The sequence below is a fragment of the Marmota flaviventris genome, chromosome 17 (genome assembly GCF_047511675.1).
Source record: "Marmota flaviventris isolate mMarFla1 chromosome 17, mMarFla1.hap1, whole genome shotgun sequence".
Taxonomy (NCBI): domain Eukaryota; kingdom Metazoa; phylum Chordata; class Mammalia; order Rodentia; family Sciuridae; genus Marmota; species Marmota flaviventris.
This window is the reverse complement of record NC_092514.1, coordinates 46414414-46702771: the sequence shown is the minus strand read 5'-3', so window position 1 is coordinate 46702771 and position 288358 is coordinate 46414414. Positions and strand designations below refer to the sequence as shown.

The 288358-nt window shown below is 38.5% G+C and overlaps 1 protein-coding gene across 2 annotated transcripts; it reads left to right on the top strand.

The window, feature by feature from the left end:
- The first annotated feature begins 124307 nt into the window (after positions 1 to 124307).
- Ankfn1 (ankyrin repeat and fibronectin type III domain containing 1) lies at positions 124308 to 271111 on the top strand. Of its 2 annotated transcripts, none has more exons than XM_027950358.1 (17): positions 124308 to 124335; positions 124496 to 124532; positions 127010 to 127144; positions 141861 to 142062; positions 145555 to 145765; positions 160901 to 161095; positions 162767 to 162880; positions 208166 to 208263; positions 211129 to 211219; positions 216406 to 216513; positions 222971 to 223070; positions 223349 to 223481; positions 223954 to 224070; positions 231596 to 231811; positions 240288 to 240454; positions 243117 to 243267; positions 244809 to 245000. In XM_027950358.1, the coding sequence occupies exons 1-17, from the start codon at positions 124308 to 124310 to the stop codon at positions 244998 to 245000; spliced, it is 2295 nt and encodes a 764-aa protein (XP_027806159.1). The 2 variants fall into 2 exon arrangements, with proteins under 2 accessions (XP_027806159.1, XP_027806158.2); XM_027950357.3 differs by lacking the exons at positions 124308 to 124335; positions 124496 to 124532; positions 127010 to 127144 and adding exons at positions 254426 to 254592; positions 260252 to 260465; positions 270312 to 271111 and having other exon boundaries at positions 141862 to 142062; positions 244809 to 244977.
- The last annotated feature ends 17247 nt before the right edge of the window (positions 271112 to 288358 follow it).

Here is a 288358-nt window from a genome sequence, read left to right as displayed (position 1 = left end):
AACAGACACCTCACCAAAGGAGATGTATAGATGGCAAATATGCATATGCAGAGATTATTCATATCACATGTCACCCGGAAAATGCAAGTCAAAACAATGACAAGATACTATACATACATACTAGAAGGGCCAAAGTCCAGAATACTGACAGTACCAAATGTTGGTGAGAATGAGGAGCAACAGGAATTTGATTCATTGCTGATGGGAATGCAAAATGTCACAGCCACTCTGGGAGAGGTTCGTGGTTTCTTGAAAAAGTCAACATGCTTTGACCTACCATTCACAGTTAAACGCCTTGGCATGTACCCTAAGTTAGGAGTCGAAAACTTAGGTCCACGTGAAAATCTGCTCACAGATTTTTATAGTTGCTTGATTAATAATTGCCAAAACTTGGAAGAAACTAAGACATCCTTCAGTAGGTGAATAGATAAATAAACTATGATTCATCCCAACCATGAAATATTATCCAGTGCTAAAAGAAATGAGCTATCAAATGTTATGAAGATGGGGCAAACTTAAATGCATAGTACTACATGAAAGGAAAGCCCACATACTATAAGTGGTATCAGGGACAAGGGGACAGAGGGCTCAACAGGTGAGCCATAGAGGATTTTTAGAGCAGTTAAACTTCTTTGTATGATAGTAGAATGGTGAACATGTATCATTACACATTTGTCTGAAACCGTAGAATATGCAACACACGAATGAACCCTTATGTGAACTATAGATCTTGAATGAATATGATGTGACCACGTAAGTTCATGCATTCTAACTACAGTACTGCACTGGTGGGGTATGCATGTGTGGCAGCAGGTATATGGGAACTCTGTACCTTCCTCTTAATTTTGCAGTGAACCTAAACCTGCTCTAAAACATAGCCTTGTTTTAAAAATAAGCATAAGCAACCAATGCAAAATGTCAAGTTGGTTTGCTTATACTGTTCATCTTTTTTCTCTATTAAAAAGCATCATATAGACAGCTGATAACATTCCCAGAGAGAGAGAAAAGACAGGAGACACCATAGAATCACCTAAAAGTTGCATCTCTTACCACTCTTTTCATATAAGGAAGAATATTTGATCACCACCTTTCAACAGCTTCCCCTGAGAGCACTAATGTCCTTTGACCTTTGACCTCCTCCATCTAGGCAAGTGTCCTCCTCAGCTCTCCTGGGAGGTCCGGTGCCCTCTGGTGCTCCTCTGCACTATGCACACAATATGTGTGCATGAACCCTTCGCAATTTGAATGTTAAAAACTGACTTGTTTCCTGGAAATCACATTTTTCTCCATCTATAGACCCTGTGCATCTGAGTCCTCTCTGCATACTCAAGGGCCTACCCTCCTGCAGACAGCCCTTCATAAATACGTACAGGGGAATGTGTGACAGAGGATTTTATTTTACATATTACTTTATATATACTAGAGGAAAACTCAGTTCCTCCAGGTCCCACTTTCTTGGCCCCCATCTCTGGTTTCCTCATTACAAGTGTGTCATTACCTATAACCCTTTGCCTCCTGTCAAACATCCACTCTTGTACTCAACAGCTTACTCTGTAGGAAAAAAAAAAAAAAAAACGCATATGCTTCCATGCTCAAGCATAAAGAAGAAGTTTGCGCCTATTTCCTTGTCCCTGATGAGAAAACCTCAGGGTCCATGACAGCAGCTAGATTCATAGCCAATGACTTTGTGTCCACTCATATGATTCTCTTTGCACTGTGTGCACCTGTAGCTTTTCAACCTCCATTCAATAACAAGGCTGCAACACCACTGATGGATATTCCCATGTGTGGCTTACTAAAATGAGAAGAAAAAAGATGCTTAGGAATGGCCTCCAAATATTATGTATATACATCACATTAATATTTGTTCCTCTCTCAAATATTTTAACTCTAGTTCTCATTAAGCTAAAAGGAAATACTTAATAAGAAAAAAATAGTATGGTGTAGGGGACCCAAAATTTGAAGTCATGGCTCCAAAGTTATGGGACTTGCAAATATAAATAATTATTTCCTCCATAGACTTCTTCAAAGAATTCTACTAGGGAGTGAAGAGTGAGACCTTAATTAAGGTTTAATGGGAGTTGCATCCAATTGGACTGGATCAAGTGCCTTCCAAACCCCAGATGGTCATCCCTGATACCCTTTCTAGGTTTGAGCCACCATAGCTGCTCTGGAACCTAGTGGAATAGTAAGGACTTTACGAATAAGTTGAGTTCAGTCATTGATTCTCAGCACCACATATAAATAAATAAAATAAAGGTCCATTGACAATTAAAAAATATTTTTAAAAGAGTTAAATACAAAACTTAACCAAAAAAGAAAATAAGGGCAATTGCATATTGTGTCACACAAATACCCTTTTCTAACTTGGCACCCAAATTCTGTTTCAAGTGGGTCAAAATGCAGCTTTATGGCAAGTGTCGTACTTCTTTCACTGATGCTGCTTTATGGCTGGGTATTTCCCAGGACTTCATAAAAAACACTTTTGTGTGTTTGTTCAAATGAAAGAAGATTTGTCTCCCAGGAAAACCATTTAAACATGTAGAGACTGCAATCTCATTTTCGAGTATTAAGTTTCGTTTTATGACATATCATGCTGTTTAGTACAGCATATCTATATTAAAAAGCACGAACAAGTCAGCCTTGTTCTGAGCCACTCCTGTCCCTCTCTAATGTACATTTATAAAAACACAGACATATCTGATTCCACACACACTGTACAATATTTTATCGATTACAGTGGAACTTAGTTGTATCATGTTTCCAGAGACTGAGAAAAGAAAACATAGAAAGTGGGAAACACTGAATTTGATTATGCTCGGCACAGAGTTTGAAAGACCTGAATTGTGGGGAGGTCTTGTATATGGGAATAATAAAAATAGGTTTTACTAAAAACCACCCTCTTACAAACCATGGGAAAAAGATATCCCCAACATATCCCTTTGTGTCTAGACACATGGTACGCACGGCAAATTCATAGGGGAGCTGCTCTTAGTTTCCTTAGCTTTCTCTTGCTCTTTCCTGACTGCTGAGCTTTGGTTCTACTCCTGACATCTCTGGCCTGGATTATCCCCATAGTCTTCTAACCTGCCTGCTGGACTGCAGGAATTCTTCCCTCCTCAGTTGGCAACTCATCTGCAAAGACAGATCTGTTAACATGAGACCCCTCATGTCTTCTGATGGCCTGGATTTACCTCACTCAAATTCCTTTCAAGCAAGCAGAACAACAACAACAACAAAAATCCAAAGAGGAGATGAATAATTGCCCTTATTTTCTTTTTTGGTTAAGTTTTGTATTTAACTCTTTTAAAAATATTTTTTAATTGTCAATGGATCTTTATTTTATGTATTTATATGTGGTGCTGAGAATCAAACCTGGGGCCTCACACATGCCAGGCAAGTGCTCTACCACTGAGCCCCAGCCCAGCCCTATATCTAACTTTGTATAATGCATCTGGAACTCAGTGTTTCCTATGAAGTGAGAACTACTAATTCTATTTTTTTTTAATTAGATATCCAACTAGTTAGTTCTGGCACTTCTCTGGAGCAATCCCTCCCTGCCCTGCTGATCTGCATTTGCTCTCAGGTTGTGTAAGGAAGTCTGATTCTGACTCTCAACTCTTTTCTGCCTTTTTCTTCCCAAACACAACTCTGATGTAAGGAATGTGGCTTTGAGAATGTTTTTATTAAAGTTGGGTAGAGATAGTACCCCACTCCCCACCCCCAAGTTGATCCTTTCTCTTCAATTTCTCCTGTGGTTCATTACTAGTCTGTTCTTTCAAATAAATGTTGGCATCAATTTGAAGTTTCATATGTATCCCACTGAGATCTTGATTGTGATTTCATTAATCCTAAAAAACAAATTTTGAGAAAATTTACATCCTTATAGTATTTGCTCTCCTCATATGGGGATATAGCCTGCCACCTTTTATCTCCTTTTATGCCTCTGATACACTTGTTTTTTTACATAAGCCCTGCACATTTCATGATTTTGTAGCTTATTTATAGCTGTTTTGGGTTGGTAATCCAAGTACCATCTTTTCCCATTATGCTTTCTAGCTAGGTTTTGTTGTTATAAAAGATACTGAATTTTTATTGTTTATTTCATATTTAATGACCTTACTGAGCTATCATCTATTTCAACAGTTTTCAGCAGATTCTCATGGGATTTTAAGAAGATGTTTTCTGAAAATAATGATTTATTTTTTTCTCCTTTTCAGTAAGCAAAGGTCATACTCCTCATTTCTGTTCTGGTTCTCACTGCATTGCCTTGAACTTCCAGAACAATGTGAAATCACAAACTCAATTTAGATCCTTCCACTTTGATGTACCCCTTTCCCCATCCCTATCCCTGAATACCCTCTCTTTGCCTGGCATTTGGGCTCCACAATCCTTGGTGCTTTCATACATCTTTCAGACTGTTTGGTAAGAGCTCCCTCTTCCAGCCCCAGACTATGGAACTTCATTCTCTAGTCTGCCCAGCTGTGCCATCTAGGTTGGCCAAATAGCATTCAGGACATCCAGTTAAGCTGAACGTCAGGTAAACAACAAATAACGTTTTTAGTATAAATATGTTCCATATAATATTTGGAACACATTTCCACTAAAGAATTGTTATTTACTGAGATTTGGGTTTAACTGGGTGCTCCATATTTTTCTTGGGTAAATCTGGCACCCCCACTGCCAGCTCTGACCCCTAAGCCAAGTGCACCTCTGGTATCACACATTTCTATGCACAACGCCAGTTACCATTTTGTTAATATTCTGCTATAACGATAGGGTCCCTAGTTCCTTCATATTCCCAGAGTCTGGCAGTAGCTACATAGCCTAGGCATTTAATGTATGTGTGTTTACTGAATTTTAAAAATGCATGAATGGTGGGAAACAGATCATCAAATATTTATTGAGCACTCCTGGAACACATGGAATGTAAAAAGTTTTGAAGCTTCAATAGAGGAACAAACAAGTGTGACTGGTCTACTAAGTGCCAGAGCATCCGGGAAGAAGAAAAGTACAGCCAGCTTTTCAAATTTCAAAATTGGATTTTATAAGATCTGTAAATGAGTATGTCACTCTATCTTTTGTTATTAGAAAGAACCACAGCATGGATGAAGTCAGTGGATCCTAAATCTAGTTCTGACTACCGTGCATTGGCTATTTCACCATGGACAAATCATTTTGTTTCCCTGGCCTCAAGTTTCCTCATCTGTGAAATGAAGCCATTGTTCCCAAACATTTTTTTAGTGGTGGAGTCCTTTAAAAATGAAATATTACAGGCTGAGTGCAGAGGCTCAGGAGGCTGAGACAGGAGGATCGCAAGTTCAAAGCCAGCCTTAGCAAAAGCGAGGCTCTAAGCAACTCCATAAGACCCTGTCTCTAAATAAAATACAATTTAGGGCTGGGGATGTGGCTCAATACCCCTGAGTTCAATCCCCAGTGCCAAAAGGAAAAAAAAAAAGAAATATTACATAGAACATCAATATCCATAGGGAAAGGTAGTAGTACTATTCTGGTTGAGGAAGATGTGGCTGGTCTAGGGCCCCCTAGTTCCACTCATCCTCACCCTCATCTGACAAAGCATTTAACTCCACTAGAATGTACTTACCATGACAACACAGCTTTATTTTGTCTGCTTTGTTCACTGATGAACTCATAATTAAATACTCAATATATCTTTGCTGAATTAACAAATGAACTAACAAGCTTAATTTGTTTGGCTTTTGCAGGCCAACTTACCACTTCTGAAATAACCCCTGGTTTCAGTGACGCTGACATTTAATATCTCTTGATATCATATCTTATTTTCTCACAAACTCACTTTTGCTAATATCCTTTTTTCTCACCCAAAGACCTATTCCCCTCTTCTCTAATTATCCAAACTCTTCATCCCACAGTTAAAATCCTACCCTGTGCACATCTCTCCTCTGATCATCCTCCCTGCACGGCTTCCTCTCCTTTTACTTGCTACTGCCTGGCCCTCATGTGTCTCCCAGTTATATCTGACCTTGTGACATCTTTTCTACTGTTGACCTGAATCGTTTATCACTTGAAAATAACTCATGAAACAATTTGATTTTTGCATCTCATCATTGCAACTAAATAGAACACTTCTGAGTACAAGGACTAAGTTGTGTTTGATATTTTCCTCAAAGGCCGCCACAGTGCTTGGCTCAAATTGGCTTAATCACCCTTCATACCCATCACAGTCCTTGAGTCTCTGCTCTTCAGTCACTCAGGAACTTAGGCTGAGGAAACGGCCACCATTTTGAAGAGTTGCCATGCTAGAGGACAAAGGGAGCCTTCCAGTAATTAAAGAGCAGGCCAGGAAGTGATTTCCTGCTCTTCACATTTGCTCCCAACTAATTGGCCAGAATTAGCCAGGTGACTTTATTCATCCACAAAGACCAGGAAGACAATCTTCTATGTGCCTAGAAGAGAGTCAGAAATGGTTGGCAAAGAACATGAGTAACTTCTATAAGCCTCAGTAAAGTTGGATATTGGTTTATAATGCAAATCAGGCATGAGAAAGCCACACCTATCTGTTTTTCTAATAAAAATACATAGTTAGAAAGATAATTGGCAGTAAGATATAAATTGGGAGGAAGCAGGCAAGATATGAGCAAACTTTCAGATAATGGCTCCTTTCCTCTCTGAAATAATATCTAAGTTGCCCTTTTCAAGAAGCAAATCACTGTAGATCATCATAAATTACTGATTGGAAACCACTGTCATGATGTAGACACCTCAGCCAATGTCCAACACTTCATGTGATTTTTGCCATCTTTTCTCCTCCCCATCCACAATCCTAGTACAGAGGTTTCAACAGTTTAGTATCACATGCTTCCTGGCTTCATTCTCCTAGACCAAGACTTCCTTGGCTGCAAAAGGAGGCTTGCAAATCCCTGTGTTTCCATGACTAGATGAAGAGTTTATTCCCGCATGGTACACAAGGGCGAATAGTCAGAGACTTGTCCGCCAAAAGGACTTAAAGATCAAAGGCCTTTGCTCAGCTATCGAGGTGCTAATTGGCCAAGTATAATTGTCAAAAATTCGCTTCTATGTGAACCAATTAAAACAAAATAATAGGGAGTTGTCAGCACTTCTAAATATTTATACCAGTTGATGCAAATATTTATTTACATATCATCTGTTTGCAATTTTTATCACTTCTGCTCTCTGCAAAGCTGCTCATAAACCATTAGATCCTGTCTCTTGATGCTTAAATTAAAATCCAAACCAATTCTCCTCAACTGACGAAAAGCTAAAATATTTTTGTGCAAATTCATTTGACAATGTGTATTTTTGACAATGTGTTTATACTGCTCATTTATAATGGAAAGTGATACTATAGCCATCCTTTCAAAGGGAAATTTCCAATTTTTTTCAAAGCCAATTCATTTCTATTTTCCCATGTGGTACTCATTAAAGCAATTCTCAGTGTTGTTGATTTTCATTACATCTATAGTGTTAAAATTTTGTTTCACACTTCTGCAACTGGTCCAGTTTTGCTTGGCATCTTTTCTATTACTGTGCATCAAATCCGTACTAGTTCTGAAATATCAAGAAATGTCAGTCTCTTGGTTAGTAATCCTCTCCCTATCATATCAGCAGTAGGCCTCTTCCCATAGTCCTCTCCGGGTCACAAGTCTCTCAACCACCTGAAAGAGTACATCTACCAACATCTTTCTTATCATTTTGAATTTTTTTGTAATCTATCTGCTTTTCCTATCTTTGACAAGTAAAGGTCCCCAAAACTTTCTAATGCTAACACTTGTAATAAAATACTTCGGATCAATAATTTTATTATTCTTATTCTATTATGAAATTCAAGTCCATAATGAAAAACTTTAGAGAAATTTCCTACCATTTACCAATCATCCTAGTACACATTTTGATGTGTTTCCATCTATAGTTATTTGCTTTTATGTTTTCATGTAATTGCAATATTATATATTCAATTTTATTCTGTTTTATTTCCATTTACCATGATAATATAGCATTTCCTCCATGCAATCAGGATTGTTCATAAAGCTGTATTCCCCCTCCCCAGGAGTTTCGTGGCAGGCCCTTAGTAGATGGATAGATTATCTCTTACTGGATTTTAGAAGCACAGAATGGTATTTGGTGCCTGAATCTCACTATTCCACCCCTTCCTGCTGGTGGAAAATATGCACAGAGAAGAGCAAGGAAGCAGAAAAGTCCCAGACTTATGATGTGGTTCTCAGATGAACACTGTTTTCCAGGGAAGAAAGACTGACAGGAAAAAATTGGAGAAAATGTTCTTGGTTTCGTCTTAGTGAGAATGTCCACCTAGAATCTCTGAGCTGGGAGCATAAACAGCAGAGCATAGAAAGTTTATGCTAAGGGAAGTGGTGAAGTTGATCGTAACCCTAGGTTTCCCATATCCCTGAGAACAAACAGGGGAGAGGGTGCTTGTATCCTGTTGCCTCCCAAAGAGAATGAAACATTCCTGTTTGCAAACTAATGAATTCCAGTGTTGTTCCCAGGACTTTGCAATAATCCTTCTAATTTACCTTCCAGGTTTGACACCCTGCATTTTGCCCTTGTCTGCGATGCTGAGTCGAGTGAGGTTCTTTACAATGACCCGGTGTCTCCCTCTTGCAGCACAGTGCTCACACAAGGTTCACAGTTGTGCTTTCCCCAAAGTCTCAATCCCTTGCTCTACTTCTTGCATCTCTCCAACTGCAGCCAGATCCCAGGAGGCAACATCTACTTGTCTTTTCTTCCTGCACCAACATTCTATTGAAGACCTGGCTTCTCTAAAGTGGCCCCTTTATAATAAAAGTAAACAGGCAGTGAGGCATCATTTGGGAGCGCTACAGTCATGCAGATTCTTAAGCTGTGCTCAGGCCCAGACCCTACACAGGGGTGGGGCCCAGTGATCTGGATTTGGGCGGGCGTAAAGTAGATCATGATGCACTTTGAATTTGAGAACCACTGCTGTAAACCCCACTCTGAGTGAGGCGCCTTCTTGGCTGGGATATGTATCTCAGCATTTATTTTGAATAGATCCTCAAGCTGAGGGTCGAGCTCGCAGGACCAGGTGGGCATTGGTCCCTTACCACCAGCTCTTTCCCCAAACCTTATCTGCTTTCAGTCTCAAATCTCTAGGCCTTGAGTGCCTCATGCTCCTTGCTGGTAGCAAGGACACTCATCTTCACCTTTGCCCCTACAGCAGCGGCAAATGCCTTTAGTGTTCCATTTGTCTCCACTCTTGTCAAACAAACTTGGCTCTTTCTTTATAGAGGTGTAATGTGCTTCCTAACTTGGCTCCCACCTTTTCCATCTGTGGATCTAATACCCTTGGCTGCTTCACAGCACAGCCCCTCCTTTCCTTTTTTCTTTGCTTTTAGCCTCATTCGTTTGCCTTCTTCATGATACTATTCCAGATTTTTGTCCTTTGAGATCTTCACTATTAGGATATGTGCAGTCAGTGACTTCAGAAGCTGCCAAAACACCCCCAGTTCAAACGAATCTTGTCCACAGCCGGCTCTCCAAGCAGCGGAATTCTGTCAGCCCAGCATCTGCCTCCATCTGGACTCTGTCATAACCTGGCCAGGCTTTCCTCAGACCCGCTTCTTGCTCTGGGCACTAGTGACATTGTGGACCACAGCATTCTTTGTATTGTAGGATGTCTAGCCAGGAGCTTCTCTGATGTCCCAAATCACAATAATTAAAAAATGTCCCCAAACATGGGTAGATGGCCCCTGTTGAGGAGGGGAAAAACCCTCCACTGGAGAACCACAATCCTGAGGCTGCTTCGTTCTCCCTGAGGCTTCCACTAGAGGACTTACTGCATGCATTTCCTCCCAACACCCACTCAATCGGACTCTGGCTGCAATAACCGTGTTATATTGGCCTAGTGAAAAAATCCCTAGAGAATAAGAGGATTCCATTCTGCTCTTCCTGATTGTCCCTCCAAGCCCTGTATAGTTACTGTATAACCATTTAATGCCACCCTCCATTTCTCAATTCAGCAGCTTTGAGAGGATGCCTCCTAATTTGGCCCCACATCTGGGAGCCCTCTAGGGGTACCACTCTCCTTTGTTTTCTTCCTTTCATTTTCTGTTGATTTCTTAGGCCCCAATCATGCCTCTTTTCTAACCTTAATTTGAAGAACCTTTCAAACCCTACAGCTTCATATTTGTCCTTTGTCTCTGAAATCTCAACATTTCTTGTAAGGAACTAGCTCCTTTCCTTCCAGTCCGTGTGCCTTCCTTCACCTTTCTTTCATTTTCAATACTCACATTCTAAATGCAAGATTGAACTCTGTGATTTAAACCAATACCACTTTCCTTAATTCTGAGCAAATCTACCCTAGAAACACACTGATCAAGACAACGGCCTTTTAAATGTCTGTCCTAGCTGAATGACTAAAGATGGCCAGCCAGGGGCCCCGATCTTTAATCAATGTTTGGGTTATGAAAGAAAGAAAGAAATTGATGTCATGATCAGATACAGATTTGAGAAATTATAACTTACTTAAGGAATAAGCTTTGTGAAAAAGCCCATTTGAGACCATTTGGCAAGAAGCCCCGGGAGCCTGTGGGCAAGCCACATGGAGGGGGAGGTTTGTTCTTCCACAGTCCCTATTCATCCTGTGTGACTCTAAACAAGAGAAAAAGGAGCCTAAGTTGGATCATTGGAGCTGGTGTTCCCAGGGCCTAACACTCAACTGAAAGCCAAAACCACTCACTGGAGTTTTCTCTACCCCAGATGGAATTTAGCACTTTTTACTACTTGTCCAAATAACCCAATGTTGACCTCAGCAGCAGGCTGACTGCAAGCCATTGCCCCCAAAGCAAGTCAGAAGCAAAGAGTGGCACTGCCCATTCATGCTAAGGCTTGTCACAATAGCTGCACCAAGATCCTTATTCCTACATGTGAGTTCTTTGTAATTATTCTTAAGGCTCCCAGGCAATACCCTAACTTGGTAATGCTAATTCTTCACCCTCTTCATTCATTACATGGGTATTGAAGTTCTAACTGTACTAACAGAGAGTGTCCAGTGGCTTCCAAATACAGAGTGACTAGGAAACCTCACAGAAGCAGGCAGACCAGGGTTTCACTGCCTCCTCTGAACCCAGAAGACTGGCACTGGCACCATGCTATTGTGGCTCCCCAACATGCACGGGCTGCAGGGCTGACCCCAAGAGAGCAGATGCCTGTTGCATTGACACAGAAGTCCGGGACTCCACGCACTCAGGAACAGTGGCTGCAACCAGGAAGCTTGCTTGTGAGAGTAACACAGCCCAGTGGACATCTGTTTCCTACAGTCTGTTGGGAAAACCTCCTGCTGGACAGAGGAGAAAGTGAGGGGGTGAAGACAGAAGCCAGATGTTCTCATGCCACTATCTTCCACTGATAGAGAGGAGTGCAGAAGTCCCCATCTCAAGGGGACACAGGCACAGGAGAGGCATTTCTCCTTCCCAACCTTGACTGCTGAACTATCTGTTCCCCCTGTTTGGAGAAAGCCTTATGAACTTCCAGGTGCTGTTCTAAGTGCTTTCCAGAGAGTGAGGCCTTTAATCTTTCCAACAGCCCTGGGGGAGACGAATGCCATCTCCAGTACAGGAGAAATGGAGGCTGAAGTATATCACTGAAGATTTCAACCCAGGTAACTCCAGCACCAACAGCTGACCCTGAGACAATAAGCTGTGGCTGTTTAGTCCACGCTGAAGTCCCTTTGAGCTCACCCAGTTCAGTTAAGCATTCTGAATGCCAGGGATCAGGCTGTGCCTGAGATAAGAAGATGGCATGACAATCATGTAGCCAACAAACTACAAATCCACACCCTCCAGATGGGGGATCCTATGTCCCAGGGTGTGAGGCAGTGATGTGGCATAGGATGTAAGAACCAGGGCTCTCTTACTCCAAGCGTGTGTATCAGAGATGGAGTGAGTCACTCCAATCAGTGATATTGAATATATGTTAACTCAAGCCAGCAGGTATTTGGGAACAGAAGCATGGTTGGGGTGCATTTATTAAGACAACACCTCAGACTTCACAGAAGTATGCAGGGGTCTCTTTAGCCCATATCCTTAGATCTCTGGGGACATGCATTCACTTGCATCTGAGATAGAGAAAGATACCACATGTGCATCAATAAAGATACATGGAGGTGCAGGGAGCGATAAGCTCCATCTGGAATGGCAAGGGTTGGGGCTAGAGGGCAGCAAGGAAATGTCATGGAAGAGCTGTTACCTTCCCAAGTCAAAATGTGCCCAAAACTAGGAAGAGCAAGTTCTATGAATGGATGGACCCCCATTGTGGCCGGAGACTATAACTTCTCTATGATTCTGTTCTCTCATGCATAAAAAAAAATAGCATGATGCTCCCCACTGAAATGATGTGATTATTAGGTTTAAATTAGATAACCTACATGCCTGCCCCATATGCAGTTAGCAGAAAACAGGCTAGTAGCCACCCCATTCCCTTCCTCCTCCAGCAACTCCACTAATTCCTCATTCTCTCCACTCTAGTTTCCACTCAGAAAGCTCTACAAAAATTATCTTTTTTTAAGACCTTCTCTGACCTGCTCATCACCAAATTAAAAAGCTACTACTCAGCCTTCATTATCTTTGACCTCTGCCACATTTAACCCATTTGTCATCATCAGACTTTCTGAGTGTCCCTCTGTCCTAATAGTTTCTATTTTCCACTGTTGTGGTCCATGTGACAATGGACTAACTTGAAAAGAAATCATATGCAGATGTTAAAATTAATGACATGGAAATAGGTGTGCTGATGTTTTAATGCAAGTGTCCCAAGGCCTCTAGTCTTTGGGGGCAATAGCCATTTCCTTTCAGAGCCAACACAAATGAGACAAGTTATCCCACATAACTGAAGGAAGACTACCAGCATGCCCAATATCTCCAGAGTGGCACCTATATTCACTTATCATTAGCTGTCATCTTTATCTCCAAACCCCTTCCCCTGGCAGAGGCTCACCTTGTATAACCATATAATTTGGGCTCTGTACAAGTCCAGGAAACTGACCTTTGCCCTGACTGCAATGGTCACCTGGGTAGCAGAGCATAGTTGTTAGGAGTCAGGATGGGTACAGACCCTCAATCTTCCACTTACAGACTGTGACTTTAGACTAAATATTCAACCTCTCTGTCTACTCCTTACCCAGTTTCCTCATCTGTAAAAAGGGATGATAATAATTCCTACCTTGCAGTGTTCTTGGGTGAGAATATCAGGTTCCATTAAGGTGACCAGATAGACGGAGAAGGCTAAGACAGCGGCAAGATTTCTCAACTTAGAGCAAGAGTCCAGAAAGCACAACAGAAAGGGCAAGACTAGGAGGGACCAGACCCAAGAAGTAGGGGCCTGACTGAGAAAGAAAAGAAGGAACAGGGGTCTTGAGAGTGGCTTTTCACTCAACACTGGCAGGGTGACTCATGTGGTAAAGGAATCAAGGTGGGAACCCCTGCTGAGATAGGCCCCTCTGTGGTCATGCACCACGCAGTGCATAATGCCCTCTGTTTAGTTCAATGCTTTGCTGTCCCTGTCTTGAAAGTCTGAATAATTTTAGACCAAGGAACCCTACCTTCTCACTTTGGTACTGAGCTTCACAGATTATGTGGCAGGTCATGGGCACAGGTGTTGATGACAGAGACAGCTTAGGTGGTGGAGGCTGCCAGGCAGGCAGAATCTTGTTGGTGGAGGATCTTGGAGGTTCATTCATTTAACTGCTCCCTGTTGAACAGTTCCTGTGTGTGGAATAGTCTGCTGGACACTGCAGAAGATAAAAAGATGAGAAAGAGTTTGCCTGGGTTCATGCTCTGATCCATAAGGAATTCAAGCCATTTGTTCTCCTGTTGGAAGGGGTTTATTGCAACATCAATTGAGGTTAGCTTTTGTGAGGAAGGATTTCAATGTGTGGGTTTTTTATATATATATATTTTATGTACATAGATTCATAAGATTTCATAACTAACTTCAAAGGAAATGTTTCATTAAACTAGTAGCTAGATGTGTAAGCCCAACTATTGACCAGCTTTCCTATTATCTATAACGGATTAGAAAGATACTCCATTCTTTGCCCCAAACCATAGCTTTGATATTTGAATAATTAATCCTTAGAAATCCATTATTTAATTATAAGGTTTGGACAGTAGCCTGTGAAACATGAAAGGTTTCTGTGCATTTGTACTGTCAGCTGACAGAGATAGAAATGTGAAAAGAAATGTTTGAGAGCTGAAAATTTTCTGAGACAGATCATATTTTAATGATGCCACAGGAGAAAGATTTGAATGTAAGTGGAATATCAAGATATTCTTGGGGTGAATTTCAGTCGCAGAGCTTTTTTGCAGCCTTTTTATTCTAATATGGTTTTTACCTTAAGCTGCTCATGCAGAAACCAAAGGCCCCTCTGAGGTTAGTGTCAATTCATCAGAGAGATGTGATTTACATAGACAGTGTGCTCTGCTAAAAAATGCAGAGAACTAGGAGACACAAGACCTGCATTCCTCAGACCCAGCACAGTGGCCCTCTGTACCTCAGTTTACTGATCTGTAAAGGGAGACATCACATGAGAGGACCCCATGTTGTCAAGGGTAATTTGTAGGCTGAATTCTGCCCAGATCCAGTCTAAAGCACCTTTCTGCCCTCCTCCACCAGAATTTCAGCATCCTGCGGGGTAGTTAAGCTTCCTGATGATTCCAAGCAGGGAAATTAGTTTTTTTTTCATAGATGTGAAAAAAAGAGGAGAAAAAGGAAAATATAAGAAGATAGAAAATATAAGATTGTAGTGGTGAGGTCAAAGCCTGAAAGTTTATGCCCAACATAAAATTTCTGCTCAATCCTGGGAGAATGTCATTCTCTCACTTCTGGGTGAAGGTTCCACTTCACGACCTCAGAACAATGAGGAATCTTACACTGCAGAACAGTAAATAATTTAGGATTGAATGTTAAGCACCCCTGTCTTTACAGGCCCTCCATCTATCTCCCCAGCCATCAAGAGACCCTGCCTCCTGCTGTTCCACGAGCTCCAGGGTTTACTTTAGGAATTCTGCCCCTCTTGCTTTCTTCTGCAGCAGAATGCAGTCCTTATGCCATCTAATCAAGGTCTAAGCCAATTTTGCATTTTGCAAATACCCATTACTACAGCAAGAAGGTTCCACAAAAATCTAAAAATAGAACAACCATAGGACAAACATACCCAGATATTGGGTATATCCCCAAAAGGAACTGAAGTCAGGGCATCAAAGAGACATCTGTGCTTCTGTGTTCTCTGTGGCAGCATTCACCATAGCCAAGACACAGATGCAACCTGAGTGTCCAGCAGTGGGTGAAAGGATTTTTTAAATGTGGGGTATACACATAATGGACTATCATTCAGCCTTAAAACAAAACAAAACAGGAAAATCTATCAGTTCTGACAGCATGGATGAAGCTAGAGGATACCATCGTATCGGGAAATAAGTTGGGCATAGAGAGACAAAGACCATATGATCACACTTATATATGGAATCTATAGAGTAGGGTAGTGGTTTCAAGAGGCTGGGAGGGAAGGTGTGTGGGCAAAGGAGAGACACTAGGCAACAGGTGCAAAGTCTCAATTGGATAACAGGAACCAGCTCTGACGATCTTTTGCACAGTGTGGTGACTACAGTTAATAATAGACATGTATGCTCTGTTTCAAAACAGTTAAAAGAAAAGATTTTAAATATTCTCATCACAAAGACATGATAAGTATTTGAAGTGATAGCTAATTTCCCGATTCAAACATCCACAACATATATATGCATATATATGTATATATCAAAACATCATATTGTGTCCCCAAAATTCATCCATGATGATTGGACAATTAAAAAGAATATAAAGCTTAAAAAATACATTCTGCTGAACAAAAGGTCACCTCCTCAGGGTTTCACCCATTAGTGCCACAAAGGAATTAGCAGAGTCCTTGGAAATTCCATCAGCTTATGTGGAATGCAAAGCACAGAGCAGTGGTTCCCACCTTGGGGGGTAGGGAGAGCCCATCAGCTGAATTTGGCAACATTAGGAGATATTTTTCGGTTGTCACAGGTGGGAGAGGAGAAAATACTGCCATGTAGAGGGTGGAGGCCAAAGACACTACAAAACATGATACAATGCAGAGAACATTCTCCACCACAGAGAACCGTCAGCTCCAAACGTCAGTAGTGCCAAGGCAGAGGCACTCTAGACGGAGTTCTGTTTCCACCAGCATGAAGGAGTTGATTGCCCCTTAGATGGTGGAAGAGCTAATCAGTTCAGGTTTTAAACAATCACGTTTCCTCCATGCTGTGTTTATTTTAAAATAATTCATAGTGTCATTCCTCGGTTGAGGGGTTTTGGATATAGAATGTCTAAATGAGATCTGTGTTTCCTGGTGAATAATTAGATGACCTCCAGACTCCTAGAACTGTGGTTATCTCTGATATATTTACTTGTGAGGATCTTAACCCTTACATGTCCTGGTGGCTCCTCAAATTCAACCTGTCTAAAACTTGTTTTGAATTCAGCTTCAGCTCTGAACATCATCTCTTCTCTCCTGAATTCTATCTTCTAGCCAGGTATTAGGTTCAATCCAGATCTGCTCCTCCCTCCCCCATAGTGCCCTTCTTTGGGGGGACTGTATCACCACTCCATCCCCAGGAGTTGCCCAGCCCCCGCTATCCACATCCAGTTGGTCATCTGGCCCTGCATATGCTTTCTCCTGAGCCCCTGTGTCTTTCCCCCAGTTTCTCTCTCTCCCATGCTCTTTCATCTTCCTCCTCTGGTTTGGTCTCTCAATGCAGACATCTGAGTTCAGCAACTCCTGACTCCAGGCTGACTCTCTTCCTTCTACTGGTGCACTAATCTATTTACACCTCTCCCATATTTTAGAAACTTTTAAATGCCTTTCATGGCTCCCAGGATAGTGTTCAATTCTCTACCTGGCTGGGATGACCTAACTCTTGGTCACCTCTATCCCCACCTCTCCTGATTCTTTCAATTCTTTCATGTGGAATCCTTTGGTCCAACTATTGCGAGCTACTCTGTGTTCCCTTGGCACATGTCCTGTATCAGGGCTTTTGTACATGCCCTCCTCTGGGAGGAGGGCCCTTTCCCACCTCTTCTTGTAGCCCACATCAGTTAGTTGTGAAAATCTCAGCTCCAACATCTCTGTTCTGAGAGCAATTCCCTGAATCACCGAGGCCACTGTTCTCCCTCAGAATGCTTGGCATGTGTCCCTCAGAATGCTTGGCAAGAGGGGTTCTTCAATCACATAAGTTTGGAACATTCCCTTTCTCTAGAATTTATAAAAAATCTAATAAGTATTAAAATATTAAAAGTTCTTTAAAAGAAATAACTCTTTAACTATCGTTGATCCAATGTTTCCCAAATTCACTTGAACATTAACTTCTTTTTTAAAAAACATTACAATTAACACATGTTGTTTAAAGACTGTATACAAGGGCTGGGGATGTGGCTCAAGCCGTAGCGCGCTCGCCTGGCATGTGTGCGGCCCGGGTTCGACCCTTAGCACCACATACAAACAAAGATGTTGTGTCCACCGAAAACTAAAAAATAAATACTAAAAAATTCTCTCTCTCTCTCTCTCTCTCTCTCTCTCTCTCTCTCTCTCTCTCTCCTCTCTCTAAAAAAAAGACTGTATACAATAAAATTGTACAAAATATTTTCACATCCATGACATTACAATATTTATAACATAATATTATAATGTTAACATTTTCTGAGTGCACCATCCTTAAGTGAATTTTTTCTTCTATTTAATTTGACACATAATAGCTGTACATATTTATGGGGCACAGTGTAAGATACATTTTCCCTACACTTTACTTACAGTGTAACTAAAATGTTTTTTCTCAAGCAAATTTCCTAAAATTTTTCTCCTGGAGTTGAGGTTCTTTGCCTGGTCTGGTATGTCAGCTTGGCATGGAAATATCTTCATTGTTTTGGAAGCTGTTTCTGGATTTGTTGCTGTTGCTTTGTGTTTTATTTTTGTCAAGACAAGAAGCAAAGAGTACATCAATTGTAAGTTATGGAGGGCCATTCCAGGTTCTGATGGTGGCTATTTAAAACCAGTACAATCAGAGTGGTTTTAATAACAGTCTTAAGAGGTTCTTAGTCTTTAAATATTAAGCTCAAATTTAAAATGGCACTAACTTTGAAATCAAAATCTAAATTCTAGTTCAAATCACTTCTTATATGATTTTGGGTGCACATTCAATTGCACTGAGCCAAGTTTCCTCTCCTGTTAACTGGGGTTGCTGGAAAACTTGTTTTCTTTCTTCACATGGTGATGTGAAGATCATATGATCATAGGAGAACAACTACATGAAAACACTGTGTAAGCTTGAAAGTTTCCTACCAGGTACTCCATGCAAAATGCAGCCCCTCAAAATGGGTCCCCTCACTTGATTGATCATCTTTATGTCAAATTCAATACCTCGGAAGGGGAGATATTTATAAATATTGAAATTGTTCATGCAATAATGAAGTACAACATTAGCCCTAAGTCTGTACTTACTGAAAAGGGACCAAAAAAATGCATTTAAATAGGCAAAATATCCATGTATGTATATGGATGCTATCAATGAAAGGCCTGATTGATGAAAGGTAGTCAAGTTATGAGAATTTATAAGGAAAATTAAAGGGCAATAAAAAGTTCTATTGTGATTTGTTAAAGATGGGACTCAAACAGAAGTTATGAGATATGCAATAAATTCAGTTTTTTTAGAAGTCTGGTGGTAGCCAGATGTAAATCTATACCAAGAATAATCTAAAATGACAGAAGAAACATTCAGATATTCTAACAGCAATTGAGACATACAGAGAAGTCTGAATATAACTTGAAGTGGTTGAAAGTGTGGATGAAAGTCATATAAGGGCACTCTAGTCAGCCTCTCTCCCAGCTCTCTGCAGGGGTGATGAAGTAATTTGGAACACTGTGCCTGCAGGTGGGAAAAGCCTGGCCTTCATTTGCTGGTAATTCAGAGGGCATGCCAGACACCCTGGCTCACAGGCCCTTGGAGATGGTGCAGGTTTGATTAGTGATGGGCAGCTTGTGGGCACCATCATTTCCAGTGCTGGGCAAGGCTTGGTCTCTGTAGTCTGGATGCTGCTTCTTAGGAAACAGGGGACACAAGGGGCCCAGCTCATGCATGAAACTTATAACCTCTCTACTCAAAATGTTCTTGAACCAGATGCTAATACATAGCTCTGCATAGTGACACGTAAGTGCTTATAGAAAATACAGACTCCAAATCCTCACCCTAGACCTGCTAAATCAGAATCTACTTTTTAACAAGATCCCAAGTGATCTGTGAGCACAGACAAAGTGGATACTATCAGCAGCTATGCCTATTTCTTATGCATGGCTGAGGATAAGCCCAAATGGCTCCTTTTTTTAAATAACTTGAAGAAAATCGCTATATTCTGCATTTGCCCAGGTGATTCTGAAAACTTGGAGACCTCTGTGGCTTCTCTCAACTGGGGAACCTAGCCTCCCAGTACCTTCACCTCTCGCCATTTGCAGACTCAACAGCCTGCCTGCAAGTGCACCAAGGACCTGTCTCCCCTCAGTGGATCAGAAAGATCTGTTCCTGATGTGTGCAGACAGGTGCCAATGCGGGAGAATGTGCACAGGCATTGAAGATGACTCAGCAGGCTGAAGGAGGGACAGGCAGCTCTCTGTGAAGTAGCCTCAAAGAAACAAATAAAAAGAACTCCAGATCAAAATAATGCAAATTCCTGAGGAGACTAGGGAAATAATTACAAAGGAACAACTGGAGAAAGAGAAAGAGTTCTTAGAACTCAAAAACTTTGCTGAACACTGAATAAAATATCTTAAAAAAGGAAGATGATCACACAGAGAGGAAAATAAGAAATAGAAATTACACAGGCCTAGTGAAATATACAGATGGAAGATTTATCTTACTGTTGATAAGAGAGTAAGTTCAGCCTTCTTGAAGAAAAATTTGGACTCTCTATCTAATATGAATCCTCAGATATCCTATTATATAGTACCCACAATTCTGAGAACTGCTCTACAATATAAAACCATGAGTCTAAATGCAAATGTTCAAAATATTCTGGTCATTATAAGTTCATTTTTATAGCAAACACTCACAAATAATCCAAATGTCCATCATGGGATGGATTCAATAAATTAGGATGTATCCATAATGGGCTCTCATTTAGCCACTAAAAAGAATAGGAGATCTGTGTAAAATGACTTGGAATGTATGTCCACAAAAATGCTATTAAGATAATAGAAGCATATTATAGATTATTATATAGTGTGGCCTCAGTTTTGTTAAAAAAAATGATACAAGTGTGTGTATAAAGTTTTGTGTATATATTTGTTCTTGCATAAGCATAAACGCAATTAAGAAGGATGCCCCCATGCACCATTAATTGTAATGGCTTCTGGAAAATGAGGCTGTGGTGTTGAGCAAGGCGTTCACTTCTTTTTATACGTCAAGATAAATCTGTGCGGTTCTGAGCTCTTTTACTTCACTGCAGTATTTTCTGTATTTTCCAAATTTTCTGTAATGAAAATTGTTTATTTAAATTAAGAGCGTTTTAACTATTCAAAACGAAAACACAAGAAGCCCTTTGTAAGTAAACATGGTAAGTCAGTGGAACTGTCCACCAAGGTCTGGGCAAAGGCACAAAAAAGAAAATTGAAATTCCAATAGCATAGGAGAAGTTGTTGGAAATGTTTAAAAAAAAATTCTTAAAGCACCAGCCAGATTGAGGAGTGGAGGCAGGAACTCAAGTGCTACTGAGAAAAATTAGAAATATTCATGAAAAACCTGTCTGATTTGACTTTTTAAAGTAGAGACTATGGTAGGTCAAATCAGGACCCAAATTCAGAGACAAGAGGCTAGTGATGACATGTGCCCCTCTTATGACCATTTAAGGAATGAGTGTTGAACAGAGTGAAGAGGAGAGCCAACATTCACAAACTGTTATTATTATTGTTATTATTTGACAATTGGCATGTTCTACATTAAATAAAACCTTCATCAGTTCATTCTTAAATTCCCAAATAATTTAAGGCTTTGGTTCCCAGCACTCCTGGGTATAAGTGGAATAGAGACTAGCCATTCTTACCACAACATTAAAGAAAATAAATAAAATTAACATAAAGAAGATTTAATTCAATATTCAGAATAAGAAGGCAGTAGCCTCTTCATCTCAAAATTCATTATCTTAGACATAAAGGAATTAGCTTACTGTGTTTCATAAAAAAGAATAGGTATTTTGGAGTTGTGACTCCATATGTTACATTATATAAACAGCTATTCTTACATTGATGCAATTTTTTACAAATCATAAAAATGTTAAACAGAAGAAAGCTCTATGAGATTCTTCAGTTGGCATAGAACATTTAAAAATTACTAAGAGGTCTTATTCTCTAATGAGTGTGAATTATAGTTTCCAAGATGGCAACCAGGTGGGGTCAGCCATAGGAATCAGGATGAGAAGCTGAGATAGATGGATGGCATAGAGGATCTCCTGGTTGAGCATGTTGGTCTGCAGATCAGCTTCTCCAAGACCTTCATTTGAGAGCACAGATAGAGACAGATCTCCAGCATTCATCAGAGTGGGTTCCAACTAAAGGATACCAAAATAGATACCTAAGGGTTTTGAAAAAGTGTGCTCCCTCTGGGCCTTGCTATGAAATCAGGCCCAGTGCTCCCTCCCATAATCTGAGGATAGTAAACTGCTGGCTATATGCTTCTGAAGAGGTTCAAGGAATACTGGGTACCATATTATAAGGCAGATGGCCAAGACGTTCCTCTGAGGTGGGACCAGAGGGACTAGGCTTCCTCTTCTAGGGTGGAAGAAGGAACTCTGCCAAAGTATGTACAAAATAATGCAAATAATGGTCTTGCTCTCTTGGTCCCTCAAAGAAGCCAGTTCTTCCTGCCTGAAGCCCATGTCCTGCTTGGTGTCTTCCATGCTCCCCACCATTCCTGTTGTGGGATAAGAGTAGACATCAACAGGGTCTATTACAAAGAATGAACTGATAGGTACATGGAAAAGCACTGAGGGCTATTCCTGGCACATAAAGCACTCAAAATTATTTGCTGGTATCATTATTAAATATGAATTTTCACCAGCTATTATTCCAACACCTCCTTAAATTAGACTTCCTTGACTTCCCTGGCTGGATCAGATCACCAATCCACCTTCTCTCTCACTGATCATTGGTGTAATTTTGCATCATGTGTGATGTGTCTCTACAAACTGTCCAGTTGTTCCTAAAGCCAGATAGACATTCATCATGAGGTCCAGGGATGGATTATTAGAGCCTAGAACACTGTAAGCCTTGATATAGTAGGTACTCAACAAACATTCAGTGAATGAGTTAATCATTTTAAGGCCTCTCTCCTTTAAGAATTCAGGTTTTACTTTTTCTAAAGTGGAAATGAGCTTTAAAAAGCAAAGACAAGTTTTCATGTAGCTACACAGTCTGAAAACCAAATTACCCCAGACTTCATAATTGCTTGATTTGATTTGGACCCCAAGAAAAATGATAAAAACCATCACACTGGTAGATACATAATGCAACCTCAAGGACAGCTCTGAATAATTTTCAAAGTGATCAAACACATTGCAGTAAAATTGCATTACCCAAATGAAGAGAATCCACAATGTAACAATTTTCTTTGTTCATACTTTTATGACTGAAGAACCCATTATCTGAAGCACTAGAAAAACTTTTCTCAGTAGGTGAAAGAATTATAAATTTGTTTCCCGGCAACACGTTCCTCAAAGGAGCTGAAAACTACACAATTTCAGTACACTTTTTTGTTTGGAATGGCAGGAGATGGGGAGAATGTATGTCAGGCTGTGATCAGAGCAGTGTTCAAAACTTCTTCCATTTTGTGATACATGACATCTTCTTGAGTCACACCATGAGATCCATTTAAGAAATTTAGTCCAGTAAAAATGGATCAAGTGTCTACCTGTGTGAGATACAATTATCCCTATTCTTCATAGGCCCAGCCATTTAATAATTTAACAATTTGTCAATCTATGAGCTCCACCTCCCATGGATACTAAATGAGGGATTAGGTGGTTTTCTATAACGTTCAGAGATTTTGAATATACTCAGCAGCTGGAGGACTAAAGTTTGGAAAAGGGCAATCTGGGACAGAAATTTGGGACAATGGTACAGCTTTGACTGCCACGAATGGAGACATATTGCCCAAGCAATTAGTTACCCTCCCAGCTCCCATTTCATGGATTTGTTATATGTTCTTAACTTGGCTTTCCAACTTGTCCTTCTAATAATAATAACAACAGTAACAGCACTAAGTAGGATTTGTCAAGCATTGGTAACAACACTAAGTAGTAATTCTCACTCACCCATAGTGGATACTATAGTTTGGATCTGGAATCAAGCCTTTAACACCTGGGCCTCATTCTGGATCCAAACTATAGCATCTTCTATGGGCACTATTTTATGTAACTATTTGATATTGATTATTTTATTTAACCATTATAATAATTCTTTGAGATAGTTGCTATTATTATTTCTATCCATCTCAGAACACTGAATATATTTTCCAAAGGCACAGTATTACTAAAAAAATAAATAAAAATGGCAGAGTTTGGAAAAATATTTCTCAGTAAAGTGACTCATCTGACTTATCCTGATCCATGTGGGTGGCATGGCATGGCAAGATCTTTCTGTAGGTCTAAGGGCACCATGACTTGAGTGCTCATTTAAGAGATGACCTAGAACTACCCAAATCTCAGAATGATAAGGAGTTTCTATCAACCATGGTGACTTCCCTGCCATCCCCTAATAAACCTGCTCCCTTCAAAAGCCCTCCTTTGGATATAACCACAGGAGATTAAAAAATGTATTTGGAAACAAGGTGAATTTTCTGGTGGGCCGCCACACTGAACAAATTGCCTCCACACTTGGCAAATTCCCTCCTAGCACAGGCACAGTCTAATTGTTCCTCTCCTTTCATTGGCATCCTGAATAAAGAGAAAACTGGCATTGATTTCTATCCACCCTTCAGCGTCCCCCACAAGAGCTTTCTATTTCTTGGAAAAGAAAACTGTCCACTTATCCCCATAAGCATGAATTGAGAAAATTATAATTTTTTGGAGGACTTTCATTTAATGGAACAATGTGTCAGAACTGGGCCTACAAGAGCAAGGTACAATGTCAGTATGAACCTGAAGCAGGGAGAGGCTGAGTCTAAGCCATTGTATTCGACAACCACTCCTTGTGTTTACTCTCTAGGATTAGACCTTGGAGACAAAGTGAGTGTCTAGTGGTATTAAAATTTTAGGACATTCAGGGACATGGAATTGAGCATGTGATGAGATGTGCCAGTTGACTTAAATACTTTCCTTGTAGATGACAGCTCCCTGCACCCCCAAGAACAGTGTACCCCCAATAAGCGCATTTTCTTCTTTAGGCATCTCATTATTTTTCAGTCAGTAGCTGTACCTTCAAAGGCTAAGTAATGCTTTCTTTTTTTCATTTTGAATGGGTTACTGTATAATTTTTTTAACATACTTTTTTCTCTCTTTGTTTCAGAGGCTACCCTTTAAAGACAGGCATTTCACTTGCAGCAAAATGTAAGTACATTTCCTCCTTGAAATGTTATCTACTTCCCAGCTATAATTCCTAAAACCTCTTAATCTTTACGGCTCCTATCTCACATTGCTGCATTTTTAAGGTCTGGCTTAACAAATGCAGCCACAGTTTGAAGCTACCGTTTTACAGTACAGATTTGTATAACATCATGGAGCATTTTAGAAAACGTTTTGGAACCTGATTGTGGCCGTGACAAACTGCATCTGAAAAGCTAGATAAAAGTAAGAAGGGAAAAAGTAGGCAACATTCATTTAGCTATTATGGCCATGTGACACCAACATCTGAATATTCAGTGTCTCTCAAATGGATGACTAATTTATTCCTCTTCACCTAGGTGATCATCTTATGGTTGGTTGCAGGCTGTTTCTTGATGAATAGATCCTGGTAGCTACCTGAACAATTCCTTGCAGTGTCTACTGCATTATGGTCACTTCACACACCAGTGTTCTTTCTGGAATTAATGTCCTGTGGATTTTGCTTCTTTACTCTGACGCTTCCAGCATTTATGCCCACATTACCATTACCCTCTATTCTGAAAGAATAAATAAAATTATGGTAGGTCTGAACAGGAAGTTCTGAGTATTGGAGAATTTTGCCTTTGGAATTAAGATGCAAATACATTGTTTTTCTTTTCTCTTTTTAATAAAATAAAGTTAAGAGTGATTTCAACCAAACATATATGTATACACCCACATATGTGTGTATATACATACACATACAGGTATAGACGTATAGATGTGTATGTGTATGTATACCTATACACATATTTATGAATGTGTATATTTACAAAATTCCATAATAATAATATCCAAGTTCAAAAAGCAGGATATAGATTTAGATCAACATAAAGACCCTGACTATTCAAAAGTAGCTTAAAAGGTAACGAGTAATGAGTAAGCAAGAAATCAACAACCATCAGGTCAGATAAAACCTGGGAGGCCACATCAACTCTCAGCTCCTGATTCATATGGAATTTCCAACAAGGGCTGAATCTCAGCAGCCACTAAAGCATTTAACTAGACATTCTTAGAACCATCATAGTCCAAAGAGCTTGCTTGAATTATACATACTATATATGCTCTAATAGATTCTCTTTCAAATCATTCAGTCCCTGAGAAAATTACATGTTCAGCTGAACTGCAAGAAAAACTTAGTTTCTACTGATTTCCCAGGGTGGTGTTTTTGTTTGCTCTCTAGAATAAATTGATCCCATTGCTATACACCAAATATTCAAACATCACCACAAGAGACATTCACTTTCAAAGTCATTTAAATTTAATGTCAAAGTATTATGCATTCACTGGAATTTTTAAAAATGTCAAGCTCTGTGTTATATTGCTTTGGTCTTTATTGCATTATCAAGACACCTGCACGTTATGAATATTTTAAGCAGATTTTACCAATAAAGTCGTGTTAGATTTTATAAGCAGTCCCTCTTTTCATGTGCTATCATGAGTATATTGCTTGTACAAATGTTAGCTTTTGACTACATTCTTTCTTTTGAACATAAAGTGCTGTTCAGGGGAAACCACCTATGTTTATCTTCCTGTATGTTCATATTTAGTAGCTCTTTATCAGACTGTCACTGTCTATTTAAGTTCACCACTGTTTTAAATGATTTGATGTTAAATACTAAAATGTACTTGGTATATATTCATGATGAAAATTAAGTGAAGGGTCAATTTACAATGGCATTTTAAGCCATTATATGTAAACATAAGTGCATGTTTATGATTATTACCCCAAGATCTCTTTGTCAAATTTTCAAAAAGCACCCTTTACCTCCCAGATTGGGGGAAGCGGGAAGGTACTGGCTGCTATTCCATCTTAGAGGGCTCAAATTGTGATCACCTTAATTTCAGATTTCTTTTTTTTCTCAAAGACATGCCTGCACAGTGTACCGTAACCTATTTTATTAGTAGATAATCTGAGATGCAAATTTGCACTTGAATTTTACACCATACAAACAAAACAGTCTACTCAACTCCCCAAGCCATCTTTGAGCAACCCATGAAATCACAGAAATGCATTAAAATAACCAGGCAAGGGTGACTTGAGCTCCTTTGGGCCCTCACATTCATCATCCTCTCTGGATTTGGCTTTATATCCTAATAAGAACTGTACTATACAACCAAAACAAATGGAAAACAACCCAGTCAGCGTCCCTTGCAACAAGTCTTAGGTCTGCACTGAACGGCAGAAGCGTTCCAAATAAAGGTCCAGCAAATATGTATGGGACATGTAAGATGCCAACGCAGCTGAAGCAGATGGCTTAGCCAAGCCAGGACCATATGCCCCCAGAGAAATAGAGCTGAGCCATGTGAGGAACCCGGGAGGGAAAATCAGGAGGCCTGTGGCTAAATCCGAGTTCACCTCCTCAGCAGTGGCTTGATTTTGGGAATGTTAGTTAGCACCCCAGTTTCTAAGATTATAACAGAGAGTGAGGGAGGGGGAAGGAAGTCATTTTTTTTTCCTGCCTCCTTTCATAGGATTATGTTGTATCTAAAAGTGCATCATATCTGTAAGGGATCTTATTCGATTATTCAGAACTCTCCCTGTTTTGTCACTCTGGTGACAAACTTTGGGCCTTAAAGTCAAAACTACACAGTAGTAGAAAATAGAATCCTATTGGGCCAAATCAGTGTCCTGCAGAGGCTTGCACTACCTCGGTGTGGTTCCTTTCGACCACACTTATTCTTGAGGTCAACTGCCTCTGGTGGAGGGGCATTGTCTTCTGGGTGGTATGGGTGAGAAAGTTGCCAAACAAACCTGAATTATCCAGAGGGCTGTAAAATGCGCAATTGCTTTTAAAGAGGCATGGTGATATTGTGTGTTCCTTTCGATTTTTGGCAGTAACGATTTTGTGCAATTTGTGGTTTTGCAATTTCTCTTTCCACAGACAACACCCTGGCTCTCGTTCAATGCCCCATTGGTGGGGTTGAGGTGGGGGAAGAGAGAGACTCCCTGGGGCTCTGTATGCTCCAGAAAAAGAAGGAAACGTTAATGAAATAAGTCAGAAGGAATGCTAGAGACCAGTGGAAGTTGGTTGGTTCGTGGGGAAGAAACAACTTTTAATAAATTGCTTGGTGTGGCCAGGATTATATCTGAGGCTTTCATCAGGCGGGCCAAGATCTGTTCCCCTAACTCTTCTTGCTTCTCTGCTGAGCTTTGTCTGGATTTCAAAGTCAATCTCTTCTCTTTGTTTTTCCTGTATTCAACAAGCCTAGAGCGGTTTCTTCCACTGGCTCCCGCCTGTCCCCCGCCCTTTCTGGTGAGATTTCCTTTATATATTCTGTCTCTAAGTGTCCACTTGCCAATTACACTTACTTGATTTATGTGAGTTAGCTCAAGATCCATGTGCCAGACCTTTTTTGCCCTCATTCTGGTTGCCTTTTCTTGCCCTTCCTCAGGACTGCAATGCCTGGTGCAGAGGAGGTGGGAGCCACAGGCAACTCAGGGATGCAGCATTTATCTAGGCGAGTGACTTGTTTCTGTTTCTATTCATCGCCTCTGGGAAGCTTTGCAGACTTTTGTTTGCTTTCTTATGGCTGCTAGGCACTGCGCTGAAGGATTTAAAGTTGCATCCAGGGTTAACCTCATATTCCTTCTCTGTTCACTTCTTTAAATCAAAACAGCTCCCTGTTCTCCCCAGAGAGGATTCCCAGGGCTTATGCCCACTCTTCACTGGTTTTCTATGCACACAGGCTGTGTATTTCTTCTCTTGTCATAACCTGTCACTGTTCCTTTTGCTTCTAAAAGGAATATAAAGATAATTGCTACTCGTGTGTTAATTACAATCTCTCAAATTCTGCAATGGGAAAAATATGATCGTGTGTGTGTGTGTGTGTGTGTGTGTGTGTGTACTAAAGATTTAGGGAACTGTTTCTGTTACAGAAACATAAAGCATAGGATTTTAATTTTTGAAGATGCTTTCAACATTATGTTGAAAATATAAGCCACCCGCCTACCACCCTCTCCAGGAGCCCTTCCCCTAGCTCACAGTCCATTTTTTAAATAGATCAGCATTCACTGTCTTTTGCTAACCTGAGTTAACCTCCCCATGACTTCGGGTCATTTTGCCTTTGGGAGCAGCTCAGAAGTATTGACTCCTTCTTCCACATGACAACCCTCCAAATATTTTGGAATCTGATCCCACCTACTCTCCTGAGTCTTTCTTGTCCAGGCTGAATGTCCCAATTCTTTCATTCATCCTTCACGTAACTGGTTAGATTTTCCTTTTCCATGTATCCCAGGTGTCTTTTGCAGGGCTCCTCTTAAAATGTTATAGCCTTACCAAGAAAGGTTGCTGCTGGGCTGGCTGACCATTCCAGAACTCTACACGGGGAAAAGAGACTCTCTGAGTGTGTAACTTCTATAAGTATAACCTAAAATACATCAAAAGTTTTAACAGCATTTTAGTCCTGAGGTTAATCCTAAAACCTCTAGAGAGGCTATATAAAAGCTGCTATGAAAGCAGATTTTTTTTTCCAGTCCTATACTTATGCACTTGGTTTTAAATAATATGTAAACATTTGCACGTATCCCTGTAACACTTATTAGTTTCAGAATATTCATAAAAACCATCAGGGGCTTTTTTAATTTACATTTTTTAAATCCTGTCCTTCTCTGATTTAGATTTTAAGTATCTGCGTTTTAAGTTCCTTAAAGGTGGAACCATGTTTTATTCATCTTTGTTTCTCTTGAAATGTTGGTGACATTCTCCAAAGCAACTGGATGCTCAATAAATGCTTTTATTCAATCCATCAACACAGTCAAACCTGGGCAGCTTTCCAGCATCCTTAGAGAGACCTGTCCTCAGGTGATATCAGTACTCTTTAGAAACTAAAAGACTAATTTTACATTATCCTACCCATGCTTGGCCGTTTTGTACTTCAGACTTGACTGATGGTGTGACCTCAGGGGCTAGAGTGCTTTGCTAGTGCAAAATTATGTGCTTTGAAGCATGTTGTACCACTTCTCTGCTTCTGTTCCTCATATGCAGAATTTGATAATAAATCATTTATGTATTCCTTCATGTAAAGAATATAGAAAAACTACTGGTAATATATAAAAACAATAATTAATAGCCATAATGGTTGTGTTGTTGTTGCCTCTGTTGTTTTTCTCCAAATATAGGTATGCTGTGTAACCAGTCTACCCTAACAGGATGGAATGCAAGCTTAGCATAATTTACTCCAAGTAGACTTATACTGAATGTAAATAATAATTTTATCATTAAATGCTAGCATGACTTGAACATAACTAAGTGCTTCATGGACCATCTAAGTTCAGATATGTGTTCCAAAGAAACACAAACATATAAAAAGATGAAAACAAAGTAAAGCTTTGCTAAAGTTCTTCAAGGGGAAAGTGTATTACACTCCACAGAAAAGTGTTCTAAAGATATTCTATACCTAATTCCTCATGGGAACTACTCCAAACACCACCACCCCCACGCCCCTGGCCTTTACTACTGTATATAATACAATCCCACCTGAGCTGCTCTCTTCCTCATTTACTTCTTCTATCCTAACATGACCAAGGCTCCAGAATTACTAAATTACTAGTCTTTTGTTTTCTGTCTATAGCACACCATGTCCTATGTAATTTCAATGTAGCCTTCCCAGGCTGCTTCTAAAAAGTAGGTATCTATGTATATATGTGTCTGTGTGTGTATGTGTGTGTGTGTAGGTGTGTGAGTGTGTGTGTTCTTACTGTAAATTTTACCGACATAATAAATACATAGCACACAATTTACAAATAATGTTAAAATATGTAACACTCTTTACTGTGATTTCTATAGACCTTGCTGATTCTATAGAACATTTTCATAGATTCTATAGAATATCTTCATTGTTTTTTTTACTGAATTCTTATATCTGTAGTCAATACTTGCCTGTATCTAATGAATGACTATAGTTTCCATGTAAATGTAGTTGTTTATGTTAATAAATCAGAAATTGAATTGGCAAAGATATATGCCACAGATATGTTCTTCATCAGAAATATTAGCAACTTTTTTTTGTGAAACTGGGTATCATTTTTTAATGTAGTTGAATATTTACTCAAATTTCTAAGCTATTCATTATATGACAGCTATAGACATAACACTCCCTTTTGTTTAATCTGCCATATTAACATTTTATCCATCACTCTCTAAAATCCAGATAATCAAGCCCTGGTTTGTAGTATTTATCAATTTCTGTGGTGTAAATATTCCCCTCAGCCATTTCAAACCCCCAACATGTCACTGAAAGCAAAATAAGGAAGATTTATGGTAGCACATCTTTATGTATATCAACACAGAGATAAAATGCATGCAAATAACTTCAAAAGCATAAGTGAAAATAAAAGACAGCAAAATAATTAGGAAGTGATGACTTTGGGTATTTATTTCCTTTGTTTTTAATGTAAGTTATGTAACTATAAGTTTTATATAATTTAATTTTTAAGAATGTCTGTGTTTAGCAAATAGCTTCCACATTCCAAAAAATTCTAACAATTGCCCCTTGTAAACTGGTACAAACCATTTCTAACACTTGTCCTTCCTCTTTAGACAGCAGTGGGGGTAGGAAGTGGGAAGAAGGGTTTGAAATATGACTGGGAATATTTACAAGTTGATATTTTCCCCAACTTACAAGGTTTTTTTTTGAAAAATGATTTTGAGTTTTGCCAAAGATCAAAGATTGTTTCCTGCTTCAGAACCCATTTCCTTCCTTCTTCCTCTTGAAAATGTTTTTATCTTTAGCACTGATTATTGACTCAAAGATTCTATCATTCTATCTTTTCTAAATATTTTTTTAGACTACAAGGATCAGAAGTTCAAGTTAAAAGGGAGTAGGAGGAGAGAATTATCAGAATTTAGATATTTAATCAAATCCACAAACAGGAGGCAAAGTTTCATTGGATTTTATACTACCTTGAACTGGAGAGAGCCATAAAACATGGAGAGCTCTCAAGTAAGCATCAGAGCTGCTTTCTTCCTTCAGGGTCCTTGAGGTTTCACCTGCCTCTGTTGACCAGTTCAATCTGTTTACTCCCTAGTTTGCATATGACCCAAAATGGCAGCCATAGGCATCAGAGTGTGAATGCTTTGATGCCAATGTCACTTAGAAATTTCCCATGGATTTGAAACTCCAAGGAAAGATGTTTACAGGGTTAAGGTCTTTTTTTCCCCGGTAGACCACTGGCCAGTGTAAGGATGGGATTCCTCATATGAAACACCTCTGGTCCCATTAGCTATCACACCAGCAGGGCTGTGAAAGGCATAGGGTGGGATGAACATCAAGAACTACAGAAAGGTCAGTGCCCACATCAGAGCTATGAATAGACACAATAATGGGCCTACTAGTATAATAACTATAAAACTCTTCCATTAAAAAGAGAAAGTGTTTTCTCTGATATGCAGATGCTAACTCACAATAAGGGGGGTAGTAGGGAAGTTAGAAGTATTTTGGATTAGACAAAGGGGAATGAACGGAAGGGAGGGGGGATGGGAATAGGAAAGATAGTAAAATGAATAAGACATCACTATCCTATGTGCATATATGATTATATGACCAATGGAATTCTACATCATGTACAACCAAAAGAATGAGAAGTTATACTCCATGTATATATAATATATCAAAATACATTCTACTGTCATATATAACTGGTAAGAATAAATAAATAGAAAGTATCATGAAATATTTAATATATGGAGGAAAATACATAGTGAATACTCCTGTACTTCCCATCACATTTAACTAACTTTTAACAATTCAATATTTGGTATAGATTTTAAAGAAAAAATTATTATAAATACAATTCAATATTTATATTCCCCCCTTCTTGATCCTATTCTGTTTTATCATTCTCCAACAAACAACACAATTCTGTGTGTTAATCCATGTTTTTCTCTATCAATGAGCGATATCCACCTTGACTTCCTAGTAAGTTTTTATAAATGTTCTTGAATCACACGTGATGTTCATTTTATGTCAGTCAACATTAGATTTTTGAGATTTACTCAGTTGGACACATGATTGGGATTTGCTGCTTTGACCCTAGATAATATTCCATTGCATGACTATATTAATATTCATTGATTTATTCACTCTAATAGTGAAAATTCAGTTATTGTCAATTATTACTACAAAAATGCTGAAATGATTATCTTTATAGCCTTCTGTACTTGGGCAGAATTTTCTCCAGGTTAACTAGATATGAAATTGTTGGATTATAAGGTCTGTAACATATACATATTACTAGATATTGCCAAAATATTCTCCTAATTGTTGACCAATTTATATTCCCATGAACAGGCTATGTAAATTCCCATTTCCCCAAATCTCTACCAACAGAGGTTATTTTCAAACTTCAATTTTTTTTATCTATATGATAAGGATAAGATGGTACCTTGTTTATCTAGTTTTCAATTCTTTAACTTTTATCAAAGATGAGCATTTTTTCATGTCAGTTGTTTCTTCATTTTTTATGTGTTTTAACTGCCTATTCATCCTCTACTGTTTTTTATCAATTACTACTTATTTTTTATAGATTTGTACAAGTTAGCAACCTATTCTTGGTGTTCATTTAATGTCTGTTATTTGCAAATGTCTTTCCAAGACCAGCCACTGGCTTATATTTTTACTTTCTGTACAGTAATTTTTATTAGAGACATATTAACATTTTGAGTTTTTCATTTGGGAATTGTTTTTTTTTTTTTTATTCTCTACTTTGATGTTATAAAGATATTCTTCTGTACATTGTTTTAAAAGTTTTAAACTTTTGATTTCACATTTATGTTTCTTACCATATGGAATTTGCATTTTGTACGGGGTGAAGTAAAGAGCTAATTTTATATGTTTCTCATGGAAAAATCTATTGAACCAGCATGATTTATTAAATAAAGATTCCATAGTTTTCCCTTGACTTCCTATGTTGTCTCCATTATGAACTTGCTTTCCATATATCAGAATCTGTTTCTGAGGAATCTACTGGCCTATCCCTGATCCTAAGACATATTCTCTTAAATACTCTTGCTTTACTGTTAATATCTGATAGAACAAGGCTCTATAGCTTGACCTTTTTCTTAAATATTTTTCATACACTCTGTACTTTCTCAATTGAATTTTTAGGTCTATTCCACAAAAAAACTTTAAGGTCAATTTCCACAAAAACCTCTGTTATAATTTTGATACAATTGCATTGAATGCATAGAAGAATCATGAGATTTGACATTTTTGTTGCCAACCCATGAGTTTTTTTATATTGTACAATAGGATTGATCAGTCTTTTTGTGAACCTCAAACATGTTTTATAATTTTCTCTACAAAATGTTTAGACATCTTTGAGTATATTTATTAGTATAGTTTATTGTTATGTGAAATAATCTTATTCTATTTTATTTTCTAGATGGTTTTTGGTGTTGTCTAGAAATACAGTTGATTTTCATGTTTGACTTTTAATCTGGCAATCCCATTAATTTCTCAAAAAGGTTAATGATTTCTCTGTATATATTATTCAAGGATTCTCTACAAAGACAATCACATACTCTGCAAATAAGAATAATTCCATGTCATCCTCTCTGCTTCTTGTGCCTCTGATTTTGTTTTTTACATTGTCTTTAGGCCTCTAATTCACACTGAATACCAGGATGATGACAATCATGCTTGACTTGCTTCTGACCTCAATAAGAATGTATTTAAAATTTTTCTGTTAAAAATAATGCTTACTTGTATGTTTTTGGTTAAATGACTTCTATTAAGTTAAGAATATCTTCCCATTCCTTGTTTACTAAGATTTATTTTTAAATCATGGTTACATGTTTAAATTTACCAAATATTTTCCTTCATCTATTAAGATGTTATAGTTTTGTTTGTTCTTATAATAGATTATACTCATGGACTTTCTGATGGTAGACTGAAAATCATTGCATTTCTGACATATATTCTACAGGCTAGTGATTTTTTTTAAATGTGATGCTTTACAATTTGCAAATATTTCATTCAATGTTTTTCATTTATGTTTATTTCTAAGAATTTCTATAACTTTTTCCTCTCTTTCTCTCTGGTCATTTTATTCTTCTTTTATTTACTTAGCATTGAATTTCTTTGTGATTTGGAAATTTGATATTTATCTTACCTTTTTGAGTCTTTCCTCTTTCTCTTTTTCTCTTTATCCCATCCTTCAACCTTCTCAGGTTTTGCTCTTGCCTCTACTGAACTCCCCATCCAAGATTCCCAGTTCAACCAGATCTTCAGAAGGGGTGTGTGTTCCTGCTCTGTGATCATGTTGAGGATAGGCAAGGTCCAAGCTGCCAAGCTAGTGATATAATGTCAACTTTAAATTTCTCTTTACCTATATATTGTAAAGCAAAGCCATCATTTCACAGTGTCCCAAAGCCACAGTCATAGCAATAGTGAGGACAACTTTTTCCTAATTCCTTTGACAAGCTGAGATCCACATGACCTATTTCCAGCAACAGGCCCAGCTTTAGATTTCCACTTGATGCAAAGTATGTTTCATCCCTAGTACACTCTGCCAGCTAAGTGCCTGGCTAGCCCTGATTCCAGGCTCACACCAGACACAAATTCAGCTGGCCAAAGGTTTCATCTCCACCTCACTCACCCCTGACTTAACTCTTCTTTTTATTTTTGGCCTACAAGACAATTCGTTTTATTTGCAAGCATGGTGGCATCTTTCTAGTACTTGATTTACTCCATCGAGGTCCATGAACTTAACAAGATCTTCTGGGGGAAATGAATTGAGAATCATGTGATTTTTACTTAAAAACAGAAAACAATATTGCAAGAAAAGGAAACACTGATATAAACCTGGTATATGCTTTCTGACTGAAAAGCCTTGTGTTTTCCATTCTGCCTATCTAAATCCTGATCATCTTTCGCTGACTTCTCATTCTGATTCATTTTCATTCTTCCTTCAGTTTCATCTCCTGTGTGGAGAGTGCCCTAATATTCAAGGCAACATACTAGCAGTGAGGATACGGCACTACAGAAGACAGGCACAGGCCTGTGTTCAGGGAACTTGTGTCTAGTGTGGAAAGAAGCAAGAAAGTACAGCATAATATAATAATAATAATAATAATAATAATAATAATAATAATAATAATGGATTTTCTGATTTTACTTTCACACTTACAATTAAAGCAACCTATTTAACAACTATTAAATGATTAAATACTCATTTTTATTGTTCTCTAATTTTTGCACATGGATGACTCATGGTTTTCTCAGTTCTAAAAGATCCGTGAAAATCACGCATGTATATTTCTCTTATTTATGTCCATGCTGTCAGAGATCACTGTACTTACATGATTGAATTGTTTTGATCCTGCAGTTTCAAGGCACTAAAACATGCAAAGAGATTGTTTTAAGGCTAGCCACTTTTTCTTAATGTCAATTTAATGTTAATGGCTAAAGTAATTTTATTCTGGATTTGAGAAACATCTTGTATTTTCAAAGGGAGACTGAGAGAGAGGCCCAGTGCAACATAAAAGACAGTAAAGCTAACTATCCAGATCACGAATAGATGCCTGTTCAGAGACCCTCCAAGGAACTTCTAGCACATATCCAAATGTTTGGATCAAAATAAAAGATAATAGAACATCAACCAAATGGCCCCAGCAAAAGAGACAGAAGATAACCAATGCAAAAATAGAGAGCATCTAGCATTCTTGTGCACTGCTGGTAAATGAGACGTTTGGTGCAACCAATTTGAAAAGCTGGCATTGCTCCTAAGGATGAATGAATGCATACACTATAATATAGCAATCCCTTTCTGATGTATAAACCCAACAGAAATGCATAGGTAGATTCACACAGTGAAACGCCATACAGCAATGAGAATGTACACTTCAATTACATATAACTATATGCATGAACCTCCCAAAGGATGTTGAATGAAAGGGGCTATTCAGTGGAAAGTGCTAATATAATTGATAATCATCATAAATTCATATCAGGAATTTTGCAACCAGATATGTTCCAAATTTGGTGGATGGAAACCTGTGGAACTTTTTTCATTTTACCTTCAACCTGCAACCATGTCAACACAGGACAGCATACTTGAAAATGACCATCTCCCAGAGTGATTGGAAATACTCAGAGATTCAAGGCCTAAGAGATCAATAAGATAGGACAGGAAATGAATGTCAGGTGTCCAGTAAATGAGGCCAAGTTCTTTGCCAGATAATTTGTGGCAATAGGAATGAAGCAAATAAAAAGCAAAGTTTGGGCAAGGAGGCTGGGGGCCCATAGGAAAACCCAAATCAATGGGAAGGGACCACATACTGAGTTCAGGTTGCCATTTGGGGATTCAACCACTGAAAGGTATAAGAGAGAGGATCTAAGACCTGTGAGAAAAGCCACAGCAGTGGCAAAATAGGAACAACCTGATCTGAGGTCAAGGCCACATAGACCCTGGTATGGTTAGCAAAGATTAGAAGGTACGGTGTGATTTGGAAGCCAAAATTGGGACTGGCTTACCTAAAACTCAATAGATACATGCAAGACACTCTTGGATCAATAGACTGGACTGAATATGGTTAAGGAATGAGAAAGACTGTGAACCACCTTCTTACCATGAGAGTCCATTCAGGAAAAATGTTAACAGGCTATATTGATTAAAATTATACACTAATGTATACATTTAAAATCTGGAATTACAGATTTAAAGGCATGTTTGAAGATACAATTTTTATTAAAATCTAAAGCCTATATAGTTATCATGTTCTGTACTTCTGTCCTTTGGAGACATTACAAATTAGATGAAACTTCATTGTCGAGGACTGGAGACACCAGGTGGCCCCAGAGTTCAGCACAGACCACCATGTGGTGTAAGCAGGGGGAAAGGGGGTCATGGGTGGAAAGCAGGAGGGGGAGATTAGGTGTTGTCTGTAGGACTGTGTGGCTCACATGGATATGGCAGGGTGGCAGAAAGAGAGTGGTAGGTGTGAAGTGCAGTGTGGATGGTGGGCTTCTCTTCTCTATCCTCAGCACACTAGTTATAAGAATTTATATCAAGTAGGTACTCATTGTCAGGCACCATGCTTGGTGTGCCTGGTGAAGTCAACAAAGAAGACTGATAATGGCTGTGCCCTCCAGGAGCTTAAATTCCAGTGCAGGAGACCAGAGGAAGATAAAGCACAGTAACTCTAAGGGAATGCCTTTTTCTGTGACATTTGCCATAACACTCCCTATGTGGTTGGTACACCACATCACGTGCCCAAAAGAAACTGTCTCAATGACTTCAAATTATTACATCATGAGAATCCCAAATCTCAATTGTTTGAGGGACAATCTCTAGAAACCTGGATCAATCTCCTTTCATAAATGTAGAAAATTCATTTCAGAAGCATCCCAAAAGAAAAAGAAGTGCAGGAAAACTGACTTCAATTAAATGAATTCACAAAATGAATATATAAAACATAATGCCAACTTTAAATTTCTCTCTACCTATATATGTCAGGTACTGCATTTTCTTTGAAGAAAAAACTATGTTTAACTTTAAATTATAATTAGAAGTGTGGTGTTCAGAAAGCTTGGGAAATTAGACGGCATATTTTTTTAGAGATATGGTAATCTTTTAAGAAGACTGACATTCTTTTTTTTATTATTACTTTATTTTTATTTTTTTTTTATTGTTGGTTGTTCAAAACATTACATAGTTCTTGCTATATCATCTTTCACACTTTGCTTCAAGTGGGTTATGAACTCCCATTTTTAGCCCATATACAGATTGCAGAATCACATCAATTACACATCCATTGATTTACATATTGCCATACTAGTGACTGTCGTGTTCTGCTACCTTTCCTATCGTCTACTATCCCCCCTCCCCTCCCCTCCCCTCCCCTCTTCTCTCTCTACCCCCTCTACTGACCTTCATTTCTCCCCCTTGTATTATTTTTCCCTTTCCCCTCATTTCCTCTTGTATGTTCTTTTGTATAACCCTGAGGGTCTCCTTCCATTTCCATGCAATTTCCCTTTTCTCTCCCTTTCCCTCCCACCTCTCATCTCTGTTTAATGTTAATCTTCTTCTCATGCTCTTCGTCCCTACTCTGTTCTTAGTTACTCTCCTTATATCAAAGAAGACATTTGGCATTTGTTTTTTAGGGATTGGCTAGCTTCACTTAGCATAATCTGCTCTAGTGCCATCCATTTCCCTGCAAATTCTATGATTTTGTCATTTTTTAATGCAGAGTAATACTCCATTGTGTATAAATGCCACATTTTTTAATCCATTCATCTATTGAAGGGCATCTGGGTTGGTTCCACAGTCTTGCTATTGTGAATTGAGCTGCTATGAACATCGATGTAGCAGTGTCCCTGTAGCATGCTCTTTTTAGGTCTTTAGGGAATAGACCAAGAAGGGGAATAGCTGGGTCAAATGGTGGCTCCATTCCCAGCTTTCCAAGAAATCTCCATACTGCTTTCCAAATTGGCTGCACCAATTTGCAGTCCCACCAGCAATGTACAAGTGTACCCTTTTCCCCACATCCTCGCCAGCACTTGTTGTTGTTTGACTTCATAATGGATGCCAATCTTACTGGAGTGAGATGGTATCTTAGGGTGGTTTTGATTTGCATTTCTCTGACAGCTAGAGATGGTGAGCATTTTTTCATGTACTTGTTGATTGATTGTATGTCCTCCTCTGAGAAGTGTCTGTTCAGGTCCTTGGCCCATTTGTTGATTGGGTTGTTTGTTGTCTTATTTTTGGAGTTCTTTGTATACTCTGGATATTAGGGCTCTATCTGAAGTGTGAGGAGTAAAGATTTGTTCCCAGGATGTAGGCTCTCTATTTACCTCTCTTATTGTTTCTTTAGCTGAGAAAAAAAACTTTTTAGTTTGAGTAAATCCCATTTGTTGATTCTAGTTATTAACTTTTGTGCTATGGGTGTTCTATTGAGGAATTTGGAGCCCGACCCCACAGTATGTAGATCGTAGCCAACTTTTTCTTCTATCAGACGGCGTGTCTCTGATTTGATATCAAGCTCCTTGATCCATTTTGAATTCACTTTTGTGCATGGCGAGAGAAAGGGATTCAGTTTCATTTTGTTGCATATGGATTTCCAGTTTTCCCAGCACCATTTGTTGAAGATGCTATCCTTCCTCCATTGCATGCTTTTAGCCCCTTTATCAAATATAAGATAGTTGTAGTTTTGTGGATTGGTTTCTGTGTCCTCTATTCTGTACCATTGGTCCACCCGCCTGTTTTGGTACCAGTACCATGCTGTTTTTGTTACTATTGCTCTGTAGTATAGTTTGAAGTCTGGTATCGCTATACCTCCTGATTCACACTTCATGCTTAGCATTGTTTTTGCTATTCTGGGTCTTTTATTTTTCCATATGAATTTCATGATTGCTTTCTCTATTTCTACATGAAATGCCATTGGGATTTTGCATTAAACTATAGAGAACTTTTGGTAATATCGCCATTTTGATGATGTTAGTTCTGTCTATCCATGAACACGGTATATTTTTCCATCTTCTAAGATCTTCTTCTATTTCTCTCTTTAGGGTTCTGTAGTTTTCATTGTATAAGTCTTTCACCTCTTTTGTTAGGTTGATTCCCAAGTATTTTATTTTTTTTTGAAGATATTGTGAATGGAGTGGTTGTCCTCATTTCCATTTCAGAGGATTTGTCGCTGATATACAGGAATGCCTTTGATTTATGCGTGTTGATTTTATATCCTGCCACTTTGCTGAATTCATTTATTAGCTCTAATAGTTTCTTTGTAGAGCCTTTTGGGTCTGCTAGGTATAGAATCATATCATCTGCAAATAGTGATAATTTAAGTTCTTCTTTTCCTATTTTTATGCCTTTAATTTCTTTCGTCTGTCTAATTGCTCTGGCCAGCGTTTCGAGAACTATGTTGAACAGAAGTGGTGAAAGAGGGCATCCCTGTCTTGTTCCAGATTTTAGAGGGAATGCCTTCAATTTTTCTCCATTCAGAATGATGCTAGCCTGAGGCTTAGCATAGATTGCTTTTACAATATTGAGGTATGTTCCTGTTATCCCTAGTTTTTCTAGAGTTTTGAACATAAAGGGATGCTGTACTTTGTCAAATGCTTTTTCCGCATCTATCGAGATGATCATATGGTTCTTATTTTTAAGTCTATTGATGTGGTGAATAACATTTATTGATTTCCATATATTGAACCAGCCTTGCATCCCAGGGATGAATCCTACTTGATCATGGTGCACAATTTTTTTGATATGTTTTTGTATCCGATTCGCCAGAATTTTATTGAGGATTTTTGCATCTAGGTTCATTAGAGATATTGGTCTGAAGTTTTCTTTCTTTGAAGTGTCTTTGTCTGGTTTAGGTATCAGGGTGATGTTGGCCTCCTAGAATGAATTTGGAAGTTCTCCCTCCTTTTCTATTTCCTGAAGTAGCTTGAAAAGTATTGGTGTTAGTTCCTCTTTAAAGGTTTTGTAAAATTCTGCTGTATACCCATCCGGTCCTGGGCTTTTCTTAGTTGGTAGTCTTTTGATGCTTTCTTCTATTTCCTCGATTGATATTGGTCTGTTTAGGTTGTCTATATCCTCCTGACTCAATCTGGGCAGATCACATGACTTAAGAAATTTATCTATGCCTTCACTATCTTCTAATTTATTGGAGTATAAGGATTCAAAATAATTTTTGATTATCTTCTGTATTTCTGAAGTGTCTGTTGTGATATTGCCTTTTTCATCCCGTATGCTAGTAATTTGAGTTCTCTCTCTTCTTCTCTTTGCTAGCATGGCTAAGGGTCTGTCGATTTTGTTTATTTTTTCAAAGAACCAACTTTTAGTTTTGTCAATTTTTTCAATTGTTTCTTTTGTTTCGAGTTCATTAATTTCAGCTCTGATTTTAAGTATTTCTTGCCTTCTACTTCTTTTGCTTTTGTTTTGCTCTTCTTTTTCTAGGATTTTGAGATGAAGTATGAGATCATTTATTTGTTGGTTTTTTTCTTTTTTTAAGGAATGAACTCCAAGCAATGAATTTTCCTCTTAGAACTGCTTTCAATGTGTCCCATAGATTCCGATATGTTGTATCTGTGTTTTCATTTATCTCTAAGAATTTTTTAATTTCCTCCTTGATGTCTTCTATAACCCATTGATCATTCAGTAACCTATTGTTCATTCTCCAAGTGATGCATGATTTTTCCTTCCTTCTTTTATCATTGATTTTCAGTTTCATTCCATTATGATCAGATAAGATGCATGGTATTATCTCTACTCCTAAGAGTTGCCCTGTGACATAATATATGATCTATTTTTGAGAAGGATCCATGTGCTGCTGAGAAAAAAGTGTAACTGCTTGATGTTGGGTAGCATATTCTATATATGTCAATTAAGTCTAGGTTATTAATTGTGTTATTGAGTTCTATAGTTTCCTTATTCAACTTTTGTTTGGAAGATCTGTCCAGTGGTGAGAGAGGTGTGTTGAAGTCTCCCATGATTATTGTATGGTGGTCTTTTAGACTCTTGAACTTGAGAAGAGTCTGTTTGATAAACATAGCTGCATCATTTTTGGGGGCGTATATATTTATGATTGTTATGTCTTGTTGGTGTATGGTTCCCTTGAGCAGTATGTAGTGTCCCTCTTTATCCCTTTTGATTAACTTTGGCTTGAAATCTATTTTATTTGATATGAGTATGGACACTCCTTCTTGTTTCCGAAGTCCATATGAGTGATATGATTTTTCCCAACCTTTCACCTTCAGCCTATGTATGTCTTTTCCTATCAAATGCGTCTCCTGTAGGCAGCATATTGTTGGGTCTTGTTTTGTGATCCATTCTACTAGCCTGTGTCTCTTAATTGGTGAGTTTAAGCCATTAACATTTAGGGTTATTATTGAGATATGGGTTGTTGTTCCAGCCATATTTGTTTATTTCTGTCACTAAACATGGTTTGTTTTCCTCTTTGATTATTCCCCCCCCCTTTACTGTCCTACCTCCCACTGTTGGTTTTCATTGTTATTTTCCATTTCCTCTTCCTGTAATGTTTTGCCGAGGATGTTTTGAAGAGATGGTTTTCTAGCTGCATATTCTTTTAACTTTTGTTTGTCATGGAAGGTTTTAATTTCATCTTCCATCCTGAAGCTTAATTTCGCTGGATACACAATTCTTGGTTGGAACCCATTTTCTTTCAGTGTTTGAAATATGTTATTCCAGGATCTTCTAGCTTTCAGAGTCTGTGTTGAAAGATCAGCTGTTATCCTGATTGGCTTACCCCTAAATGTAATCTGCTTCCTTTCTCTTGTAGCTTTTAAAATTCTCTCCTTATTCTGTATGTTGGGCATCTTCATTATAATGTGTCTAGGTGTGGATCTCTTATAATTTTGCACATTCGGCGTCCTGTAGGCTTCTAGAATTTGGGATTCTGTCTCATTCTTCAAGTCTGGGAAGTTTTCTCGTATTATTTCATTGAATAAATTGCTCATTCCTTTGGTATGGAGTTCTATACCTTCCTGTATCCCAATGACTCTTAAGTTTGGTCTCTTAATGTTATCCCATATTTCTTGGATGTTCTGCTCATGGTTTCTTAACAGTCTTGCTGAGCTGTCTATGTTCTTTTCAAGTTGAAATACTTTGTCTTCATTGTCTGATGTTCTATCTTCTAAGTGTTCTACTCTGCTGGTAGTATTCTCAATTGAGTTTTTAAGTTGGTTTATTGCTTCCTGCATTTCTAGGATTTCTGTTTGTTTGTTTTTTATAACCTCTATCTCCCTGTATAGTTGATCCTTTGCTTCCTGGATTTGTTTGTGTAATTCATTGTCGAAGTGATCTTTCATTGTCTGATTTTGCTGTCTAATGTCTTCCTTGATACTCCAGATCATCTGAAGCATATATATCCTGAATTCTTTATCTGACATTCCATCTGCTGCAGCTGTTACCTCTTCTAAAGTTGAGTTGACCTGCATTGCTTGTAGTCCTTTCTTTCCTTGTCTTTTCATACTGCTTGCATTTCTTTCTTCTTGGTGAAACTGTTGTGTTTTTGAAATTTCCCCCCCCTATATATTTATATTGCTCTTGTATAGTTGAAAAGTCTCCCTTGCAGGTGCGGGCGGGGGCTCTCCTCTGCCCCTCCTCCAATTGGTGTGAGGTGTCTACCACGCCCGCGGACCCCTGGGCCTGATCTGCCGTTCTGTCGCAGGTCTGCCTACCTTGCAGGTGGGGGCGAAGGCTCTGCCCTGCCCCTCCTACCACGCCCAGGGACCGCTGGGCCTGATCTGCAGATTGGTCGCCGGTCTGCCCACCTTGTGGGCACGGGTGGCAGTTCCGCTCCGCCCCCACTCCAATTGGGGTCACTTGACCACCACACAGGCGGGCCGCTGGGCCTGATCTGGGCGCAGGCGAAGGCTCTGCTCTGCCCCTACTCCAGTTGGGGTGAAGTGTGTACCACGCTGGCAGGCCGCTGGGCCTGATCCGCCAGTCTGTTGCAGGTCTGCTTACCTTGCCGGCGCGGGCGGCGGCTCTGCCCTGCCCCTCCTACCACGCCTGCAGACCGCTGGGCCTGATCTGCAGGTTGGTCGCAGGTCTGCCTACCTTGCGGGCGCGGGCGGCGGCCCCGCTCCTCCCCTCTGGCTCGACGACAAAGCGAGAGAGACTCGGGTATCTGTGACTCACCCTCCCTACCAGGAGACCAACTGTTTCTGTCGCCGCTGGCACCGATGAAGTTCTCTCCTCGGCCGCTCTCCGATGACATCAGATCTCTGCCATGCTGGCATCCCCTGTTCTATGGCTGAATCCCATTTTCTTCTCTTCCAATAGGCGGAGCTGTGCCCTCCGAGCCGAGCTTCTGCCCTCTATGTGCTGACAGAAATCCCTGTAAGGTGGCTCCTGGGAGTCTCTCAATCCTGTTAGTCCAGAGCCCTTTCACTTATCCGGCCCCTCCCCCTGTTCCTCCTCCCAGCCAGCCAGCCAGGTCCTGTTCACTGGAGGCGGTTCCCCAAGGATCTGATTACACTTGCAGCCCCACCGCGTGTCCTATATCCCGAACGATGAACACCCTCTCTGTCATTCATCTAAGCCCCAGTGCTGTGGTGGGGTGATCTGGGAACCAACAGTTTAATTTTTCCGGACCCCTTTGGTGGGCACGCCCCCAGAAACTGGCGGCTAAGATCTTGGGTGTCGCCGCTGGTGTTAAGGGGAGGTGGGGATCTGGAATCCCCTCTGCTTCCCTACAGACATGCCCCCGGAGAGATTCCCGAGGTTTCCTGGCTGCTTGTATCTGGAGGGGGTGGGAGTCACACACCTGTTAACGTGGATTCCGCTGGGAAGGAATTCTGTCGGCGGAACTCTGGTGATGTCTCCTCTCTGCTATGGCGGGCCCCAGGCTCCTTGCTGGAGTGTCCCAAGGGAGGGGTGGGACTGGTCTGTCTCTGGTTGGTTTCAGCTCCCGGTTCGCTATTTCATGAAGGCTTGGCGAGAGACCTCTTCCTAGAGTCCCTGCACCGCTCCTGCTGCGCTGCGCCTCGGAGGCTATCCGCCCTGACGCGGGGGCCGCGTGCAGGCAGCCGACAGTCGCCGAGTCACGCGGGCAGCGGCTGGCGGGTCTGGACCTCTGCGCTGCGTGGCGGAGATTCACTCGTCTAGGGCAAACTGTCACCTCCAAAAATCCTTCCAATTCCCGGCCGGTCTCTCTTTAGTGGAATTTTGCTAGGAGTTTCTCAGCAGGTCGAATCTAAGCGTATCCATGCGTCTCTCTGACCCCGTTGTTGAGGAGGTACTGAAAGTGCTGCCTCCCCACTCACTGCCATGTTGAAAATCCTCCTGACATTCTTATTCATTGTGTATACACTAAACAATGGTGAAAAATTATTCAGTGCTTGTTCATTGATTTTCCATTAATTCAGATTACATGCTGATCTTCTGTTAAAACTGACTTTCTTCAAACATGGGTCAATACTATTGATTAGTTTTAATTTTCCTTAAAACTCAACAGATACATGTTAAAAACCATATTTTAGTTAAAACCACATTTTAATTGTTCCTTTCAAGCATTGCACTTATGCCACTTGTGCCCAAATCCCATTGCCTACATGCTCACAAAGGTCCTTCTGGTTATTCCTAAATGATGGATCTCACCCAGAATCTCTGTGTTCTTACTTTCTGGGGTAATCTTCCCTCACAGGTATTTATAGCACCCAAATGAGTTAGTAGTTCTTTCTTTGACTGCTTTGAAGAATTCAGAAGGTCAAAACGGAATTAGTTGAGAATTCAGAACCATGAAATAAGAAATCTGAATGAGTAAATGGTGGAACCATTCATCTCCATATTTTTTTGACTTTCATCCCTGAAAATTAGATGTTGAGTCATTTCACAAATCTACACAAACTCATGCCACCAGCAGGTGAGAGCTGAATGCCACAGTCCAGATGAGCTCCACAGAGTGGTGCAGTCTACTCTTCTAATAAGAGCCCTATCAGGTGTGGAGAGTAGAGATCCAGCTTCCTGGAATCTCACCTTGGCCCACTAAATCTTGTCCACCAGTCTTCCCCCAAGTAACACAAGCAATTTAGGCTCCAGCTTTGTGTTTGGAAAGGTTTGACTTAATGAAGGATCACTCCTTTAGCTGACTCTCTGTTCCATTCGAACTGCAATGTATTTTCTTGGTTTTGACAATTAAGGACTTTTAAATTTCAAGATGTATTTCCCAAAAGTGGCTTTCAATAATATTGAATATATGAATCACCAAACCTTTCCTGATTGCTTACTTGTCTATAATCCCTGGAAATTTACTGGGTATAGCTAGGGAAAAAAATGTATTATAAATTATAATATTTTATGATACTTAGCTGGTTATTTAATTGTTAACATTCAGCCAAAAAAAAAAGGAAAGAAAAATAACAATTAAAATCTTTAGAGAAATGTTACCCACCTTCTCACTCAATGATCCTTTGCTAGGCACGAAAGTCAGTGGAAGGTAATTCTCAAAACCGTCATGGAATAAAGGGCTTGTCAATTTTAATGCAATCCTAGTAGTGGGGGGAGAGGTATCCTGGCACCTAAATATAAGAAAATTCATCTACTCTTCAATGGTGATTTTTCCTGGCCCATTTGTGGTATTAGACATACTGGGAGATGATTCCAGTGTGAATCACCAAAACTTTCCTGATTGCTTACTTGTCTGTAATCCCTGGATTTGTGGGTGATTTAAGGAATTTTCATTGTTAATTTGGACCATTAACAATTTTTACCTTACACACTGACATTAAAACCTACACCCATGTGAGGCTCTGGGGTCAATCCCAAGCACCAATAAATAAATAAAGCCTAAATTCCACAAGAACTTACTTCATTGTGATTCTGAAATACTGGCATTAACATTTTAAAGCTGACAGAAACATTTTAAAGTAATGCTATTTTATCTGTATTTAAGTGCAGGTCATTTTATTTACAGTGTTTTAAATGAGAAAACATTCTAGTCTTTTTTAATTATGTCATTAAAATGAAGACTAAATAGAAGTGGGAGCTAGGCGACACTATCAGGAGAAAAGTACTTCTCCAAGGAAACCAGATAATCCTACTTTTTTTCTGAAATATCCACAGTCCTGTCAGAGCAATGCTGGTAATTGGTTTTTGTAGCTTTGCTGCAGCACTGTCATGTTTTATAGGTTTTTTTTAATAGGAGAGCTTTGTTGCAATTTATTAAAAGAGAAGACAACACAGCTTCAACCTACTAAAAGGTCAGAGGAAGAAAAGCAGAAGGGTCACCTCCTTTGAATCAAGTGAAAATGGTCCTGCCCATCAACATAGCATCTCTTCATAAATGTATATATTATTGGTGCAAACAGGCATCAACATCAATGCTCCTTTCTATAGCTCCACACTAATCACAACGATTCCAAACTACATGAGAAATATAATTTGAGATGCATGCTACTCAGATAGGGCCAAACTCCAGATCTGCCTTTGGGGAACAAACCTTCCTCATTCTTAGCACCATAGGCAGAAGTTTCAGTGAGGGTTGAACTGAGACTTTGCATCTTTTCTGCCCCCAAGAAACTAATCATTTCAAACAGATCAAGCCCCTAATAGGTACAAAATAACATCAGCCATTGGCTCATTTATGTTATAGCTGATATTAATTGCTGCAGTGGTTAATGTAGCCATTAATGTTACAAAGTTGCCCAGCTGTGTTTGCAGGACCCATTTGGTTTCCAACATTTTATTTCCTTTACAAACCCCTGTTTGCTCCTTTTTGTCCTTCTTATGAACTGGGAATTGAATCCAGACTGAGCTATATCCCCAGTCATTTTTAGTTTTTATACTAAGACAGGTTCTTGCTAAGTTGCTTAGTATCTCACTAAGTTGCTGAGGCTGGTCTTGAAATTGTTATCCTCCTGCCTCAGCCTTCCTAGTTGTTGGGATTATGGGTATGTACCACCTTGCCTGGTTTGCTCTTTGATTTTTGTTTTCTGCTAGAATACATGCCTCCAAGAACTCAGCGTGCTGAACAAATAATTAATCAATAATAAATGGTGTGGGTTTTTTTTTATTAATTAAAATGGAATGTGACCATCAGAGCTTTGATTTAGCTGTCATAACAAGTGTTATCATGTGGGTTGTTATAATTCCATAGGGAAATATGAAAACTTCCCACTTTCAAGTACACTTTTCAAAAATATAGGCAGCTTCTTTTGATGTATATTATATATCACTAACAATTATGCTAAAATCTAACCCACAACTGTTAAAAAGTAATCATAAAGGAGTTTCCATTTAGAGAACTGGAAGAATATTGTAAAATCTCTAATTACATCTTATCTTTTATGCACAAGCTTCAAGCACCAGTTACTCATCCCAGAAATGTTTAATTTTTCTTCAACTTATAAAACATCATTAACCCGTTTATGACAAAAGAACATCAAAGCAAGGTGAAAGATCAGCTTTAAGCATGTACAATAGTTCCTTCTTAAATCTGTGCTTACCACTAGAAATACATCTATCATTTTTCCATTTTCCATTCATTTTTATGTAATAACAAGAGAAAATACAATAAGCTATTCAGATACTTGACAAATAAATACCACCTTGCAGATAACAGTTGCACTGCTACTAAACCCAGTTGGCAAAAGCAGTACCTTGTAAAAGAGCTTATTTGGTAGGGTGAGACACAAGTCTGAATTTGGATGCAAGAGAGGAAATTTAAGCATTTTAACATATAATATACAATAATGTGGGTCATTTGGAAGCTGTAGTTATAAAAACTGAACACCACCTATATTGGAGGTAAGCCAGATATATTTCTCAAAATATATCAGGTCTTTGACTAACTCTGGGTAAGAGAATACTGGGATACATATCTCAGAATTATTTGGCAGCTACATGATAACAGTTATTACTATTTATTATTTATTAAATGCTAGGCACTAGCCTGAGCATTTTATACACATTTTTCCTAATCACCTAATTTCATTTGTTAATAATACTGCAGAATAAAGATTGCAGTTTACAGAAGAAACTGAAGGTCTGATGTGCTCAAGATCACGTGTAAGTAGAAAAATGGCAGAACTAGAATTAAAATCAAGTCCATTTGGGTTAAAGCCTCATATTCTCCCTCTCCCCCACACATTTAATTGTCCTTAAGATGTATGTTAAAACCAAATAAAATTATTACATTCCTCCTACTTTCTAACTTGCCTAAAATATGTCTTATCTAAAGCTACATTTACAAAACAAAGCAAAAAAAAAAAAACCTGTCTTAAATGTACAAAAAAAAGTGATATTTTTTAAACTACTGTTCATTCTGGAAAAAGAATTGGCAGTGCCATGTCATCCAGTTGGACATGTCTCAACACCTATGAATGTTATGAGTTAGTCCTTCAGGACAGTGATGTGATGGTCTTATAAGTCAGCAGCCATGACCTCTGTAGGAAGGAAGATTTAGAAAATAAACTTGCTGAGCAGCATGATTTCACTGACCCCTCACCACAGTCCTTTCATGAAGAACAATGATTACTGTCCCACAGACAGACTCAGAGCTTAATAAGGCCCTGCGGCTGGCACACTGGGTCCTGGATCCAGGTGGCATACACCACTATAGGTAGAAGAGAGGCAGTAGATGCATATCCCTATGCCACTAAATATTTCTGTTTGTTCTCCAAAATTTGTCCTGACTTGTATTTGTCAGTGTACAGTAATAACCATAGTTTCCGCTTATTATACAGCAGCCTGTGCCAGTTATTAAACCATGTTCTTTACATATGTTATGCCTGGAGAAATAAATATTTGTTGAATGAGTAGAAGATTTAACACATTATTTAATAATCAGAACAACACTAAGCAGTGTAAATGACTATTTTTTATGTAGGTGAAGGCAGAGGTTGACTGAGGCCATACAGCTTAAGTAAAGGAGTATCTACTGGACCCCAAAGCCCAAACTCTTCCCCAGAATGATCCTCTGGGGAGGTTACCACTAGTGAAGGATTTTTCTTTCTTACTATGAGAATTTGAGTTTTACTACATTTGACTTGAAAATCTATTTGCCACTTGTCACAGTTGCCTTGGAAGCAGACCCTGAGGCAAAGATGAAGGTATGTGTGGTGTGTTAGGAGGCCATCCCAGGAAACATGAGTGAGGGAATGCGGGGTGAGCCTCAGAAAGGAAGGAGGCCCCAAAGTCCACTTTCCAGCATTTGTCAACATTGTGGACTGTTGAACACAATCCCGCTGGAGAGATGAGGACCAAGAGAAATGTGGAGAACCATCCCTAGGGGGAACTGCATGGATGGAGCTCAGAACTACCAAGTTGCCTGAAGCCTGGCTAGAATAATTCAGAGCCTCACCAAGCAATGATTTCCTATAGCCAAAATCTTTTTTTTTTTTTTGGTATTGGGAATTGAATTCAAGGGCACTCAACCACTGAGCCACATCCCAGCCCTATTTTATATTTTATTTAGAGACAGGATCTCAGTTGTTTAGTGCCTTACCATTGCTGAGGCTGGCTTTGAACTCATGATCCTCTTGCCTCGGCCTCCTAAGCCACTGGGATTACAAGTGTGTGCCACCACCCCTGGCTAGCCAAGATCATCTTAATTGTCAAGACTTTCTCAATGAAAGGTTGTTGAAAGACATAAAAGCAGATCTGAATGAATATCATGTTTGTGGACAGAAAAATCTCAAAATGACAAAATGCCAATTAACTCCTCATCTGTAAATCCAAAGGAAACACAATAAAAATCACAATAGGACTATTCATAGAACTTGACAAACGGATGCTGAACTCCATATGGAGAAACAAAAGGCCCAGAATATCCAAGACAATTCCAAAGAGGGATAAAAGTTGGACAAACTTGCCACGAAAAGAGACAAGAGCTGCCGTCACTAAAACAGGACCTGCTGTTACAGGAGTACCAGAACAGGGTAGAGATTCCAGAAATAGACCTGCCCTGGTAAATAAAAATGGAGGTCATGAGACCTCAGTGCAGAGTGGTGGCCTCTTTGATGTCATGGGGACTCTTCTCATGAAAATAAATTTGAAGACAAACTTTACTTTATTCCTAATGGAAAGCCAGTAGTCCCAAAGCACTTACTGAGGTTTAATCCCAGGGGAAGTTACCAGTGCTTCTAGATTTCCTGCTATACCATTATTGACACTTTTCCCAAGTGGGGGTGGGCAAACTTCTGTGGAAGAGTTTTACTCTACATATTTGTATAGTGGTTTGAACAAAAAAAAAGGACACTGGAGCCCCACTTGTTTGGTTTCCCTTCAACATTTATATCCTCAGCATCTACATAGAAACAGAAGCCTCTTTCTCATTTTAAAATGGTAGGAAAAAAAAAAACAACATAATCCAAGGATTTTTCATTCTCTATTTCTTTTGAAAACTTAGAGTTCCTAGTTTTATTCTTTATTTAGGATCCAGTTGGTGTTGAGATACACTTAATTTAAATCATTCCATAGAACTTATTATATCTTTTCTGCCTCAAAATGCATGGCAAATATCTTTCATCTTACACGTGAATTATTGAAATAGTAGCTAAAATGATCCTGAAGCTCACTTGATTAGTAATGTCTACCCTGACCACAGTAGCACACAGACCTGATAGCATGCAGGTCAAGACTTTATAATTCTTTAACTGATCAGAAACAAAAACATAATTATTATTTCATTAATCTAGGGATTTTGATATTATTATTCAAAATAGTAAATCAATACAAATTTCTATGCACAGAGTATTTGTTATTAAAGCATCTAGTTAAAGAATCTACCACACAAACTACGTCTATGTATCATGGCACAGCTCTTCTCAATAGAGAGGGGAAGACACACCCTGAGAGTTAAGTTATTTGGCTTTGGCAAGCCAACAGTTGATTAGCAAATGTGATATCCAGTCCAAGGTTTCCCTACTTGTATAAAAGACAATTATGCATAACCACATATTTAAAATGGAATAACTATTATTGATTATCACCTGAAACCTTATTACTTTTAAACAATTTGGACAATTGTTTCCAAGTAGGAAAGTTGGAGGGCAAGCTAAACCTGTCACATCATTTCATTTATTGAATGTATTTCTATTTTACTTTTTTTCCATAAAGGAGGTGAGGCTGCTTACAACAGCCATATACAATCTTGTTAGAAAAAAAAGATAGCCTTGGTAATAAAAAAAAACACATTGGTCATTTTTCTTCCAAAGAAAGCCAAACTGTGTTTATTCAATATTTCCTTAATTGGTCTGCTTTAACCCGGGAGCTTTGCATAGCTTTGCAGTGGTGTAAAATAACGTTTCAACGGCAGCTCATGAAGTGCTTCTGAAAGTATAATCTGACTCAGGGAGTGAAGCAATAAATGAAGTCTTATTAAAGTGTTAGTTGATTTTTTTTTTAAATGAAGCCTCTGCTTATAGGCAGGTTCCATTTCAGTGAAGCTGACATTCGGCTTCATTGCATTTAGATCAGCAGAGACTTTGGTTGAGTTATAATCAAACAGTGTGGTGTCAATCCCTCACTGCCCAAAAGGTTTTCTCCCCATTGTTCAAGTGTCCATATTAGTTGTCCATCTCAGAACTACAGTTTTGTCTCCCACTTATTGTTTTGATGTGAAATAACAACCACTTGAACTCATCCCACTCCAGAGCTTGAAAGGTAACGTGGAAATGCATATTTACCAGGAGAATTCGAATAAGAAGAGTAATTAGATGAATTTGAAGAAGAATTAGAAGAGAAAGAGGAGAAGGAGGAAGAGGAAGAGATGGGGGAGGAAGGGGTAGTGGTGGTTACTAGTATACCTAACTTCTATAGGAGGAGATCTTATGGTCTATGTGAAAGAATTCTAAATTGAAGAAAGTATCCAAAAATACATTATCCATTCATTATTCCCTCCCTCTATGTACTCACGGTATACTTTAGTAAACACTATGTTCCCAGTCTCTTTAGGATATCAAGACTGAATTTCAGAAGTATCCATTGGATTATGAACTTCTTGAGAAAGGTACCAAGTTGGTGCAGGATTATTAGCCATCAGGTAATGTCTTGTGAATTATAGACTGGTTCAACCACAGAACACAGATCACAAGCTGGCTTCCACCTGCCATCCAGAACCTTTGTGGGTGGTTAATATATGCTCAGAGAATGAAAACTCCTTTTTACATCTAAGGTCATCACTGAAAGGGGCCTTAAAACCATGTATTTCTACTTCTTTACTCTATAGAAGAAACAAAAGACTTGGGAGAATAAAGTGGTTTGTCCAAAGTTACACAGCTGGCCAATGATAGAACTAGGACTAGAACTCTTGGTGATACCTTCTTTTCATTGAAGAAAAGAAAAATGAGGGCATTAAACCTGCAACCAAACTATTTAAATGCATTTCTAGGCCACCTATTATTTGTTTGCTTGTTTTCCTTATTCTTACTTCTTAAATATTTTTTTGTAAAAAATATAAATGCACATAAGATAAAATAATAATTGAGGGAACCTAGAGTCAGGAGAAATTAAATGAGGCAAGAGGCAGCTTCAATAAACTAAACTCCTCCTTAAAATTCTACACACATGCTGAAAATATGTCACCAAATTAGTATTACCTCCTAGCAGCATGGTATGGAAGGAAACTTATAGTTTAGGTTCTCAGGAGAAATTCAATTGCTCCTGGTCCTATGATCCTTTTTTTCCTTTGTTTTATTTATTTTAATTAGTTACACATGACAGTATAATGCATTTTGACACATTATACATAGACAGAATATACCTTCTCATTCTTCTAGTTGTACATGATGTAGAGTTATGCCAATCATGTAATCATGTATGCATATAGGGTAATAATGTTCAATACACTCTTCTATTATTCCTACTCCCATGCCCCCTCCCCTCCCTTCATTTCCCTCAGTCTAATCCAAAGTACCTCTACTCTTCCCTAGCCCTGCCCTTATTGTGAATTAGCATCCACATATCAGAGACAACATTCAGCCTTTGGTTCTTTTAGATTGGCTTATTTCACTTAGCATGATGTTCTCCAGTTCCATCCACTTACCAGCAAATGCCATAATTTCATTCTTCTTAAAGGCTGAGTAATATTCCATCACACACACACACACACACACACACACACACACACACCAACTTCTTTACCCATTCATCTGTTGAAGGGCACCTGGGTTGGTTCCATAGCTTAGCTATTGTGAATTGAGCTGCTATAAATATTGATGTGGCTGCGTCACAGTATGCTGATTTTAAGTCCTTCAGGTATAAACCAAGGAGTGGGATAGTTGGGTCAAATGGTGGTTCCATTCTAAGTGGTCCTATGATCTTAATGGCATTTCTCCTGTAGGTCCTTATAAAAGGCATGTCTTCTGTTGTTTCAATGGTAAATTATAACAGATTGGTTCTTGAGTCATTCTGAATGCCAATGGGAATATGAATGCCCAGGACAGTGGAAGCATTGGGACAAGAGGCCAGAATGCCAGAGTCCAGCTGCATAGCTCACTGATGGTCTGGCTTCATCCAGGGACAACACTTACACCACTGAGAGGAACAGTCCAGGATTTGCTTTGACTGGGATCTCACAGTGCACCCCCAAAATTGTATGCTGAGCATTACACAAGTATCTTCATACCTTCTGCACAAGCCCCGTAGAAGAGTATTTCTTAAAATTGAGCTTTTCATAAGTACCAAACAATGGAATAATCTAGCTATAATGGTCATATATTTTGTGAATAATTTAGAGAAGAGGAATTCAATACTACAGAAAGTTTTTCTAAAGCTGACCCAATAGCCTGTTATGAAAATTAAACTGTTTCATCATAACACTTGCCAGAAAATGTTTAGAAAAACAAAGTCAAATACAGCAATTGGTAATTTATAGTATTCTAAAGCACTCCAGTACCAGGAGAATGCAAAGTGTGAATTTTCTCACTGATTTTAAAATTATGACTATGAGGCAGTGCTGCATGGCTAGTAGGAGCCTGAGTGTGGATGAACCAACATCAGTGTCTTCGTTCACTGAAAGTTGGAACAGAGTCACTCTGATGTTGTACCATTATGCTAGGGTGGGTTCGCCGTCCATGTTCAAAGCTTGTATGAATGGCTATGGGACTTGGTTGTGTTCTGTTCCTTTGGCTCTGTATCTATGTGCCTCTGGCACAGACTGCAGTTTGATTTCCCTAACACATGCGCTGCTCCTCAGACAGAAAAGAGGGTCTTTTTTCTGAGTCCTCTGCAGGAATGTTTCTCCCTCCACCCTTGCTGCACATCAGAATTACCAGGGTACTTTGAAAAAGGCTTACATCCAGGCTGCACCTGAGGCTGCTGACTTTGACCCCTCTAGGATGCAAACCTCACAAGACAGAGAGAGAGAGAGAAGAGATAAAGAGAGACACTATGCACAGGAACCCAAGATCCCTGGTATCTGGCATGTGGGAAGGAGATGGTGAGCAAGGAGGCTGATTAAGAACCTGTGCTCTGGTGGGGAGGAATGCAGTCCTGGCTGCAATACGTGGCAACTCTCAGATATAAGGACCCTCCTGCTCCCTCACCTGTGACTGAACACTATGCCTGCAACCACAAAACCCACCCAGGCTCTGAAATCCATCCATGCTAAGGCTTAAGTGACAACTGTTGAAGAGGGTCAAAGGGGAACAGTGAACAATGAAAGTGCCAATGAGCACTTACAAGAGGATTTAGAGTGGTAGAGAATGGTGGCAGGGAAGATAACTCCTCCATTGAATCCTCACCTTGACCTATTTGACTCTCAGATGATTCTCTTTTCTGTGAACCATGTATTGATGGTGTTCTGGTGGAGAACTGCCAGTAGTTGTGTCTCCATAATCCTGGAGCCAGGAGCTATAGAATATGCTAGAAAGAATATTGGTGCTGAGGGTAGAGGGAAGAGAGGTAGAGAAGCTGGTAAGTCCCAGCTTTCTTTGAACTTCTTGCATATTTTGAGGTGCACACCGCTCAGACACCTGGAATGCTGGTCTCTGCCAAGGTAATTCCCAAAGCTCAGAAATGTTCCCCAGAAAAGGATGCCCATTGCTCTCTTTAGGCCCAAGAATTGTGGGAAGGGATGCTTCTTGTGAAAAAAATAGACTGTAAAAGAAAAGAGTATATTTCTATCTTTCCCACGGTCACCTAAAGAAGTCAGAATTAATTGTACCAATTTAGAAGTGGCTCATTTTTAATGGAAATTTAATCTACATGTTACCCCAGTGAAAAAGTGGCCTGTTTACAAAGCAAGAAGGTCAGTGTGGCAATGTAACCTAATCGGGCTTTGTAAATGGGTCAACTCTTCAGTGGACTGTTGTATATCACACAGCTTTTACACAAGCTTGTTAAATTTTAGAACGTCAAGACCATCAAGTTGAAAACATTCAGGTACCTTAGTTACATTTTCTCATTACTGGTCAAGACCATCAAGTTGAAAACACTCAGGTACCTTAGTTACATTTTCTCATTACTGGTTGAGCCTCTGTGATCTAATGTCAGAAATTTATGTAGAAACTGCAAAATTGCTATGGAGAAAAGTTAGTGGATAATCATTTTACCTGAAGAAAAGATGTCTCATAGGCTGAACATTTCTCAAAAGGTTTCCTGTCTCAATTCCTTCATTGTCCAGCATTGTATATGACCAGTGTAAGAGTTAGTGTGAGCACATCTTGGTGGGAGTTAGAAAAGATTAATGAAAACATTTTCAAAAACTCAATTCAAGTCATTTTATTGAGAAGGGAAGTGTTGTTGTTTTTTAAGAATCAGGTTTTTTTATTTTTTGTTTTTTGTTTTTTGTTATTATGTGGTGCTGAGGATCAAACCCAGGGCCTCACACATGCTAGGCAATCACTCTACAGCTGAGCTACAACCCCAGCCCTGGAAGTATTGATTTTAATCCACGATTTGTGAGATGAAAGGAAATAATTATTTGCAAATAGTAAAATAAGAAAAACAGGATATTTTTTAGTCCCTCGATCCTGGGCATTTTCTTCTTGTCAGACACAACCTACAGCCTCCCAGTTTTCTGGCCTCTGAAAGAGACAAGGGGTTAGTTTTACATGGAAGAGAATTATTACAGACTGGAAAACTTTGATTAAGGAGTAGAAGAAGTACAACCTCACATTCTAAGGGTTTAAGAATGGCAGGAGGGAACAGTAGACTATTATACTGCTGTTTTATTTTCTTGAATGATATCCTTAGGACATATGCAATTATCAATTAAAACATTAACAAAAATATGTAAAGCATAGTAAGTACCATCTATGAAACAGACACTGTATATATTATACATAAGAATTTTTATAACAAATCTAGGGAATAGTTAATGTTCCCATTTTACAGACAGAGAATTAAACCAAAGATGTATTATCAGCCCCAGGCCACATATCCAGAAAGTGACATTACTGAAATTCAAACCCGAGTCTAGATCTTTTCCAAATACAACTATCTCCCCAAATGATCAAGAGTCACTGAAGAGGACCAAGTCAGAATGAACCTTTGTAATTATTTGTCCATCCATTCATTTATTCATTCATTCATATTAGGCCTGACTTACCTAACTGCATACTGATCAGTAACATAAGCTATAAGGTTAAGTTCTAGATATGTTGCTTGCTATCTTGGTGACCTTGGTGAAGTCACTTAACCTTGGATTTCTGATATTTAAATAGGACATTGTGATGGAACCAACTTCCAAGGGTATTGTGCATTAAATGAAATGATCCCATAAATCCCTTGGTTCGGTTCCCGGATAAGAACTTAGTAGTTAATGTTAGTAAAATGGTGATGATGATAATGAAGATAATAATACAGTGGGACTGAGGGCAAATGTGTCACTGCTCAACTAAGAGAAGTTGACACTATAAGGCTAAGAAAATGATCAGAGACCCTTCAATCCTGGAGCCCATAAGGACTTGCAGGATTCTTCTGTTTTTTATCTCTGGCTGCAAATGAAAGCACAAACATCAGGGTCACATTAATGCAACATGCTACACCACGACTTGTTCACTGGCCCTTAAATATTAGCAGTCCTTGTCTTGCTCATGAATTTGGAAAAAGAGGGTAAATCCCAAGGGCTCAGTGCCTGCAGACACCCAGATGAGATGGTGGGAGCCTTTTCCAACAGTGTGTAAAACCCTCTGCTCCATGCTCAGCTTCTCTCCCAGGATGATGCCCTCTCAGGACACTTGCCAATTTACTAACAGTCACTTTTACCTCCAGGCCACAAGCAAATGAGGACATGGGACCTGTTGGGGGGATTCTTTCACCTCAACCTTCATCCAGATGTTTGGCACATGGAAATAGGCAGAGCCATAGTTTCCCTTAGACAATTTAAGAAATTAATTTTAAAGGATGTGTCACCCTGGACATAGAAAACGGGTTGCCATAGGTTGTTTTTCAAGCAGTATTTGGAGCTACAGGAGAGGGCTTGGGGACCAAAGTAGAAACATGCTCTGGTTAGGCCCCCTATCTAATTAGTCTCCTTACCTCACACCAACACTCTTCCAAGTGGACTTTGTCAGCTCTGGCCTTGTCCTACACAGATGCTCCCCTGGAAACCCTACCATCATTCCTCCACTTGGGACATGAGAAAATCTAGACAATGACAGCAGCTTCTGCTGCAGACTGATGATGTGGCTGCTAAAGGTCGCTCCTCATAGAGGTTTAGAATTTCAGCCAAAGTAAGAAGAGCTGGGTTAGGGTTTACAAATTTAGCTCTTTCTTACCTCCATGTTCACTTGCACATGATGATTTTATTAAAATGATATAGAATTTTTATTTGCCATGAAATCTCCATTCCACAATTCTAATAGGGTTCAGATGGCTTTACCTGGTAGGTGAACTTTCATAATCTAGGGTCTAAGTTAGAAATATTAATGCTCTGTGACGACATAAAAGTTGTATTTGAAAGACAACACTAGGCAGTAGATGTGAAAACAATGACATTAATGAATGATGCCTGAAGTGCTATTTTCCCCCTAAATTGTCTCCATCTTGCTTTCCCATTCCTAAAGGATGTGGGGGTTTCATTTGGGATTCTATATTGGCAAGAGTTTGGCACTGCATGCAGCAGGCTGGATGCCCATGGAGCCTGTGCACCCTGGGCAGGATTGGGAACAAAGGTTGATAGAGACAAGACTTCAGAACATTCCCAAATTATCTGGACCATAGCAGTAGCTACTGCCCTCTTTATTCATAAAATGGTAGGGCTGTTCCTTTGTGTTCATGAGACTTCCAAGGCATTAGAGATACGGAGCATTCATTAAGAGGTGTACAAGGAGTGTTAGCTGTGATTTGTGAAGTAATTATATCTAGACATCATTATAATATTAATAATATTTATTAATTATTAAATGATATTAATATTAATAATATTATTATAACTATCATATAGGCATTATTATTATCCTCATTTTTAAAGGAACAGAGATACAGAACGGTTAAGTAACAGGCCTAAACTCGCTAACTACTGAATGGTGAAGTCAGCATTCAAATGTACTCCACAGTCCTCATTTTAACCACTGTGCTTTGTATGAGACCCTCCTGAGAGCCCCTCCTGGGTCTTCAAATCACGAACTCTGTGGCTTCACTCAACATCACCATTTCCACATCTGAAAACTGAAAGCTGTAATGCCTGCTACATTGTGACTGTTTTAAGGATTAGGAGAGATTAGTAGAGATGAGATGCCAAATCTCTGCAGAGAGGCATTCAATTTTCGGTAACTACTATTGGGCCAGAGTGAGAAAGATGCCTAACTTCAGCATGTGATTTTTTAAGTTCTAGTTCCAGTTTTGTCTCTACCTCTTATACTTCTGCTTCCTGCTCTCCAAAATGAGAGAGTGGTTTAGGAAGGTGTTCCCAATAGAATTTATACCATGAGCTCTGTTAGGCAGCTTTTCATCACTATGACAAAATTACCTGACACAAAACAAATAAAGGAGGAAAAATTTATTTTTCCTTAGGTTCAGAGGTTCAGTCCATGGTCAGCTGGTGTCAGGGCAGAAATTTCATGGAAGAAGTACATAGCAGAGGAAAGCTTCTCAGTTCATGGCAGCTGGGAAAAATGGTAGAGAGAGGGGGGCAGGTTTATCTCACCCCTAGCCCCTTCCAGGGCACATCCCCAACACATACTTCCTCCAACTAGGTCTCACCTTCCAGCAGTCCAATCAACTATGGATGAATTAATGGGAGGCCTTGTGATCCAATAATTTCCTAAGAGCCCCACCTCTGAATATCTGAGACTTTGGATCCCAGATCCAAACCATAATAAACTCCTAGGGGACTCAGGAAAGGGGATAAAAGGAAGATCAAAAAGAGAATGGACCTCACTGGCATCTATCACCACAGAGGATGGAGAGAGAGGAGACATCAACAATTTCCCCTAATACCTAAAGACACACACACACACACACACACACACACACACACATACACACAGGCACATGCTCCATTGAAATCATTCAAAGGAAGCAACTTACTCACAGATGCAATTTTGCATGTAATTATGACTATACATCTGTCATCCAAGCAGAGAGTTGTGCTGGGTCCCATGTAAGGATAGGCAAAAATAGATTTTTCTAAACCATGGTGGGCCAAGAATTGTCATACCAAATTTAAACTTTTGGAGATTCAGTTTTCCCAGTGTGACTTCCTGTTTTGCAGAAAAGAGCTTGAAGAAATCATAATAAAGCAAGGCTCATCGTCATTTCTGTTCACCAAGTGGCTTGTTCAAAACAACATTTTAATGATTTAAGTGTAAATGAATCAGAAGCATATGGATCAGATTTCCCTTAAAATACACAAGTTTTTTAAAGGAGGGAGAGTGGAATGAAGAATTTCCCTAAATTTAGTGCTCCTTGGAATTGCCTTTTCTAATGTGATTAAAAGTTGGTGGTAGATGAGGGCAGGCGAGGAGTACAGATTCACTTTGAACTGCTTTTGGCAAGTAGGAACGGGGTAGGGAGAAGGTTTCTAACATCTCTTTTAAAAGGGGGACTATACTTCTCCTTGGGCATCAACTAATTCATCCCAACCAGCATTTTTGATGAGTTAAGTGTAAATGAATCAGTAACATAAGGATTGCATTTGAAATACACATGGGATTTAAAAATGAAGGAAAAAAGCTCTTGGTAAAGTATGTCTGGGATTTTGCCAAACCCGTAATGTTAAAAAAAAAAATAGTTTGAAACAATCGATGACTCCCTTGCAGACCCTGCCAGCCTTACCAGGCAGAGTAGAAGCAAGGCAGCTTGCGTGAGCTCTCCAGCCACCTCTCTCCAACACCACTGGGGAATTCAACATCCAAACAGCTCACCTGCCTAGTAACTGATGCCATAGGGGTCCCTAACTTTAATATGGGCTTTCTCTGCATAAGAGAGGACCACTTCCTGAATGAGAGAGGAAGGCCCACTCATTCTTTTTTATGACCATGCAAACAAAGTACATTCCACTGTTCAGCCATTTGTCTTCCTATTTCAAAATAAAAAGCAATCGAATAGAATTGGAATCTATCCCTAAAATGGGATCCACATTTAGTGTTTAGTTTTTCAGTTTCCTCATTTGGCCCTTGAATAAAACAAGCAGTGACCTGGGACTTGATAGGCTGCACAGATCCTCACTCCTAAACCAGGGCCTCTGTTCTTGTCACCTGCATTTGTCATCTGCATGGGCTCCTGTCCTCCACATGCTGTGCTTTGAACCATATTTTCTATATACCACATACAGTTATTGAGAAGTAACAGAAAAATAGTTATTTTGGTATTAATTAGAAACCACCATTATAAAAAAACAAACATAAACACATTGAGTTGATATATTTTACTTCTCCTTAGCAATCTGAGCCCAGTTAGCTTTATAACTCCAACAAGGGTTTCCAACATGTTGGGACCATCTTTGAGAAGCCCATTTCTCTTTGCCTGGGAATCTCAGAAGGATCACGATCCCAGGAGGGGAATCAGTAGCCTAAGGGATCTGAAATGCTTTTCAAGGTGGAGTCATTTCCAGCTCAGTGCCAATGGAATTCTCTAGGTCCATGCCCTCTAAGAATCCTAATGTAATTTTAACAAATCTTTTCCAAATAACTAGGCAAGTCAAAAGGCTTGGGAGGTCTGAGAATCAGCCCAGAGAAAGGCTGAAGGGAATTGTTGGGGCCTCTCTCTCCCTAACACAGTGTCTCTGGCTCCTTAGATTGGTCGCCATCCTCTCCCCTTCATCTGGGGCATGCTTTTCCTCATTTGGGGCCTGAAGCCATCCATCCTGTTCCGTTTAAAACCTCTGCAGTGGCTTCAATGGTTTCAATCCATCACAACCACCCAAACACCTATTTTATTTTCAAGAAAATTAAGTGTGTGTCGTCAGGGCTAGTTAAAGGGCTTAGGGAAAATTGATTTTATTATTTCCTCTGTTTTCAAGGGTGGGATGGGGGAATGAGATGGGAGGGGATGATTATTTGGAGATCCATATAAAAATTCCAAAGTTACTCTTTCCACACCAGCACTTTTGGCAACCATTTTCCTGTATGTCTTCATCAGAGTAGGTGGGAAGGGAGCCCCTGTTGTAGCAGCTGAAAAATTCCTACAAAGCAGACAGAGCTCTGGCAAATGCCTGGGCGGGGAGCGATCATCTTGAGACAGCCATGGAAACAGTTTGACATTAATGAAAATGTGCAAATGAGACAATAAACTAGGATGGGAAAACCATTTCAAAACAACCTGTGACCTTTTTGTTTTGTTTTGTTTTCTTCCTGCCACGCCCCCACACAGAACAGTAACAAGGCAAGAGAGTTGGGAGAAACGAGCCAGAACAGGACTCAAAATTCCGGGAGAAACAGCCACGTTTCCCTTTTTGTCTGCTGTCCCCTCTCACTGTCAAGCATCACAGTTAAAGCACTTTGTAACTAGGAGCAGCTTTCTGAAATGAGTTATGTCCACAGCTTACCTACACGTAGGGTTTCTATGGGCAAACATCAGCAGAGGGGCCGGGCACAGGAGCTCACGTGTATGCTTGATTTTATTTCCGGAAAGCAATCAAACAAGGGGCACTTAGGCCTTACGGTGGGGCCCACTCCAAAACCAGACGGATGAGTTCATAGACCATTGCTGACATAAGATCGATTGGCCATCCTGAGCCATTTAGCAGACAGTTTACATAGGCGGCCTGGGTACTGGATTTAAACGAAATGAAAACGATTGGGAGAATTCCCTATAAAGTAGACTTGATCTATATTAGGGAGCAGGCTAATTATAGGGATTGGCATATATGGAATCAAAGTGAAACACTATATGGGACTAGAGAGTGGTGGTCTTTTATACCAGGGTGGTCTGAAACTGGGGTTTAATGTATGTACAATATACAAACATTTTTGACAGACCATTAACACCTATAATCTTGTAAATATTTGCAATTTTCTAGATCATAAATATAGCTGCATAAGCAGTTCTTTCAGAACATCATTTATACACCATTAAAGGTTAATTTACAAGTTAGTACCTTATAGAAAGAAGATATGTGGGCTTTATGCTCACTTTCTGTAAAGGGAGACTAGTGTCTCCAAAAGCAATTTGTAGCTCTCCTGTGGGTCTGACTGGGGTCCTATTCAAAGTACTATTTGAATTCTTTTCATCAGCTCATGTTCACAGCAAACTTAATCTTCTCTTTTGGATGGAGGGAAAAAAAAAAAAACAAAGGGGAGAGAAAGATCTGAGTTCTTCAGGCCATACTTCCAAGCATCCAACTGTTTATTTGAACAATCTCTCTTGACACCATTCTCATTTGTCATCGGCCCTCTGATACCTGCTGTTGTGCCCTAACCTCCATCCTGAAGGGCTTCCAACAGTTCTAGACTTTAAGACCCTTTAAAGGGGCCAACGAAAGCCTGACCTCTGAAGCTGCCATTGTGTGACACTACATTTTGTAAAGATCAAAGAGAGTAAGGCAAAGAGGGAGGGAAATTTTTTTGTGACCTACCATTTCTTCCTCCAGCCAGGTAATACAGGAATTCCACTACAGATGGTGATGGAGACTCAGGTTCCTGTAGGAGCTGTTCACAAATTATGGGGACAGAAAGACACTGTGGAACCCTGGGAAAAGGGTTGGTAAATGTGGGTCAGATCCAGGATGGGAAAGCCACAGAATGAGGTCGAGTGACCACAGAGGATTTGTGTTGTCTCTAAAGACGCTGAACTGTGTAACTTATTCAATATGCCGGAGCCTCTTTTGCTCTACAGCAGGATGCCATGGATATCATTGCCCTTTTTTTCTGAAATATGAACAGCCAGGCCTGCTGGCTACATGCCGGCCTGGCCTAGCATGGGCATTTTTTATGCATCGTAAGCCTACCCTGTCTATTAGACCTCCCAAACTTAGAGGATTCTCAGCATTTTCCAGTAGTTCTTGTTTTCAGAGCTCATTATTAAAACACCGGAAGCAATTTTCAAAAAGTTTGCACTCTCCTCCCTTCCTGCTGATTTGGGGAAAATTCCCCAGCATGTCTCCTCCCCCCCCCCCCCCCCCGCGCTCTTCAACCCTCTAATCTACCAGTTCTCAGGACTGGACTGGCAAGACAAGCCCTTCCCACAGTTGTAGTCCTGCATAACGTAATGTGAGGAGAGCACCAAACTTGGAGTCTCGAGGTTTGGATTCTAACCTTAGCTCTGCCCCTCTCTGACCTTGGAAAAATGACTCCCACTTAGGCCTTGGTTTTCATTTGTAAGTCACTGCTTTGGGCACTTAGTAAGATGGCTTCAAAATTCCTTTCCATGACTCAGTCTGTCTTCTATGGTTCCTCTTACTTAGAATCAATAAAACCTTTCAGTACTCTCCATTCCCCTCTACAAATAAGTTGTGGAATTGTTTTTTGGTGCTTTTTTTTGGGGGGGGGTGTAGTAAACAGTATAAACCTCCCCCAAGCCCTTCTGCTAGCCCTCAAGCCTTGGCTCTATCACCTCTGACTTTCTACCATTTTTCTGTGCTCTTTCCATCTGAATCAAAACCCCTCTGAACAGTTTCCATCGCCATTTTCTCTGCTCTACATCTCCTGCTTCATGCTAATTTAATGTTACCAGAAAATAATTATAATCGTTGATACAGGCTCAAGGGTCTTAACGGGAATTGCAGATTCACAGATATTCTGAGAATCGACTCAAGATTTGAGCAATGTTTAGTGAATTTGGAGTTGGAGGCCATGGCTGGGGATTTGGAGAACCTGAATGAGACGTCTACAGCCTAGAGGTCAAGTGTAGGACTGTATATGCAAAGGAAACAGTCCAAAGGCCAGTACTTGATGAAGAAGCGATACACAATAGGGGTGTACAACCATGAGGAGCATCTTGCTACATGATTTTCTCTGAAACAGCCAAAGCTGAAAACTTTTGTAATCAGTACATGATGAAATTTAGTTTTGTTGACATTTTCCACTTGTACTGAGTCATAATTAATACTGTTTATCTGAGTTGGGATAAGGAATATGATAATGTTGACGGTGGGTTATTTACTGTTCCTTTAATTCCTGGTTTATAGCTTCTCAGTCAGGCCTTTCTGTACCAGCACATTTTTTGTACTCTACACTTGAAGGTAATTCTGTGGCCTCCAAGATGAACCTTGTTGAAGTTGTGAGTCTCCGTGCTACTTCTCCCTGAGCCTTCCACTCTGTCTGCCCCTTCGGTACCTCCCTGCCATCTAGAGCTCCCCACCCTCCATACCTTTCACTCAAGACCCTGTTCTCATCTTTCTCCTGTGATGGTTCTCGGGGTGATGACCTACTCAAGGCACAGTCTCCACTGGGCTGTTTTCAGCTGTTCCTCCTGAGGGTCCCTAACTCTATTCAACTCTGCATCAATTGAGCTTTAGGCAATGTGTCAGGCTACATGACCTGAGTTTGTTGAGGACATTCCTGCCAAGTGCTGTGATTTCATATTATGCCCTTGGTTTTAGCTCAATGTCAACAGATGAACCACACACAAAGAATGTTTCTGTGTCTCTTGTAAATTTTGTGTTGAAGCCCATACATAAAGACTCCTTATGTAAGGAATTGTGTGATGAATTTTTTTCTTAGGGTTTAGTACAAAAGAAAACGTCATTATTTCCCCCATTAAGAATTTTGCTTGAGTTTGGTAGTTAATAGGAGCCACAAAACTCAAGAGTGTTGGAGGAATATTCTCTTGATTTCAGAAAGACACTTATCATGATTTCCTCTTCTGCCTGCCTGGGTTACAAGAAGCCCTGGATCTGGCTCTGCACTCCAATGTCATTGCTTCTTTGATGCTAGTTTCTGAATAGATTCAACACTCTTCTTTCCTCCCCTCCCTCCTCTACTCCTTTCTTGGTCTCTGCACTTTATTTCTCACTCTTCCCACTTCTCTGACTCCAGTGCTTTGTGGAAGGAAGAGAGATTAAAATAATTCATCTTCTCCAAGTAACATGTTACTTACAGTGGCCTTCTGGGGCAGGAATGACTTAACCCAAGGCCCATCACAGACGTTCTTATGAGAGGCTCCTTCAAACAAATGAGAACAAGGCAAAAAGGTCTTCGAACAAAGTTCAGAAAATATAACATACTCCAACTGCCTCTGAAATTCTCAGAAAATGTTAAGGATATCTATCTATAAAGTACTTAAGTCAAGAAAATAAATGCACATTGACATTCAGAGAGGCTGGTGCTCCAAAGAGCTTTTGACATCATCCCAATGGTGGGGTCCAGGGGTGAATCTTGCAGGTGCTGAGGTCAGCAAGTGGAGGTGAGGTTGGGATGGTGAGGAAAGGGGAGGGTGGCCTTTCCTACTTCCCAGAGAAGACTAAAGGTAGCTGCCTGTTCTCCTTCATCACTCTGCACTCAACCCTAATGCCTTCTCAGCTGAAGAGGCCCTTCAAGCATCACTGACTTCCACAATGACCCATTCATCTTCGTCAACAGACCTACCAAGCTCCTTCCCATTTGTCTTCAGTGTTTTGAGTGAAAGTGAAAGAAATACTTTTGGAGAAAAAATGTTTATCGGCCCATGTTAACTGGATATCTGAGAATGGATTTTCTCCTTCTCTTGACTCTGCTTCCTCCTGTTCATTCACAATGTTTCTAGTATCCTTCTGCATGTTGGGGGAAAAGGCCACTGATTGTCCCAAACCTACATGCTCCAGACAAACAATTCAAATAGGAGAAGAAGAAGGAGGAGGGGGAGGAAGGGGAGGAGGCAAGGGGGGAGGGGAACAGGGGGAGAGGAAAGAGAAGGAAAGACCCTGCCTCTGTCTATATTGCTCATACACCGAATAATGTGAAAGTACCATGGCTGGCCCTGTTTCCAAGGTCACATGCCGACCCGTGTTCTAAGAGCTGAAATCAGAGCCATGCAGTGCCTGGTCCAGCTTCAGTACATGGGCCCATGTGCTCAAGGAGGGGTTGATGGCAGAAAAACTACAGGTTACCACATGAATACCTGCACATATCTTCTTTGCTTGGGATGTGTGAATCATCCCATTTTCTTTAAAAATCCATCTTCCTTAAGAAAAACAAATATATATTTCTTTCTACTTATGTGACCTACACTCACGCACATGGCATCACTTTGCTCTTGCTTGCAATGTTCTCAAGTTGTATTTTTCCTATTCATCTTACAGCTAACTGTAAGATCCTCTAGGACAGGGACAGTGCTTTCTCTTTATTTTCTGTTCTTCCTCCTCCTGCCTGGTGTTCTTCATTCATTTTCTCAGTCAGCAAATTTTTGTTGAATATTGCATACCACAACTGTGCTAAGCAAGCTCTGGAGATTAAAAACATAAATTATAAGATATGGGGATGAGGACATAGCTCAGTAATAGAACACTAGTCTAGCATGTATGAGGTCCTGGGTTTAATCCCTAATACTCCAAAAAAAAATGGTGCTCAGAATTTTTTTTTTACAAATAATTGAACCCCATTCTTTTTAATGTATCTTCTGAGCTATAGCTATCATGGTATCTCAGTGAGATAATATATGACTGGTCCAGTCATTTCCCCATGATCCTCAGATTTCTCAAGTGTGAAATACAAAGATTAACAAAGAACTCTCCAAGCGCTCTGAGTCATGACAGACATGTGCACAGGAAGTGATGCTCCTCAAAAATTCTTTACCTAATTACCTCCAACTTTGGTTAATTTATTAATTAATTCCAACTTAGATTCTACTCTGACCCTCCCTCCACATAAAAGACAAGAGAACACAAATTCTTTACACTTCCAGACAAGTTGAATGTACCTTTTGACACCATTCACAACCTTTCTGGTATATTCATCATAGTCATCCATTTTATTTGTATGTGCTCTGCAACTTGCACCATCCTCCCCAGTGACTCTTGGAAGCAGGCAAAGAAGGAGTCACCCCTCACTTTGCAGAAGAGAAAGCTGAGGTGGTGATATCCTAATGGTGACCGGCCCTAGGACCTAGAGCTCCTGTGAGTATCTGGGCTGCCGCACAGCCTGACAGCACAGTGCCTTTTGTAGAAAGTCTGCAAATCATGAGAACGGAGTCTGTGAACTTTGCAGGATAAGTCAAGATGGCTTTGGTGAAGCATAGTTGTAACCCACAGCATAATAAGGACTTGGCAAGGACGCAAGGAATACCAGGAACAGAGTGTCTGCAAGGAAAATGCCGCAGAATGTCATATATCAAGCAGCTCTCACGGTCTGGGAATGAAAGAAATTAGAGGAGGGAGAGAATCACACCATGTTAGGGGCCCTCCATTCTGTGAAGTTCTCCTTCAGGTCCTTGTAAAATCCAGCCATGCTTTCTCTCATTCCCTCAGCCCTGTCTTTCATTTTTAAATCCAAGCATCTGCAAAATGAAACCTACTACACATGTTTCTGAATCATTTACACTTAACTCATCAAGCTCTGTTTAAGAAGAATCAATCTGATAGCCAAAAATCATTTGGAGTCTTTTTTCCTTCTCATAAGTCATTGAAAGCTTTGTTCTATTGGCACGGTCATGCTTGAGTTGAACACATGTAACGAAGTGGGGCATCTATGGTTAGTAGAGTCTCTGTGACGATGGAGTTCTAAAAGTGGAGCCCCAAGAATACTGAGACAAGACAGCTAGCCCATGGCCAGGCCCATGTGGACTACTACAAGGACCAGGAAGAAGCAAATAGGGTTGTAGATTTGAAGTAAAGCATTCCCCTGTCTGCCCAACCTCCAAAGATATAGGAAAGGGAGAAGAGCCTTACAACTGCTGGCTCAGGGGGGACAATGATCCCAGGGAAGGGGGTCATTCTCACAAAGTAAGTTGTCCATATTTGTCCATATTAATGTACCTGAGTCTGGGTACTTTTATAAAGTAAATAAGTTTATTTAGTTCACAGTTTTGGAAGCTAAACATCCAAGATTAAAGTCAGGCAGTCCTCTCTGTTCTGTCTCTGGTGAGGGCCTCATGGCAGTTGGTGGAAACATGTGCAAAAGAGATCACATGATGAGACAGGAAGCCAGAGAGATTCAGGAACTAGGCTTGATCTTTCTATAACAACCTACTTTTGCAGAAACTAACCAAGGCCCCATGATCACTACATTTATGGATGTGAGGGCGGCACCCTCAATGTCTTAACAATCTCCCAATAAGTCCCTTCTCTTGAAGGTTCCATCACCTCCCAAATCCACCACAAAAGACCAATCATCCAGCACAACGGTCTTTGACAGACACACTTAAATCATACTCAAACCAAAGCACGATGGTAGTTTGGATCTAGAATTGGCTCATGTGTTAGGCAATATAGCAATGTTCAGAGGTGGAATGAGGAGATCATGAGGGCTGTAACCGCATCAGGGGACAAATTCATTTGATGAAGCAACAATTTGATTACCGAATGGTAACTGTAGGCAGCTGGAGCATGGCTAGAGGGAGGAAGTAGGTCACAGGGGTTGGGCGGTGGCCTTGGTGACTCTGTCTGTCCCTGGACCCTTCTTGTTATTCTCTCTCTGCTTCCCAGCTACCTGACCTGAGCAGCTTTCCTACACCATAACCCTCCGCCATAATGTTCTACCTCCTCTTAGGCCCAGAGCAATGGAGTCAGCCAACCATGGACTGAAATCTTTCAAACTATGAACCAAAATAAAATTTTCTTCCTCTAACTTGTTCTTTTCAGGTCACAGTGGTGTCAAGCTGACTAACACAAGCACTGTCCTAGTTACCGTCATCCCTCCCCTGGATGCCTAGTTGGTGGCTCTGCTTCTCATCTTGATACTCCTTCAGCTCAAATACAAATCAGAGCATTACCCTTCCCTGGCTTAGAATCTTCCAGCGGCTTCCCAGAGAACTTTGAATAAAATCCAGTTTCTTTTCCATAGCTAAAATATGCATAATGACCTTGCCTTGCCGACCCCTCCAACATCAGCCCCTGCTCCTTATCCTCATTCACTCTACCCAGCCAGATGTCTTCTGTGCTCTGGCTAAAACATGTCAAGCTCATTTGAACTTCAAGGTGAAGGAAGCTAGGGCTGACCCAACACCTGGGGTATTCCTGGCCATGTGCCTCAGGCAAGCTGTTCCCGGCCTTGAGCCTTATACCTCTTTTGCAAAACTGACCTTCTCTGCCTATTAAACAACTCCCCATGCCCCTTCCCTCCAGGGTCTGCAACCACCTTTCTGTTTTCTGTTCCTATGAATTTGACTACTCTAGGTACTTCATAAAAGCAGAATCACAACATATTTGTCCATTTTTATGTTTGGCTTATTTCACTTAGCATGATGTTCTCAAGGTCCATATATGTTGTAGCCTTTGTCAGAATTGCCTTCCATTTTAAGGTTGAAAACTATTCCAGTGCATGTATGCACTACATTTTCTTTACCCATTTATTCATCTGTGGATACTTGGGCTGTTTAACATTTGGGCAATCGTGAATAATGCTGCTGTGAATGTGGCCATACAAATATCTCTTTGAGAAGCGGCTTTCACTTCTTGTAAGTATTTAGCCAGAACTGGAATTTCTGGATCACATGGTAATTTTAATGATTTAAGATATACCCCTGCTATTTTCTACCATGTAGTGGCTATGCCACTTTACATTCCCACTGACAGATACATTTTTAAGTGGAGACTGAAGGAAGGAAATGCAATGGCTAAATGGCATACCATGTAGGAGGGGGCCTGACTTGGCACTTGCTCTGACTGTCTGGGAAAATGTTCTTCAGTTTGTTTCCTTTAAATTGCTGCCAGGGAAAACAGATAGATGATGCCTGGATAAGGCCTCTAGTTCAACAGCCTAAATATTTTTTCTAGATAGAGCTGCTAATGCATCTTAACAGGGCAAGCCACCGCTTTAACACAGGAGACAGCAAATTCTAACTTTAACAAGACGTGTTGCACATGCCTGACTCTCTCTGACAAATACTTTGGTGGTGTTGTTTTATTTCCCTTTGTTTTTAAATATATGTAATACAATATATATAAAATATTTTGCATAAATAAATTCATACCATTTGTACATCCAGCATCCCTTTTTCATTTAATGGGATAACATGTTCATTCTTCTTGTTACAGACAAGCATTTGTAAATATCTGTATTAAATGAGTAAATAATATTTGGTTCCACAATTGGCTTATAATTTTCTTAGCCATTCCCCTGTTGTTCAACACTTAGAGTTTTTTTTTCTTCCAATTTTTTATCATTATAAATAATGATGGGGGCTGGGGATGTAGCTCCGGGATAGAGCACTTGCCTGACACATGAATGGTCCTGGGTTCAATCAACAAATCACTCTCCCCCCGACCCCCAAAGATTTAAAAAATAATGTTGTGAAACTCAAATCTTTGTCTGAATTTCTTGGGATTTTGAATTGAATTTTTAAATAAAAAAAATTAAGGATTTTGATGATATTGTCAAGTTGATTTCAATAATACTAATATAGATTCCAGGCAGTTAATCTTATTTAATCTTATTTTTATTTACATGTGGTATTAATTGTTACTCTGAAGTTTTTTGTGTTTGTCAACTGTAACAACAGTTATTAAATAAGCACTATTACTGAGATCTGAAGAAAATTTTTTTAAAAATATAAAGATAAAAATTAAAAGTAAAAAATGCTTATCAAAGTATAAGTTTAGGCTTGGATAAAAATTAAAATAGCTAATATTATTATACATTTGATGTGTTTCAAAAACTTTAAGGATTTATTGAAAAAAAAAGTCTTTTATTCTTGCAAAAACTGTATAGTATTGATTAGGGTATTTTCAGTTGCAATATCTAAACAACCACTCATTTAAGTATAATAACCTGGCCTAAGTTTGTCTTCAAGTATAGTTTAATTCACTGTCCCAAAGGATGATCAGTTTCTTACTCTAGTTCTTGACTCTGACCTCCTCTGTTTGCCTCACTCTCTGCAATGAATGGTTGCCTAAAAACCTGGGCCAAAGTCTCCTTACATCTCCTTTACTCTCACCAGGTCACAGGTCAATGGTCACAGTAAAATACAACTCTTTTTTTATTTGTTTTAATTAGTTATACATGATAGAAGAATGTACTATGATACATCATATGTAAATAGAGTATAATTTCTCATTTTTCTGATTGTACATGATGTAAAATCCCACCAGTCATGTAGTCACATAAGTACATAGGGTAATAATGTCTGATTCATTCTACAATCCTTTCTACTCCCATACCCCCCTCCCCTCTGTCTAATCCAAAGTACCTGTATTCTTCCCTAGCACCCACCCCCAGCCCTTATTGTGAGTTAGCATCAGCATATCAGAGAAAATATTCATCCTTTGGTTTGGGGGAATTGTTTTTTTTTTTTCCACTTAGCATGATATTCTCCAGCTTTATCCATTTACCAGCAAATGTCATCTTTTCATTCTTTTTAAAGGCTGAGTAATATTCCACTGAGTATATACATCACAGTTTCTTTATCTATTCATTTACTGAAGGGCACCTAGGTTGGTTCCATAGTTTAGCTATTGTGAGTTGAGCTGCTATAAACATTGATGTGGCTGTAATACACTGATTTTAAGTCCTTTGGGTATATGCTGAGGAGTAGGACAACTGGGCCAAATGGTAGTTCCATTCCAAGTTTTCTGAGGAATCTCCACACCACTTTCCATAATAGTTGCACCAATTTGCAGTCCCACCAGCAATGTATGAGTGTACCTTTTCCCCAACATCCTTGCCAACATTTATTATTGCTTGTATTCTTGATAATTGCTCTTAATAGCTTGATCTGAGACACATACAAGGTACCCAGGGCATGCAAACTGAATGGGTAGATAGCAGCATCCTAGAGGAAATCTGGAGCCCTATGACCAGGAGAAGAGTGGCTGGATGCTGAGCAGCAAAAGTAACCCTCATGCAGTCAGGTGCTGTTACAACCACGTTACTACAGTTAAGAAATCGGAAACCAGAGGACTTTGTTTTTCTTACTTCTCCAAGATCACACAGCTAATAAGTGTCAGAGAGCAATCCAAATGCAACCTCCTATCTGACTCTAGCAGAAATACTTGAAAGGCTTGTCAAGACCTCAAATCTGTAATCCTGAGGTGACCTTGTTCTAGTCCCTTTAGGGCTGGAAGTTTCCCTGGATTCTTCGCCTGGCTCTGGGTTTGTTTTCATGTGGTTACATGCATTCAGGCTGAATGTTTCCATTTCCTCTTCCATAGAATGAGAGTCTCACACATTTCGACTTCTAGTTAATGGACTCACAGTTAAGTCACCGGATTCAGAGTGCAGGCAGGTTGGGTTCAATTCTGCAAAATGCACCTTAAATATATCACTCAATCTTGTTGAGCTTCAGTTTCCTCATCTGAACAATGGAGTAAACTATAACCCTTTCTTCCTAAGGCTACCTAAGAATCCAGAGGAGTGAAGCACAAAACCTGTTTAGGTCCACATCCACATTCTTGTTGGTACCTAGCGGTGCTCAGCCATCAGTGAACATGGAAAGGCACCCTTTCCAGCACCTCAGGAGTTCACCAACCTTCCCAATCATCCCTGGAAAATGGGTGCTTACCATTTCAGATCCAGCGACTAAAGCTGAATGTGTCAGAGAGAAAGCAGGGCCAAGAAAGGAGGTTACTTCATGGCAGACACTCTAACCCAAGCTTTGAATTGAGTTTCATCTAATTACCAAGGAAAGGAATGTTCAAAAGAAAGTTTATTCTTATTCCTTTATTCTTAATAGCTTATCTCCCCGTAAATTCTTTCTTATTCATTATCTGTTTGGGCTCCTCATAGGCTATGTTTATGTGCTTCTGATGGGATGATTTTTTCCCCCTGAGGGAGCCCTATTTTCACTCCATTTTTCTTGAATTGTGGCAAGTTCAGTTTAAGGTTTATTTAAGGGAAAGGCGTCTCAGAAAAAAATGCACTCAGCACCCATGGTCATCCTGTGCTTAGGTTACTCCCCCTACCCAAAAACCCTAACTACAGAAATTACAGATAACGCAAGAGTCCTACTATCCAATCTCTCCCAGTCTCCCACAGCCACTCAAGAGGATGGCCAGCAATTGGTGGCTATTTGATATGTCCAAGTTTTGTTTAAAGACTTATTCATAAATGACTACTGCTTCTCTCCTTAAATTTCTTCAGGAACAAATCTAAATTCAGAAGTCAATTCCAAGATGTTTTTTTTATTCCTAAGAATCAGAAAGTCATTTTTTAACTTAATTCTAATTGTTCCAATAATATTCAGTAGAACTTGGCAATAAAATATCTATTTGAATTGACAACAATAAAATTAACATGCATAGCTTTCATCTCATTGTAGGGTGATGACTAAGCGCATCCTAAATAAACTCCAGTAATGAGAATTGTAGGAATTTACAAATCCAAATTCTGCAAGCTTGACTTGCAGGAGATCAGTCTTATGAGTTCTTTGTGTTTATTTAAGGTGGTTTCTTGCTCATTTATTGACCTACAGAGTTATCCTGTGATAGTAGAGTAAGATACAATGATAATAATTCTCTTACACTGATAAAGTGCCTACTATATGCCAGGTATTGTCCTGGGTGCTATATGTACATTTTCTTATGTAATTTTCATAGCAACTCAGAAATAATTATTCAGATTTCCATTTTACAGTGGAAGACATTAAAGTTCAATTGTGTTGAAAGTCTCATGATAAATAATAGGACTGCTAAATAAATAATAAGCCTATACTGCTTTATAATTCAGAGTGAAACCCTTCAGAGTCTGAGCTTTAAAATCTAGCTCGCAGTCAACAAATCATATTTTTTAGTGCAAAGGGTGCATCTAAAGATGTGAAGAGGGATTTGACCAAAGCCCCAAAGCCAGCAGTGTAGGTACATTTTCACAGAAGAGAATATTGTCATAAGATCTGTAACGTTTCTGACATGGGGACAGTGGTCTCCCCTTTGGTGGCATCGTTCCAGGTGACCTTTTCAGTACAGGACTCTACAAGTAAGATCAAGAGGTGCTACTGCTCTGCTTGTCGACACATCTGATAAGGGTGATTTAGAAACACTCGCTCCCTTGAAGAAGCACATGTTTATCAAGCAAGTACCAAGAGGTACACTGACTTTTTTTTTTTATTTTTTTATTGTTGGTTGTTCAAAACATTACACAGTTCTTGATATATCATATTTCACACTTTGATTCAAGTGGGTTATGAACTCCCATTTTTACCCCGTATACAAATTGCAGAATCACATGAGTTACATATCCATTGATTTACATATTGCCATACTAGTGTCTGTTGTATTCTGCTGCCTTTCCTATCCTCTACTATCCCCCCTCCCCTCCCCTCCCCTCTTCTCTCTCTACCACCTCTACTGTCATTCATTTTTCCCCCTTGTATTATTTTCCCCTTTCCCCTCACTTCCACTTGTATGAAATTTTGTATAACCCTGAGGGTCTCCTTCCATTTCCATGCAATTTCCCTTCTCTCTCCCTTTCCCTCCCACCTCTCATCCCAGTTTAATGTTAATCTTCCTCTCATGCTCTTCGTCCCTACTCTGTTCTTAGTTACTCTCCTTATATCAAAGAAGACATTTGGCATTTGTTTTTTAGGGATTGGCTAGCTTCACTTAGCATAATCTGCTCTAATGCCATCCATTTCCCTGCAAATTCTATGATTTTGTCATTTTTTAATGCAGAGTAATACTCCATTGTGTATAAATGCCACATTTTTTTTTTATCCATTCGTCTATTGAAGGGCATCTAGGTTGGTTCCACAGTCTTGCTATTGTGAATTGTGCTGCTATGAACATCGATGTAGCAGTGTCCCTGTAGCATGCTCTTTTTAGGTCTTTAGGGAATACACTTAGAAGGAGAATAGCTGGGTCAAATGGTGGTTCCATTCCCAGCTTTCCAAGAAATCTCCATACTGCTTTCCAAATTGGCTGCACCAATTTGCAGTCCCACCATCAACGTACAAGTGTACCCTTTTCCCCACATCCTCGCCAGCACTTGTTGTTGTTTGACTTCATAATGGCTGCCAATCTTACTGGAGTGAGATGGTATCTTAGGGTGGTTTTGATTTGCATTTCTCTGACTGCCAGAGATGGTGAGCATTTTTTCATGTACTTGTTGATTGACTGTATGTCCTCCTCTGAGAAGTGTCTGTTCAGGTCCTTGGCCCATTTGTTGACTGGGTTATTTGTTATCTTATTGTCTAATTTTTTTAGTTCTTTGTATACTCTAGATATTAGGGCTCTATCTGAAGTGTGAGGAGGAAAGATTTGTTCCCAGGATGTAGGCTCCCTATTTACCTCTCTTATTGTTTCTTTTGCTGAGAAAAAACTTTTTAGTTTGAGTAAGTCCCATTTGTTGATTCTAGTTATTAACTTTTGTGCTATGGGTGTCCTATTGGGGAATTTGGAGCCCGACCCCACAGTGTGTAGATCGTAGCCAATTTTTTCTTCTATCAGACGCCGTGTCTCTGATTTGATATCAAGCTCCTTGATCCATTTTGAATTAACTTTTGTGCATGGCGAGAGAAAGGGATTCAGTTTCATTTAGTTGCATATGGATTTCCAGTTTTCCCAGCACCATTTGTTGAAGATGCTATCCTTCCTCCATTGCATGCTTTTAGCCCCTTTATCAAATATAAGATAGTTGTAGTTTTGTGGATTGGTTTCTGTGTCCTCTATTCTGTACCATTGGTCCACCCGCCTGTTTTGGTACCAGTACCATGCTGTTTTTGTTACTATTGCTCTGTAGTATAGTTTGAAGTCTGATATTGCTATACCGCCTGATTCACACTTCCTGCTTAGCATTGTTTTTGCTATTCTGGGTCTTTTATTTTTCCATATGAATTTCATGATTGCTTTCTCTATGTCTACAAGAAATGCCGTTGGGATTTTGATTGGCATTGCATTAAACCTATAGAGAACTTTTGGTAATATCGCCATTTTGATGATGTTAGTTCTGCCTATCCATGAACATGGTATATTTTTCCATCTTCTAAGATCTTCTTCTATTTCTCTCTTTAGGGTTCTGTAGTTTTCATTGTATAAGTCTTTCACCTCTTTTGTTAGGTTGATTCCCAAGTATTTTATTTTTTTTGAGGATATTGTGAATGGAGTGGTTGTCCTCATTTCCATTTCAGAGGATTTGTCGCTGATATACAGGAATGCCTTTGATTTATGCGTGTTGATTTTATAGCCTGCCACTTTGTTGAATTCATTTATTAGCTCTAATAGTTTCTTTGTAGACCCTTTTGGGTCTGCTAGGTATAGAATCATGTCACCTGCAAATAGTGATAATTTAAGTTCTTCTTTTCATATTTTTGTGCCTTTAATTTCTTTTGTCTGTCTAATTGCTCTGGCCAGTGTTTCGAGAACTATGTTGAACAGAAGTGGTGAGAGAGGGCATCCCTGTCTTGTTCCAGATTTTAGAGGGAATGTCTTCAGTTTTTCTCCATTCAGAATGATGCTAGCCTGAGGCTTAGCATAGATTGCTTTTACAACATTGAGGTATGTTCCTGTTATCCCTAGTTTTTCTAGAGTTTTGAACATAAAGGAATGCTGTACTTTGTCGAATGCTTTTTCCGCATCTGTCGAGATGATCATATGGTTCTTATTTTTAAGTCTATTGATGTGGTGAATAACATTTATTGATTTCCGTATATTGAACCACCCTTGCATCCCAGGGATGAATCCTACTTGATCATGGTGCACAATTTTTTTGATATGTTTTTGTATCCGAGTCGCCAGAATTTTATTGAGGATTTTTGCATCTAGGTTCATTAGAGATATTGGTCTGTAGTTTTCTTTCCTTGAAGTGTCTTTGTCTGGTTTAGGAATCAGGGTGATGTTGGCCTCGTAGAATGAATTTGGAAGTTCTCCCTCTTTTTCTATTTCCTGAAGTAGCTTGAAAAGTATTGGTATTAGTTCCTCTTTAAAGGTTTTGTAAAACTCTGCTGTATACCCATCCGGTCCTGGGCTTTTCTAAGTTGGTAGTCTTTTGATGGTTTCTTCTATTTCCTCAATTGATATTTGTCTGTTTAGGTTGTCTATATCCTCCTGACTCAATCTGGGCAGATCATATGACTTAAGAAATTTATCAATGCCTTCACTATCTTCTAATTTATTGGAGTATAAGGATTCAAAATAATTTCTAATTATCTTCTGTATTTCTGAAGTGTCTGTTGTGATATTGCCTTTTTCATCCTGTATGCTAGTAATTTGAGTTCTCTCTCTTCTTCTCTTCGTTAGCATGGCTAAGGGTCTGCCGATTTTATTTATTTTTTCAAAGAACCAACTTTTAGTTTTGTCAATTTTTTCAATTGTTTCTTTTGTTTCGAGTTCATTAATTTCAGCTCTGATTTTAAGTATTTCTTGCCTTCTACTTCTTTTGCTGTTGTTTTGCTCTTCTTTTTCTAGGATTTTGAGATGAAGTATGAGATCATTTATTTGTTGGTTTTTTTCTTTTTTTAAGGAATGAACTCCAAGCAATGAATTTTCCTCTTAGAACTGCTTTCAATGTGTCCCATAGATTCCGATATGTTGTATCTGTGTTTTCATTTATCTCTAAGAATTTTTTAATTTCCTCCTTGATGTCTTCTATAACCCATTGATCATTCAGTAACCTATTGTTCATTCTCCAAGTGATGCATGATTTTTCCTTCCTTCTTTTATCATTGATTTTCAGTTTCATTCCATTATGATCAGATAAGATGCATGGTATTATCTCTACTCCTAAGAGTTGCCCTGTGACATAATATATGATCTATTTTTGAGAAGGATCCATGTGCTGCTGAGAAAAAAGTGTAACTGCTTGATGTTGGGTAGTATATTCTATATATGTCAATTAAGTCTAGGTTATTAATTGTGTTATTGAGTTCTACAGTTTCCTTATTCAACTTTTGTTTGGAAGATCTGTCCAGTGGTGAGAGAGGTGTGTTGAAGTCTCCCATGATTATTGTATGGTGGTCTATTAGACTCTTGAACTTGAGAAGAGTCTGTTTGATAAACATAGCTGCACCATTGTTTGGGGCGTATATATTTATGATTGTTATGTCTTGTTGGTGTATGGTTCCCTTGAGCAGTATGTAGTGTCCCTCTTTATCCCTTTTGATTAACTTTGGCTTGAAATCTATTTTATTTGATATGAGTATGGACACTCCTGCTTGTTTCCGAAGTCCATATGAGTGATATGATTTTTCCCAACCTTTCACCTTCAGCCTATGTATGTCTTTTCCTATCAAATGCGTCTCCTGTAGGCAGCATATTGTTGGGTCTTGTTTTGTGATCCATTCTACTAGCCTGTGTCTCTTAATTGGTGAGTTTAAGCCATTAACATTTAGGGTTATTATTGAGATATGGGTTGTTCTTCCAGCCATATTTGTTTATTTCTGTTACTAAACATGGTTTGTTTTCCTCTTTGATTATTTTCCCCCCTTTAGTGTCCTACCTCCCACTGTTGGTTTTCATTGTTATTTTCCATTTCCTCTTCCTGTAATGTTTTGCCGAGGATGTTTTGAAGAGATGGTTTTCTAGCTGCAAATTCTTTTAACTTTTGTTTATCGTGGAAGGTTTTAATTTCATCTTCCATCCTGAAGCTTAATTTCACTGGATACACAATTCTTGGTTGGAACTCATTTTCTTTCAGTGTTTGAAATATGTTATTCCAGGATCTTCTAGCTTTCAGAGTCTGGGTTGAAAGATCAGCTGTTATCCTGATTGGCTTACCCCTAAATGTAATCTGCTTCCTTTCTCTTGTAGCTTTTAAAATTCTCTCCTTATTCTGTATGTTGGGCATCTTCATTATAATGTGTCTAGGTGTGGATCTCTTATGATTTTGCACATTCGGCGTCCTGTAGGCTTCTAGGATTTGGGATTCTGTCTCATTCTTCAAGTCTGGGAAGTTTTCTCGTATTATTTCATTGAATAGATCGCTCATTCCTTTGGTTTGGAGTTCTATACCTTCCTGTATCCCAGTGACTCTTAAGTTCGGTCTCTTTATGTTATCCCATATTTCTTGGATGTTCTGCTCATGGTTTCTTAACAGTCTTGCTGAGCTGTCTATGTTCTTTTCAAGTTGAAATACTTTGTCTTCATTGTCTGATGTTCTATCTTCTAAGTGTTCTACTCTGCTGGTAGTATTCTCAATTGAGTTTTTAAGTTGGTTTATTGTTTCCTGCATTTCTAGGATTTCTGTTTGTTTGTTTTTTATAACCTCTATCTCCCTGTATAGTTGATCTTTTGCTTCTTGGATTTGTTTATGTAATTCATTGTTGAAGTGATCTTTCATTGTCTGATTTTGCTGTCTGATGTCTTCCTTGAGACTCCAGATCATCTGAAGCATGTATATCCTGAATTCTTTATCTGACATTCCATCTGCTGCAGATATTACCTCTTCTAATGTTGAGTTGACCTGCATTGCTTGTGGTCCTTTCTTTCCTTGTCTCTTCATACTGTTCGCGTTTCTTTCTGCTTGATGAAACTGTTGTGCTATTGAATTTTCCCCCTATATAATCATATTGCTCTTGTATAGTTGCAAAGTCTCCCTCGCAGGCATGGGCGGCGGCTCTGCCCCTCCTCCAATTGGGGCAATGTGCCTACCACGCCAGCAGGCCGCTAGGACTGTTCTGCCGGTCGGTAGCAGGTCCGCCTACCTTGCAGGCACGGGCAGCGGCACTGCCCCTCTGCAGGCCGCTGGGCCTGTTCTGCCGGTGGGTCACAGGTCCGCCTACCTTGCAGGTGCAGGGGGCAGCTCTGCCCCTCCGCGGGCTGCTGGGCCTGTTCTGTCGGTGGTCACAGTTCCGCCTACCTTGCAGGCGTGAGGGGAGCGGGCGGCTCTGCCCCTCAGCAGGCCTCTGGGCCTGTTCTGTGGGTGGTCACAGTTCCGCCTACCTTGCAGGCGCGGGGGGAGGGGGTGGCTCTGCCCCTCAGCAGGCCGCTGCGCCTGTTCTGTGGGTGGTCACAGGTCCGCCTACCTTGCAGGTGTGGGGGGAGGGGGCGGCTCTCTACACTGACTTTTGATTATCAACTGATAACTTTTTAAAAGCAACTCCCAATAAAAGCTTTCTTCAATGACTATTCATTGCAATATCAAAATGACCAAGCAGCCGGGCACAGTGGTGTACACCTGTAATCCCAATGGCTCAGGAGGCAGAGGCAGGAGGATCGTGAGTTCAAAGCCAGCTTCAGCAACTCAGTGAAACCCTGTCTCTAAATAAACATTTAAAAAGGGGTTGAGGATGTGTCTTGTGGTTAGGCACCACTGGGTTCAATCCCCAGAACCAAAAGAAACCAACCAAACAAACAGAATGACCAAAGCAGCTTGTGTCTCATACTAAAGTCTCATGTCATCTAAATACTTCCTCATAAACTTCCCTGGCATTCTTAATGATAAACACAGGGGTCTCAACTCAGGTCTGGCATGATGATCCCTGAGGAAAGAGAACAGATCCTTTTCTGCTGCCCCACACCCTCCCTCAGTCATCCCCTGGGACCTAAGTTTTCCCAAATCCCCAAATTAGGCATTAAGTACATGTTTATTCCACTATGATTTTCTCCTCTAATCTGGGAGATAAAACAACAGACAGAAATATCTGTTTGTAGTCTCCAAAGTAAACTTCAGCTTGTGGCTGATCTCCTCCCTCCCCTTTCATTTGACCTAATCCAAATGAGACAGCTTCTAGGGGAACTCATATGAATCTCCAACTCAGAAAAACCACTATGGCTTTAGCGACATGCAGAACATTCTGGACTTGTATTTGGTACATCACCAGCACTTTTTATTGTTGTTGTTTATAAGTCAGTTCTATTTCAAAAACAAGAGTAGATTAGGCAGAGGGGAGTGAATCTGGGGATCGGAAGGATAGTAGAATGAAACTGACATTATTACCTTGTGTACATATATGACTGCATGACTGATGTGATTCTACAACATGTACAATCAGAAAAATGAGAAATTATACCCCATCTACGTATGATATATCAAAGTGCATAAATGCATTCTACTGTCAAGTATAACTAGTTAGAACAAACTTTAAACATTTATAAAGTAAAAACAAAAAAAGAAGATGGATCTTTTATTGGCAACAGTGATTCTGAAAGTCGATGACCAACAGACTACTTGAAAGACAGTTAGAAAGATGCCTGTGACCGAACACAGATAATCATAAACAAACCCTGAAAGCACAAACATCAGAACCTAATAGGTACGCTGATACATTCTTCTTTTGTCTTGAGCAGCTTTGAAATGAGAAAAATTGTGAAACTACGACATTTATTTTGAAAGATGTTCAACGTGAATCTTAAAGGTGAGAGATCTATCTCATGTGACTATTTTTTAAAAGCTTTGAAATGAACAGTGTCTGATTCTTGAAGCAAAATTAATGGGACTTTAGATAGAGCCATTTTTAACATAGCTCTTAGTTTTTCTTCTTTAGTGAGATACTTCAATTAACATCCCTCCATATGCCATGCACTGTGCTAATGAGAGACTACTAAGTAAGGAAAGCATGACCTCTGCCCCCAAGGTGCTTAAAATATTTTATGCTGGAATAAAAGGGTACTGTGAATACGAACATGCTCCATTTAAAGAACTAAAAACCATGTCTGTTTTCCTACCTATTTTTCTATCATTTCCATTTCCCAAATAAAAGGAATTGAATCCCACAGAGCAGAAATAAAAGTGTGTGCTAAACACCATTATTTTTCCTTGTGATGCTTAAAAGCAATTTTCTGTAAATGAAATTTAGGTAGAACTTACTAATACTAAAATTTGTGATATTATCAGATACCCAAGAAGCATAAGACTTCAGGCTTCTTGGGGTTTCTCCAAATAGTCTTTTGTTTTTATAGTTTGAAAACTGACAACACAAAGACAGCTTTTGACTTAGCATCCAGGGGTACAATAACACACCTGGTCCTCCTGCCTGTGTTTTTTCTTCCAGTCTTCCCCCCCTCTGTTCTTTCTCTTTGTTCCTTTTCTGAGGAAATTCATATATAGAACTTTTGCTCAGAACAACTCAATGAGTGAGATAACAGTCTCTACTGGCAAGAAAGTGGCAGCTATTTCATTTTTGTTGGAAGCAAGGGTAGTTGTTTTTTAGGGTTTGCATAAATTTCTTTTTAGCAAATATTCATATGGCATTGTGTGAAAAGCAGTGGGTTTAGAGTGAGCCAATTTGGAAGTTTTGTACATTTAAGTGACTCACTTATCACTGGGGGCCTTGATTTCCACACCTAAAAATTGTGGTTCCCAAAAGTGTGCTACACATTACAAACACCAAGGGAGCTTTCCAAAATCTCAATGCCCAGGTCACAGGCCAGACCACTTAAATCAGGACATCCCATAGTGGCATCAACACACATGCTGCTTAAGGACCCCTGTGCAAAATGGTTAGAAGACCACATAGAAAGCTACACTGCATACAGTGTTTTCTTCAGCTCTAGTATTCTGACTTCCCTGGGTCTCAGAGTGTCTGTTTGTTCATTTCTGTTATGAGAGTCAAGCAATTAACAACAAACCTATAGCTCCGGGATAATCCCAATCAAATTCCATAAAGCTTAATTTTCTGTGTCAATTTGACTGGGTGAAGCAATGCCCAAACATTATTTCTAGGTATGTTTCAGAGGATATGAGCATTTGAATCAGCAGACTAAGTAAAGAAGATCCATCCTCACCAATTCATCATTCAATTCATTCAGGACTCAAATACAACAAAATGCCAAGGAAGGACAAATTCCTTTTCTTTTTTCTTGAAATGAAATAGCCATCTTCTCCCACCCTCAGATATCAGAATTCCTGGTTCTCAGGCCTTCCACCTCCAAAACTTACACTAGCATCCTCTCTTCCCTCCCTTTCTCCCCCCCAACCCCTAAGTTCTCAGGCCTTTATACATCTTAAGTTCCCCTGGACTTCAGGCCTTTGGACCCAAACTGAATTATACAGTCAAATTTCCTGCTCCCCTGCTTGCAGATAACATATCATAGGACTTTGTGGGCTCAATAATTTCACAAGCTAATTCCCATAGAAATCCCCCCTGCACATATGTGTGTGTGTGTGTGTGTGTGTGTGTGTATCTCCTCTTTGTTCTCTTCTTGTGAGATCCCTAATACAAACTCTCAGTGGGATTTTTTTGGTTGAATAAGTCAATTTTTAAAAATTTATGAAAATGCAAAGGATCTAGAATTGCCAAAGCAGTCTTGAAAAAAATAAGTTGAATGCTTTAACATTATCTAACTACAATAACCCAGATCTGTGATATTAGTATAAGCCTAAACAAATAGATCAAAATAATAGATGGTACAATACTTGGCTCTCATTTATATATCAATTGATTTTTTCCACCAAAAGTGCCAAAGCCACTTAATCAGAAAAGGGAAAGTTTTTAAATGGTTCTGAAACAAAACTGACTAATAATTTAGAAAAAAAAATCTGAATTCCTACCTCAATCCACATATAAAAATTAACTGTATATGAATATGAATATAAACCTAAATGTATAAACTAAAATGATAAGGTTTCCAGAAGAAAATGTAAGACAAAAGATTTGTAAGGACTTCCCAAATAGGCCAACAATTACAAAAAGATAAATACTATATTATCTAATTAAAAATTCTAAAGACTCCAGTAAAAACAATATATGAATAGGCAAGTCACAGATTGGCGAAAATATTCATGTTAGATAAAACTTGTATTCAAAATAAAAAGCTCTTAAAACTCAACAACAAAAGTACAAACAACTCAATTTTAAAATGAATAAAAGACAGGGGACAGAGTATAGCTTTGTAGTAGAGCACCTGCTTAGCATGTGCTAAGCACACCCTGGATTCACTCCACAACACCAAAACAACAAAAACAAGAAGGCAAAGATTTAAACAAACACCTCATAAAAGATGTAGAAATAATCAGCAAGCACATTTTTTTAAAAGTGCTCAAACTCGTTAGACATCAAGGATATGCAAATTAAAATCACAATGAAATATCCCTCTCACACATTAAAATGGCTAAAATTTAAAGACTTGACAACACCAAATGTAGGCAATGATACACATCAGCAGGAATTCACATACATTGCTAATGGGAGGATAAAATTGTGTAAATACATTAGAAAACTAGTGATTGCTTATAAAATTTAACACATATGACAATTCAGCAATTTCATTCCTATTTACCTAAGATAAATGAAAGCACATTCCATAAAAGGACTTGCATCTGAATGTTCAAAGGAGTATTATTCATAATAACCCCCAAATGGAAACAATCCAAATATCCATCAACAGATACAAAAATAAACAAATTTTGGCTTATTCATACTTAGCACTAAAAAGGAATAAACTACTCATATAAACAATAGCATGGAAGAATGGCAAAAATAATGTTGAACAAAAGAAGCCGGACACATGATTTGCAGGCCTCATGACACAGAGGATAATTCTTTAGGTGACTTTATAATGTTGAAACTTGCCTGTATATCCTCAGTGGTATAAACTTAAAAAAAAATTAAATTACCCCCCAAAACAGAAAGCCAGCCACAAAAGCATGTATAGAGTACAGTTGCATTTGTATAGTGGTAAAAATCAGAGAATGGTTGACTTTTTGTGTGTTAGTGGAGGAGAAAGGTGTAAGCAGCCTGGGACTCTGAGACACTGAAATTGTCCTGTCTTGATAGGGGTGAGGGTTCCAAATACTTGTTAAGATCAGAGTAAATACTGAAGATCTGTATGTAAATTATACCTTAAAAATTAGAATAAAATCACTTTTATAAACTATAAAGGGCTATGTAAGTCCTAGGGAGTATTTTAATTGTTAAAGTCTTTCAAGAAGAAGAGAAGTTTGAACTGGGCACAATGGTGCACACCTGTAATCCCCCAGCAGCTTAGGAGGCTGAGGCAGGAGGATCATGAGTTCAAAGCCAGCCTCAGCAACAGCAAGGTACTAATCAACTCAGTGAGACCCTGTCTCTAAATAAAATACAAAATAGGGCTGGGATGTGGTTTAGTGGTTGAGTGTCCCTGAGTTCAATCCCCCATATCAAAAAGAAGAAGGAGGAAGAGGAGGAGGAGGAGGAGGAGGAGTTTGAGATGCAGAACTTCATATGGTGCTGATTATCCAGTTTTCATCTGGGCATTTGAAGTGACAGGATCCAATAAAATGAGTTTATTTTATAACTCACAAAATGAATGCAGTGCCCTCTGGTCCATTCTAACCAGCAAGTAAAAAAAGAAAAGAAAAAAAGGCCTGGTACCAGGAGTACTTTATACATAAATGTATGGAACCTTGAATTTTGACAAAGTGTTGGCACATCCACTTTATGTATTGCCATCTTGGCATTTGAGTGAGGTATTTTAGAATTGAAATGGAAAAAATAGAAGTTTAAGACATGTGATGCTAGAAATCACATTCTGTACACCAAATTCTATGAATAACTGCACAAAAGAAATTAAAATATGCACAAGAGGCAAAAACTGGGTTAAATATATTGTGATATGTCAAAGTCTCAATTAAGAAATTCTCCAGGAACAAAGTCCCCTTCTCAACCGACATCACATTTTAACACATACAGATACACACAAACACACACACAACATGCACCCACCTCTACACACGTCCATAAAACACAGGAAGAAGCATAAATTTGAATGACAGGTCCCTGCAGCAGTGTTCCTGCTGGGTGAGCCACAGAGTAGATACCCAGGAGAAAACTACTAGCTGTTCCACTTCTAACCATCCTGGTTTCTAGTAGGAAAGGCTATTCTGAACAAAGGTGTAGGACCAGCCAGGCAGGCTTGCTCAGACAACAACCAGCATTCCTTGGGAGCTTTGCATGGGATGTAGAGATCTGCCTGTCCTACACAATCAGCCTTGAGTGCTTTCCACACACTTCTCCCTGTCCCCAAAATCATTCTGTCAGAGAAGCCCTAACCTAGGTTCAGGTCCATACATAACACAAGGAGCTGCTCCTGCAAAGCTCTTAACTTGGCAATCAATTTACAGAGGGCAAGCTTATGGAGGTTAGCTCTTTTAATCCCAGTACATAAAACATAATAGGTAAATAGGTGCCACACAGGTTTTATACACAATGTGGCTCAATGGGTGAATATTCATCTCATACTCATTGTAGCAATTAAGTGAGTAATATATTTGAAAGTTAAGTGAGACACCTAATATGTAGGTTGAATACAGCTCTTTTTTCCCTTTCTCTTTACAAAGTTGTTTTTTTGTTTGTTTGATTTACCTTCTGGAAACTGTTCCCTCTTAACAGATAATGTCAACCCAACTCCTTTCAAAATAGGAAATAATCTGATATTATTTACAGCTCTTGAAAGACTAATGACACTTTTATGTGACTATGTTACGGTTTATGAGTTTCTTCAATCAATGTTTTAGTCCATTTTCTGTTGCTATAACAGAACACCTGAGACTGAGAAGTTTATAATGGAAAGAAGTTTATTTAGCTCACAATTCTAGAGCTTGGAAATCTAAGATCAAGTGGCTGCATCTGGCAAGGGCCTCATGCTGTATCATAACACAGCAGAAGGGCAAGTGGAAATGTGTGAAAAAGACAAAACACTAAGGGTAGCCTGGCTTAATAACAACCTCTCTCAAGAAAACAGACCCACTCTCCCCAAAAAAGGCATTCATCCCATTTAATGGCCTAATCATCTCTTAAAGTCCCCCCCCCACTCCAACAACCACAATGGCGACCAAATTTCAACAAGTTTTGAAGGAAACAGAACATATTCAAACCCTTTCAACTAGCAATAAGACTTTCAGACACTTTTGATCAGGAAATTAAATTCTCCAGACTCTGGTATCCGATCAGAGTTCCAGAAATACTTGGATACTTTGAGTGTGTTTATGAAAGTGAATATGGATGCTTGTTGGCAAATATATGGATTTATGTGTGGAAGAGGGAGAGGAGATACTGCTTAAATCTTCGATAGGCATGCTCCCCCTTTCATACATACAACATGTTCAAAACTTATGAGAAAACTAACTTGCAAAAAAAGTGGATTTAAATACTCTAAATTCCATTCCTAGATCACTAAAAAATAATATGAAATTTCCAAATGTAACTCAACTTGTAATTTCACCTTGAAAAGTTTGAGTTGAAAACACTCATTAGGATCTTTCCATTTTCTTCTTTTGTTTTTTTCCCCTCACACAAACTTCTTAAGTCTAAAAAGTGTTCAATCAGGGCTAACGATTTCCAATTTATAGTGATTAAATCTCACTTAATTTAATAGAATATTCCAGCATAGGAAAAGCCCAGCTCAGAATAGAATGTGATGAAAACCCTGAGAGTGCAAAGTAGGGTGCCTCGTGGGGGCGTGTTTTCTTTGTGGAATTTTTGTCTCAGTTTTACATGGGAGTATGTGCATTTACTGAGTCATAATGTAAAAAAGTGCTTCTTAATGTAACTCAAAGATGTTTAGAGACCTCCTCTCCATATAATAGCACAAAATATCCCCTTACAACAGAGTTGAAAAAATTCAAATCTTGTAAAAGAACAGCGGTTTAGGAGTGCCTTGTATAGACCTGCAGGAGGCCTAGAAACAAACAGGAAATTCCCAGGCAGCCCCAAAGAGAGCCTCCATGGGTCCATTGAACACAAGCTTACTGAGCTGAGGGAAGAGGGGCAGGAGAACTCCCCTGGACTCCCTAGAGGAGGAACAATTGCTATAACTGTCAGAAAGATCCCAAATTACCTGGAAAGACTTACGCAAAATCTGAAGCACAGGTCAAGATTCTATTTATGCTGTAACTATATAAATATTGCACTATTTTTTGATAGAAAGGAATCTTTGAGTACTTCAGCAAGTCATCTCATGGAGAATTCTACAACTACGATGTCCTTGTAATCTGTTCCCCTCTCACAAAATTTTAATTGAACCACACCAATGTCATTTAGGGTGACAGCAGGGGTGTGGTTGGGGACTGTGTGTGGTCTTTCCCCTGCAGACAAATTCCTATTCTCTAAAGAGTGTAAGGCCAGACTGGAGAGGCTGCTGAGGGCTTATTCCCTAGAGCTCCTGGGTTGGAGGGGGGGCTTCCTGTTCTTGTATGTTTTTAGGAGCTACCCTCACCCTAGCCCAAGTGTGCCCCCCCACCCCCGCACATCCTCCCTCTAAAATGTCCCTCCACACCCTTTCTTTTTACTTGCCTTCCTCCCCACCCCCAACTTCTTGAAGCCTCTCTCCATCTTTATTCCTCTTTTAGTTTAGGATTTTCTTTCAAGAAAATGGATATAGTTGAACTTCACCTTCTTGGTTAAGAGTGATCTCAGAGTTGAAGATGTGAAACACTGCTGTATTTTCCTTCTTAGTTTTTCTCATTAAGACTGTGCCTCCCTCTCCCTAACTAGGATTCAAATTCTGTCTCTGTGCACCGGCCCTCCAGCCCTGTGACTTCATAACTGTGACAAGCACAGACATCCCAACTCAAAACTCTAGAGAGTGTCCCTTTCTCCATGTCCTCCAGCCTGTGGTTCATCAGCCTGCCAGACCCTCATCACCCCTTGCCAAGCTCCCCAGTGCCAACCTCATTTCTGTAGCACTAAGTTCAAGTTCACCCAGGACACCTATTTTCCCAGAGTAACTCTATTTTAACAATACCTCTGTTCACTTTCAAAAAGAGTACAAATTATTCCCCTGCAGGCCACCCTGTCCAGTACCCTGATCTGCCTATTTGATTGGCTATGATTTAGGGGCCTGCAACTGGTCACTCACTTAGGTCTATGGTTCCATACTGGCCCCTGACATCTCCTCCTGGCTCTCAGCACCATCTTGAAATTCCAAAATGGGAAATCTTGTGGCAGTATAACCTTAGAGAAAACCATGATGCTCTCTCGGAATCTGTGACTCTATTGCAGTGTTTCCTTGCATTAAGTATCTATTGCTACATAATGAGCCACCTCAAATTTGGTGACTTAAACAATGGTAATCATGTATTAACCCTTAGGGTTCCTGTAGTTCAGGAATTCAGTCAGATCCCATATGTTGAGGATAACTTGACTCCACTCCATGATGCCTGGGGCCTCCCCCGGAAGATTCAAAGATTGAGGACTGGAATGATTTCTGAGCTCACTCGTATGTCTGCAGGTTGTGGCTGGCCTTTTGAAGGTTTCATTGTGTCTGTTGCCTAGAACACCCATGCACACACAGCCTCTCTACATGACCAAGGATTCCTCACCATGTGGCAGCAGGTTCCAAGAGCAAGTATTCTGAGCCAGGTGAAAGCTATCTCCTTTGTAAGCTGTCTCCTCACTCAACACTCAAATCACACAGCATGACTTTTTGTATTCCACTAATCAAGGAAGTTACAAGCCACTGCTAAGATTCAAGGGCAACAACATTAGGCTCCCCCACCCTTACACCCTTCTTGTAAGATATCACATGGAATAGATGTAGGTACCTTAGGAAAACAAAACCAACTACCCCTTCCAATTATTAGAGCGACCATAGGCAGTGTCCTCATCTTAGATATCTCCTTCTATCAAACTTTTCCTAGGATATGCCACTTGATTGTGTCATGGGTGATCTCCAATCAGGAGCACCACTGCAATCCTTTAGGGTCACAAGGCCCATGACAGTTCCAGGAATCTCTGCCTTTGATTCTCAGGACTCTGAGAAGCAGACAAGGTGGGCCTCATTCTCCCCATTTTACCAGTGAGAAAGGAAACCCAGGCAGGGAAACAACTTGCTCACAGCCACAGAGGCGGGAGGCAGCGCAGTCAGAATGATGTGGAACCAGACTGCTTTCCACGACCGGCTCAGCCTGCTAACGGGAAAGCAGCACTGCATGGGGGTCAGAGCCAGGCCCTGAATCAGAGAAGCCAGGCTCCAAGTCCTGGTTCTACAACTTAGTGGCTTTGGACAAAGAGCTTATCCTCCCTGGGTTTCAGTTATCCTTGGAATGAAGGCAATAAATCCTACCTCCTGTGTTCAGTTCCTGCCATGGAATTAAGTGATATCTGTAAAGTGCCGAGGACAGCACACATCTTTGGCACCCAAACAGTAACTAAGAAGTTAATTTTGGTAATGACGTGTGATTTCACACCTTGAGTAGCATGTGTAGCAGAGCCAGGCACTCTTAATACCTTTAAGAAGGAAATGCTGACCCCAGCTGCAGTAAACAAGAGGGAAGCTTTGCACCTGGGTGTGGATGGAGCCACCCTCAAATCACACTGCAAGGCCTCATCTTGAGCCCTTTCTTGTAGCAAAATATTGCTCAGTAGTTGCAAGAAGAAATCTTACATAGGGTCACCGATTCTCAAACTCTTCTAAACCAACACTGCTGAGCGGGATACAGGCTAATAATTAAATCTCTGGCTCCAGAAGCTGAATATGGGGCTGCTGGTGACAGGGAGGTTTGCTTTATGACGCAGAATGGGAATTGTGCAGATGATCTTTCAGTTGGCCAACCTTCTGTGACTGGGCACAAGGCACAAGGTCAACACAATTGCAGAGCTTTCAGCAAGTGCCCTTGAGTACCATTTAAATGTACGTTTGCATGATACCCTGAGTCACAGAAAGGCCCTCTATTTTGTTCTCATTGTTTTAAGAAAACTGAGTGTTCCACTATCAAAGATAGCTGGAGAGTTGTCATTAATGAGAGACAAGTGAAGGAGCAAATTAATCAGTGTTAACCCCATGGATCCAGGGAGATTCTCATGACAGAGTCCTAGAAGTTGCCTCGTAGACTCTGAGTAAAAGCCATTTTGTTACAGTTTAGAAATAGTTTTCCTGTTTCTCCTGTGCCATCACTTGGAGCCTGAGAGGCCTCCAATTCTCCTTTCAGGGCCAAAAGGACAGCAGATTTGCTCATAAGAAAGCCCAAGGGATAATTAAAATTTATGAGGCAATCCTCAGCTCCTTACCAGTGTAAAGTTCCCATTCATGTCTGCGAGGAGCCTGTGTACAGGGCAGGGCATCTCAATTGAGTTCTTTCTCCTCTTTGCTGGTTGCGAATCAAACTTGCCCTGTGGCTGTTCGAGTGTTGATGTCTTGGCAACCAAGAGCAGGGAGACAGCTCCATTTCTCCTGGCGCCTGGAGCCCACGCTCCAGGGCAGCTCGGCCTCCTCCCTACGGGATGGCTTTGGAATCCTCAGTGTTTATAAACCAAGCCCACATTGATCCTGTTGACGAGTGCCATCTTTTTCTTGGTAGCAATGGGGAGCTCAAAAGTCTTCAGTGACCTCCAGAGTAACTGAATCCCCGAATCCCTGATATGGGGTAGCTGTGTCTGCCACAGTATGGCTATGGAGTCAAAGAGCACCTGGTCTCCTGTGGTGTGACAGGACCCCTTGAGGAAGGCAGGGCAGAACTGGCTAGTCCCCATCACCCCACCAGACCAGAAGACTGAGATTCAGACAGCTTTGTCATGGAGCTAGATAGCTACAGGACAGCCCCCAGTCTCAAAGACCCTTGCTTGCACTTCCCCCCTACCAGGGCTGAATATTTTATTTTTATTTTTCTCTTCTTTTTGCCCTTCTTTTCTATTCCCTTTCCATTTCCTGCCCTATTCCTTTCCATTCTCCACCCACTCTCCTCACTCCTGTTTTTCATCTTCCTCCCTCTCTAAGTCCCTTTCTCTCCATTCTCCTATTTCAACATGGATTTGGGCAGGACTGGGAACCCTCTAGAATATAGCACCAACTTTTCCATTCCCCCAGCAATTTAAACCTGAACTTAAACCATTCTCATAGGAAATCCCTGCCTCTCTGTGACTCATTTTCTCCAGCTATGAGGTAAGGGTGCCATGTGCAAAAATTGTAAGATAATAGAGATGACGGATTCTTAAAAGCCAGAAACACCCAAGGAGATATTGATGTATATAAATCTATTCATATAAACTATCTTCATAGTCATTTAGCCTACCTCTTTGGATTAAATTCATGTAGACCTTGATATAGCAATTTTTACCTTTTCTTTTTAAAATCTGAAACCATGTTAGACTGGCACATTGGTGTTGCAGCCAAACCCAGCACTTTCTCCCCACATCACCCCTTCTACATGAGGAAACACAAACTGAATATCCCTCGGATCTAGTGAAAAATAGAGTTAGATCTGCTTGGTACTGGAAATAAGGATATAATAGCACTTCAAAGCAAAAGCATGAAATTTTCTATTCACAGTCCAGCTTAGGAAGATGATAACTAGCCTCATTAGTCACTGTGCAAGACTTCCTAAGAAGCCCTCTCACCTCGATTCCTACTGATTTGTAGATGTTTAGAAGAATATATGATATCAAAATCACTCTCCACTCTCATTTCTACCCCTTCTGCAAAAATTCACCATGTGAAGACAAACAGTTACCAGTGCCTATCTCCAATCTCCAAGCTGGGAGGTAGCTATCATGCTTACAGAACATTGACTTAATGGATGAGGATTTAAATACTTCCATCTAAATTTAGAGAGACAAAAAGAAAAGCAGGGCAATCTCTCAAAAGTGTGCCCCTCAACTCTTAAAAATAGTATCTCCAGATCACTGCAGCCCCATCCATCCTAAAAGATAGAATTGAGAGAATTCTGTTGAAGCAGATAATAATTTTTCAGGGACAAAATGTCTACAAGAGAATGTCACTGGATCATTTCAAGGATCCGTATGTATTTGGTCCCATGCTCAGGTCTCTTCAGAATCTTTTCTAGATCTCCTTAAACTGCAAAATTCTTGGATGGGGTTTTAATTCATTAATTAACAGAACATAGGGGATTTTCTATTTTGAGTGGATTCACTCTCAAAATATCAGAAGAAACTCATGAGTGGAAGGCATCTGCCTCAAGTCACCAGTAATGTTCAAGTAAAACAGATCAGTCAAGGTCAAGGCCTAGTCAATGGACAAGTGTTATCCTCCTACATTGAGCTGACCTTCTGAAGCCCAAATGTATAATAGCCACATATTTAGGAAGGTACTGCTCCTGGTTTCATTAGAGCTAACTTAACCTTGGCTTCCTCCAGCTGGGCTGACCTGAATGAACACTGGACAGCTGCCCATAACAGTGGCCTTGGGTAGCCTTCACTTCTTGCCCAACTTGGCCTATAGTCCTTTGCTGCAGGGCTTGGAATTGAATAGCAGGGCCAGCAGATGGCCTGGCCACCCAGCATGCTCCTGGCTCTTCCCATGGGCCATTTAGAAACTCTTCAGGTTCCCTCTGAAGCAAGGAAGGAAGATGGCTTCTGACACTTGGTCTGGAGGCTGTTGAACTTTCCTAGTCTGTTCATCCATTTCTCTAAAATATCATTTTAGTGCCAAATACTTGCCTTGGAAATTAATTGGCAAATGACCCTAGTTAAACAAAGAACCAAGAGCTAATTGGCTTACAGAGGAGGGCATTTAATTCATTTGGCTACGTGTAATTCTCCCAAAGTTTATGACAAATTCTTTACAACCTTTAGAGCAGCTGCCAGGGTTTTGTTCTTCATTTTGGTTCAGCACAGGGGAGCCAATCGGGCGGCATCTCAGAGGAGGCATGCTGGTGAGAACACTGGTTGCTAAGTAGTGGGCATGATTTGTACCTCCCTGGTTTCCCTTCACATGGCTGCCATGGAACTCTCAAAGCCTTCCAAAGACGCAAAGGCTGAGTCAGAACCTTGCGAGCACAAAGTCACATTTGGTTTCCTGGGGAGTGCAGCCGCACTGACTCAGAGGTTGAAGATTTAACAATGGCAGGAGAAAAAACAAACAGAGCTCAGTCCTCTGGATCCTGTATCATCTTAGGGCTGCTTTCCAGGGGCCAAGAATGATGTAGTCAAGAGAAAAATGTGGTCTCCTCTTCAGAGAGTGTGGCTCTGAAGAACTAAGGACCATGGCTGGGGAAACAGGCTTCTTCTACCACGGGGTGTGCCATACCCAAGAAGAAACCTCTTGAAAGAAATCATTGCCCACTCTTCTCCCATGTCTGGGATGGGTCTCCAGGTGGTCCTGGGAGGACCACAGCACAGATATCAGTCTGTGTTTTTCTTTTTTTTTTTTTCCTTCTTTTTTTTTTTAATGTTGATACTTAAATATTGTTCATTTTTTCCAGAGATTTTTTTTTGTTGTTGTTACCAAACCAGCTTCTCTGTTAGCATCTGTAACAAGTTCTAATTAACATCCATGTTCCCTTAAGCAACTGGAAAGCAAACCAAACAAATGTAGAGTTTCGAAGCAAAGCAGAGTTTGGTCTAAAAAAGAAAACACTGCCATCTCACCTAGCTAACCCTAGCGTGTTAGAAAAGACCGCAGGGCAGAGGCATGATGCCTGGGCTACTGAGTCAACAGAGGGAAAGGGCTTCTCAGGCTGGAAAAGCAATGAGCAGTCCTATGACCCGGAGTCACATTTTTCTCACCTACCCATTGTAATTATAATGCCAGTCCTGTCAAAGCAGAATAATTGACCCCAGTGTGGCACCTCCTCCTTGAGCATTCATCGGCCACTCATTCACTCATTCATTCATTCAGACAGCAAACATTCACTTAGCACCCACTTATATGCTGGTGGTTTTCAATGTTGTACATCCATTCATTTATCCATCTGTTGGTCCATCCTGTAGATGGACACTGTAAATTTATAGTCTAGTAAGTAATTCAAATTCTCTTCATCCATTAAGTCATTCATCCATTTGCACATGCCGTTGACAAATATTTGCTTAAGACCTACTGTGCACTTGGCATCATGTTAGGCAAAGGGCCAAACATTTTCATCCTAACCTTCTTTCTCACCTTCTTTTAAATTCACTGTGTCACATACATGCCACCCCCACCACTGCCAAGCACAGAAGCAAAAACAAAGCCAAACAGCTTCTCCAGGTTTTGCATGTGCTTGTATGTGTGCTTGTGTTTTAGGGGAAACAAGAGTAGGCTTCAGGGTAACTGAGTTATTTCCGGCATTCTCCCTGTATAGACACTGTATCTTTCAGGGAAAGATAAAAGAAGGGATTTGGGACAGTACAAAATGAACCTTTGCACAATGACCACTGGGAACACTGAGATAAGCTGCCTCAGCACCATGAGGACTGGTCAAGGATCAGGTGATAATCCACTGAGCAAGTGCAGTGCTCCCCAGGGACTTCCGACCCCCTAATCTGCAGTCTTTTCATTCTCTGGGATTTGATCACCAAAACAAGCTCCTGGGCACATACTAAGTGTTCAAAAAATATTTACCAAATGATTGACTAAATGAACATTATGCCATTTGTTGGGCTACATGCTTCATGAGCAAAAGAGCTGGCTCTTATTCATCTCTTATAGTGCCAGGGCCTCCATCCCTTCACCACAGCTCCAGGAATCAGTTTGAATGTTCCAAACTAGAAGTTCCTCTTCACTCTCTTCTTATTATTCTAAACACAAATTACTTTTCCATGTAGTTTATCCACCTGGCAGGTTCTCTCCACAGGGAAGCACACTTCATAGGCATATTTTGTCGTCTTTTTTTGTTTGTTTGTTTAATTTCAGGCTTTGTTTTTTTTCCACAATTAGCAAGTTGTCAACCACCTTCACCACCATGAGGCCTTATGTGCTCAGGGAACAAAAAGTTGTTTTGCTATCAGCTAGAGAGGCAAAAATATCTGTGTAAAGAAATCAAATAATGCTGTTTCAAACTAAACACTGGAGTTGGCTTCTGGGTTCGCTCGGTTTGGGGTTGTCTGTGGCCCTGTAATCCTCTGGTAGCTGATAACCAAGAAAAGAATGGATCGAGGCCACTGGAAACTAAGTGATGGGTCCACAGCACCATGAGCCATACACCACTACTTGAAGGGAGCTGGAGACTGGAGGCAGAAGCCAACTTCAAGATTCTTGGGCCACCGGCCACACCATAATTCAGGTCATTGCATTTTGCCAAGGAAGTTTATCAAAGAAGAAAACAGACTTACATTTTCTGACTCCAGTTCTCTCTCAGAATGTTAGTTTTGGGCGTTAGGCTGGCTTCCTCCATCTTGGGCAGAGATAGAAGTTGGAGAATTTGATTGTTTGCTAGCATGGAATGTGTGGCCTAGTATGGTATTTTGTAGGTTATTTCACTTTAGCAAAATAGCTCAAGACACAAAGAACTTCAAGCTGGAGTGAGGGCCTGACCTGCTTGTTTATGACTGTGTCATTCCGGGACAGCCCAAGTCTGACAGAAACAGCCCAAGTTTTCTGCCACAGAACTCAACCCATTAATTTGGATGAAAATACTACTGAGTGCTGGTTCTAAACTCCCTCTACATGGATGCCCTAAGGAACATGCTGAAGCAGTGCACACAGGACAGGACAAGTCCTCAGTCATGGGAGCCCTGTAGACATTTCAATGGGTGAATTTGAGAAAATAATACCATTTTAGAAGCAGAATGTGAGCTTCCAGGCAGCAGCTCCTGGACAGCTTTGAGAAACAATTAGCTGGGCCATCTCTGAAAAAAAAAAAAAAAAAAAAGCCAACATCACTTCCCATCATTGACAGGGAGGAGACCATGTCCAGCCAGGCTGCTGGAACCACCAGGTTTTCTCTTGATTTTATGTATTAATGACCACTCCTGGGAGCTTGAGAGCCATAGTTATGGGACTCCTGTCATGATATGGAGAACTCAGTTTGAAGTGGGCCTAATTCTCCAGATGGTCCTCCTCTCTGCTCATATTGGCAATCAATCATTTCAGCAGAAATATTGTGTGGCATAAATTCAAGGAAGAAAGGCAGTTTCCTTTAAAAACCATGGCAAGATGTGACCCCTAGATCAACAGCATCAGCATCAATCAGAACTTATTAGAAAAGCAACAACATGGGTCCTACACAGATCTCCAGAAACAAATTCTGGCAGTGGGGCCCAGGAGGTTGTGTTTGAACAAGACCTCCAAGTATTCCCAAAGCAAGCCGTCCTTTGAGAATCACTCCTCTATGCTCCAGTAAGAAACCTGGGACCCACCATGAAATGCAAAAATGATAGATAAAGCCAGGTGTGGTGGCGGCACATGCCTATAACTCTAGCAATTTGGGAGGCCAAAGCAGGAGGATTGCAAATTCAAGGCTAACTTGGCAACTTTGCAAGACTGTCCAAACTTATATATAAAAAAAATTACCTATATGTATTTATGTATTTGTATGTGTGTGTGTGTTTGTGTGCATGTGTGAACTAGGCAGTGTTATTGTCCTAGTCTGTGCTCTGCTGCTATAACATAATTCCACAGACTGAGTAATTTATAATGAATAGGGATTTATTTCTTACCATCCTGGACACTGAGATGTCTGAGGTTGAGGATCTGGCATCTGGCCTACCTGCTGTGTCATCACATGGCAGAAGATATCACACAGTGGAAGGATAAAGAGAGAGTGAGAACAGAAGAGGGAAGCCAATCTTACCTCTTTATAGTAAACCCACCACCAAATTAATGGCATTAATCCATTCATGAGGGTGGGGCCCTTGCAACCTAGGCACCTCTTGAAAGTCCAGTCTCTTAACACTGTTGAATTGAGGATTGAGTTTCCAACATGTAAACTATGAGGAACACACTCAAGCCACAGCAGATATGTCTGTGTATGTATAACATGTGTGTGCACATGCACGCATGTTATGAAGCTATCTGTAAGAACCAAAATTACAGTTTGAAAAAACGTTTTCTTTAATAGGGTAGCAGCTTTGATGAAAACCTCCGGCTAATGAGTGTAACACCTCCAACTCCCTCCTAGACTACCTCTACATGCTCCCTGTGGTCTCATGAGTAACCAGCTAGTAGCCAGCAAACCAGCACTTCAATTAAACTATAAAGAATCTGATCAAACAGTTAAGATTTTAAAAAGTCAAACGTAACTTTCTTTGACATTGAGATAATTCTAATGAGCAGATTAAATACTGGATATCTTTTTCAAAGAAACTGATTGGAATGATGGTAAAGAAAGTGAGCTTTGGAGTTTGGTAGATGGAGTCAAGTCCACTTCCAGCCAGCTGAGTGATATAGTGCAAGTGGTTAACCTCTCTGTTCTCCTGTTTCTTCACTGGTAAAATGGGAAGAGAAATCATGCTTTGAGCTCCTCAAGCTAATGTGAGGATTAAACTCACAAGCCATGCTTGGTGATTATCATTGAATATCGCTGTTCAAACCACTTGGTCTCATTGTTACTATTTCTTTATTGGGTTCACCCATGTGAATAGCATGGAGGTTCTTCCCTTTGAAATGCAGCTTCAGTGGATCTCTTTGGAATTGTCCTTCAGCAACAGTGTCATACAATAAATTAGAAAGAAAGCCCTGGCTTGTCATGAACTTGGAGGAAAGGGTAAGAATGAGAGGAGAGTACAGGCCATGCAGCAAGGGCTGAGGCGGCTTGATACCATTGGCCCAGATGCTCTGTGGTGGCCAGTCTTCCTTTCTCCTCATTGTTACGGTGGCGTCTGGGCAGAGAGAAGCTTTGGAGCCAGACCTCTGAGGCTGTGTGCGGTGAGCCTGCAAGGGCTGGCAGTTGCTAAGGCGGAAACCACTGTTTGGGAGTCACTGGCAGTTTAACTGTTTCTGTAGCTTATTGGCAAGGCTGAGAAAAAGGCTGGAAGGCCAGAGCGTCCCATGTGGTGGCTTGGTTCGCAGTAAGAGCCTGCTCATCAAGAGCTCCAGGGCTCTCTTGCAGGCTTATCAAGCAGCTCCTGGGACAAGCTGATTACACGTCAACACAACAGTCTCGGAGACTCTTGCTCTAGTTCTCACCTTCTGCACATCTCAGAAGCACCACTGGTCCCTTGCAGAAGGCACTGGAACAGCATCCTGAGAGATCCGACTTCCCTGCTCTTATGAAGTCTCCGTTGTACACCTCAATTATTAACTCAGGATCCTTACCACAGGTGGAGTGAGGGTTGTGATCCTCTAAAATCTTTAAACCATAGGAGGATCAATGTTTCCTTTAAACAAAATCTAAGGTGCGTTTCTGTCTCAAGGCTAGAGGCCCATCTCATTGACCTCAGGATTGTTTTCATAAAGAAATATGACACTTTTCTGTTAATGGGCATTGAAAAGCTGTTCAACAATAAGGAAATTGTCAGCAAATCACAAAACAAAATATTATGCAGTTATTAGAAAATATATTTCCACAAGCCAGACATGGTAGTGGCTCCTGGAAACATGATAGGAATGCCAATCTTAGACCCCAACTTAGATCTACTAAGTCAGAAACTGCAAGAGTGAACCCATGGCAATGTGTGTTTTAACAGGTGAATCAATGCATGTCAAACTTTGAACTGATCCAGAGCATGAGCCAATGTAAACAATTTATAAATGTAAACAATAATAATTTACATTAGTTTAAAATGTAAATAAACATACATAGGAGCATATGCATGAAGAGTGAAGTCATTCTGTGATAGGATTACGAATGCATTCTTATTTTCTCTATTTTTTGCATATTCTATTTTTTAAAAATGGCTGTTTTTTGCTTTCACATTTGGAGAAAAAAAGTTAAAGGAAAGATATCAGATATTTCTGCTGTGCATTATCATTTTGTGCAACTATTTGTGCACCTTCTAATTTCTCCAGTTTCTTATTCTTACAATGTGCCTGTTTTCTTCCATGAATCTTCTCAGCCTCACTACTTGCTTACTGACTTTCCCACCCTCAAGTCTTGACGCCCCCCTGCTATTATTAATAAATAACACTTTGGAAACTGTTAAATGTCTCTGTGCTTAGTTAGTCATAAACAGACAAATAGCTGAATTTTTTTCTTAAGCCCTAATATTTCCCTTTGTATATATTTAGAAATTAATATATATTCGTGCTTTAGTAACAATCTTGGTGTCTGCGTATATTTTCACGCACAACTTACATTTTGTTTGGATATTTTTTGTTTTTACTGCATCTACTTGAAGCATTTCTAACACCTTGACCCTTCTAATTTCAAGGGTTCATTTACAAGGTAAGCAGATGGAGTGGATTTTTGCGTTTATATAGGAGGATTAAGTTCCAAAATCAGCAAATAAGGTAGATATCACGTATGGTCAAAATTAACTCCATCTTAGTAACACCAGCATAGACTAAATCCCACAGCCCTGGAATGGACTTCATCTGAGTGTCAGCTAGCTGGGTGGAGGTCATGTCATGTAGCAATGTGGATCTTACTCTCTAAAATCACTTAGCTGCAAGACGTTCCCATGGAAAGAGGTTCGACAAGTTAGAACCCAGGTGAAGAAGTAACAGAATCCTGCTGGTATCTTACATTCTTTTGGGGGCAACATCAGATGAAATTTCCTATTTAAGTTATTTTGGAGGATTTTGTTTCTCTCGCTGTGATTGGTGGTACATAATTGCATTTGCCCAAGGCTAAGGGCATTTAATGAAATCTCCCTGCATCTCTGCAGTATTTTCTGTCATTCCTGGATTTCCATCTTTCGTCTGTCCCTAATCCAGCCACCCCATCAGACTTTCTCCTCAGCAGAACAACTCTGACTCCTCCCCTGTATTCAAGTTTTACTCATTCTCTAAAAGTCCTAATCAAATCTACTTCCTACATAAATCTCCATGGAAAGTAATCAATCCATGTTTTGATGTCTCTAGAATAGTTCCCATTGCTTATGACATTTACATTTGAATGTGTGTTAGCTTATCCAGGAGACTAAGGTGTTTTAAGATAGCATCCAGTTATATTTAAAGCCATTCTTGGCTTTGAATCCTTGATCTGCCCTTTCTAGTTAATCTTAGATAATTACAAAATTCCTGTATATCGTCCTCCACATTGTTTAGATGAAGATAACACAGCACTAATCTTTAAGAGTCAAGGTGAACACTAAATGAGATACAGCATCTCAAGGGGCTGGCACAATATCTGGCACAGAGTAAATTCCAGTAAGTACTAGCTGCTTTGATTTCTCTTCTCCATTGTGATTCGAATGATACATTTTCACTATAGAAGCATTTGTTTATTGAATGAATGAATAAGCAAGTGAATGAACAAATAGGTCGATGAATAAATGAAGTCTCTTAGTCTAGTTCCCATGACCCTTCTAGATTCTAAAAAAAAATCAATGAGGAGTTTAGACTTGTCATCTACCTATAAATTAATCGTACAGCATAAACCAATGATTCTTTATCATTCTTAAGGCAAGTGTGGGGTGCATAAAGGTGAATTTTCTCTCTTAAGTAACCTGCCACGGACCATCTAGATTAGACTTGGTGGAGCTCTGTGTTTTCACCCATGAAATGTGAATTATAACGCTGATCTGTGATTTTGTCTGAATACTAGGAAAACCTGAGGAGGACTGGGCCTTTAGGGAGAAATTTTATAAATAGGGAAAGTTTAGGGTAATTTGAAGAATCAGAGCATGAGTTTGTAAATTAGCATATTTCAGTTACAGAGGTTCCAACCACACAGGACTCTAGATGTCGCTTGATGAGGGCACAGGGCGAAACCAGCTGCTTTTTGGGTTTGTCAAGCATCTCAAGTTATTTCTCAGGAGTTGGGGTTTGGCAAAACCTGAAACCCATGTTGCCAAGTTCTTCTTTCCCCCTTAATTTTTAAGCCCATGTGTATTTTAAGGGAAATTTAATCCGTATGTTTCTGTTTCCTTTACACTTAACTCATAAAAATGGTTTGTCAGAGCAATGTGATGTCCCAAAAATCTTTGGAGCCTTTATAATGATATTTTTTAACCTTTTCCCTCTGCCTTAGACACAGGAAATTACATTTTTTTTAAATAAAATGAATCAAACCAAAAGTCTCAAGGTCAGTATTGATGGGTCAGACACACAGCTCAGAGAGCAGCGCACTTGAGAAAATGACATCTTCCACCACTGCTCCTATGGGGCATTGACAGTGCCAGGAAAACAGATTTCCACACCCAGACAGATACCGTAATTGGCAGTGTGGCTGTGATGGAGTCCTCAGATATTTGATTGACTGCCCATCAGGCTGAGAGTCTTTCTTCTACCTGTGCTTCTAGATTGAGAAATCTGCTCCATGTTCTTTAGAAATTTGGATCCCTCAAGTCCAGCGTCAGAAATTCAAGCACACAAGTAGTCTAAAAGAACTGTAACTGCTAATTTCAAACCACAGTAACTGTTCTCTAATCTAGTTTTCTACATCATCCCTAGAGAGAGAGAGAGAACAAGAGTTGGCATGCTGGTAGTAACTGCCAGAGGCAAGTTCTCACAAAGATTTATAAAAATGGCAGTCTTCCAAAGTGAGTGAGTTTGCTGTCACTGGACAAATTCCCATAATGCCACAGATATACCCAGTGCAGGCAGGAGCTGGATTAGACTTGATGGAGCTCTGTGTTTTCAGGAGCTGCTACTATCTCTAAGTTGTAAGAGGGGATATTTAAGGTTATTTGAACTGTATCATATCCATATTGTTCGTTATGTTACCTCCTCTAGCATCAGCCCAGGTTAAACTCTGTTTTATCTCCTTTCTGGCAGCATGCTCACTGCCAGATTGGATTGACTCTTTCTGGACATTAAAGGTCACAGAACCTCACAGTATATGTGTAATAGTTTGGGACCAATCAATCATAATTGCTCAATTTAATCCAAAATGCCCTAAAATCACCTGGCTGGCCACTCCCATTTAACTACCTAGCATCAGATAATGGCCTGAGTCCAGGCTTTCTTTCACTGTCATAGGGACCAAAAAGCCATGTGGACATTCATCTCCCAAAGCAAAGTTGCAAATTAGACATATAATCAAAGACTGACATGGTGGCTCTGCCATTTTTAGATGGACTCATTGAATGATGAAGATGCAGAGCTTTGAAGGGCTTCTCTCCATTATATTAGAGACAAAGCAGGAAGATTTGGGACCTGACCGGTTAGATGAAGAAGAAGAGAAGAGACTGTCTGCAGAATATAAACACCAAATCAGGGTGTTGAGACTGCAGTGACATTTCTTTTGAACCTTGGGTGAGAATAGGAAACAACAATGGAAAGTAGCCAGTCCTGAAAATTGAGTGAGTCCACAGGAACAGGAAGTTATCAGGTTTTTCATAATGGAAAAGTTGTACTCAAGTCCAATACTCGCTCCAATAGTCTTGGTAGAGGGAGAGTACTTTTTAGATTGACACTGTTGAGCCTAGCCCTAAATCATCTATTACCTAACTGAATTCATATTTTTATGTTAAGTATCATTATACCCATTTTACAGATAAGGAAACTAAATAACCTGTCTAAACTTATAAAGTTAATAGAAGTACTGGAATTCAAATACAAGTCTGTTAAACTCCAAAGCCCGCACTCTTCCTTTAAAAAAAAAACAAACTTTGTTTACAAATTGTTTATACTGACAGTAACCTTTTCAAACTTACAGAATAGAGTACAGAATTAAAATCCCCCATGACCCTGCCCACTCCCAAGATAATCATGTTAATGGCATAGACATTATATTTCTATATTTTTATGTCTACACTACTAAACCTAGAGAAATGAACGTATACTTTCTTAACACAAAAGTAAGAATTGCTCTTGAACTTTGTTTTTAAAATTTGTCATGAGCATCTTTCTGTGTCAATTATAAATGTGGACCAGATCCTTTTTAATAGCTGCATAGTGTTCCATTATAAGGACTGTCATGCTTTATTTAAATCTCTTTTCAGTCGATTACATTTGGTGACCAGGAGCACCCCTGCAATGAAATGTGCACTGTTTGTTCATGTTATTGCACATTTGTCGACAGGTAGGATAATATAGGATAGGATAATTTCCTAGGAATGGATTTGTTAGGCAAAATAATATGCAACCCCTGCTCTGTATTCCCTCCAAGTCTATTTCCTTTGGCTTTCACTAAGGAGAGGTGTTGATATCTGAGTAAGTGGGAGGCCAAGTGTTCAGGCAAGTGATGTTGTCTTCCCCTTGGACTTCATCATTAGAGAATCTGAGCGCCAACAATTCCATTAGACCTGAGGTATAACCAACACAGTCCAACTCAGAAGCAGAACAGTTGGCAGAGTTCTGAAAATGACCTTTTAATACTGCTTTCAATAAATAGTTTCTAAATGTGTGTGTGTGTGTGCCTGTGTGTAAAGCATGCCACTAGACCCTAGTTAAGCAGTGGCGAGTCAGGTAGCATACTTCCAGGCCCACTGCATAAATGATTTAGGCAAAATTCATGTGCTCTCCAGTGCCAGACTACTGCTGTCCATGTTGACATAGCCCAGTGCCCCAGAACCACTCCAGAAAGCTCACTTCAGTTTTCATGACAAGAAAATACCTACGATCCCTGACTTAAAATGGCTTAACTGAAGGTTTTTTCACTTGACCGTGGTATAAAAGGAATATACATTTAGTAGATACCATACTTCACATTCAGAATTCCGATCTTTTCCCAGACTAGCAATATGCTGTGAAATCCTCTCTGGCAGTGCAGAACAGCAGCTGCAGCTCCCCATCATCCAAGCCAGCATGAGGATGGACAACCCATACTCCATTGTGTGCTTGATGTTCCGTGGTCAGATGTATTAAATGCATTTTGGCTTGCAATATTTTCAATTTATGGTGATTTATTAGGACATAACCCCATCGTAAGTCAAGGCACATTTGACTATTGAAAGAAGTATAAACAAGACTAGACCACTAAAGTAGGCTGTTATACAATTAATTTTTTAATTGATTTTTAAAAAAATGACAGCAGAATGCATTACAATTCTTATTACACATATATACCACAATTTTTCATATCTCTGTATATAAAGTATGTTGACACACAATTTGTGTCTTCATACATGTACTTTTGATAATGATGTCTATCACATTCTATCATCCTTGTTAATCCCCTGCCCCCTCCCTTTCCCTCCCACCCCTAATTTTTAATCAACCTTTTCACTTTGAGATAATCATAACTTCATATACATGCTATTCTGAGGAATTATACAGGAAGATAGGTCCTATGTTCTCTTTTCCGAGTATCTTCCTATGGTAAGATCTTACATCTTATGGTAACAATATCACAACCAGAAAACTGCTAACGATATAATTTAGAAATAAAACATTCCTATCATGGCAAAGATCCTTCAACTTGCTCTTTTACTACAATGTCCACTTCCCTCCCAATCCCACATACATCCCCTCTTTAACCCTGACAACCACTAATCTGTTCTCCAATTCTATAATTTTGCATTTCTAAATGTTATTTTAAGTAAAATAATATAATATGAAATCTTTTAACATTGTACACTCAGAATAGTTGTCTGGAGATTCATCCAAGTTCTGAGTATCACATTTGTTCCTTTTATTGCTGAGTAACATTCCACAGTATGGACATACTACATTTTTTATAAACCTTTGTGTATTGAAGGAAAACTGGGTTGTTTCTAGTTTGGGGCTATTATGACTAGTGTTTTCATTATGTGTGTGTGTGTACATGTTTTTGTGAAAACATAGGCCCTCATTTATTTGGGATACAAGCTCAGTAGTACAATTGCTGGAATATATGTTGAGTTATATGCTTAGTTTTTAAAGAAACTCCCAAACTGCCCATATCATTTTACATTCCCACCAGAAATGTATGAGTGATCCAGTCCTCTATATCCTCTCTAGAATTTAGTGCCATCACTAATTTTTATTTAACCATTTGAATAGGTTTGTAGTGATGTCTCATGGTTTTAACTGCACTCCCCTAATGGCTAGTGATTCTGAACATACTTCCTTATGCTTATTTCAAATGCTGATTGGTTTTTTGCCATCTGTTTATCCTCTTCACTGAAATATCTCTTCATTTCTAATGGGAATGTTTGGTTTTTACTGTTGAGTTTTGAGAATTCTTTATATATTCTAGATTCTTAGGTTTTCATCAGATAAGTGATTGGAAATATTTTTCCCACTCCACAGCTTGTGTTTTCATCCTTTTAGCGGGATCTTTTACAGAGTAGAAGTTTGTTTTGATGAAGTTCAATTTATCTAAGAACTCTTCCTTGTCCTTCATATTGAAGATTTTCTCTGATGATTTTTCTGGAAATGCTATAATTTTACATTTTACATTTAAGTTAATGATCCATCTTGACTTAATTTTTGAATAAGATATGAATCTTAAGTTGAGGTTCAGTTTTTTATAAAACCTCGGGATATCTAATTGCTTCAATCCAAATGCTGTTTTTCCTCCATTGGACCATTTTTGCACCTCTGTCAAGACTCAGGAATGTTTGTGTAGATTGATTTCTGGATTCTCTATTCTGCTCCATTGCTAGCTCTCTGCCAATACTACACAGTCTTGATTACTTCAGTTCTATGTTAAGTCTTGAAATCAGGTATACTGATTCCTCCCACTTATTTTCTTTTTCAAAATTATTTTAGCTATTCTAATTCATTTACCTATTTTACTGTATTTTAAAAGACTCTTTTCTATACTTATAAAAACATTTTCTGGGACTTTGATAGAGATTACAGTAAACCTATATGTCAACTTGGGAAGAACTGACATCTTTAATGTGTTGAATCTTCTAATCCATGAACACAGTATCTCTCCATTTATTAAGGTCTCTGATTTTTTTTATCAGCATCTTATAGTTTTCAAGCAAACAAGTCATGTACATAATTTTTTAGAAATGCACCTAATGTTTCATCTTTGAGCAAGTATAAATGGCACTGCATTTTAAAATTGTGCCCATGTAGTAATTGTTAATATATAGAAATATAATTGATTTTTATATGTGTCTCTTACCCTGTGACCATGCTGAACTCACTTATTCTAGGAGTCTTTTTGTAGATTCCTTGAGATTTTCTGCAGAGCATCACTTTGACTGCAAATAGAAAGAGTCCCCCACTACTACTACCACTTTTTTGAATTATATGCCTTTTTATTTTCTTGTTTGGCTTCACTGGCTGGAACTCTATTTAACTCTAACTTTAGAAGAGTTTGTTTGATGAATGTCGATGTTCCATTTTATAATTGTTAAGTCTTGTTGGTGTATGTTTCCCTTGAGCAGTATGTAGTGACCTTCTTTATCCCTTTTGATTAACTTTAGCTTGAAGTCTATTTTATTTGATATGAGGATGGAAACCCTTGCTTGCTTCCACATTCCCTGTGATACAATTTTTCCCAACCTTTCACCTTCAGTCTGTGGATGTCTTTTCCTATGAGATGAGTTTCTTGGAGGCAGCACATTGTTGGGTTTTGTTTTGTTTTGTTTTGTTTGTTTTTTTTTATCAAATCCCCTAGTCTATGTCTCTTGATTGGTAAATTTAGGCCATTAATGTTCAGGGTTATTATGGAGACAGGATATGTATTCCCAGCCATTTTTGTTATTTAACGTGACTTGGTTTCTCCTCCAATTAATTTTTCCTTTAGTGTAATACCTCCCTCTGCTTATTTTCATCATTGTTTTTCATTTCCTCTTTGTGGAATATTTTGCTGAGGATGTTCTGTAGTGCAGGCTTTCTAGTTGTAAATTCTTTTAACTTTTGTTTATCATGGAAGGTTGTTATTTCATTATCAAATCTAAAGCTTAATTTTGCTGGATATAAGATTCTTGGTTGACACCCAATTTCTTTCAGAGCTTGGTATATGTTGTTCCATGATCCCTTGGCTTTGAGGGTCTGGGTTGAAAAATCTGCTGGGATACGAATTGGTCTCCCCCTATATGTGATCTGATTCCTCTCTCTTGTGGCTTTTGAGATTCTATCCTTATTCCATATGCTAGGCATTTTCATTATAATGTGGCTTGGTATAAATCTGTTGTAATTTTGTACATTTGGTGTCCTATAAGCCTCTTGTATTTGGTTTTCCAATTTGTTCTTCATGTTTGGGAAATTTTCTGATATTATCTCATTGAAGAGATTGTACATTTCTTTGGTTTGAAACTCTGTGCCTTCTTCTATCCCAGTAACTCTTAGATTTAGTCTTTTGATGCTATCCCATAATTCTTGGATGTTCTGTTCATGGTTTCTTACTATCTGCACTGTGTGGTCAACTTTATTTTCCAGATTGTATACTTTGTCTTCATTATCTGACATTCTTTCTTCCAAGTGATCTTGTCTGTTGGTTATGTTTTCTATTGAGTTTTTTATTTGGTTTATTGTTCCTTCATTTCAAGGATTTCTGACTGGTTTGTTTCAGAGTCTCTATCTCTCTCTCTTTGAGTAATCTTTTGCTACTTGTATTTGCTCTCTTATCTCATTGTTGGAGTGATCAATTTTTGCCTGCGTTTGCTCATTTAGGTCATTCTTTAATTCCCAGATCATATTAATTATGAACCTTCTGAACTCCTTCTCTGATATTTCATCACCTTTGCTGTCCATGGGTTCTGTTATTATAGTATCCTGGTTTGCTTGGGGCACTTCCCTCCCTTGGTTTTTCATGTTGTCTATGTGTCTTCCTTTCTTGCAGTGTGGATCTGAGATATTACAGCTTCTTCCATATATTGTTGTAGTGCCCGTGCAGATTGTCTGTACCTCACCTTGATGTTGGGCTTGCAGACTCTGCTGGTATCCCTCAATGTATGCTACTGCAACTAAAGGTGGTGGCAACAATAGCCATGGTAACTTGAGATAATAGTTGAGGTGGCCCAAGTAATGTCTTACAGAGATGGGGTTGAAAGGGTGGGCCTCACACTCTCTTAGGGATGCCTGCTCTGAGATGCAGCTGCTTCTAGGCCCTATCTATTATCAAAAAGTTATGAGCTACTGCGTGGGGAAGGCTATAGCAATGACTACAGTGTCCTAAGCGGGAAGTGAGTTAGGCTTAGGCTCCTTAATTTGCTTTTTATTATTGCTTCCCAGGTGGGGAAGGGGTGGGCGAACTCGGACCTACCTTGGACCTGGGTCCTGTGCAAGTTGATGTGGTTGGATCTGGGCCAAGCCAGGCCAGTTTCCAAGGTAGTCTGCTGGTCAGAAGAGGCAGTCCTGCATCAGAGGCTAGGCTCTGGATGGTGTCTGTCCCGCTGTGGAGGGGCTGGACCCGGGCTGCCTGGCTTGACCTCCTGTGGTAGTCTACTGGTTGGAAGGGGCAGTCCTGTGCTGGAGAATGGGCTCCAGAGGATGCCTGCCATTGGAGGGATGGACCCGGTCCTACTGTGAGCCTGGGTCCCACACAAGCTGGTGTGGGCAGATCTCTAGCTACAGATTTATTGCCAAATACTCTTTATCAAGCTGAGGATGTTCCCTCTACTGCTATTTTCTACAAGTCATTATCATGAGTGACTTAATGAATATTGAGTTTAATACTTTTTATGCATCAATTGATATAAACATGTTTTTATTCTTTCATCTTAATAAGAATTACATTGATTTTCAATAGAGAGCCTTGCCTCCCTTAAGGTAATAGCACTTAGGATATAAATCTTTTCATATATTGCTGAAGTCTCTTTGCTAATATTTGATTAATATTTTTGCATATCTACTTATGAGGAATATTGGTGTGCAGTTTTCATTTTTGGTATAGTCTTTGATTTTGTTATCAAGGTAATATTATTTATTGCTAATGATTAATTTCATAAAACAAATCAGGATGTGTTCCCTCTTCTGTATTAGAAGAGGTTGAGTAAAATTCTCCAGTAAAATAATCTAGGCTCAAAGATTTCTTTTTTCTTTTCTGGCTTTCTTCCTTCCTTCCTTTCTTCCTTCCATGTGTGTGTGTGTGTGTGTGTGTGTGTGTGTGTATATATATATATATATATATATATATATATATATATATATATTCTAAATAATGAATTCACTTTTCTTAATTATCCTTAAAGTACAATTCAAATGATCTATTTTGTATTAGGTAAATTATGGGAGCCCGTGTTTTCCAGGGAAGTGCAGATCAATTGATTGCAGATATAAGAATTCATTTCCGGGCTCTATATTCTGTTCCATTGATCTGTTTTTGAGTCAGTACCAAGTGTTTTGATTACCTTGACTTTGAAGTATAGTTTGAAATCAGATAGTGTGGTACCTATAGTTTTGATTTCCTCACACCGAATTGCTTTGACTATTATGATTCTTTTGTGGTTCCATGTGAATTTTAAAATTATTTTTCCTATTTGTAAAAAATATCAATGTAATTTTGATGGAGATTGCATTGAAATTATAGATCCTTTGAGCAGAATAGATATTTCAACAGTATTAAGCCTTTCAATTCATAAGTATGGTATATATCTTTCATTGTATTTGTGTCATTCTTAGTTTTTTTCTTCAGTGTTTTATATTTCCAGTATATTTTTTCCTTCTTGGTTAAATTTATTCATTAGTATTTTAATTTTTGACACTATTCTACAAGGGATTATTTTTTAATTTGATTTTTATTATCTACTTGGTTTGATTGATTTGGTTCTTTCTCTATAAATAAAAATTAAATTTAAAGATTATTACATTCAGTAGAAGAGAACATTATTTTTATATGAAGCTTTAAACAAATTTAATTATTAATGAGGAAGATAATTTTAAAATTAGTTTTCTCATAATTAAAGATACAATGATAGACCATAGGAATAGTAATTTTTGAATATAAACAAACTATGAAGTTACTATATTTCTTATATAACTTTCACAAGTTGCAAAAAAATGTCAGAGGAAACATTGAAATGACATCATATATGTTTATATTTAAAAGTAAATTCAGAGTTACCCAGAATCTTTTGTGGTAAAAATCTTCAAGAATCATTAAAATAAATATATTAGAATTTATTTTTTCAAGTTATTTATCAAAAATTTATCCAAATGTTATTATAATCTTTAAAATATTCTCAACAGGCCCAGTCATGTTGCATCATCAGAAGAAATCCCTTTGAAATTAAAAATTTTATATGATCTTGCATTTATCAAGGACAAAACAAGCCAGGAAAATCTTATGGTTCATCAGGATCACATTAGTAAAGTGTTACTATTTATTATATTACATAAAAATGACGCTAAAAATATCATATTTTTTGCAATTTGTCATTATTATTTACGTATTACTATTATATACATACCTCTATTCATTACCGGATTAAATAACTGATCCAGTATTTTTAAGAATAAGGCTTTATATTTCAGTGCTTTTAATTTTTTCCTACTTTCTGAATAGTGTCCAAAGGCTCAAAATTATTGTGGGTATAAAAATTTTTATTTTGTGCTAAGCCCCCAAAATATATAAATAATTCATCTCACAAATTTTGGCAAAGTCCTAAGGCTGATCCCACTGGCCTGGCTTGAGACATGTGTCACCTGAGAACCAATCACCATGGGTGGTATATAATGTATTCTAACCGGCCACTGTTCAAACTGATAAGGGTCAAAATCACCCAAACCATATATATTTAGAATATAGGAGGAATGATGACCTAATGGGAAATCAGGAAGAAAAAATAATGGACATCTACTACAAAAAATTGCTTAAGTATATTTTAAAGACTTAAAATAGATTTATGATGATGACTAATTAAGAGATTCCTAAGATATTTGGGAAATGCCCTTCACCTTTGAAATTTGACAGTAAAGGAAACAAGACTTCTTACTTCACAGTCCTTGGTATTTTTTTTTTTTAAGGCAAAATCATGGGATCAAATGGACCATGAATCTAGCTGCCCTGACCTATCCCTTATGGCTCTCATGTGAGACTATCTTATTAGAGGTTCACTTGTCACTTTGTGTTAATAAGCTGCTTTGTGGATTTCAAGATAACTTTCCTTTTAACTCAGTATTATTTCTCATTGTGCAGCCATGTCCTGCCAGTCACTGTGGTTGAAAGTGGTGCTGTATACACGCAATTACTCAAAGAAGGTGATGTTTAACAAAGTAGTGGCCATGCCACCTTCTAGCCATGAGACTCGGATCTCACTTTTCTCATCTGTAAATCCAGATGTTTCCCCTCCTGCTTCCCTTCATGGGTTTACTCTAGGGCTCAAAATTATTGTGGGTATAAAATGTTCTGCAAGTGTTCATAATATTTTTTGTTGTTTGTGTGCTTAATTTGTGATTGCCCACTGTTTCCAGCATCAAGCACACTTTGTAATCTCCCTTTCAGATCTAACACTCACCAGAAACTTTGGTTCTAAAAGGAAAGATCCATTCTGGACCATGGTGGGTCTGCCTTTCACATCCTGAAGTATGCCTCAGTCTACCCAACAGCATTCCTGTTTTCTGTGCAATTCCACTTTTCTACAAGAAGATGTTTGATTTTCTACCTGTACCCTCCACTTCCAGAGACATTTTGATTTGAACTTGTCTGTGGTTCAGCACTGCCTTTGTACTCTAGGACCATGGTGTAAAAGGAAGCCAATTTCATGAGTCCTTGGGTGTAGAGTTTCATCGTTCTTTCCACCCATCTTACTATTTCTAACCTGTTCTCTCATACCTGGATACTCACTCCTACAGTTGAATCCCTAATACAGTGGCCTCTGTTCTTTGTGCCCACTTTCTCAGTATCCCTACTACCAGATCTCTGGCCCTCTTCGGTCTTCCCTGGTCCTCCTGATCCCTGTTGGTCTCCAGGTGTTTAGCCTTTGCTACCTGATCACCCACTGGGAAAATCATTAGCTTCCAGCCTCACACCTTCTCAAGCCTGTACCTGATTTTGCAATTTAATCATATTATAAAGCACCTACTATGTGCTAGGCACAATACCAAATCTTGGGACATTACAGTGAACATGGAATGGATTCCCTCTCCCATGAAACTCAGTACAGAAGGGAAAAATTGACAAAGATCAGGTAAAGAAAGAATAATTATCCATATAGTTGGTCCTTTTAAGAAAACATTAGGATTCTGAGATAGAGATGAACAGAGATGAGGAAAAATATTTCTTCTCTGGGGAAATAATATTAATGACAGATCTGAGGGATGAAAGATGCCCCATCCTGTGGAAGCAGGGACAAATATTTTAGGAATACAGAACAGTGTATGTGAAGGTCATAAGGAAGGCCCTCAGAGAGAGCTACACAGATCATTTCTGGCACAAATATGCCTGGCCCAGGGAATAAAGCAGGGCTGACACCTAGCCAGGTACTGCTCTCCAAGCAGTACACCAGAGTAAATGGGAGAAAGAGGTTCTTACAGCTGATTCTCCCAAGAACACCACACAGGCCAGCAACAGACCAGTGTCTTGAGGTGGAGTAAGGATGGCTCTCAGTGCTGTTCTCCTAGTCTTTGGGCCACAGTCCTGGATCCTGGATCTTGCACTTGATTTTCAGATGCACATTTTCACAAATCTGGCTATTCTTAGAAACCTAGTCTATGTTTTATCTTAGTCCATAAAATAGTAACAATTCAAATTTACATGGTATTTTAATTGCTTCAAATATTATTTGATCTTCCAATATCTCTGTAAAGTGGTGAGGGAAGACATAATTTTAAATTAATTAGAAGATAACTTACATATAATAAAATTAATAGATTTTGCATGTGGTTTGATACATTTCAATAATTGTATATTACACCTAAATCAAGGTACAGAAAGTTTCCAACAGTGCCAAATGTTTTCTTCTGCTACTGTCCAAATATCCCATGATCTCAGTCCTTCGACAACTAGTGTTTTGAGTTCTGTCTTATTGATAAGTTCCTGGCCTTTGTGGAAATGTCGCTGTGCAATAAGTATTCTGTTGTGTCTGTCTTCTTTTGTTCAATCTGACCTTTTTGAGATTCATTCATTCACATTGCTGTATGTCTCAGTAATCCATTCCTTTTAATTATTGAGTAATAGTTCAAAGAATGAATATTACTACCATTTGTTTATGTATTATTTTATTGATGAATGATTATCAATGTTCAGATTGATTATTATTACTAAAACTGCTAAAAAGTCTTGTATGATTCTCCTTGCAGTCATTTATTTTTCTTTCTTTGGGATAAAACCCCAAAGTAGAAGTGCTTAGTCTTAAGTACATTATACTTAACTTTACAAGTTGTCAAACAGTTCTCCAATTGTGCCATTTGACATCCCCATCAGTACTGGGTGTCCCACAGTCCCACCAACATTTCATTTTTATCCATCCTAGTGGCAATAATTGGCATCTCATTGTGGTTCTATTTTGTAATTCTCTGAAGACAGATAGTGTTGAGCACCTTTCCATAGGCGTTGGATTTCTTATAGATCTTCTCTTTTTTCTTTTTCTTTCTTTTTTTTTTTTTTTGGCAGTGGGGGGCGGGGTGGGTACTGGGAATTGAAATCAAGGGCACTGAGCACACATCCCCAGCCCTATTTTGTATTTTATTTAGAGACAGGGTCTCACTGAGTTGCTTAGTGCCTTGCCTTTGCTGAGGCTGGCTTTGAATTTGTGATCCTCCTTCCTCAGTCTCCTGAGCCACTGGGATTACAGGTATGCCCCACCACACCTGGCAGATCTTCTCTTGTGATTTGTTTATTCAAGCATTTTTCAAGGTAATTACTATTAATCCCATCTTAGAGAAAAGAAAGTTAAGACTCAGGGCAAGTAGCTACCAGAGAGTCAAAGCTAATAAATCTGATTCTTTTACTCATATCTTCTGACTCTGAGAGTTCCAGCATCTTGCGCCTTTTCATACAGTGGAGCCCCAGCTTAGGCTGCCCTCCTCCATAACATTCTATAGCAATTTGAACCTCAAGTACTTTTCAATAGAGAGAGGTATAGATTTAGAGGTAAGAGAAGAATGATTTTAGGTTAACTGAAAGCAACAGTGATTTTTTTTTTCAAACAGATCTCAAAACATCTCATTCTAATTCTGGGATCCTTATGCAATCTCTGATGCTCTCAGGCATTTATCTACTTTGTTACTCATTGCTGAGAAGCTCAAAATAAGTTGTTCCTGTTCACTGGGCTGTTTGGTTTAAATGTATTCAATTAAGACAGTCATATTTCCTCCTGTCCATATACTACATTGCACAATATTAATTAGGTTCATGAAGTGTTAATGCTCCTCAGTGCTTGATTTTCTCACTAACATGTCTACCAGAGATGGTGAATATGTAGCATGGGTCTTTCTGTCTTTCAGCATTTTGGAGTTGCAAATGTCACAGAAAATCTCTACTTCCCCTTGATGCTTTAAGGCTGAGCACTCAAGCGGCAATGAGAATGGATGACTATCTCTGCTTGTATTTGATAGACTGTGTTAAGAGTTGGGGAGGAGGAGAAACTCTTTGACTTCCCTTTCAAACCAAGAGGAGACAGTCCCAGCTGGAAGGGCCACACAGAGGGAGGGCGCCTGCTGCTGTCCTTTTAATCCTCTCTGAGAAAAATCTTGGATTTTCCCTCCAAATAATGAATGAAGTGAATAAGCCATTGAGCCTCTAATTCTATTCAAAATGCTAAAGAATGACATGGAGTACTTGGCATAGGTGTACTGGAGAAAGTTCTGCTGAACACTCCAATCAAGTGGCCAGAGCACCCCATTCAAACCAGTCCCAGCCACCTCATGGAGCTCAAAGTCTGGGAGAGAGTGAAGAATGGGAAGTGGGGCAGGAGCCTAAAGACAGAACTCGGCCAGCAGTCAAAGGGCCTTGCCAATGTCTCTGAGGCAAGACTGGAATAATAGAGATGAGACCAAAATTTAATGAGACAAATCCTCAAAGCTTTCTTTAAAAGTAAGATAACATATCTTATAGCTTTCTTTTTATTTTGTCCTCTATGTCTTTCTTTCTTTTCCAACTCATCAAATGTCATTTTGCTGCTACATGCTTTAGGCCAGATGCTCCTAACATTTGTATATCAAACTTGATCTGGAATTTTCTGAAGATTTTCCCTTCAGGTGAGAGTAGTTTGAATAGGTATAGTGGTACTTTTCAGTCCAATGTTTCTCTGATAGGGTCTGCCTGCATAATTGGCAGGTCCTATCATACAACTACAGGTTTAATTACTATGTTTGAATGAACTTCCTCACTGCTCCTTTGCTTTAGTGTTCTGAATTCTTCCCATGATGAGTTGCAGAGAATATTTTCTTCAATACTGAGATTGCATGCCATGAAATTTGGAGATAGGCTGAGGAAACTGTTCTACTACTCAAATGGATGATACATATCTTGAAGGGTTAAGAAGCTGGACAATTTGGCAAAAGACGGGATCATAAGGCTGTCACTCAAATATCATCTAAGGAACTCCTCAGCTGTGTAATAAACAGGAAAGAAGGCCTGTAAAAGAGGAAATGTCTGTAGAGATTTATTTATTTAGCAGCTCACAGAGGATAAGAGGACTCTTTCTGAAATTTGGTCTTAAGGGGTCTAGAATTCAATGTAAGCCTGGACTTAAAAATGTCAAAAAGAAATATTCCTCAAAGAGGAATTTTGATTGGCCCTCAGGAGAAAAAAATAATAAGTGAAGATGGAAAGAAGATAATTTTCTATATGGCTTGACTGATTGACAGCTAAAATCTACCATGATTCTTTTTTTTTTTTTTTTTTTTTTTTTTTTTTTTTTTGTACCAGGGATTAAACCCAGAGGTGCTTTATACCATGATTCTTTATGCAAATCACCATTCCCCAGAAGGCCTATCATTCCCCGCTGATGATAACTGAAGGAGTAAATGCTCTTGTGCTGTTCATAAACATGTAAAAATTACCAGCCCCACCAATAGAAAGATCTTATTGGCTTTATCAAAGAGCCTGGATACAGGCTTCTATTAAGGAATAAACATCTACATTAGTTTTTTGTTTTGTTTGTTTTGTTTTTTAAAACAAACATTTCTGATAAAGAAGACATGCTTAAGAAAAATTTCAGTGCACTCAGGAAAAAGAGGTCACACATATTGCTTCTGAAGTATCAGAACATATCAAATACAATTCAAGAGAACTGGGCAGAAATAAAACATTGAGTGTTTGTGGCAGAATGTCCTTGGTGTTAAGTGCTTCTTTAGCCTCTGTTGTATAGCATGTGAGCCCTGGAAGGCCTTCAGATCATCTGGATTCCCTCTCTTAATAGAGGAGAAGTTTGAATGTGTTTTTAAAAAGGCCAGGAGAAGCTTCAAAAGAAGTCTCCAGTTGCTGTCAACCTATGTAGGCTTTTCTACAGAAAGGAACACTCAGCCTGCCTTCACCTTTGACTTAGGAAGGTGTGAATCCCACCTACCGAGTTAAAGTTTGCTTGCTGCTTGTTGGGAGCTTAGGAAAGGCTAAGGAAGCCTATTGAGAAATATTCATTTGGAGGGCCAGAACCTAAACTTCCACTCCTTGTCATTCTGATTTTTTTAAAAGATGATGACAGATTGGAACAGCAGGAGGGGAAAGACTCCACAGAAGACCCTGCTCCTTCTCCTGGCTTCTTGTTGTTATTGTTGTTTTCTTGTGTGCCTGAGGGTATCAGATTCATCACCATGGCTGGGGAGGAGGCTGGGAATGTGGTGGACAATATGACAACAATTTTCTTCCTGGTGTGTCCCTGAATAGCCAGCACAGTCAACGTGTAATCAAGCAATCTCCAGTTGAACTGTTGCTGTTGACAACTTCATTTATGCCTGTGATTTTGGGCTGGGTAATTTATTTCCTGAGCATGGCAATATCTCCTGATATGCTAATGGGTTGAATGTAGTTCTGTAAGCTTTTGAAGATGAACATCCTCCTTTCTGCCCAACTTTGCCCTAATAAGGGAAAGAACTATAGCTGCCACTAGGAAACAGCATTGCCGTATTCAGAGTTTTAGTGCAGATTTGGGCTGCAAACCACAAAGGCAGGAAATATTAGTAATTGGAATGATACACTCTATGTGGGTCACTTAATGTCCCTGGTAACTGCTTTTGTGCCTGCTTCTGTACTTAACATCCACATGACCAGAGTGTTCTACAAAATAAAGTGGCCTTGCCAAGGATATAAAATTAGTTAATTATTGGCTCCAGGGGTGAGGTGGGCTTTGGCCTGCTATGCCCACTGTCAAAAAGACTGCCTGAAATGGAAGAACCAGGTAGAAAATAAGAAATGTGACTCATGCATCATATTCAATATCCAAGCTTCAGTTTTTCTTTAAACCAGACAAAAATATAAAATATATTCCTCTGAGTTCTCTTTAATTCCATTCATTTAAACATGTATGTATTCAAAATCATATATCATGCACAAAACCCTGCCCCAGGCGCTCAGGAGAAATCAAAGATTAATAATGAAGGCTGAGTCCCATCCTCATGGGAATTTCAGTGTAGTAAGTAGGGAGAGTCCCAAGTCAGGAAGGTAGACGATGCTGAGTTATAGGTACCAGAAGGAGGTAGGAGAAAGTCACTCATTCCATTTGGGAACATGAAAGAGAAGTGAATATGCTGACTCAAGTCCATCTTCCTCAGTCCACCAGCCAATCTGAATTTTTTTAAGAGAATCTGGTCTCCTGAGAATCTGACTTGAGTCAACTTGCTAGTTCTGAGAGTTGGGGCTTATTGGGTTTCTAAGTGTTCTTAGTGGCTGTTGATAATGATCACTTCCAAGAATCCCAAATAAAAATGAAGAAACCCACACAGATAGATCTAAGAATTCGGCTTATTCTTTTATTTACCCTGACACTTGTTTTCCTGACTTGCTGAAACCAAGTTCTAGGCAGACTCCTGTTGTCAGCTAGAAAATAGAGACTGGTTTTGTGACAATACTTTTACCAACAGATTATTTTTGACATTATGATTTTCTTTATACAAAAAAAAAAAAAGGAGAAGGAAGAAGAACAGAGAGTGTAGGCAGAGGAGGAGGGATCTTCTTAAATCTTAGTAAAATCATTTGCCCTCAGTATTTTGACTCATCAACTTGACCACTTTACTTTTGCCTGCAGTTGAAGTTTCTAAGACTTGATGGGTAGATATACTGGTCCATAGAGTTCTAGAGAAGTTGAAACCATGCCGCCTGCAAATTGCTGTATTATTTTAACCTGAACAAACTCTCTCTGGACCATGAATTATCAAATCCTATCGCATTAACCCTTTCGTTTTGAAATTTTTTGAGAAGTCCACATAATACTCTCGAAGCAAGTGAAGACAAAAAATCACTTTTGGCTTTGAATTGCCAACAGAAGTCCTCCCCAGGGAAAAGGCCAAAATGAGTTATGTAAAGGGAGAGGGATCCCAATGCCAGTCCTCTACCATAACCCACTTCAGTCCCAATCTCACTGAACATAGACATGACTGAGAGCCAGTGAGCAACCCATTTATTGCATACACTGTTTGTTATGACCAAATCCAGTACATCAAAGAATACAGATGGCCTTGGGGATGGTGTAAGAAGAGACCTGTGCTGACTCCTCTTGGAGAGATTTAGGTGAATACTGCCACCTATTGATAGGTGGAATATATGCGACAGATTCTACTTGACCCGACATGGTGCTAATGCTTATCAGAGCAGATCTCATTACTCAGTTGTCCAAAGGATCTTAAGGGCTCTTAAGTTTCTAACTCTTAATGTGACTTTAAAAAAAAAAGCCTGTTACATTCACCTAAAAATATATTTCTGATAAGAGGCAAAGGAGTGAAGTAGAAATACCATGAGCTTGGCACTCAGAGACCTGGGTTTGAGTCTCAGTTCAGCCCCTAAGTGCATATAAACAAGCTAATTAATCTCTCTGAACCTTAGTTTCTCCATCAATAAAAAGTGGATAATCCTACTTTGTAAGGTGTGAGAATTCAGTGATATTGCTGCACAGCACACAGAAGGTATTTGACCCGCAGTGGCATTTACTATTACTTTTCCACAGAGTCATTCAAAGTACCCATTAGTGATACGATGACGGGTACTGTGACAAACCCCATCACGTATCACATCCTGATGAACTCTTCCACATGTGTCAGTCATCCTTTAGCAATGATCCTTGTCTAGTAGACTATCTTTGACATCCAAAATTAGGACAGTGTGAACATAAATATTGGAACTTTAAGTGTGCCAATTGAGAAAATGAGGATTAATGGGCTTCATTACCAAACATCTCCTGACTGCCCAGGAGAATATATGGGGTTGAGTCGATAAAGAATTATGATAAAACTTTGGAGCTGCATATAAATGGGGCTTTGTGACCTGCTGGATAGGGTTGAAACCGAGAGCCAGACCTCGGAGGCTCACATTCCTCCCTCGGCATGGTGTGGGGGATCCTGGGCTCCCACAGACAATAGGGGATTCATAGCACGGGAACTCTAATGCTGACTGAAAGGAGGGTGGCAGCCAGAACAAGAGGACTTTTCAGAAACATGGACTCTGATTATCACCTCAGTACTCCAGCCCGCCAAGAGGCGGCTGTGAGGACCTACGAGGCCATTCTTGGAAAGCTTTCAGTGAAATATTTGTAACCTCCTTAAGAGAATCCCATTTCTCAAAATTGTGACACTGGAAAATCTTCCACGATTAGTTCAGGTAAACACTCTTGTTACCGACTCCCACCTTCTCTTTTTGAAGAGTCCCTTCAAATGTCATGCATCCAGGCTTCCAAGATTTAGATAAAAATCCCAAAGGGGGGTTTCCCAGGATATTTTTGGGACCATTGCTTTTAATCTGAAAGGTCAACTGGGGCTTAAAACAAAATAATCAAGAAATAACATGCCTATGAACAGTCTGCACCTTTTGAAAAGGTCTGCTTTGGACTGAATAGCCAGTGCCCTCCCAGCCCCTTTCTTTTTTTCCTTTGGGGCTTAGAAATTGAGAGGGAGGAGGAGGAAGAGTGTCACATTCATTACTAACAACTTCGCACATAATAAGCATGTTCAGATACACCCTGGGGTGTTAGTTTTCTTTTTCTATTTTTTTGTCCCCTTTTAGCTGCTTTCAATAAATAGCACATTTTATTTTTGAAAAAAGAATCAGAGCTGTTATTGAGCAGCCGCGCCCTAAGGAAGGTCAAGAGATTAGAGGACGGAAGTAGGCTGGCTGGACTCTTTGCTGACCACAGTAAGGGACTGCCGCTTTCTTCTCATAATTTAATTTTGAGATTCTGATGAAAAGGTACTCCCTTAAAAAAGTGAAAAATTGTTAGAAAATAGTCATCAAAAAGTGATCAATTTAATTTATGTCTTAGAAACAAACCGCATGTAACTAACTGAAGGGCAGATATGCATTTGCTATGATATATGGACATTTTCAAAATATGGGCAGGATTTTGTAACAGAAAGTGGACATTACTGGGTTCTGGTATTGGTGATAATAGCTTTGGCCTCATTTCACAAGTATTCTGAAATTCTAAACCAGAGAACAGTACACTGAGAGGAACCTTTGAATTTAACTGGTCCAACTCCCTTATTTTACAAGTGAGAAAATTGAGGCCTAATGATAAACAATAACTTGCCCAAGGTTACACAGTGGATGAGAAGCAGCACCAGGACCCAAGCTCAAACCCCCCATTCCCAGTCCCAAGTTTCTTCCACTGAGTGAACCAACTCCAAGGGGAAACTGCAAACTCTCACATTAAATGAGAAAGTCCTCTTTCCAGCAAAACCAGCATCTAGTCCCCTTTCAAATGGCCTCACATGTTTCTCAAGGCCTGGACTTGTCTGGCCTGGCCTGGACTGACTTCTTCAAGGCAGTCTAAGACACATCCTTGCAGCCCCAAGAACTCAGCTCCCTGATCTCTGTCTTTCAAAAATGCACAGACTCTATCACAAATGCCCAAACTGTCTTTATGGACATGTCCTGGGATCATCAATGTTACCATTATCTGCCATCACACGAGTTAAAACTTTAAAAGTCACCTCAACTTCTTTCTAGTTCTCTCATCCTCTCCTACTCCTACTTGTACTGCTGACAAGTCCTGTAAATTTTACCTCCAAAATGTATCCCATTTGCATCTCCTAATTTATGTTTCCAAAGGCCTCCATCAGTGTCTTCCTGCCTCCAGGTTCGTACCACTTCAGCTCATTGTCCACAAAGGCCAGACCAGAGGGCTCTTACTCAACAGCACTGACATGCTCCTGCTCAAATTCCTGTCACCTACAGTATAGAATCCTTTAACACAGCATGCAAGCCCTCCTCAATCTGATCTACTTACTTTGAGACAAGCTCCATTCGATCATCCCAGCTCATTCATTCCATTCCAGTGCATTGGACTACTTGTTTTCTCCAAATGGTCAAGACCTTGTTGCCTCAACTTGGCTTCTCTTCAGCCTCCAGAAGTCTTCATTCCTCTACATCCAGTTCAAATGCAACTTTCCCTGTGAATCTTCCCTAAGCATTCCAGAAGGAAGTAGTAATTCTTTTAAGTTCCCTCAGCACTTTGCTCAGACATTTTTAATGGTACTTATTTAATTCTACCTTAAAATCAGTTGGAACTCTTTTGTCTTTGAGAAGATGCTTCATTCCTCTTGGAATCCCCAACATATTCCCTCATCCAATGCTTTGCACAAAATAAATGTTTGACTTTCTTAGCATTCATTGAGCACTTACTATCTGTGAGGCACTAGGCCAAGAAGTATAAGGAATGTAGGAGAAAGATACAAAATAAAATGCAATCCCTTTCTTCAAAGGATATTTTAATATAATCACCAAGACACCATCACAAATAACATAAGCAAGTGAAATAGCTGTGGGGGTGGAACTAGGTGGAGGGGAAGTTCAGAATATGGATGGATAAAACATTCTCTGTGTTCCCAATGAGAACACTGGTGTTATGACATGGAAGGGGGGGCAAGGAGGGAGAGGGAGGAAAGAAAGGGCAAAGCTGCTTCTCGATCCCATGTCTGTTTTTGTAGTAATTACTAAAGAAGTCTTCCTAAAAGAGATTCTGATCACTTAACTCCCTGTTCAAATGTTTGCTGTTCAATGAATCAAACATCACATAATTATAGGCTTATGCTTGGAGTTAAGGAGAATACCAGTTTGTAGAGATGAGACACACTTCAGGAAACAGCTGGAGAACACAAAACAAGAACATGCTGTAAAAGTGCTAGGGAGTGGGGGAAAAAGTAAGGACATGATCAGTAAAGGCTGAGATTCATTGAGAAAGACTAGAGGAGGCAAACTTCCAGTGGATGGCCACTTGGTAAGAAAAAAAGTACACATACCAAGAGAACTTTAAGTTTCCTGTAAGGTTAAGACTCTCCTTATTATTTGAGGTGGTTTATTCATTCATTCAATAAATACATACTAGGCACTTCCACAAAATACTAAATATTGACTGAATGTTTTCTATGTGCCAGGAACTCTGCTACACAATGGAAATAGCAGTGAATAAGAGACTTTGCACTTAAACTCTTAAAATATAATGGAGATGGCTGATACCATACAAGTGCAATAAAATGTGATGGATACACTGACAGAGAGCATCAGGTGTCACAATCTCCAGCCACAAAGCAAGGAACTGAATACACCAAGGGCTAGGAGAATATCCCTTAGGAGGTAGTATTTAAGCCAAGACACCAAAGCTGCCCAAGAGTGAAGTCAGACAAAGCTCACTCAGCACCCAAGTAGAAGAACATCATCTGTGATGATCTGGCATTAAGAATGAATCTGGCATGTCTAAGAAACTGCAGAATATTCAAAAAGTCTACCACAAGGAAAGTAAGTAGGAAGGAGATGAGGGATTTGGCTATAAAGGTAAGCAGGATCAGACTACAGAGTTTGACTAAGTTACACCAAGGATTTTATGCTTTCTCTGTAGGTTTTAATGTCACATTGACACACTATCACATCTACTAAATGCATAATAAACGTCTGTTGAAGAATGGATTAGTGAATGAATGGATGAAGGAATGAATCTCCTTTGCAATGAGCTTGGGCTTTTTGACTGAGACTTTAGTGCAGATTGTGTAGCCCTTGTCCAAAATGCTTGGACCAGAAGTGTCCCAGATTTTGTAGTCTGGAATGCTTGCATATGCATAATGAGATATCTTGAGAATGGAACCCAAATCTAAACCCAAAATTCATTTGTTTCATATATACCTTATATACACAGCCTGAAGGTAATTGTATACAATTGTTTTAATAATTTTGTGCATGAAACTTTTGATGCAGAATCTTCCACCAGTGGTATCATGTAAGCACTCAGTTTTGGATTTTGGAGCATTTTGGTTGGATATCAGATTTTAGATTAACTATGCTCAACCCATATTTGCTCCAGGGAGTGCTGCTGTCACAGGGGCATTGTCCCCTTAGATTTACATATCAGATTGAACTCATGACCCCTCTAGGTAGACCCTGACCTTCTTAAGAGTCACTCAGAGTCACCTGGCTCACCCTAGCAGACAGAACATATGTAAATCTGCATTAAAGTCAAAGATTTTTTTAGAAAGTAGAGTGAATGTTTTTATTTAGAAACCATTTAGGCATAAGGTATGAAAGGGTAGACTGGCCCTTTCTTAATCCTTGATGGAAAGAAATTTGCCTTCTGAATCTCAAGGGCAAGAATATTCCCAAATTAGATTATTCATAGCAATTCCAACAGGACAGATAAGTCCAAGGAAAGAAAGAATAAATGTTCCAGAAGGAGATTTTCACCTTTCTAATATGAACAGAAAAAGTAAGACAGTTCTAAAAAGCTAAATTGGCTCTTCCTTTGGACCCCCAGGTTTTCTAAGTCACTGAGCTGCAACTCCGAACCCAGCTCCAGAGCAGCCACCTGCTGGAGCAAATGAGCTGCTGGGGGGAGTTGGGGGCCAGGTGGTATATCTAGAAAGGAGGAAATTTTCAGGAATACAAGATGCCATTCCCAGGATTCTAAGAAATTATCAGGCCAAATATTACCACTCCACCCTCTTGCTTATAACCAAGAAACTTTCTCTTGATTTGCCATAGAGTCACATTTGAAATTTAGGAGTTGATTTGGCTCCAGGTATAAATAACAAACCAGATTCAGTACCTAGTAAAAGAGTCCAAAATTATCCCTGAAGTCATCATAACAGCTAAGCATTCATTTGGCAGAGACAGTATCTGAATAGAGCTTCAGAAAGATTCTTAATGCTGTTGCTAGGGCTGTGGGGTGTGTGTGTGTGTGTGTGTGTGTGTGTGTGTGTATTCATGCATGGAGGTGCATGTGTGTGTGCACAGTATTCATATGCATTTTAATCAGCAAAGCATCCCTGACATAATCAACAGCCAGAGATGGTCATTTGGCATCTTACTTCAGGGAGAAAAAAACCAAAATGCCTACATGTGGCTTTCTAGGAAATATATTTTGTGTTTCATTAGTCATGTAAAGCATAACACTGTGAAAGAAGGCAGGTGCACCCATTTGTGGCTGGCACAGAAGCAGCACTGTAATCTTCTGCCTGAGACTGAGCCTCTTGGTGCTAAGTGCCAGGTCTACCGACTACTTTCTCAGACCTGCTTAGACAGAAACCTAAGACTAGGTTGAACAGCCCCGACTGGATTTAGAGCTTCCTTAAGGGATCCCCTTACTCTTACTGGGAACATGCATGGGTGCCCCGTGTTGAGGAGATGTGCTGCCACCTGTGTGCTTCTGGTCCCAGGCAGCTGTGGAACTAAGGGGCTGGCCCCAGAAGAGCTATAGCCACAGATCTCTTCACAGGCTCTTGGATGCCAGGTGGTAATTCTTTCTCTGCCATTGATAAAGTACAAAGCTAACTGTCTGACTCCCTGTACCCTGGAGCGACATCCAGTTCAGAGTCAGCATTGTTTGACATGAAGCTTGTTGTTCTTGCATGCTGTTCCGAGTGGTCCTCACAGATAGGATAGGCTAAACACACTGAAGTCATGGCATCTTTTAACTACACGCACACAAGCCTTTCCCAGGCTGCAGTCCCAAGAATACACCTAGATTCTGAGCCAAGCTGTTTCCCTCTCCCCTTCTCACCCTGTGCATCATTTGCTCTTTTATTTTGCATTAATAGTAGCTTAGTGATCATGGACTTCAGCTCTTGCCCGTAGTGATCCTGTTCGCGTTTTATTCTTTACACAGAATAGGAAGGAGGTTCGCTTGCTTTACGCAGAGGCTGAGCCACAGGAGAAAGCAAAGCCAATGTGATTTATTGAATGAAAGCACTGGACAATTACCAACAACTTGTTCCTCTGCTGCCTCGAACAACCTAAACTGGTAAGTGAAATTTATTGTTGTCTTTTTTCATGTGAACGTGAGGCTTTCTTAGTCACTGATTATTTTTTAAATGTGTTTGTATTGCTGTGGTTTAAATGCTTTAAAAAAAAAATCTGCATCTTCCAAAGTTAGCTGCAGGCAGTCCATGAAGGATGCAACCAAGCACAGACACAGTGGTCTGCAATAGCACATACACTTCCATGTGAACCATGAAGGGTGGGGGTAGGGAAGCCCCTTTTCTAATAATTGGTTATTTTCTTTGATTTTCTCTGCAGTAAGCTTAATCATATTAAATGCTTGCATAACTGATTAGCATAAGCTATGAAAATTAAATTACTGTTTTATTATATAAAGTCATTTTCTAATCAGGTTCCTGAATACCTACACCTATTGGATCAGGTAAAGATGGGTAATTTCATGCTAATAATCCTGAATTTAAACTCAGGCATACTGGTATCTTATAGCCAGTTTGCAGGCTGGGCATATAGAGTTTAATGCCAGCATTCTGTCCATCCTGGGTGAGCATGCCCATAAATAACATCATGATCGTGATGCTGAGGATGCACACAATGGACATGCATCCAAACTCTTGCTTGACCCACTGCCACTTCCACATCTACATTCCTTAAGTTTTGCCTTTATTCCATTAATATGGTTGCTAGGGTGCACTAGGCTCAAAGCAGGATATTTTAAGTGTCTTTCTACTCTTAAGTGCTTGTTCTTGGCCTGGAAAAGCCAAAGGGAATACCATTGATAATCAAGGGTGAGTCTGCTTCTGTGCTGGGTTCCAAAAATCCTCATACTCACTTGACTTCTTCATTTCCTAAATATGATGTAAGCCAACTTCTTAGAGGGGTAAAGTGAATGGAGAAAGATATTGCTTTTCTTACCCTCCCTCAACCAGTTTCCTCAGTCTTTGCCTTGCCTGGATACCACAAAACTTTATGGCAGCATCAATCCATCTCTGGTGAGCTGAGAGTCCATATAAACATCATATAGAGTTCAATGTCTTTGTGCACTGTATCTGCCATACGTCACAGGCCATTCCAATGAAGTTGTGGCCTTGGGTGCTGACAAAGATGGATGATGTTAGAACAGAGAGCAGCATGATTCTCTAAATAAAAGCCAAAACCAGGAAATCCCAGAGATGGGTGAAGTTTTGCCTTGTAGAAAGGATCCCTAGACACTCAATCAAAGAGCAGGATCATTCTCCCATGTGATTTGGCTATTTCACTATTGATGGTGTTCCAACAGGAAGGAGATAAAATTACCTCCTGGTTAGGGGATGGGAGAGATGTCAAGATAGTGGGGCACTTTTTCCAAGTCCCAGACTTATTTTGTGTTTTTGAGAAATTCCCTTAGCCTTTCCTGGATCTCTATCCCTCTGTTCCCTCCATCCCTGATAATTTCAAAGAAGACATGCTAAACTCAATTAACGTATCCAGAAGCTACCACTCTAAGCTCTTTTGTTAAAGTGTGCATTGGGCAATGAAGGTCATTGTCAATGCACTTTAATCCAGAGACTATTCATCAGAATGCAAGTGGAGCATGAAGGGTGGGGGTGGGGAAGCCTCTTTTCCAGTAATTGGGCATTTTCTTTGATTTTCTTTGCAGCAAGCTTAGTCACATTAAATGCTTGCATAACTGAGTAGTATAAGCTATGAAAAATAAATTATTGTCTTATTACATAAAATCATTTTGTGATCACTTTCCTGAATACCTACCCTTGTTGGATCAGCTAAAGATGGGCCCCTTCATGCTGATAATCCTGAATACAGAGCCTCAGAGGAGAGTGTATGTAGGGATGAAGGGCTGTATGCCCCATCTAAAGGATATAGAACACTCAGAAGGAAGCGTGATCAGGAGAGAACAAATCTAAAAATAGAATTCAAATAAATAGGTAAATAATTGAATAACTATTCAATAGATAATCAAATAAATAGGTGAATATGCAAATAATCAGGATTATTTTTCAAAGTAGTTCAGTAATAGCTTTTTTCCTATATTTAAGATTCCAGAATTCTAACGGTCTCCAATGTTTTGAAAAAAATATGTAAGTATTTTTCAGGGAGTAGTTCATGTGTAGGTAGAATCCATGTATAGAACTGGTGGCAACTTCTAGTTCTTCAAATTACCCCCACACTCTTGCACATGGAATTGAAAGCTATAAATGTACTATGAGTTGAGATGATCTAGAAGCCTCATTTGCCAAAGACACTGTCTCACCTTTAGGATTTGGTTACCCGAAATACTTTAATTAGGGATCCTGTCAGGTATTGCTCTTTTACAAAATACAAACATTCTTACAAGGAATAACAAATTAAGCCACTGATATCATAAATGAATGTATTAATGTTTTTACCTCAAGGGCACCCCAAAGGATGTTGAATTATTATGATATTAATTATTAGACTTTCTATTTACTTCATACTTGCCTCTAAGAACTTCCTTTACAATTATTATTTCACTCTCAATCAGAAAAGTAGGAAGTCCTTAGGACAAGCTATTTCCTTCTTTTTATGGAATACTTGAATTAAACAATGCCCGATAAATTGTTCTAATAGGTCTTTAAGAGTCACATGTGGAAAGCCAAACCCACTATCCTTTCCCCTTTGAAATTCACATTTCCTGCTATATTCCTTTTTTTCCCCCATTATTGGTGAACCCATCATGCACCCAGCCAACCAACAAGGCTCACAGAATTTATCTTCAGGTTTCTTGATCACTTTAGCCCCTCCATCCAATCACTAACCAAGTCTGGTCTATTTTGTTCATCTTTTAAATTTGTCTAGCCCTCTCTTGTCCCTGTTCATGGGACATTTTCAAGAGATCTGAACTTGATTATTCTCTGCTACCATTATCACACTTCTTTCCTTTTGATAATCTTCTGGCTGCTACCAGAGTAATTCTCTAAAAATGCAAATTTCAACTTTTAAAATATGTGTGTATATTTAATCAACACATACTAATTGTACCTATTTATAGGGTACAGTATGACATTTCAATATATGTATACAATGTGCAATGATCAGATCAGGATAATTGGCATATCCATCACATAAGGGTCTCTGGTGCTCTCCTGTTGTGCCCAAGTTAAAATATGTGTTCCTTATTGTATGTGAGAGGCCCTGGATGATTTGGCCCCATTATCTCTCCAGGTTTCTTCCCCAAAGTCTCAGCATTGTCTACAAAGTGTTCCACCGTGTGTCAAAGGTCAGAGGACTTTCATCCAGAGGACTTCCATTCCCCCATGCTCTGGCCCTGACTAACAGCCACACCATGACCTTTCTCATCATTGTAGACTTATGCCTGGAATGCCCTTATCTATCCTTGCTCATCAATTTCTCTTTTCTCGTTTCAAATCCTTTTCAGGCATCACCTTCTCTGACCCATTTCCCCACAACATCTTTTCCCATGATCGTCTCCTCTCACCCAAAAAGTCAACCACTCACCCCTCTGTTTTATTTCTAGGTCTTGGATTTCTTGAGAAAAGTGTTTGGAGGTTAAGAACTCAGATACAGACCCAGAGTGCCTGCATTTGAATCCCATATCTACCTTTTACTAATACCTCAATTTCTTACATATGTAAAATGGAGATAATAACAATCCTTCCTTCAAAATGACTATTATAGAATTCAAGAAGTTAAAAGATGTCAATGCAATGCAATGTACTGAATTCTTGTGCCCCCCCGCCAAATTCATGTGTTGAAATCCTAACATTCAAGTTAATGGTATTAGGAGGTGAGGCCTCTGGGTGTGGTAAAGTCATAAAAGCACAGCCCTCGTGGCTTGGATTTGTGCCTCCCCAAAGCACCCAGGAGCTAGCTAGCCCCTCTCATCATGTGAGGACACAGCAAGAAGGTGCTGCCTGTGAATCAGAAAGCATCCCTTGTCCTGACACTGAATCTGCAGACACCTTTGTCTTGAACTTCCCAGCCTCCAGGACAGTGAGAAATTAATTCCTGTTGTTTATAAATTATCCAGTTTACGTTGGTTTGTTAAAGCCGCCTGAATGGACTAAGATGGGCATTATTCTGAACATTACCTGGCTCACAGAGGGAGCTATAGAAGTGTAAACTCTCATTATTATCCTATTTCACACACCACACTATTTGATAACTACATATTTGTTTCACTGTCTTCCTTTCTAACATATGAGCTCCTTGGGGACAGATAGGATAAACAACTCATCTTAATTTGCCCAGGACATTCCTGGTTTAACGCTGGGAGTGCTGCATCCTGGGAACTTTCTCAATTCTAGGCAAACCAATATAGCGGGTTACTCTACATGAAACTCTATTCACTTATAAATTTCCAGAGTCTATCCCAGGATACATAGATTGCAGAATAGATCTTCCATAAGTGTTTGTTGAACTATAGAATCAATGTTAATTATCTTTTCACCTCTTCCCCATAAACATATGCTATAAAGATTCAAAAATCAATTTTCTTCTTGTCATGAAGTCACAACTAACCTTTCAAAACTTAGTATAGAAATATATATGTGTATGTGCAATGTCATATATATTATGTGTATAATATATTGTATATAATTATATATGTGTAATATTTTGCATATGTGATATTTTATAATATTTTATTTATATGTGTGTAATGTATATTTCATATACATGCATGTGATATTTTATATATATACATATACACATATATACATATATGTATTTATATGTGTGTGTATATATATAGACACACACACACACTCTAGTCAGGCTGCTTCCACTCTGTTATGTCATCATTGTAATAGAATTGGCCACCCTTTAGCAATCAAAGACACACTTGTCATGTTAACAGCAGGTGGAGAATGAAAGGGGTCAAACTTTTTTCCGGATAGTGATAGGTAGGTTGAAGACTGAAGGTTCCCTAGTTCACATCACAGAAAGAAGAACAATATTGTCCCAGACAGTAATGTTCCCTTCACTGAATAACTGCCACCCAGCTGTCAAGAATGGTTAGAACTCCTATTTCTAATATGCCACATCTTAACAACTGTTTCTCATCCATATTGGCTCAGATCTCTTTTCACATTACAAATACAATGAAAAATTCCCACAACCAAGATTCACTGAAGCATGGACTCTGGAAGTGCCAGGACCATAAAAGGTATAAGAAGTCTTGTCTCCAGAATCAAGATCTAGAGAGAAGCATCTGACTGGCAGCTAGATCAAGCCACCTTAAGAATAATAATAGCAGAGTTGTTAAGAGCATGGGGCTTGGGGTCAGAGTTTAAATCTTACATCTTATTTACTGGATATAAGGTCTTAGACAAGTTGTATAACTTCTCTGTGCCTGAGGATATAATAATAGCACTTACTTCCTTGTAGCATTATTAGTACATTTCATTTAACAAAGCTTGATTATGACTGATGTATTGGGTTTTGGGAGATACAATCTTGGAAAACCAGGGTTGAAGGAAAAAGGGGATAAGAAAAAAAAATGAAGGTGCTTTGTAACTGAAATACCCAGAGCACCACAAGAACACATATTCTTGTTTACTTGTGTGTCAGTGAAGCCCCCAGGAAAATTCCCAGGGATGGCATGGAGAGGAAATTATTTGCTGACTACTACTAGTCTCCTGTCCCTTCTTGGTCCAGTTTTTCTCATTTCCCAGTCTCTCAAGGTAGCTATCAGTGGAGGTGGACCCTCCTTGGGTCTTGTTGTGTCAGGGGTGCTGCAGTATGGTTCACCCTCCATGGGGACAGCAGTGGTGTTAAGGCAGGGTGGTGGAGGTCAAGCAAGCAGCAAAGCCCCTGGAAACAGCAGGTGGTGGCCAGGGAAGTGCTGGGAGGCACCATTCTCCACAGGCACCTCTTGTCATTTTGATCTTGATTTTCCAGGCTACTGTTACTCTATTTTTTACAGTTCATCTCTTCATATATTCACAAATCCTTCACAAGTCCCACAGTGTGGACAGTTAAAGCTATAATATTTCAAAGAGCAGAAGTTTTTGATAAGCCAAATTTATCAATTATTTTATGCTTTGCACTTTTTGTAACATCTCTAAGAAATCTTTTATTCAAGTTTACAAAGATTTTCTCCTATGCTTTCTTCCAAGCATTGTATAGTTTTATCTTTTACATTAGGATCTGTGATCTATTTCAAATTAAAGTTTGTATATAATGTGAAGTAAGGTCTTTTTTTGAAATAATTATTTTGTTCCCTATTGAATCACTGGCACATTTTCAAATGTCAATTATCATATACGTGCAGGTTATTCTGGGATCTCCAGTCTACTTCATTCATCTGTTTCTATCCTTATGACATTTTCTTTATCTATATAGTTATTCTTAAACTGATTCCATATGTCTTGGTTACCATAGCTTTACAGAAAATCTTGAAATCAAGTTGTATAAATCTTCCAAATTTGTTCTTTTGCTTCAAAATTATTTTTGCTATTTTAGATCCTTTCCATTTCTTTAAAAATTTTGAAGTCAGATAATAAATTTCTACCAAAAAAGAACTGCTAGTATTTTGATTAGGATTGCAGTGAATATATAGGTCATTTTGGAAGACTCACATCTAAACAATAGTAATTATTCCAATCCATAAATAAGGCATAACTCTATTTATTTAGTTCTTCTTTAATTTCATTCATAATGTCATGTATTTGTCAGTATATAGTTTTTTCATATATTTTATTATGTTCATGCTGAGTAGATTTTTGAAGATTAATTAATTTATTCTACATAAACTTTTACATCATCTGAAAATGAAGTCTATTTTACTTCTTTCCTCTGTGTGTGTATGTGTGTGTCTATGCATATTATATTTATTTGTCTTGCCCTCATTCACTATGAGGGTGTCCAGTATAATAGAAAAAGTGGCAGAGGGCATTTTTGCCTTCTTTCTTTTCCCAGAAGGAAGCACTTGATATTTAATCATTATATTTGATGTTGGCTATAGAATTTGTAGATTCTTATATTCCTGAAAGACAGTTTTTCAAGCATGAATGGAAGTTGTATATTATTAACATCCAATCTGCATCTGTGGAGGTGACCAAATGGTGTAGGGTTTTTTATTATTATTATTACTTTTCTCTTAATGCAGAAATTACAGAGATATTTATGGTGATCAAATGTTATAGTAACCTTGCATTCCCAGAATAAACCTTGCTGGATTTTAATTGCTAATATTCTTGTTGAGGCCTCCATTCTCATGACAAACATTGAGCCATTCTTCTCTTTTCTTGTGAAACTTGTTTTTTTAAAAACAGGTCAATGATGGCTGGGCCTGGTGGTGCATACCTGTAATCCCAGTGGCTGGGGAGGATTGCGAGTTCAAAGCCAGCCTCAGCAACAACAAGGCCCTAAGTAACTCAGTGAGTCCCTGTCTCTAAATAAAATACAAAATAGGGCTGGGGATGTGCCTCAGTGGTCAAATGCTCTGAGTTCAATCCCTGGTACCTAAATAAATAAATAAATACCAGGGCAATTATATTAAACTTTAAAAATGAAGACAGACTTTTAAAATGGTTTTGTGTCGAATTTGGCATCATTTTTTTTCTTAAATGGTTTGCAGACTCTGAAACTTAATATGACTTTTGTTAAGGATTTTAGAATAAGAAAAACCATGAGGATGCAGGAAAAGCACAAGCAGTACTAGAAGTTGATTTTCCTAGGGAAGTGTCCTCCTAGCTAATTATCTCCTAAAATCTGGTCCCGTAGCCACATTGTACCTTCAGCCAACCATATGTACCCCTCATTGCAGCTCAGCCTTTCTGATGAAAGAAAAAAATGCATACTTTTTTAGGGTGAATTCCATGGGTTTTAACTTTTCTTGTGAAAATAATAGCTAACAAATAGCTAACAAATGTATAAGCAGTTATATAGCTACACAATAGAATACTACTTAGCAATAAAAAATGAAGAACTATTGACACACACTGTCTCAAAATAATCCAAATTAAAGAAGCTGGATAAAAAAGGAGTACATACTGATGATTCCCTTTATATGAAATTCTAGAACATGAAATTTAATCTATTTTATCAGAAATTAAATGTGTAATTTCCTGGAAACAGAGGCATTAGCAAAAGGAATTTATTTAGGGGAAAGGGAGAAAGATTACAAAGAGATAAGGAATCTTTTTAGTACAATAGAAATGTTCATTATCTTGACTGTGGCAATGGTTTCACAAGTGTACATTCATGTCAAAGGTTATCAAATTGTACCTTTTAAACACAGGTAATTTATAACATGTGAGTGACAACTCAACAGAGCTATTATGAGATAATAGCTGGTATTTATTAAACACCTATTTTTAGATACTCTGCTAAACTATTTACATATATCCTCACATTGAAAACTCTGATATTCCTTTTAGATTATTGCATGACTATTATTATTTAGAAGAGAAATAATGTTAATGATGAGGAAATTGAAGCCCAGACAAACTAAATAACTTACTCAAGGTCATATAGTTAATAAGCAGAAAAGCCAAAATATAAAGCTTGGGTCAGTCTTATATCAAAGTCCTAATTTTTTAATATTGTGCTTAAACTTCCATGATTATCTTGGGGTTGAAGAAGGGAATACAGTGTAATGGAGACCTCCACTTGTGGTGTGTTCTGTGAAACTGGCTAACAAGGAATACTCTGAAAAGAGTGCTATCCCAAACAAAAAATAGTTTCCCTCTTCAGTCTCCTTCCTGGACTCTGTATCTATATTACCTATCAGGTATTTCATTCAACATCTAAGTCTTTTTCTTTCCAGTTCAATTTAATGACGCAAAGAGTACTCTTGCTATGGTTTTCAAGACATCCTTGTGGTTGCTAGATCCTAGTAAGAATTATATACCACATTCAAACCAAGTAATCCAGGGGAGGTTAATAATATGAACATTTACAAAGGGGTAAAGAGATTAAGGAAAATACAGTAAGGAACAGCGAAGCCCAAAAGGACAAAAGGAAGGAGAAATCTCTGTAATGCAGAGAAAGCAGTTGAATAGAAAGGGATTTCCCACAGAAGAACCACTACTACCTCATGCTCCAGTTTCCAACTGGAGTCTCAAGTTGGCTAGGTAATATTAAGTCCATGAACAAGGAATGTCTTTTATTTATTTAGATTGTCTTTAGTCTGTTTTAATAATGTTTTGTAGTTTTGGGAAAAATTAGCTTTTTACTTACCTAGTTAAATGTATTCCTAAGTATTTTAATATTTTTGATACTACTGAAGTGAAATTATTTTCTTGATTTCATTGTTTAACCCAGAAAGAGGGAAAAATAAACAACTTAAAAGATTGATTCATACTTTTTATATTTATACTGTTTTACGTTTACCTATGTAGTTTCTTTACTAATGTTCTTTCTTCATGTGGATTTGAGTTACTTTTTAATGTGTTCTTTTATTTCAGCCCAAAGGACTCTCCTTTAGGGAAAGCCTAATAACAAATTCTCTGTTTTTGTTTATCACCTTTGTAATATCTTAATTCTCCCTGCATTATGAAGGTATAGTTTTGTTGGATAGAGAAAATTTTATTTTAAAGTATTTTTCTTTTACCACTTTCAATAATTCATTACACTTTTGGCCTTCATGGTTTCTGGTGAAAGATTAGCTGACAATTTTTTTTGAGGATCCTTTGTATTCAACAAGTAATTTTTCTTATGCTATTTATAAGAATCTTTGGCTTTGTCTTTTGAAAGTTTGATAATGATATATTGAGGGGTGAATTTCTTTGAATTTATGCTACTTACTACTTCTAAGCTTGTGGATGTGTAGATTAATTTGTAATATACAAATCTATTACTATTTTCAAATATCTGTCTTTACCCCTCTTTCTTCTGGGAATGCTATTATGCATTCATAGGTAAACTTGACAATGTCCCACAAATCTCTGAGGCTGTTAATTTTCCTCCATTCTTTCTCCTTCTCCTCAGACTGGTAAATTTGAATGGATTTACCTTCAAGCTTGCTGATTTTTTTCTTGTGACTGCTCAAATATGGTGTTGAATTCCTCTAGTGAATTTTTCATTTCAGTTATTGCACTTTTCAATTCCAGAATTTCTATTTCGTTCTTTTTAAAATTTCTCTTCATTAATAATCTCAGTTCAGTGAGACATCATCCTAATGGTTTCTTTCATTTCTTTACACATGATTTACTTTAGTTCTCTGAACATATTTAAAATCATTAATTTATAGTCTTTGTGCATTAAGTCTAACATGTGGACTTCTTTGGGGTAATTTCTATTGACAAATTTATTTTGGGGGCATGAGTCATAATTTTTGTTTCTTTAAATGTCTCATAATTTTTTGTAAACTAAGCATTTTAATAATATAATGTGGAAACTCTGAAAATCAAATTAGATTCACTTTCCTTCCCGGTCTTTGTTTTTGCTGTTGTTGTTTACTGATTTTTTCAGAATTAAATTTTTGAAGTCTATTTTTTGTCATATGTGGCTACTGAAGTCTCTGTTTCTTAGAGGTCAGATAACAACTTGACAGAGATTTCCTTAAATACCTATAATAAGCAAGTCCCCCTCTTGCAGAAAGAATCTGTGTGTTAGAGCATACCCAGTGGTTGATAACTCTGCCTTAGTCTTCATTTCCTGTTTAAATGGAGCCTCAATGTCAGATAAAAATGGAAATTTAGAATATTCTCAGAGAGATTTGTTTATTTATTTATTTTTTGACCACGTTCTGTCCCCAGCCCTAGATTCCTAGATTCCTAGATTCACAGGAATATGGCAGAGTTTTTTCAAAGCCCTCTATGAATATCTCATTGCCCTACTTTTGTACAATTTTTAAAAAGTATTAAAAATTTTTTGATGCTTATTTTTGACAAGTACCCTAAGTAAAAGATTATTTGCCCTGGTGTGCTCCAAGTCAGTTCAAATAAAAACAAGCCTAATATATGAGGTCTTCCTGGGAACCATCAGGTGTCTCAAATAATGACAGTTCTCCACAAATAGAAATTTTGAAGGAGTTCCAACCCTGTCCTATCCCCATGAATGTGCACTCTTGTTTGCAATGGTTACACAGAGCTAGAGAAGATAGGAATCAGGGTAAATAACATGCTGCAAAGCATGCCATTCTTTTTCTGGAATAAGCATTCCTGGATTATTGCAAGCCTTTGTTTAACAAAAACTCCAGGATTCTGAAAAGTTAATTCTGATAACATTACCAGTATTCTCATTGCTTTTATGGAGGAAAAGATTCCTAAAGTTCCCTTCTTTACCCTTCCCACTGATGTACTAGTTTTTATTTTTAGGTTTTTTTTTTTTTTTTTTTTTTTTTTTTTTGTGTGTGTGTGTGTGAGAGAGAGAGAGAGAGAGAAATGTTTATTTAGGTATACCACTTATAAACAACCTTTCTAAAGTTCCATTTGGAGAACTTTTGCCTTTTATTAGGAGAAAAGTAAACTCTTAATACATTCTATTCATGAATATATTTTATCTTAGCCCTACTTCTTTATTTTATATTTTCTATTATTTTTTTCAATTATTTTTAGATTTTTCTTTATTCAACTCTACTCTAATAGTCTGAAGTTCTCCTTCCTAGTTGCTTTAATATTAGTTACTATAAAGATACATCCCAAAAATATCTGAACTTACATTTTTCTCTCAATATAAAAACTAAATAATATACTAAGTACATAAAATCAGACTCAAGACAATTTTAAAACAAGCAAGAAAAATAAATCATTACAATATACTTCAGTGTCTCTAGTTTGGGAAGAAGACTTGGTGTAACCTGAACAATTACTGCTATTAATCAAGTGGTTAAAATGCACCAAACAAGATAGTACCTTTTATGTGTTGATTAATATTCACAACTCATAAGAAATGTACTATTATGCCCATTTATATATGATTAAATAACTCAGAAAATTTAAATAAAGTGTCCAAAGTCACATAGATTGCAGGTAACGATATCAGGATAGATGTCTGGGTACACCAAATTCCAGAGCCAAAACTACACTGATTTTCAAATGCTTCTCTCTTTCCATAAGGGTAAAAAAAAAATAGAGTTGGGAGAGGTATTTATATTTATAAACATAGATACCAGAAAATTGTTTTGTCACTATCTTTCATCTGGCAAAATTTTAAATATAGAGGAGAAGAACAGACCATAATGATAGATGAAAGCTAGAAGAGTGGAAACATACTGAAGAATAGCTGGAAGAAAGGGACAGCTGGGGGAGTGTGAGAAGGGAGTCAAAGAGACAGAGAAAGTCAACCTGTTTTGACGGAAGGAAACAGATGGGAGATGAGCAAAGACAAAAGGGGCCCTGTGGGTAGGTGTCATCAGTTAGAGGGCAAGTCACTGGAATTTGATCAATCGACAAGAATTTATTTACTGGACTCCTGGGCATTGTAGGAGATACAAAAGAATGTAGAGTTATTTTGGGAACAATAATGATGTAGACAAGACAGATGGCTTAAACTAGGACATTAATGCTGAAGGAAAAGGCTAGAGACAGAAGGCAGAAAGAAAGAGGTTAAGGCAATCCCCATGTGATCCAGCTTGCACATGAATCTGGAATTTTTGTAGGTATGAAAAGAAATAAATTAGAGGAAGTCCTGTAACTGCTATTGAAGCAAAGGTAAAGAATTTATAGATGGAAGGACAAAGATGACAAATAACCTAACTTTTTCTTTTCAGCTTTTGTGAATAATTAAAATGACTATTTATAAACTCAAACACACACACACACACACACACACACACAGAACAGACAATGCCTTGTGTCATTCTTCCAAATGTTAAACATGCCCACTTAGCTAAGACTGGGTGGGGCCTGATGGATGTGACTAAGTCTGATTGTGCCTGATCACCTTGTAAGGAGCCAGGAAATCTTTCTGTCTTGGAGGAAATTGCAAGTAAGACTTAAAACATGCCTAAGGACATTTAGCAATGGCATGAAGATGGATTTGCATTTGTTGAAGTGAAAGTAATTAAGGTTGGTTGGTGCCAGTGAAATGTAACCAAGCTGAGAAGTAAGACAGACTTTCCAAGTCTTTCTCCTATATTGCAAGTAACAGACTCTCCTATGTGCACTCATTTATTTTGAAGTATTTATTGATATTTTCTATAACAAAACATTAGCTACTAGGAGTCCTCCTATACACTAGGCTCTTTGCATGCATTGTTACATCAAATTCTCATAACAATAATATGCAGATGCCATATTATCCCCATTTTATAAAGGAGAAAAATGAAATTGGTTAAGTAACTTATCCAAGATTACACAGTCAGTAGGTGAAAGAGTAGGAATTTATACTCTAATCTGTTTTATTTCTTTTACCTTGTGCCACATGTTAGGCACTGAGGATATACAAATTAGGATTTGGCAGTCCTCACCCATAAGGAACATATAGACTAGCTGAGAGACCCAGAGCCAAGCAATTGTAATATGATTGCCATAAAGACATATACCAAATTTGCCTGGGAGTGTCAGAGACTTCTTAAAAATATACTTTAAGAATTGATAACCATTTCTAAGGTGATGAAAACAGAGATTCACTTCTCTTACATATAAAGTAATATATGCAAAGACCAAGAGGCAAAAAACCTTTGAATTATTTAGTAAAAACTCCACAGAGTTCAGAAGGATTAAAATATAACATGTAGAAGTACAGTAAGAGATGAGAAAAGCACTTGTATCTGAGGCTAAAGAATTTATATTTTATCTTTTGGGAACTGAAGAATCATCAAAATCAGTTCTGTGAAGAGTTTGATCAATAAAAGATTTTCTACACAGCTTTATGTCATAGGGTCTGTAAGGGTCTAAAAACTTAAGGCCTAGCAATGATCTAAAGGTCACAGCTAAGTAGCAATGCAGCCTTACAAATGAAGACTCCACTCAAATTTGATAGGAGGTGTTTGGAAGACAGCAGCATGCCCCAGAGGTTTCCTCAGTGATGAAAATAGTGAAAAGATTAGAATGTAAATTTGCATTGAAGTACATTGGCTAGTGATTTCATTTGTACATTTGCTCATTCAAAACACACACACACATTCACACACTAGGTGGTCATAGTCTTGGTAGCAACAATATTTCAATAACAATATCCCCAAATAGTGGTGGATGACTTTTGAAATGACATGACTGATCTCTTAAAAACTGACTTCAGTTATGACATTAGTGGGACCTGTTAAGAGATTTTTGGAACAACAGCTAAGTCTATTTGGAGAATGCACATAGAGAGTACCCTGGAAGATCTCTATCCTGGGCACACTAAGTGAACACAATTAACTTCACAATTTGACTGCTATCCTCAAGAGAAATGGAGGGTGTTCAGGGAACAACTACACTTTTTTATCCACCCAACAAAGGCCAGTGTCTAGGAGAAGGTAAATAGAAAAGTACCAATTGCATATATCCAAGATAATTGGACACACCCTTAGGTTTCAGAATTGACACACTTCCTCAATTGGATGAGATACCAAAAAAGACTAAAGTCACATATATATATATATATATATATATATATATATATATATATATATATATATATATATATAAATGAATATGTAATATAGTAAATGGAGGTTGTCATTCCTGCTACCAATTATCTCTGTGGTCATAAACAAGCTACTTCCTTTACCTGGGTTTCAATTTTCTCATCTAAACCAGAAAGAAATTAGGTCTGATGATCTCTGATGTCCCTTCCAGTTATGATATTGTATTAGGATTCAAGATGGTTACTATCAACTTGCAGTTATAATGTGTAAATAATACATAAGATTTTCCTTTTCCTAGGAACTGCTGTATAAAAATGACCCAACAGATGCAGAATTTACATCTTTCCCAGTCAAAGAAGCACAGTGCCCCATCGTCCCCCAATGCTGCCAAACGCTTGTACCGGAATCTCTCAGAGAAACTGAAAGGGAGCCACTCCTCATTTGATGAGGCCTATTTTAGAACAAGAACTGATCGGCTGGGTCTTAGGAAGACCTCGGTGGTAACAACAAAACTCTTTTTAGTCTTCTGTCAATTAGATTTGTTTATTTACGTTTGGGTTTAAAGAAATTCTAAGATGATTCACATTCATTTCTGAAGCTCATATTTTTACAGTTTTATGCTGAAATAGAATCTGTCAAGATGGGAAGTGCACCTATCCATGATTGTGGACAAAGTATGAGTGATTATGAGATTTTTCCTTTCTTTTTCTTAACTTCTTTCCCTTTAATGTTTCTTTCACTACTAGACCAAAGAAACCAATCAAAAAAGTAGCTGTTTGACAAATATGGACTCTCAGGTTAAATAGTTTTTTTTGAGAAGTCCAGTAATCATTCAAATAATAGTATTAATATTACTTACTTACATCTAATGTATAATCCACATGCTTTTCAAAGACATAAAATAGAATCCAGGCAAAGAATGCATATTTACTATATAATAGCTAGGAGTAGAAGGGATAAATAGCAAAAAAAAAAAAAGAAGAAGAAGAAGAAAGAAAGAAAGAAAAAGAAAATATATGATCTAGATAGGGCAGAGGGGTGGGAGGGGAAGGGAGAGGGCAGGGGGTTAGCAATGATGGTGGAATGTGATAGACATCATTATCCAAAGTACATGTATGAAGACATGAATTGGTGTGAACATACTTTATAAAAAAAACAGAGATATGAAAAATTGTGCTCTATATGTGTAATAAGAATTGTAATGCATTCTACTGTCATATATTTAAAAAATAAATTCAATTAAATATTTTTAAAAAGAAAGAAAATATATGAGCATGAAAAGAGAAACACACATACCAAAAACCTAGGCAAATAGACTACATGAAATTTATTATGACACTTATCTTTGAGTTCTCAGGCAGTGAAAGCAGAAAAGGAAACAGAACTGGTTTTGGCATCCCATTAGCTGATAACTGAAAGTGTTATCAGTCCATCAAGAGAAATGAGTATTTTCCTGCTGCTACGTCATCTGGCCTGCATAGATGTCATAGTAAACTAGGTGACAACAAATAGCAAAGAGAAGTATTGGCAATACCGTAGATGTTCTCATATGGTAGTCTTCTATATTGGCCCTCAGTAAAATCTGAGCGCATAACATGCACATGTTCAACACAGGTATTTTTGCAAGGTTATAATGGCTCCATTTGTTTGAACTTAAAACAGAAGTGAGTCCTGACCTTTCCAGATAGAAGCAAGTTAGAATTTGCCAACAAAAGCATAGAGCAGGAAATGACTAAAGAATGAAGGTAAATATGGATCATGAGAAATCAGAAATACTAAGAATCAAAAACAAATACACACTATGGACAGGGCAGCATTTTAACTTTGAACTCATTTGTTTTCTAATACATTTTCTTGTTTCTAACTCATCTTCTGGGAGGGTTTGGCTGTGGTTAAGTTGCAGCCCAAGCATCAGAGACCTTTCAGTTTAGCAGATTGTGGACAAAACATTTTTCACTCAGCAGCTATTCTATAGCAAAGAGAACTGCATACAAAAATAGCTCTATTCCCTGGGTTCCCACTGTCAAAATGAGCATTTGCATAATCACTTCATATTTTCCTTAGTTCCCATTTTGTGGGGAGTACTCAGTTAAAGCCAACCAGCAGTCTTTGAGACAATCAATTTTTAATAAGACTTTTTAAAAATAAAAACTGCCCATCTAAACATTTGGTCACCACAGATCTTCCACATGCTAATCAGGCAACTATGGTGCTAGGTCAAGATCAATGGTATTTCAACATTTTAAAGACCAAGCAACTCTTGGAGAAGATACCAGATAAATATGTAAGTAGTGTATGTGTTGGTCTCTTCCTATGAGCTACAGAAATGATGTAAGAGAATTCCAGAGCACTTCTTCATTGCTAATCCTTTGAAAGAACCATATTGTCCATAGATATCTTTTTCTGTAGCTGGCTTGTTTATTTCATTCTGGCCCTCTCAGGTCCCCAGTTAGTTACAGAGTCCCTGAAACCCTCCCTGGACATTGCCACTTGTGCCCCTCACCACAGGGCTCAGAAATGCCAGGTGTCCAATGGTTGGGGCTCCGGGTTAAGAAAGTATGGAAGTAGAGACCAAGAGGCTAGGAATAGGGGCATCAGCTCATAGGCACTGGGAAGTGCTTAGTGATCTATAAACAGAGAAGTGACATGCAGTATGTATTATTATGGTTCAGATAAGAGGATCCCCCCAAATGTTCACTTGTGAGACAATGCAAGAATTTTCAGAGGTGAAATGATTAGATTTTGAGAAATTAGATTGTGACCCAATCTGCGTATTGATCCATTTGAATGGATTAACTAAGCAGTAATGGTAGGCAGGCAAGGTATAGCTTATCTAGAGGAGGTATGTCACTGGTGGTATGCCTTTGGGAATATATTTTGTCCCTGATGAAAAGAATTCTCTCTGTTTCCTTGTTGCCACGTCTGGAGCCACATTCCTCCACCATACCCTTCCACTATGATGTTCTGCTCACTTTGGGCCCAAAGCAATGGAGTTGGCCATCTATTGACTGAAACCATGAGCCCCAAATAAACTTCTCCTCCTCTACATTATTCTTTTCAGGACTTTTGGTTACAATGACCAAAAATTTACTAAAATATGTATATTTTAGGAAGATTATTCTTGTGACAGTACAGGAGACCAAGAGTAGCAGCAGATAGGTCACTGCGACAAGTCAAGACAAAGGATGATAAAACTTGCAGATGGAGAGGAAGGGGATGAGCTTGAAAGAAACTGTACTCTCCATATCAAACCAGCCCTGATTAAACTACATGTGCTAACATTATCTATGCCAGCATTCCCCAACCTGTGTTCTATAGCACACTATTCCAGGTGTAGGTAGAGCTAAATACAATAAAACACATGTAAAAATAATTGACATCAGATATCCTACAGTCAATAATTGAGTGACTTAGTTTAACCTAATGTTTACCATATTTATTTGACTATATGCTACTTTCTTCACAAGAACATCTTTTAATGACCTATCAAACATTATTCTTTCCACAGAGAATTGGTTTAAGATGTTTATTTTGTGCTTACTTACAAACTAGCACTGCTATACAGTGCAGTATTTTCTCAGTTCATCTACTTATAATATCTGTTCAATGCCCATTGGAAAGTAAGCAGAGACCACAAGAATGGGATCCTAATTAGAGTAACTTATACTCCATGTATGTATAATAATTTGTCAAAATACATTGTACTGTCATGTGTATCTAAAAAGAACAAATAGAAAGGAAGGAAGGAAGGAAGGAAGGAAGGAAGGAAGGAAGGAAGGAAGGAAGGAAGGAAGGAAGGAAGGAAGGAAGGAAGACGGGCAGGTCCAATCCAGTGTTTACTTGGTAGACCTTAGGATTAATCTTGGTTATGCAACTATCTGTATATAAGTGGGCACATAGTCCCTGAAGCAATCTTTAAAGTTCAGTATAGCTATGCCACAAAGACACACTGGTCTAGCAAACTATACTAACCTGCTTTCACTCTTCTCCAGAATTTCCAGGGCAACGAAGCCATGTTTGAAGCAGTTGAGCAGCAAGACATTGATGCTGTGCAGCTCCTCCTGTACCAGTACACACCAGAAGAGCTAGACCTCAACACGCCTAACAGTGAGGGACTAACGCCCCTGGATATTGCCATCATGACCAACAATGTGCCCATTGCTAGGATTCTTCTGAGGACAGGAGCTAGAGAAAGTCCACACTGTAAGTAAGCCTGAGAATAGAATTGCCTACTAGTAGAGCTAGATCTCTGCTTTAAACTACTGAAATAACCATTGCTGATCTTCCAAGTAAGAATGGTTGCCTACTCAAAGGCTCTGAAACCCTTTACAAATTTTCTGGACTTTCAGGCAAAGAGCAATTGTGTTTTTCAGTCTAAGCATTTAATTGCATTTTAATTCAATATGATGAATGATATTGAAAAGGGATAAAAGAATTTTATCCCAAGCTTTCAAATATGTAAGATACTTCCAAAGATGATGCAGAGTAGGAGACACACATATTTTAAAAAAATGAGTACGTATGTGTTTCTGTTTCTGTATCTACAGTTAATGTTGTGGCTTCATTCATTCATTCAACAAGCAATGAGTGCGGGGAACTGTTCTAGGTACTAAGAGTACAGTAGTAAAAGAGAAAAACTGTCTCCTCCTAATGGAGGAGACTTCCAAAAAGCATGTAAATAGATAAAATGTAAATTCAAAGAGTGATAAATTCCATGAAAAAAAAATTTAATATTTATTTTTTTAGTTCTCGGCGGACACAACATCTTTGTTTGTATGTGGGGGCTGAGGATCGAACCCGGGCCACACGCATGCCAGGCGAGCGCGCTACTGCTTGAGCCACATCCCCAGCCCATGAAAAAAATTTTAATGAGTGGCTAGAGATTGATGGGAGGAGACCATATTAAACTTTTTACACAAGGAAAGCTTTTCTGGTTTGATGATATTTTAGTTAAGTCCTAGATAATATAAAGAAATTATCCATGAAAAGATGTGGGGGTCAAATTCTGGGCATATTGTGTAGAAAATAGAAAGATGCTGAGCAGGCAGGGATGAGATCAATGTATTGCAAGAATAAGAAGGCCAAAGGAGCTAGCAAAGTATCAAATGGGAACATAGTGGCCAAGGAAGAAGTCACTAGGACCCGACTGAGCAGGTCCTTGAGACCATGCTAAAATGTTTCACACTGATGACTGAATGGGATAAGAAGGTGGTGGAGCAGTTTAGGCAGGTATATGCCATAGTCTGCTGTCCATGAAAAGATCACAGTGGTGCTAGAGTCAGTACAGTGGCAAGGATGCTGTGAATGGTAAGACCAGTTAAGAGTCTATTGTAACAGAGAGGTAGACAGACACTGGTTTCTTTGACTAATAGGATCATGATGTTGGCCAGTGGCAGAATTCTAAACACACACACATGATTTATTAAGATATTATATATGTATAATAATATTATGTCATAATAAGCACATACATATATATGCTTTATTAAGATATAATCCTCACATCATATAATTCATCTGTTTAATTTGATTATCTTTAGAATATGCACAGTCATGAAGACATCACCACAGTCAGTTTTAGAACTTCATCATTCCCAAAAGAAACCTCATGGCCTTTTGTGACTGGCTTCTTTCTGAATCTGCTTCCAAGTAGAATCTGTGATAGTAACTGCAGAGGCAGCTGCTTAGGGGCCAGTGGCAGACCCTGCCCAGAATTGTGCAGGTAATACCATATAGCATCAGTCTGTGCCAGGCACTATTCTGAGTTCTTTACATGTATTGACTCCTTTAATCCTCAAAACACCATTTTGGGATAGATACTCATAGTCTCTTTGGTGCAAACTCTCTGACCTAATGACCACAGTGGCTCTCTGCCACTGTTTTTTATGTTTCCTAAAAGAAAAAAAGTAAACACTTCAAACTGTTAGTTTCTTTAATACTGCTTCACTTATTTCCATGTAGGGAGACCCAAAAGGCTGGAAGAGAAGTAAATGACTATATAATTTGAGAACACATCTCTACTCCTACATTTCATAAACCACTACTACCCAAAGACTGGATATGGAGGCAGATCCTTATATCAGAAAATTCTTTATCTGAAAAATGTTAAGCTTACCACATCCATGTCAGAGAGAGTGAGGATTTGGGTTCAATAGTATTGGGGCTCCTCAAAAGCACTCCATAGTCAAAGTGCTGCTCCTTTTCTGGTGAAACTAGAGGTTTTGGAGGGATGGCAAATTAGGATGGAATAAATCAAAAGGTCACTTTTGTTGCCTTCTGATTCATTTGGCAATAATGTCTGTCCTGGAGACTCAGTGAGAGAGGGATGGAGAGAGAATCAGAAGGTCTGACCATGGAGAAAGCAGACTTAGCCCCATTCTATAGGAACAAGGGGACTATTCATCCAGAAGTTGCCTCAGCCGTCCTGCACTGGGTTGGATGAAACATTAGTCCTACTTACCTGAGACACTGTGGCGAATTCTGCATTTTTCCCTGAGAACAGTAAGACTTCTAACCTCTCAAAGCCCCCATGTGCATAAATGAACCTCCATAACTGAACTTGAGGAATAACTATCTAGTTAAGCCAAAACCAAAGTTGTCCAAGAGGTCCCTATTTTCTCTGGGAAGATAAGCACATTATCATTACAAAGTTGCAAAGGACAGAGAGTGAGAGATAAGCCCAGGCTTCAGCTATGAAATATGACACCTAAGTCACCAGGACCACCCAAGAAGTCAAAGAGATAATACCACACGTAGACTGACACATGTGTAAAAAAAAAAATGGCAAAGGAATATTGATTGAGAGCCTATGAAGTCTGCATACACAGTATCTCTGGTGTTTACATTTACCCATCATTATGATATCTCAATTCAATTTTGAAGATAAGAAATCTGTGATTCTTGCAGGTTATGTGACTGAGCAAAGGTCACACATCTAGCAACAAACAGGGATGTCAGGGACTCAAGTCCCCATCTGTGGGATGTCAATACCTGGGATCCTACACAAACTCACTGACTTTCTAGGTAACCAGTATGGAGGGCAGTGGCTACTAGAAGCCCACATCTTTCCCTGTGTGATGTTCCCTAAAATCCTATGGTGCATTTCTTTGTTCTGTTCTGTAACTGAGGTGCCATTTGTGTTGGAGATTGACAGGATAGAAGAACACACTGTTTTGGGGAGTTTTGATACTTTCTTTTTAAAAAAATATTTATTTTTTAGTTGGACACAATATCTTTATTTATTTATTTTTATGTGGTGTTGAGAATCAAACCCAGGGCCTTGCATGTGCTAGGCGAGTGCTCTACCGCAGAGCCACAACCCCAGCCCAGTTTTGATACTTTCTATACCAAGTTCAAAAGAAATAGAATTGCTTCTGTTCATGAGTATGAGCTTCCCCAAGAGAAAAAACAGCCACAATGTTATAAGCAAACACCTGCTACAAGCCATTCCCAAGAAGTGGGAGAAACAGGATATAAGAAAAACAACAATGAGACCTTGAGTTCTTATACTGTTTTTACACACAGAAAAAAAAAAAATGCTTTTGTCTACATCTTCTCACCTGATCTCCGCAACTGGCTTGTGAGGTAGGAGTTGTTTTTCTAATTTTACCAGCAAAAAATAATAGAATAAAAAAAGTTAAATAGTTTACCTAACATAAAGAAGCTAACAGGTGGTGGAGTCATGATTTGAACCCAGGTCATCTGTACCCAGTGCTTTGGTATTTGTAGAAAAGCTTTAGCAAATTCACTGTTATACAAGAGATGTTCAGTTCCTTTCTTCCCTGGTTCTCCATCTGCTCCTCTAATGACTATCAAATATTTCAAAACAGAGAAAATGGTTTCTAATATAGCTAATTTTATTTACTTACTTCCCCTATGCATTTCATTCTGAAAACTAGCCCTATACTCTTTTCACTATGCCAACCAAGGATCCTAACACAATTCAGAAGAAACTCCTCTGTAAAAAGAATCACAATGACACAGTTTGGTTTAGGGATTTACTTCCAAAGCCACTGGTCAGACCTGCCTTTAGCCCCTAGATCACAGAGCTAGATGGAGGTATTCTTTACAAACATGGCTTGATACTCAACCAGGCACATTTCCTTACTCATAAGAAAAGCCCAAGAAGCTGCCATCCACAGCTGCATATTCCTCTGAGGTTATATATAGAACCCCAGCCCAATGGTTAGATGAATTTGCTATCTTTATCCAGTAACTGTCTTCAGTTCCTCCCACCTGCAAGCAAGTAACACAAAGTACAGCCATCCCTCATTATCCAGAGGATATGTTCCAAGACCCTTAGTGGATGCTTCGAACTACAGATAGCATCAACCCCTATACAAACTCTCTTTCCTATACACACATACCTATAATAAAGTTTAATGTATGAGTTAGGCACAGTAACAGATTAGCAACAACAATAACAAAATAAAACAATTATAAAATAAAATAAAACAATTATAATGATAAAACATCATTACTATTGTATTTTGGGGTAATTATTAAGTAAAATAAGGGTTACTAGAACAAAAGTACTGCAGTATCATGACAACTGATCTGATTACTAAGACCATTACAAAGTGACTAACAGGTGGGTAGTGTATACAGCATGGATACAATAGGCAAAGAGATGATTCTCATTCTGGTGGTATAGAGCAGGACAGTATGAGATTTTATCACACTACTCAGAACAACATGTAATTTAAAACTTATGAATTACTTCTGGAATTTTTCATTTGATATCTTTGGACTACACTTGGCCAAGGGTAACTGAAATTGTGGAAAGTGAAACCAGGAATGGGGAGCTGACTACTGTAATACTCGTATCCACAGAAGCAAACATCAGCCATTATTGAAGTAGAATCCCAAGTACTACCCTGCAGACTGTGGTGCTGAGCCTAGGAAACAGGCACAGAATCTGAAAGAAGGGATCACAAGACACCTGCAGCTATGCCACTGAGGATTTCCCAGTCACTGTGATTCATGATCAATTGAACAGCTGCTATTTGAGAAAATCAATATATCTCTGTATAAAAACCCCCAGTCACACACTCCTCCCTTTTTCTAACTAACTCATATTTTGCCCCTACCCTGCAATCACAGTTCAACAGTCTCCAGGCAGAATTGCTAAATTATCAATGAGGGCCTTGCCTTTCTGAGGCTGCCATTGGTTTGGCATCAGTAAGGTCCTAGAAACACTAAAGAAACTAGCTCCTCTGGGTGTCTACCATTTATGAATCTGGTCACTCATGTGTGTTTGATCTTATCCTTGGATCCTAGTACCTAGGACATAGTGGATTCTCAGAAAATCTCAGGTGAAACCTCAGTCTTTGTAGTAGCCCATCTTATTTTGCTGGGAATCACAGATACTGAGTTCTGTGTATGTATGTCCACACATGTGTGTGCAATTGACATACATACATATACACAGTGCATGGGGAAATGCCTGGAAGTCATCTAGTAATTTAGAATTGGAGGCACTCTTGCCTGCTGCTGGGGTATTCCAGTTACTGCTGGGGGTTTTCAATGAAGCCTGGTGTTTGCATTTTGGCAGTGTTAACACAGACCTGTGAGAATAGCTAAGTACTCCTCCACCTTAGACCTGACCTTTCCCTTAGTGAGTTCTCTGGTCTCTCCAGACCCCCTTACCTCCCACTGCATGTCTCAGTGAGCTCTTCTCTCTCACCATCTCTCTTGATGCTGCCTGTGGAAACAGGAAGTGTCACCTAGAATTCCTTATGTTCAGTTACTTCATAAAATGTGACTGTAGAGCAGCTGTCATCCAGGGATGGTGTGGACACCAGCATTACAATCTTGGCAGGCTGGTCAGGATGCACCCCTCACTCCTGCAGTAGCTGGGGGCTTGTGTTAGTTCTGGGACTGGTTCAGGCCATGTCTAAAAGGTGTGACTATAAACTAATGAGGCTGGCTTTGTGTAAACAAACACAGCAGAAAGTCTAAAACCCAAGCGAATGTTATCCTTCAATATGGTCCTCCCGGGAGACCCCACACTCCATCCAACAATGCTGCCATTGCTCCAAACACTTTAGGAATTGTCCTCAGAGTCTGTTCATAAGAAAGTCAGACTCACTGCTTACACACCTGATTTTTGTTCCAAAACAGCATTGCCCAAAGTCATCACTCTTCATGTTCACCCGTCTGGGCCTCAGATGACGTTGAGAGGTTTCCTGAAACCAAATCCACCCTCAAAGGACAGAGATTGGCAACCATTAAGGACACATAAAGAATGAGCCTTAAGCAGGTCTCAAGAATAAGTCCCAGATATTTTTATTGGCTTTATTAAAACTGGGATATAAATCTCAGCCTGATTTACCAATCTGTTCCTCGAGCCACATCTCTTGTTGTATGCCACTCACCCACACCAACCACTTTTATGTTCCTTCAACATGGGTAAGCCATTCTATCACAGGGCCTTTGCACTAGCTGTCCCCTCTACCTTGAGGTTTTTAATCTTGACTATTACATGGTCAACTCCTTAACATTTATGTTTCAGCTCAAATATGGTATTTTCAAGATAGGTTTTTTCTGACCATCAAGTCCAACATCTGAATCACATCATTCTATTATAATTTTCTAGCATAGCACTCATCACTGTTTTCCCCAGTGTTTTTATTTGTTTATTTTCTGCCTTCCCTGCATTAGAATGTAAACTCCATCAAGAGTAGGGCCTGTCTGTCTCATTCATCATTTTATCCCCGGTCAACAGTGGGCAATATTTGTTTAATTGAACTGAGCAAATCCCAAGGCTACTATTCTCTTTAGGGATATGAATCCATTATTTCTTATTTCGGGATTACTTTACTAACTAATCCTCACATTTCCCGCCAGTGGCTGGCAACCACCATTCTATGCCCTATTGCCTTGAATTTAGCATTTTTAGATACTATATTACATGTGATCCTGTGGTATTTGTCTTTCTGTGTCTGGCTTAGTTCACTGCATAATGTCCTTCAGGTTCATTCATGTTGTTACAAATGGCAGGATTTCCTTTTTTTGATAGTTGTCTTTTCTTTCATCTGTCTTTAATTTTTTTTATTATATATATATATATATATATATATATATATACACATACACACAACACAGAATATATTCTCCTTGTCAAAAATGAAGACATTACAGATGAAGTTAAAAGATGTCATTGAATGCCTAATCCACTTCTCCGTACATACACAGGTATACACTTAGGAACTAGTGTCCATCCCTAAACTCCCCCAACATAATTGCTGATATCAGTTTGGAAGGTATCCGGACTTTCCCCCATGAGTTTCAAAACACACACATACACCCCCCCACCACCACCATCACCAACAACAACAGAAAAAAAATTGGGAGTGAAATTTTTAAATTTCATCTTTTGCAAGGTCTAAAAATTAAATTTCTGAACTCAGGGAGTTTGGGCTTCAAATTCCATATCTGATATTTGTAGCAATGAGAAAATTCCTTAAACTCCTGTGCCTCCATTCATTTATAAAATGAAGATGATAATTAATATGTCCATGTATATTAGTTTTATATTGTTGTGTAATGAATTATCCAAAAATGTAGGAGTTGAGGGTGACAAACATCTCCCTCACACAGTTTATGTGGGTCAGAAACGTGGAAATGGATTCAGCAGGTGGCTCTGACTCAGGTAGCCCAGGGGATTGCTGTCATCACTAGGTCTGATGGAGCTGGAGGATCTACTTCCACACTTACACAGAGCAGCAACTGGCAAGGGGCCCACATTCCCCACTATATGGGTGTCTCCTTATGACTGTTGTATGGCATGGCAGTCAGCTTTCAACAGATCTAAGAAACAGATCTGAGAAAGAAAAAAGGAAGAGAGCAACCAAGGTGAGAGCAGTATCTTTTATAACCCAATCTCAGGAGTGGAATTCTATCATTTCAGTGGGTTTTGGATCACACAGACTTGCAGGAGTGAAACACATAAGGGTATAAACACCAGTAGATAGAGGTCACTGGGTACCCCTTTGGAGGCAGGCTCTCAGCAGAAGAGTGAAATTGAACCATGCACAAAGTCAATGCAAAATGTATTAAACACTGAAATGTAAAACCATAAACAATAAACTAGTAGAGGAAAACATAGTGGAAATACTGCATGATCTTGATCAGGACAATTAATTTGGCCCCAAAAGAGTAGGCAGCAAAATTAAAAATACAAAATGGGACTACATCAAACTAAAAGTTTCTGCATATCAAAGGAAACAATTAACAGTGAAGAGATATCATCAATGGAATGGGAGATATTTGCAAATTATACATCTAATAAGGGTTTAATATCCAAAATATATAAGAAACTCAATCAGCTCAATAGCAGAAAAAAAAATTAAATTTTTTTTAAAAGCTAATTTTAAAATTGATAAGAAACCTGGATACACATTTAAAATAGGGCATGTAAATGACCAGCAGTCATATGAAAAAAAAATGCTCAAACCATTAATATTTAAGGAAATGCAAATTACAATCACAATGAGATATCTCATACCTTGTCAGAATTGCTACCTTCAAAAAGACATAAATAAATAAATAAATTACAAGCACTGCTGGAGATGTGAAGAAAAGGAAACCCTTGTACATTATTGACAGGGATATAAATCAGTGCAGCCATTGTGGAAAACTATACAAAGTTTCCTCAAAAAATTAAAAATAGTGCTAGAGATGTAGCTCAGTGGGAGAGTGTGTGTTTAGACCCTGGGTTTGATCCTTAGCATAATTAATTAATTAATTAATTTAATTAACATATGATCCAACAATCCCACTTCTGGGAATTTACCCAAAAGATTTTAAATCTGTTTGTCAAAGACATTTCTGCAGTCCCATGTTTATTACGCTATTATTTACATTAGCTAAGTTATAGAACCAACCTAAGTGTCCATCAGAAACAAATGAAGAGATGAAAACACTGGCATATAAACATATATATACATATATACATGGAATACTAATCTGCCTCTACAAAGAAGGAAACTCTGTCATTTGTGACAATATTTATGTAACTGGCGAATTATTGTACTAAGTAAATAAACCAGAACAAAAAGACAAATACTGCTTTATCTCATTTATATGAGCAATATAAAATAATCAAACTCATCAAAACAGAGCAGAATAGTGGCTAGAGAAATTTAGGGTGAGGTGAGGAAAAAGGAGAAATGATGGTCAAAGAATATAAAATCTGTTAGAAGAATTATTTTTCAATCTATTGCATAGGGTGGTGAATATAGTTAACATTGCATTGTACATTTTTAAATTTCTAAATAGTACATTTCAGGGCTGGGGCTGGGGCTGGGGCTCAGTGGTGGAACGCTTGTCTCGCACGAGTGAGGCACTGGGTTCGATCCTCAGCACCACGTAAAAATAAATAAGTAGATATATCCATTTACAATTTAAAAAATGTTTTTTAAAAAAGATATAGTACATTTCAAATAATCTCATCAAAAAAAAATAAGCATTTCAGACAATGGCTAAGTCAATTAGCTGGATTTAATCATTCCACATTGTATCATCACTTTGTATCCATCGATACAATTACAAATTGTTCGTTTACTATGAAATAAAATTAAAAAGAAACATGTCTACTCCAAATTGAAATTTGTTCTAAATATAAAATTTATACTGGCATTCAAAGGCTCAGTTCAAAAAAATATAAAGTACCTAAATAATAATTTTTACATTGATTACATGTTGAAATGACAACATTTTGGATATATTAACCAAAATACATTATTAAAGCTAATTTCACATATTTCTCTTTTTTTTCCCCTAAACATCACCAGGAAATTTTAAATGATAGGGTTCACACTATATGTCCATAGACTGTGCTGAAAATATTGGCAGAAGATATGGTTGTCATGTTTCATACTTAACCCCCACATGATACCATTGAGTAATCTGCTTTGGGTTTCCTAAACAATTCTCTTAAGTGTTTTTCCATGTCTGTTTTTGAGAAGATGTGTGCTTCCCTTTTGAGTTTGATGAGACCTGGGCAGGAAGTCCCCCTCTGTGTCATCAGTATCGCCTTCCTGAGGAATCACTAGTTACATCCTAATTTATCTAATAGGGACTTTGTGAATCCGTGTTCTGCTAGAAAGAAGAGGGGAATGGTATTTCAAAGCCCATGTCCAGGTGTATTGAGTTTTAGAAGAAAGCTCCATAGCAATGAAAATGAAACATTTACTCTCCGGATCTCTAAAACCTTCTTGGAACCATATTCTCTTGGGAAAACCCTAAAACAAGACAACAGGTTGAGACCTAAGTGAAGCCAAGGCTTTGAGTTCTGAACCTTATCAGGATAGATAAAATTGCTACTTAGATTTTGCATGTTTCTTCTATAAGGTTTTCTTAATTTAACATAATTTAATCATTAGTATACCTAATACTTTACTTCTTTTGATATTCCTACCTTAAACCAAGTCAGTTGTAAAGTTGTATTACGCTTATGATCAGCAAGGATAAATTTTATTAACTGCTCTTCTTGGCTGCCAAGGGGATACTGACTTACAGTACAGGTTTATGCTTAAGTGATCTTGTTTTTGCCTTTGAAATAACAGGGTTGAAATTGACACCACTTATGAGCATATATTATATTGCTAAGTAGTAGCAGAATAGAAAATTTTTATCTGAAGCAAGAGATTTTTAATGGAAAATACCAAACTGTTACCTAAAAAAGTATTCTGATTTATAATTATGTGTCTCTAAAAGTATAAACTCAATGTGTATAATAATAATAATGTAAACCTCCACTCAGAGCCTTCTATGTAAAGATTATCATTAATTTATTGCATCTTATGAGATGGGTGCCATTATTATGCCAGTTTTACAGATGAGATACTGAGGCTGAATATGGCAGAGTAACTGGTAGCATGATGTATTTGTTAGGCATAGTGCTTGATCTACAAAATGCCAAAGCCATTTTAAGAATTGCCTCCACTTTGAAAAGTAATAGGAAAATAGATTTCAGGATTTAAATTCAGAATTGGGTGACAGTAGGTGAGACTACTTTGATGAACATTGAGGTCCCCTCATGAAGAGTATCAGACAAGGCCAAGGGTGCCATGGGTTAGGCAACCTAAGGTTTAGCAAACCTAAAGTTGCTTGTAAGAATCCTTCTGTCACTGAGGTTAAATGATTATATTAGTGCTTCCCTTTTCTCATCAATAAAAGAGGAAAATGCTAATAATAATAATAGAAAAGCTGCTACTAAATTGCAAAATGGCATATCATTAATAATGTGCAAATGTGTCTATTTTTTCCATTTCTTCAAGCAAGCCAAGTAAATTGTTCCCTAAAATCCTCAATTAAAGATTAAAATTGGTTTATATTTTACCCTCATTATACTTTCAAGTTTTAAGCAATTATCAACCAGGCCCAAATTCACCAATTTCAGGGCAAGGGTATAATTAAGAAATAGTAAGTAGTTGGCAATCCATACATTAGATTCTGATGGTGAAGAAAACCCATTCAGTCCCTGATCATTATTTATCTCAGGATTTAAACAGTAACCGTAATTGTATTCTTTGAACACCAAGTTCCCAGCCCTCCTCCAACCCCTCCCGCAGTTAATTAGCTGGGTAGGTCTTATAACAAATACCCACTCAGAAGCATTGGGTGGTAGAAACGCTGTTGATAATTAAACACCACAATAGCAAGGAGCCTGTTTCAGGAGCTGCAGAGTGGTCTTGCCCGCCGGACTGCTCACCACACACCCACAGACCCTCTATTGTGCTGGCTATAGCGGCTCAGAGGGACAGTTGCTTGGCTGGACAGGGGACCAACTGCAATGAGAGAAAAGGCCAAACCCTGAAAAAAGTTTGAGAGTGCTGAGCTCAAAGGGAAATACCCAGTGGGTGGAAGTGAAAGGGAATGGATGGACCCTCCCCCACAAAAAAAAATGAAAGTGAAAAACAATTATGAAATTATGGCAGGAAAAACAATTATAAAATAAACATAAGCTTTCTATTTTGTAAGTCCAACCAGCCAGCCAAAATGAGTTCATCTATTTCATGCCAAATAGTGACTGGAAAAATTACAATATAATAGGTCGGTTCATCTTCCATTTGGTTTAGAGAAAGTTCCCTGAGGTCTTTAAGATTTTTAAGAAAATTGTGGCTTAAGTCATCCCAACTTCCGTGATCTCAGTTTCTTCATGTTTAAAATAAGGAGATTGTAAAGCTTCCCATACTGGACTCAAAAAAACAGAAATGTGGTTTCCAAAACTATTTCCAAGGTGTCAAACAGCCTACCCTATCACACTATTATTCCAGATAAAATTACCACTCTAATATAATTATCATATTAATTTGCTTCTGCTTAAAATATATTAACTCAGTTGGGTTGATTATCTCATCTGAACAGATGCTTCTATTGGCAGTTAAAATAGGTCATTAATAATAGGGAGAAACATGATTACTTTGTAAGTCAGCTGGTTTGGTGGCAAAAAAAAAAGCTTTCAAAAGAGTGTTTTATTAAGCTATTAAAAAATCCATAGGGGGAAAAAATAAAGATTTGCTCTGTGAAATGGCTGGAAACCACTAACTTAGTCAGTGCCTCTCTGACTTGTCTATGCAATTACCCCCAACAACAGAGGCGAGTAAGTATAGCTTCAAGGACACCTGGGGAATGAACCCCCAAAAGGGGGAGATTTCTATACAATTTCCCTTTTTACAAAATCTCCAGTTTTTAGAAACACTTTCCATTCTTCTCCACATTAAGTATGTTCATTTCTTATTTCTAAATGATATTTCCAACAAAATCTGCAAATAAAATTCAACACTCCAGGAAGACATAAATACTCATACTGTGGGATCAGTAGGTGAATCTCTACTTCAATAATCATTACTACCAAGAAATTATGATGAAGTTTAAGTATCCCTGTTTAAGGAGCACAGGGATAGAAATAATCTTGGGAAGCTAACCTAGCTGTAAAAGTCCACAAATCCCCCTGTTAAGTATCTGAAGAGACAGCAAGCTTTATCATAAAGTGGAATCCCTTTGCAATCACAACTCAAATTGCATCAAGTCTAAAGCCTAGGAGAAAAGGAAGGTACAGAAGTAACATGTGTTCTGCTGGTGAAAGCAGGAAAAATGTCAAGGGGAACCCAGCGTAGCTCAAGAGAAGCTGTCCATCTTAAATGCCACCTGGAATTCACACCAGTAATAACAGTTGTGGATATAAAAATTAATAGGGGGGATTTCATAGTATTAGAAAAATTTATTTTTATAAATCATGTGTCTATCACCCAAGTGTTGACGCATGCATGCAATTCAAACATCAGGCTTACAATAAAAGGCTCACTGAATAACTTAACAAGGACAATTCCCCCATTTTCTCTATAATTTGGAGTGGAAGAAGAAGGGGGGCAGTGGGTAAAGGGTGCAGTTACTGGGTCAATTAATCAACCTGAAAACTGTGACACAAACTCTGACGCCTAACCTATGTCTAAAAATACACAAATGTATACGAATTTGTTTTAAACTGTCAATGCCTATATTTAGGACCTTCCCAGCAAGGCTATAATGAGACTGTGTTTGAGGGCTTCAGTCATAGCAGACTCTACCATTAATCTGAAGTTAGTTAAATTAACAGCATTTAGTACTGACTTGTCAATCTCACTACTCCAGGAAATTGCACCTTGAGGCTACTAATATTGCCAATTTTTCCACTGGAGTGTGCACCCGAGTATGTGTGTGTGTGTGTGTGTGTGTGTATTTTTTCTCCAGAACCTCCGCGTTCATACACCATCCTTGCTTCCCGACGTCCACAGCACTTATATTATCATTTATTCTGGCCTCCTTTAGCCTTCCCGGGGGATTCTTCATAGTGTAGCTGCTCAGTGAAAGAGTTTTTTAGCTTTATATTTATTTGTTTATTTTTCTGTCATGGCTCATGACTGAGGCTTTTTAAAAAAAGCGTGACAGTATTTAGAGTACATGATTGACTGCTACAGCAACATTCATTAACCATGACAAATCTGCAGCAAAACACAGTCCTGAGTGTTCTAAACAGCAACTTTAAGAAGGAAGAAGAAAGAAAGAAAAAGAAAAAAGACTCAACTAATTTTTCATTGACCTCATCTGTAAATAAATTTAGACTGATGGTACGCAGGGGCAATAATAAATTAGTATTCATTTCCTGTAATTAATGCAAACATGCCTATGAACACAGAGAATATGAATATATAACCACCTAATTTCCATTTCAAAATACACCTAACAAATTTTCACTTGAGTCATCTTCATAATATTTTCCCCCTTAATTAAAAGAATGAAATAGATGGATTTCTTTCCCACCCACCAGGGGGAAATATTGTTTTGGTCACAGGACCTGTCAAACACATTTCAGCAACAAATCTGCAGACCCTGATTCTGATTCATTTCACTGTGTGATCTCCTACCACACTTCCATATGGAGGCTGTCTTCTCTCCTACACTGACCAAGAGAGGATCCTCTGAAGTGACCAGATGACCCCATAGGCAGACCCTCATATGCTGAGAGCAAGAATCAGCCTCATAGCATAGCACAGGGATGGAAAAGTTCTATCACTGATGAACACTCAATCACACAGAGGCAGATCAGGTAAACAAGATGATGTAAATCAAATAAAGATTATGAAGCACCATGTAAAACAGAAATGTCAAGCTCCATAGTGTTTCTTGGAAAAAGGAACCAGTATAAGTTGTTATTTTGAGAATGGACATCTCTGGACAACTTTAATTCTATAATTAGACTACCATCAAAGATCAAATTGCTCAAAGATAAGTATGGGATGGTACCCAAGTTATCCATCCCTCAGAGCTCACTAGCTCCACTGTGGCACCAGCAGTACAACACTTTGTTAGCAATAAATAAATTGATAGTAACAAAATTATATCTCTAAGACAGGCATTCAAAAGCGTCTATGTGTTGGGAAGAATGTGATAAGAACAGAAAATCTAAATCAGGCTCTATCAAATGAATAGCTTTGACAGAACACAACTTGCCTCATGGGTAGCTTTTTCTAGTGCCTCTCCTGCCCCTACAGAGCTTTTGTCCCTTAGTGTTTGTCTTTCTGAACATCACAGACACAAATCTGTGCAATTATAACTATCTGTGCCTAGCAGCTAATTGGGATGCATATGACCAGAGAACAATAGGAATATCTTAATTTGATGAATTTACCAGTTAATCTAGTTGTAAATGTCACTAATTAGACTTTATCATAATAAGATAATAAGATGGTTCACAGATCCCACTTTCTCCGGGCATTCTCCATAGCAGACACTCAGATATGCAGCAGCATTTTTCCCAGAAAGAAAAGTCATCCCATTTCTTTGCCTTAGTTGTCAGCCTGGAAAGCCGAGCGATGCACCTCAACACACTGGTCCAGGAGGCCCAGGACAGGGTGAGTGAACTGTCTGCCCAGGTGGAGAATGAAGGATTCACTCTGGACAACACAGAGAAAGAGAAACAGCTAAAAGCCTGGGAGTGGAGGTATCGGCTCTACAGGCGTATGAAAACGGGCTTCGAACATGCCAGTGAGTATTCACAGAGGACTCCTACATTTAATTAGACTTTTAACTTTACTCGGAGACAGCCAGGCCTTCTTTTTTTTTTGCCATAGTCATGGATGGCCGTTGTCAGCCTGTTTGGAATAGGGGCTCTGGGAGGCTGTAAAAGGGTCTTTTGTCTTGCTTGATTTTCTGGCTCCTGATAGGTTCTCTGACCACAGCCATGAGACCTTGGTGCTTCTGGCCTCCCTCCACCATGTCATACTCATCTAGCACTTTCCACCCACTATGCCCTAATGCCTAATGACCTGGACTGTCTGATGCCCTAAGTGGCTATATTTTGGGATGTGGAGGTGGAAAAAAATTTGTTTGCCTATTTGTCTAGTTTCTGCTTCAAGCTCAAGTTTAAGTTGTTTTCAACTCTCTCCTACATTTTTTTAATAGAGAGCTATAAACTGAACTTCAATTAATAAAGCAACAGAGAAGAACAGTCAATCAAACCATAAATTATGCTATTGTCTGCATTTCCATTCTCCTTACTGATTCTTTTTGTTAGCTTAAGAAAAATCTTTCTGGATAATACTCATTATTAACACTGGAAAGTACTGCTAAAAGAAAGAGCAGCCCCTAGTATAAAAACAAAATATGCAACACAAACACTTGTGTAATATCATACTCTCTTTCTGGAAGATTTTATTCAAACAATAAAAAAAATTGACTTTACATTTTAAATGTAAGGGAAAAGTCAGATGACTCCTTTGAAATTCTCTGCCTCTGCCTCAGACTATTTGCAAAAGAATAACTGACTCCGATTCAGACCAAAAAACTAAAGGCAGAGCAGTTTTCTTAAGTAGCACTTTACACTGAATACCAAATGTAAGCCTAACCCCTTCTCTGAAGCAAATAACTTCAGCAATATTAATTAAAGTTTGCTCTCAATATTAACAATTTCCTCAACATGATGATATATGGATTTTACAGAGACTCAACAATTGCTTTAGTAAGTGCATTTGCTACTGTGCCTTATTTAGCACAGATTAACATTGGAAACAGATACGTTTGTAGACTTGATGCCATTTTTCAATAATTTTCTAAATTATAAAACTCCTTCTGGGTGTTAAGAAATACCTAAGACCACCATCAGTCCTTAGAGACTGAGATTAGGGCATGAAACTTGTCCATAAGAGAAAAGACTACCTGAAATGTAATAGAAGGCAGCCTGAGAGTAAGCTGGCTAGAATCCTGTTCTGGAAGAGACCCAGAATTAGGCATTAGGAAGCCATGAGCTTTCATCCCACTGAGTTCTTGAGCAAAGAAATTGGCCTCTTTGGGCAGGAGTTTTAGCTTAATGAAATAATTTACATGAAAGTATTTCATGCAAGGTATGGAATTCTGTCTACAGATCCTGCTGTCACTTCTGCCATTCCTTTGCTGGCCCAGCCCTATCTATCTTGTGTTTCTAGGATACTTTGGGAAGGATTGACTGCTATTATTTCCCCCTTCAGAAGACATTCTAATCCTTAGAAAAGACCAGGATGGCCACAAATAAAAATCATTGAAACTTCTAATGAAAATATTCAAAAGCAAAATCTAACAGCTTCTACAAACAAATGTTCCAGGTATCCTTTGAAGAGGCAGAGACATTGTTTGAAAAGGATTTGCTATGTTAAGATCCCTGTGTTTTTCCTTCTGTCCCAGGAGCCCCCGAGGTGCCAGCCAATGCCTGTCTCACAGTAACCAGCAGCACATCACTCACTGTCAGCTTCCAAGAGCCGCTCAGTGCCAACGCAGCTGTAGTGACCAGGTATAAAGGTACTGCACTCCTGATATCTTCTCCCTGCTTCCCTCCTAGAAGAAAGGTGTGGTTGGGGGTCCATTGTGCATTTTGTTTGTTTGGTTTCCTGCTGATAGGTTAGGTTTTCATCCCATTTACTTCCGGGGTTGAAATAGTTCCAGAGGCACGGATGTGAAGGAAAAACGAGGTGACTAAGAATAAGTCACAGAAAGATGAAGCCACAAGACCAGCTCCTCAGTGACTGTGCCATCCATGTTGGCAGAGGGGCTGCTCTAGGCAGAGCATAGGATAGGGATATCAGAAAAACTGAAAATCAGCCCTGATCCATGAAGCTGAGAGGCTGGAATGTGGAACATAAATAGGAGGCATATCAAGTGATGACTGTCACTCCAGGTGAAGTTCAAGGGGGTCAGAAAAAAATGAAGGGATGGTAAAATGGTGGTAAGACCCATAAAGGCTCCAGGGTGGAGGTAGCATCCAGGCCTGGCTTTGAAGGATGGCCAGGATTTGGACTGAATGTAAATTCCAAGTGGAAAGAAGAATGAGCAGTTATAAAAACAGAAAATTCTGGAACAAGTAGAGGAGAATAAGGAAATACATAGAGGGAATAGAAAAATAGTATGGCTCTGGAAGTGCCTAGGTTCATGAGAAAGGGAAGTGAAATATAAAATTAGAGGGTGAAACCAAGGCCAGCAAGTGGTGGGGGTCATTGTGGGCTTGCATTCAAGGCCAAGGAGTTTAGTCTTTTTGTGATGAACTCTGTACAGCCATTGAACAAGATAGGTACGAGATGGCAAGTGGGCTTTTGAAAGCTGAAGTGTCAGTACTTTGTGTGATGTATTGGAAGAGTTATGGACTTAGAATAAGGAAATAAATTAGGAAGCTTGCAGGACAGAGGTTGTGACAGCCTGAACAGGCTATAGTGGCAGCACTGGGAAAGGAGAGGAAGAGCCCAGAGAAAGAGACTTTGTAGGGCGTGACAATGATGACAGCCACACTTTCAGGGCACCTACCACACACCAGGTGCTGCTTAAGACTGTCTGTATTATCTCTAATCAATTCACACAGCTACCTAATGAGACAGTACTGTTGATTTCCCATTTTACAGACGAAAACACAGAGAAGTTTGAAGAGTGTGCCCAAAGGCTCACAGCACATCCAGAATCTCACATTATGTTGACTCTTGAATGTGGAGGCCAAAAGAAAAGAAAGCTATTGTCCTGATTCTCAAGAACATATGGAAATAACCTGTATAGTTCTATTCAAACCTTGTCCAGGTACCAGGCCACAGATAGAATTTCTACATGCTCAGGCCACTATTGCTCCCTCTACCTGCAAAAATGCCCAAGTAGAGCACGTGCGTAGCTTTCTCTTTCCAAGGGTTTCTTCCTAGGAAATCCTCAGGTCTCTGTAGATGTGACTCTGTCCATACCCTACAGATTTCTGGAAACTGGAATTCTCCACACAACTCCACTCTGTTTGTAATGCCTTAGGTAAGACAGTATTTACTTGGTTATCATTGGGTTTTCCGTATCAAAGAGAAGGCAGCCTGAGGGTACGGTACATAAATGCAGTCACCCAGGATAGCCTCCCACAGCCATCCTTTGCAACATTTCTGGTACTTACTCTTGTTTGTCTCTTCTGCTAAGGCTGATATTTCAGAGAAGTATTTGGAGGCACTGTTAAGACATGGACATTTTCCCTTTTTTCTGTCTCTCTCCAGCTCAGGATTTTGATGAAGGATTTCATCAATGCTGCCCAATTTGACATTTCCTTCTTACACTTGATTAGTGAGCTATCAGAAGCTAATTTATCCAGACTGTCAGCTATTTAATACTTGACCATAATGCCAGCAAATTCTATCAGCATTCACATATTAATACTTCTCGTCTCAGGAGACTTGCTTTTGGGTGAGGTTGAAACAGAAGGTCACAAGCAGGTTTTGTTAGTGACTGGATAGGATTAATTAAAAATTAGGAATAGAATTGTCTATTGCATGATGGAGTAGGTTTCCTTGTGTTAATTTATAAGGGCAGAAATTCAGTCCTTAACCTGATGCACTCAAGGGTTATTGAAACCAGCAGGCAGCCCACTGCATCCACAGAGACAGCTGACAGTTTTTAATTCAGGGGTTAAAATAATTATTTAATTGTGAAAATATTAGTGACATTACCCTGAGACAAAGCTAATTTCTTTTTTTTTTTTTTTTTTTTTTTGCTTTATAAAAAAATGAAGAGGGGCTGGGGATGTGGCTTAAGCGGTAGAGTGCTCGCCTGGCATGCGTGGGGCACTGGGTTCGATCCTCAGCCCCACATAAAAATAAAATAAAGATGTTGTGTCCACCGAAAACTAAAAACTAAATATTAAAAAAATTCTCTCTCTCTTTAAAAAAAATGATGAAGAAACAATTGAGAAATCCACAAAATGAAATGTATTTAATTAGTGAGAGGGAATGCTCAACTCTGCAGTATTTAGGGTTTGGCAAGAGCATCTCACCCTACTCTTCAGAATTTCTGGGTTCAGCAAAACCCCAAGCATATTTCAATAACTGAATGTTTTTCTCTTTCATGCTTAAGCCGGTATATATTTGAAAGAAAATCTGTATTCTTATGTTTCCTATTTGTTTACACTCAACTCATCAACATACTTTCTGAGAGTTTGTTGATATACAGAAATCTTTTTAATAGCATCTCTTTATACTTTATACTTTTCTTCTTTAGAGTCCAGGGCTGTGCACCAGGCCAACTGCCATCACAATTTGGAGATTAAAGGTGTCAATTATAGCTTAAAACCCAGCAAATAGTTTTCAGTGAGAGCCACAAGATTTTTCTGTCTGCATTTGTCCTGAATACAGTAAAGTAAGGTGTTTCTCAGAGTATCCTCTTTGGATTCAAATCCTTGCATCTTTTAGCCTCATCTCACCAATTTCCAGGGCTTACAGAAAAAAAAAAACTAGAGTTATTTCAGGTGCTTTGATGCTTTGGACAAATGCCAGAACTTTGTTCCACATGTACTCCTGAGAGCCTTGGGTACCTGCCTGAACCTTTCATTTACAGATCAGATGTTATTTCTCTGCAGACTCAAAGCAGAAAACATTTTCAAAACTGAATTTGCTGCTCCTTGCAGGATAGAAGTGTGTCTTGTAACAGGTGCAGTGCAGCAAGGCTTCCAGAGTATAAAACATTTTCTAGTTTTATTTTTAAAAGTGGGGCTTGAAGTGGTGACACTTTTGTGGTTTGCTGATTACAGTATGCTGCAATGGATCCACAGTTGTGTGTGAGTGGAGTCCTGGTTGTGTACATGCCCTTCCCCAACTTTCTTCCCACCTCAATCCCTAATGAATTAGAAACCACCATCCTAATTCTTCCCTATAAAAGCTTGTAAAAGCACATTGTTTAACTGCTCTTCATTTGATTGCATTATTTAAAATAAAAAAGGATTCATCCTTGCAAAAGTAGCCAGAGCCTTTCAGAAGCTGGTAGTGTATCTGCCAGTGCTTCTTCAGACCACCACCATTGAGTTATTCCTCAAAAGGAGAGGAAGCCAAAGAATTCCAGAGAGCTATCCCAGGGCCCTTCAGTTTCCAAGTGGGAGAGTCCACCACATGCAAATTAAAACCTTCAGGGTCATCACTTATAATGATAGTGTCAACTTGATCATGACTTGAAGACTGAGGACCATCTTTCTACAAGACTTGAGACAACCCTGACTTCATGGGGCTTGGGTGCACATCACCCAGTGATTTCTACTCTTTTCATTCTTTACTGTTTTTTCTTCTTATATCTTAAAGTTGGAATGATATTTGTCTAACAAGAAAAATATATTGCATTAACAGATATGGTTATTGTCTATGTTAAAGTAATTGAAGAATTAATCTAATCAGAAGCATAAAGTAACTGCCCTCATTAATGGATTGAAATGATATGATTTATTGAAGCAAAAAAATATATATAAATTTATTGAGCCTGTTTGGGTTTCAGAGAAGGGGAAATGAGGCCAGAGGTTTGAAGATGAGAGAGCAACAAAGAAAGGCAGAAAATGTCACGAGCAGACGACACAAAACTCAGTGGATTGACACTGTTTGCACATGGGTGAAAACATGAAAGGGAGTTGAGCAACTACTTGCATGTTGGTTTATACAGCAGATTCAGTGAAAGAGGGAGACTGGGAAAGTGAGGAGCAATACTGCAAGAGCCATTTCCCCAAGCTGCTAAGGCTTCTGCTTTCTCAATTGTCCCAATTTCCTCTGCAAGTTGTGGAGTGGTCAGAGTGCAGCCAATTTATTCTCCAACAATCTTGTGAACCACTTTGATACTTTCTCCAGTAAGATATGTCATTTAAAAAAGCTTATTTTTACATTTTCAATATTTTTTTAAAAAATTAGCCCTCACACAATACAGTACAGAATTATATAAAAATCAAAACCTGCCTTGACCCTTCCCCCATCTTCACCTCCCTATCACAAAGTTCATCTTTGTAATAAGTCTGATGCATGTATTTATAAATCCTTTCTTTATTGAATGAACATATAGGTAGTCATAAGATTCATAATGATGAATGATGTTTCAGTCAACAGACAACTAAATATGGTAACCCCTTAAGAGTATGTTGCCTAGTGATAGAGACATCTTAGTCTGTGTAGTGATACTCCATGATATCTGCACATTAATTAATGTATTCCCATAATTGACACACAAGTGTATATACAAAGGTGTATTCATTTGTTTGTATACTCTAGTATAAATATTATCACACTCTTTGCTGAATCTTTTCCAGCTCATTAACATTTTTGCAGTGCATAATATATCATATACCTGGTTTTTGTCAGTGTGTTTGGATCTTCTTCATCCTGTATAATAGTTGCATAGTATTCCCATGTCATGAGGTGTAATTATTCTTCTACAGATAGATTTATGTTGTTTTAAATTTTTTGTCTATTATACAATGTTGCAATCCTTTTATTCATATGTGTCTTTCACTTGTAAGAATGGTTTTCCTAGACTAGTTAACCTGAAGTGTAAGGGTTTAAGTATTCATATACTCTTTCATTAATCTGTCCATATCTGTGCAAATACCATATAATAACTTTATAGTGTATTTTAACATCTTGTACGGCAAATCCTTCCTCATGGTAACCTTTTCCAAAATGCCTTTGTTATTTACACACATTTTCTCTTCCAAATGACTTTTAGAATTGGCTTGTCAAGTTCAATCTTTAAAATCTTATTGGGCTTGAATCATATTTAATTAATTTGGGAAGATTTCCCATCGATGAGCACGTTTTTCTAATCAAGTTCAATTTTATGTATTCAGAACAGTTCAATCATTTTCTTATGGATCTTCTATACTTCCTGCTGAGTTTCAAACCAGATATATTTGATAATTTTTATGACTATTATGAATGAATTCTCTTTTCAAGATGTTCTTTAATTGTTGTGGGTCAGCAGAAGAATATTGCTAATTTAAAAATCTTTATTTGGCTGCTTTGACAAAATCTCTGATTCTTTTTAGTAGACTGGCCTCTCATGAATTTATTGGTTGTTGTGGTTGTTTGTTTGTTGTTTTGTTTTTTTATTTTTCCAACTTCAAGAATGAAGGGTTTGTCTCTTACTAATATTTTAATATTATCTTTCTATTTTTGATCTCACCTCACTAATAAGAATCAATGTGAATTTTTGTTCTCAGTATATTTTGAAGGGTAACTGTAAAAGCTGATATCTATCTCTCTTACCTGTTTTTGATAAAATGCATCCAATATTTTACTTTTAAGTATGAGGTCTAACTACCAATTTCTGGTAGGTACTCTTTATCAAATTAAGATAGTTTTATTTTCTTTCCAACTTGCTAAAAGGTTTTGTCTTATATAAGAAAAAGGTGTTAAATTATCTCATGATTTTTCTAAATTTTCCTGGAAAATCATTAATTTCATCTGGATTATGACAGTTGACATATGTTATACATAGTACTTTCACATACATTTTAGATCTTTGTAATTATCATCCTTTTAACATTTCAAAAATTGTATATTTGTACCTTTACTCTTAGACTGCTGAACATTTGTTTATTTTATTGGTTTGAAGAATTAACTTTTGATTCATAAAATCTTTTTTTGCTTATTTTCTACTTTATTAACTTTTTTATTTGGTCTGGAGTATTTTGTAAATTATCACTTTTATTGACGATGGTCAGTGAATACACAATTTCTACTCTAAGAAATGGACTGATGCTCTTTCTGTGACCCAAAATATGATGTATTAATTTTTTTGATGCTTGCAACAAAAAGACATTAGTACTTCACTGTGAAAGTTTGTCACGTGTATCTTTTCAATCAATCATCATTCGTAGACTATTGAGTTTTGCTTTCTCTGTGAAAGGAAAGAAAGGCAAAATGCAAAGTATTGGAACCCTCGACTCCAGGCTCAGATGCACTTGGTTTTGAAATCCAACTTTACTACTTCCTCATTGTTGGACCTTTGGCATGTTACCGGAAAACCTCTGTTTTATCACTTTACAGATAAATTTAGAAATTTTAATTTTTGTTATTTTATGTTGTTGATTTCTGCTACTTTATTTGGGTTTGCTTTACCATTTCTTTACTAGTTCTTTCATAATTTGAAATTTTAATTCACTCGTCCTTTATTTTTCTTGTTTTCTAATCTATGAATTTAAGGCAATAAATATTTCCCTGAGTACTGTTTTGTCCATATCCAAAAAAGTTTAAAATGAGATGCTGTGTTTTTCATTTATTTCTATATGCAATTCATTCTATTTCTACTTTAATTTTTTTACACAAATTATTTTAAATTTCCCAGTAGCCAGATTATACTTGCTCTATTTTTATTGTTATCCTCTAATTTTTAGTATATTACATTAAGAAATTTTAAAATAGGGACCGTATCCCTTGGGGGATTTTTAAATTCTTGGCTAACAACTGACTCAGTTTTACATGTGCCATACACAATGTTTGAAAAGCATGTGTAAACTCCCTTCAGTATAAAGTGTGAACCTGTGTGGTGTTGAAGTGCTTTTTTTTTTTTTCTTAAAGTATTTGTCCTTTTGATCTTTGATCTCTGGGAGAAGCTGCTTTGTCTTGCCTCATTCTATTTCTAATTTTCTCTGTAGTTAACATTGTTTTATATATATTTCCATTTACCTATTGTCTTCAATCCCATTACTTTCAGCCTTTCTATAACATTTGAAATACATTTTCCTCCTATAAAGAGTATTTATTTACTCAATCTGGGGCTTTAAGAATTGCACTGAAAGATTTAAGACGAAGAAACAATAATCATTTGCTCTCTTTACTGCCCTCTTCTTTTAACTTGTTTAGCTCTGGTAGTCACTACACTAACTGATATGGCTCTGTGGCTATTTCTTGATTTGTCAGTTGCTGGTCTTATTTGTGCAATTACAACTATAATAAAAAAGAATCTGACACTCCCATAATCAGAATACACTCATCTTTATGCTCCTATTCTCTCACTCTGTGAGTCAACAATGTTTTTTATAATTTATGAATATAGAAATTTTTGAATTTGCAAAATCAAGTAGTATTTTTTGATTATATATCATTTCTTAAATCTCTCATTACATTTTACCCTTTCCTATACTTCTCACCATTATATTCTCAATTCCTTTCAAACAACTCTTTCAGAGTATTTGCTGTTCCCAAGAGCAATACTTATTTTCTCTCGCAAAGTACTCTCTGTTTCTGCTCCAGTAAATAATAATAACAAATTAAAACCACAGTGAAGTATTACTGCATACCAATCACAGTATTCATTTTTTTTTAATGGTGATACCACCAAATACTGGCAAGAGTTTGGAAAAACTGGATCATTAATACATTGCTAGTAGAAATGCAAATGGTACAGCTGCTCTGGAAAAGAGCTTGGCAATTTCTTAATAAACTAAACATGCAACTACCACACATCCTACCATTACCACTACTGAGCATTTATCCCAGAAAAATGCAAGTTTATATTCCTACAAAACCCTCTACGTAAATGTTTATAGCAGCTTTCTGTCTAACAGTCAAGTGCTGGAAACAATCCAGTTGTCCTTCAATTGATGAATGCTTATACAAGCTGTGATCCATCCTTACTATAGAATACTGGCCAGCAATAAAAAGAAACAAACTATATACACAACAACCTGGATGAATCTTCAGAGAATGATGTTGAGTGGAAAAGCTAATCCCTAAAAATCTCTGATTCCATTATATAACACTGTTGAAATGACAAAAATTACTAAAGTAGAATACATATTAGTGATTGCCTGGAGGAGACAACCAGGAAGCAAGTAGATATGTATTATTCCCATTCTTATCTTCTAGCTAAGGATACATTTTAAAACACCTTGTTAGCCTTTTGAAGAATTTGGAGAGAAATAGGGGAGTCAGTTTGGCATCTTGATGCAATCTTTAAATCACTTCTCCTTCTCACGCAGACTATATGCTCAGAAAACATGACCTAATGCTAATATTAGCCCCACACTTGTGAACACATATCTGCTGTTTCTAAAAATTATGTAAGTTACCAAGCGACAAACATGAAACTGGGTCCTTACATCAGCTGGTAAAGGATTACTCCTGACACTGATTTCTTCTTCCTGTTATATTTGGAAAATCAAAGACTCATAATGTAATAGAAATTTTGGAATATGAGAGTTTTTACCTGAAGTAAGAGTTCCTTGAAGGCAGAAGTTTTGACTTTTTTCATTTTCATTTCTTCTTCCTACCTGCTACATTCCAGTGGCACTGGACTTCTTTTTGTTCTTAAATCAGATCCTCCTCCACAGACCCTTTGCACATGATGATCCCCTGCACTGGGAACACTGCCTCCCACTCACCTGCTCACTGATAGCACAGATCTCCATTATAAGTTATTTATTAAAAAACATTTTCTAAGTATCTACTATAAACCAGGACCTATAACTTACAATACTACACATTATAAACTTATAATTTGTAGAATTCTGAATTCTGGTACACTCTTCACCTTTTCTTCAAAGTAATGTTTACAGCTTGCACCCATCTATTTATTTATGTGATATATTTTAAAATTTAAAGATATTTCTTTATTATAGAACTTCTTAGTATTTCCTATATGGTATATGTAATAACACAATTTCCAAATTAATTTGGCCACCACTGCAATTCATGAAAAAAATGTTTCATGGAGCCCTGAGAAGATTTATACCCAGAATTCTCAAACTGAGCTGCCCATTAGAATCACTGGAGATTCATGACAGAACTCCTTTCAGCTAATCTGAGTCTTTATAGAGTGAGAGCCCAAACAAAATATCTTTTCCAGAGTGATTGAGTGATTTTAATCTACAGTGAGGCTGAAAATATGTGACCCATTCTACTGTAAGCCCCACATGAGCAGAGATCTTTTGTTCATTTCTATATTCCTAATACTAGGCATAAGGTCCCAAAAATATGTAAAAGTACTAAATTAATTACTTTTTTCCTTAAAAATTTAGTGATACTTATTATGTAGCAGGCTGTATTCTAGGAAGTGGAAATATAACATAAATAAATACAACATAAATAAGCAAAGAAAAATCTCCCTGTAGAGCTTGCATTTCATGAAGAAACACATATCAAGGGGTTACTACCTAGCAGGCCATGTTCTAATGACTTTTCTATGTAGTAGTAATCCACTTAATCCTTACAACACACCTTTGGCAATGTTATCACCCCCAAAATCATACTTAGGGAAACTGAAGAGCAAGGATGTTAAGCAATTTGCCCAAGGTCATAAGACAAGTAGGTGGCACAGCAAAGAACTGGACCCAGTCAGCATTGCTCTGGGGCCCATGCTCTGACCACTGTGCAGTCCTGGTTTATAAAACTTCTCTCAGTGAATTAACAAACAGATACATGAATCAGTCTTTGACTCACCCACAGTCTAGCAAAGTGTCTAGTTCCTAAAGGCAAACCATCAAGTCCAAGTCCCATTTTCTACTTCCACATGTCCCTTAAAGGGAGTCTGCCAGCCTGAGCTTGGACACCTCTGCATTCAGAGAATGCACCACTCTGTAAGAGAATCTTTGCCATCATGGAATAGGAGTTTCGCACCCTTACGACTCATGCCCTTCATTTCAAAATCAGGTCAGCTGAGTCATGGATAAAATAAACATACTGTGGATACAATGAACACACTATAGGAATTCCTAGTCTCCCCCAAATTTAATACAGTATGGAAAATTTTAATAATCAACTCCAAAATAAATAAACAACTGTTAAGATGACTTACAGTCTGGCCACTAAGCAGACTAGGGGTCTATCCAGCTTTCTCAGTCTCAGGACAATCTCCTTTTGCTCCAGAATGTAGATCCAGCATTAATGTCAGGAGTTAGAGAATCATATTTCAGAAAGATTGTTATAAGATTCACTTGGTATCCTAGTATACCCAGCCTTTTGCTGAGTCCTTCTATTCATGAAAACTTCCCCCATAACTCTTCATGGATTTTAGCTCTGATCCCCATGTCACCCAGAAGGGCTCCTAGCCAGCAGCTCTTTAGCTGTTTGGAAATTGCTGTCACACACCTCCTTTTCTTTCTTAGGTCATTCTGCTCCACACTATAGATATCCCCTGTTGCTTTCTTATGGCAAGGTTTCTGACCTCATCCTGGCTTCTTCACATGGAACTTTTCTGGGTGGGGCCCACAGGTTGAACAAAATCTGCTCAGAGCCTTAGTGTCTCTGAGAGCAACAAGACTGAGTCATCAGCCTTTAGGACACAATAGCCTTCAAGTAATACACCAGATGTTTGTCTTATCCAACATTTCTGTAGGGAAAAGTCCCATAGAAAGTTCAGCACTAACCCCATCTTTGGACATGGTCTTGCAATCCTCCAAGCCTCCTTGACTGCCTAGTAGACTCCCATCACCCTTCAGAACTTTGCAGGCACATTGCCTCTTCATGAAGCCTTCACTGGTTTCCACCTCTCACCCAGAGCCAGTTAGTACATCCTCTGTAACACTTGAGTCTATTTTCATTGAGAACATCACACAGTATCACATTTATCCGCATGCCTGGCTATATAGACAACATGAGTGCAAACAGAAATTGTGTCTTTTTAATTTTCATCCTCATGATGCACAGATCCAAGGAAATTGTTGAACCAAACTAAATTCTTGAAGAAAAAGAACTACAAAAGCAAAAGTTCTGTGTAAAGACAGGAAAACATAAGAATAGGTATTATCTATTGTTGATTCAATAAACCTATGAGTGGCCTTTAGGTAGGTACTGTGGGTACAAAGAAGATGTAATGATTTTTGCCATCAGGGAAAATATGGTCAAGTGGTCATTTACTCACGTATCCAGCCATTCATTCATTCATTTATCAATCATTCAACAAACACTTTTGAAGTTCCTACCAGGCACTTTTCTAGTCATCATGAACACAGCGTCAGAAAAATCAGCTCAGTTCCTCCCTAATGGAATTCCTACACCAGCAGCTCTGGACCGTAACCTTTAGGCATCAGTTCCTTCCCCGGGCAGCAAATAGGGTCCCGTCCATCCTCGTGCCTTGAAAAGCAAGGGGTATGCAACACTGAGCAGGATAAGCAGCTCAATTGCTTGTGGAGCTTTGAGGCTAGCAAGGAAATCAAAACTCACCAAAATAATAACTCCCTTTGCAACATAAAGTAAATAAAGTCTAAATTTGGGCCCCAAGTGTTAAAGCTAGGGTTCTCAGCTGGCTTTGTCCTACAGTGTCTTTGAGTGAGCCTCACCTCACTTCCCTTTCCTTTGTAAAGAGTCCACAGCTCTCTTCTCAGACCCCAGCCCTTGTCTTCACCTTCACCCTGTGCACTAGGCTGGCTGCCCCCAGCTCTCTGTCTTCAGCACATTCACCACTGGAAAGTTTCTGCAAATGTGACCACTTCACCAACTGAATAGAGGAGCTTATTACTCCTTCCTCCCCACACACCCCTCCGGAACTTTGGAGCCATGAAGCCTCTTGGCAGAGAAGGAGGCCCACCCGACAGCTCTTTATTGCCATGCAACTGTGAGATTCCTCCCCACACTTCCTCCTGGGGACAAGTCAGCCTGCCAATGGGGATTTAACAGCAGAGCAGTGCACGGTGATGTGCCAATTCCCCCTGCAGCCCTCCAACCAGCTCCAGCCCCATCCCCACCTCCTACCACCATCCCCACCCTGGTCTGAACAAACTGCATCACTTACCCCCTGGGAGCCTGGCAGTTGCTGAGCCCAGACGCCTCAGGGGCTGGTTAGTTTCCAGTGGCCACAGTGGCAGGTGTCCATTCAAGGCAGACTCTGTCCTCAAGTGTGGCTCTGTCCATTACTGCCTGACTGGACATGCAGCTGGCACTGCAGATGACGAGCCACTTTCCAGGCTACCTTCTCCCCACAGACATTTTTCTCTTGAATCCTTTTTGGCCAGACCCCTTTACAGCATTATAGTTTGTCAATAGCCCGCGACTGCTTTCTAGAATTTCTCTCCAGGAGAAAGTGTGTTTTTCTAAGAAATAGGTGTTCTAGCCTGCAGCCTAGTTTCATGTGAGGGCTGAAAAATGAAACAAAAATAATCACCCTCAAGTCTAGGAGCTGAGGGGCCTCTCTACTCCCTAAAGAGTGCTTCCTTTTGCAAGGTGGGAAGTAGGGGGTACACTTTTGTGTTGTTTTCATAAAATTTTTCCAATTATAAAAATAATACAGGCCCCTTGGGTCAGACAATTTCCAGCAGAAAACAGAAGCCACACTCAGCTTGAATTTTGAAGAAATTTTAAGGAAGGGAAGATTGACAGAGAGGTGAGCAGGGTTAGTGATGGACAGGGACAACGGAAGCACCCAGGACTAGCTATACTGGGTGGCGGCTACCACTGCTATGCTTGAAGAGGAGGGGTTGGAGGAGGCTAATCAGGAGCTTCCATATGAAAAGCTGACCACAGCCAGACGGAGGCACTGCTGAACCAACAGGACACCTGAGGGCAAGGGGCCTAGAAGATGTAGCTGCAGGCAGCCTATAGGAGACACTAAGGAGACACAGGAGGTCATCAAAAGAGTTCTGAAGTAAAAAAGACAAGCAACTCTGGAGGCACCTGGAAAAACCAATACAAAAGTTGTAGATATTGCAAAGAGCAGAAAATTTAAAACAAGAAAAAAAGAATCACCCTTAGTTTTAGATCTGAATGAACTCTACTCCTTGAAGGAATATCAGTATTTCTGATGTGTTTATAATAAAGTTGAGGTCACATATGTAATAATAATGGTGAACACTTCTTGAGCCCATACCACATGCCAGGCTTTAGGTCAGGGCTTTATAAGCATGGCTTCTTGCAAATCTCACACAGCCCTATGGAAGCATGGGAAGGACTAATATGGTCCTCTCCTGATGAAAGAAGAATCTAAAGCATACAGGAACTTGCTGGAAGTCTGAGAGCCAGTATATGCTGCAGTCTAATTTAACTCCAGTCACTAATTCCAGAGACTTTACTCAATGATTACACTACCCCACCAACTTTACCCCGGCTCTTCTACTCACATGAGCATCCCAATGCTGAGTTTTGCATTGAAGCATTTTAAATCCACATGTAATATTACAGGAAACATGTCAATATGTATTTTTTCCTTTATCAGCTGTTGGTTGTTCAAGCTTCTTCCCATTGTTTTATGATTATAAATGTCACTGACATATATATCTCTTTATTTAGAGTTTTTCCTGCATTTTAGAATATTTCTTTAAAGACAGATCCCCAGCATGATTTTCTCTAGTTTTAAGTCACAAAATTGCTGATAGTTAAATGTGGGCATGGGAAATAATATAAAAACTCTTTTTGACCACTCTTTCCTCAAAAATAGAAAATTATAATTTTATAAAATTAAATTTATACTCTTTAAACTTAATATAATAAGCCAAAGAGCTCAATTTTTAATAAGAAATGCAAATAAATAGGTAAAGATTCATCACCCCTACCTAGTCCAACAGTTCCATGCTAAATGGAAACATATCCATGAACACTGAGTACATGACACATAGGAAGTACTGCTGAAACAAATGGGATTGTGTCTCTTATATCCCATCCAACATTTCAACGTCTTTGATTACTACACATATACACAGATACAATTCATAAAGGGAACTTGGGTCACACTTTAGACTGCCAAAGAAGATCTGTCTATTGACAAAGGAAGGATTTGAACTTCTCTATAAAGTGCTTTGAATTCTAAAGATGTGCACTTGCTTTAGGAAAATTCAGTACAATAACCAATTTTCAATGCAATAACCAATGAACCACTCAAGGAAATGAGAGGAACTCTTTGCTTAAAAAGGTTTAGCATCACTGGCAACTGTTTGTCAAAATCTTGATTTGCCTGTTCTACACAAAGTGCTGACTACAGCATAGTATTAACTAAATCAGATGACAAAATGCTCCTGGTGCCATGAGCCACATAGGTTGGCATCATTGCTAACTTTGGTAACAGAGTTGGGTCTGCGCTAGGGAGGGCCTTATCCAGGGTAAGGAGCCCCAGCCAGGAAGTGAGGAAGCTCTTATGCTAGTCCTGTGTTCTATTTAGCTAGGTGACCTCGCAGGCAAGTCATGTCTCCTCTTTAAGCTTCAGTTCTCTTCTCTGAAGAAATGAGGGAATAAAACCAGACTGATCCATGGAAACTTGGGTCTCCATGGAGATGCCTCAGGGACAGTATGGGGTAGGAAAGAAGCAGATGAGGAAGATGTTACAGACTCCACAGATGAAATTAGGTTTTCCTGTTATACCTTTTAAGGCCCCATGTAAGTTTCTCTCAGATTCCTTTTTCCACTTTGTAATTTTATCTTTATTTATTAATTGCTTTATATGTTTTTCTCCCTAGATTGTATTCTCCATAAGGGCAGAGACTGTTCCTATTCAGTTCATCATTATTAATCCAACAAGTAGCACAGTGCCTGGCACATTGTATGTGTTCACTTATGGAAAGAATGTGTGAATTCATGCCTTTTATTTCTGGCCCTAGAGGTGCTTGTAAGTTTGGAGACGATGAATTTCAGTGAAGTATAACTGATATTTTCCTCATCTTTTCCTTATTAAACCAAATGAAAAGAACTGTCTCTGATTTCTAACTCAGCCCTGACATATTAGTAACTGTTTGACCTTGGGTACAGAGGTCACAACTTCTTTGAGCTATGGTTTCCTGGCCTATAAAAAAACAAGTTGACACGTGATCTCTCAGGTCTCCCACTGTTACATTCTATGATTTCGCAATTTCATCCTTTTCTCAATCTAAAGATTAAATAAAGCTGATGGTCCTGCCTAGATTTAGAACTAAAGAGCACACAGTTAATCTATTTGCATGAACAATCTCTCTGATTAAGATAGATAAAGAGGATTCCAAGATATTCTGAGAGGTGTGACCATGAATATGCAAAGACACACAACTAAGAAGCATTCTGTCACTGTGCCACCTTTTAATCTTGGTAAACATTTCATTCCCTCTGAGCCTTAGTTCTTCATGTATAAAATAAGGACAGATGTATCCATTTAAGTTGCCCTATGCAATGTTATGAATATCAAAACAAATGATACAATGTATGTGAAAATGCTTTGTAAATTATAATGTGCCACATAAATCTAAATTGATGCTATACTTATGTTATCAGGTTAACATAAAGGTAATGTTATTAATACATTATAAAGCAAAAACATTTAAACAGTGCAGTGCCTGGTACATAATAGACCAATGAATAGAAGAGAAAATCCATAAGTAGTTCAAATAAAAGATTTTAGTATGAGATAAAAGTATTATTACATATCAGTAGGGAAAAATATATAACACAATAAGAAGGCTACGGAATTGGCATCAGAAAAATAAAATGAAATTAGATTCATGTCTCACAGATTACTCTAGGATAAATTATAAAGTAACTACAGATTTCAGTGTCAAAATAAAATAAAACATGAATGTTCTACAAGATAACATGGGAGACATTTTATAAAATTAGAGTAGAAAAAACTTTTTTAACCATGATTCAAAAGCGAGAATAAAATCAACTTAAGAAAAATTAAGGTTTTAGCAGAAACAAATATAAACAAAGATTTTTTAAAGTCAAATGTTTATATGGTGCAGGTTCATTTTAAAAATATATATCTAGCTCTTGAAATCTACTGAAAACAAATGAGGAAAGAATATTTCACAGTTTTTAAAGAAAACACAAATGGTCCCTAAGCATATAAAAGATTTTAAAAGTAGGTGCAGTGGCACATACCTGTCATCCCAGCTGAGGCAGGAGGATCTTGATCTGGGGAGTTCAAGGCCAGCTGGGGCAACATAGTAAAAATTCAAATTATCTTGTTATAAAAGAATGCAATTCAAAACTAACCTGATACATCACTTTTCATATTTAAAAATGTAGAAAATTCAAAAATTTAACACATACTCTATAAATTGACCTCTAGGAAATACTCAATTTCATATAATGTTGGTGGAAGTTTAAATTTTTATGACCTTTATGGAAGGCAGTTTGTCAATATCTATCAAAAGTACAAAGACTAATAACTTTTGACCTCATAATTTAAATTAGGGGAAGTTTATGTACACAAAGACTGTAAGAATTTAAAACATAAATTATATCACAGGCAGTTCATAGGAATAAAATATGAAAATATAGACTATCTTTCCATTAAAATATGTTAACTAAATAGTCATACACATTCATACAAAGCACCTATTAAAAAAAAAAGAATGTGGAATCCCATCATTAATCCATATGGAAGCATTTTGATATGGTTTGAATCTTAAAGGCTCCCCAAAGGCACAAGTGCTAAAGGCTTGGTCTCTGGTCTGTGGTGCTACAAGGAGGTGGTAGAACTTTTAGGAGGTGGGGCCTCATTGAGGGAAGTTAGGTCACTGGGAACATACCCTTGAAGGGGATACTGAGACCCTGGACCTTTCTTCTCTCTCTTTTATGCTTCCTGTCTGTCATGAAATGAGCAGCCTCTTTCTTCGACATGTTCCCACCATGTGAACTGTGTTGCCATAAGCTCAAAGCAACAGAGCCAAGCAGCCATGGACTGAAAACTCTTAAAAACTCTAAGACAAAATTAACATTTCCCCTTTATTAGTTGTTTATCTTAAGTATTTTGTCATAGCAATGCAAAGCTGATTTATACAAAGCTGATCTCCAAAATATATTAAGTTTAAAAAAAAAACAGTTTGGTGAATGTGTGTATGTGTGTCTGTGTGTGTGTGTGTATGAGCGCACACACACACACACACACACACACACACTGCTATCTTTTGGGTAAAATGGGAAGAGAGATCTATATTCCTATTTGTTTGAAAATCTTAGTCTAAAAAAATATATAAGACAGTAAAAGCAGTGAATGGGTATGGTGGCATGGCAAATCTAAGACCTGGGAAGATGATAGATCAGAAATTAAAGGAGACTGTATAACTGCTTATAGTTTTCAGGTTTTAAGCCATGTAAATCTATTCAAAACACTCAATTTAATAAAAAGACCAAAGTAAAAATGAATTTCGCATCTTCTATAGGAAACTGCATGAGGTAACAGAAGAAAAGGAATGAAAAAAGCCATATCAGAAGACTACCATAAAGGAATATTCTTTAAAGATTACATAAGGGCCTTCCACAAGGCAAGCCCAAGTAGAGAAACACTTTTCATCCCCTGCCCAGAGGTAGAAAGTATTCAAAAGCATGTACCTGAAAGAAGAGAGAAATAGAACAAAATTTTCTGTAAATTTCCAGTGTTTTTCCTGTTTTGACAAACAAGAGAGAACAATATAATAAGCCAAAGTGGGCAAATATTTAGAATCTTTCAGGGAGAAAGAAAAGAAAAATCTGTTGCTATCATTTCTATGACGGTAGTGGGTGAATTTCATGGAGCAGGCTCTCATACTAAATGAAATAATAAATTTCTCCAAAGGAGTCTTTTGTAGTGCTTATTTAAGCTATCAGGAAAGTGAAGAGTCTTAAGTGACAAGAGTGTTTACATATTTAATTTTTGTGTAACATTAGAACCATAAAAGCTCTCTCTTTAAGATGGGGAATATATGACACATGCAGTTAATTTCCACATTAAATTATTGAATGAAAAACACACACATTATCCATTGCAACTCCAGGATTAGGTCAGGTCAAATTTTATTGCTTTTGGCCAAGGGCTTTTGTAAGACTTACAAGGCTAAGAGCAGGTACAGTGTGATCTTTGGTATAAGTTATAGACTTCGAATGAGGTTGTGAGTGGGAAAATACTTAGCATTTCAGAGGTAATTTCATGAAAGTCATCATGAGCCCAGTACAACACCGTGTTGATTTAACTGGAACTTTATAAGATCACTTTAGCTCTGGTTTCTGAAACTGCCAAGGTTTATGTATTCACCTGACAATAAATAACCAACTTTTTCTAGATTGATCTGAAATGAATGCTAATTTGAATTAGCCCCAAGCAGTTTCTGGCATGGGAACAGATAAATATGGCAAGGGAAGAAAAAGGAGAAAAAATGTGGATGATTCTGCAGCTCAGAGGTTCCAAAAATAAGCATTTCATGAGCGAAAGGTATCTAAGAGTACCTGTCTTCAAACCAGACGTGAGCATGAAAACCAGAAACTGGGTTTGATTATTCTCTAGAGTAAACAAAATTGGTGTCTAATAAAAAAAAAGAAAAACAGTCCACCAAACAAGGTATTTTGAACAATGAACCATCCCTCAAATTGTTCTGAGAGAAATATAGTAGAAGCAATAGCAGCAATCATGGGAAACATTTGTTGAGTCCTTACTATGTGTTAACTAAATGTTTGGTGTGTATTATCTCATTTAATCCTCTTAATAATCTTATTAGGTAGAATCTAATCTTATCTTCATTTTTCAGATGAGGAAATTGAGGAAAAGAGAAATTAAGAAATTACCCAAGTGTACCAGCTAGTACATGGTGAGGCCAGAATTCACATTTTCCCAGCTCATGCTTTTAACATCATGTTTGACCTCTGTCAATCCTAAACAATTCTAGGCTTTCATTGTTCTATAGTGAGTCAGGGCTTACTAATGATCAATAGATTCTTTGTATTTCATATGGCTTCTTAAACATAGGTTCAAATCAAGGGGAATCAACTCCCAGCTTAGAGCCACCAAAGTATTGAAATACTAAAGTTAAAATATAAAAGGGTTTTTAACACTATTATAAAGAGTTTCTGGCTACATTAACTATAGATCTTTTTAGTTCCATACTTCTCCATCTGAAATAATCTTAGAACTAAGGTTTCAACCCAATTTCTATATGTTTTCTTTATCGAATGAAATTACTATGATTTGTTTTTCAATACAAACTTTCTAGAAGAGTATTTTATTAAGCACAAATAAGTATATGAATTTCTTACATTCGTCAATCACATGTCCATCATAATATTCAGAGTGTCTCTTTGAAAATCACTGAAGTTGTTTATAGGAGTTTTCTCTACTTATGCCTATTTTTTAATAATATTATCTCTATTTCTTTTCTTTGAGACACTCTTATTAAACCTGAGCTTCTATTATGAATTAACATAGGTATAAATTGCTGGCAGTGGGTTAGTATCATAATACCTATGAAAATGAGAGAATCTTTTATGTGGACCCACCAGGGATCACATAGGAAGGGAGGAAGGGAACAGTCAGATTCTTTATGGTCAGAAACTACATCCAACAGACAAATATTGTGAAAAAGAAAGTGAGAAGAGAGTCAGAGACACTATATTAGATTATTGAGTTAATAGAAGCTTTAATTTCAATTCCCTGTTTCAAAATTATTGACAAACAAAATAGAGAACTATGGTTTTAGAGTGCAAAATAGAGAACTATGGTGTAGTCTGTGATGATGTGACATCCTTCCTGATTGCAAAGGTAACCAGCTTAGAAGATTCTGTGCAGATGGTGAAATCAATACAAAAACAAAAGTTCCTTCTCCCCACTTAGACAGGGTTTGACTACAGGGATTAAAAATGACTAATAGCCGGGAGTTGGGAGGAAGTCATGAGATCATGTTACTTAGAAACACAAAATGGTAAATGCTTTTAAGATTCTAAGTTTGAATCTTAAAATTTATTTCTCCATCCTATGAGACTCCAAGGAAGCAGCTGGATTGTAATAATCTTAAAATCTCATCTAAGGACAGTGTGAGCTTACAGGAAGATGAGTTAGATGTACTTTTCCCTATTCTTTCTGTTAAATACTACTAGAAACACCAGGCATTGTATATAAAACAAGCCTAAAAAGACTCTGAAAGGTGAAGGAAAGCAAGCAGAGAATCTAGAGACCTCAGGACATAAGAACTACTCACAGAAGTGGTTTCCTAGATTGGGAACTGAAAATACCTCTTATAAATCTCATTTATTTAAAAATGTGTTCCTATGATATTTAAATAAACCCTGATGAGGGAAAGCCTTCAGAAATTAATTAAGATCTCTTTTAATGACATTCAAGTAGCCTCATGACCCTTGCTCCTCATTAAGCCAAGCTATTTTCAGACAGCTTGATCACAATTCTATTATGCCTAATTTTAAATAGTAATAATCTTATGCCTGATTTTTCTGAAATATGAGTTTGATAAAGGAAGAACAGGTACTATTTTTTAAACACAAGCAATCACAATTCCCTTCCTCAATTATGTAACTTGGTTCCCAGTTCCTCTACTCAGTAGCTGTGTGACCTTTAGCAATTTCCTTAATCCCACTGGCCTCAGTTTCTTCCTAAAATAGGAAGCTAATGTTTCAAAGTCAAATGTCTTCAGAGTCATAAAAATGGATCTACAGTTACCTAAATAATATATAATTTAAAAAAAAAATAACTGAGACTACAATAACCATTAAGCAAGAAAAAGGCAGGCCAGTTTTGAGAATTGAAACCTCAAATGACAGACTTTTCTTTACACTGGGTTATAACTAAGAACCTAGGAGAATTCTCCAATGTCCATGTTCCTTTTGTTGTCCAAGGAGTTAGGTCTTACGATAGTTTGTCATATACATGGGAGGATGAGCCTGAAGTCTTCATCTTTTCTACATGAATATTTCCTTGAATCAGAAGATACTATTTTTGCTTTGTTAGCTAGGGGAATCCAATTTCTGGCAACTTCTATGTGAGTAGTTTTCCATTGGATAATTCTAATTGCCTAATAGAAATCGTCAGAAGTTTCTCAGGATTTTCAAGGAAATTTACTTGATCATAATTATTAAATGGTTTCTAGAGGTATCCTTTTATTTTTGTGTGTGTATTTATTTATTTATTTTTATTTTTATTTATTTTTTTAGTCATACATGACAGTAGATGCATTTTGATATATAATACATACATGGAATGTACATACATCAATCATATTGTCTATTCTATTCTGCTGCCCTTCCTATCCTCCCTACTCCTCCCCTCCTCTCCCATCCTTTCTCTCTATCCAATCTAATGTGACACACTTTTTTTTCTTTTTCTCATTACAACATCATATATGTATTCTGTATAACAATGAGGTTCTCCTTCCATCTTCTGTGCAACTCCCCTTCTCCCTCTTTTTCCCTCCCACCTCTCTTCCCTATTTAGTGGTAGTCTTCTTCTCATGCTCTTCCTCCCTACCCCATTTTGAGTCACCCCCCTTATATCAGGGAAGACATTTGGCATTTGTTTTTTAGGGATTGGCTAACTTCACTTAGCATAATCTGCTCTAATGCCATCCATTTGCCTGCAAATGCCATGATTTTATTATTTTTTAGTGCTGAGTAATATTCCATTGTGTATAAATGCCACATTTTTTAATCCATTCATCTATTGAAGGGCATCTAGGTTGGTTCCACATTCTAGCTATTGTGAATTGTGCTGCTATAAACATTGATGTGGCTGTCTCCCTATAGTATGCTCTTCTTAAGTCTTTTGGATATAGTCTGAGAAGGGGAATAGCTGGGTCAAATGGTGGTTCCATTCCCAGCTTTCCAAGGAATCTCCATACTGCTTTCTAAATTGGCTGCACCAATTTGCAGTCCCACCAGCAGTGTATGAGTGTACCTTTTTTCCCCGCATCCTCGCCAGCACTTATTGTTATTTGACTTCATAATGGCTGCCATTCTTATTGGAGTGAGATGGTATCTTAGAGTACTTTTAATTTGCATTTCTCTGACTGCTAGAGGTATCCTTTTAAATGATATTTCATCCCATTATTTTTAAATAATTTTATTCTTCCATATTTAAATAGTCAATTGCATTTGACAATGTAATGCTAAATTCTTTGTTATTTGGTAAGGAATTTGCAAAAACCAAAGAATGGCTTTGTGCTGGTTTATGTTCTTCAACATTGTAGGATAAAGATTTGGCCTAATAGATCTTTTCTCAATTTGTCTCATCTGATTCTAGAAAAATCCCAACCCAGTAAGAGCTAACAAAAGAATTGAGATTTTTTTTTAATGATCTTAACAGATGATCTTTCATTTTAAAACAGAATAATTCAGAGTGATAAAAGGGGTAAAATCAAAAATAAATAAGTCAATTTTGGACATGGTTTGATTTAAAATGTGATGAGATCCTAAAAAGTAAGAATAAAATTATAAAACATATTAAAAACAACATACAATAAATAATAAATGAAACCCCAGGAATCAGCAGCATTATGAAAGAAAAGCACTTGTCACCTGGCCCATTCTATTCCTTTGAAACAGAAGAGACTGGGACTCCGAAAGGCAAAGGGGCTTTCTAAAGCTCACAAAATGAACTGGCAGAGCCAGGACAAAAGCCCAAGACTTCTGACTATTAGTTCACATTATTTTCTCTATATCATACTATTTACCAAGTAAAAATTACTGGAACCCACAAGAGAATTTTGAAGCCTACCCTGGGAACTTTAAGCGTTAATGCCCCTTGCCTATGATTTGAGCCATTTGTAGAATGGGGATGAGATTTCTTGAGTTTTCAGAAGATGAGAATTCTCAGCAAGAAAAAGTCGGTTTCACTCTGATCTCCAGGGGATTAGGGTAATATACTAAAGTGAAGGGCATCTTAAGCCCTTGCTACTTCTACTAGCTTTAGAGGGTCACACCTCAGCCCTCAGATTCCTGCATTTCTAACTGGATGGATCCTGGGAACAAACCCACCCGGACAGACTCTCCAGGCAGTTGGCCAACTCCCAATCAGTGGTCCTGATCATGATGTTAAGAATCTAAGAATCTGATTTGTCTCTTCATGTGGATAAACCAGCTTTAATCAAAACAACTTTCTGTGGTAATGACTAGATGGATCTAAACACCTTAGCACACAATTTTTTAATAACCTAGTCCCATGGCTCCTTTCCATTTTATCTGCTACCACTTATCCTCCTGCATTTCTTGGACAAAACTTCAGAGCAGTTCACCTTACCTTGGTGAGCTATCATCTAATCTCATGTCTTTGGGCCATTGTCTATCCTGCTTCTTCTGCAGAGTATTTCTTTTCCACCTCTCACCCAACAATTAGATTGAATCAATAAATGTCTGCATGGATAAATGGATGGATGAAAAATGAATGAGGCAATGAATAAATATAATTTGAGGAGCACTAGAAAAACTTGCTTCTCTTAAAGTAATTCCAGTTTCCATTCAAAAAAGTAAAATTAAACCTCAATTATTTAAGTTGCCTCAACTTCCTTGCAGTTGATACCAGTCTTGTGAAAATCACCTATAAGGTATACAGCAATGAGTTGAAATAATGTTTATGATTCTGAAGTTGGAGTGGTGACTTCACCATTTACAGGAACCCATGATCTATTTTGTGTGTAGCAGGAGAAAAGGCTTGCAAACTCTGTAGTTGAAATTAATACTATGTTGCTTCTTCTGACTCCCTCTTTTTAAATAAATATAAACTTGGAAAACAAATGATTAATTAATTAAAATATATAAATGAAAATAAATAACTTCAAGCAAGTCCTTATGTTATTATTATGGCTCAGAATTTGACGCAAAGTAATTTATCATTAGATGCATAGTTAACTTAATTAGGAGTTTAACTTTCTCCTGTGATGGCTGGATTCAGATTTTTGATAACAAGAGAAGTCAGCAAGATAATTTTGGAAGCTTGGCACAATGGTACAAAATTCTAGGCTTAGACAGAAGAAAGGGCTCTCATAATGAGGAACATGTAGGCATTGAGCAAAGCTCAGTTAGATTCTGGGTGAAGTAATACTCGTTCTGGGTACAAGGAAAAAAGATAAATAGACCCAGGAAAAGAAAGTCAGGAAACCCTGATGACACATATTAACTATTTCATAATTGTTGTCCTTTCATTTGTCTCAGACCCATTCAGTGAAGACGGCACAATCCCAAGAAAATGGCAGTTAGCATCTTGGCTGATCCTAAACTATCCATTCAACTATCAATGTATTAATCTACTGATGGGGTCAGGGCCTTCATGATCCAATCACTTCCCTAAAGCCCAGCCTACAGACATTGCTGCACTGGGGACAAAATTTTTAACATGTGAGTTTTGGGGACCATTTCAGATCCAAATCATAACATCCTGTATATTGTACCTACAATTTCAGGCCTTTTACAGACTCCCTGAAACCAAACTTTAAATTTTGTTCAACTCCAGGTTAAGAGTCCCTGTGTTCAATTAACACTGGCAGACTCTCAAACTTTGTTAAGGGTTTTTCATATTATCATGTCACTTAATAACTCAGTTAAACAACTACCATCTTACTTAATTAACTCATGAGGAATCATAACATCACCCCAATTCATCAGAATGTATTCTTTCTTTTTATGTACATGAGAAATATCTGGAAGGCAACTCAAAAACTGATGTGTAAATGCAATGACAAGTTAGATAAGGGGGAGTACAACCTTCTCCTAGTGTTTGTATTTTTCCCACATGTGATGTCATTTGTTGGGCTTTTTTTAAAAAAATACTTTCAAAACCTGCATTTTTAACCCTCTCAATGGATAAAATATGTAAACTTAAAAATATCAAATATTCCCAATATCTTCCAAAAAATGAAACCTTCTATTATACAAATTCATATATAATATTAAAAACATTTATTTCCTAATCCTAGCCAAGGAACTAATAAATAAATTATATATTTTCAAAATAAATTTCTTTGCAACATCATTATAGCACACCTTGACAACACATGGTACTTCTGTCTGTAACAATTATATGTTTCTTGGGGTCTTCTTGCCCTTTAACTTGCAAATTAGTTTTCAGTAGGCTTATAGGATCATATAGATTATATACTAGATTTTTTATACACCAAATACTAAAATAAATATACTTTTACTTCTTCATTTTCCAGTGCCAGGAAACATTTACCCAAACCTCCTTCTCCTCACACACTCACATTTTCAACTATTTCTTCCTTATTTATGTTAACAATTTTTTTAAAAAACTAAGTAATAATTATTCAATGTTTATTAATGAGTTTTGAAAATTAAAACCCTGAAATAAGAGATGCTCATTATTTTTTAATCTTAACACTTAAACATAAAATTCAAGGATTTTTATAAAGAAATAAGGATAGTAAAAATCTTGTAAAACTGCCATTCAGAAAGACTGAAATATACTATTAAGTGGTGACCCTTAAATTTCCTGAATTTTGATTTCATCCTTGACCCAACACCAATAGGCTTTTAAATTTCTATTTTAAAATGAAGAGTCTGTTCCCTAAAGGGCATGGCCAGAGCAACATAACCTCTTTTAGCCTCTGCCTGGAATCTAGCTGTTGCTTTCACTTACTGCTAGAGCTCAATGGCAGGGGTTGCAAAGGTGAACTTCAAGTAGAGTCCTCCACTAGTTTCCCAAAATGGAGACAAACATGTGCTGGGTCTGCAATTGCAGTTGTCCAGGTCTCCAGAGGCCTGGCCCTACCCCAGGAGGGTGAAAGCAACAGTTGGACATGCTGCAGAGCTCTCTGGGGATTACCAAGAGCACAACAGCAGTGGATGATATGGTCCAAGCTTCTGTCAACACCATCCAGCAATTACTAAGAGGAGATTGATTCATCTTGGTGATCAAGTTGAAGTAAAAGAGAAAAAAATTAGAAGAAACATATTTAGAAAGCTCACTGTTCTCGAGTATGCCATATCTTCATGGGAAATCTAGGTTATCTCTGCACAATGTCAGTGGTAAATGAGCTGGGCAGACCAACCCAACCATTCTACACCAAAGGTTTCTTCAGAAAATAGAGACTTGAGGCCTTGTATCACAGAGGCATGGAGAGCAGCAGGAATTGAGGTCAGAGGTGGTACAGCTGAGTCATGACACCTAACCCCATCAGCTATTAGGGAAGCCACTGGACAGCCTGAGAATCAGCTTCCTGATTTAAAATACAGGAGTAAGAAAGACAGAGCTTATGAGATATAATTGTATTCAGTGTTCCTCTTTACACCAACACCAGTCATCAGATTAACATGAATTGATCAAGTCACTCCGCTGCTCATAACCTTTCTCCGGCTCCCCTCAAGATAAACACCAGTCCTTAGTACTGCATGCAAGGCCCTTCTCACATCAGCCCATCCCTCAGTCCCCAACATCTTGCTTTCTTCTCTTGTGAAACATCCTTCTTTTACCTAATCATGCCCAACTCTTTCAACTCGCTTTCAAATCTCCAGGGAGCTGCCTGGAATGCCCTTTTCCATACGGTAAAATCCTACTCAGTCTTCAAAACTCAGACCATAAGTTATCTTCTCTTATCCTATTGTCCATCCCCAGCATTGCTCACATGCCTGATATAGGCAGAATCTCATTTTATTGTAATTATCTCTGTCTTTATCCATCTGTCTGTGCACTATGAGTCCTTCTAGGGCAAAGATAATGTCTTATTGGTGTTTTACAACCTCATCCCCTTGCACTGTGCCCTCAATCTTAAAGATGCTTAGGAAAAGCATTGACTTCATATGTGGAAATATGAGTATACAAAGGGGTTTTTAAACTGTTAGAGTTCCTCAGTATCCATGGAGAATTTGTTCTAGGATCCCCTTGGCTACCAAAATCTGTGAATACTCAAGTACCTAATATAAGATACTGTAGTATTTGCATACAACCTATGCATAGCCTTTGGTATATTTTAAATCATCTCCAGGTTACTTATAATACCTAATACAATATAAATTCTTTGTAGGAATTTAGGGAATAATGACAAGAAAAAGTATTTCCATATTCAGTACAGGTGCTTTTAAAAAAAAAATACATTTTTGATTCTCAGTTGTTTGAATCCACTGGTGCAGAACCCACAGATAATTACTGTTACTGAAGGTAGAGAACCTGAGCATAAGAAGAACTCAGTCCCAGAACTTTGCACTTGAAAGAACTGGAATTGCAACCCTTCTAAATCTGGATACTACGAATTTCCCCAGGGCCCTTCCAGGAAGTAGGTAGGTACACCAAAGGGTGAACCCCTTGAGGGTTGTAAGGCATAAAGCTCTTCCCATCATTGTAGGACTAAGCTGGTCCATAGAACTAACTTCCCTCAGACTTTCCCCAAATCAAAATTTAAAACCTCCATGGTTTCTTTATAGTGACAGTTTTCTTATCTTTGGATATGTGTAGGAGTTTCATGAAACTGTGTGGGTTACAGATACCAGATGTGGAACCCTGACCCTCCCATTTATTCCCAGTAGACATGAACAATGCACTCAGTCTGGTGAGGCCTGTGACCTTGCTCTACATTGACAAAAATGCATAATAGGATTGTTGTGAAAACCAAAAAGAAAAATGTGGATGAAGATATTACAGACCAAATAATTTGCACAATTGTAAGACACTACTCCAGTAATAAAGAAAAGTAGATGGTTATCAGCCCCAGTCTCACCTTTCTCACTTTTATGTTTCCCCTATCTCTCTCTCTCTCTCTCTCTCTCTCTCTCTCTCTCTCTCTCTCTCTCTCTCTCTCTCTTGGATTTCCAGCAAGAAGCCATGGAACTAACGCACATCTGACTGGGCTTGGGTCTGCCTTTGCCTAAAGGCGTTTTTTTCCCATCCTTAATAAGGCTGATCTAGTTTCTTCTCTGCAAAGGGAAAACTTTTGTGGGGGAAGTAACAGTTTCAGCAGCCCCAGTGGTAACAGAGCATTTCTTTGATCTCCTGCCACTATCTGAGTGTTGTTTTCAAAGTTATTTAAGAATGAAAGCATGCCCCCCAAATTCTACTGTCAAAGGGGATTCAGCTTACCTCAAATCCAACCAACTTTGAGGTTTTGAATGTGTAAAATTGAGATGGCGACAGCTACGTAAATATTAAATGAGCAACGAGATGTCAATGTTTTTATTACTGTTTGCAATTGAACTTTGAGTAAAGCTGAGCCAGTTACATACACCTGGAGAGAGATCATGGTTTTTGATATGACCACGATATATTTAATTTGGACATTTTTAAGTATACAGTGCTGCTAATAGCTCTTGTTTTTTTTTTTTTAAGTAAGTTGTTGAACTTCAGTATTCACTATGCCTATGAGAGCTTGTGATGCCAAATATTTGGGTTTACATAAAAAGTTGGCTCACAAATGCCTAAGGATTAGGAAAAACCAAATTGGATGTTCAAGGAAGTCAGACAGTTCACTCCTCACAAAGGTGGAGCTGATGCTGACCCAAGTTCTCTTCATACCTCACTGGGATAAAAGCACCAATTTCTTTCTGGTCTCCCCACCTGTGTAGCTTTGCCTCTCTCCAATTTTTCTCCCATAAGCTATAGAAGTGATCCTCCTAAAATCCATATCTACTCATATAATATCCAGATTTTACAATTACTTTAAGGTACCTTCAAATAATGTGGCCCATCTTAGCAAGACTCCAGGCTGCTGTCTCATCTCATCCCAGGTTAAAGTCACATTCCCATTTCACCTCATCTCTTCTTCTGTGTCCCATGCTTTGCCTTGCAGTTTCCAGATCCCTCTCCCTCATTTGTCAGTGTAGACTGAGGTCACCCAAATATCTGGCATCACAAGCTCTCATAGGCATAGTGAATACTGAAGTTCAACAACTTATTCTTGAAAAAAAAAACAAGAGCTATTAGCAGCACTGAATACCTTTGCACACACAGCAACCTCTTCCTGGAGCACCTTCTGCCACTCTCTTCCCGTGGCTGACCTGCACATCCTTCAGGGTTCTGCTAGAAGCCAGTGTGTCCAACAGGATCCTTAACCACCATCCCCAGATTGGCCCCATCCTGAGCCTGTCCCTTTCATAACACTTATCATGTTATATTTTAATCCTGCATTGACTTTTCTCTCTCTTCTACTGGGTTGCAATTTTCATGAGTGTAAAAATCAGGCTTTAATCATATTTACACCCCCAGAACTTTTCAGTATCTGGTCCCTAGTGGAGTGTCAGTCAAAATCTGACAAATCAATCAGCCATTCAGCACTAGATTTAAAGTTGGATTTGATTTCATAAACCAAATGTGCCAGCAATTAGCTTGGCATTGGGTATTGGACAAATAGATAGAAAATTCAATGAAACCAATTGTCTTTATTTATTCAAAACCTATTATATGTATTTCCTTCCAATAAGTTCACATAATTCTCTTTCCCACTATCTATGGGTCAAGTCTTTTACTCCCCCAAGATGCAGTTATTACCAAGGACTTTCTTGCCTCACCTTGCTTATGGTAGAGTAAATAAAAGACTTTAAAATCTTTCCTCCATCCTCTTCTCAGTGGTAACCTCCTTTGAATGTTTGCAAAATAGCAGTGCTATTCTTCTTTATCAGTTTTGAGTGTGACAAAGTCTCTTTTATTAATTGAATTATTATCTGCATTCATTTAAAACATCTTTATCAAGCAACTACCATGTGCCAGTTGTTGTCATGGCCCAAGATAAAAGCCATGCAAAGGTCAATCTGCCAGTTAAACAGATGAGCTTGAAAATACTCAACATTATACAGTAGAGGTCCAAACTACTGGTTCAAATATGTTTAGTGAATGTTGAAAATTTATAGATATCATAGATAAGCAGAAATGCACAAACAAAAGTCAACAAACATAATAGCTATAACTGTAACACTAGCCCAAGAAAGTAATTAGTGCCTTCAGATAGCCCTTGCTAGGATATACATTGTACATTGTGATGTTCAACTCCTCAAAAAAAAAAATCGAACAAACAAACAAAAAACACATGATGCTTACAACCTGAAGGTTTTCTTTGATCCCCTAAAGCCTATTTGGAATCCCCAAGAAAAGGATCCCCTTTGTGAATCTACTTAGATTTGTGCCTTGATGTCAGTCAGTCCGACTATCCACAAGTAGCACAGGCTGAGCCTCAGAGGAGAAAATAAGGCCCTCATCTCCCTAGGAAGCTGTGAAAGGCATCTTCCTGACTTGATGGGAAAACCTAAAGATAGAATTTTTCAGGATAAATAAGGCACCTTGTTGAGTAATTTACAGTAGAATGTGAAAACAAATACAGGAGAAAAGAGCCAGGAACAGCACATTCCCCTTAATGAGACAGAGGGAAGAGGACAGTGACTGGCTGCTCCCAAGGTGGTCTGGCTCCCTCCCTCCCTTCCTTTCTTCCTACTTATTTATAATCTCCTTCAAATTCCTCTAGGTCTGGGTAAAATCTCCCATATTGGAGTTGGCTTGTTCCTTGTTCCCCCATTCCTACCTCAGCTTACTTGTCTCCAGAGGAAAGAGAAACAGGTGGAAAAGAAGATTTGGGCCTCATTCAGAGCTGGGAGTGCTCAAAGCAGGCTACCGAAGGGCAGAGGAGGAGGAAGACTTGGTATCAGGAAGGTTACATAACATGAACCAGGCTCCAGTTATGGGTTAGCAATTTCTAACAGTTTTCTGTGACTGTTTACAATGCTGCTTTTTTTTTTAATTAGTACTTATCTTGGCCACCATCATCACATGAAGCTGTCATGAAAATATAGAACATCATCATGAGACTCACAACCTCCCACATTAGTACATTTCCCTGTTCTACTCAGTGGTCGATGCCCCCCACGCTCCCTCCCTCCCTGTTGAAACCATAACAGGGAAATCACAGTATTGGAGACAGCCTGGCCCCTAGGGGGAGGGGATAGAGACGCCAACTAGCATAGCAGCCCTGCCTTAGGTTCACAGAGCAGAAGTCTGGTATTGCAAATACTTTTTGTAAGCTGTTCATAGCTGGATCTTTCTCTGGCCCAAAGACCTCAAAAAAGCTGTTGATCCTTTTATCACTTTCTCTTCATATGGAGTTATAAGTATGATAACACAGAGAGGGGTTCAAATCCAGATTCTATGTTGAGGGGTTCTGTGAACTAAAGCTAGTTATTTAAAAGTTTTGAGTCTCATCATCTTCATCTATAAAATGAGAAAAATACTACCTACCATAAAGAATAAAGTGAAATACTTACAAGTAAAGCACAATGCCCAATCAATATCATAGATGTCTCCCAGCATCCTCCAAAGATAACTGATAGTTTTTTGTGAACCCTTATATATTTTAACTCATGATTTTCTTTTTACCTTTTTTATTCTGACATTACACACATGCTGTATTTTAAAGGGTAATCTATAACCTTTTAAAAAATAATTGGAGCAATTTTATTAAGAATAACTGACAGCCCCACCCTTTGTTCATGGGTTTTTCCATTATCACAAAACACCTGGCCTCACTCTGCATCTAGAAATATCCTTCACTGGGACACTTATGTTCCCACAGCCACTGTTCTGAGGACTGGGCTGGAATTCATGGCCTCTCTTTAAAATGTGCTCCCAAACAATGGAGTACAGATTAGGCAGAAAAGATGCTATACACCTTTTTGTTTTAGGGGTTCAGCTGGCAACAAGAAGATGGGGAAGTAACTGGCACTTTTTCATTCAACAGCTATTTTTTGGAACTGTAAGTAGCACTATGTTGACTACCGTGATAAATACAAGAGTGAGACAGACACGGTGTCTGCCCTGAAGAACTTACATGAAATGCTCATTTCGCACAAAATTTCTGAATGCCTACAATGTGCAGCTCCTCTTCTAGGCCTTAGGGACACAGCAGGGGTGAAAATCCCATCAAACACACATTTTCTTACGTAAACAAACTAACAAATAAGACAATAATGAGAAATGCTAAAAATAAAATAACATGCTAGAGTGAGAGGCAGGAAGGAGCTTTGTAGAAATAGTGTGGTAAGTGTGAGAAACAGAAACTTCAGAGGAAGCAAAAGAGATAGAATGCAAAGAGAAGAAGGCCACATGTGGTAACATACACCTATTATTCCAGGCTTAGGAAGCTGAGGCAGGAACAGCACAAGTTCAAGGCCAGCCTTAGCAAGATCCTGTCTCAACATTTTAAAAAGGGATGTTGAACATTTTTTCATATATTTGTTGACCATTCATATTTATTCTGTGAAGTGCCTGTTCAGTTCCTTTGCCTATTTATGGATTGGGTGGTGGTGGTTGTTGTTGTTGTTGTTGTTTCTAGTGTGAAGTTTTTTGATTTCTTTATATATCTGGAGATTAATGTTCTATCTGAGGTTCAGGTGGCAAAAATTTTCTCCCATTCTCGATGCTCTTTCTTCTTGTTCTTGATTGTTTCCTTTGCTGTGAAGAAGCTTTTTAGTTTGACACCATCCCATTTACTGATTCTTGATTTTACTTCTTGCACTTTAGGAGTCTCATTGAGGAAGTCAGTTCCTATGCCAACATGATATGGTGCTGGGTTTACATTTTCTTCTAGTAGGCACAGGGTCTCTGTTCTAATACCTAGGTCCTTGTTCCACTTGAGTTGAGTTTTATGCAGGGTGAGAGATAGGGGTTAAATTTCATTCTGCTTATGGATATCCTGTTTTCTCAGCACCATTTTTTTGAAGAGGCTAACTTTTCTCCATTGTATGTTTATAGTGCCTTTGTATGTATGAGATAACTGTATTTATATGGCCTTCTATTCTGTTCCATTGAACTTCATGTCTCTTTTGGTGCCAATACCATGCCTTTTATTGTTACTATAGCTCTGTAGTATAATTTAAGGTCTGGTATTTTGATGCCTCCTGCTTCATTTTTCTCGATTAGGATTGCTTTGGCTATTCTGGACCTCTTATTTTTTCAAATGAGTTTTATGATGGCTTTTTATATTTCTATGAAGAATGTCATTGGAATTTTAATTGCAAGTGCATTAAATCTATACAGTGCTTTTGGATTAGAGAAATGCAAATGAAAACTACTGAGGGCTGGAGTTATAGCTCAGTTGGTAAAGTGCTTGCCTTGCATGCACAATCCCCAACACCACACAAACACACATACACAAAAAAAACTACACTGAGATTTCATCTCACTCTAGTCAGAATGGCAATTATGAAGAATACAAGTAACAATAAATGTTGTAAAGGATGTGTGGGAAAAGATATATTCATACATTGCAAATTGGTGCAACCACCCTGGAAAGCAATATGGAGATTCCTCAGAAAACTTGGAATGGAACCACCATTTTATCCAGTTATTTTACTCCTTAGTGGATTTAAGTCCCAAACGACTTAAAATCAACATACTATAGAGACACAATCATATCAATGTTTATACCAGCTCAATTCACAATACCTAGGTGCTCTTGAACAGATGAACGTATTTTAAAAAGTGGTATATATACACACAACAGAATATTACTTAGCCATAAAAAAGAATGACTTTATGGCTTGCCAAAAATGGATGGATCTGGAGACCCTCAAGCTAAGTGAAAGAAGCCAATCCCCAAAAACCAAAAGTCAAATGTTCTCTTTGATATGCAGATGCTAACACACAGTAAAGGTGAGGGGGAGGAAGAATAGAAGAAGCTCAGTGGATTAGACAAAGGGGAATGAAGGGAAGGGAGAAAAGTAGGATAGGAAAGACAGTGGAATGACTCTATAATTTTCCCATATTCATATATGAATACACGAACAGTGAAACTTCACATCACGTACAACCATAAGAATGATATCCTAATTAGTATACGTTATACTATGTGTGTGTATAATATGTTGAAATACACTCTGCTGTCATGTATATCTAAAAAAAAATTTTTTTTTAAATTTAAAGGGCTGGGTATATGGCTCAGTGGTAAAACATCCCTGAGTTTAACCTCCAGTACCAAAAAAAAAAAAGAAAGAAAGAAAAGGGGTATGTAGAAGAAGGTGAGAGCCAGATCATGACTCCATGTAGGCTTAAGGGTGGCAAACTGTTTTTGAAAAAGGTCAGAATGTAAATATTTCAGCTTCTGAAACTTACACAATCTCTATTACAATTCTTCAATTCTACCATCAACACAGTATATAAACAAATGAGCAGTGTTGTAGTCTAAAAAATTTTTATTTAGGGACTCTGAAATTTAAATGTCATTAATTTTTCATGTTATGAAATATTTTGATTTTGTTTTCAACATAAAAACCATTCTCAGCTTAGCAAATCTCAATTTGAAAGCCCCTGCCACAGTCTACATTAAGAAGTTTGAATTTTATTCCAAGTGCACCAGGGAACCATTACGAGGTTTCTGTGTAGAAAAGTATTGTGATGATTTATACTTTGAAGAAATCATTCTGGCTTAAATGGACTGGAGGAAGAGACTAGGTCCACTGTAGGAGTACAGACGTGAAAAGATGGTGGCTTGAGTGGGTGGTGATGGCAGTAGAGTTAAAAAAAAAATTGTATGGAGACCAATTTGAAATATATTGTGAAGGTTAAGTTGAAAATACATATGCATAAATCATACTATGAAGTATAGAGCACAAATGCCAGAAAGAATGATGCTGAAATTACTCTGGAAGGTCAGAGAAGATTCCCTAAATTGATGGAAGGTAAGCCTTTCATTCAAGCAGGTTTTTGACAAAGGAAATGATTCAGGCAAAGGAGAAGAGACAGGGAAAAAAAACTTGGGTCTAGATGGGCTTGATATCTCTAAACTTCCTGTCTTGGTTTGTAAAAATGTGTTATAATATTGAACCATGAGCTCTTTGTGGCCAGGGACCATGTCCTTTGCCTCCTCACAGCCCTGCAACCTTGCTAATCAGTAATCTAACATCATCATTTGTGACAACATGAATGAATTTAGAGGCTATTTTGCTAAGTGAAATAAATCAGGTACAGAAATAAAAATATCACATGACTCTCTTATACATGAAACCTAAAAACCAAGTAAGCAGCATAGAAAAGGGGAATCAAATGGTGGCTACCAGAGGCAGCAGGGAGAGGTGGGAGACTGGGAGGTATAGGTCAAAGGATACAATGCTGCTGTTATGTGGGGTGAATAAGACCAGAGGTCAAATGTATAGCATGAGGACTGTAGTTAACATTATGGTATAATATACTGGTAATTTAGTAAGATAGTAGATTTTAGGTGTTCTTTACACACACAAGAAGGATAGCTATTTGAGATGATGGATGTGTCAATTGGCTTGACTGTAGTAATCATTTTCCTGGTATATTAAAATGTCATGTGTATACCTTAAATATATACAATAAAAAAATTTTAAATAAAATAAAATTTCATGGCAATGATAAAAAATAAGCTTGATAAGTATTTATTGGCCTATTATAAGCTGTGGCATGTGCTAATTGCTGGGGATAGATGTGTTCACTGTCCTTACAAAGTCACTGTCCTATAGAATTAGAGATAATTGCACAAGTTTCTAATTTCTGTACTTTGGAAATTAGAGACTTGTGCAGTTATCTCTAATTCTATTATATCTAGATAGAATTAGAATTATCTCTAATTCTAATACAAAGGCGCAATCTTTGGTGCTTTAAGAGAGATAACGGGACCTAATGTTTTGGAGGTCAGAAGAAGACATCTGTGTGGAAATGACATTTACATTGACGGCTGAGGGGAAAAGTAGAAATAATTAATGAAAGTGAGTAGGGAGGAGAAAGAGAATTTCCAGTAAGATGAACAACACACATGAATTTCCCAAGAGAGGAAAGTGCCCAACATGTCTGAGGATCTAAAAACCAGAGAAAGAAAACAATTAAGTGTGATGAAATTGAAGCTCAAGGATAAAGAAGCATCCCAGCCTTCATCCCAGTCTTAGTAAGAAGTGATAGTGGAGTTGGATTCAAGCACACCTCACCTTCAATTCCCAGTTTTGGCACTTGGGTTAATGGGTAGAAATACTGAATGAATGACTTAACCTGTCTTGTAGGAATTATAAGAATAGATGATGAAATTATTTATTGTGAGAAACAAATGGTGAAATTATCTGTAAAAGATACTGGTAGATTTTCACAAAGTATTGGTTTTCCATCCCTGGGCACAGGTTAAACATAGAAAATCCTGTGAAAGGAAGATTAAGTTAAATGCCCAACAGAGTCTTTACCTTGTACCTCACAGGGAACAAAAAGGAATGAGGAAGATTGTCTCCCATCTACCAAAGTCTACACACAAGTCAAACCCAGTCTACCTGAGCCCTGGGTTCCATACTTCTACGGAAGAAACTGGAGCAGATGTCCAAGACATTATTGCATGGATCCACTGAGTTTGATTAGGATCTTTTAAATGGGTGTAATAGGGAAATAAAAGAAAAGCCAGATAGAGTGCCTTCCTTTAGAAGGCTGCCTGGGATGTTTTTGCTTTTGCCCCTGTGGCTGGTTGACTTTATTCCATGAGTGCCCAACAGATTTTGGAAGCTGTAAACTGGGCATATGTCTTGGACCTTGTGTGTATAAATCAAACTACTACTCACATGCTCCCCTTGCTTTGTATCCTTTGGAAGTGTAAACTAGCTTGCCAGAGCTCTCTCCCTTGGACAGCAAGAGTATCACGCTATTGTAGAAAAAAAAATACAGTAATCCCAGAAATCTATTCCAGGACAAGAGCTCTTGCCCCCGACACTGCTGCTTCTTCTCTGGGGAGGAGGGGTAGGGCAGCATCCTAGCCTGCAGCTCTGTAATTGTCACTAGGTTTTGAGTCCCTCTTATTGCTCAGCTGTATCTATTATAGTCATTAAAAAGCTTATCCTTCTTTCATGAGCAAAAATTATCCCAAGAGTTTCTCAAAAAAAAAAAAAAAAAAAACTAAACAAGTGACAATCTAGCCAGACATCTTACAATTCAAGGTCATGGCAGTGTACCAAGGAAAAAGAAAACATGGAGGAGTCTATCTTAATTAGTGAACTATGTGCCTATTTTCAGATCACAGTGTCCTCAAACTGCCTATTCACGAAGCCCAGATAATCATGAAATAAAATATTATAACAATGTATAATAATAAATTATTGCTATACATAATAAAATAATTACAGGGAAGCCCAGATAGTCCTGTTTAGGTTCTTCCATGCCATCAGGAGAGCTATCTGGCATGCCCTGCCATGCATGCAGTCAACCTTCAGGTTCATCTCTCAGTCCCCACCTCTGCCCTCCTGATTGCTCAGTCAGGTTCACAGATGCTTGCAGGCTGCTTCCTAAACCAGTTTCTGGACTGGCCCTGTCTTAGGCAGGAAGAATTGGTAAAGGGAGCCTGGGCCCCTTCCTGCTGAGTAGAGGCCTGAGCAGTGGACTGATTGGTAACCAGCCTTCCACCCTAGATAACACTCACTGTGTCACTCCTGACTCTTAAAAGAATTTAAGTACCTTGTTCTTGACTCTTGCTTGTAAAATGTTACTTAAATTATGCCTGAGAATCTACACCCTTCAGATACTATAACTTACAGGTCAGTATATATTCCCCTTCCAGAGTTTGCCTGAGCAATCACCTAGCATTTATTCAGTGATGAGACACTAAATGCTTAACCAGCTCTGGGGTGGGGGGAATATATTTATAAACACATAATCACACATGAATCTAAGTCCACTATAAGACAAATGTTTTATTATTATCTGTAAATCAGTAAAATATACTCTTTGCTACAGAGTACTTATAACCTATTGATTCTCCTAATATGCTTTTATTGCTGAATTTATTGAATCTGTAGCCAACTTACAGCTACAATGAATGAACAAGTGTAATTTCCATGTAAATGTTGGTTGATATTTTTATTACTTAGAGGAAATAAAACAAAATGAAACAACAAAGACCTATGTTGGAACTTTACTCATTTATCGGTGACATAGGCACTTTGTTGAATCAAATTATAGTTTTTGAATATTGGAAGAATATTTCCTCAATTTTTTGCACAATTTTTAACTTTAATCTGTTATAATATTATAGAAATTTTTAACTTTAATCTGTATTATTAATATTTTCTTCATCACTGTCTTAAGTCTAGACCAGTGGTTACCAATTTTCTCTTGTAAAGGGCCACATAAGCTATCTGTCACATATTCTTTGTGTGTATTGTGTTTTGTTTTGATTTTACAATAATATTTGAAAGATGCAAAACACAGAACAATCCTTAGCTTCTGAGGCATAAAAAAACAGCTTTGGACCAGATTTGACTCATGGAACTGTCATTTGCTGATACTCAGCATAGATAGTTCATGAAATAATAAATCAAAAGTGGTTTATACTATTGGCTGGTTTCTGTGTTGTAAATATTCCCACATGGCCAATTTTAAGACCCCAGTTTAATATCCCTGAACACAGAGACTGAGAAGGGAGTGTGGTAGTACACAGTGTATGCTGTTTCCACCATGCAGATACCATGATGTCAATCACCTCAAAGGCATAAATAATAGTAAAGTGCAGTAAAATCAGGAACAATGAGTTTTAAGTTTCCGCTTTTATATAATTTATTTAACTTCATGTTTATATAATTTAACTTTCTGTGATGGCTGAGTTGACAAAATTTCTGAAATTTTAATGAGATGTGGCTCAACTGCAGCACCCTGATCCATGGATCCCATGTAAGGGTAGATCTGGGGCAAGTTCTGCCTTCCCCCACCTCCTGTTTGTGCTGCTTCTAAAAATTCACTATCACAACACATAGTCTTAGAAGTGACATGATATGGGAATTTTGTACTCTGAACTTTGTGATCAGTCTGAGATCTTCCTGATTCTTAGTTCAATATTATAAAAAAAATAATAACACTAAGGAAAGTTTGGGGTTTTTTTAAATAAAAATCTAAGGTAAAGGAAAAAAAAATGATTTCTATGTGACCTGTGGTTTGAGGATTATTTATGCTTTCAGTATTTCCACTAGTGCACTTTATTTAAACTTTCTCATCCCAGAGCTATAGAAATCAGGATTGGGATATACAGTAGTAGAGCTCTTGCCTAGCATCCTCAAGGGCCCAGTGGGTTTGATCCCCAGCACTGAAAAGTCAAACAAAAACCCAAAACCACAGAAATCAGTGAAGGAAGTTCTACTTGCAGATACTCCTGATTAAGTTTCCAAAGAAGTACCTGAGAGGTGAAACTCCACAAATGTCACTGGAGAACTTAGGCTGCTGCAGTTGGGCTTCTGGGCAACTGGTATTCATTTAGCAAAAATTTCATGCCAGGCATGGAAATAGAGAACTATTCGTATAGAAAGAACAATAAAAATAATAACACCTTTCATTTAGAAATCCAAAGGGATCAAGAAAAAGAATAAATTTAGTAAGAGCCATTATATAATAATTATTGGGAAGGAAATTAAGAAGCAAAATGGTTCAGACTATGGAGCAAACCTTTTTTGTGGCCTTTTGTGACTTTTTTTCAAAAGCCTGAACTTTTAGACATCTCTGCTCCCTAACGGTATCTGTGCAGCTTTCACAGGACAAGCAAAGCCCAGAGAGTGTATAATAGTCACAGATAGGATCAATTCATTTTTGTGGATGGCAAAATCTGATAATCAATAAGTAAATATTGCCTTCCAATTCCAACTTTGTTTTTAATCTCCCAGAAGTAGTAGGTGCAAGAAGGCTTTCCTAGTGTCAAAAGAAAAAAAAAAAAAAGCCTTTGGCCCTTCATTTAAATCATTGTTTTTGTAGGGAAATTTAATTTGGGAAAAAAAAATGTTTTTCTAATTAACTGGATGGCTGTGTGCTATGCAAACAATAAAGATTCTTGTTTGAAAGTAACGCATGCCCCTGCTCCTAGGACTACCAAGGGAATTTAAAATAAAAAATGCAAGCAGCTCCAACCTCGTATTTTGCCAGAGCTAAACAGAATTCCCAGCTCCAGAGTTTTCACGTCAGTTCCCAATTTAAAACCCACAAGTGTTGAGTGGGTTCATGCTGTATTGAGACACCTCTTCTCATCTCTAGAAATGACGGTATTTGATCTCTGTCTGGGTTTCTGGGCACATCCTTCCCTCCCTCTCTTCCTCTTGTGCTATGGTTGGCCTGAAAGGTTAGAAACTGCACATTTAGATGGATCAGAAGAAGATTTCATAATACTGTAGTGCTGGGCTGGGCAGTCTAGCCAAATTCCATTCATTAGCTAAGGCGCCAGGGTGAGTGTGACCAGTAAGAATGCTGTTTTGGTTCCATCGAAGAGCTGATAGGAAATAGGAAATGCACTTTTTTTTTTTTTTTTTTTTTTTTTTTTTGGTTTCTGAGAGGCAGTATGGACAAATAAAGAGTCTGGGATGCTGAAAAGTGGATGCCAGGAATTAATCCCTATTTCAGCCCCTAACTGAGTAACTCAAGCAACTGCCATCCTCTTTTTAACTGTTTCTCTCTATTCTGACCCAGTTTTCTTATTCTTAATGTACCAATATCAAATTTCTGTCTATCTTAAACTTTGAGCATTCCAAGATCAAGAATCAAGCATTTAATTCATCTGATAATACAGAGCCTCCTACCCTGCTGTAGGGTCTAAGATGGGAGCTTTGGATGTGGTCCCTGCGCTCAAAGAGCTTATAAACTACAGGGGAGACAGATCTCTTACAGTGAAGCAAGTGCAATGTAAGAAACATAAAAATTACTATGGGAAAATTGGCAAGTCAGGGAAACTACAGTTAGGGAGGAAATTTTAGCCAGGCCCATGTAAATGCAAGGATAGAAGCTTTGGAAGAAGAAAGTAGAGGAAGAGGGAGAACAGCAATAAGCAATGGGTTTGAAGTCAAGTGCCTGAGGTCAAGTAGAGTGAGGGTGAGGCCTGGGGAAGAGGAAAGAATATTGCTTTTCTGATACACGCCTCATAATATATGAACAAGATAAAACCACCCTGGGCTTTGAAGCATTTGAGACTTTAGAGAGAATCTACACAAATTAGATTTTGTATTTTTTGTAATCAATTGAAGAGAAATCAATTCAACATTTACACAGTATTATTTCTTTATGCTCTTGCTTTTGCATAGTCTTTGCCCCTCAAAAAGCTGGCCCGAGGCTTAGAAACCCTACTTCTATTTTGCAAACCTGAATAGAAACAGTTTCTGTGACCTATATCTTAAAATTGTAAGTCTTAAATAGTTTAAAAGTTCACATACATGGCTCCAGCTCTTCAGGGAAGTAAAAGTAAGTGATTTTCTCAGGGTTTTACATGAGGTCTTTAAACTACCTACACACAACTTGCCAGAGAGAGCATGCAAAGTTGCCTTCTTAAAATTCCCTGTTGCTCTCAAAGGAAGTCCTACTTATTGTGTGTCCCTTCTTATTCTTTAAACTATCCCTTTAGTTTCCATGTGGCTTTGTGCTGAAAGGAGTCTATCACCCTAAGGAAGTACATAGAGGGAAGTCTGTTTGTTGTCCCGGAATACATTCTCCATTCCAGCAAGGAGAATTTCTTTCCTCCAGTCTGAATCTTCTTTCTCTAACCCCTTCTCCTTCAAAACTTAGATGTGTTACAAGATCTAATTAGACTTAACTGTTTAAAACCCCTTATTAACGCCAAAGCAGAAACACGCCTCCTTACAAAACTGCTTCAGTTTTTTTTTTTTTTTCCAAGAAGCCAGGCCCTCTTTTTCCAGCTGAAACATTCTTTGAAAAACATTTCAGTAAAACATGAAAAGGTTTTATTTAAAAATGAACTGAGTGCTATTCAGAAAGTTTAAACATTGTATCTTTGAGCAACTTCCTATTAATGACTTGCTATCTAATCTGGCATTGCTCCCACTAACCCTCCCACTGCTCTTCCTTTGGGAAGTCATCCTTAATTCTTAGTCTGGACTTGAAACCCTTGACTTGAAACCCTGGGTCTGGAGCTCCACCATAGCAATCAATTATGTACATCTCAATGGTAACCAAAGGACATTTTTGCTTCTAGAATTTTCCTGTATTCTTTGCCCTTTCTAAATGTCCTTGCACAACTGCTTCTCATTTTTGTTTTGTTTATATAAACTCCCTCAATCATCACTTTTCTTCTTTAGCTAGAATTAGATACAACATTATTCTCTGATGACAAACCCTCTCCAGTTTGATTTCAAAGTCTAGAAACAATGAAGCCTGGCTTTCCATGTGATTTCAGCTTCTCAAACTCCTGCTTCGTTGAACTTTGCTTTGAATCTCATTACATGTAAACAGTTACTTAAGACATTTTTTACCCAAGATGCTTTTTTCAAAAGCTAATAGCTCATAATCAGAATAAAACATTTTGAAAAATAGACACATGTATGATTTATCTAACATATATAATAAATATGTTTTAGAATATGTACTTTTCAGGAGATATAGGCCTCATTTGAGAGTTACCATAAAATCATAATCATTTGATTCTAACTACACTTTCTACCACACCTGAAAGCTTCAAAGTCAGGAAACTAGAAAAGAAAAATCACAAGAAAGAAAAATATATACATGTTAGAGAAAGTACTGTTGTCTACTCTGAAGGCATATGTGTGTACATATAAACATACAATCAAATGTATTAAAGAACTGGAGAGGAAAAAAAATGAATGATACTTCTCCTGTTCAAGTTTCTCACAATCTAACAAGAGAAAAAGACACATCCCATAAAACATAATACAGGGTAGTAAATCTTATTTTTATATAAGTAAAGACTTTAGGACACAAATCAGGTATATTTAATTAAATACTACTGAGCAATTTAGAGTTAATTTTACTAGGTCTTAAAAGATTACTAGAACTTCACCAAATGAAGGTTGGAAAATGAGTAAAAATACACTAGGGCAGAAAAATACATGAAATAATCTGGTGATAGAAACTTCCAGAACAAAGACTTTCTTCTGGCAAATGGCAGATTAGAATAATAATGTAAGACTGAAATCAGATATAAAGGTCCTTGCATGCCTTGCTAAGATTTTGTTTAATTCACAAAGCAACTATACACTATGAAAAGATGTTAGGCCAGTGTTAGATCTATATTTTTAAATTATAATTCATGGTACATTCAGATGATTGATTATATGTAAAGATTAAGAGACAAGCTGAAAAATCAATTAGAAAGCAAAGTTGAAGGGCTATGGATATAGCACAGTGGTTAAGTGTCAATCCCAGTAACCCCCCCAAAAAAATTTTTTTTCAGAAAGCAAAGTTAATGCTTGCAATCATAAAGTCCTGTTCTAGGGTTAGTATCGTGGGACAGGAAGAGGAGAACTTATAGCACATATTTTAGAAGTAGAAACTACATAGTTATCAACTGGTTGGGTAATTAAAATGGAACTGCCACTAGCTACCACTGAGAAAACCCTCTTTTTGCAAAGAGAAGTACTTAGAGAACACTAAATGGAGTGTGAGACACTCAAGTGGAGATTTACAGAAGAAAGTTAGAGCTCAAGAGAGAGGCTAGACCTAGAATCACAGCTTCAAGTCTCATAGAGACAAAAAAAAAAAAAAATAAGGTCAACACTAGGGACAAGTACATGGAATGGGGGGGCGGGGTGACAAGGAACATCACATCAAAGGGAAAGGAGAAAAAGAAGGCCAGAAAGAGGAAGTCTGGAAAAGGCAGGAGAAGCAAAAGAGAGGGTGCAACAAAGACAAAGGGGAGAGAAGGTTGCAAAAACAACCAAGAGGCCAAAGGGGCAGAATGTCTCAAAAAGTTGTTGCCAATTGGAGCACTAGGAATTTTAGAAGAGGAAATTCAGAAAACTGAAGAAAGCAAACTAGATTTGCAGGGACAGAAGGAGGAGGAGCAGGGGATGCCGCTCCAAATCATAGGAATGAATGACCCAGGAGAAGAGTAGGAGTTGGGGGTGGCTTGGCTTGATTTTGAGGTATCAAAATCAAGAATATACCTTAAATCTCAAGGCCACTACTTTGTCATCATGAAGCATAGAAACATTGAAGCCTGGCTTTCCATGTGATTTCACTTCTCAAACTCCTGCTTCATTGAACTTTGCTTTAAATCTCATTACATGTAAACAGTTACTTATAACATTTTTTACCCAAGATGCACAATTTATCCTTCCTGACCATGGCCTTTCCAACCAATGGAGGATGTTAGGAAAGAACATGGTTTCACAGTAAAAGTGGGTATTAGAATTCAGATGATTTGGGAAAAGCATTGAATAAAGGTAATCCGCAAACCCCAGATCCTAGGGGCTGCAAAGAAGCCCATGAAAAAAGCTTGCAAGAAGATATCAGGAGGGAAGAGGAGAAAAGGAAAGGGAGACATATAAAGTATTGAAGGTGGAGGAAATGAAAAAAGGCTTTTTTTATTTCGAATGTCACTGGACCCTTGAAAGAGCATTTTCAGTAGAGAAATGAAGCAGAAGCCAACCTTGGGAAGTAAATAGTGGTAATGTCCTGATGTACCCTTCAATTCTCATACAATAAATGATTTATCTTCTATATACAATGAACTGTTATATATTATCTGCCTAAGTGTGTGTATATATATTCATGAACACACACATACACACATTATGTTTTATATAGCAATGGCCTTATGGCAATACTATTCAGTCATGAACCCCATCAGGATATTTTAGTCAAGGACAGACCAAATACATATCACCTGGTGACATCATGGCCAACTTAATTTGTGAAAGTACGCTGTATGATATTTACATACACCAAAAAAATGCCTTCCAGGAGAAGTGATGCACACCTATAATCCAAGCAACTGGAGAATCTGAGGCAAGAAGATCACAAATACAGGAGGCTGAGGCAGGAGGATCGCTTGAGTTCCTCATCAACTTAATGAGGCTCTAAGCAACTTAGGAAACCATACCTCAAAATAAAAAATTAAAATAGCTGGGAAAGTAGCTTAGTAGTAAAGCATCCCTGGGTTTAATCCCCAGTACAAAAAAAAAAAAAAAGAATTTGAGTAATGATACATTTCTCAGAACATATCCTGTTGTTCAGGGTCATATGACTATAAATTATATTTCATGTTAAGAAAATCACAAAAACATACACATACCACAATAAAATATCTTTTGAGGTTCAAAAAACTCATAAGGTATATTAATTACTATAGAATTATTGCTTTGGGGCTCCTCTTTTAAAAAATACTGGTGATTTTGGAAACACCTAGCATCCCAAGGAGGATTGTTATTGTGCCAATATAAGGAGAAGAAGGTGAACAAAGTTTGTGAAAAGGATTATATGCTAGAGTTTCTATGGTGCTTCTTGATTTGACTAAACTTCATTCTCTTTCTCTCCTTCCTGTCCCCTAATCTCCCACAGTGGAATGGAGTATGTCTAAAGACTTTTCTCCCTTGGCTGGAGAAATCATCATGGATAACCTACAGACGCTGAGATGCACAATCACAGGACTTAAGACGGTAAATGTCCTTGTGGTAGGCTTACCATTCCCTGTCACTGACATTTGTGCTGGGATGTTGGTAGCAAATGCCTATTCTGGAAGCCACAGCCAACACCCAGTCCTCTGGCAACAACTGCCACTCATTAAGCATGATATGTCTGGTATCCATAATCTGAATTTCACAAAGGAGTGAGCAGACAGCATGAACCACTTTGTAAGTTGCCATGTTCTAAGGAGATCAGAAAAAGACTGGCCTCATGCAAGCCTTGAAAGCTGCTGCTTTCTGGATCACAGTCTAATCTTCGGGGGATCAAAGGCTCTGAGAGATCCAATTTTGACTCCCTGTCTGATGGTAAAAATAACAGCCCCATCTAGCCTCACCCCCACAGCCTTAGTTGAGATCAGTCATCAATTGGAGTCACACAATTTCCTGAAAGATATCCTTTTCCCTTGATTAAAAAGAAAGAAAGAAAAAAAAACTGTCTAAATTTGCTTTCACAAGAAAGAAACTATATATGGTGGAGCTATGTTTCTCAGTAACCTAAACCAATTTAAACTGTGAATGAAAAACTGGCACAAACCATGTTTATTTGTACAACCAGTATAAACTCAAATTATTTATGAAATTATGAACCATAAGAGCATGTGAAATACACACACCAAGAAAAAAAACAGAAAATTAGTTCAAACACAAACCCTGTATTTCCTCAAATAACTACAATATAAAATATTTTAAAAATTCTTTCTTTTAATAAAAATTGTTTTAAAGTAAAAAAAAAATCAAAACTTCCATATTTTTTGTTCCATTCAAATAATATCTTAAGAATTTTGCATGGAGGCCATAGAGGGACAATTCTGTTGTTTTCTTAAAGGTTAATCAATTAAAACTATTATTTGAAAAATATAATCCTGAAACCCAGTACTAAAAAGGTGCATTAGGTTGCATCTTTTTAAGCTTTAGCCATATTATTCTAATAGAATTCTTGGTGGTTGGGTCACCACCAAGAATCCTGACTTTTAGTCTTAATCACTTGTCTATACCAGGGGCCAGAACTGTGAATTACTGGAGCAAACAAACCCCGGAGTGGGTGGCCCCCCTAGATGCTATCAGCAGAAGACTGATTCCAAACCCATGGCTCACATGGTGGAAGAGGGCCAGAAGGAACCCTAGGGAATTTCCATTGCTTAAAAGAAAAAGTGATATGGTGATAAAAATGGAAAACTCTCCATAGACGGTTTCTCTAATATCTGTACTAATTCCTACAGGGATTAAGTTTTTCCACTTGGCCATCCAATGAGAGCAATGCAGACACTATCCTAATCATATAAAAGCCTAGAAGTAGATTTACACTTCTACATAATCCTTATAACCTTGGGGTGCATAGAAATCCATATTCAGTGTTAAAAAATAACTTCATAGTATGGTAAGGCCAATATTATTAAATCCCTAGCAAAAAGCTCCACAAAGATATATGATTATTTAAACTTCAAACAACATTTTACAATTTTTGCAAGCAATATTTCATCAAACTCTGGCTTCTCAAATGCTTCTTTGATTCATTAGAAAAAAAGGAAAACCTCAAAGCAAAGAAGAAAACATACAAAAAATTCTAATGAACTATCAGCAAACAAAAAACAACTCCTTAATGCCATAAAAAATTAAAGAATATAAGCCATTATTTTAATAATAGTTTTAAAATGGAAATCAAATCAGAGTTAATTTTTAAAATGTCTGAACAGCCAACTTAAGGATGCTTATTGCAGCATTATTTGTTGTGGGGAAAAATGGAAACAATTCAAATGTCTACCAATAAGGGATGGTTAAATAAATGACAGTATCTTCTCACAGTGAAGCCACTGAAAGAATGAAGCAAGTTTTTAATGGACTATTCTGAAAAGATATTCATTACAGCTTGTTAATTTCTAAACTTTATCAACTAAAGGGGTGATGGCTGATGCCTCTGGGGAGTGAAAAATAAGAAGAAAGAGGAAAGAGTAGAGGTCACTGTTTTGGGTAAACCTTATAGGACTGTGTGATTTTTAAAGAGTAGTGTTTGGCCGGGTGTGGTGGTACACGCCTGTAATCCCAGTGGCTCAGGAGTCTGAGGCACAAGGATAACAAGTTCAAATCCAGCCTTAGCAACTTAGCAAGGCCCTAAGCAACTTAGACGCTGTCTCAAAATTTTAAAAAATTTAAAAAGACCTGAGGATGTGGCTCAGTGCCTAAGAGCCCCTGGGTTCAATCTCTTGCACCAAATAAAATAAAAAATAAAAGTAAAAATTTAAAAATTGGTGTATAAATTTTGAGGCTTGCCATTTTGCCAGGTTGGTGGCACATGCCTAATATCCCAGAGACTCAGAAGGCTGACACAGGAGGATTACAAGTTCAAGGCCAGACTCAACAACTTAGCAAGACCTTATCTCAAAATAAAAAAAATAAAAAGGGCTGGGAGGGTTGGAGATATAGCTCAATTGGTCAAGTGCTTACCCCACACGCACAAGGCCCTGGGTTCAGTCCCCAGCACCAGTAAAAACAGGGGTCGAGGCGGTGCTGGGGATGTGACTTACTTATTAAGCACCCTGGATTCAATCCCTAGTACCCCCAACACACAAATTAATTAATTAATTAATTAATTAAAGGGAGTGGGAATTAGGAAAAATAATTATAACATTTCAATCTTTAAAACCAAAAAATACATAGAAACAAGGCACTTTAATATGGCTACTATAATTTATAAACATAATGCTTAAGAAAAGTCAGAAAGCTATAGTATGGACAGAAGAGTTCAAAATGGATGAGCAAGCTAATGCAAAGATCTGCTTCTAGGGAAAAAAATGATTGACTGAAATGTCTAATGTATTATTCTATTTCAATTCTTTGCAGGGCCAACAATATTTTGTTCAGGTCTCGGCTTATAACATGAAAGGATGGGGACCAGCTCAGACCACGACACCGGCATGTGCCTCTCCTTCTAGTAGGTGCTGGCTACTCTCAGGCCTGGCAGCAGGCTCCAACTCTAGCTCCCTCTCTGTGGTGCCCTGGCCATCCCCTCTCACACTACTTGCAACCCACCAGACCTTCTCAGGGCAGCATCTCAGACACAGAATGAGTGATTCCTCTGCAAAAACACTCCTGGGACAGCAGCTCAGTAGGTGAAAGGAGAGGGAACTTGGAACCAGAAAGACTGACCTTATATCCCATATCACGTGTGCCTTCAAAATCAAACTCTCAAAACTGCAATTCAACATCTATAGAATAGGCCTAATCATATCCTTTCACAGGGCTGTAATGGGAATGGAGAAACGGTACCGTGGGAGCTGCTGGCCCAGAGTACATACAGTCCATTTTAGCTCTCCTCTCCCCTTCTTTGCCCCCAGTGGACACATCATATCCATTCCTTAACAGAATAGAATCTAACATTTTACTCATCTAACATTCTGAGTGAAGAAATACTTTCTTGCTAACAGGCTCTGCAACAAACACAATCTGTATCATTTGTAGTGTTGGCTGAGAAAACCAGCAAAGGCCTCTTCTATTTGCTTGAAGATTAATAATTCATGCCTGGTATGTTTGGTGACTTTCTCCTAACCAGAAAAGGTAGTTAACCAGAACAAACAACTCCAGACAGACGATAAGATAGATTTTTCTCTGTAATGAGCCCAGAGCCCTCGATTGTGTTTTCATCTTTTTAAAAATATGTCACTAATGTGATAGTTAAAAATGGTATCGTATGCTTCTTGTGAGAGTTCAAACTACTACATCCTTTATGGAACACAATTTCCCATAAGAAAATTTTCCCTTAAGAAAATCCCTTTCCTTTTATCCCATAATCACACATCTAGGAATCTAACCTAAGGAAACAGAAATATAGATAAACAATTATATACAAAGATGGGCAGTGCCACAGTATATGGATAACAATGAGTAATGAAGAAAATAAATCCAATATTAATTTAATAGCTAAGTAAAACATGATATATACGTATTCATCATACTATAGAACCAAACATAGCCACTAAAAATGGTATTTCAAAAAAGTCATTCAATACATGAAAGAAATTTCTACTATACAAATTTTATGTAAAAATTATAATATAAAATGTGGAGATCTTTTCTGTAACATTTGATCATTAATTTACCTATACTTAGATACAGTGTCTGTGACTCTTGATAATTATCAAAATTTAACAGTGGTCATTTAGGTTATGGGATTATGATGGGCTCCTTTAGTTTATTGTTTTATATATATGTAAATTTCTCAAGTTTTATAACAATACTTTACCCAAGATGAACCATGAGCCAAGCAATACATTATAGATTTTCATATCTCTCTCTTAAGCCTCACAGCAATCCTTTATCTTCCTCCTTGTCCTATAGATAAGCATTATTATCATTATTATCTGTATCACTATCAAAATTAGAGATAACCTTCATAAGACTCATAATATGCAGAGCATCAATCTAAGTACTTTACATGGATTGATCCATTTTACTAGATAGGGAACTATTAGCACAAACACAAATACACAAATTGGGATTCAGAAATGATGTTCCTTTTCCCCAAGGTCACAACACTTGGTAAGTGTCTGAGTGAGGATTCAAACCTGAGCTGGTCAAGACCCTGCTGTGTCTCCTGTGCCATAATAACTAACCATCAGGTAGACAAGCAGACTAAGAGCCAACCAAACAGCCTGACCACCACCTATGGTGGGTTCAAATAGCTATACCAGTTCATATAGAGCCAGAGAGCTCCAAGACCCCTGAGTCCCTCTGAATTTGATGACTTAATTACTCCAGTCTTATTTGAATATCTTTATGGCTGAAGATTTATCAGAAACACAAACTGAAAATTACAAGATGATGATACTAAAGGGGACCATCTGTGACTAGGGAAGCAGGGAGTGTGTATTATTGGAGATGGAGGACAAAAAGTACATAAAAACACAAAATATATTAATTGCCATTGACCTGAAAGTGAAACGGGGAAAACTCACTCCAAATGCATACCCATGCAGATTCTAATCTATATACAGATGCATAAAGTTCAGGTTCAATTCTATAAACTACAAATGTGTGCAGATACCCTCTCTCAGAGCATATTTGAAGAGCTCACTCTGGAGTGACAAGAATAGTTGTTCAGGACTCAGGGGAGTCATTTATTTGTTGGTAATTTAAATAGAATGCTTTCTAAACTAGTATGTGTGATTAGTAGGGATAACTGGAAAAGAACTGAAATCCTAACATGTGGTAATAGTTGCTGTAGACATGCCATATCACTTGGAAAGAACAATACAAAAACACTCCCATTCTATTTATAAACAGAGTATGACATTGTGATGTAACATATATCAGTATTCAGATATTTACTAGAGGACAATGTATTCTAACATGACAGAGTAATTGGAAATTTGGTAATATGTTCCAGTAAGCTATAAAACTTTTTTTATATTTTTACAAAAGTCCTTAATGTGTTTTTATAGACCTATGTTATATGGTATGGTACATAATAAGAGAAAAGCACCCAGACAGGCTTGTCTGAGTTACGATCAGGAAAACCCTGATATGGCCAGTGAATGTAAGCTCTGCATTGTGTTGCAATTGAAGTGTCTCATTACCAGAACAGTGAACTGTATTATGTGGCACAATCTGCTCTTTTCCTACCATGCTAAGTTTATTCCTGTTAGGGTCCTGATTTCTTAATATATTTTCAATTTTCTCCCTCATCCCTAAAGTCTCCTATTTTATGTAGTCATCAGAACCTTCCAAACATCTATTAGAAAAACTCATTCTTTCCAAAAACCTTGGCATCAAGTTCAATGCTAACTTGGGCTGCAATTTAGCATTAGCAATTTTCTAATGTATCATAAAATCATTAGTCGAGTTTGCCCCTTGATGTAATAGGGCTAAGCTGGAATAGCCAGAACCATTTTATCTCCCCTTGCTTTGATGGCAGCTTTAACACTCATTAGAAGGATTAGCATGATTAGGGCCACATAGTAATTCAGCCACCCAGGAGTCTTACTCAAGGGCACCATCTTGCTCATCTGTGGTGAGCATTCAGATGTATGCATCCAACTAAGGCAACAAACTCACAATGGCCTTTGGGAATCCATGAGGGCAATGTTTATTATCACTTTGCCCAGAGATGAGAGGCACTAGTCTAAAGGCCACAAGAAATTATTTCCTTAAACTTTACCTAATTTCCCAGTAAAAAACACCCTTCCCTTTCCCAGTGTACCTGAACACCATCAAGCTTTTTAATCATAGTGCCTCACCAGCCACACTCGAATGACAACTGTGCCCAGGATAGTGCTCTACTTACATTGTTTCTTTTAACTCTCAAATAACCTAAAAAATACTTTTAAAACTCAATTTAAAGGAGAAAAATGAGACAGAGATTAAGTAATGATCTTGCCCACAAGGAACAAAGAGTCTATAAAAGTCTACAATTCCCTGTCTACAAAGCTGACCACAGCTAAACCCCAGCCCAAACCCCACACTAGCCTCTGACCCTCCTTTCCAAAATAAAAGAAAATGTCCCTGGGATAATGAAATGAGCATGAGCACTTTCCAAAAGATCACTTGACTATGTTATACCCCATGCCACCAACATGCTCAGTAAGATAGGACTGAAATGGCTGTCTCTGCACTTCAGTCTTCTGAAAGACAGAATGAAGAGTTGTGCATGGGGGAGAATGGGAAGGAAGATGAGTTACAAAATCTCTGAGGTCCCCTTCTTCGTGGGTAATTATCTGATAGGGTAAGAAATGGTGTTTCCATAATGAATTGCCTCCATTTTACATTATTATTTACAGAATTCCTGTCACATAATAGGCATAGTGCCAGAAACCTAATATACTTCTCATGTAATCCCTGTAAAAATCCCACAAAGTATATACCATCCTCATTTTTCAAATTAGGGAGTAGTAGCTCTGTCAGTGTAAGCAACTTGCTTGCAGACAACAATATAGGAATGCGGGGAGCCAGGATTCACACTCAGGGGTATCTGACTCCAGAACCTGTGTTCTTCCTAATGGTATAGCTCTCCTGGCTTGGAGAGACGATGGCAGGAAGCTTTTACTGAATTTTGACTGGCATGACATAGGCTTAACTTTCTGAATGAGGAAGACCCCATATTTCAAAATAAACCTATGGGGAGGGAATTTGGAACTTGTTTAACTAGCGTTTAAGTCTAAGATACACAGTCTTTTCTAGAATTAACAGTCTTTTCTAGGGAAGAGTGACCAGCCTTTTTAGAAAAAGCAGTTCACCTAAGAAGTGCTTTAAGTTGTTGCTTTTAACAGGCTCAGAAAGGAAAATGGGGGGAGGGAAATAGAGGAGAGGAGGGATGAACAATGAAATGACTGACCTGCTGAAAAACAATCTAGAGTTGGAGACAGCAGAATTACAATCTTGACATTAGTCCCATATGAGTTATTACCCTTGATATCATTATAGCCAAATGGAATGAAAATAGAAGAGGGAGAAAAGTCTCAGTGGGTATTGCAATTTAAATTTGCCATGTAAGCTAATACTGTATATTCAAAGACTGAGCAGACAGGGTGGTTGGTGGCTCGGAGTATGTGCAGGGGGTGCTGTGCCAGCTAACCAAAGCAGACATTCATTAGAGCAAAATGTAGATTTCCATTTCTTGGCATCCGACATGGGCTCTTTCCTTGGAAAGAAATGTCAATTTGGCCCAAAGTGTGAAACCTACAATAAAAGCATTGGGACTGTGGATTTCATCTAGTCTGCACATTCCCACCCCTTTCTTTCCTACTGTGGAAATCCAGTTGAGGACTTGGGGTGCTGAGTGGAGAAGTGGCAGGGGGAATTATTAGGATGTGGGATGCTGAAAGGGGCAGGGGGCTATGATAGGGGAGATTGGACTCCCAAATGTCCTATTTTCTTTTGGTTTTCAATTGCCATTTTCCCTTGCCCTAAAACTGCCCAGCACAAGAAACCAACCACAATTACTGTTTTGCTCAGGGCTCTGAACAATGGCAGCTTCCAACTACTTGGCTAGCTGTGGGTGTGCTGGGTGCTCATCCACGGAGCCTGCGGATAGTGTGAGCAAAACCCCAGCTCCTGAAAGGCTGGGCAGGGAAGAGGCCTCCCCTGCTTTAAAATTTCACTCTGTTTGTTTCTTTTGTTCAATAGACTGGAAAGACTATGACGACAGAGAGCCCAGACACAAGGGACAGAGCGAAGTTTTGGAGAGTCTGCTGCAGCAGGTCCGAGCCCTTCATCAGCATCACAGTTGCCGGGGTAAGGATAAAAATCTGAGCTGGGCCATCGAGTGAGGTCTCAGTGGCGCCGGTAATTTTAGCAGTTTCCTAGCTGGGTCATACCTTCTCATTCATCAGGGAGAGGGAGATATTAATATTTGTACATCTGGAATCACTTTACAGCACTATCTTGCTTTAACCCTTCAGCAGAGACTTCCCTTTTCCTCCCTCCCTTCTTTTCTTTTTCCCTCTCGCCCTCTCTGTACGAACAGTCTGAAAATAAGCACAAGAAAAACAGCAGCTGCCATAAGTTCCTTTCTCTTTGAATTGTATTCTCCCAAGACTCCTCCATGGTGCTGGGTCTTTGGGGATATTCAGCCTCAAAATTTCCACCCCCAAGGGAAATTCCCTGAGCATCCCTGAGGGAGCGCAAACAATTATAAAGATAATCATAAGAAGTCTTCAAATCTATTTAGAATATAGTTTGCAATGCAAAATTTCATAGTGTCTCCTTTTCTTCCTCATTTTGGCAGTTATAACTGAGGCTAAGTGACTTGCCCTAGGTCACCATGCCAGGAAAAGACAGAATCTGGATCCAACCTGAGTTTTCTGATTCCAAGTTCAATCATCCTGCCACACCTTATTTCTTTAGTTTCCCAGCCTACATCAGGACTGGATGCTGAACTTTTAATCTCTCCCTGAATATTACTGCTCCTCTGCACCACTGTGCAGGAGAAAGGCTGGCACACCTTCCCTAGATCTAAAGCAACTGCACCCAGAGAATCTCTTCCGTTGTTTAACTGAGACATGGTCAGATTTCTGATCTATGCAAGGATTCACAGAAGAGGTACTTACTTTATTTGGAGAATTAAAGTCTCCATAAAGTTTTCATTTTCCACCCTCCCATCAGCTCTTCAGCTACATTGTGCTTTCCAGATTTAGGGCACTGCTGGGCCAGGGAGGGAAGAACTCCACAGTTGAAACTAAGAGATGCTATGCTAGCTTGTTTGCACTAGGTATAAATCATACTTAGCATTAGCAAAAAGTTTTCCCAATTACCATACAGCTATGACAACAGGGCCCTTCAGAAATGTTGGCTCCAGCTAGCAATGAGGACAAGTGTTTGCGAGAAAATAATGTTTTTCTAATGACTGGTTCATTAGGAGATGTAAATATATATGGAAGCAGCTTGAGAAGGAAACCCTAGTGGGATTTCCATTCCCTGCTCTCTAGGAAGAATGTACCCAAACTGGGACCTTCAACACTTCACACTGACTGAAGTCCACACAGTTCTGTTATCCAGGGCTCATCTAACCCAGCTGGGGATTACCTGGGCTTCTTTCTCTTCTGCCTCTCCATCACTTCCCTTGTCCATTGTTTCCTGTATGGAAGCAAAAACAATAAAGCAATTAAACTGATGGTTCTTTACAATTCATAAGCACTTTATTTTTGGTCCTTATCAGAGAGGGAAAGCTAAAACTACTTGTAAGGATGATGGGGCCAGGCTTGGTGGCACATGCCTATAATCCCAGCAACTCCCAAAGCTGAGGCAGGAGGGTCACATGTTCGAGGCCAGCCTCAGCAATTTATGAAGACTCTGTCTCAAAACAAAAAATTAAAAGGGCTGGGGATGTAGCTCAGCAGTAAAGCACTCCTAGATTCAATTCCCAGTAATAAAAAATAAAAGAATGATGGGGTTTCCCCCTAAGATTCCTTTTGGATTACTATCTAATAATCAGGAAATGACTGCCTGGCCAGCCTATTTCTATAGTTGCCATTCAACTTCTGTCATGTATATTCTAGTTACTGCAGGAACATAAATATATACATGATATTAGGAAATATTTAAGTTAGGCCTAAGGTAGAGTTTCCTAAAAAAAAGAATTGTTTTTTATATTGAAATGCACTCTGAACATATAAAGATACTCAGATTGTACCCAAAGAACAGCTGTTCTATAAGATACTCAGTTAGAAAAGGTTCTCTTTGTTAGGTAGTTTGAGAAATGCTACATTTTTCATCCCTCTCTCAGAAATGTAAAATAAAAATTAGAATATTAAAGACACTAATAAAGAGGCATAATAAATTTGGTTAAACAAGCATTTTCCAAACTTCTTCAGCAATGTAAAGCATTTTCATAACATTACTACTCCAAGGCACAAATTTTATAAAATGCTGATCTGTGATACACCAAGATTAAGGGTATTAATGTGCACAAAAAAAGGTGTGATTTGAAGATGACTTAACACAATTTCATCTAGTTTAACAAATAAATGAAGACTAATATAAGTATTGTTTACAGAGAACTAGAAATTTGCTATGTAAAATATTCAATCACATTGAGCCAGGTACCACCAGTGGTGCACGCCTGTAATCCCAGCAGCTTGGAAGACTGAGACAGGCGGACCACAAGTTCAAAGCCAGCCTTAGCAACAATGAGGCACTAAACAATTCCATGAGACCCTGTCCCTAAAAAAGTACAAATTAGGGTTGGGAGTGTGACTCTCTGGTTTAGTGCCCCTGAGTCCAATCCCTGGTACCCACCACCCCCACAAAACAAAACAAAAATAATTCAACCACATTGAGATACTATGTGGCTTACTGGGAATGTAAGTCTTTATAAAATTTATAATTAGAAAAAATAATTATTTTAAATCCCAGTTCTACCATTTGTTAGCTGTATGTCCTTGGGGAAATCATTTAACATCTCTGAGCCGAAGCTTCCTCATCAGAAAAATCAGGATAATAATATCCAATTTGCAGTGTTGTTATGAGGATTAAATCAGATAATAGATTAAATTCACCTAGGACAATGTAAGCCCCTTGCAAACTCTAGCTTGTCTTTCTTTCATTGTTCTTCCAGATGAAGAAGGATACTTGCTATCTTCAGTGCTTTATTGATATACCTTAAAATTAAAGTGCAGTCAGTGACTCCACTGAGATGAGGTGGTGTAGTCATTAAATACACAGTAAATTCCAAATACAGAAGTAATACAACATCTCTTCTCCTACCAGAACCCTGCAGAGACAGTGCGGAAACTCACAGAACCAGAATTGTGCAACAAATCCGCAGGCTCAGTGCTAGGATGAAAATTTGAGGGAGACGTAAAACAAACTTTATTGTTTGCACAGTTCATGCCCTTAACAGACATAGTGAATTATAAAGCAGCCCACTGTTTTCATCCTAACAGAGTGAGTTTCAATTATCATGCAATTATTCAATTTGCAAACTGACATTAACTGAAACCCTGCCTACTATGTGTCAGGTGCTAGACAAGCTAGTATGAGCAAAGGAAACTTCCTGTGCTCCAAGCACTTACTGCTTATAATCCCCAGACTATTCTCCGGTTGGGTCAATCTTCTCTCAACATAATCAAGTACATCAGGCATTGCTTCAGTCATATCTCCTTGAGCAATGCTCTCGTGAGGCCCTGCCCTGCTGCCACTTGGGCAGGTAACTAGCTGCCTCCATGCTCAGTGTACAGCAGTCCCCCTTTCACTACCATGTTACAGACTCTTCCTATCGCTCTCCAGTGTTGGATTTCTATTTTCTGTACCCCAGGTCTTCCTCTTTCCTGTGGGGAGATCTTCTTCTAGTACCTTCCTGAGAGGGTTACTTGGGAAGTAATTTTTGGAGGCATCCCATGTCTAAAGAGAGATGTATTCTACTTATCATTTACTCATAGTTTGAGTTTGAACAAGTGTAGAATTCACAGTTGAAATCATTTTCCTTCAGATTTGCAAGACTTTGCTGTACGTCTTCTAGCTTTTGGAGATGACAAGTCTGATGCCATTCTGATTCCAGAAGTTCTATTCCCCACCCCCCTTTCTGGAATGTTTTCATTTTCTTTTGACTTCACTATTCTAAAATTTCACTGTGATGTGCCTTAGAATCTTTGTCTGGTTTCCTGGGCACTTGGCAATTGCAGAAGTTTACATCCTTCAATTGTGTGACATTTTCTTATTTATTTAATTATTCCCTCACCTCCTTTTCCTCTCCTTTCTTCTACCAGCACTCTTTTTATTCAGATGACAGATCTCCTCCATTGATCCTTTCATTTTCTTTTCTTTTGCTTTTTTTTCGTCACTTTCCATCCAATGTCCTTTTACCCTAGTTCCTTGAAGGCCAAATCAGCTTTATTTTCTAAGCCTTCCACTGGATTTTTAAGTTTCTGATATTATTTTTTAATTCTTAATATTCCCTTTTTCCTATAATTTGATCTTTTTATAGACCCCTGTCCTTTTTACAGTAATGTGATATTTTATCTCTCAGAGTACTAATGATGGGCTGTACTTCATTTATTGTTTTCTTTTCAGGATAGTCTCTCTATCCTCTAAGTTGTTCTTTTGTTTATTTCTGGTCTTTGTATTATTTCATGCTAAATGTGTTTCTCAACTGCCTGGTGATCCTTTGCCATTTGTTTGGCTAAGAGCCATTGGCATGCTCTTTATTTACAGCCTTCACTATAGGGTGAACTTGTACCACCTTTTCATGGGGAAATCCCCAATGTTGGAATCTTCAGATATATTCTCTTAGGATGGTCAGATTCCCCAGAGGGTACAAGTTCGGGTATCATTGTTCTGAGAACCCAATGGTTTCATCTGGTTTGATATTATAGCACAACTACTATCATCACCCATTTTCTTTGTACCTGATGTCTCCCTATCTCTCACTGCAGAGACCTGTTCTGTGGTTTTGTTGGATTTTGATTTGATTGGGTTGAATTTGAGTTGATTTTTTATTTGTTCATTTGTTTTGCTTTCCAGAGATAAGCCAGTTGCTTCCATTTATGGTGGGGATGGGCTATTTGTCCATCTCTGCAGTAGGGGAGAAGATTTATAAGTCTAGCTGCTTGATAATAGATTTCAGCCAAACCTTCTGATTTTAGCTCCTCATGTACTCCCACTTCCAGCATCTCATGGTGCCCATAGGATGAGGTGGGTTACTGTTCAGCTTCTTCCACTGCTGCCTTAGACTCTGTCTTTCTCAAGTCCATTAAATCCATCTGTCCATCTGCTTTTCAGCAACCAGAATTTACTTGCTTTTGTCTTATTTCCCATTTATTTGTCTTTATAGATGTTTGTCATTTATTTATTTCACTTTCTTCCTTCCTCCCTTTCTCCCACCCGCTCTTTTGTTTTAGTGAAGTTTAGGAAGAGAGTGGTGTGTGGTGAATATGTTTACTTTGCAGCATTTAACACAGAGTCCCAGCAACATCATTTTCAAGCAGCCAAATTCATGTTCAAGCCAGGGAAAAAAATGTTTTTGCTTTCTTCTTCTAGGAATAACCAATACCAGCCCAAGTTTGAAATACTTCTATCAGTCAGCTATTCCTATAGGCTCACACGTAGAGCCACATGGGGACCTCAGTCATGGGCCATCTGCCCAAGTTTCTTTGCCCAACAGCAGTTATATGGACCGTGTTCTCAGCCCCAGTGACCTGTCTGTTCAAAGTTCAGTGATTCCACCAACAATTTCAGCTTCCTTTCATTTCATAGAATAAGAGTTGAAATTAGTGATCATCTAGTCTAGCTCTATGGAGAAATGTTTGCAAAGACTGTTACAGGAAGTCCAGGAATTCTACTAATTTTATTAGCAAGAGTTTCATTTTGTTAACAGAAGAGCAAAACAGAAGCAATGAATGATTTGCTCACCATTGTAGCTACAGTGCATAGTAGTTGCTCCAAAAAATATATTTGAAAGAATGTCTCAGTTTTTCTAGATAATGGCTCCGCAGTCTTCAGCAATCCACTTCACTTTTCAGCCTGTTTCTTCTTCTGAATAAAGAGGATAATAGGGCTGGGGATGTGTCTCAAGTAGTAGCGCGCTCACCTGGCATGCGTGCAGCCCGGGTTCGATCCTCAGCACCACATACAAACAAAGATGTTGTGTCCGCCGAAAACTAACTAAATAAATAAATATTTTTAAAAAAGAGGATAATAGCCATACCTATCTACAACTATTTTTGTAAGCCAGCATACAAACCCAGAATGCTGTTAGTAGGAGAACAGAAGTAGGAGTGTGATGGAAGGATTTTGGAGTTTTTTCCTATTTTCCAGACTTTCTGTAATATGCTTATATTGATTTTATAATGAAAAACTTTAATGGGATAAATAGACTAATAAAGAGTGCTTTGGAAACATTGAAAAGTGTGTATGTGTTACTTAGCAATTGGTGAGGTGGGGAGGAGGGCAAAGGAGTTGATTTCATTTCTTTTTATCCTACTTGATAATAAATCACTCATTGTAAGAGAATCAACAGAATATCAGTGGTTTCCATTAGAATTATAAATATTATTCATCTCCTACATTTTTGAAGAGTTATTAATTGAGTTAACCACTGGCATCTCATAAGACTTTCTTATAAGAATGAATAATCCAAATCCCTACATGAAACTGATACGTAACACTGAGGGGACAGAGGATGGGAAAGCAGGAAGAAGGAGAGGGGAGTGTTAATCTGTCACATGGAATTTATGATTTTTTTTCTGTGTTCCAGAAAGTTCAAAATTACAAACCACAGGCCGCAAGCAGTCAGTATCGAGGAGCCTGAAACACCTTTTCCATTCCTCCAATAAGTTTGTGAAGACCTTGAAACGGTGGGTCTTATATAATTTTCCAGGAAGTCTTAACTTCTCAGGAATGATCTGGTTTTGATTCTGAGTGGAAACTTGGTAGAAATTTCTTCTTTATTAAAGAAGTAAATTCTCCTGAAAATTTAGGCAAGATAGTAATTTCTCTGAGTTCTTGTGATAGGCATAGCAGGAATATGTTTTAAATTCATATTTCATCATGTAAAAAAATATTTTTTTCTAAGAGTGAGTTTGGTAGAGGAGACAGCTGAAGACAATTTTTTTATTTTGCTTTTTCTTTTTAGGGGACTCTACATAGCAGTTATATTTTATTATAAAGACAACATGTTAGTCACCAATGAAGATCAAATACCAATTGTTGAAATAGATGATTCTCACACCAGTTCTATTACACAAGATTTTCTGTGGTTCACAAAGGTATTCTGAGTTCTGATTTCATTTTTTTCCCACTTTGCATCAGTGTTCTGCACATAAATCTCTGAAACCTTAGTTGAGGGGGTCTCTAATGATCAAAGTTTTGGGGGTGGAAGTAAATTATCTCAAAAGTCCCTTTCAGACCTAATAGGCTCTATGTCATAAAAAACACCAAAGTAGTGTCTACACTACATTTTCAAAGCAAAGAAGCTTGCATCCTGTCAGAGTATGTCTCCACTATTCTGAGTTATGGGATCATTTGGCAAAGACTAAAATGTGGATCTGACTGTTTCATTAGCATTCAGATCTTTTTCCAATTGGACAGAGATCAAAAAGTTGTTTCGTGTGTATCTGAAAATGGACTGGAGAACAAACACCAGGGTTCAGGTTTCCTTCTCCCAGCTTTGCTTTGATGCCACAACCTAAATCACGCACTGGCCTGGACGATGATATGACCTCGTGACTTCTTTTGCAGCTGTCTTGTATGTGGGAAGACATAAGGTGGCTGAGGCAAAGCGTACCTATCTCCATGTCTTCATCCACAGTGCTGCAAACTCGGCAGAAGATGCTCACTGCAACTGCCCAGCTACAGGTGAGGGAAAAAATTTCAACCCAAACTCTCAAGGAAGTGTTTTATTTATTTTTTAAGTTGGAGCATTCAGTTATCAGTCTTACCTGGAAAGGAAAAGGGTGGGTTCCTTCCTGTTTCAGATCTCTAGACACATGAAGGCATCTTGGAAAGTTTGAGCTGCATGTCTACTTATGTGGGAGCCTATGCCTTTGGCATGACCCCCTAAACAAGAACTTAGGAAACTTACATTCTAAATTTGATATTAATTGTTCAACAACTCAGTTCTTCTTAAGGGCTTCAGATTCATCACTTGCAAAACAAGAAGAGTTTGACTAGATGCTGAGGGATGCTTGCTGTTCTGGCAGCCTATGCATCAGTGAATGTGTGGAAAAGGAAACAGAAGCCAGCAGATGTTTTGAGGGGTTTCTGAATGTGACACTTTTGGTAAAGCCATAGGCATTTATGCTTACTCACAAAGGGTAAACAACCAAAAACAACTCTTAAAACAGCTCTCCCATATTATCATTCAAATTAGATCAAGTCCCTAATCCTGTAATAATCTTTGTAGGTCACAAATCTTCTAGAAATGGCATTGAATTCTAAACAAGTTCTTCTGGGTTTTCCTCTCATTGTTTTCTGGTATGGCCTTAATTTGTGCCTCTTAGCACAGAAAATCATCTTCTAAATGAAGTCAGGGTCCTTAGGAGATCACAGAGTCTTTTTCAGAGATGGGTAACTACCTACAAAGCTGACAGTAAACATCAAACTTAGAAATCAGCAGACATGAATCCATGTAAGCTGTGTTTGACTAGACCATACCAGCCATGGTATTAAAATAAGATCATGAAAAAAATCTATGTCCTCCCTATAATTATGGAAACTTCATTTCTTGAGCCCCTACAATAATAATAATTCAATCCTCTGCATGAATAATAATTACTGTGTTGCTAATAAAATTAATTCTGAAAGGTTACTGCTGCCCCTCTGTGCTGTACTTCATTACATAGGTTGTTTACTGCCTTGTGTCCTCAGTGGCCTCAGAGGTTTTAACAAACAGTTCTCTTCATTTCAACCTACTCTTTGTTGCAGAATCTTCTCCTAAACTCAAGGAGAATTTCTTGGATCTGGGCCATGGAAACTGTGCTGAATTCATAGTATTCCTTCCTTTCATCACTGATCCACTTGATTGGACCATACCACTCTCTCTCTCTCAAACTTCTCGTTCTTTAGGATGAAGTACATACCCAGGGGGCTCAGACCCCTTAGTGGACCTTCCCATTAGCTCACCAGGCAGCCCAGACCTGCATGGATTGTAGACTGAGCAACCTTGGAATTTCAAGCAAGGCTCTTTATCATGTGTTTATTGGAGGCTTCCTAGAACACTTTCATCTGATATCAGTAACATGAGAAGGATCAGGCTGTTACAAGCCAATGAAGTCAGATGCTGAGGGATACCATGATGGCCAGTGTGACCCCACTCAACTACTCTTATTGCAATAGTCCTAGATTTTTTGGCCTCTAAATCTATTGATCCTATCATTTTTCATAATGCATTATGCCTTGTTTAAGTTTTGATTTCTTTATTTATCATAATCATCCCCTTGAAAATATTCTAAATGTTTTCCTCCTATTGTTTACTGGGGAAAAGCTCAAGTCTGAATGATATAGTATAATATGTCTATATTAAAGTAGTTGCATCTTGCTTGCATCTTGCAGGAAAAAACTATTAAAGTAGTTGCATCTTGCAGGAAAAAAAAAATATCACACACAAAAGAGGAAAATTGACTGTGTTTGTGTTAAACTCATTCATGAGTGCACTTCTCACATGGAATGTTAACTAGTGTCCCATTCCATTTTTTTAAATAAATTGCTTTCTCACACTATAAAGCAACTATTTAAAGCCTTCTCCTTTCCTCCACACCCCATTCCCCACATTCTCTGTCTCCATCTCAGGTGATGGCTTTACTGTCTAATTCATTAAGTAAATAAATGAGAATGGGAATAATTTTTTCACCAAATTTACAAACCTCCTTGCATTGATCCTACCTTCTCCTTCTTCCTTCCTATTCCAACAGCTAAAGTCTCACTCCTCCTACCAAAGGCTCATCCCTCCACATAAACTCTGGATCCTGTCTCATGCCCCCCACCCGTGCTAATTTAAAAATACTCTAGTATTGCCAATTTGACCTCCCCCAAATTCTCACATGGAATGTTAACCACTTTCCCCTTCAGCTACCAAACAATCTCTCCCCTACCCTCTTATACCCAAAATTTTTAAAACATTACCTACATTATCTTTTTCCATTTACTTCCTCATTTCCCATAAACCCTCAGCCCTCTCTGTCACTTTTGCTGCCACTATGCCTGTAAAACTGCACTCTAAGGCCACCAGTAATCAGAGGCAAATAATGCTAATAAAGCCTGCATGAGCCCTTGTGAGAATGGAAGTCCTGATGTGTTTTAGGTGAGGAGGAGAAGCTGGGTTAAAATCAAGAGGCATTCTGATAAACAGTCTAAAAGAATTTTGAGGAGAAAAGGGGACCAAAAATTCCAGTATATAAGGGAGAGGGGACAGGAGAAGTAGGAGAAGTAGGGCTTCTTTTCTCATTCTAAATAAATATTCATTTTATACCTAATTTTATATTTGCAATTCTGTATTCTTTCTCTTAATGATATCCCCAAAATGATAATAGTGAAGCCCCCCCAAAAAAAATTTTCCATTTTCATCTCTGTCAATTACCTCTGTTTCACTCAATCCAATGACTACTTTAAGTCCTCTTTGCAACTGATATCCCGGCAGCATTGGACACATGTGGTCCCTTTCTCCTTTTTCAAATTGGCATATTCATTGGCTTCCACAATTCCACACTCCCCTGATTTTCTTCCAGCTGACTGGTCTGTCTTTCCCATTCTCTTTTGCTAGGTCACATGCTATTTTCTGTTTAGAGTCCTCTTCTTCTACCTCTTTTTCTTGATAATTCTTACACTCCACTCCTTCAAGTCTCAGCTTAATTTTTATACTTCCTTTCTCTGATCTTCTGATTAAGTGACTCATTCCCATAGCATCTTGTATTCTCCTTTCAGAACAATGGCCATAATCCCATTCATATTTTTATCTTTATCTGAATAGTGATCCACTTGGGCCATGACTTTAAAAAATGACCATGAGTTTAAAAAAATATGTCTATCTTGATTACGTCTATATCCCCAACGCCTGGTATATGTTGGGCCTTCAGTACCTACTAGTTGAATGAGTATTATATTTGTCATCTCAACCCCAGGGACCCCAAAAATTGCAGTTAAGGGAAACTCCATCTAACCAAATGGAAAGTGATCGCAGAAATGTGTCTCATACCACAATTAATACCTGGATATTTCTCCAGCCCTGCATAGCAGTCAGAGCCTCAGTCCTCAATAAATATTCAGCACCTTACAGATCCCTCATCAAAAGCATGTTATACATTCCTTTCTCACCTTCATGTTTCTATTTGCCCAATTAAATAATAAAGTTGCTTTCATTTTTTGCTGTGGGCTCTATTGCCCAAACTATTTTCTGGTCTCTAGGATGAAATGTCTAGAAATATGATATGTTTAAATGACATAAGAGTTTGTAAAGCACTTAGCACAGTGCTTGGCACCTAGTCTCTGTTAAATAAATGAAAGTTTAATGAAATATGAAATGCCTAGCACCTTTTTGTCAGGGGAAGGGTAAGGTGCAGGAAAAAAAAAAACTTTTCAGATGAAGAGGAAAAATAAACTTGTGAATTGATAAAATATTTTAAGTCACTTTACTAACCTAAAAAATTTTTTGCAATATTCTGAGGATAGTAAAAATATATTACATATAACTTCATTGGCATCAGCCATATTAGTTCACCTCTTGCATATCTCATCTTACTCCCCTCCTCTCTCCATTCTTACTACTACTGTCTGATTACTCCAGTTTCATAAAAAGCCTTCAAAGTCACCCCTTTGTTTCCATTCTTATTCTTCAATCCATTCTCCACACTTCTTCTAGAGTAGCCAACCTAAAATGTCCTGACCACAGTATTCCCTGTCCTTTCAACAGTGGCCCGGTATTTTATCATGGCCTATGGAGCCTTAATCACAATCTTTCTCTTCCTCCTCTGTGTCTATTGCACACTGACTTAACCTTCATCGTGGTATATACCAATTGGTACAATTTAATCCTTGTTGTCTGTTTCTGCTATATAGTAATCTCCTCCTTTAATTAATATATAATAGTAAATAATAATAGTAGAACAACAACTTTTATTTGTTTAACAGAATAGGTGCCAGGCACTGTGCTAAGTGCTTTACAAACTCTATCTCATATAATCTTCACTATAACATGATGACAATGTACTAGTATTGATATTCACTTAACAGATGATAAAACTGAGACCAAGAAAGGCTAATTTGTGTCCAAGGTCACACAAATAGAAAGTGGTACTTATGGATTCAAATCCAGATCCATGTATCTCCAAGGAGTGTATTCTTCCCAATACTTTAACATATTATTGTGTGCTAATTTACAAAAAAAAAAAAAAAGTGGGCAAAGTTTTTAAAGAAATTATCCACACTATATCAAAAAAGAAAAAGTAGAAGTACATTCCACATCATTTGCAGCCTACTTAGAAGCAGCCTTTTATTGTTTTATTTAAAAGAAGGTAAAATATGCATTAGTTAATTAGTTAAAATTATCTAGGCAGAAAGAGAGAGACAGTATCTGTTAGCATTTGGGGAAGAAAAAATAAGACAAGAAAGCCTGCAAGTGACTAAGACCTAGCATTGTGTTCTTTCTTTCAGAAAAATAGCAAAGTTCTCTTCTTAGGAAGAGACAGAAGTATACTTTGCTCTCACAGATGTTATCTATACTACTTATCTCAAAACACAGGAATAATCTGAAAAGTGTAGATTGTATTACATTAACTTTTCATCCTCCATAGTTTTTTAAGAAATTAGTGTTAATGAGTAAGAATTAGGTGACACTTTTTGATGATATTGTGTTTTTTTCCCCTTTCTCAAGGGAGGGAAAAAAAGGGTTCCCCAAAATTTTATTGTTTTTTTTCTAGGCCTTCACCTCCTGCCTCTGGACTTCCTTAAACTTCTCATGTCACCTTAAACTAAATACATATCTCTAAAAATGTGCCTGTAGTCAGGGTTTGTTGATAGTCTTTTAATATGTTCTGTTTATAATCTAAATGCATCCTGCCAACTATCAAGTGCTCTTATTCCTCTTTACCCTATAGAATCATCAAGAAACTTAACCTTGATTCCATAGTATGACAGGTATTAACATGGTCAATTTTTTTCCTTTAGGCCCAAAAGAACCCTGAATCTGCCTCTTTGAAATACAGCTTCAACTTATTTTCACAAGAATATTCTGCTTTTAATTGCACCCCACACCCAAGCTAACTAGCCAACCCAATTAATGTCAATGAAGAATTTCAGGAGGATTTTTAGTGCCTTCTTATTAATCCCATTAGAAAACCTATTCAAAGTTGACAGTGAACCAATGACATTAACCCTATACAAATGAAATGACCATCTCAATCAGTGTATATCCATCAGCCTTGGTCCACAGCAAATCATAATTTCCAATGTCTTAATGAAAATATGTATGTTAATTGAGTTGACAAACAATTGAGTTCTCACTATGTGCCAGACACTGTGCAAAGGACTCAGAGACACAATCATGAAAGATGAAACAATCATAATCTTATTAAATGAACATCAATCTTATGCAGTAAAGTCAAAGATGTGCTAAGATAGAAGTTTGCACAAAAAGCAACAGGGAAAAAGAAGATGGTAAATTCAGAGCTTTAGGAAAATCTACCCAGAGAAGGAAAGACTGAAAGACTGAAAGGGCTGTATCTTGAAAACGAGTAGGTGTAAGCCAAGGTGGACTCCAATTAGAGCAGAAAAGAAAGTCCATACACCATTTAGTAGCAAGTGTGAGAGTTTGCAAAACACTTTCTCATGCATTGTTTAACTCCTCAAACACTCTTAAGAGGTAAGGATTCCCATAAAAGATGTCTGAGAAAGAAAAAATTTTAAGTTAAGATAGTGAAACTCAGAATTAGAGAGAATAAACAGTCTAGCTATTAATGAATGGCAGCCAGCCCTCAAACTCAGTATCAGTTTAAGTCTTAATAGCAGTGGTGGCTGAGGCTGAGTCTAACTGGCTCAAGAGAACCAGTTGTTACATATTCAGGAATATTGAAAACTTGGTGTTATACCCTGGGTAGCCTAAAATCAACTGTGGCAGGAATATTTACACCACAGAGATTGGTATATGCTACAAATCAGTCATGCCCCATTTTTTTTGTTTTGATTCATAGCCCATTTACAAGCATAGCACTGCATATTTAGCAAACTGCCTCTATATAAAACCACAGAACTACATAGGACTGAACTAAAAAGCTTATCCAAACTTACTCTGTCTGATTTAGAAGTAATTTATTAGAAAGAAAAAATATCTGAGAGATTAGACTATTTTTAGAAAATAATAATTCTGACAAATGAATTTTATGATATACTAATAATTATGAAATCCCTTACTCATTATGTGTCTGATCTTTTTGAAGAATAAGAAGCTTAAGACATAGTCCTTACTCCAGTGTTTTCACAGACATGAATACTAACCAGCTGGCTCATTTATTTTTAGGACAGCCTTGTCATTTTTACAATTTCCAATTCACTTTGCTTTAATGCTAGCAGGTTATCTCATCATCGTTTATATGAGTTCACAAAAGTACCAACTGGGAGCTTTGGGATTATTTTTTTTTTGAAACATATTTAAAGCAAGAAGGGATTTTATCCTAATCATCCAGTGCTCTACGTTAGAAATCTTCACACCCTGCATATTTGTAAAACTCCTGTTGATTCTAGTAGTACCCACCCAGACCCCTCCACATTTAGTGTGGCATTCTTCCTTTCCTACCTTTCTAAAAGTATTGTCTGCCTTAGTTGACCTAGTTCATAAGAAATTTTAACAAACCTTTAAATAAGTGAAACTCACCGAAACACAGATAAGTCAAACCAGGCCAATCTCTCAATTAAAGCATCTTGAAGGGAATGTGCAGTCATTTGGGGATCCGTACAATGTGCTACATTGTCAATTCACTTCTTCATTTTAAACAACCCCACCTCATACTAGCTTACTGTAGATCTCTTGAAAACTCCACAAATAGCATACTTGAAATATCAGGCATTTTTCTTTAAAACATCTGGGATTCTCTTCAAGTGCTGGTAACTGAGGTTTATGTGCTGGTGTGTCTATGTGGGTAAGAGATATTTACAGATATTGAATTTGCTTAAAAAAAACATAATATTTGTGCTCTTGCTATAATCTTTGCAGGCTCATGGTGAAGATATTTTCTTTGAGCCTCTGTTAAAAACATTTCTATGATGCCACATATTTTAGGTTTAAGTCTTAAAAACACTTCTCAGAAATCAGATAATTATTCACATCTTTTGTTGCTATTGTGTTCATTTTCTTTAAAAATATCATCTAAGCTACCAGTAATCTATTTATTTCTAGAATTTACTTGGAACACACAACTTGGGAAGAGTTTACTATGAGCCCATTAAAGACCGGCATGGAAACATACTCATAGTCACCATCAGAGAGGTGGAGATGCTTTATTCCTTTTTTAATGGCAAATGGATGCAGATCTCAAAGCTTCAAAGCCAGAGGAAGTCTCTATCAACACCAGAGGAACCAACAGCCTTAGACATTTTACTGATAACTATCCAGGTACAAATTGTTTCGTTTTTCATTGTTCTGATATATTTGAAATCCCAAATACTATTATGCAGGCTCTAGTGAAATATACCAAAAAACATCTACAGATGCAGTGGTAGAGTAGAGAGATTCCAGAGATGGGCCATTCCTCATACTCCACACACAAGAAAGATGCCAAACTTATTTTTATTTATCCCTCTCCAGATCTGGAACTTGTCAAGTAATACACAGAATGATCGCTCTGAAAATGCCCTGACCAACTGAACCAATAAGAAACACTCAGACCAATGACTGAGTAGGGTATCTATCCACAATATAACCAAGACATCAAACCAATACCAGATTGGACTGTAAAAATAATACATGTAGATTGTGTGTTTGGATACATTTATATGTATATGATACTGAACAAAAACACTTTGATATATACTCACTCTTGCTTGTTCTGTACAATACTTTCTTAGAACAGACAGGCATTATTAAATCCATTTTAGGAATAAATAACCAGGATTCAAACAGGTTAAGTGACACGAGGGTATACACAGAGGTCAATTCAGTGAAGTTAATGATGCTTCTATGTCATTCAGCTCTTTACTTGCACAAGCCCTTTCAAGGCACTGATCAGCACCCTGGCAATTTTGCATTGATAATTTTGTTATCAGAAACTGTATTGGCTTCAGACCCTGCAAAACATGGAATGCATTCTTGGGCACACAACTAGAAAATGGCAGAACTGAGATTTCAACTCGGATCTTCTGATTGGAAGCTGGATTCTTTCTGCTCTGTCACAACCCATCTTGGGATAGGAGTTAGGATTTTAGTGAATGAGGGATGGAAGATGAAATAAAGCCTGAAATACTCATCTGAGTACTGAATAGGCACCAAAATTCAGAACCCAAGCACCTTGGATGCAGACTCTTGACCTGGATGGCAGCAGTGGGACACAAGCCCATATCTATTCGTAAGTGCATGCTCTGTCCCAGCGACCAATCTGCCTCAAGTGTTCTCATGTAAACATGGACATCAAACTGTTTCTCACTGTTTCTCTCCCCCACCCCTTAAACCCTGTGATGAGTGTGAGTTGTATAGAACTCTCCATCTAGGTAGAAAAACTGGCAGAAACAGCTACTCTAAGCCCCATGAAACAAATGGCATATATCCACCAGACATCCCATCTGGAGTAACAGGAAAGGAAGGGCTCAGTCACACATGAACAAGCTGAATCTGCACGTTGGCCCCAATAGCCACTCATGGTCACCTTCAACAGCTAATTTACTTTCTAACTTCCTTTCATTCCCAACTGAGGGGTGTCTGGTACAATAATCTCATCTGTTCATTACTTGCGCTGGCCCAAAGCAGGACAAAAGTCCAACACAGCAAGGGTAAGCTAATTGGTCAAAGCCAATGCCTCTGGATTTGATTTTATGGAATGTGGGTTCATAGGAAATTGATAGAGAGTGTACGTTCATATGTGGAGGTGGTGGGGGCAGGGAACATAGACACATTCGTGGCTCCCCTCTTCACCTTTTATAAGCAGGTGCTAAAAGAAACATTTAAAAAAATCATAATAAATTGAGCTTTTACAGGGTGACTAATACACTAATCCCCTATAGGGATAAACTGGGGTCTGGGCTACCTTTGCTCCTAGAAACACAGCCCAGGCCCCAGCATGATATAATACCTGGTTTCTCCTAGACTTATTACATTAAAAATGTGTTACAGGTGCAGAAAAATTCCAATCTGGTGAAAGGTTGTTAGAGAAGGAGACCAAAAATAGAGGCAGGATCAGGTTTCCACACAGATCCAAGTGGAAAATTTACCCCCGCTGACTGGCGCATTCCTACTTGATGTCATTCCCACCCACCCCACTCTCCCTTTTCTTCCCCCCATTTTTTTCTCCCTCCCCACCTTCCCATACAGGTCCTATGCTGGAGAGGAAGTGGGGAATAAAAATCCTAGGGCTGGTATCCAATCAGTTATAGATTTAAGATTTAATTATGTCAGATTTAAATTGGCTACACCAGCTTAAAATGAGGATTGAGTTAGGTCTTGATGGTGGCCCAAAGCAGTCTGGGTAATTCCCACAATGACAGGCTACAGACCACTTGATTTTCTCAGGGCAGTGGAGTGATGACCATCAGGCAACCTGATTGGAAACCTAGGTTTTCTCCTGCTACCTCACAACTTTGGAATCAGGCTGACTGGGTATGACTCCTGACCCCACCCTTTCTAGTTATGTGACCAGAGCAAGTTACTTAACTTCTCACCTCTTGTATCTCCTCCTCCTCTAAAAGCTCTATTTCGCAGGGTTCTAATGATGACTTAATGGGTTAATATGAAAAGCAGTAGAAGAGTAGCACAGTAAACATTCATGATTTTTTATTATTTCTTCACTCAGAAAAATCCAAGCAATACTATTTCTCCTCAGGACACATCCCATCCACCTCTTCTTCCCTGCTCTCCTGGGATACCTCTGGCACTAGCCCAGCCATCCCTTAGGACACTTCATTACTTCATCCACCTTTCATAATGATTAGGAAAGTCTGTATAAAAACTATATAATCAGGGCTGGGGCTGTGGCTCAGTGCTAGAGCACTTGCCTGCATGTGTGAGGCACTGGGTTCGATTCTCAGCATCACATATAAACAAACAAAATAAAGGGCCGTTGACAACTTAAAAAATATCTTTTAAAAACTATATGATCTACAATAGGGTTTTCAATAACAGGCCAAGACTCTAACAAAATCTCAGCCTGTAACTAATCTACTAATCCATAGGGCCCCAGGGAAGCTCCAATACCCAACTCCCTCAACATCCTGACCTCCTCAAACGCAGACCTCCACAACTGACCTCTCTCAAGTATCTATAAGAGAAAAATTGTTCTCATGCTTTCCTGCAAAAGAAAAGAGAGATATGGATCATTTAGAGTCCCTCTAAGCAACCTAATTGGCAATGATGTATATCCAATAAGAAGGCCCCTCTTGGGTGCTGGGTTATTCTCTTCAGGGGTTATTTCAGTAATTGAACACCTCATACGTGAAGTTTCTCCTGAAGATTAATCGCTCACATGTTAATTTTAACTTTGTAATACTTTGTCACATCTATATTATTTATTCTCATGAAAACTCAGTTGAGATTGAGTAATTCTATTGTCTAGTGCACAGATGAGGCCATGGATTTCAAGGAAATAGCTGGGCAAAGTCATATCAGCTGAAATGCAGCACTATGAGATACTAGGACCCACATCCCTGGTCCCCTTCCCATTCCACCACCTTGCTTTCTCTGCCTACTTTCTTTAAGATATGTCCAGGGAAATCATGGTGAGGCTGTCCTCTTTCTCCTCCCATTCCTATTTTCCTCTCCTCTTCTTGTCATCTGTAGGTACCCAATATCTTCTTACACTGCAGGTACCCAAGACCAACTACTTCTTCCACCCTTCTCTACTGTTTTCCTGCACTTTCCTATTTTTTCTATCCCCAAGCAGCAACTAACATAAGTATCAAAACCTACAGGAATCAGAAAGATTAATGAAAATGAGCTAATTTCTTAATGACTTAAGAAACAATTGAGTTCACACAAAAACTCATTCACCGATATTCATACAATCAGTATTCATAACAGCCAAAGGGTAGAAACGATCTGAAAATCCAAGAAAGCTGATGAGTGGGTACATAAATGTGGTGCAACCATATGGTGGAATATTATTTATCCATAAAAATGAATGAAGATCCATATTACAGAATGGATGAACCTTGAAAACATTATGCAAAGTGAAAGAAGACCAACACAAAATGCCACTTATTGTATGACGACTGCATTTAAATGTTTGCTATATCCATAATAAGCAAATTCATATTAGTGGTTCTACAAGCACAGAAGGAGAAATTGGAGAATGGTAATGAATGTGAGGCTTCTTTCTGGAATGATGAAAATGGCCTAGAATTAGACAGTGGTGGATAGTTATACAACCTTGTAAACATACTAAATACCACTGAATTGCATGCTTTAAGAGGATGGATTTTATGGTATATGACCTATAATGTTTAAAAAAGAAAGAAGTGAAAGTAATAGGGACTACATTAATCTGGAGAGTCCTTGTCCTATCTAAGGAGGCATTCCTATTCAGCCTCAGCTATTACAGTGTAAAAATGTAATCCCATTGATTAAGTATGCTCTGCTTTTTAAGAGAAGTTAGAAATCCAGAGTGTAGGGTGAAATCTCTTTAAAATTTAGGAAACAATTCAGAAAATTAAAATTCTTTGTGGTTTAAACAATCTTGGTCTTGCAAAGACTACCAGTCACGATTTTGTGACTTGTACTACTCTACACAATTCAGCTTCCACACCTCATCCAGCACAATAAAGGCCCTGCAGTTATCTTAAAAGCATCTATCTATTGTTCCCTTAAAAAGATCTCAGGATATCTGATCGATATGCCCTTCCCAGTTACTGCACCCACATAGCATATTTTCCCCCAGAGGCCCAGCCCCAGAACCTACCACCTCTGGGCCTTTCACTTCATATTGAATAAACAGTTTTTTCCAACATCAAGGAGGTGCCAGGCACTCTTCTAGGTGCTATATGAAAAACAAATGAATAAGTCAAGGTCCTTGCTCTCAAGGAGTTCAGTCAAGGGAGGGAGACAGACTTGTAAACAAATCAAGGTAATACAAGGCAGAATTAAACCAGAGCCCGATAGCAGTACAAACAGTGTACTATGGGAGCACACACAAAGCAGCTATTAATTCTGCCTGAAAATATCAGGGAAGGTATTGCAGAAGATGTGGCATTTGGCTGAGCCATGAAGGTAAGTTAAGTTTATCAGGTGGAGAAAAGACAGCAAGAGAAGGGAGTGAGGAGGAATTAAACTAAATAGAGGAAATAGTAAAGAAATGAGGCAGAAGTTGGAAGAGTGGATCTCACCCTCCCTTGGTTCCACATGGACCTTACAGTCTTCTTATGGCCTTTATGGTGGGTTAGAAAAATTGGCTTACATATTTCTCCCATACACTGAAATGTTAATTTCCATTTAAGATATGTCCAGGGAAATCATGGTGAGGCTGTCATCATGTCTTGTTCATCTTGGTGTCATTAATAACTTAGCATAATGCTTTACACATAGTGGGTGCTCAATAAAAGTTGGTAGGATAAGTGAATAAACTAACAAAAAAAGAGAGAGAAATTCAGAAATGTATGCAGACAGAAAAAGTAATCCATTATGGCTGAAGATAGGGGACACAAAAGGGCTGTAATGGAAGGTAGAGGCTAGAAATGCAGGTTAGAGGCTAAATCAGGTAATATATAGACCTACAGACATCCATTTTGATTTTACAGGGCCTTTCTAGTGTACTTAAGCTTATTTCTCTTCCCAAGCATTTTTCAGGTTGCAAAAGCATTCTGACCAATAAAGAACAAATGACTATGTAAAGGCAAGGGAATTCATAGTAGATGCTCAGTAATAGTCCTTTTAAAATTGAATGAAATAGTGAATTACTCCATCCCAGAATGGTGTTGGTTTTTATAAAACCACAGTATGTTCCTAACTCACAATCTATTTGTGGTCACTTCTGACTCGAATGTTTTTCTCTCATACCCTGATCCATCCTATCTTTGTACTCTTGGGTTTGAGTCTTTACAAGCACATTTTCTTATTAAGTTTTTTGGGTCATTCATAGCTTTATTACTATTTTCCAGAAAATCAAAACCACACTAAATTTGGGACCCACAAATTTGACACACACATTCTTGATTTTCTTTGTCTGGAATGTCAATAAATAAACTGAACATATTGGTTCTCTGGACCAATCCCTCCTGAGCCATCACTCAATCTATATACTATTCCAATACCATCTTCATTAACGACAAATCTTCAACCCAGATATTCAGCTTATTAAAGTAATGTGGTCATGATTCTGCTTGTTTTCAGGTTATCTTAATGACACAGATTACACTGGAGACTTCTCCTTGGTCCGTGAATCCTATTTTATAGCTGTTAGAAATTAAAGTTGTCTGTGTGATTGCTCTTCACAAACCCATGGTGACTCCTCTTTAGTGCCTTGGGATTTCCTGTGTGACTGCAAATTGAATGTTTGATTGATGGTTCTTTCTCATTTTTCCTAAAGATCAATATGACGAAGGTCTTTAATGACTAGGGTCATCCTGTGTTTTTCCCCTTTCTGTTGCAAAGCCAGGCATATTTGTCCTTTGGTAGTCTTGAGGGACTTTTCTAGTTCTCCATGACTTCTCAAAAATAATGACCCATGAGTCCATAGCCACATCTGCTTGTTCAGTAAGTGCCCCTAGGTTGCATATAATCAAATTCTTCTGATCAAAGAAGAATTGGCAATGAATGTATATCCTTCTATTTTTTATTCCCACATTAACCATTTCTCTCTCCTTAATTAGTTGTTTATTTCCTAAAACACTTACCTTGACCAAACTTAGAGTCAACTGCTTACCTAAGATCTATTTTTAAGAAACACAATTGAAAATATTAGTAAGTTTGGCCTTTTTCATCCTGTAGTAATAATAATTCATCCTTCTTGATGAGAAGATTGCTTTTTTGTACATATTATATTGTCTTCCCAATTATGACCATTTTTATTTTGTCCTTTTCTACAATTACCATGTTGTTGTCTCTACTATAAAATTGACTTCAGTATGTTATAATCACCAATTTATTCATCTTTCTCTACCTCCTCAAGAGTAGGTATCACATCACCTTTACCTGAAACCCCAATATTTCCCATAGTGACCAATAAACCATGGGAATTCAAGCTTCATAAAGATGGGACAGACAATACAATACACAACAGAGTATGTTAGATTCTGCAAATAGTTAATCCTACAGATGAGAACTTGTTCCTTCAGAGCACAGAGGAAGCCTCATACCTTTCTCTTCCATATATACAAGTTTGTTTATTTCTTGCCTCATCTACATTTAGTAGAGAGTTGATTCCCTTTATTTTGCTCCTATTTATTCATCTTTATTAATACTTTTTGAACAAATCTTAATTGTAAACATGTATGAGGTACATAATGATGTTTGATATATGTGGGCAATGTAGAATGATTAAATCAAGCTAATTCGAATACCTATCACCTCATTGGCTTATCTTGTGTGTGGGGTGTGTGTGTGTATGTGTGTTGATACTTTTGAAACTTTATCTTAGTTATTTTACCCTTAGTGAAAACCAAGCTTATAGGAAACCTTCCCTTAAGATCATTACCCGATTCATCACTCCTAAATTTCTCACACCCTTCTACCCAAAGGTTTAAAAAGCCTTATCTACTAATATGGGCAGAAGGGAAAGAGAACTGTGTTTTCTAATTATTCACTATGAGTCCCTGCAGTTGTTCAGAGAGGCAAAAGTCATAACCCAAATAGTTCACTAGGTACTGATCACAAATAGAACAAGAATTGATTCAAATATCTCTCTGTACTTAGTTGGCACTTTCTACTCTATCAACAACTTCATTCAGTCTCTGCAGCCTGTAGAATATTTTGATGTGACAATACAATGTAAATCCAATGCCAATCCATTGCAAAGCAAAATTTTAAATATTGCAAAAGATGCAGAATTTTGTGAAGCTGATGAAGATAATGTGGAGACCTAATCAGCATGCAAAGCCACTGACAATTGAGACTCTAATATTAGTAGACTAGTTATGATTGACAAGCACAAAATGAACAAGAACTGTATAAGAACATTTTAAGATTCCAGGAAAAATGTCTTAAGATTCCAGGAAAGAAATTCTGAAGCCCTCAAATATTTTTGCAAAAATTATCCTCTTCATGATGACTTTGTGAAAATCAAGTATGAGGAGTACCATTTCAGTTATAATTTAGTCTAAAGAATTAACTCCCCCCCCAAAAAAAGGGAATAAATGCTTAACTCATTCTCAGAATTAAGCTATACCTACAACTTAAATGTTAATAACATAAAATTATTATCTCATGATTACTTTAAGATACAGAATCAATCAACCTTTTATATATACTTGCTATAAAATTTTGACTCTGATTTAAATGGTTTCATTTATAATGGACTTTTCCATTTTAATTTTCCTGAAAGCATGAAGCTTCCTGTAACTGCTTTGTCAGCTTTTATACTGGCAAATGTCTGTTTCTCCCAGCTAAACAGTCAGTCCTCCAAGGATAGAAATTATGAATTCTCTTTCTTTATTATTTACCTCCACCACTAACAGCTTATTCCATCACAACCCACACACCTAGCCTTGGCAAAGAAATGTGAGGAAAACAAGCAGGCAGACTTATGTTAAAGGTGGATTACCTAACTTGGAGGAGAACTCTCCTGAAGGTGAGACTAGCTGCAACACCAACACTCCCCCTATATTCACGGTTGTTATGGTTCCTCACCTAATCATTCTCAGTGCCTATCATTCATTACAGGCCCACCTTAAAGAGAATAAGGTTTGGAGAGTGTCTATCAAAGTGATTTCTTATTTTGTCTTATTTCCCTCTACAGGATATTCTCTCCTATCACAAAAGGAGTCATCAGCGTCTCTCTCCTGGATTATATCTAGGTTACCTAAAACTATGTAGCTCTGTGGATCAGATCAAAGTTCTTGTAACTCAAAAGTTACCCAACATCCTCTGCCATGTGAAGATCCGTGAAAACAATAACATTTCCAAGTAAGTGGTCAGAGTCAGAATTTTCCTTGTGATGAAACAATGGCTCAAGTGACCAATTTGATGTGCCCAAAGGAAAATGAAACATTACTTGCCAGCACAGTTTCTATGGTGAGATGTCCCACAGCACACTGGAGCAATGCCACAGCTGAGATTTAACACTAGGATAAGGAGGGCTTCCATTGTGGGTTGGTGGAATGAGTGAGCCTATTAAAAGGGGGTACTGTCTTTCCATGATTCCCTCTGCATTATTAATGGTACAAGCACTGATGCTCAACTGATTAATGAACATATGACCTTTTCTTCCCAAATTGCTATTTATAATACCTTTTCTTCACAATCTAAAAGTCATGTTTGTTTTGTTCATTGTTTTTAAAATTCTCTATGGGAATGGAATCTGATAAAGCTACTGAATCTTAAAGGATCCCCCAACCTCACCTCAAACCTTCATTCTCCTTACTCCTAACCCCCTGGCCTGAGAATCTTATATGTTCCCTATGCCTCTTTTGATTCTCTAGGGAAGAAAAGAAGTAACAAGGTCTGAGCCTCTGTTGGAGATTTGCTGTATGGTTTGGCATTTGGTGAATTACCCTGTTAGCTTTGGGAAAATCTTGGTAATCTGGCTCAACTTTACAACTAACCCTAATAGCAGGCCTCTGAAACTCTACTATAATGTACTGAATTGTGTTCAACATTTAAAAAATGAAAAAGAAGAAATATATAATGAGATATTATATATTTGCTTCAAAAAGTATAAACTAGATCCTCAAATTCTATTTACACCTATGGATTTGCTTACAACCAAAGTAGACTCTAATTTGGTCATTTAAAATATGGCCCTCAAAATTGAAAGACTTCCTTTATTAACTATTATATCTCTCAGGGTTCAATACATAACTATTATTTGATGATAGTGGAATAAATGATGATGATGATGATAATCTCTTAAAGAACTCACTGACCACCATATTCTCTCCTTTCACTGATCAACTACACCTGGACTTTAAGTCTGCCCTCTGGTGGTCATTTCAACAATCAACATTAGTTATCTTCTGAGTCTTCCCAATAGGTTACATGGCTCATATTTGTGTTGAGTTGGCAGTGGTTGTTTTCATCCATTTCTAGATCATGTCCTAATAGCTTATACTCTATTAGTGGTTACATGAACTAATTTCCTCTGTCAATTATCCAAAGTTCATTTTTACAAGATTCCAATAACCTTTGCTCTGCCAGGGCCATCTCCCTCATCCTCATAATCTAAAACAATTAGTTAGTGGTAGGTGTTTCATGGTATCCATACTGGTAGACTATTTCCTAATTTGATTATGAGACCCTATTTTATCAATGTGGTCCTTTAGACTTTTTACACTTCAGCTAGCCATAAACCTCTCGCTTAGTTCAATATCAGTGATGGGAAAGAAGAAATAGTTACCAAGCCAGTTTTTAAGATAATTCTTTGTAAAGTCAAAAGTATACAATAGGGCTTAATTTTTATTCTTTTTTCTCTTATTGGGACAAAGAATAAGTGTTCTAGTCTTTTCCAGTATGAGACCTGATATGAAACATATCTTTAAAAAAAAAAAAAACTATTCTGAAGGGATAGCTTAAAAAAGAGAATGGTGTTTGTTTGTTTGCTTTTGATGAAAAAGCTCATGACACATTCAATTTGACTCAGATTGGAGACAAGGCTGGTATGACCCTTTGGGGAAGTCCCTGGTTTTCACAGGATGGGAACATGTGTCAGCGCCTCCTCTCATTCTGTCCCCAAAGAGGGCTCTCCTTTCCTCTCTAGCCTGTTCCTGAGAGCACACTGCTGCTCCCTGAAGAGTTCCAAGGAGAAACCTGGCCAACTGAATGTGTTTCAAGACTTGTGCTAAAATACCTGTGGAAACAGTGTTACCCAAGAGGCATTTACCTTGATCTTTTCAAGTTCTTTTTGAAGAGCAGCCTTTGAGGGACAAACCAGATGTGCTTTCCTCCCACCACCATTCTTTTCCCTTCAGTTCTAAATGACATTTGGAAAAGTTCATCAGGAAGGACTACAGAGCATGCAGAATGAAGACATAGATGACTGTTTTGAGAGGAGGATGGAAGCAGTGATGTGTGTCCCTTACTTCCTTGTATTGAAATTGTCTGGTGTTTCTGTTTGTGATTTTCTTCAAGCTTTGGAAGAAGAAAGAAATAAAAATAGGCCCCACCATTACAACAGGACAAGGTTGAAATGTGCCATGTGGTTTGCTGCCTGAGTTGGACAAGATTCCAGTGGTTACCCAACTATGGAATTAACCAGCAGATGCCCCTGTGGTAAAATGTAGGCTCTTAGAACTTATGGAGGACCCACAGGGAAAGAAAAATAGGACAGTCAGGAAATTATTACAAAATATTTGAAAGCTTCAATCTCAAAACCTAGACATTTGGAAAATGTACACAAATTAGACCTGCATTCTGAGGCATATGTGGCTTGATAGGTGAACAAAAGCTTAAATTAGAAAAAGCTTATTTTAAACTCCATTCAGGTGGCAAAAGGTTCGAATTTTATGAATTTTGTTAAGTTTTAACCACCAAAAATTGCTTATCCAGGTTCTGGACATATATGCTAAAGAAGTTCTGAGTTGTATTCTGAACTTTTGTTATATTTCTAATTTTAACTTGACTCAACATACAGAGAGGAGTGGGAATGGATCCAAAAGCTTTCTGGCTCTGAATCTATGGAAAGTGTGGATCATACTTCTGACTGCCCCATGCAATTGTTCTTCTACGAGCTCCAGATGGCAGTGAAAGCTCTCCTTAAGCAGATCAATATACCTCTACACCAGGTACTAGACTTTACCATTTTTATCTTCTTTTTATGGTTCATGGAAACTACATTGTAGCATAAAACTTACTCAAGAGGGATATATATATGCATATATATACACACACATATATATTTACTTTCTTTTATTTAAATACCACTTTGCATGTACGTGCACACTTTGAATTTAATGCTTACAAGCACACACAAACTATACTTGTGCTCTTTTTCCCTATTATCAGTCTCTTCCAAGTTTTCCAGATCCCACTGTACTGCCATCTAATCTACCTTGAAAGTCACCATGGCTCAATATCAGAATAGCATAAAGCAATGAGAATATATACATATATGCATGTGTAAACAAACAAGGGTGCAGCTAAATATACAAATGATTTATCTAAGAACAGAAGGATAATAGTATAATCTACAGTAGTGGCCCAACTACATCATTCTATCTACCCATTGAGAAGTTACTGTCAAAATTATTGTCTTATATAAATTAAAACATGAAATCTAACCTCCACAAATAAGTCATTTCAAAAAAATTTAAGAGAATATTAAAAGTTTATTAGGCTCTGTCTATCAATTTGATAGGATGTAGCACTAGGTTGAATTTGTTTCTTTTAGATATATGTTCATCATTTCTGCCCCTTTCCCAAAATCAATCCATCTCTCTCTCTCTCTCTCTCTCTCTCTCTCTCTCACACACACACACACACACACACTTAGCCTATTTAGGAAAACCCTTACAGGAGTATCTGGCTCTCTTTTAATAAAAGAGAACTATGAGGTGGCCTCTGACCCATGGAGGCAGGGAGAAATTAAAGATTGCAGGAGTGTGCTTCCACTGGGGTACTGCTCTGATTTTAAGTCAATACTGCATGGCCAGTCTAAACCAGCCCAAACTAATGAATACTAATTTGCTAAATTGCAAGAGATGCCAGAAGTACACTATGGAAACAACTAGATTATTCCAGAGGTGGCCATGTGCTCATGAGGAAGGGGGAAAAAACAGCTCTACTTGTGACAGTCGATACTATTAAATGGTTTCTTGGACTTAACAGGTTTGAAGCAGCTCAAATTTCATTGGTGACTCTTGGGCTACATATACATGTTGGGAGAAAGCTGCCCAACTGCCTAACAGTATATACAACATTTTTTTTTTTTTTTGATACTTGTAAAATTTTCTCAGTCCTTGGCCAGAAACTACATTTTTCCCCTTTAACCAACTTAAATTGAAACTAGTGGATTTTTAATTCAATCCATTTTTGTTACTTCATGTAATTATATTCATCATTTTGAAAAGCCCACAGAATGCAATCATTTTCTGCTTTTATAAGAAGCATAAATGTTGTTTTCAGAGTTTATGTGGAACATTATTGCCTTAAATCTTGATTTTATATAGCATTATTAAATGGGCTGAACCCTAATATTTATGTTGTATAAAAATTCCAAGCTTGAAGTCGTGTAATTTTGTTAGATGTTTTATGCCAGTTTGGTGTTGTTTATGTAAGTGCCATGTTGTAACTCTCCTATTTTTCCTCCGCGCGTGTCCCTCTGCAGGCAAGGAACTTCCGCCTCTACACACAGGAGGTGTTGGAATTGGGTCACAATGTGTCCTTTCTTCTCCTGCTCCCTGCTTCAGACGACGTCTGTACAGCCCCAGGACAGAATAATCCTTACACCCCACACTCAGGGTTTCTTAACCTCCCTCTTCAGATGTTTGAACTTGGTATAGTAGCTTGTTTCACCTAGAAATATTAACCCAGCCTCCTTATAATAAAATCACAAAGTTATATCTGTTCCCCCTTGTCCCAGTGGAGGGTCAATAAATCACATGATGGCTTTGGCAACAACCCTTCCTAGAACTGTGTACAAGTCTGAGAAAAAGCAAAGCTCCAAGACTATGTGCCTGAGCAATAATTATTGAAACATAGCTAAGGCCCAATGGAGAGGAAGGAATTCTAAACAGAAAGTTCAGTTATCAGGCTGTGCTTATTGCCTTTCCTTTGCTTTCTTAAAATATAAATATAAGAACGATGTTTTTATGAAAAGTACTGCCCCTTCTCTCCCCTTCCCCACCTCCAACTGGGAAAAAATAATAATGAAATTAAAATGTAGAGTTTGTATCACTTGGGAGGGGGAAAAAGGTCCATAAATATAAGTCATAAATAGACTCTAATATTAAATAGACTAAATTTCTGACAGACCATTAATAAATGCACCGAGTCTCTCAGGATGCAATGTTGTGACTTTTTATAAGGGGTTCTGAGTAAGGTGGAAGATCTTGTCCTGACTTTCAAAAATGAACAGCTTGGGCTTCAGTTTCTCCATCTTTGCAGAGACCCCTGCTGCCTACTGAGAATGTGAATAGGAAGGCTTTGTCTCCCTTTCCGTGCTTCATCTTGTAACAGGCCAATAAGAGGCAATTAGTAAGGTCTCTGTCAATTCAAATGAATTATACAGTTTGTGGGAGGCTGACTGGGTGGATGGATGGAATGGAGGCAGACCCTCTTTGAATTGCTCCCTAGCCACCAGATCTAGAAGCAGACAAGGAAACTGCCTGATGTCTTATTTTGAGACCTGGGCATTTGCATCTGAATTTATCTTTTCAGGATATTGTTTAAACTGCTCAGTTCCTATTATTCCAGGCAATTCAGATGCTAAAAGGTGATGAACAGCAACTGTTATTCTCCAGAGGAGGTAAAGTTCTTAAGATAAGTTTGAATCAGACTTGCAGACTGGAACTTGAGAGTTTTGGGTCACCTGCTGTATGACACTGGCAATCCCTTAACCTTTCTGTGCCTTTTCTGGGTTACACAATTAATACTATTAACCATACCACTCCCTAAAAGCCTGGATGTAAATGTGACCATTTAATGAGTTCCCCAGCCAAAGGACATTATTAATCCATGTTATAACAGTATTGTTATTATGAAATATAGTTTGAGGCAAAGTATCTCACATGACCCAATGGCAATAGAAATAAATATTGGGTGCCTACTATAAGGATTTAGAAATCAGTAAGACAAAGGTTCTGCTCTTTTGATAAAAATTCAGAAAGAGGACAAGTGGTCCACTTTGCCTAGATCAGAAAAAAAAAATATGAGGAAACAGAGGAATAAAAAGCTCTACAAATAAAGTAAGGCCAAATTGACTCTTTAAAACCAGCCTGAAGAATCTGTTTAAGGTGGACCAGAAGCAAGGTTCAAAAAATTCAGAGATTATTATAATAGTTCAGGGTTAGGGTAGGAATCAAAAAGAAAAAAAGGAAATGAAAGGAAATAAAAAGGAAACAAATACAAATATGAGAAATATTAGGAGTAATTAATAAGAGTGGGCAATTGTTTAAATGAGGTAAGGAGAAGTCTGAGGAATGCCCTGGTGGTTTTCAGTCCCAATGACTACAAATATATCGCTGCCTCTACTAGAAGTATGAAAGTCAGGGAGAAAAACAATTTGGGGAAAAAAGTGATTTTCAGCTTTGAATATATTGAGTCTCAAGGTGCTAAGTACACATGTCCCATTGGCAATAGAAATTCTGGAAAGAAAAATTGTTACTAAAACAGAAATTTGGCCAGTGTTTACTAAAAACAGCTAAAGCCATAAAAGTAAATGATTTCTGTAAGATAAGTAATTGACCAAGAACTAAGGAAAATACTTCATTAGAGAGCTAACCAATATTTCATTCTGTGTAAAACAATCATTGTTTTTCCATAATTACAGGTCAAACTACTTGAAATTCATTTTCCCATGTTTTAATGGCCTTGACGGAATAATCAGTGATTTGGTATCAATCAAAATAGTACATGACTCCTAAGGCCCTGGAGGGCCCAGACATGTGAGGGTCTCTCTTCTTTTCTGTGAGGCTCACACATTCCTCTTGGGCAACCACACTGTGTTCTACTGATTTCTACTCTACAATCTGGAGAAATGTACTAGTATCCATTTTCTCTCTCCATTCTTTTGTTTATGCATTCATTGACAAATATTATTGAGTAGGAGACTGAGGCAGGAGGATTGCAAGTTTGAGGCCAACCTGGGCAACTTAGCAAAACCCTATCTCAAAATAAAATGGAAAGGTCTGAGGACATATCTCAATGGTAGTGCACTTGCCTAGCAAGGTCCTGGGTTCAACCCCCAGTACCGGGAAGACCTTAGAGTGAGAGTATGCTTGGCTAAGAGATAAATGCACCTAGCATGTAGGTAAAAACAACAAAGATAGGAGATAAGATCAGAGAATCAATGGGGACCAGGATCATGCAGGCCCCATAGGCCATGATGAGGAATTTACATGTTATTTTAAATATATTGGGAATCCAATGGAGAATCAGGAGCAGTAGGGTAACATAAGTTCTCCTGCAAAATCCAGTAGAACTTCCTCACCACCAACAACAACAACAACAAAAAAAAATGCTTAACTTTGCTTACCTTAGCTTAACCCAACAGTCTCCAAATTCATTCAACCAAGACTGGAATCTTTTTTGCCACAGTACCTATTAAAAGTATACTGAACTCATATTTGGGATATGATGCCTTAGAACAGTGCTTCTCAAATTTTATTTGCATAAGAACTACCTGGATAGCTTGTTAAAATACAGATTCCTGAAGCCCAACCCCAGTGATGCTGAATCAGTACATCTGTGAAGAAGCTAGAAATGTACATTTCCAATAAGCTCTCTGGTGATACTAAATCCACAAATCCATTGACCATACTTAAAACAGTACTGCCAAACACACAGAGATGAACACAGAACTAGAGATGTGGTTAGTATTATAATACAGTAGAATTCAACTGTGTCTGCCTCCTTGATCTGCCTTACCTCCATATTGCTAAAAGCAATATAAGATCGGAAACTATCCTTCATCTATGAAAAGACAGAGATCAAAGCCCAGGTCTCACAGTTCCCGGCTTTAAGATGTTTCTTCCTAGAGTAAGACTTTCTTACTCTCTTTATCATCCCTTGTTGCCATATTATGGGTGATCCAACTGATCATTTAGGACCATGTAAATTTCCAGAAAAGACCTCTTAGTTGGGCTTGGTTCCACTGGCATATGCAATTCTATTAAACTTTTTTTAGGAACCTGCAAAAAGTGTTGCCAATACGTGATGATTAATACACTCTTTAGTACAATATTTATTGCATTCCACTAGTAACAATTTTAAAATATTACTGGGTCTCAGTAAGAATCATGACAAACTCTAACCTATCCCCACGCAATAAGAACTTTCCAAGAGGCAAATTATTAAAGCTACTTCCTCCAGTAAGCATCAGCCCACTGAGAAATTAATAACATCTTATATAGGAACTTTTAAGGACGGGCTATAGTTCATCTAACCCCTCTAAGAAATATGCTAAGCATTTTTTATTTGCTTTTTGTTAGAAGGGACTTCTATTCTCCATAAATAGTTTTATAATAAAACTGATACACTAAGCATTTCTGAGAAAGGAAAGAATGTTTTCAGAAATCCAGTCAGAACTCAGAAAAACTTTAATAACAACATGGGAATTCTAATGAAATTTGAAAAGGTGTGAATTATGGGAATATGTAAATTATAATAGAACAAATAATTGCACTATATTTCAGTTTGACTTGTATAAGTCATCCCCAGCCCCATGAAAGGATTTGAGATTTGGCAAACTGACCATGTTTCTGCCAGTGGCCTAAGTGAATCATAAATAACATTCTAACCAGCTATGTACCTATTCCAGCATTAAACAGATCTAGCAAGGACAAAGTGACAAAGGAGCTTAGCCCTCTGTCTCCTGGAGTAAAGACCAATGGGGCAAACACACAGGATACTCCTTCAGATGATTATCTGTGTTTTTGAGAGAGAGATGGACCTATAGGAGGAGCATCTTATAAGATCTGGACAAGCAGGGTTCAGCTGAGGCAAAGTGGTACAATTTCACCAAAGACCCACTCCCTTTTCCACAGCTTCAGGGATGACACTTCATCTTCTCTGGGGTAGGAACAGGCAAGGATCCCTCTACAGGAATAAAACATGTGCCGGGGGGCCCATAAGCATCACTGTTTACACTATTCCCAAGATAAAAGGAAAATGAAGTATCATGAACCATTAGAAAATCCATCCAGTGATGTAGCCTCTTGAGGATTTGCCTAGCCTGAATACAGGAGGTCACCCTGCCCTGACCCTGTGGGCAGTCACAATTAACAGTAGGCTTGTGATGAGGAAAGCTGATTTTTATATATTCCTTTGGCTCTATGATTCATACTAACTGGACTAGAAAGACAAAAACTGGAGAATTTTTTAAAAATAGCCCTGGTATACATTTCATAGTTCTGTGCTTGGCTATTGACTATATCCTTTATTCAACAAACATTTACTGAGATTCCACAGTATGCCAGATACTGTGCTGGGGCTGGACATACAGATACTAAACAGGCACAGTGTGCCCACCAGAAACTCAGAATCTAGTAGGGAATGCAGGCAACTATGCCAATAGTCTTAAAACAATGAAAGCACTGCTATGAGATGTGGGCTACTGAATTTCGAGGAAAGATACTTATTCATTCCTTACAGAGATAATACTTTAGCTGGATTTTGAAGAAAAATAAAAATTCTGAAAGTGAAATAAAGGCAGAACAGAAAAGGAAAATTATTTTAGGCAGAGAGGCCAGCATGCACAAAGGATTGGAAGGCTGGAAAGTTCTGTCCAATTAGATACATTCTTAGTAGCTCAATGTGAAGGATGCTTATGGCATCTGAGGAAGCCAAAAGTTAAAAAAGGGCAAAATCACAAAAAGCTACTCCTATATCATCCTAAGGAGGTGAGACTTTATATCCTGCAGGCAAAGGGGATTGATTAAAAAAAAAAAAAAACACTTGAGAAAGGGACAACATGGTCTCAATGGATTTTAGTAGTTCTGTGAAGGATAGATTGTAGGAAAGTAAGGGAAAAAAAGGTCTGAGACCAGAGATTGATAATTAGAAAGACTGTCTCACTGGTTCAAGTAGGCAATAAGAACCTGAACCAAGGCAGCCACAGTGGAGGTAAAGAGAATAAAGCAGGAGAGCAAGAGGAATTTAGGAATTAAAACTGATGAGACTTTGTGATTGATTTGATGTGGTTGAAGAGCAAGATGGAGGAGCCAGAAAGTCTGAATAGGGTGCTGAGATGGATAATGTTGACATCTACCCAAACAGGAAAAATATGAAGGGAGGAACAGGTTTGGGGGAGGGGACAGATGATGAGTTCAGTTTGACAAATGATGAGTTTTGAGGTGCCTGTGGGATATCCAGGCAATGAGCCTAATAGAATCCAGGCCATGGGCTTGCAAGAAATGGCATAGTCTCAACCTTCATTCCTAATGCCCATTATTCATAATTTAGGAGACCGTTCCTATATTCCAACTGCCAACTCATTCACTACTAGGAATCTAGAGGGGAACCTTCTGCCCAGGTTCTTTCTGAAACTTTGGCAAAGAATCATGGCACTTAAATGGACTCTTGGATATTATCTCATGATTCCTTTACCTCCAAACCCACCCAGACTGATAAGGAGCTCAGCAAGTTAGAGAACCTTAGGGAAAATATTCTAATCTCAGTCCTGTTCTAATATTCTAGTCAATAAATGCTTCATTCCCCTTCCCAGGGCGGGGGAGGGGTTGGGACAGTGGGTGGGAACAAACATGTATTTTGTAAATGGTATGCGTTATATGCTCTGTTGGGTACCTGATATACATTGTATTATTTAATCCCAGGTAGGCATTGTAATCCCTGTTTTAGGGATAATACTAAGACTCCTAGAGGTTATCTGTACACCACACAGGTAGTGAGTGGCAGAACTATGATTCAAACCCAGGCCTGTGCGATAGCTAAGCCTATAAACTTTCCACTGTACTCTACTGCTAGTGTTCGTGCCAACTGTATTTCAGGCTGTCACTATCTTTTACAGGAAAAAGAGAGAGAGAGAAAGAAAGAGATAGAGAGACACAACACCACATAAAATTAGTCTTAGTTTGTAAGTTACTAACAAATCATGTGGTCCAGATAATGACATTATTGTAGCCTTATACCATCTTGTCTTTAAAATGAATGTGATTCACATTTTTTAAAAATTAGAAGCTTCCAATCTATCCTTCCCTCCTCAGTGATGGCTACCAAATGTATCATTGCTAGACCACAAAAGACTATGTTAAAGTAACATTTGTTAAAGTGACATTAAAGGCTCTGGATGAAAACCACTAGAGCGGGAAATGGAAGCGCTACAGTTGCTCATAACTCACTTGTGGTGCGTGGCATGGATGGTGTGGGTGCTGTGAGGCCACCCACTGATCTATGGCTCCTACTGCAAAGACACAACAAGGGAAAGCTGTGAACACCCTGACTTTTAAGATTCAGTTGGGACTGATAGTGTTTCTTTTAAAGAAATTATTCAGTGTATCTCCATAGTCAACTTTACCAGTCATATTTTATAGAGGGAAAAAAGTCGATTTTTTTTTTTTACAACTCGGTTTGGAAAAGCAGGCTGTGAGACACTTCCCTCTCTCCACTCTCCAGCCAAAAGAGGACATCTGTCAAGTGCTAACAGGATATAATCCCTCCTTGAAAGGCATAAAGACACATTCAGAGAACTACAGGGGTCAAGAGTAAGCTACCAAGTAATGGTGACTCCTTCCTGCAGAGCTGCCAGTAAATATCAGAGACCCGAAGTACCTTTCAAAACATGAAAATCTAGCACACAGTGAGAGAAGTGAGAACAGAGGGAAAGAAGAGCCTTCAGGGACAGGGTCTGCCCTCTTCAGATCAGCTCATGCATTTATTTTATTCATTTGGTCAATAAATATTAGCTGAGAAGCTACAATGTTCCATGTTTTGAGGAAATAAAAAGTAATAGTAGACATGCTTCCTGCCCTCAAAAAAATCAGTCTAATACCAAAATAGTCAGCTATCCACACAGTTACAGTGTAGCAGGATATGCCATCATATATTTAGAAATAAGTGCTCTAGAAGCACAAAAGAGGGAGAAACTGGTTCTGCAGGGAAAGGAAGAGATGCCAGTGAAAACTTCACTGAGAAGACACATCAGAAGAAACATCAGGATCAGAAGGTAAACATGGGTAGCTGAGGATGAGGAAAAGCATGTTAAAAGCATGAGAGTATAAAAGGAGTGTAGTATGTTCACCAAAGTAGTAGTTTCACCAAAGGTTAAGGTTGATGCAGGGCTAAGGGTTGAAGGTGGTCACAGAATGAAAAATATAAGTGAAGTTATATTCAAATCCTCCACCACAAGGAGCTTCCTTATGGGAAACTTCCTTATGTTTGGATTTTATACTGAAGTCAAGAGCGTTCTCTATAGAGGTCTTTTAAGTGAAGAAACTGCTTGAGAATTCTATCATTTGAGAAAAGTGAAATAATTTGTCATTTACTGAAAGGGTATATAAAATCAGCTTCTCTTTGTGTCAGGCAAGGAAGTGCTAAAGAGAATAGAAAATATGGGAAGAAAGGATCTGACACCAGAGAGAAAAAATCAACCCCAGGTTGTAGACTACCTGGATTGAGAAATATCTCCTTGAAATGGGCACAGCTGGAGTAAGAATGAACCACTGAAGCCCTCACCCTATTCTTCTCTTCCACTTCTATGAGGAAAGATTTAGCAGGCTAACTTTCCACCCATCTAAGAGGAAATCACACAAGGAAGCAGGCAGTGGTAAGATGAGAATTGTGAGGTACACAGAAATCTCTCAATATGCAGAGAAGTAGGGCTTCCTCCCATTGCATAGAGATGACCAACGCCATATTCTGAGGCACTGTGGTTTAGCTTCCCTAAATGGCCAGATGTAGGTCTTGAGAATCAATAGAAAATGGTGCAAGAGCATTAATTATATGTTCTTTCTAGAATTTCTCACCCAAGAAGCCATAATAAAAATGTTCTAACAGACAGTTGAGTTAGAATGACCCTCTTTCTGAAGCATGGAACACACTGGTTAAGTCTGAGGTACACAAAATAATGAGGTTCAACAGTGAGCCAGAAAGAGACTGGAACTACACCAATCTGAATCAGGATGATTTTCTTATGCAATTGGAATCTGAAGTTATAGTTTATGATCAGAGTTTATCAGAGAAGACCAGACAATCTAACCATCTCAGGCTGTCTGCACTGGGCTCAGTCCTACATTGCTGGCCCTCTTGAACAGAAATAAATGAAGGAGATGAAGGTTGGACTCTTTCCTGTGGTCTGCGTCTGTCCCATTATTTTGAGAGGAGAAGGTCAAGTCTACTGAAGACAAAAATGGTCTGTCCAGGCGTCATTTCCCACTATCCTTCCAGAGGAACTAAGGAAGGGAAAGATAGGAGGACCAAAGCCCATAATGACTGGCCCTCAGGGAAGTTTTCCAGTCAGACAAAAGATATCCCAAGAAAAAACATGGATCTTCTGGGGATTCTAGACTTGGAAAGGAGCAAGATACATAACAGGAAATCAGACATGAAAATTCAAATTTCAAATTGCTACTTGGCTTTGCTTTTTCTTTAAAGTGAAAAGCAAACTTATTTTTCCAGTCATACACAAACACATACATACATACACACACAGACATACACACACACACACACACACACACACCACAAAAAATACATATATGGATTTATGTGGACTTTAGAAAGCCACCTAAGTGAATTTAAGAAACACATACATACACAAAGATACACAGAATTATGTGTGACTTAACAATGGGGATTGGGAATACATCCTGAAAATTATGTCCTTAGGCAATTTATCTTTGTGCAAACATCATATAGTGTACTTAAACTAAGATGGCTATGATATCACTGGTGATATAATCTTACTGGACCACCATTGTATATGCAGTCCATGGTTGACTGAAACATCATTATGTGGCACATGATGACTATACATGAAATAAAAAGTCCTAATGTTAGGGAAAAGTCCACATAAACTGCAGCATGAGCCAACCTCACTTCCCCACACCTTACCAGGGCTTGGTAAACCTCAAAGGGAATAAATACTGTCTGAATGAAGCCAGACAACTGGCCCCTTAAGAGCACATTTATAATTTATTTATGGCTTAATATTTTCCACTGATAGGATTAATAAATCATGTTTTCATCCAATGGTTTTCTCTGAGGTATGAATTTCTCTATTTTGATACCAGATCTTAACATGTTTTATTTTGCTTGTCCATTTTCCAGTTCATTTTTGCAGCTATAGAGAGAAATTTATTAGTCTGTATTGCCGCCTTTCTGCTGTTGTGGAGCTGGATTCTCTGAATACCCAACAGTCCCTGAGGGAAGCCATCTCAGACAGTGAGGTTGCAGCTGCCAAACAAAGACACCAGCAAGTTTTAGATTTCATTCAGGTAACAGTTTTTGGTTTTGGTTTTGGTTTTTTCAGGTAATGAGAAGGAAGAGGCAGGGTGGAAAGGGTAAGAAACAAGCAGGGGAAAAAAAAACAGCAATCTGGACTGATTCAAAGCACACAGTGTGCAAACAGCCTGTAGATCTGGTTAAAATATGGAGCTCAGGAAGATGTGTTTTCAAAGATTTAAGAAAACGTTACAGATAAATCACACTATTCCTAAGAACTGTATCAGCCATACTGTAGAAAAAAATAACCCCCAGAAATAATGATCAGAATATTGTTCTTGCCTGATATCCCATTGTTAATTCCAACAGAAAGAAAAATTTTAATCTACTCAATATCTCAGGGAAAAAAATGACCCATCAGTTTATGTTAACCCACATTCTTTAAGAACTGATATTCCCTGTGTTTTAAACTTTTGTCTAGCAAAGTTAACACTTTACTATGTGGCTACTGATATGAGAAAATATGTTCCCTGTCTATGGTCTTGTCTGTAAAGACCTCAAGGTGACAGCTCAAGGGGCTTATGAAAGGAGTACTAACTAGTAGTCAAAAGAATTTGGATCTGGCTTGAAATTGCCTCTAAATTCCTCAGCCAAATCTTACAATCTTTCCATCAGTTACCAATTCACACAATGAGTATAATAGCAACAGCCCCATTATAAATATCACCATGATATATATTCAGTTCAATTTGATAAATACTTATTAAACACCCAGGTGTCAGGCACTATATGGGAGATACAAAGTTGAAACAGATATAGTCCCTGACCATAAGGAGTTTAAAATCCAGGATGATGGACAGAATATGTGTAAATACTACTTGTAAAATGTGCTGTATTTGTTCTGATTGGCCTGCTCACCAAATGATTTGCATCTCTCTCCTGGATTTGAGAATAATTACAGTAAAACAGACAAGATAACTTCTTACAACGATCCAGAAAAGGGTAAATGAGAACTTAAGTTTTATGAACTTTGGGCAAATAATCTCTCAAAGTCCCAATTTCATCTGAAAAAAATAGGGATGATAATAATAATAGTACAACCTCACAGCTTTACTGAGAGAATTCAATAAGAGAATGCATGTAAAACCCCCAGCAAAGTGTCTGTCACCTCATAGGCATACAATAAATTATATATTTATTTACTCATTCATTAATTAAAAGGAAAATCCTTTGAAATATGACTACACAAGAACTAAGAGTTTGAAGTATTCAGGACACTTGCGAAGTACTAAGTAACAAATCTTTAGGATTATCCTACTTCCCTCATCCTGGAAAGGAGATATCTTAGGTGACCTCTAAGACTAAAGAAATAACTTTTCAAGAAGTTACTTGTTCTGGTCTGAGAATATAATATTTAAAAATTCAAAACATTTGGTTCAGTTATTTCCAGTAAAAATGGAACATGGTGGGAAAGGGATAGGAAAGGCAGAATGCAGCATGAGGAGAATACAGAAGACTGGTTCATCTTTCGAGCCTTACATAAGGGACAACATAGCACGTAAGAATAATAATGGAAAAGTCAAAGAACACATATTTTAGCCCTGAATCTCCCTCTGATTAACTCTGGAGTAGTGGACAATTTATTTGATCTCCCAAGGTCTCATTCCATCATATGTGAAATAAAAGGACTGAATTAGATCATATCTAAGGGCTTAGTTGGCCCTAATGTTTCACAATTTTTAAAGAAATACTTCTCCAACCATGCTCTGCCTTCTTCCACATAAGCCTCTCTAAGTCCAATGTGCTCATCCAATGAGGAAGCTGACTCTCAGTAGTCTGTTGCATCTTGAACTCCTCCCAGATTTCCTGGCTCTATTCCCACTTCCTTACCACTACTCTCGCTCTTCTCTTATCACTTACCTAGAGCTTCACTAACATTTTCTTTTTGCCTTTCATCATGCCATTAAAGTGGGATGGATAAAAACAGATCACGCCAGAAATTTTTCAAAGTTCTTGCCTGCTCTGGTGTCCCAGAGCAGGTAACTTGAGAGCCCCTCTACATACTCCCTTACAAGCCAGCCAGGTATACATAGACTTGGATAAAAGCCAATTCCCAGATGGTTCAAAAAATAACTTCTTAGGCTGGGTATAACCAGACCCATCTTCCTGCCCCAGAGTCTTCATCTTCAGTATACTACACCTTGTTCCACCCAACTTAAATAACTACATCATCTCTCCCCTTATCTATATTGGCTTCTCCTTCTCTCTCTCTCTCTCTCTCTCTCTCTCTCTCTCTCTCTCTCTCTCTCAATGAAAACCAGCTGCAACCACTCATCCATTAGTGTTCACAGCTCAGACTACTACACACTATAACCTGCAGAGGCGACCGCCAGTCGCAAGAGCATTTGTATGATTCCAGATCTAAGACAGTGTTGAAGTCACTACACAAACCAAACATTGTAAAGAGCAAGGGAGTCTATGTAAATATGATTTGGAAAAGAAGCCAAGGAGTACAGCCAGATAGGGGGAGGGTTGGATGGGGGGATATAGAAAACCATAGATAAGGTATACTGGCCTTAAGTCAGCACATACAGCAGAAAAGTCAGTGAGTAAAAGAAAAAGAGAGAGAAGGAAAAGGGCGGGGGAGAGAGAGAAATGTCAAAGTGCAAAGACCTAGAGCTCAGCATGTTTTGAGCTGCCAAAGCCTAAAGGGCAATTAGACCATAATTTATATACTGTAATGCTTCAAATGCTTCTAAGCTGTAATAGAAACACAGCTCATTAAATATAGCCAATCTATCATCCCCTCAAGCACCTTGTAGCTATGCTGTGAGAAAACCAATCACCTTTATATTTTAATAAAAATATTATCTTGCCTGAGTACAGAAAAAAGAGTCTAATTTATGGGATGAAAACTGAAATTTGTAAAGAGCAGGGTGAGAAATGAATGCAGAACTTTTAATCAACAGTCCTAGGGAGTTCATGGTCTTTCTTTTTTAAAATGTGTCAGCAAGTCTTTAGAAGCTGAATTTGGACCTTAAAATCAGGGGGGATTATGTTGTCAGTTACTTTCAGATCAACAGTATAAGGTAAAATGGGTGAAAATTATACTTCTTTTGGAGCTACTTAGCTAAGTCCCATTAAACTCAATCCATGGGCCTCCCTGTACCTATGGGTTTTTTGTTTTCTTCAGCTAAGACTTATCCATCTCATCACTGAAAAAAAAGCTAAGTAGCAAACATTTCTTCTAAACAAAATTTTTTTTAATTTCTATACTAACTCTATCCTTAGCAATAGGCTCAGATAATCTAATCTTAAAAAAAAAAAAAAACAGGTATGATAAGTACATTTATTCCCTAAGGTCTCTGTAACAAATTACTATAAAATGAGTTCCTGAAGACAATAGAAATTTATTTTCTACATTTCTGGAGACCAGAAATTTGAAATTAACATGTTGGTAAAGACGCACTTCCTAAAAGAGGCTCTTGGAATGGAAGGCAGCAGGGTGTTCATTTGCTACCTCTCCCAGCTTCCAGTAACTATTGGCATTCCTTAACCTGCAGCCACATCACTCTGACCTGTGCTTCTGTGGTCACATGGCCCCCTTTTCCTATGTCTGCCAAATCTTCCTCTGTCTTACTCTTACAAGAATATCCTTATGTTAACATTTGTCATTGGAATTAGGGCACATCCAGATAATCCAAGCTAAATTCCTCCTCTCAAAATCCTTAAACACATCTTTTTGCCATATAAGGTGATATTTACTTTTTTACCATATAAAGTAATATTCACAGGTTTGAGTATGAGAATTGGACATCTTTTAGAGGTCTACCTTCAGCCCACTACAATAACCATGATTGTCATTTTGACAAAAGTGCATTCTTCTACATTATCTTACTTTATCCTTATAATAACCCTTTGAGGGTAAAGATTTAAAGAATTATGCAACCATTCCATTCATTCATTCATTCATTCATTCTTTCACTAAGCAGTCATTTTTTTAATAACTACTCTACACAGCTAAAGAGAAGATAGAAAAGTATAGTTCCTGTCCTTGACAAGCACTCTAAAAGCAGTTCACAATAATGTGCCTTAAAATAACTTTGATAAATTTTTTTTAAAGTAACTTTGAGACAAAGAGTATGCTACATGAGGTAGGGCCAATAAAAGCCAGCTGAGACAGCTATAATCTCATCAGGAAAAGTCTCATCTGGGATTCCCACTTTGCTTTATCTCTTGAATTTCATATTATTCCCTTCAAAATGGCTTGGTGCCTCCTTATGAGCCTTCCTGCCCAACTCACCAAGCTAACAAACCCTGGAGCTCAGTATCATGCTCTGCCAGGTCCTATTACCCCAGAACAGAACTAGATAGCAAGGGAAATGACTATCGACTACACACACAATGCCATTCACTGGTTCATTCTAGTCTGCCTGTTACTCTGATCATGGCCCACTGCATGTCACCATTTCAGATTCAACTCTGTGTTGGGAATACCAGGTTTGTGAATATTCTTTAAAAGGCAGGCTTAAATACAGATAAGTACAGTTAAAGACACAAGAAGAAATTTTGAAAATAAAATATAACACTGGGCAGTACCTTATCTTTAAAACCACTATAATCAAAAGGGCCTTGATCTTGAATTGTTCATGCAATGAACACCTTCTACCTGGAAGTAGAATTACATCAACTTTCTAAATATTCTTCAAAAATAAATCATAAAGTTGAAGTGACTTTAAACATCATTTAGTCCATTTTTGTGGTTGAGTAAATGGGCTTGAAGAAGTTAATGCCTTGCTGTAGGTACCTAGTGAAATCAGATGCAAAGCTAACCAGGGCCCTATGAAGCACTGTGTAACTAACTGCCTCTCCTTGGAGATAGAATAACCAGAAAGCTCACAGTCACCCTCTACCAAGACCTGGTAAAATATCTATCACCTATAGAAACAGGCACAGAAATTTGAGTGACTTTTACACAAACAGATTTTAGAGAAACTACTGTTATACTTTATAATGAAAATGTCATTAAAGTCACTTTGGTAATCCAGAAATCAAAACATAACAATTTAAAATGTGCTACCCTAAAAAAAACCCAAGAATGCTTAGATTACTTAAGAATAAGCTACGTAAGATGTTTTATACTTTGGAAGCAAGAAAACAATAAGTTTAATATATAAAGTTGCTTCTTTTCTCTTAACATAGGCCCAAGTATTCTGATATTCACATCTGACTGTATCGCATCCCCCACAATATCCCAATGAGGAATATTTCATTAAATACTAAGAATTAATAGCACTTTATAAGTGTGTATGATGTCCTCTGCGATATCACAAAGCACTTTCAAATTCATCATTTTAGTCATTTATCACAGCCCTATGAAGTATAAAAGGGAAGATATTTTATCCATATTTTTTAAATAAGGCAACTTAGGCTCAAAATGGTCAAATACTTGCTAAAGGTTATTACAGAGCTAAATATCATCTGGGTCTTCTGTTTCCACTAAAAGATATAGCTTTTCAGGTAAAATATGCAAAAAACAAGAGACTACAAAGAAGAGGTATTTTCTGGCTTAGCAAACACATTTTGAAATATTTTACTCTTATTCAAAAACCAATACTGTGGAAAACAGATCATTTTTTGGTTCTTAGGAAAACTTATTCCTTTTAAAAAGCTATTTGATAACTTAATGTCTCTTACCATTTTATTCCAAAGCAAATAGATGAAAGTTGGCGTGAAATGAGATGGATCATGGATGCTCTACAGTATGCAAGATACAAACAACCAGTTTCTGGCTTTCCCATCACTAAGCTGATATACCCCTCAGATGAGCAGGATCTAAAGAAGATCAATTCTACATCATCACATATCGACTGTCTTCCATCACTATCCCCATCCCCAGAGATGCACAGAAGAAAGGCAGTGAGTGGTAAGCAATAAAGTTCTAAAGTTCCTTGGTTCAGTCACCAGATTCTTGGTCCTCTCTCCACCAATGATTTTCTTTGTGCTGAGGCACTGGTTCAAGCAAGTTGCAAGAAACACTGCTCAGTGGTAATAGTTTGAACACATAAAAGAAACCAAACCAGAATAGTGGAAAGGCCAGAAACTAGGTCAATAACCTGAAATCAACTCCATTTAGGAAAAGTGAAGAGTCAGTTCGGTTCTTGACCACACTTCCTGGAAAGAACACAGAGCAAGGGTAAAGATTCAGAAGTACCAAATGAGAATGGCTATGGTGCCAGGTGATGGCCATGTCAGCCAAGAGAATCTAATCAAATCAGGGTAGGGAAGAACAGACAGCCTATCATAAAGAAGAACTGACAAAACTGAGGCAGGAAGCCAAAGTAAGAGATGAAGACAAACTTCCCATCCATCTGGCACCAATATTCTGAAGTGAAGATGGGAAAGGGAGAAATCTTAGATAAACTAGTATCTCATAACCAAAGCCAAATAAGTAGCATGCCTCTCATGAATATGATGAACTTACAGAAAAGCTGAAGGATATGTCAAGCAAGGCACCTCCTCCCTTGGGAAGTCTGAGGTTAGATAGCAAAATACTATCAGCAAAAACATCAGTAGGTTAACAAATGTATACCAAAATCCTTTATGCTCATAAGCAGAGAAAAAGCATACTAAGCATAGGTTATGTAGTACCGTATAATTCTCTTTCCTAGAACATGTTGGGATTAGTGTTATTTGTCTAGTCTATTAAAATAATGGCCACTCAAAGCAGCTTTCTCAATTTTACAGCTTAAAAGATCTCCGATTTTTTAATCTTCATAGTTATTTTTTAACAAACAGTTCCAATTTGTAGACTTGCCCCATAGGGGGCAGCATGGTGTAGCAGAAAGAGCTTGGGCCTAGAAATCAGAGATCTGGATTCAAATCTCAGCTTTGTTTTGCTATATGTGCTTGAACAGATTACCACATGTGAGCCTCATTTCCATTATGTAAAAGGTGAATAATAATATATACACCTTGAAGGGTTATTTGTGAATAAGACAATCTATATCAGCAATGCGTGGGATATAATACACAATTATTACAGACATATTTAATGTTGTTATTCTTATTATAGAAAAATTTAGTAAGGACATTAGCTAAGTCTATAAGTTAAGTCTGTATGTGCTCTTATGATTTAAAAGTCTCAGTGTCTAAAAATCAAAACTTGGCAAAACTTGGCAAATTGAGGAATATTGGGAGACAGCTAATTTATATTACCAAAGGAGTCCGTGACTTATCAACTAATTCAACAAAAGAAATAGAGTATATTTTTATGAGCCTCTACTGGTTTGGGGATACAAACCAAATATCTTCTCTGCCAGAAACTAGTCTAATAGGAGATAGAAATATATTAACCAAAAATTGCATGGGTTATAGAGTCTATTAGAGGCATTAGCCTTTAAACTCATGAGATGTGAGTTTCTTGGAAGAAGTGACAGAATCCAGTACTAAGAATAAGCCAAAGATGAGCAGAAAAAGAATAAAATGGAGAACACTATAGGCAGAGCAAACAGATTATAACTGTGTACACTGTCTCACTGACATTCAGGACTTAAAGACATTGTTCATTCTTTTTGTTTTTCATTTAAAAATATTTTTTGAATACCCAGTATGTGCCAGGCACTCTTCAAAGAAATGGGATATAATGAAAAAGTAAAGTCTTTATTCCTATAAAATTTATATCTAGAAAGAATGAGAAACAATGAAAACATAAACAAAAAAGATAAAATCAGATAGTGAAAATTCCAGTGTCTAATACAAAATAGCAATTGAATTGTGAGTAGGCAGGAAGATGTTGACTTCACTAGGATGATCAACAGAGATCTATCTGAGAAGGTGTGATACTTGTACCAACCACAGGATAAGGCAGTAATGCGAAAATCTGAAGATGGAGTATTATAAGCAACAAAAGAACAAAAGACCTTAGGTGGGTGAGGAATGGAAAGAAGGTCCAAGTGCTTGGAGTATAATGCACAAAGGTGTAAGTGGTACAAGATGGGGGGGCAGGGGGCTGGAATAGGCAGGATTCTGTAGGCAGTACTAAGAAGTTTGGATGTTTCCTACTTGTGACAGAAAGCCACTGGAAATTTTTAAGCAAGAATTGATTGGATCTTCAATTATAGTTCCACTTTCAAATCTTACTATTGTATGAAGAGACCATAGAGGAGAACTACTGAGAGGAGGGAGACCAATTAGGAAGCTATTAACGAAGGATATAAAAAGTTTTCTGGCTTAGGTATTTGGGGATATCATGATGTTATTTACCAAAAAAAAGAAAAGAAAAAGAAAGAGAGAGAGAGAGAGAGAAAGGAAGAAAAGAAAGAAGGAGAAACAAGCTTGGTGGTTGGGCATGCTGAACTTGTATTAGCTTTGGAATATTCCAGAGGAAAAAAAGATGAGTACGGTCTGGAGCTAAGGAAAGAAAACTAAGCTGCTTATACAGATTTAAGAAATTGTTGACATGTGGATTATGTTTGAAGCTATGAAAATGCTTGCAATAGGTAAAATAAGAAGAGAGGATGATGGAAGGATTCCCTATGGAATGAAGCAGCAAGACTTCTTAGTCTAAGAGGGAACAAACAGAGAAAGAAGATACAAAAACAAGAGAGTATTGTCACAGAAATTAAAGCATGTCAAAGGATGGTGAGAGGTTAAACAAAACAACTGTAAATCTTCTGTTGTTTTGCTTTTTTCAACAAGAAGTCATTGGTAATCTTAATGAGAGCAGTTTGTGAGGGGAAAGAAAAGCTGAGCAGAAGTAGATCAGAGAGTAAATGGGAGGTGAAGAAGTGGATCAGTAAGACACATTCTATTATAATCTTGGCTGTGAAAAGGAAAAGGGAGGGAAGGCAGTAGCAAGAAGAGTAAAGGATTGAAAGGCATTTTTTAAGGCAGGAAAGAATGCCCTATCATCTTCCACAGTTCATAAAATTCTAGAAACAACCTTTTAATTCTATTTCCACCTTCACAGCTCATCAGCCCTCTCTGTTCACAGAACTTTCCCAGTGTTTAATCTTCTCTTGGCCACACAGTCCCAAGTGGGTTCCTCCTTGGCTGTATGAGGGTGGCCTCCTCCATGCCATAGAAATGCCAAACCCTCACATTGGCCTGAGGATGGATTACACACACTCCCTGCTGGGAGGATCTGGCCAATTACATTTGGATTTTATTATTAACTTAAAATGTGAGTGATCATCATTCTGTTTCCTAAAATACAACTTTCTCTTGGGTCCATTTATTTCTCTGAAGCCAAGATTCCATGGGCTATGAAACACAAAGACGTGGAGGGCAGCAAATGACAAATGGAACCCAGTGACAGGGAAGCACTGTTGAAAGCAAGGAGAATCTTATCCCCTTGAAAAGCAGAAGCCTTTCAGAACAATGGCATCTACCACACCATACTCTGTTCTCTCCACAAGTGTGACCATTTCAAATTGTTTGGAGACCATTTACAAAAGAGGAAAATATCCACTTTAGAGGAATATCCCCAATGGGTTACTCAACGAGGCTAGGTTTGCAGCATAATTCCATTCTGTGAAGATAGGGTTCACCTAACTTCTAAGGAACCTGTGTGACCTACAGAGCCTATGGTGCCAGCCCAAGATTCTAAGGTTGTTAAAATCATGTACCTTTGATTTGTTTACGAAAAATTTGTTGGGGATGGGAAGGCAGGGAGTGGAACTCTTTTAACTTACTTCCCATTTCTGTGTGGTTTTTAAAACACAAAGTAGAACTCTTCTGAGTCAATTAAAATTAAGCATCTCCCAAGGACCCAAGGGGGAAAGTTGGCTCCTAGAAAAGGCAGCTCAAGGCAGGGGGTGGAATGATTTGGTCCATCACATGGGTATTTTCTCTCCCACTCCTTTTCTGTGGGTATAGTGGTCACAGGCAGCAGCAATCTTTTTTTCCGATACTGATGTTTCTCCTGGTGACACATGGGTGAGGCAATAAAGGGGAGGGGGTGTTATTTTCTTCACATGTATTTGAATATTATCCTGATCTTCCAAATGTAAATGTTCCTGGTAACCTTTTCCCTCATGATGTTAAGAACACTGTGATATAAACCAAAGAGTTCAAAAATTCAATTTAAAGATATTATTTCTCTTGGGAAGTTAGAAGGTGAACAAATCTCTGAGGTTCTACCTAAGGCCTGATGAGAAATACAAAAAAATTATTTATTTTTATTTAGTTAGTTTTTGTGATTGTTGTTGTGGGGATTGTGCTTGTTTTTTGCAATGCTGGGATGGAACCCAGGGCAAGTGCCCTACTACCCAGCTACATCCGAGCCTAAATTTCTTTATTTAAATTATTTAAATTCTACTCATAGAGGAAATTGATTTAATGAAGCACTACACACATACACATATATATGTTTATACATATATATTTTTTGTTATATATATATATATATATATATATATATATATATATATATATATATATACACATATATGTACATATATTTGGATAGTGACACATTAAAAATGTGAAGATAGATTTTAGGCCAGATATGACTTATTATTTCTTTCTATCCTGCCATACCCCCTGCCTTGAAAAAAAAAAAGCAACAGCTTTAAATCAATTATTCCTTCCTGAAATGTCATCTCCCCATAACGCCCTCAAAATCCACATCAACTCTACTCTGCTGTTGTTGGCCTGATCCACAGAGACCAGGAATTGCAACACCATTACAATAGCATGAAAGCCAAGCTTCCTAAGCCAGCACTAATACTATGGGCAGAACTTTCAAGAGGCTCCCAGGTCAACCAGAGGGGAAACTCAAGATTCTACTAGTGCTGGCCTGGCCAGTGAGCCCTCTAAGGGAAGTTGAGGAGCACAACCAGGTTTATTAAAATAACAACCAGGCAAGATGCCTACAATGTTTAATGGAGCATATGGCCTGGATCTGGAGATGGAAGCTGCACTTTGCATTCTATTCCAGGAAGGGAGGGAGTAGTAGTGGCCTAAGTCCTTGGAAACTCTCCTCAGTGCCCTGGCTGGCATCCTGGAGATTTTCCCAGCTTGTTCTGGGAGGGCTATCCCACTCTAAGCAATAGATTCCACTAAGTCTTCTAATAATTATACAACTACCATGCAAGTCAAATATTTAGATTCCTATTAGAGCAGTATTTCCTACCTATGGGTCTGTGAACAAGATGATATTTACCACTCCATACCCAAGCCCTTTTTCACCCCCATCCTGAATTATTACATTTATAACTGGGCCTTGTTTCACCTATTATCTCTAATGCTCCTAGAAACTATAGTAAATAAGTTGTATCATTTACTAATTCATTCTGGAATAGCTTATCAACAGAAGATGCCATACAAGAAATTATTGTACTCCTTTATTATTAACAGTATTCTCACAGCAAAATCTTGAAATATATCTGTTTACTGATCTATATTTTAATGATCTTCATTTGTTTTCTAAATATTTTCTATTACAGGTGAAGGGATCTTGATAATGGTATGCCTTTGGTTTGTAAGGCATTTAAATGTATCTTAGCAAACTAATATAATCCTCATAGCACCTATGGAAGATAAGCAATATTAACTATCTACATGTTACAGACAAAAAAAGGTTCAGAAAAGTTGTAATTTACCCAAAATCATAGACACAGATAGGAGCCTGATAGAACTTCAGCCTAGGTTTGTCTAATTTTAAGACAATTGTTCTTTCTGCTCTACCTGGGCTAACTCTTGAGTCAAATATCACCAAAGATAAAGCAAAATTATCTGGGTAACTGTTTTAAGGAGTATATATTGCAGATTAAGTAAATTAAAGCTTTTCAAAATGCTTTCAGCGTTGTTTTCAAGGGACAATCAAATCTTACTACTCTTTTATGTTCCCATATTTCAGTGTCTGTTTAAGTTCCACTTCAATTCAAGGTGCTTTACAGCATAAGAGGCTAATAATAGAAGGATGATGAAGATGGAGCCTAATGGGGAGGTTCTCATGGTCTGCTCATATGCCCATGTTCAGATTAGATAATCTGGGAAATAACAGGAGATTCCACAAATCTCTTTGTTTGACTCATTCCTTAGCCCATTCCTTCATTCACTGACTTATCCAACATTTACTAAGCAGAGATATGAAAAAGACATAGTATACAGTATGTGGTCTCTAGGATTTGTAGTTCAATGAAGGAGACTAATATGAAAACGGATATTTGTAATAATGATAATAAAATTCTAAGTGCAATAACAGATAAAAGTAAAACTTGATAAGAGGCAAGAGAACTAAGCAACTTCCAATTCATCTGAGGAAATCAATACAGGCCCTTCTAGAGAGACCAGGTCTTAAAACATGAATGTCTTGATCCTTTGAAGCACATCTTCTTATACTCCTTAGTCCTCTCTAAACAATAAATGTTTGCTATTTGTATAATGAGAGATAAAAGTGAAAACTATTTTTGCAAAGTACTTGACCTATGAACTGGAAATAGTAAGAAAGTGTCACAAACTCCTCAGTGGTTGCTTCTGGTTTTAAGAACTTTTACTATCAGTCGTCCAGTGAATAGTATGATAGCATCCTCCTACTGTGGTTCAATCTATGACTGAAGATATTTGTGGTGAGGTTGATAAATTCAACAAGGAGCGTTGATCAGGTTTTGAACTCTAGTGTTGGCCTTGCATCTTAGTAAGAAAGATGGAAGAATGTGTTGTCCTCAGACAAGTGGTTAGGGAAGAAGACAAAGAGACTTTAAGGTTAAAAGGAAAGAAATGGATAAAGCCTTGGGCTGAATAAATTTGGTAATTCTTAAGAAGTTTTTTTAAAGGTAAAAAAAAAACCTCTAAAGCTAGGCAATCAAGGCCTACATATATGTGGACTCCATAGTCTTCAAAGACCAAACTATTTTTCAGCCTCCCCATCTAAGCATCAGCTTGTTTCCAAGGCTGACTGAACACATCTTGTTGTAGGCAACTGAACAAAAGAAGAACAACAAAATGACCTGTCTCTCAGGGTAAGCCAATTCTTTTATTCAGCCTTCTGGAAGTTTCATACAATACTTCCAGTTTTATCTCAATGGCCAAAAATAATTTTATGATCACGCCCAGCTGTAAGGGAAACTAAAAAAAAAAAGGTATTTTATGTGAGAGCATAGTTGTCCCAAATGAAGTTAAGATTTTGCAACTAAAAAAGTATACTGGTTACAACCACATGTGAGAGAGTGAAACTGACATCCTGCTCTGCCAATTATGAGTAAATATGCATGTCATCTCCTACAGTCAGGAAAGAAAGCATAAAATCACTTTATACCCTGACCCTGAAATAAACAAGACAAAATGGCATTTCATGTATCTCTAATTTCTAAAGTAAAAGAAACCCTGATATTAACTCCCTAACAAAACAAACTTTATCCCAGATTTTTATAATATTCTTAAAATACTTGTATCTGATTTTCTACCACAGACTATCTGTATCCAGGTAATCCTGTGGATTTTTTTCTTCAGTTATCTGTTGCATTTTTTTTAAAGAGAGAGAGAGAGAAGAAAGAGAGAGAGAACTTTTTAATATTTATTTTTCAGTTTTTGGTGGACACACATCTTTATTTTATTTTATGTGGTGCTGAGGATTGAACCCAGCAGCCCAGCGCATGCCAGGCGAGTGCGTTACCACTTGAGCCACATCCCCAGCACAACATGTTGCATTTTTTAATCAACAAGTCTTCTGAATATGGATTCCTTTCCAGATCTCTCCAAGTAAACTATTTTTCTTTAAGTAGTGCTTCTAGGCCTCTAAGTCTTCCTTTCACAGCATCCTCAACCACAAGATGATGTCTCGTTTCTCACTATTATAAATCATGCTGCAGTAAACAACTTGTAAATGCCTCCATGTGCACATGGTGACAATTTCTCAAACAGATATCCAAAAAAAGGACTTGCTAGGATAAATTATATGCACATTTTAAATATATTCTGCCAAATTGCTGTCTAAAGAGTTATACCAATTTATCCTCCTCATCACTACATGAGAGTCCTTAATTTCTCACACAACACTAACACATGAAATTTTCACTCTTGAATCTTTTGTAACTTTCATGGGCAAAAAAAAAAAAGCCTCATTGTTTCAATCCATTTCCCTAATTACTATCTGGGCTAAACATAATAATAATAATATGTTTATTGGCCATTTGAACTAATTATTCTTCCAAGTGTTTCGTTCTTATCTTCTCTCATTTGCCTTGTCTCCTAATTTACAGATTTTTATATATTCTGACTTTTATTCTTGTTACACGTTGTTATTCTTCTTCTAATCACTTACGTTTTAACTTTGCTGAAGATGCCGTTTGTTTTTACGAAGCATTAAACTTTGATGCAATCAAATTTATCTGCCACTTCTTTTGTCCTCTGCGGTGTTGTCTTGCTTTAAAAGATCTTCCCATTCAAAATCTGCAAACATGTTGATTTCTAATATTTGGGGGTTTTCTTATTATATTTAACCCATATGGAATTTATTTTGATATATGTTATGAAGTAGGACTTTCTCTAATTATTTTGCTAAAAAGACAGCCTGTTGTCCCAACACTACATATTGAATAATTTATTTTGTTCCCATACTTTTAAATTTTATCTTTACCATATGTTAAATTACCACAGTCATATGACTGTCTCTGGACTCTATTTTTCTGTACTTCAGATCTGTTACATTTCTGTACCAATACAACAAAGTTTTGATGACCAAAGCTCTACTGTATGCTTTAATATCTGGTAAAGCCGACTCCTTCCTATTGTATTAAAAATAAAAAGTTTGCTATTCTCATAAATTTTCTCTTCCACAATAATTTTAAAATCAATTCATTAAATTCCATTTTAAAATCCTATTGGGATTTTCACTGAGATTACCTCATATTTATAGATTAGGGACTACTTGTTTTTTAAAACCACTTGCACATTTTCAAAATTAACATGTATTCATCAAGCACCTACAATGGGCTAAGCTCTGTGGGAAATTCAAAGGATTTCAGACAGTTCTTGCTATACAGAAATGTAAAACCTGATTGGAGAAAAAAAGATATGAACAACTACTGAATTAAATAACAAATATCCATAGAACTAAACTTGTAGCTCACTCATGGCCATTATAGTATGCACCCTGAGGCTTATTTTCGCCTCTGAGTTTGTTTGTTGGGCCTTACAGTTTTTGCTTTTTAAAAACTGGCAATGTGTTAAGTCATAAACATAATCAGTTTATTCTTTAGTCTTCCTAAGTAAGTACTGTCATCATCACCACTTATAGATAAAGAAACCAGAGCTCAAAGAGGTTAAGCAACTTTCCTAAGATCACTGAGCAAGTAGATAGAGGGAAATGAGGATCTTAAACCAGATTTCCTATCTTCAGTCACCTGTGTCTTTTCTTCTTTCCCCCTTTAAAAATCCCCATTGTGTGAAATACAAAATTCATCTCAGAAATAATAGGGAATGAATAAATGAGCAAATCCGGCTTTGTTTCTTATTTCATCCCTTCTGCAGATAGATGCCCAGAGAATAAAAGTGTGTGTATGTGTGTGGAGGGGGATACGAAGGAGTGTTCCTCACCATTATTAGGGTTGGATTTGTCAGTTCATCTCTTTCCCTTGAGCCTTCTGTATAAATTGTCGGGCCTTGTGCAAAATGAAAAAGTGAAGCCCTTGTTCAAAATTAAAGTTTCAAGGGGTGACAACAGGAGAATTTAAGTGATGCGTGGGGCCAATGCAGGATCCTATGCTCATGATGCAAGCCCTGGCTCAGAGTCTCTTTTTCCTAACATTTGTTCTTGGCTTTGCAGAGTCCCAGCCCTGCTCTGATGAAGAAGGCTGTTCGGAAGTCTTCCTCCCCACGGACAGCGACTACGACTCCAGCGACGCCCTGAGCCCCAGAGACCTGGACCTGGTCTACCTTTCCTCCCATGACATCGCCCAACAGGCCCTTAGCGGTCTCAGCGGCAGCGCCCCGGACGTCCTACAGGTCCACGACATGAAGACGCCAGTGGGACTGGGACAGGACCCCCAGGGCAGGGCGCAAGGCCTTGACCCTGACCACTCGTGCGTCGAGTTCCTCCACGGCCTGTCACTCACCGGCCTCGCGCCCAAGAACCACGCCAAGATGGCACCGGGCGCACGGCCGCCGCTGGGCTTCCTGGGAAAGCGGAAGTCAGGCAAGCACCAGCACTACGGAGGCTTCAGCCGCCACCGCCGCTGGCTGCGCATGCACAGTGAGACGCAGTCGCTGTCGCTCTCCGAGGGCGTCTACACGCCTCACCTGTCCCAAGCCTGTGATCCTGCCCAGGAGCGTAGGGTGGCCGAGGGGCCTGGACCTGCCCTCGACGGGCACCGGGGCCTGACCTTGGCCCACGCAGCCAGCCTGCCCGAGGAGTGCAAGGGCTGCCTCCAGGACCCGAGGCCTTCTGCCCACCGCATCTACGTGGAGCCCTACCCTGGCGCCCTGATACGCCAGGACGCCCAGCCGTGGTCCGGCTTGAGCCCGCCCCCTGGAGGCCGAGTCCGCCTGTCCAGCCCTGCCCATCCTGAGATGAGTCCCGAGGGTCCCACCTCGCCAGTGTCCGAAATCCTCAGCAGCATGCTTTAGGAAGGCCCGCGCTGGCTGTCCACCATCCCACTGCTAGTCCCTGCCTTGCCCATCACCCTGGCTGCCCCTCTTTGTCCTCACCCATTTTTGAACGTTTTGAATGCTACAAATCCAAAGGTTACAGGTTCAAGGACCTCTTAATTAAGAGTAGAGCAGAAGCCAAGGCCAGAGTTGCCAGCGCTATTCCCGGTTCAACCTAGAAAGGGCGTAGAGAAGCTTTTATGTCAACATGGAGTCTGAGACGCAGTGATTCAAACATGCCACCCCGTTAGTGGCATCTGTGGCTGAGGAAGGCCAGCCCGAAGACACACCCTCAGTTTTGCAGCTGGCTCTGTAACCTGACCCCTGGGTTTAGGGCTGTTTCATGAATCTGTGATTAATGAGGAGTTTTACAGCTGGAAATAAGATTGGCATAGCTTTCTCCTTGAATCCAAACCTTTAGAGTGGTTTAGGGAAAAGAGACCTGGGTTGTGTCTTCAGAGCATGGTACCAAGTAGACTTTAACTAAGAGTTCCCTACCAGCTAAGCCGGGCCATGCCAAAGTGCAGGGTTCTCAGAACTCACCAAATCCAGTTTATCATCAGCACTTATCTGATTAAATAGGCCTTGGCAGACCTCTTTGTCTTTTAGTGCTATGTGGAGACCACCAGAAACTAAAATAGAGGACACTTCCAGCTCTAACTTGCAAAGATAGAATAGGATAGAAGGCAATCCTTCCTGCTCATTCAGCTCCCATTCTAATCTGAAAACGAGCCATAAATTGTCCTAGGCTGCAAGGAGATGGCTGAGTTAAATGAAAGCCTGAATTGTAGACAAGACCAGGAGAAGGAGAGAAATATGAGCAAAAATGTATTTCCTTTACAATTCTAAGCAAAAGAAGTCCATGGGCGTCATGTCTCCCAAAATTGCAGTGGATTTGCTCAGGATTATGAAGTGGTGAAGTCATCTTTAAACAAGGAAGTTCCCTGCAGATGTGGCCAGGCAGTGATAGGCTCCTCACAGCCCCTTGAACATACCTCTAGGCCCACCCCACAGGTCAAGGGACTGGGGTCCAGGGTTAGGATTGGCTGCCTTCCTCTTTCAAATCTACTCAATGTCGATTTTGCCCCAAAATCGTCTGGCCCATGGGCCACAGGAAAAATCTTTCTTCAGAAGACCCTGGCAGTGGTTTATTCCAAGAATGTGCTCAAAAACACCTGGAAATCCTATACTCATTGCCTCTTTCCTGAATTTCTCACAAATAAGCAACCCAAATCAAAGATAAATTCCACTGAATATTCATAAAGGGCATGAGTCTTTCATCTCTTGGAATCAAGACCCCTTCAGTTCAGTGATATTCTAAATGATTCTTTTCTGCTTCACAGGCATTTTAGTTAAATATTACTCTTTATGAGTCCTTCCATTTCTGCTCATGGGAATTCATACAAAGTCCCCTGTTCACAATGTTATTTTGATCCCTTCCATTTTTAAAAAATTTAAACATAAATAATTACCATGCTGGAAAGGCACATATTTGACCCATGGCCTATGTTCATTAAAAAACTAAAGCCCAGAATTCAGTCTTTTTTTTTTTTTTTAAGAGAATTTACACTCAATGAACTCCCTCCAAAATCTTCATCAGAATCACTACTGTTCCTTTTCCACGCCTGGGAGGATTTTAAAGTGTAGTTTTCTTCTATGTGAATGATATGGGGACAGAAGGAGTAAGAGTTAAAACAAGAAAGGCCATAAAATTTGTCCAAGTCCTTGCATTTATCAGGAAGGGCAGTTAAAGTCCAGAGAGGTTAAGTACGTTGCTCAAGGTCTCAGAGCTGGTATAGTCTTAGAGTTAACATCAGAAACAAGAACCATATCCTTTATAGCAGGCTGTCCCATTGGGAATTGAAATATATATAGTCAACTCTTGATTATCTACAAGCTAATTACCTATTGTGCAAAACTAGCTCAGTGATAGAGTGCTTACCTAGCATATGTGAGGCATTGGGTTCGATCCTCAGCACCACATAAAAATAAAGTGTCCATATACAACTAAAAATATTTTTTAAAAACCTTTACTTCCAATTTCAATTCAAGTCCATTGCTCAACCTGTAGCTAACAAATTTCCAATATCTCAGAGTTCCTTGTTGCTAGGGAATGCAAAACTTCATGTAAAAGTTATCTAAGTTTACTAGCTAAAAAGCAAATTTGAGAGAAATTTCAGATTATGACTCCTAGATAATAAAAGGAATGGCAGAGTTACACACATTAAAGTTTCTTCTTATTTTAAGTAAGACAGATTGTTTACGTGAAATGAGTCCCTGAGATGAGATGCTGGAGTTGTCAAAACCTGAGAAGCCACGCAACTTTTTGATCCAGACCTTTCTGCCAACACAGGAGGAAGTTTTTGACTGTGCATCAGATGGGAGGCATTCAACAAGCAACTGAGACAGAGACTGACCCACCTTTTTGAACCCTCATTTGGTCATCAAGTTCTGGCTTACTGGACCCAAACTGTATTAATTTCAAACCCACTAACTTATATTGGGGATACAGTCATCTTTATTTTTTCACAAGTAAAAGAGAAATGAGTAATGCACAGTAGATTTTATTGGGCCTACTTGATCCACTTGAAAGTATATTTTTCTAGCAATATTTTCTTAAAAAGTGGATATTTTATATCCTCAAGAATTAGCCATTTGTTCAGGTTGATCACCCCCATGTTCCATTTTGTAACACTCGTGAGCTCAGTTTAAGAATTAAGGTATTCTAGTGAGAAAAAAAAAATATGTGTTCTTTAATTCACAGATTTATATTTATCTGCATTAATTATAGAGATATGTCAGTGTCTAGGTAATTTTTGTTTTTTTTATTTCAGATATGATGGACTTGGCCTTTTATTCTTGTCAAATCCAATCTGAGAGGCTTTGGAGGAAACTTTCCTACCCTGGGTCTTCTTTTCCAGCAATTTTCTCATGTGGTTTACTCTCCACTGCATTATTCAGCTCCCATCATTTGTAGAAATCCTTAAAGATCTTAACCAGGGCCTCCCATATCTCTTTTCCTCCCAAGTCCCATAGAGAACCAAAGAATCAAGGGTGAAACACATCCCCAGGCCTCAAGGGGCTCACAATCTGATCCAAGAACGCAGCCATACATTCAGCATACATCTTCTCTTTGAGGACTTGAAGAAGCAAGAGCCTGTCTCCTCAGCTAGACAAACATAGCACATGTTCTGCTAGACATCTTTGATTGCACCCCCTGCTGTCTATTTGTAAGGGAGGAGAACCTAGAAAATACAAGTCCTGGATGTATATGCTGGACAACATTTACAAGGCTATCGCAGCCTCTTAATTGGTAAGGGTACCTGGTAGAGAGTAATTAAAAACTTTCACTCCAGGGAATGAGTATTTTAAGAAGTGGGTACTTAAAGATGAGATCCATTCCATTTTAAGAACATTCACTAACGCTCGAAGCAATAATTACACTGGAGAAAATGGTTCCATTTGGTTTGAAAATTGAAGCCAGTTCGTAATAATATTCCTCCAGTCCCCTTTCCTGAAGGATCCCAAAGCACTTCATGAAAAGCAATGACTGAAGCCTTGTTGTATTCCCCTAAAGAGACCTTGTCTGGGAGCCACCTGGCAAACACCTACCCCATCCTTGCCAGGAGATCATGCCAGACAAGTGGAAAAGAGGACTGGCCTCTCATTCATTGTTCTGGTGCCATACAAACGTGTACCCTGCTGAGGGTTGAGCTCTTCCCTGGAAGATAACCCCGTTAGGCAAGAAGGCATGCTAGAAAAATCTCAGCTCCCAGCCTCCTCTTTTTCCTTGCCCTTCACCTAAGATGTACTTGCTTTCTCTTGGAAAACCATCAATTCAAGCTGTCAGGGGGTCTGCAGTGCGTTTAAGTTCCCCAGTTATGTTAACAGCACACAGAATTTACTGGCTTCAGAAAATTTATATATGCAGAATGCCACTATTCTACAGCTCTCAACCCTGCAGGCAGCAGAGCCACAGCTGAGAGGGTGCATCTTTGCATATTTGTTTATTAAACCTTAATATACAGATTAAAGAGGGTAGTTATAGATGAACAAGAGCACACTCTTAGCCAATTCAACGTGTTATATTGTCACTTTATAAAGCCTAAGTATTTTTCCAGATGATTCAGTGAAACAAATCTGGGATTTTTGTCAAGGTCATATCTTGAAGGAAATTTTTAAAGGAGCTATTTGGAGAGCAAGGGTATCTCTTGATAGGTAGTAAGGTGAACAAGGAAAAAATTTGTTTCTCTGCCGGTCACTTCTCCTAAAGATGTTCAAACACATGGCTTACGACTGTTAAGCTAAACTTCAATGCGGCCTTAAAACAACAAGGGTAGTGTATTTGAAACTATGTTGTACAGCTTGGAAACTTATTCTAAGATCTTAATTCAGAGTTTTTCTGAGGTGTTGAACTTTGCCATTAGCAAAAAGTATTTTTAGAAAAAAATCCATTGACTGTTTATGAAGCACTGATTTTGCCATATTTCAGGTCTCTGGTTTTTCCACCGCATATGTGCACAGTAGTTATATTTGGTTTTCAATTATTTCTTCTATTTCCATTAATAATGAATCTGTAAAATGGTCATTCGAAAGGACAGTTGGTTTTGTTTAATGATTGGGTAAATGGACTGTGAAAATATTCTAATTTGATAGTGGAAGTAGGAGGTTTATTATTGTTGTGTTGTTTAAAATATTATGCTAGGGTCTTTCCCTTCCAGATGTACATGTCTTTAATTTCAGCAAAAGCCAATATTTAACTTAATGACAAATGTTATGAAGCTATTAGTTAATGCTCTTTGCTCTTCTTCCTTCAGTTGATGGCATGAAAGTCTAAATATACTTTCACAGTAACCACCCTCCAGTGACTGATTTACAAAGGGCACATCTGGCAAATTGTAAGTCACTCTGAGTTTCTGTGTTGCCTTTTGCCTTGTGACAAACCAGAATTTGCGAATATCCCAGGTATGTGATCACAAGTGTCAGTTTGAAGTTTGTAATGGAAAAAGAATGGGGGGGGAGCAGTATGTCACGGATGTTTCATAGAAAAAAATAATTTAAGTGACATTCTATTAGGCAATGCTTAATTGCTTCCTGCCTAATGTATACCTAGTAATCTGGCTGATTATTGGTTGTTATTTGTTCAGAATTTATTGTATCTTGTTGCCGCATATGCAACTGAGTATATGTTAAAATTTAGACTTCAGTATGTTATCTGCACAATTTTGTGTGCTTTACACCTCTGTAAATATACAAATAAAGAAATCACATATGATGTGTTAAATGTGACCTCCAATCTTGAAACAATTATATTTGGTAGTATGAATATTTGGAAATTATTTGAACATTTTAAATGGATATTGTAAATGGCCAGTACCTTCAATCAAAAACAGCCCTGGTAGAATGAGTGCCTCTTCAACTTGCCCATTAAGAAGAGGAGGTCAGGGGTTAACAAGAATTAAGATAATTTTTCTAATGGCAAGTATTTTTGATAATTTCCTACCTGCCTAATTGCATTTTCAAGAAAAATTGTTGACCGAAAAAAATCTTAGCTATCCAATGGAATGATTGTTTCAAAAGCATTAAATATACTTTATATCTCACCTGATAATGTTGAAATCTAAGTCAAGAGTGAAGAAGTAAAAAATATTTTTGATGCTTCATAAGATTTTTTTGTTGTTTAAAAGATAGTTTACAAGTCTTTTGTCTTTGGTGTGGAGAAATGTCAATTAAATAATAAACTAAAAGAATTCTCAGCACATGGCTTACCTAATGCTTTTTCCATGTCTCAATGAACACAAAAATTGTTCAGCCTGAACTTTTAAAATCTTCGCACTTAAACTTTGAAAGATTTATTATCTGGGGCATTGTTTTGACAATTATTAGCAAAGTCTGACTCATTTATCTTGACTAATTAATAGCATTTAGGCTATTCCTCTTTCCTAATTGGTTATTGCCAAGTATTGAAGATACAGCAACATATTACAATGGCAAATACTCTCACCGGCTTGTACCCAGGAGCTTGGCCATCATAACCTCACTTCTTCCTCCAATGCATGCATGTTTGAACATCTGGAGTGCATTCTGCATGCCTTGTCCTATCTCCATTTCTTTATCCCTTCTTCACATCCACAGAGCTCCTTCTCCCCCTTCTTCAGTGTTTGAGGACACTACAAAGAGATTATTTCAATCCCAGGAACCTGAACAAAAAAGTTCTCCTAAATTCCCAAGGACAGGAAATATGCTGCTTTGGACCATGTATTTGTCTTATGCTGTCTTACAGAATTCTTTTAAATGCACATGCGCACTATGTACACACACACACACACACACACAAACACACACACACACACATTCAGCTCCTCATTGGCATGTTTGTGGTCGGCTTCCTGACAGCCTCAGAGGGCTGTTTTGTTGTCCTGGCCAAATGTGCTGTTTTCCCTATGTAAATTGTCATCTTTCTAAGCAAACCATTACTTTCTTTTCCTAATTCTGTCTTTAAATAAAAGTTTACCTTCTTTTTCAAACCAAACAGAAGCCATTGCTCTTTAATATCCCCTTCCTCTATGAACACTCTGGGGAGGTGTTTGGGGAGGGACAGAGTGGGATAAAGGGTAAAAGGAGGCCTTTTGAATTTAACCTGCTAAATAAGAAGTACGTCTTTAATTGAATGTTTAGCCCTTTCACAGGGTACACAGTATTTCCACCTGCTAACATGAAATAATTCCTTCTTCTGCATAATAATAACACAAAAATATCTTAGGAATCAGGCAAATTAAAAGCTAGAGCTTTTATCTATTTAGAGTGACTGTTAGAATAAAAACTCATAAGAAATTTTTCTTGCCCAATGTTTATTGTAATGTTAAGGAACTTAGACCTGTGCAATGATCTTTTGACTGTGAAAATGCGTTTCCTATTCAAGAAGCTATGGCATTCGCACCTTGTAATGGTCTGTCCTATCAGTCATTGCCAAAGAAGGGACTGATGTCAGATACTGACTAGAGGAAGGGAGGCACTGGGCATTTACCAGACTAGATCAAAGGCTCTAAGTCAAAAGCCACTACCTACTTTGTCAGTCATCATTTCCCCCAGCACAATCTACAGCTCCTGGCACAAGTACCTGCTAAATAAGTGATAAACTGATGACCACCAGACATTTCAGAGAGATCACTTAGAATCAGGTTAATTTCTCCATAAAGAATGGACTCAAAGGCCTTTACAAATGTTTGCCAGCCTGGGACTCTCTAAAGTTCTAAAGTCATTCTTTAGGACTGTCCCACCCACCTACCCCACCCACCATTTCCAGAGTACATGATGGGGGTTGGACCCAGAAGGAAGCAAAAGGCCTGGGGAGAAACCTGCCCTTTCTTCTGGTGTTTCCAACAGTCAGAAATTATCTAAGCATCATGATATCTTACATATTGTTTGGACACCCCTGTGGATTGACATGGATTGACAGGCAGATCACCCATCTAAGAACCCAGAAAACCTACAAAAGTCTCATCCCCATGCCTGATAAAACTATATGTTTTCACATGCCATTTTCCTCATTGAGGATTTGATAGCTGCAATCTCCTACATGTTTAAAAAATACTCCCATAGCACCATCCTATTTGAGCTTGATGATCAGCCCTCGGAAGTGATCAGAACAAGAACTTTTATTTTATTTTATTTTTACAAATAAGAAGGGTGAGGTTCAGTACAGTGAAAACTGGGGCTGAGCACTCCTGACCTCCCCCTGTGCCATGCACCATTGAATTAGGTCAAGAAAGAGGAAAACAGCCCTGTGGAAGCCCTCTCTGAAACAGACACCCTGCAGAGACAGACATGCAAGGGATATTTACATACAGAGATGATGACCACAGATGAAGCCAAACAGGACAACACAGCAGACCTTTCCCACCAGACCAGGGCTCTAGTTCAGGGTCGGGATCTCTGTGGGTATGGGAAAACACCTTTCCTTTCTGAACTTACAGATGAAGATATCTCTAAAGTATGGAAACTTTTTTTTCACCTCTGAGATGCCATGAATTTAAAATGCTCACAATGAGTACTTCTCAGGAATGAGCAGAACACTTTCATGTTGATGATATGTTTTGTGCTATTGTTGTTCTAGGTGGGGAGCCCAGGTTGTGTAAGGTAAACAGAAGGTGAAATTGAGTCTATTGTAAAGAAAGTAAACTCAGGAAAACCATGCTGGGCATCCCTTTCCAATATTCTCCTCCATCTCCAAAAAATAATCTTCACCATGGAAAGATTTAAATCAATCACTCTTCTGCCTCACCTGATCCCAGTCTCTCTCAGAAGATGATTCTACCTATTTCAGTCCCCCAATCTTTGGCTGTCCAGACCACTGTGGAATCACACTGGATGTGGTCTGGAATATCCCTTGGACCTTCCACGGCATCTGATTTGGCACTAACCCCACCCACCAGCTGTTCTTTTAGATCTTGCTTGATCACTGCCATAAGACCCTTTCCCTGGAGTGTCCCAAAAAGGGTCAAACCATTGCCCCACTGCAGGGGGCACTATTATTAAGTGTGGAATGTGCTGCATTTGCCCTTTCTCAGAACCCAAGCAGGACCCCTTGCCAACAGCAAGGTTGCAAAAGGTATCTCATTTGTGGTGGAAAGGAAGACTAGAAACTGTCTTGGAATACAGCACTACACAGCACTGGTCCTTCCTTTATGTAGGATGTTTATCATGCCATAGTGGGGCCTGTTTGAGGCACCATGGTGGTCACACATCTGATGTTTCCAAGTTTGGGCCAACTTGAGCAAGGTTGACGTGGATCTTGCTTGGGCCATTTTGGTTTGGCTAGAGCCAAGTGCCAGGTATTGTTCTCCCTCTGCCCTCAGCAGAGTCTGTGAAGTGAGGACAGCATCATTCTCTGACAAACATTCAGTACATTTCCTCGGGTCTCAGGAGGCCTGATATTGAAATGTTTTCCTCCCCATAGTTATATTTTCCTTGGTTGAAAAAGTTTTGTTTTGGAAGTTGCTACCCTGTCGAGGTAATGAGTCAGTTTGGGAGGCCAGTGCAGAGGGGAAAATGAACATCACTGGCAGAGAAGGATGCGGGTGAGAGAAGATGGGAGATTCCGGGTGGGAGAGAAAGGGTCACACCCTCTGCACCCTTCCACCCTTTCAGGAAGCACACGGCCTCTCCTCGCCATTTAGGGGCTTCTTCACTGAGGCCAGGAGCCAGGTTCAGCTGACACCCTAGGACTTGTTCCTGGGAAAAGAAAGCAGGCAGGAAAGGAGCTAATTTATGGGTCACCCTTTGAGTGCCGTTTAATCTTCTGCTTTCCACTTTCTGTGAAAGTTGGTAGCATGATCAACCACATCTTTTAGATTGGGAAATTGGGGCACCAGAAAGGAAATTTCCTACCCTACATCACAGAATCAGCAAGTAGCAGAGCTAAGACTGGAATTTCAGTTCATTGTAGAAGTCCAATGCCCATTCTGTTGTGTGGTCTCTCTATAAGACTCACTCTTATCCAAAGAAACAGACCCAACAAGCCTAGGGGCAGGATAAAAAAAGTTAGAGGGATGATTGAAATAACCTGACTTTGGGGAGGAGCAGTCTTATTGGAAGACAGAGAAGAAGAGGTTTATAGATTTGAACCACCCTTTTTACTTCTCTCCATTCTCAACTCCCCTCAATTTCCCCAGCCCAATGTTTTCTTCATGAGGAGAGAAAAGCCATAGAGATACAACACACACACACACACACACACAAACACACACAGATTCCCTCACTCACACACACAACACAAACACACACGTCCACACAAGCACAGAGGCACACACATCTGGAGGTAAATCTCAGGATTCAAGGGTTGGCCTCATGCCAGCTCTGAGCCCCATGTAGCCCACTGAGGAGCCCTGGTCTGCAGCACTTTGGGAGGTCAAATCCATGAAAGAGCCTGGTAGTTTAAAAAAGAGAAAGGGAGAATGAAAGAACACCAGCACCTCTCATGATGGGAGGTCAGCAGGAATGAAACCAGGAGAGGGGTGGGGGTGGGGCAAGAGCATGGGGGTAGGGAGCCTGGTGCTGGCAGCTGAATTCCTACCCTGGCCCAGCTCCAAAAGATTAAAATAGAGCTCTTAGAGTGTCCCCTCCACAGACTAGCCTGCCAGGGGCCAGACAATACGTGGGTTTGTGCTCCAGCACAGGCCTCCAGAGAGGTGATGTTTTTACCCGGACAGCTAAAGGCACAGAGGCAGGTCTAAGCAATTCCAAGGCTCCTTTGGCCCACAGTCCCAGAACAGGCCACAGCAGAGGGAGAGCTGCTGGCTGCTAGGACGCATACAGATCTGCTCTTTTCTCTTCTCACCCCAGGGCAGGCTGCTCGACTCACACTTCTTCATTTTATCTACCCCGAAAAACCCAACTGGCAAGGCTACGTGGGACCAGGTCTTAGCAGATTCGTTATACTTTAATTGGAGGAAGGAAAAAAAAAAAGTTCAGCATGCCTGTAAACAGGCAGCTGCAGGGATGGGGCGCGGACAGGGCGTCCCTCAGGATCATCTAAATACTCAGATGAGTACAAACACCTCATTTTCTCTACCCAAGGAACACAGCTTCCCCCAAAGGAAGCCCCACTGGCCCCTTGAGGTTACATCTGCTTCCTTGGAATTCTTGAGGATTTCAGGCGGCTGGCACTCAAGACTAACATCCCAGACCACTTGCTAACACAGAAGAATGAAGACAAGACTGTATTAGCTAAGAGGACAGGCTCTGGAGTTTGTAGACCTGGGGGTCTACTCCTGACTCTGCCACTTAGTCACTTTTGAATGTAAGCAAGTCACTTAACCTTTCTGGAACTCAGGTTCATTATCTCTAATAGCACCTAAGTATACTCTTAAGGGTCAAATGAGAAAAATGCATAGAAAGTGATCAAACCTAGGCCTGCATGTAACTAGCAAATGTTAGCACAAATTAAAAAATAAAAATTTAAAAAATCCCTCCTACCAGATCCTCCATAACTAAGGAAAAAATGTAATTTATTCAAACTAGAATACTTTTGATAGTGAGGGTGGATACTAACTAGAGGGGCCCCTAGGACACTGACTCACCAAAGATTACCTGGAGAAACTAGGACATATAATCCCGTTCTGTATAATTTTTTGAAGGGTCCCTATTTAACATTCCATCAGGGGAATCTCTTTAAAAATAGCCTTCAGTTCAACTCTGTAGCTTCCCATGGGAAGACCCAGCCCTTTTTGGTATACTGTGATATCTTATGAAATTTTAATTTGACATATAATTTTAATATTTACTTTTTAAAAGTATAAGGTCACAGGCAAATGACAAGAAGGTTAAGTGGCAAGTCCTATTACGGACTTACTGCCACCTAAATTTTTTGTTGTCTGTTAATTAGGAAAGGTAGCTGTTATTCAATTTTAATGGAGAAAAAAAAAAAAAAGAAAAACCATCCTTCCAGCACACAGCACATTAATAAAAGCAAAGTTAAAGAATGAAGAATAAGCCCCAGGGAGGTGAGGGATGAAGGGCAACTTTCATGGCATAACATTTTTTCTTTAAACAGTTTTAGCCATGCAAAGATGAAGAACAAGATATACAATGGCCAATCATCCTACATGCCTAAGATCAAGGACACTAGATTTTCCATTTGAAAACCAGGACAAGCTGGACATACCAATGAGCTGATTGCTTGAACGAAACAAGAAAATATCTGAAGGACTCCTCCGCACAAGACTGCAACAAACAGCCTCAGTCTACCAGAATAATCTTTAGACCCATTGCCAAGACTAATGGGCTCTTCAAGAAGAGATTATCCTGGCTAGCCAAGTGACAGATGGGTCCTCAAGTGCAGAAAATGTTTGAGTAGCCTTTTGTGTGTGGTTGTTTTGAAAGATACTATTGATCTGAAAAGATTCTGGATCCTTCTATTCAACCTGGTCAGCCCCTCGGTAGCCCCTGGGTGCCACTGGAATTTTGCTCCTGAGTTTCTGGAAGACCCTCCCAGGATAAAGTTTGGATGACCTTTACCTGAATTTATTTGATTGCTTTTATTTGTTTGTGTTTATGAAGAACAGCACCTTTCTCTGAAGTGTTTTGCTTGCATTACAACAATTTAAAACAAAACTGAAAGGCTGACTTACAGTATGTTCTCTCTTTGAACTCTCACAACCTGCAAGGTAGGCATTGCAATTGGGCCCATTTTTCTTATGAAGACATCAATTCTAAAAGAATATAGCCAGTAGGTAGAGGAACCAGAAAATTCAGGTTTTCTAACTAAATCCTATGCTTTCTCTACCATCCGTACCTCAGTATTGAAACCTGTTTATTTAACATGGAGTGATATTTAGATAAGGTTAGTCCTTGTATTTCAACCGAGTCATTTAAAACACACATGGACACACACATTTATACACACACACTCACCAATACCCATTGGACAATCTCAAGACTGGATCCATATAAATAATCCACCCCACACTCCATCCAAACAGAGACCAGGTACATTTTCCTGGATTTTTCTTCCTCTAAATGGGCACTTTGGGAAATCAGCCACTGCCGGAACAAAATAGAATAATGGCTTAGAGAGTTGGTTTAAGGGAGAGAAGACAAGAATGTTGTTTATTGTAGCATTAACCAGCATAAAAGATTATAAAACATGCCACCAAGTAAAACCACATTCCCACTTTGGGTAATCTATCCAATAGAGATAAAAGCAGCAGTAGATAAAGGTGTTTGTCCAGCAAGCACCTTTGGAAAGATAATTATAATGGGGTGGAAGGAAAGGAAAGGTGGGAGGGTAGAATGTATTTTATGATCCGTCCTGCTTATTATTTGTGTTGTATATAGAGACACATAGAAATAAGTATGGAAAGAAACATAAGTTGCCACTTTCAGAGTTTGGACTAGAAAAGGGAAGTGGAGACTATTAACATTTTTACACAATTCTGAATGAATTGACCTTAAAAAAACATATTACTTCTGTAATTTCAAACAATAATAAAGTAGATCAAGATGAAAATAAACTAGATTCAGAATTTGGCCCTGTCTGATGAGAGCAAAGAAAACTCAGATCCCTCCCTTTACATCTTTGAGTTCATCCAAAGGAACTCTTAATTGGCCCCAGACACTGACATCTGCTGGGACTGGTCCCCTCTTCACTCTCTACATTGATTTTCAAAATGGCCACCTCTGCTGGATGGTAAGAGTCTCCCCACTCCCACTTCGCTCTCCACCCACTCACCCCAAATAAGACTGGTACAAAAGCCAAGAATAAATCCTTTCCACCTCAATTATTCTGCCAATACATCATCCTCCCTACTCTTTTCTCCCCAGCCTCCAGATGTTGGATTCTGGAAATGGGTGGCTGTGGGAGGCAGTGGAATCTTCCTTTCCAAAGGTCTTTACTGAGAAAGAGAGAGAGAGAGGAGAAAGAGAGAACACTACATCTGTTAAGGATGGCTTGGATTTAAGTGCAATTAGAACAAGTTAGTTATGGGTGGTTTGTCTTTTTTTTTTTTTTTTTTTTTTTTTTTTGAGTGCTGATTGCCTGCAGAGCCCAGTGAGTGAGCAGTGAGAGAGAGAGTACAGGAAATTAGGGGCTCTAGTGGCAGAGCAAACATGGAGACATGAAATAACTTGGTAGGTTAAAGAAAGAATATTTAAACAATTACGTGTATGACAACTCCTAGATTGTATTTTGGGACCATATAAATCTAAAAGAGATAGCTTATATTAGCTCATAGAGCTGTGGTTCAGAATGGTCTTAAATAGCAGATGTCATTTAGTAGAGAATAAAGAAAAGTTCCATATTTAGGTTAAAAAAAATTCTAAGAACTGGATAGAAAAATCTTAGCTGGGCAAAGGATGGGGGGAGAGTTGACAATCTCAAGACTGGATCCATAATTTTTTAGTTAACAACTCATAATAATCAATAGTATAAAATCTGCTAAAAAATAAAGAGGAACTAACACAGTATCTATAGGTAGAGACAGGTTCATTCAGAGACTCATTCACTTGTTCATTCTTTCAATAGCAAACATGAATTGAATACCTACTACACACCAGGCACTGTGCTTAGGTGGATTAATGAGTTCTAACAACTACAAAGAACACTGTGTTCACCATTATGTTCAATCCAGGATACCATATTTTAGCTTCACTATCATACTAAACAAGGATAAAAGAGAGATGTATACAGAATCATGCACAGAATAGTCAAAGGAATTAAAAATATTCAGCCATAAGTGGTAAGATGTGATAGCTACAACCAAATATCTGAGGACTACTATGATAATTGTTAAATAGATTTATGCATATAGTATCATATAAGAGAACTAGAACCATAGTAGTTCAAAAATATGTCCAAAAATTTTTCAGTACTCTTCCCTTCTAAGGGTGGTGTTCAATTCCCCTCCCCTTGAATGTGGCTTATTACATACCTCTACTGCCTGGCATGTGGCAAAAATGACAATGCATGATTTTCAGGTCATGAAAGGTGTTGTGGATTCCTCCTTGTTCAGTCTCTTGGGTCACTTGCTCTAGGAGAAGCCAGTCGCCATGTCTTGAGGAAGTTCAAGCAGCTCTACTGAGAGGCCCACCTGGGCTGCAGGCTACTGCCAACAACCAGCAGTGAAGCACAACTTTCCCCTACCACACAAGGAAACCTTCTTGGTACTGGAGACAGAACCCAGGGGTACTCTACCACTGAGCTGCATCCCCAGACCTTTTACTTTTTATTTTGAGACAGGGCCTCACTAAGTTGCTGAGGTTGACCTCAAACTTGCATTCCTCTAGGCTCAGCCTCCTGAGTCACTGGGATTACAGGTATATGCCAGCACATCCAGCTGAGGGTACTGTCTTGGAAGCAGATCTCCCGCCCTGTCAATCCTCGAACGACTACAGCCCTCAGCCACATATTGACTACAACTTTGGGAGATGCTCTAAACCAAAACCACCCAGCTAAAGCTTCTCCTGAGTTCTAATAAATGTTTGTTGTTTTTTTTTTAAACTGTTAAATTATGCAACAGTAGATAAGTCAAACAATGACCAAAAGATGGATGTGGTGAGGAGACCAATTTAACCTTAATAGGAAAAAAATCAAATGACCACTGTTGTCTAAGAGTGGAATGGTACCATCAAATCTGAAGCAGTTAAGTTCCCTGTACTCAATCAGAAGCAGGAACACCACCTCTCAGGGATACTGTCAAGATATTTTCTACACTGAGTGCCTAAGATTGAGCTTAGAACACCCAAATTCTTCCTTTCCCGTCTCATTCAACCAGTCACTGTTGGAACCACTAAGCAAGGCAACCCTGGGAGGATCTTCCTCTGGGTCTTCTTTAGGTCCAGATTAGCTTGCCCTTACCAGAGAGAAGTCATTGCTTTGTTTTTCAATACTGTCTCTGCCGTGACTTAGAGACCCACCAAAGAGAAATTGGATTTAAGACATTATTGGCCTTGGATCACACCAAAAACATTGTAATCTCTTCAAAGCCCAAGTTGTAGCAGTCAACATTCCCCCTGCTGCTGTTGATAATTTGTACCATATTGACTAGGTTACTTAGCATTTGCAAATAGGATTCCATAGCAGCTAGACGTCAAATACATGAAATAGCTCCTCATCAGCCTAGAGCCTGGAGCCCACCCTCCGCCCACCCTTTAGCCACCAGAATGCCGGGCAGCCTAAGCTGTCCTTACCACCCACATACCCAGCTCATTGCCCTGCTCCTGCTCAGAGTAAAGACCTCCATCTCATCATGCATGCCATTTCTGGAGGTGGGGGGAGAGAAGTAAGAAAGGAACAGATGAGGACTAGGGAGTCTCAGGGAACAAACCCAAGGCAGGTGAAACATGCCCAGGACCTAAAGGATGCAATTAAGGCCAATTCGCTGAGATTCAGAGTTTTTCTACTGAATTCTTGAGGAAACCAAATTGCATAATGTGTGATTTATTCAGAAACACACATCTCTGTGTTGTTGGTCAAGACAGGGGCTATGTGGCGGGGGTCTTGGGCAAGGGGTGCAGGTGCACAGAAATGAAAACAACAGACTAAAACAACAAGCTCCCTGGCCTGTAAAGAACAGCCCCGTGTTTTGCTGGATTCCTCAGCGAGAGTGTGCATGCATATATATAGGGGTTCTTGTGTGCCTGTGCAGCTGGGGCCAGGGGCGGAAGCGGAGGGCCTTCCAGAGAGGGAGCGAGAACATGTCAATATATTTTAAATCTCACAGAAAACTGTCAGATGTGCTCTCTCATAGTTTGGCTCTCCTTCTTGCCAGCCCCCACAATAACTTCTGAATCCCCCCTCCTCATTTCATATACATTTTTTTAAGTAGAAATATTTTTTGCTCATTTGAGAAGAGTTCCTTTATGCAATTGAGTTGGCCTAATTTGAGCCTTATATGTTTCTTTGGGGGTGGCGGGGGGGGGGGGGGGGGGGCAGGGATGAATGCTCAAAGATGGGGTGGGGGAGGGGCGGTGTGAGACAAGAAAGTTTGGAGAAGAACAAGAGGAAGACAATTGAGCAAAAAAGAAAATTTCATCATTGTCCTGCTTTGGGTCTGTTCCACACCTTTCCAATGGAAAAACCTGTTTAACCTGTTTTGCTTTTTTTTTTTTTTAATTCAAAACCTGGCAGCCTTTGAAAGTTATGAGTGAGGGTTGCATGGCTTTTCAACCTCCACTCCTCCAGGACTGAACAATTCCATCTCTCTTTCCCCAGCTTACCTGTGGCCTGGGGAGCCTGCTCAACTTGCATAAATGGCTGTTTATGGATGATAGCATCTGGTATGCCCCTGATGAGGTCACCGTGTTATGTTAAATGTTTCTACCTCCTGGTGGAGAAGCCAAAGCTGACGGCTCTCAAAACCACCTCTGCCCATCAAAGAGAGCACAGCACCCAAGGTGGGAGCTACCCTCTTTGAAAGGCCTTTTAGGTCCCTCTCAACTTGCAATACCCACTTAGAGTCAAGAGTGAAGATCACAGCCTTGGCCTAATAATGCCAAAATTCATATTCTATATGAAGCACCTGTTCCCACAGGGCTCAGAACATCTTGTCTGGCTTTTTTTGTTGGTGGTGGGGTTTTTTTGTTTGTTTGTTTTTTGCTTATGGTGCTGAGGATTGAACCTAGGACCTCATGCATGCTAGGTAAGCACTCTACCACTGAGCTACCCTCCCAGTCCCCTCATCTAGTATATTCTCTTCACAACCCTGGAAAAGTTGTGTTAGTTGACTT

What these genes read in the sequence shown, in the direction of transcription:
- Ankfn1 (XM_027950357.3), top strand. Translation starts at nt 141,877, where the DNA reads ATGACCCAACAGATGCAGAATTTACATCTTTCCCAGTCAAAGAAGCAC. An exon ending in CAATCACAGGACTTAAGACG is followed by an intron (nt 208,264 to 211,128) that starts GTAAATGTCCTT and finishes AATTCTTTGCAG; the next exon opens with GGCCAACAATATTTTGTTCA. An exon ending in TCAATATACCTCTACACCAG is followed by an intron (nt 243,268 to 244,808) that starts GTACTAGACTTT and finishes GTCCCTCTGCAG; the next exon opens with GCAAGGAACTTCCGCCTCTA.